Source organism: Equus przewalskii, chromosome 17 (assembly GCF_037783145.1).
Source record: "Equus przewalskii isolate Varuska chromosome 17, EquPr2, whole genome shotgun sequence".
Lineage (NCBI taxonomy): Eukaryota > Metazoa > Chordata > Mammalia > Perissodactyla > Equidae > Equus > Equus przewalskii.
Genome location: NC_091847.1, coordinates 63019491 through 63307848, shown reverse-complemented (window position 1 = coordinate 63307848; position 288358 = coordinate 63019491). Strand labels below are relative to the sequence as shown.

The 288358-nt window shown below is 37.7% G+C and overlaps 3 protein-coding genes and 1 pseudogene across 5 annotated transcripts; 2 read left to right on the top strand and 2 right to left on the bottom strand.

Annotated features, from left to right (window-relative positions):
• Positions 1–58408: 58408 nt before the first annotated feature.
• On the top strand, positions 58409–118048 carry ZSWIM2 (zinc finger SWIM-type containing 2). Of its 2 annotated transcripts, XM_070581641.1 has the most exons (12): positions 58409–58977; positions 60175–60251; positions 61766–61806; positions 67398–67608; positions 68693–68941; positions 72261–72345; positions 73082–73194; positions 75399–75552; positions 77032–77720; positions 83949–84027; positions 85255–85323; positions 117741–118048. In XM_070581641.1, the coding sequence occupies exons 1-12, from the start codon at positions 58813–58815 to the stop codon at positions 117750–117752; spliced, it is 1944 nt and encodes a 647-aa protein (XP_070437742.1). In that variant the 5' UTR covers positions 58409–58812; the 3' UTR covers positions 117753–118048. The 2 variants fall into 2 exon arrangements, with proteins under 2 accessions (XP_070437742.1, XP_070437743.1); XM_070581642.1 differs by lacking the exons at positions 83949–84027; positions 85255–85323; positions 117741–118048 and having other exon boundaries at positions 77032–78144.
• On the bottom strand, positions 109691–173868 carry FAM171B (family with sequence similarity 171 member B). The gene is made up of 8 exons (XM_008530580.2): positions 173326–173868; positions 133696–133929; positions 128655–128747; positions 124932–125090; positions 121257–121427; positions 119457–119573; positions 114554–114677; positions 109691–114302 (listed from the first exon to the last, which is right to left on the bottom strand). The coding sequence occupies exons 1-8, from the start codon at positions 173543–173545 to the stop codon at positions 112958–112960; spliced, it is 2463 nt and encodes an 820-aa protein (XP_008528802.1). The 5' UTR covers positions 173546–173868; the 3' UTR covers positions 109691–112957.
• Positions 173747–181828, top strand: LOC103557860 (tRNA selenocysteine 1-associated protein 1-like; annotated as a pseudogene).
• Positions 181829–186426: 4598 nt separating this feature from the next.
• On the bottom strand, positions 186427–270989 carry ITGAV (integrin subunit alpha V). 2 transcript variants are annotated; one of them, XM_008530577.2, is made up of 30 exons: positions 270495–270989; positions 260009–260139; positions 240282–240373; positions 237672–237786; positions 232694–232755; positions 230678–230723; positions 227320–227445; positions 226058–226102; positions 224946–224989; positions 224800–224856; positions 222324–222376; positions 221720–221922; positions 219065–219256; positions 216577–216622; positions 215089–215196; positions 213332–213390; positions 211625–211779; positions 208451–208588; positions 204293–204360; positions 203481–203628; positions 202868–202960; positions 200691–200770; positions 200227–200307; positions 199637–199742; positions 198864–199022; positions 197925–198035; positions 191346–191459; positions 191138–191245; positions 190443–190565; positions 186427–190185 (listed from the first exon to the last, which is right to left on the bottom strand). In XM_008530577.2, the coding sequence occupies exons 1-30, from the start codon at positions 270677–270679 to the stop codon at positions 190090–190092; spliced, it is 3144 nt and encodes a 1047-aa protein (XP_008528799.1). In that variant the 5' UTR covers positions 270680–270989; the 3' UTR covers positions 186427–190089. The 2 variants fall into 2 exon arrangements, with proteins under 2 accessions (XP_008528799.1, XP_008528801.1); XM_008530579.2 differs by having other exon boundaries at positions 260009–260136.
• Between the last annotated feature and the right edge of the window lie 17369 nt (positions 270990–288358).

Below are 288358 nucleotides of genomic sequence, written 5' to 3'. Positions count from 1 at the left end.
TAAGATGAGTTGGAATAAAAAATGAAAATAATTATTTAGGAGGGGAAGAACAAAGGGTCTAAATCAGTATTGGTCAAGTAGGTAAGAGACCACCAGAGAATAGACTATATTATACACGAGATTCTAAATACAAACTTCAAGGTAGACACTAAAATAAAGTACAGAACAGAGTCACAAATCATAAATAAGGAAAAATGTAAGAAACCCAGCATAAGACACACAGGAAAAGAAACACAGGAAAACAAAATAATGAGTGACAGATTAACAGCATTAAGTCCACATACATCAATAATCACTCTCAATGTGAACGGATTGAACTCTCCAATAAAAAGACACAGAGTGGCAAAATGGATTAAAGAACACGATCCAACAGTTTGTTGCCTCCAGGAAACACACCTCAGCCCCAAGGACAAACACAGACTCAGGGTGAAGGGGTGGAGGACAATACTTCAAGCAAATAGCAAGGAAAAAAGGCAGGTGTTGCAATTCTCATATCAGACCAAGTGGATTTCAAAATAAGACAGGTAAAGAGAGACACAGAGGGACAATATATAATGATCAAAGGGACACTTCATCAAGAAGAAATAATGCTTATAAATATCTATGCACCCAACACAGGAGCACCAAGATTCATAAAGCAACTATTAACAGACCTAAAGGAAGATGTTAAAAACAACACAATAATAGTAGGGGACCTCAACACCCCACTCACATCAATGGACAGATCATCCAGACAGAAAATCAACAAGGAAATAGTGGAGCTAAATGAAAAACTAAAACAATTGGACTTAATAGATATATATAGATCACTTCACCCTGAAAGAGCTGAATGCACATTCTTCTCAAGTGCACATGGAACATTCTCTAGGATAGACCATATGTTGGGAAACAAGGCAAGCCTCTACAAATTTAAAAAAATTGAAATAATAACAAGCATCTTCTCAGATCATAGTGCTATAAGGCTAGAAATTAATTACAAGAAAAAAGCTGAGAAAGGCACAAAGATGTGGAGACTAAACAACACACTACTGAACAAGCAATGGATCATTGAAGAAATTAAAGAAGAAATAAAAAAATACCTGGAAACAAATGAAAATGATAGCATGCCATACCAACTCATATGGGATACAGCAAAAGCTGTATTAAGAGGAAAATTCATCGCAATACAGGCACATCTTAACAAACAAGAAAAATCCCAAATAAGCAACCTTAAAGCACACCTAACTGAACTAGAGAAAAAAGAACAAATGAAGCCCAAAGTCAGCAGAAGGAGAGAAATAATAAAAATCAGAGCAGAAATAAATACTATTGAAACGAAAAAGGCAGTAGAAAGGATCAATGAGACAAAGAACTGGTTTTTTGAGAAGATAAAATTGATAAACCACTAGCCAGACTTACAAAGAAAAAAAGGGAGAAAGCTCAAATAAACAAAATCAGAAATGAGCGAGGAGAAATAACAACAGACTCTGCAGAAATACAACAGATTATAAGAGAATACTACAAAAAACTATATGCCAACAGAATGGATAACCTGGAGGAAATGGGTAAATTCTTGGACTCCTACAATCTCCCAAAGCTCACTCAAGAACAGGCAGACAATTTGAACAGACCAATCACAAGGAAAGAGATTGAAACAGCAATCAAAAACATCCCAAAGAATAAAACCCCAGGACCAGATGGCTTTCCTGGGGAATTCTACCAAACTTTCAGAGAGGATTTAATACCTATCCTTTTCAAGCTATTCCAAAAAATTAGGGAAGATGGAACCCTTCCTAACACATTCTATGAGGCCAACATCACGCTGATACCAAAACCTGACAAGGACACCACGAAAAAAGAGAACTACAGGCCAATATCACTGATGAACATAGATGCAAAAATTCTAAACAAAATTTTGGCAACCAGAATTCAGCAATTCATCAAAAGAATCATACATGAGGATCAGGTGGGATTCATACCAGGGACACAGGGATGGTTCAACATCCACAAATCAATCAACGTGATACACCACATCAACAAACTGAGGAATAAAAACCACAAGATCATCTCAATAGATGCAGAGAAGGCATTTGACAAGATCCAACAGCCATTTATGATAAAAACTCTGAACAAAATGGGCATAGAAGGAAACTACCTCAACATAATAAAGGCCATATACGACAAACCCATAGCCAACATCATACTCAATGGGCAAAAACTGAACCCCATCCCCCTGAAAACAGGAATGAGACAAGGATGCCCTCTATCACCACTCTTATTTAACATAGTACTGGAGGTCCTGGCCAGAGCAATCAGGCAAGAAAAAGGAATAAAAGGAATCCAAATAGAGAGGGAAGAAGTGAAACTCTCGCTGTTTGCAGACGACATGATCTTATATACAGAAAACCCCAAAGAATCCATTGGAAAACTGTTAGAAGTAATCAACAACTACAGCAAAGTTGCAGGGTATAAAATCAATTTGCATAAATCAGTAGCATTTCTATACTCCAGTAATGAACCAACAGAAAAAGAACTCAAGAATACAATACCATTCACAATCGCAACAAAAAGAAGAAAATACCTTGGGGTAAATTTAACTAAGGAAGTGAAGGACCTATATAATGAAAATTACAAGGCCTTTCTGAGAGAATTGGATGATGACATAAGGAGATGGAAAGACATTCCATGTACATGGATTGGAAGAATAAACATAGTTAAAATGTCCGTTCTACCTAAAACAATCTACAGATTCAATGCCATCCCAATCAGAATCCCAATGACATTCTTTACAGAATTAGAACAAAGAATCCTAAAATTCATATGGGGCAACAAAAGACCCCGAATTTCTAAAGCAATCCTGAGAAAAAAGAACAAAATGGGAGGCATCACAATCCCTGACTTCAAAACATACTACAAAGCTACAGTAATCAAAACAGCATGGTACTGGTACAAAAACAGGTGCACAGATCAATGGAACAGAATTGAAAGCCCAGAAATAAAACCACACATCCATGGACAGCTTATCTTTGACAAAGGAGCTGAGGGCATACAATGGAGAAAAGAAAGTCTTTTCAACAAATGGTGCTGGGAAAACTGGAAAGCCACATGTAAAAGAATGAAAATTGACCATTCTTTTTCACCATTCACCAAAATAAACTCAAAATGGATCAAAGACCTAAAGGTGAGACCTGAAACCATAAGGCTTCTGGAAGAAAACATAGGCAGTACACTCTTTGACATCAGTATTAAAAGGATCTTTTTGGACACCATGCCTTCTCAGAGAAGGGAAACAATAGAACGAACAAACAAATGGGACTTCATCAGATTAAAGAGCTTCTTCAAGGCAAATGAAAACAGGATTGAAACAAAAAAAACAACCCACTAACTGGGAAAAACTATTTGCAAGTCATATATCTGACAAAGGCTTAATATCCATAATATATAAAGAACTCTCGCAACTCAACAACAAAACATCAAACAACCCAATTAAAAAATGCATACAACTGAAATCTCACAAGGTTGTAATCTATCATAACATTAATAAAAAAAAAAAATGGGCTGGAGACATGAACAGACATTTCTCCAAAGAAGATATACTGATGGCCAATAGGCACATGAAAAGATGCTCATCATCGCTGATCATCAGGGAAATGCAAATCAAAACTACACTAAGATATCACCTTACACCTGTTAGAATGACAAAAATATCTAAAACTAATAGCAACAAATGTTGGAGAGGTTGTGGAGAAAATGGAACCCTCATACACTGCTGGTGGGAATGCAAACTGGTGCAGCCACTATGGAAAACAGTACGGAGATTCTTCAAAAAATTAAAAATAGAACTACCATACGATCCAGCCATCCCACTACTGGGTATTTATCCAAAGAGCTTGAAGTCAGCAATCCCAAAAGTCCTATGCACCCCAATGTTTATTGCAGCACTGTTTGCAATAGCCAAGACGTGGAAGCAACCTAAGTGTCCAGCAACAGACGAATGGATAAAGAAGATGTGGTACATATATACAATGGAATACTACTCAGCCGCAAAACAGAACGAAATCATTCCATTTGCAATAACATGGACGGACCTTGAGAGAATTATGTTAAGTGAAATAAGCCAGCGAGAGAAGGATAATCTGTGTATGACTCCACTCATATGAGGAATTTAAAATTATGGACTAAGAACAGTTTAGTGGATACCAGGGGAAAGGTGGGGTGGAGGGTCGGCACAAAGGGTGAAGTGGTGCACCTACAACATGACTGACAAACACTAATGTACAACTGAAATTTCACAAGATTGTAACCTATCAATAACTCAATAAAAAAAAAAAAATAGTGGCAGAGCCAGAATTCAAACTCAAGCTACTGGGCTCCAGAGCTCATCATTTAAAATGACCTTAAATTGTCTCTCTACGATAATATTACCATATGCAAGGATTAAAGGAGATAACGCAGGTACATAGCTTAGCACATAGTAAGCCTTCTGCAGATAGCAGTTATGCTTATTGTCATATTAACAATTCAATCTTACTTTTTAGTTCCATTACCAGCAACTGATAAGTCTGCATTTTTATTTAATGCTAAAAATGATGAATTGGAAATTGATCATGATAAACTTGGCCCTAAATACTAAAGGCTTAGTATTCATACATGCACAGCATTAGACCATGTTCAATTAATCCAGTTCAATTAAATCTTCATAATTTAAATGAAAAACATAAGTCAAAGCATGCATTGGTTCTATGTTAACAAACTTTTCCCCTTTTCTGTAATGTAACAACATCAAAACGCAGTATCTCAAACAATTTGAATTTTGAGTTTTACAAGTATTTCAACTGCCAGGCAGTGTTGAAAAGCATAACTGCCCCTCTAAAATTACTACTATGAAGTCTTTCCAAAGTTGATTTCAGCAATGGGTTAGAATTAGAAGGTTCATGTTATTTGAGGTTAGAGGTGAGATAATCACACTCGGATGGCTCATTGAAAAACAAGTGTGGCTGGACGCGCAACAGGAGAGGGAGCGTTCTTCAGGCAAATTACCAAACTCCCCGGAGAAATCAAGCAAGCCAATAGCCTCATCGAAGATAATTGCAGCCTGGAGTCGCTGCCCAGAAGAGTTTTATTCCCACACTCACAGGGTGTGCCCTCTTGGAACAGAATATATGTAAGCAAAGGGCAGAAATAGCACCAGGAATCCCTTTCACAAAATTTCTATGGTAGGAAGGAAGATATGGGAGATGGAAGTGTTACTACAGTCTCAAATTCAAACTCCTGACTGCACTGAGTAGCTGCAATCAGATTATCAGCACTGTCTCAGAGATCAAAAGCAAAACAGTTCAAAATATTTTATGTAACAGAAGATACACTGAGTAATCAGTTATTGTATGAACAGTATATAAATAAATCTTCATCTAGAAACAAGTTAATTGTAGACAAAAACAATAAACTACTGGAAGAGTTGTATAAAGATTTTGAGTTGTTTCAAATTTTTTTTCTTTTCCTTTTTTTTTTTTTTTTTTTTTGAGGAAGATTAGCCCTGAGCTAACTACTGCCAGTCCTCCTCTTTTTGCTGAGGAAGCCTGGCGCTGAGCTAACATCGTGCCCATCTTCCTCTGCTTTATATGTGGGATGCCTACCACAGCATGGGTGCCAAGCGGTGCCATGTCCGCACCCGAGATCCGAACCTGCGAACCCCGGGCCGCTGAGAATCGGAACGTGGAATTTAACTGCTGCGCCACCGGGCCAGCCCCTTGAGTTGTTTTAGACTAAAGTTATTAAAAATGGGAGCGAACATTTAAACAGTTCCAGGTCATTTATTAAATATAAAGATTATCAAAGCCAGATTGGTTATATAGTTTAAATAAAAATTATATAAAGCAAATGGAAATAGGCAGTTCATAAGGTAGCAAGGCAGCAAATTTTGATTGGAAAAGACAGTGAAGCAGAAGTCAGGGGGATGGCCCCGTGGCCAAGTGAGTGGTTAAGTTCTCCTGCTCTGCTCCGGCAGCCCAGGGTTTCGCTGGTTCAAATCCTGGGCGTGGACATGGCACTGCTCATCAAGCCATGCTGAGGCAGCATCCCACATGCCACAACTAGAAGGACCCACAACTAGAAAAAAAAATACACAACTATGGGGAAAAAAAAAAAAGACAGGCCACATGGATTTTGATCCCAGCTGTGTCACTTAAAAGTCTATATCCCATCCTTAAGTGACAAAGCATACTTTTTCTCTCCACTTTTTGCCACTTAAAATGAACTAAATATTATCCTATGATTTTAATGTAAAATTCACATTCAATAAATTACAATGTGATGACAAATGCTTATTTTGAAGGCCTGGCTAAATAACTTTCAAATGAATAAATGGTGGTTTTATGGGTAGTAACAGAAGATCTAAGCTCTCCATTTATCACTCATGCTTGTTCTTATCCCATTTTTGCCATTCTATTCCACATCGCTCAATGTAATTGGACAAGAAAGGCAAAAATGCCAAAAATATTCAGTTATTTGAAAGTCATAAATATAATACAGACTTAAGAATATCCTTTTGAATTTCATAGGTTTACTATAAAAAAAATTAATTTTCTAACCTGAAATATTCTCCTATGGTACCTTAGTTGGTGGTGCCATCATCAATCTATTTCGTCAAATAAGCCAGAAACACAAAGGAATCATCAACTCTCTCCCTCTCCATCATCCCTCACAACCAAGCAGTCATCAGCTTGTCATCTTATATCCTAATTTTCAGATAGATTTCTTTCTCACTCTCCTTATTTCCACTGCCTTCGTTAATGTCTTTACCATATCTCAACTGTATTACAGCAGCAGCTGCCCCACAAGTAAATTCTCTTCTCTGAATAGGTCCGCCTTACACAATCATCACAGTAATTCATCTAAAACACGAACCTGACCCACTCAAATCCCTGACTAAACTAATGTGAATGGCTTCCCACTGCCGACAGGATAAATTACAACCTCTTTAATGTGCCGCTAAAGGCGTCCACGATCTAATCCCAGACTGACTCTCCATGATGGCAGATACTGTTTACCTATGGTTTCCCATGGCATCCAGTGTCCAGAAAAGTTTCTGATGAATAATAAACATCACTTGATAATAAACAAATTAGATAATAAATATCAGTTAATAAACTTTGTTGACTAAATAGATACATAAATGAATAACTCTGTTGGTCTCATTTCTGCCACCCCCTGTTTAGCAATTTGCTCTCCACAAGACCAAAGGGCATCTCATTCCCCACGCAATCCAGGCTGTTCTCCCCTGGTTCCTTCCCCTTCCTCTTTGTCTGGTCATCTCCCACTCTTCCACTGACGTTCAGCTGGCACGCTGGCTACTCCTCGAAGCTTCCCCCAAATCCTTCTGCCTTCATTTGGGTTTCCAAAATACCCTGTGATAAATCTTTAGAATTAAACTGAAGATGACATGAAGTTATAAATCATGTTCCTGTTCCCAGCACTCGTCTCACACTGAGCATGCAGAGGGTGACCAATAGCTATTAGGTAATAAACAAATGAGTAGTTCTAGTCCAAATGTCATATATATGTCTATGTCACTTATTCAGTTCAATCCAAATCAGCTAAAAAGTCACAAAATCTGTTTCTTCATAAAATTGCAGCATTCTGTAAAACATAATCAAATGCACAAATTCTGATTTGACATCTTCAAAAACAGGTCTCTAGGCTTTGATTTACCACAATCAAATGTGAACCAAAAGCTTACCTTCTCCATTTTGGTCAGTATTTTCTGAACAACCTATCTATGAAGCAATTATATCATTTAAAAAAAAGATAATTTTAAAAGTGCTATAAAATAAAGGCAGTATATTAAATTATTATTGCTATTAAATAATTAATATGTCATTCATATATGCAATTTGTGGGTGTGACTTGTATTTGGCTGCTCTGCTACGATTATTTCAGTTGCTAACCACTGCTTAACCTGGACACAGATTAAGATATACATGGAATACTACCAAATTAATCCGAGTTTGGAATCATATTGAAGTCTCTTAATTTTATAGTAAGCTGATAATGTTTGAAATGTCTATGTACATATATACTTATAAACACACTATAGTGACAGGCATGGAAATGATGGACTTTATAGGGGATTTTCACAAATATGTAAAAGAACACATGATTTTTCTAGTAAATCTAAATTTTCATAAGTAGTCACCAAACATAAAACTAGTAAGGGAATTTTGTTATATACTTAATAGACATATTTTTGCAATAGAAAATTAAAGAGCATAAAGGCATTTTGATATTTTTTCACACGCCTACTAACAGGAAGGTTAAAGGAGCATTGCATTGTTTAACCAGCTGAATTCATTTACCCTATGCTTTTTACAAGTATTTCTGAGCACATGTTACGTACAAGGCATTGGAGCAGACAGTGAAAATAGGAAAAATACAAAGATTATCTTTTTAAGTAATATATGTTCTCAAAAATGTTTATAGATTTTAGGGATATTGTTTGTGGTCTGACCATATCAAGAATTAAATAGAGAGTAAGAAGTTCAAATTTATTTTGTAACAAATTTTAAACCATGGATCATTTGTGAGCTTTAGTCCAATGAATATCTAGAAGGAATATAGACAATAGTTTGAAGGCGACAAGACCAGACAGGAGATACTGCACTAGTATGAGGCCCTATGGCTACGGAATTAAATATTAAACATGGGAAGAATATAACCTATAAAACATTTTTTCGTCATTGTATGTCATTAAATAGGACCAAATATCTTTTATTTATCCAAAGAACATGAAATCAACAATTCAAAGAGACTTATGCACCCTTATGTTTACTGCAGGGTTATTCACAATAGCCAAGATGTGGAAGCAACCCAAGCGCCCATCAATAGATGAATGGATAAAGAAGATGTGGTATATATGTATACAGTGGAATACACTCAGCCATAAAAAAAGACAAAATCATCCCATTTGCAACAACAGGGATGGAACTTGAAGGTATTATATTAAGGGAAATAAGCCAGACAGAGAAAAACAAACACCATATGCACTCATATGTGGAACATCAAATAAACACATGAACAAAGAGGAGAGATTAATGGTTACCAGAGGGGAAGGGGGCTGAGGGTAGGCGAAAGGGGTAAAGGGGCACATATGTGTGGTGATGGATAAAAAACAGACTACTGGTGGTGAGCACGATGGGGTCTATACAGAAACTGAAATGTAATAACGTACACCTGAAATTGCACGATGTTATAAACCAATATGACCTCAGTAAAATAATTTTTTTAAAAATCTTCTAATTCCTCATTGGAGACATTTTCTCTGGCAGGATTTTTTGCACCCACAATACTTTGACTTTACCTGTATCATAAAACTTACTGTGTTGCATTTTAATTATATATTTACATGCCTATCTCCTTGGCTAAATCACAACTCCCCTGAGAGCATGGACTGGGTCAAATCATCTTTGAAAGCCCGTGCTTAACAAGCGACGGGCGAGGAAGTAGTAACTCACTGTAAAAATGTTGTTGAGGGCAGTGTTTATCAACCGACAGAGTGTTGTCTCTACGAGAAACCAAAGGAGAAATACCATTTTCTCTGCTCTCAATATCACAAATAGTTGTGCTTTTTAGAGAAGTTAGATTATTTTTATCTTGAGGAATAAAAATTTCTGTTTGTGTTTCCTTCTTTCCCACTGGCTGTTGGAAAATGAAAAAAAAAAAAGTTATACTCTCCAGAAACAAGTGTATAGAATGCCATTTTATTTTGTGTAAAATACTTACTTCCTGTTTCCATCTTATTTTTTGCTTCCTTATTTCTACTTGCTTCATCTCTTCTACTAATTTCAAATTATTTTCTCTTCTTCAATTATTTACATTTACGGAAGTCACCTTCAACCCATTTTTAAACAAACTGGATTAAAACGATTAAGCAAATGGCAAGTGTTCAACAAACATCTTTCCAATAATTGAAGAATGGATTCTTGAATTTAAAATTAGATTGAATCCAGACATATACTTCTCTTTTAAAATTCTCTTCTCTTACATTAGGTAAATTTTACATGTTCTTTAACCTTCTATCATCAATACAAGTTCAATAACAGAAGTTATAGATATGACAAACACTAAGTGCTAGAAGCACTCTATACAGGTCTTCTCTTCCACATTTGTAATATAATACATGTAATGATACTTTTTCCAGAAGATAGTTCTAGCAATTTAGCAATTCGCTAAATAATACGAGACTTTAGAATTGTGCTATTAAGATAAAAGTATAACTTGTATTCTTCCATGTAAAATAACTATGATCTAACTGCTCTGAAATTTTTATTTCTGAGGTTATTTATTTAAAGTCATTTCTTTTGAATTTTTATTACAAATGACCCTTAGTAGTCATACTTTAGTAAGTTTAAGCCACATGAGGAAAAAAAAAAAAAAACTATGGGAAACTTTAGGAGCAATGGGTGGAGTGGGAAAGCCCTGTGTTTCTCCAGGATTCCCAGAAGTTTGCATGGACTGAGCTGAAACGTGTCATAGCTAAGGCATTAAAAACAATAACAAGGGCTTCTTTCTCAGTTTGTGGTTCCGACTGCAAAAGTAAAGTTTACAGATGAAAAGTAGGCCGCAAAATCCTTTAGGTAAAATGACACAGCCCAGACCCACATTTTTTTTTAACAGTTTTCACAGATATTCCAAAAACAAAATTTCTAGGCCATTTAATACCTGTATATTTAGCCAAAAATAAGGAAGGATTAATATATTAAGCTACATAATTTATTTCATATTAGTAAATATCTTGCTCTCCAGTCGTTATCTTTGTGAGAATTTCAGGTTGAAAAAAAACCTATAGCTTATATTAAACCTAAAAACATTTGTACAGCATCAGTTTATCATAATACCTGTTCTATATTCATCAAGCACAGCATATACATGACCCATACCATATTAAGTTTGGGAATTCTTTCCTTAAATAGCTACTAGATACTTGGGTACTCTTATTTATATCTAAGTAGGAAGAAGCAATCTTTAGGGGAAATTATATTCATCCTGTTAAGGAATATAAGATAGACATTCACGAACTTTTGAAGACCTCCTCTCCTGAAGAGGAGATTATACAAATTTTTGTTTGTTAAGAACCTTTTCAAAGGTCATCAGTGTTGCACTTTCCAAGGAGACATTTCAGACTTTTACTCCAAAAACTGCCGAATGATCTGTGGAATACCAAGGTACATGAAATGATTGGGTGCACCTCAGCACATAGCTTTTCAAAGAAAACAATAAAGTCAGAAGAGCAAACAGCACGTTGTGATAAATTACAGACATCCTCAGAAGGGAATTTCAGATTTTCCCCTAAAAGATTATTTTCCACTTTTGCAACGTATTTCATCATTCTGTTGCATCATTATCAATAAAACACAGCTTTGTGTGCAATCACTTACATGTTGAAAACATGACAGCTAACTCAGGGATATTACTCAAACAGTATAAAAATTACTTTCAGATCTTTTCAGACCATTTGCAAAATGATCCTTTATTGAACATAAAGATTCTAACATTTTTATGAATTTAGCTTTTATCGTTTGGATACAATGTCATGTCAGTTCAAAATTAAGAACTAATAAAGGAGTTCCTAGATGGATTAGGGAAAAGAGAAATCATTTTCTCATTAGAACTCAAGGGGATTGTTTTCACACAACTTATCTTGGAAAAAGTTTGAAAATATATAATATTTAGTAGGCTTCTTACTCCCTCTTGTGACAGATAAATGAAATGTAAATGCTACATAACAGTTTCAACAGGGTTTTTAGTGAAATTCCCCAACTCTGGTTAGATCATAAATGTTCATTAGAATTTTAATATCTAATATTTTACATGTCTAAAAAGAATTCATTGAAAAGTTCTTTGTGACAGTGACATTAAAAATTTACCTTTTTTGTGATTTCTGTTTATTTCAAGATACATATCTTTAAATGTCTAAATTCCTTGCTAAATAAAACAAAATTATCATGCCAGATCAAAAGTAGGCAGCAAAATTCTTCAGGTGAATTTAAACAGAAATGACTTGTAGCCAAGGCCCATCTTTTTATTGAATAGTTTCCGCAGATATTTGTACTGTGATATAGCCAGAGAGGTGGCAGAAGAAAGGACTTGTCCTGAGAATATCAAAAGACTCACAGAAATGCTCCAGTATGCGCAGATCTGGATCCTTAGCATAACTGTGTCCTTTCAGTTCTCAGAGAACAGCTGAGAAAAACCAGTTAAAACTGCCCCAAGTTAAAATATAAGGAGGTGGGAGCTTATCTGAGATGCACTCTTCCCTGTTCCACAGAACTGCTCCTAAGCCTCAGCATTCAGCCTTTATCTCCTCTTTTCCAAGAATCCAAAGTTCTCTAGGGGCCGAGGACCAACATGCATGCTTAAACCTCCCCTACTCTATGTCCTGTATTCCATACCATCTCACCATTCCTCATACCTGTCGAAAGTCCATAAGCACCCCATCCATTCCTTTCACGATTGATTCTTTGTGTTCTATTACTTTAGAGATGAGATTAGATAGATAGATACACTCACATACACCCATCCTATATTTGCATTTAACAGGGGTTCCTGGAGATATGATCCTTTAACCCAAAATAGTACAGCATTTTAGGCACCACTGTATATGAAGGAAAAGCATGGAGCACCTGTTTTAGGAGGTACTACATTTGGCACTTTACATACGTTATCACATTCAAACTTCATGATATTCCTGTGATGCAAGCTTAATTATCTTCAGTTTATAGGTGAAAAAATAAGACAAGAAGTAACTTACTCAAGGTTACATGTTTAGTAACCAACTAAACGGATCCAAGTTTGACACCCATGTTGTCTGGCTCCTCAGTCTATGTTGCTTACATTTAGCAAATAAGGACATAATTTTGGCCCAGAAGATTTTTCAGGTGATTTTCAGACCTCAAATATAGGTTGTTGTCTTCTTTATCTACATCTAGTGATCTTCCAGCTAAGATGTGAATCACGCTCAGTGCATCAAATATGGGAAAGTTCTCAAAACTAAAGTATGAATATGAGATCACTAAACTAAAATCCGCTCAAATCCCAGGATTTTCATTATTATTATTTATAGTCCTCTAATGGGTGCTTTATTGCATTACGAAATTCAGTGGGGTTCTAGCTGAACTTTATTATGCACCATTAAAAGCATTTGAACATTCACTTGAATTTGTCTACCCATCATTTCTTGAAACTTATTATGATTGAAACCTATTATATATTATATGAGATTATATTTTAAATTATATTAAAACCTATTATAATGTGAACACAGTTGTCATGGTCCCTGCCCTTACAGTTTAGCGGGGAATACATATAAGAAAACAAACCTTCAAAGCAGTGGGCTAAGTGCTATGATAGACGTAGGAGAGCAAAGAAGAATGAAGTCAGGTAGTGGACCACGGGTCCCAGGCAACATTAGAGACTGGCTTTCCAGGGAAAATGATGCCAAACTGAACCAATGAAAGAGAGGAAGTAACAATGTTCCAGGCCAAGGGAACAGCACTGAAAAGTGGACAAATATTTAAGATTTGTAAGCAACAGGATTTTGCGAGACCTTTGATATAAAGCAGCAGAGAAAGATGAAGGACAGACTGTGGAAGGCCTTTAAATTCAGGCATTTGGACTTGAGCCTAAGGGTAAAGCTGATAAAGTGACAAGCAAAGGAGAGACACAATCTGATAGGCTTTTAGAGGTATCATTCCAGAGAAGAGCTTGGAAAGAGGCCAGTCTGGAGGCAGGGAGCCCTACTGGAGACTGTTTCAGCAATCAAGAAGAGAGTAAGTGGTTGCTTGGCCTAAGGTTATAGTTGCAGCGATACTGAGAAGTAGACCTATTTTTAAAATATATAAGCCACAGAATCTTTTATGTATTTGATATAAGGAGGGAGAGAAAGAAGGATTCAAAGGAGACGTTCATATTTCTGCCAATTGAATGAAAATACCATTTGTGAAATATAAAGCAATAAGGAAGAAAGTTTAGCCAAAGGGAGGAAAAACAAGAACATTTCATATTTCAGGAGAAATGAAGTTAGTTTGAATTCTTAAATCTAGATAGTTTGTAATTTGAGAAAAGTGAAGCATGTTTTAAATAAGCGCTGTGGAGAATGGGAGCATGAAATGACTAGAAAAATAAGGAAGGTTTGTCCGGCATCCTGAGAACCCAGGTGCAAGTGACAAGGAAGAACCAGTGCTGGCAGCATCCTGACCAGTGATGTGATTTCCACCCCCAGTGCTCAGCCGTCCCCCTCTGGGGCATGGAGGGGACCATCGGGTTGACCCAAGATTGATGCTGTGCTAGGGAATGAAACAAAACGTCAATGGGGCGAGGAACGGTTGGGGGGAAACGTGGACTGGACACAGCTGAGGAGTCCATGTTTCAAAACCAGATGTAGTGGAGTAACTGAATGGGAGTTAAAACTGGTTCTCAGCCTTGACAGCATATTGGCGTTACCTGGGGAGTTTTAAGATCTACTAATTCTTGGATTGCACCTCTAGAGATTCCGGAAATTCTGATTTTATTAATCAAGGATGTGGCCTAGCCTGGGCATCAGGATTCTTAAAATTTCTCCAGGCAACTGTAATGTGCAGCCAAGGCTGAGAAACATGCCTCAAGCTATAAGGATAGGAGATTGAGAACTGGTTGTTTGACTTTAACTTCTGAAAGGGGGAGAAGCAGTGAGTGACAACAAGGTCCAGGATGTGGCCAAGGGAATGGCTGACCAGAGTGCTACGGAAGTAAAGGTCACTAAAGATTTGGAAAGCAAGGACCTGCACACAGAGCCAGATGGACTCTAACACTACCCAGGGAGATGGCAAGACCTAGAGCAGAGAAGGTTGTGAGTCAAAGGCTTAATTTAAGCTAATCTTAGATTTAAAAGACAAGTATAAACCAGGTGTTGATGATTCACTTTACAAAGTATACAACATAACTCCTGAAGTAAACCTAAAAATTATTTCATATCGACTTATAAAATATTTATAGTTCATCTTTTTATGTATAAAATACAAAATAAGATCCGTAACACTAAACTTGTGGTATTAATAAAATAAATTCAGATGACTTAATTGACCTTTTCAGGAGGAGAAAATATATCACTGTATCAGTGACCTATAAAACATAGTATATGGAAGAAAGCAGCCTTCGGTTTCAGCAAACATCCTTTTATGGGAGTGGATTTTAACATGAATGAATGTGCCTACCCTCTTTTCAGAGCTTATATTCACCTAATAAGAATCTATTCCTCTTCCCTGATGTTTATCTACCTCAAGCCACTTGTCAAGGTTCGCAGCGAGAAAGCAGAAAATTTCTAGCAATTTTTACCTGGTTCCAAAATATACCCTCCTAGTTCCCACCAGTTGGTCCAAAGGAGAAAAAATATATAACACTACAAATTATTTGACAGTGTTATAATAGCAACGGCTCCTAGTTAGGCTGGAATCTAACTATGTGGCTGCTGACAGGACCATTTCATTCAGCATGACTATCATAAGGAGCCCCTTTAGGCTTTTCAGTAAACAAATTCCTTTGGTTGCAGTTCAAAACTGATTCATCTTACAGCAAAATATTTATGTAGTTGACATAATTTTGGAATTTTCTCTTTAAATTTCAGAGTAATGTACCCGTTGGAATTATGCTAGATATGTGATGTATGCTTTGTTTTCTAAACTACATGTGTTGCATTTGTTTTCTGACATAACGTGAATATTTTTTCCCTCTCTTCAGAATTTCTTGGTAGTTTTGTCAATTCTGATATGTCTATACATTCACTGATAGCTTGTAGACTTGACTAGCTGGGAACACGGCATTAACAGTAATTGGAGAGTCTAATTTCCCAAGTACGTGTTCACTGTGTAGATATAGTTGTTAAGAACTAAATCAAGACAAATCTTCCCCTGCAGGGGTCAAATGCAGCTTTTGATCTAATATTCACCATAAATTGGAATATCATTTAAAGAAGCTCCAAAAAAGAATAAATTGTAACTAGAGTAAAAGTATTTTAAAAATACAAAGAAAAAAATGTGTAAATCATGAAGAGTATATCAGCAACAGAATCAGAAAGGCAAGTGCTGGCACTGGCCTATCTAAGCAGTGTTGAGTAGAACTTATTTCTAGTGTAGAAATGCTGATAAACCCTCAGATCAAATATGTCACTTATTCTGATTCCATGTGAACCAAATATAGTTCTGGAAATTGTGGGAAAAAACACTCTGGCCAGAGGACAAGAGTGTTGGGTTATGTTGGTTATTATATTTCTTATTGTCAAATAACTCACTAGCTTTCTGATTTATATCCTTCAATCTCTTGTGAGTTTAGTCAGTGTGAGTCATCCAACACATCTGACTAATTGTAAAGTATTGGCAAGATTGAGTCTCTGAATCTTTTAAACTGGACTAGAGTGAAATCACCAATGTTGTAATTCTACCTTGTGAGGCCTCTCGGCCTCTTGAAATTGGACCAGCTGGCCTCCCCAACCTCAACACTTCCAAACCTCCAAAATGGATTTCTTTGTTTATAAGAAGAGATTAGATATAACACAAATAATAGATAGGTTCTCCTGTCAATTAAAGTGCCTCAATGTGATGGACATATGAACACTATAATTGAACATTTATATCAAGACTTTCTCTTCCCATGATTCATTTACACAGAAAATGTGTTTTCTAAAAATGAAAACATTTCAATCATGATAAAAAGGGAGAGACTATATAGCACATTTTGAAGCAAAGTTGTTAAGCTATTTTCATAGTATTATTGCACATATTCAGGAATGGACAGAGCCTGCACAGCATCCTTCCTCCCTGGGTTGGGAGGCAGGAGGGGAACAAGGGAATCAACACAAGGACAAGAGGAGAACGAGAAGCAAGGGATGCTTTACTAATATCAGAGCAAGCACAGGATCACTCAGAGCTGTGCCCTCCTCGTGAGATCAGGAATAAGACCTATGAGAAGCCACGGACAATCCACTTTTCCCTACGGTGATCTTCATCTTCCATCCACTCCACTTACACAAACAAACAGGAATATAAAGTTTGGGATCTTACCACTTTCTGGATAGCTGTATGGACAAAGAAAGGTGAGAAAAGGAGGTGTCAGCCCTGGATGCAATTACTATACAGCTTTATAAAGTGGAAAACCAGAAAGAGCCAGGCTGGTGCCTTTTCAGGTACAGGAACCCTCCCCACTTAATTGTGGCCAAACAAGGTGTGAAAGTAAAGAGTGGTCAGAGGGCCCGGTGGTCAAGGGAGGAGGTAGAGGCAGGTTTGGCTCAGAGTGGAGGAGCTGGAAGTTCCCCTAAGGCTACAGCGTAAAGGGAAAAACCACAGGCCCTGGTATCAGATAAACCTGAGTTCATTCTCAGTTCATCCCTAATTAGCTTTATCATTTCTATATGATACTCAATTTCTAGTTTGTGAAGTGTGGACAGTAATTTCTACTAGAGATATTATGAAGATTAAACAAATGACTAAAAATAGTGACTGGCACAGAGTAAGTACGCAATAAATGACAGCTTTGATTATTAAATGCTATGTTTGTAGACCATTCATACTTTGTTTAAGGGAGAGTTTATCTAAAAGATAAATAGCCAGGTCTCTTTAATTTGTTACGCTTGGTAATCATTTATTGAGCATTTTCATTTATACCAAAAAGAGCTTTAAAATATTTCTGTTAAGAATAATTTTATTTGTGTGACTTACTATCATAATCGTCCAAAATAATAAGAACTTCATTTCTAATTATCCAGAGACTGAATTGTTCTCTCACATACATTCATTTCTATCAACACTTAAGAGTTTCTAAGAATCTTTGTTTGGGATCAATCTACACAATCTAGACATAAATCTCTGTTCAATGTACTGCATTCATTTAGACAAATATTCTCAATCTTGGTCACTAGATCATTTATTTCCTCGTCTAGGAAATATATACAGGCCTTTTTTCATTTTCTAAAAATTAATTTTATTCAACATCGCCACCCCCTGGGATTTAAAGTCATGCCAAAGGTTGCATAGCATCAGATTATTTCATCATGGAATTGTGAAATAAAAAAATTGTTCTGCCAAAGGCATTTGGTAGACAGTAAAAGGTGAAACTCAATATGCTCTTACTAACGTATGTCCTTAGCAGCTTGTTTTTAAGACAGCAGTACAGAAGGTCACTATGTGATTAAACTTGAGTAAACTTTAATTCACAGTTAAATTTTACCTCCCTTCTTCTTTTTGTAACTTATTTATATTGAGATATAATTGACATATAGTATTGCGTAAGTCTAAGGTATGTACAACATGTTGATTTGATACATTTGTATACTGCAATCTGATTACCACTGTAGAATTAGCTAACATCTCTATTACATTACATAAATATCATTTCTTTTTTGTGGGGGGAATAATTAAGATCTACTCTCTTGGCAACTTTGAAGTTGAAATACAATATTGTTGTGTATACTCACTATGCTGTGCATTAGATCTCCAGGACTTATTTATTTACTAGTTGCAACTTTCTACCCTTAAACAACATGTCCCCAATAACCCAACCCCTCAGCCCCTGGTAATCCCCATTCTTTGTTTTTCTGAGTTCAGCTTTTTAGATTCCACATATAAACGAGATCAAACAGTATTTGTCTTTCTCTGACATTTCACTTAGCACAATGCTCCCAAGGTCCATCTGTGTTGTCACAAATGGCAGAACTTCCTTCTTTCTTGTGACTGAATACCATTCTTTTGTATACATACAACGCATCTTTTTTATCCGTTCATCTGTTGACAGACACTTGGGTTGTTTCCATATCTTGGCTATAAATGCTGCAATAAACGAAGTGCATATACCTGTTCAATATTCTATTTTCATTTCCTTTGGATGTATACCCAGAAGTGGAATTGCTGGGTAATATGCTAGTTCTACTTTTAATTTTTTGAAGAACTTCCATTCTGTTTTCCGTAGTGGCTGAAAAAATTTACATTCCCACCAACAGTCTACAAGGGTTCCCTTTTCTCTATATCCTCACCGACATTTGTTAACTCTTGTCTTTTCCATGATAGTCATTCTAACAGGTGTGAGATGATATCTTATTGTGGTTCTGATCTGCATTTCCTTGATGATTAGTGATAGCGAGCATCTTTTCATATACCCGTTGGCCATTTGGAAAAGTTGTATGAGTTCTTTATATATTTTAGATATTAACCCCTTATCCAATATATGGTTTGCAAATATTTTCTCCCATTCTGTACGTTGCCTTTTTATTTTGTTGATTATTTCTTTTGCTGTACTTTTTAATTTGATGTTGGCCCACTTGTTGATTTTTGCTTTTGTTGCTTGCGCTTTCGGTGTCATATCCAAAAAAATCATTGCCCAGACCAATATCAAGGAGATTCTTCCACAAGTTTTCTTCTAGCAATTTTACAGTATCAGGTCTTGTGTTTAAGTTCTTGATCCATTTTGACTTAGTTTTTTGTGAGTGGTGTAAGGAGTCCAATTTCATTTTTCTAATGTGGTTATCCAGTTTTCCCATAGCCATTTTTTGAAGAGACTGCCCTTTTCCCATTGAGTATTCGTGGCTCCCTTATCAAATATTAGTTGACCTTATAGGCAGGGATTTATTTCTGAACTCTATTCTGTTCCATTGGTCCATGTGTCTATATTTATGTCAGTACAACACTGTTTTAATTACTATAGCTTTGTAGCATAGTTTGAAATTAGCAAGTGTGATGCTACCAGCTTCGTTAATCTTACTCATGATTTCTTTCACTATTTAGAGTATTTTGTGGTTCCATACAAATTTTAGGGATTTTTTTTCTATTTCTGTGAAAAATGCCATTGTATTTTTGATAGAGATTGCACTGAATCTATAGATGGCTTTGGGTAATATGGAAATTTTCACCGTATTAATTCTTCCAATGCATGAACATGAAATCTCTTTCCATTTGTTTGTGTCTCCTTCAATTTCTTTCATCAAGGTATTATAGTTTTCATTGTACAAATCTTTCACTTCCCTGGTTAAATTTATTTCTAAATATTTTATTGTTTTTGCTAAATGGAATATAATTGAAATATAACATTATATTAGTTTTAGGTGTACAACTTAATGATTTGATATATGTATATATTCTGAAATGATTACCACAGTAAGTTTAGTTATCTATTACCACATGTAGTTACATTTCTTTTTCTTGTGATGAGAACTTTCAAAACCTACTCTCTTAGCAACTTTCAAATATACAATACAGTGTTGTTAGCTATAGTCACCACGTTGTACATTACATCCCAGGACTTATAAATCTTATAACTGGAAAAAATTTGTAACTTTTGAGCATCTTAACCTATTTTGCCCATCTCCCACACCCTGCCTCTGGCAACAACCAATCTATTCTCTATAAGTTCAGGTGGTTTTTTGATTGCACACGTAAATATCACACAGTATTTGTCTTTCTCTGTCTGATTTATTTCATTTAGCATAATGCCCTAGATCCATCCATGTGGTCACAAACAGCAAGATTCCTTCCATTTTATGGCTGCATAACATTCCAGTGTGTGTGGAATATATGTATACACCACATTTTCTTTATCCACTCATGTGTTGATGGACATTTAGGTCATTTCCACATCTTGGCTGTTGTAAATAATGCTGCAGTGAACATGGGGGTGTAGATGTCTTTTCAAGATAGTGATTTGGTTTTCTTCAGATAAGTACCCAGAAGCAGAATTGCTGGATTGTATAGTAGCTCTTTTTTAATTTTGGGGGGAACCTCCATACTGTTTTCCATAGTGGCTGAACCAATCTACAATCCCACACACAGTGCACAAGGATTCCCTTTTCTCCACATTCTCACCAATACTTGTCATTTCTCATCTTTCTTATAATACCCATTTTAACAGGTATGAGGTGATATCTCATTGTGGTTTTGATTTGCATTTCCCTGATGATTAGTAATGTTGAACACCTTTTCATGTACCCATTGGCCATTTGTATAGCTCCTTTGGAAAAATGTCTTCAGATCTCTCCCAAGTTTTAATTGGATTCTTCACTTTTTGCTATTGAATTGTATGAGTACTTTATATATATTGGATATTAACCCTTTATCAGATATACGATTTTCAAATATTTTCTCTCAGTTGGTAGGTTGCCTTTTCATTTTGTTGATGATTTTCTTTGCTGTGCGTAGCTTTGCAGTTTCATATAGTCTCATTTGTAGATTTTTGCTTTTGTTTTTGGTGTCAGACCCAAAAAGTCATTGTCATAAGGACAAAAAATCATTGTCATCACAAAGGAGCTTACCTTCTATTTTTTCTTCTAGGACTTTTATGGTTTCATGTCTTATGTATAAATCTTTAATCCACTTGGAGTTGACTTGTGTGAATTGATGTAAAAAAAAAGTGATCCAGTTTCATTCTTTGGGCATGTGGCAGTCTAATTTTCCCAATACCATTCGTTGAAGAGACTCTCCTTTCCCCATTGTATATTTTTGGCTCCTTTGTCCATATTGACCACATATGAATGAGTTTATTTCTGGGCTATCTATTCTGTTCCACTGGTCTGTGTGTCAGCTTTTATACCCATACCAATACCAATACTATTTTGAATGCTGTAGCTTTGTAACATAGTGTGAAATCAGGAAGTGTGATGCCTCCAGCTTCGTTCTCCTATCCCAACATTGCTGTGATTCTTCGGGGTTTGTAGTTCCAGACAAATTTTAGGCTTGTTTGTTCTATTTCCACGTAAAATGCAATTGGAATTTTGATAGGGATTGCATTGAATCTGTAGATTTCTTTGGATAGTATGGACATTTTAACAATATTAATTCTTCAAATCCATGAGCATGGAACATTTTTCCATTTATTTCTGTCTTCTTCAATTTCTTTCATCAATGTCTTATACTTTTCAGCATACAATCTTTTGCCTCCTTGGTTGAATTTATTCTTAGGTATTTTATTCTTTTTGATGTGATTGTAAATGGGATTGTTTTCTTAATTTCTCTTTCTGATATTTCTTTATTACTGTATAGAAATGCATCAGATTTTTGTACATTGATTTAGTATCTTGCAACTTACAGAATTCATTTATTAGTTCTACCAGTTTTTTGGTGTAGTCTTTAGGGTCTTCTATATATAATATCATATCTTCTGCAAATAGTGACAATTTTAATTTTCCTTTCCTTTATGGATAACTTTTATTTCCTTTTTTTTCTTTTTTTTTTTTTGTCTAATTTCTCTGTCTAGGACTTCCAATACTATGTTGAAAAAAAGTGGTGAGACTGGGCATCCCTGTCTTGTTCTTATTCTTAGAGGAAAAGTTTCAGCTTTAAACCATTTAGTATAATGTTTGCTATAGGCTTGTCATATATGCCTTTATTATGTTGAGGTACATTCCCTCTATACCCATGTTGTTGAGGGTTTTTATCCTAAATTGATGTTGAATTTTGTCAAATGTTTTTTCTGCATCTATTAAGATGATCATATGATTTTTATCCTTCATTTTGTTAATGTGGTGAATCACGTTACTTGATTAAGGATATCAAACCACGGGGCAGCCCAGTGGCACAGCACTTAAGTTCACACATTCTGCTTCTCAGCGGCCTGGGGTTCACCAGTTCAGACCCTGGGTGCGGACATGGCACCGCTTGGCACGCCATGCTGTGGTAGGCGTCCCACATAGAAAGTAGAGGAAGATGGGCATGGATGTTAGCTCAGGGCCAGGCTTCCTCAGCAAAAAGAGGAGGACTGGCAGTAGTTAGCTCAGGGGCTAATCTTCCTCAAAAAAAAAAAAAAGCATATCAAACCATCTTTGCATCCCCAGGATAAAATCCTCTTGGTCATGGTGTATTTTTTTAAAGTATTGTTGAATTCTGTTTGCTAATATTTTGTTGAGGATTTTTGCTTCTATGTTCCACAGGGATATTGACCCATAATTTTCTTTTTATTATTGTTTTAACCTCCTTACTCACTATTTGTCTGTTCAGAGATTCTCTTTCTTCCTGATTTAGTCTTGGTATGTTGTATATATCTAGGAATTTACCCATTTCTTCTGGGTTGTCCAATTTGTTGGCATATAGTTGTTCATGGTAGTCTCTTATGATCCTTTGTATTTCTGTACTATCAGTTATAATGTCTGTTCTTTCACTTCTGACTTTACTTATTGGAATCCTCTCTTTTTTCTGAGTTAGTCTAGCCAGAGTTTTTTCAATTTCGATATCTTGAAAAAACAACTCTTAGTTTTGTTGCTTTTTTTATTGTTTTTACAGTCTCTATTTCTACTCTGATCTTTGTTATTTCCTTCTTTCTGCTAACTTTAAGCTTTACATGTTCTTTTTCTAGTTCCTTGAAGTGGAAAGTTAGGTTATTTATTTGAAGTTTTTCTATTTTCTTGATATATCCATTTATTACTATAAATTTCCATCCCAGAATTGCTCTTGCAGCATTCCATAGGTTTTGGTATGTTGTGTTTCTATTTTCACTTATTTAAATATTTTTTATGTCTCTTTTGATTTCTTCTTTGACCCACTGATTGTTTGGGAGTGTGTTGTTTATTTACACATAGTTGAAGATTTTTCAGCTTTCCTCCTGATGATTTCTTGTTTCATATCATTGTGGTGTGAAAAGATACTTCATATGATTTTGATATTCTTAAATTTGCTAAGTCTTGTTTTGTGTCCTATCATATGATCTATCCTGAAGAATGTTCCATGTGTGTTTGAGAAGAATGTACATTCTGCAGCTGTTGGATGGGATGTTCTATATATGTCTGTTAGGTCCATTTGGTCTAATGTACAGTTCAAGTCCAAGATTTCCCTTTTGATTTTTGGTCTGGATGATCTATCCATTGCTGAAAGTGGGGTATTGAAGTCCCCTCTATTATTGTATTGTCTATTTCTCCCATCAGATTTATTAGTATTTGCTTTAGGTGCTCTGATATTGGGTGCATGTCTATTTATGATTGTTATATCTTCTTGATGTACAGACCCCTAGATCATTATATAATGACATTTTGTCTCTTGTTACTGTTTTTGTCTTAGTCTGTTTTCACTGTTTATAGGTATAGTTATCTCTGCTTTCTTTTGGTTTCCACTTGCATGGAATATCTCATTCCATCTCTTCACTTTGAGCCTATGTGTGCTCTTAAAGCAAGGTGAATCTCTTGTTGGCAGCATATAGTTGGGTCTTTTTTTTTTAATCAATCCATCCACTGTGCCTTTTGATTGATAAATTTGATCTATTTTTGTTAGGAGTTATTATTGATATGTAAGGACTTACTCATGCTATCTCATTAATTACTTTCTGATTGTTTTGTATTTCTGTTGTTTCTTTTCCTCTCTGTTTCTGTCTACCTTTGTAAATCAGTAATTTTCTGTAGTGGAATGCTCTGCTTCCCCTTTCTTTGACCTTTGTAAATCTATTGTAGAATTTTGTTTGTGGTTACCATGAGGCTTACATAAAACATCTCATAGACAAACAGCCCATTTTAAGTTGATAGCAATTTAACTTCAATATCCTACAAAAGCTTCATGCTTTTACTCCCCCCTTTTAGATTTTTATGTCATTATTTACCTCTTTTTGTATTGTGTATTTGTTAACAAATTATAGTAGCTATAATTATTTTTAATACTCTTCCTCTTTACTTTTACACTAGAGTTCAGTGGTTAAATTATCCTATTACAGAATAAAAGTTTTCCAAATCTGGCTGTATATTTACTTTTACCAGTGTGTCATATACTTTTGTATGTTTTCATGTCATTGATTAGAGTCTTTTCATTTCAACTTGGAGAACTTCTATCATTTCTTGCAAGATAGATCTAGTGTTAATGATCTTTCTCAGGTTTTGTTTGGGAAAGTCTTTATTTTTCCTTTGTATCTGAGTTTAACTTTGCTGAATAGAGTATTTCTTGGCTGGCATTTTTTTCTTTCAACACTTTGAATATGTCATGCCATTCTCTCCTGGCCTTTAAGGTTTCTGCTGAGAAATCCACATAGCCTAATGGGGGATCCTTTGTAGGTTTTAATACTTTTTTCTCTGGCTGCTGTTAGGAGTCTCTATTTATCTTTAATTTTTGACAGTTTCATTATAATGTGTCTTTGAGAAGGTCTTTTTGCATTGATATAATAGGGTGATCTATTAGCTTCATGAACTTGGATGTCCAAGTCTCTCCTCAGATTTGGGACATTCTCATCTCTCATGTCTTTAAATAAACTTTCTGTCCCTCTCGCCCCCTCTTCTCCCTGCGGAACCTTGATTATTCTAATTTTTTTAATGGAATCCCTCACATCATGTTGGCTTTCTTTGGTATTTTTCATTCTTTTTCCTTTTTTCTGCTCTGTATTATTTCACAGTTCTTGTCCTCTAGCTCACTTATTCTGTCTTCCATTTGTTCTACTCTGATGCAGATGTTCTCTGTTAAATTTTTCATTTCATTCACTGAATTTTTCAGCTCCAGAATTTCTGTTTGGTGCTTTATGATTACCATCTCTTTGGTAAATATCTCATTTTGTTCATGTATTTTTTTCTAATGTCATTGATTTGTCCTTCTAAGTTTTCTTGTAGCTCATTGATTTTCTTCAAAACAGCTATTTCAAATTTTCTATCAATGAGATCTCAAAATTCCATGACTTTGAACTTAGTTTATTAAAACATTTTTTTATGTTGACATGTTGCCCTGATTTTTCATGTTCCTTGTAGTTTTGCATTGTTGCTTTTGCATTTGATGTATCAGACACCTCCTTAAATCTTTACTAATTGTGTTCAGATTGGGTATACTGTTCACTGGTGCTGTTATATCTAGGGTTTTCTCTGCCTTCTGGGTTTTCCAGAAAATGACTCTATAGCTCATGTTTATGGTTTCTCCTTTACCCACAGATCCTGTTCTTTTTTTCTGATAGCACTCCATCCACAGAACTTTCTTTCACTGCTGCACTCAGAATCATGCACAAGGGAATGGTCACAGAGTGGAGGAAGGTGTGGGTTTAGCACTCAGGGTGTTAGGTGTGCCTGTGGACCTGGTGGGGAGATCCTCAGGGAAGGTACTCCCAGACGCTCGTGGGTGAACTTCCTGCTGAAGTCCTGACTCAGTCAGCAGGAAACATGTTCCCTTAATGCCCTTTGGTATTCTCATCTGCATCTTTCCTGATCTTCTCCCTCCTCCCAGTCATGGAGCTCTGCCTCACTACTGGGTGCTGCTGGAGAGAAATTGGTTTTTCCAGCCATGTCCTACACAACTGGGACAGCTGAGCACTCACTCACCACTCTCCTTCTCCCCCAAGGGAAAAGTTACCACTCAATAGATAGTTCCATCCTATGCAGTGTTGCCTTGGGGGTGGGGAAGGGCAGTGCAGGGGAAAATGTTTATCATCTCCATTGCTACCAAATTCATTTTTTTTTTCTCCAGTGGTGTGCTGGAATCTCCCCTTTGGAAGTCTGGACTTCCGCAAATTCTCTCTTGTCTAAGGGTATCTACCCAGGTCAGCACTCTCCAGATATTTTCCCTCCACTGCAGCAAGAGAAACTGGGTCAGGCTCGCTGCCTCCACTGGCCCTGCAGCCCATGCAGAGTCTGTCTGCCTATCGCCAGAGGCACAGGTGGGCGAGACTTCCTCCAGTTTCCGTGGCATATGGTGCCGGATCCCACAACTCCCACAAAGGTGCTTCTGTCTGTGAATGGATCTCTAATTTGTTGTTATAAAGGGGAGACAAGGAGGAATGTCCTGCCACAGTGATGCTATCCATCCTCTATCACTGTCATTTCTCACATTTATGTTTATGTACAGAGAGATCCCAAAAGAAAAGGTAAAGTCTGTATAGTGGTAAGAAAAGGTCACAGGATCTATAATTTTAAAATGTGAGATTCCCTTTCTGGTTCCAACAAATTCTAGCCGTGTGACTTTGGGTAATTTACTTGAATAATACTCAGCTTCAACTTCTCAACTGCAAAATCTAAAAACTATATACCTTCGTGGGCTGTGGGGAGAATTCAGCGATAGATTTGTAAAGAGCCTAGCCTAAAATAGGTACTAAAAACTTAATGAACAAATGAAAGTAAAAGTGCTTGGTAAATTGTGTTACACAAATACACATGCACAAATATTCACTATATCCTTAAGTCAAGGAGTAAATCTGTTTGGATGAATCTTACCCCTCATCTGTTTCCCTTTTGGTTTGACTTCAATAAATTAACAGAAAATGAAAAATTACCTTAAATTATATACACAGGTTCAAGTGAGCAGACGTTATCAGTAATGAAATAAATTTTTAAGTAGCATTCTGGAAACACAATTGTAGGGACTTTTTCCATTTATCAGTGACAAGAATACATTAATGGAACATGAATTGCTAGAAGAATAGCTAAAGCTTGGCTTATGGTTATAAAATTAGAATTCTATTAGATTAAATCATGTCCACTACAATAGTTTCATAAATGTCATTGATTTTCCTGTTAAGTTTTTTATTATTATTGCAATACACTACTCTTCCTGGTGAAAGACATTGGAAACTCAATAGCATCATTGCTTGTAAAATTTTTAATCTGATTATCAAATCTCTTCCTTGACTAGGAGGAGGAGATGGGACGGGGAGAAGGAGGAAGCTAGCAGACTCAGCAATAATAAGGATAATGTCTCTGGAGCCAAGAGGGCGCAGAATAATATTCCTGGGGCCCATGATAGCTACTCTGTAACAAACTATTCCTTGAACTTGTGAGATTAACTTTGTCCTAAGGACCAAGTCCTTCTTTAAGCATGCTGAAACAGCTGCTCCATAATTCAAAGAAAGTCAGTGGCAAGTACAATTAGGAGTGTTTCAAAATGCATTTTTAAATAAAGAATAATATGGGGCTTTTTTAACAATTACAACAATCAATACTCTAATGAAGTATCTGTAAAACTTTAAATTTAAAAATTAATATTGCAGAAAATGTAGACTTTTTTAAACTGACAACTGAATTTGAGATTCTTCTTTGATATAAAACTGTTGATGTGACATTCATCATTAGATTTCGAAAAGCAAGTGAAACATTTTTCAAACTGTCTGACAGCTATGAACGATGTATGTGAAATACCAAGAAAAGGCAAGCCCTATTTTAACATTTAGGGGAAACAGATCAGGTTAGCAACTCACCTCAAGGGATCACTTCTAAACTTTCTCAGAGTGGGGGCGGGGGAAGAAACAGCGTAGCCTTGACCGGCACCCAGCAGACCAAGAGCTGTGAGTAGAAGTACTCCACCCACACACAGCTGCATGGCCCAGTTTAAGCATGTGATCTTGAGAGGGAAAAGTTGGAAAAAAACAGAGTCAGGGATTGCACAATTCAGGAGATTTTTGCCAAAGTGCTCCCCAGCTTGCCTGAGACACTCTGTATCTGGCTCTGAGACGTGCTGAAAGGGCTTTCCTTGATCTCCACGAGGCCAGAAGCGGGACTCTCTAGCAGCCAATTGATTCTCCTGGGTCCGTTGGACCCAAGTTCAACAGCCTCATAACATCTGGGCTGCAGCAGAGAAAGACTCTTCTCTTTGTTATTGTGTCCAGCATCAACCCAACACAAAACTAAATAGCTGAAGAATATTCTTTCTTTCTTTTGCTATTTTCACGTGTGATTTTCCTAAATAAAAATAAGGCAGAGTTTGTTAATTAATCAAGCTGTGCTAGTAGGCTTCTCTTTTCTTTCTATCGTGGTTTTCCAGAAAAATTATTTGGGAAAAAAAAATCAAATATACTTATTCAATGATAAACTATTTGAAAACATGGCCATAAATAAGAAAAATGGAATTCTTCAAAGTGAAAATCTGATAAGGTCAATAGAAAGTTACAGTTATAAATAGAATTATTAAAAACATTGATATTCCCATCAAGAAAAAAATGACAATTTATCCCATGTTATATTCTGTATGGCAAAAGATACTCTATAGCTTGAATATATTTGATTTTTTAAAAATATGGTTGTCAAGTCCTCTCCTTTTAACAAAGAGAGAGTGAGTGGGGGGAGAGAAAAGAAACAAAAAAATTAGGAAGAAAAAATAGAAAGAAAGTCTAAAGAAATAATAAAATTTCCCTTCTTTAGTGTGAGAGGACATATAGTAAGGTTCCTAGAGACAATGATAAGCACTCTCTGATAAAGTGTGGTATGCATTAGGACTTCCGTGTTTGATTGTTCACAAGCAATAGTCAGAGAAGACAATCAATGTATGACTATTAAAATTTTCCTGGGGTCCGAAGAGCAAAAATGCACAACCAGCACAGTTTTTCCAACACAAATAGGTATGTAGATATCACATATGGCCCTAGTGTGGTTAGTAACACATCCGAACACAAAAATGCACTTTAAGACACTTTTTCCGTACTATTTTTTCTTATTAACCCTGGTGTTGTCTCACGCACGAGTCTTCTCGGTGTGGACTCTGGCAGGGGACCACCATCATTCTGCTGTAACTGACACCTGGATGATAGATATTTTAAGCTTCTTTAGCAGTCTACAACCTCGTTCTGCTTGAATCCAAACTAAATGGCTCCTGTATTTGGACAGAATGACGACACTACCTATGCAGCACCATTAACTATCCTCTGGAAACGGTTAACTTCATATTTTAATATTAACTTTAATATTTAATTACTTTATGCTAAGGGCATGTGCATTACAATAGGTCTGCTCATCGAATAGTCAATCCAATAGTTGGTGGGCCTTCTTGATCATGGCCATAAGAAGATACAAGATAAAGGGAGGCCGCCCCTAACATAACCATAAGATTTGAAAGAGGTCAATAAAGAAAGATATTTGTAGATCCCACACACTTGTTCACCCAATAAATAAATTATGCCTTCTTCAATCAATGAAACCTTATGCAGCTGTTAAAAATGAAGATTATGAAGAATAAAAAACCTGAAAATGTATGTATTAATTTTGATATTATTTATATTTATATTTATATTATATATTATGCAAATATATACACACAGACATATCACTGCAATCTTAAAAATATGTTGAAAAATATACATGGAAAGAAAATGAATCAAAATGTTCACAGTGATTATGTCAAAGTAGAAGACTATACATTATTATCTTTGTTTCTCTTCTACTCTTCAGAAGTTTCTGTAATTCATTTTGTTTTCAATCTCTTTTAAAGGAAATTACTTGTAAATCATTGTGAAAAACTTCTTCAGATTATTTTCTTAGCAAATCCAATATGGCACATAAATGTACATTGGCAGATATCTGCAGAACATATCCACCATGACTAAGGTAACTTTCTAAAACCAGATGCACAACCCAATTAAAATACACAAAATAAAATCCCTGAATGAAATGAGGTCTTTAGTTTCCAAAAGGCACAAATTTTTTATTTATGACAAAACTTTAGCCACAAAATGGAAATCCCTTTTCTTTTGAAATAAGAGAATACAATTGGAATTTTTACCATACAAAACAGAGGAGAGCAATTTTTAAATTATTAAGAAATTCCTTAATTGTAAGTTTTGAGAAATTGCATTGTTTCCTGGCATAACTGTTTTTAATTTAACTATTTTCCTATTTTTAAAAAATGAGGTCATCATTCCAAAGAGAGAAAGATAAATGGCTGCTTTTTATACCGTTTTTAAATGTTTAAGGATTTCTAAGTATTTCATGCTGAAACCTAATCACATATCTCCAGTTCTGCCTGTAATATTATTAGCATAATATTCTCTCAGCACAGCTCCACCAGCTTTTAACCTGCCTGACACTTTTCCTGTATTTGTGCTCTGTCTAACACAAGCAAGCCCGCAGCTTCCTGCGTGATGGTGATAACATATGCCTGGCTTTGTTGTTGGCTGCTGGAGTGAAAGAGAAGACAATGCCCTCTAACCTGTGCAGAGTAGAATAAAGCTTATCAGATCCTCCCCAGATATCATTAAAGGAAATGGGCCGAGAAGGCTGCCTCTGGTAGGAAACATATATTTTAGCAAACTGTCACTGCTAATCTTTTTTCTTATGGCACTAGAAAATCACTTCTGCAAATTTCAGTCCTTCCAGACAATGAAACCCTACTGAGATAAACTGAAGAAAGTAATAAGAAAAGCATAACAAGCAATAAATTATCCTCTTGAAATCACTATGGCAAATGCTCTTCACCAAAAGAATTTATTCACTATGTTTATTGGAAATTGAGTCTAAAATCCATTCAGTGTTTAAAAAGTAAGAACTAATGCAAAACTTTATAAACTTGTTTATAAAATACAAACATATCATTTTACCTACATTTAAGTTGCAATAGCTTTATTCCCAACTAAGTTTATTCAGTCTCTCAGGAGATTCCATTAGGCAGAATATTGATAGTCGCACATTCAGTTCTCCTTGCCCCTCCTACTCTCTACCTTCACATGGACAAGAAAATTGTTAGATCTAATAAGTGAATTTAGTAAAGTTGTAGAATACAAAATCAACATACAAAAGTCAGCTGTGTTTCTATACACTAAGAACAAGCAATCTGAAAGGAAGTTAAGAAAGCAATCCTATTCACAATAGTATCAAAAAAGAATAAAATAGTTAGGAATAAACCTAACCAAGGAGGTGAAAGACTTGTATACTGAAAATTACAAAACATTAATGAGTGAAATTAAAAGAGACACAAATAGAAAGACATTCCATGTTCATAGATTGGAAGATACAGTATTGTTAAAATGTCTATACTACCCAAGCAATCTACAGAATCAATGCAATCCTGTCAAAATCCCAATGGCATTTTTACAGAAATAGAAAAAACAATCCTAAAACTTGTATAGAACCACAAGGGACCCCAAATAACCAGAATAACATTGAGAAAGAAAAAAGCTGGAGGCCTCACACTTCCTGATTTCCAAACATTACAAAGCTACAGTAATCAAAACAGCATGGTATTGGCATAAAGACAGATGTATAAACCAACAGAACAGAATAGAAAGCCTAGAAATAAACCCATGCATATATAGTCAACTGATCTTCAACAAGGGTGCCAAGAGTACACAATGGGGAAAAGATAGAGTCTTCAACAAATGGTGTTGGGAAAACTAGATATCCACCTGCAAAAGAATGAAATTGAACGCTTATTTTACACTATACACAGAAATGAACTCCAAATGGATTACAAACTTATATGTAAGACCTGAAATTATAAAACTCCTAGAAGAAGACATGGGGGAAAGTACTCATGACATTGGTCTTGGTGATGATTTCTTGGATATGACACCAAAGGCACAGGCAACACAAGCAAAAATAGACAAGGTTGGTGTGTGGGGGCTGCCCCGTGGCTGAGTGGTTAAAGTTCCACACACTCCACTTCAGCAGCATGGGTTCACAGGTTCGGATCCTGGGCGTGGACCCACTCCACTCAACAGCCATGCTGTGGAGGCATCCCACATACAAAATAGAGGAAGACTGGCACAGATGTTAGCTCAGGGCTAATCTCCCTCAAGCAAAAAGAAAAGAGGAAGATTGGCAACACATGTTAGCTTAGGGCAAATCTTCCTCATCAAAAAAAAAAAAAAAAGACAAGTGGGACTACATCAAACTAAAAAGCTTCTGCACAGCAAAGGAAACAACAAAGTGAAAAGACAACCTATGAAATGGAGAAAATATTTGCAAACCATCTATCTGATAAAGGGTTAATCACCAAACTATATAAGGAACTCCTACAACTCAATAGCAAAAAAAAAATAAGTAACCTGATTTTTAAAATGGGCTAAAGACTTGAGTAGATATTTCTCCAAAGAAGACACACAAATGGCCAACAGGTATACAAAAAGTTACTCAACATCACTTATCATCAAGAAAATGCAAATTAAAACCACAATGAGGTATCACCTCACACCTCTTCAGATGGCTATTATAAAAAAAAAAACCCAGAAAATAACAAATGTTGATGAGGATGTAGAGAGATTGAAACCCTTGTGCACTGTTGAGGGGAATATAAAATGGTGCGGCCACTGTGGAGGACAATATGGAAGATCCTCAAAAAATTAAAAATAGAATTACCATGGGATCCAGCAATCCTACTTTTGTGTATTTATCCAAAAGAATTGAAATCAGGATCTCAAAGAGTTATCCGTACTTCCATGTTCGTTACGGCATTGTTCACAATAGCTAAGAGGTGGAAACAACATAAATGTTCATCAACAGATGAATGGATAAAGAAAATGTGGTATATGCCTACCATAAAAAAGAAGGAAATCCTGTTATATGCTGCAGCATGGATGAACCTTGATGATATTATGCTAAGTGAAATAAGCCAGTCACAGAAGAGCAAATACCGCAGGATTCCACTTCTATGAAGTATCTAGATTAGTCAAACTTATCAAAGCAGAAAGTAGAATGGTGGTCGCCAGGTGCTGGGGGGAGGAAGAAACGTGGAGTTGCTGTTCAACGGGTAAAAAGCTTTAGTGACGCAAGATGAAAGTTCTAGAGATCTTCTGTACAGCATTGTACTTGTAGTTAACAATACTGTACTGTACACTTCAAAAATTAAGAGGATTAAAAAAAGAGTATTATACTTGGGTAGCACATAAATCACTTCCTTGATGATATGGTTGCAATTCAAAGATATAATTCAAAGAATAATCAATGCAATAGCATTTGCATCAACTTGTCCATTTTTTCTTAAAAAGAATTACTCAGGTAAAACATAATACTCTCTGTGTCATGCAATATATAGAACTCAATGTAATTTGACCAACTTACAAGTGTCAAATAATAGTGCAGCCCTTTTTTATTGGAAACTTCCTACAACAGACACCTCACTCCCCCCTCAGCTCTTGGATCCCAGCACAGTTTCAAATTCTGAGCCCTAATCTGTCTCACATGCATTTTCAGAATTTCTAGATTTTCAATATGATCAAGTTACCCACAGATCTGTATTCTCTTCCTCTTTGCATTGTTTCTGTAATCCATACAGCTTACCTCCAGCTGGAGATGGCATTGTTTAAACACTACCCTGTCTGTATTTTGTACACTGTGTAAAAAGCTCCCGTAGCCTGTTGGCAAACCTCTCTGCAGTCTCTGTTCTCAGCTCCTGGTTTCCCAACATTTAGTAAAGGCTTTTTTTTGTTTAAGGAACAAATTTAGCTCATGTAAAAAGGTGGAAAAAGAGGTATATGGGGAACCTCATAGAACCCCAAAGCATGAAGAACACACAGCCTTTATGGAAAACTAGACCTGGAAACTACAAAATTATTAATATCATTTGCTCTCCAAATCTCTGCTTCTCCCACTGCTTAGGAATGTGGGCCCTGAGTCAGACTACCTAAGTCTAGAATCTTGTTCCACCATTTGCTAGCTATATGACTTTGAACAAACTAATACATCTAATCCTGATTTTCCCCATCTCAAAAAATGGGGGGTCTAAAAAGTACCTTTCTAATAAAAATATGGTGACATCAGAGATGTAAAGTTCTTAGAACAATACTTGTAGTATGTAGTAAGTGTTCCATATGTGTCAGGTATCACTTTATTGTCTTGCTTCTTTCTTTGTCTACACTGAATCACTCGCGCTCAACGTGGCTGCTGCCCAAACTCTACAATCACCACCACCTTGTCCTTCTTCGAAACTGACTCATCATCCTATTTGAGCCATGCAACGCAAACAATGGTGTAGTTAATATTAAGTCAACTGTCCTCTGTGGCTAAAATAATTGTTGCCCACAACCAGAATTTTGAGACATGAAGGGTAGCCCTATCCAGGAGATGAGAGTATACTAAATTCACACAGGCAATGGGATATGTCTCAGACACTGTGTCCTGAATCTATAAACTACTTACTGTTGGTAAGTTAATGGTCACAGTCCCAGTCCTTTTTCTGCTGTGTTTCTAACAAATTGGTGGCACATACAGGGCTAGATCCAAAGAGAACTAATTTCTACTCAAGGATTTTTTTCCTCTACTCTCTGCCTCTAAATAGCTATTTTATACTAAACAATTCTTTCATCTCTCTGACCACTGGTTTTCTCAACCGTATAATGCAATTTATATAGGTCAGTGTTTCTCAAACTCTATTTCCATGCAGCCACGGCAGATGGCAGCTCACAGGCACGACACTCTCCTGTGGATTGTACCACAGATGAGATGGACAATAGATTACGGGCAATTTGTGGTACTTTCTCTGTATCTTCACCCCTTTCCTCCAACTCAAAAAAATATATACAGATCAGTGGGTAAATCAGGGCACTTGAAACAACATAAATAGATGATCTCTAAAACCTCTTCCGTTCTAACAGTTACAACTCTAAGAAAGCTCAAGACAAAGATCCTTCAGATCATCTAAAGTAATATAAATTTGCTACATTTCTCTAGTCATCTAGGAGCCTTATTACATTAAATGAACAAAGGTTTGGGTAAGTATTCTCAGGAATGAATGTTTCAGATGTACTGGAAAAAAGCAAAGTAGTTGTTCCTTAGACTGGTTGAAGGGCTAATAAAATCATAAAACTATTCCTTATCAACTAACATTTACAGAATTATTTTATGAAATATTGACAAAGATACACAGAGTTTATGATTCAATCCCAAAACTAGCCTACTTTCTTATTCTTAGCACTAACGCAAGAAATAATTTGTGTAATATATAAAAGAATAATTTATTTCTAACATCTTTCAAGTTTATTTTTGGGTTGTAGTTAATGTGGGCACTTCCTTCAGTCAAAAACTTTGGCCCTCTTTGCAAAAGACTTTAACATAAGGTAGACAAATCTAAAATTATCTTCCCTCTAAATTATTAGGATAAAAATGTTTCATTAACAAAAACATTCCATAGTTTTATATTATCTTATTCCAATATTTCTGCAGGGCCAGTTGCCCTCTCAGGCTATTCCCACTGGGCACATTCCTGCATTAATGGCAGAAAGAACAATTCTTTAAGCACAGGATTTCCTTTTCAGTGGCTGCAAAGTTACAAAGATCTTGGTTTGGAATACCTTTGAGCCAAGTACTTGATAGTAAGTGATAATAGCATGTATTTGACAGACCCCAGATAAAAATGTGGATCTACCTTCAGAAATAATTTTCATTCATTTTCTATTTTGTTTTAGAGACATTAACTTATGCTCCTTCAATTCTCCAAAGTAAATGATATATTCTATTATTTACTTTAAGATTATATATGCCTAACCTAATGTAATAAAATGTACCAGCTGAGCAACTCTACATTAACAATTATGTGACTAGAGTTATGAGTAGCGTGGGCAATAGGTTCCTATCAAGACATTAGATTTTCTGATTAATTCTTTCCTTTTTTTTTTAGAGAATAATCTGAAAATCATGCTTACATTTGGCTCTAGAAGAGAATTGCAATATCTTAAATCAGTGAACAATATAGTTTTCACAGTTATGCAACCAGTCCAGAAAATATCAGAGCAAGTCTAGGAAAAAGATCCCAAGGTGAATCATAAAGGTGTAGAATTGTAATCATTTAAGTGAACTAATAGGTTGGAATTCCCCAGGACAATGTTTAGGTGCCAATCCATTTCATGGACAACATGAAGTTACTGTCAGGAGTAGCAGTGGAGATTTGCAACTATAGTAGTCAGAATTCTAAAACTGTGAGCCCCAATTCCAACCTGAACTGGCTTCTAGGCTGGATGACACTTTCTCAGCAAGGAATGCCATCTACTGTGAATAAAATAAAATGGCTTAAATAACAAACACATTCAGTTATCTCACATAATAAGAAACCTGAAAGTGGGCAGTTTCGGGTTTTGTTGACAATCTAATGATGACAATGTTCTGGGACTTTATCTCTGCAGTTCTTTTGGCCTTTCTTACCTTCATGCTTGCAGGATGGCTGCCATAGCTCCGTATATCTTTTGCCTAAAGGCAGGAATCTGGAAGGGGAGGGAGCAACCAGTGAAACTAAAGAAGGAAAAATTTGTGATCCTCCCACCTTTTTATAAGAGAGGGAAAAATATTTTCTAAATGTTCTCCAACTTATTACTCCTTACTTTTCATTTGTCTGAACAGTCATATGGCCATTCCTGGGTGCAAAGGATTATGGGAAAGGGACTACTTGTCTAAGGAAAATATGATTGCCATGGTTGGCTCAGACCACTTTTGAGTCTGCACAAATAAGTTTGGGATTTTGTTAGCATTAAAAGAGGGTAAGTGTCAGCAAAAAAAAAAAAAAAAAAGGAATAAACTACTGATACATGCAATAACATGGATAAATCTCAAAGGCATTACGCTAAGTGAAAGAAGTCGGACTCAAAAGGCTACATACTGTATGATTCAATTTATGACATTCTTAAAAAGGCAAAACTGTAAGGACAGAAATCAGATCAGTGGTTTTCAGCGGCTGGTGTTGGCGGAAGGGGATTGACTACACAGAGCCATGAAGGAGATTTTTCAGGTACTGGAAATGTTCTCTATCTTGATTGTGGTGATAAACTACTATATAAATTTATCAAAATTCATAGAACTGTACACCTAAAAGGGTTAGTTTTACTATATGTAAATTATCCTTGAATAAACAAAAAATGTTTGCAATTTCTCTTGCAAAGACAATTAGCAGTATATAACTCCCTCTGTTAATATTTCTCCCTGAGACCCTTAGGATATTCTAAAACTCCACATGGAGATCTAGAATTAAATCAATTATTTTAAGACCCTACCTCAAAAGTAGCCTAGGCCTGGAAAATCATTTCAGCAGAGACTATTCAATTAAGAATTAAAAAATCCAGGTGTGCCAGAAAGTTCCTGGAATAATCTCAGCTTTTGTTTTGGCCAAAATCTGTTTCCCATGGTCAGTGACAACATGTGGAGCCAGAATTGGCCAGAAAAGAGTCCTCTGGCTGAGTTCTCTGTGCACAGCATTCAGAATCTTATGTGCCTTTAGAGGAGGACTTATTAATATACAAAGTGTGATCAGTTACACATGAGTGGTCTCACTTCAGTATAAAAACTTCTTTTAGAAAATGTTAATCTTACAAAATTTCTTTAAACAGAAATTTCTTACACAGAAAACCTTAAGTTTAAGGTATTAGCCTCTTTATACTTCTTTGATTAAATCACTAAAACTCTAGTTCAAGAAAATAAAATATAAAATACTAAATATTTTCTTACAATAGTAAAGCCCCAGTACTTAATCTTGTTGAAAGAGACACGTTTGCTTCTCATTTTTATTTTAGATGATGCCTCTGAGTTAATAACCAAAGTTGTATTGGTAAAAATTCTAGACATATTTCCAAGTCAGTATTAGCCACTGGTCTAAAGCTTAAATGAAAATAGTGTCGGCACAGTGAGAATTGAGCAGTGCAGTCACTAAAACTAGGCAACAGGCCTGGAAGGCTTATAAATGACTCCCTGCAACATTACTCCTTTTGGTTGGTTCACATCACCGTGTTTTTCACAAAGTTACTAACATGCCAAATATACACAATAGTGAGTTTGAATAAAATCTGAAGAAGTCGATCATTTCCATTACTTTAAAAATCCAGATGTCTAAATCACAGAGCCCAAACATTCAAACATTTGAATATTGCTTCTTCATTTTCTCCAGATGTTTGGAGATTTTAGAGGAAAATTAGGAGTGAGAAATAGTGAGACAAAAACGGACCAAGTAGAATTTTTATTTTGAATAAATTCTGAGAAAGAGTTGATAGCCATTTGAATGACTATTTGTGCTTTTTGAAACAATGGACAATCTCCAATATCTATTCTAAAATTTGAACAGTGATTTGCTACTACCTTGCATCCATTCTCTTGATGTGGTTAATCTTGAGAGGTCATTCAGAGATCAAGAGCTCTCCATTAGTGTAGCTTTAAAGAGTGCAGAAACTCCCACTAAGTTTGCCAAGCTTCTCTACAGTGGGATCTGTGTTTCCTAGTTGAAGATTCAGACATAATACCCTTATAAACACAGCAGTTCTGCTGAGTAACCAAACTTAACCTCTCAAAACAAAGCATTTCTATTAAAATAACTTGTTTGGCACATCATTAGGGTTGTACTATTATTAGTTCTAGACAAACAGATGTCTTCCTGGATGAAATCCAAGCCAGGCATCTTTTTTTTTTCTTCTGGCAAGCGAGTGATATGTTAAATTATACTTTTTCCAGTTCAGTAAGCTTTTAGCATTACAAAGAGTTGCAATCTTGCAATTCCCTTTCACTTGAACTTTTAATCTACTCTTTTACAGTAGATATTGCAATAACTTGATTCTTTACAAAAGCAATATAGTAAATTTCATGTTTTCTAAAAATGTAGATATACTGAGCGATGACTTTATATAAAAAGTTCAAGAACAAAACATTTATAATCCTTTTGAAAGCATCAATATCTATTCTTTTAAAATGAAAAATAGGCATTAATATTTCTAAAATGTGCATGGTAATGTCAAAAATTAAAGCATCTTTCAATGGTACCATCATTTGTGAAGGACTTTAAAATGTACTAAACATTGCAACTTTTTCTTTTAATATAGAAGCAGAAATCCTCTTTTCAATTTTCCCACATAAAAACACATTTTAGTAGTGTTTTCCATAATAAAGAATTTTTTTTAATTTGCTCTGTTTGTACGCCTAAAAGTTGAACGAAGTAAATGTTGCAGAGGCAAGTAATTGTTCCATTACACATTCTCACTTTCTTCCTTTTAGTAACAGAATCCCCCTGAGTTTTAGCTCAACACATGGTTGTCTAGCTAGATGTCATATTTCCCAGGCTTCTATGCCACCAGGAATGGTCATATAAATATGATCTGGCCAATGGGATATGAATGCAAGTGATGAGTGCCACTTCTGGATCCTTTCCTTCAACAGAAAGTCCTTCCTTTTTTTTCTTCTTCCTCTGTGTCCTCTTTCTCCCCTCCTGTGGGCTGCTGCCAAGGAGCTGGATTCAGCACTAGGGAACAAGAAACAGCAGGATAGAAGGAACCTTAAATTCTGATTGACATTAAGGAAAAGAGCCACGTACATTCCCTGAACTGCTTACTTACTTCTGGAATGTTCTTAGAGAGACAGTTTTGTCTGAGCCACTGTTCATTTAATTGTTTTTGTTACAGTCGCTTATCCTAGCTGATGCATCAATTTTTATAATGTGGTTAATCAGCACAAATATAACACATGAAGATGTTTTAGAGGTCGTATTATTTTGTCTGCTAACAATCTATTTGGGGGGATGTTCAATCCGTGTTGTTCAGGGAGGAATGCCTCTATCACCAGACTTTTCTACAGAGGTACAAAGAACCCAGATCTGGTCACTCAGAGTATTGCATTGTGCTGACTGTATGAATGTTTCATGACTGGACGCATGGCTCATGCCAGGCCCATGAAAGCCTTCCCAGCTTTTTTGGTTAAAACTATCAGCAGAAAGACTCATCTTCTCCGTCAGAGTTTACAGGTATTAAGTACCAACAAAGCCTGGATTCTTGAGGCTCTCTTCGGCACCAAGTGGTGAAAATCTACCTAGAAATAAAAGCAACACAAAAGAAAACAAAGCCAAGAGAGGAAGAAAGAGGGGGTTCTTGATGCCATTGTGTAAGCTCCCGCATCCAGCAATGCTACAGCTATGTTCATCCTGGGCTTCCCACTTTTCTAGGCCAATAAATTCCCACTTTTGGTTAAAACTAATTAAAGTTGGATTTCTATAATTTGCAATTAAATGACTAGACTAAAACAGTTGTTAATTATAGTCATTTTAATTGACAGAAAATATCATCAAGACTTTTCATCTAAATATAGGTCTTCACTGCAAAGTCATCCCCATGTTCCCAGCAATGTCAGCTGGAGATTGTTGCTAGTCTTCTTATTTTACATGATTATTGTGGCTTATTAAAAGCTAAATCTGTGACATTTTCAACTCCATGACACCAAGTCTGATGAGCAATTTTAGCCTATTATTTCTCTGCTGTCATCCAAACACATAAATGCTCTTTACTTTAACACATATAATTTAATTATGATATATAGAATGTAATTTAATAACATTATCATTTGAATTATACTTTTTTTTGGTAATATGTAGCACCTTTATCTCTTCTTTGAGGTAATGAAAGAGATATGTGATTTATTTGGAAGAGAACTTTCAAACTGAATTATGTAAATATAAATATATAATTAGAACCTATTTTTGTTCCATTCTATGTGGAGTAAACAAATAATACGTAAATTTAAATAGGGTCTATTACAAATTGGCGACTCACATTTGTTCCACTAGGTGAAAACTTGGGAGTCTTGGCTACCTCCAGTCACTGCCGGTTCATTCAATGGAAAATATTTGAGCCAAACAGGCAGGGTTCTAAGCACTGAAAATACCGCATTGAAGAAAACAGTCAGCTCTTATTCCATAACAGGTGAGTTCTCTTAGATGTATTGAATCTCCTCGCACCACCTTATGGGAGGGTTCTCTTCAGTATCCACCCAATCACAGTCGTCATTGTCTTGAATGTCTTTCTAAAAGTCATAAGTCCTGAGGAAAAATTAGAGTCACAGACAGTTGGTCTCATTGGACAGCTGAGATCACCTGTAGCTTCTGTCTACATTTCCTTAGAACCTTCACCCCTGGAGGCATTAATCCCATTTTGTCTGTTTATCCAGCACAAATACAAGCCCCTTAGGACTCTTCCTGTCATATGTTCTCATTCCCGTACCACCCAATGCTTCTTCAACCCTCAATGCTAATGCGCATCTTTCCCAATCCTTTCCTTTGTACTCTCTGGAATTCTTTTTCATTGTTTAACTTTGTTTTTTAATTAGTTTATGTTACAATGAATAAATATCACTTGTGATAAAAGACAGTGTTCAGCATGGATTTAATTTTCACTTTGTTGTGTTTTTTAATACTGAGCAAAATCGTTCACGTAACAACGTGGGATGGGCCAGATGGTAACAGAAGTTTGGTATTAGCAATACAACTCAACTATCTGAACTCTTTTCAAGTTATATGCCAAAAATCACATAATGATCTATTATCAAAAAGTGTATTTTAATGATCTGTCAGCTCCTTCAATTGTTTTGAAAGCAAAGAATTAGAAATGCTTTGACTTTCAAAAGGATTTGTTTCTGAGCCATTAGAGATATTCACTGTCCTATCATCAACACAAATTTTCCTTTTGTTTGATGTCCCAGTGATTTTCACACCCTGGGGTGATGAACACCAGATTGTTTGTAAGATATGATTTTGTTTTCTAAAGTGAGAGAAGTATGGTTACAAAAAGAAAGCAAGAAAAGAAGACAAGCATGATGTTTTAACCAAAGTTCTCAGCCTGATTAATATTAAGAGAATGAATATGGAATTTGCGGATGTGGACGTTGACTCTTCTAAAATTATTGCAAGGCTACAACTTTGTAAAGTCTTTGTGGACTTTAAGAAGTGCACATATCTCAGTCTAAACACTGCTGATCCACTGCCACATAAAATCTCACCCTTGGGTTGGCTGGCTTTAGTGACATTAAGTGCCGTGTTCTCTTTCTCCCTTTCTTTGAATATACATATTCCATCAAAATATAAGTCTGTATTCACTATCTTCACTTTCTTACCTCCTACTTATCCCTGAATCATATTGTAAATGGTAATCCATTTTCTTAACTCCACTGAATCAGCTCATGTAAGAGTCACTGACAATTTCCTAATTTACAAGTCCATTAACCTCTTTTACTGCTCAAATGGCTGGACTTATTTGCAGCATTTGACCCTGTGACCACTCCATTGTTTTGGATTTTTTTTTTTGAAAGTCACTACTCTCTACACCTATCCCGCTTTATTCCTCTCTTTCCAAGGCCCCCTTTCACTGTCAATCCTAAAATGTTGTTCTTCTGTAAGGTTTCTGCCATTGGCCTTTTTCCTTCCTCACTGAACAGCTCTGCCTGGATGACCTACCCGACTTCTCTGCCCCCTCCTATATCAGGATGATATCTGTATCTCCAGCTCAAACATTTCCACCTAATGCACATGCTTTGCACCTAATGTCTGCCAGACAGCTTCACTTTGCTCTCTGCTACACGGCCTCAAAAAGGCAAAATCTGAACTCATTATCTTTCCTGCCAAACTTGTGCCTCTTTCTGGAGTCTCAAATTTTAACGAATGCCATTACCAAGGCTTCTAAATTAGAAACCCCAAAAGTCTTTCTTAAGTCCTCAACCTTCTGCTTCCATAGTGACCAAGTCTAATGATCAAATCTCTTAACACATGTATCTTCTCTATACAGGTCTTTATTAATCTATTCTTTTAACAAATATTTATTGCATATCTACTATGTTCCAGGTACTGTTCTAATCATAAATAACAGAAGATAAAAACAGACACGCTTTTGCGTCGGCCCCACAGCACTGTGGTTAAGTTCAGTGCACACTGCTTTGGTGGCCCAGGTTTGCAGGTTCAGATCCTGGTCGCAGATCTACACCACTCGGCAGCCATGCTACGGCAGCAACCTACATATAAAAGTAGAGGAAGATTGGCACAGATCTTAGCTCAGGGCTAGAATTCCTCAGCAAAAAAAAAAAAAAAAAAAAACATATACATGTTTCTTGTATATATAGTCACACACACACACACATATATATGTATTACATGTGTCTCTGTACATACACACAGAAAACTCCATCTTAAGAGTTTTAGTATAAAAATAAAACTTCTTTTATTTTGAAAATAAAACTCCACATAAAATTTCTTCAATCCAAATTTTCAAAAGATTATTTTGCCAAAAAAAATCAGACCTGTAGATATAGCAATTTACCTAACATTTCTCTTTCTCTACAGTATGGAACAATTTAATATTCCAAAATTTCTGTAGTTACACTATTTGATATTGGCATTTTATTATGTAATTGGTTAATATTGTGAGTAAATTAACATTGAAAATAAGTCTGTTACTATGAAAAAATAGCACGGAGGGGTGGAATTTCCTGTGAATCTTAAGAAAAAATTTCAAAGAAAAACTACAAGATTATAACTAAAAATTAACTAATTAATGAGAGATTTACAATACTTCCTTAAATTCAGAATACATTGCCACTGAGTATCTCCCTATCCCCTGCAGCTGATCACTTATTAAAATGTTGACCACATTAAAAAAAAGTGTCCAAAGCAGCACACTTTAGGGTATTTTTATGTACTGTTACTTGAAAAATACTTCAGCATGTTATTTTTTTTCCTTTAAAGTGTAGTAACAGTTGTTTTAAGCAAAATGACAAAATTTTTGCATATGAGGGAAAACAGAACTCAGTACGAAATAACTTTCACAAATATTCAGCTGTTTCTGGCCTATGAAGATAGTACCTACAGCACATTTTCACTATTTAATGGAAGTTGAAGCTAATGTTCAGACGAATTAAGGTCAACACAAAGCCAAAGCCAACGATGCCACACTGGGTAGTCAGAGTGGGAAAAAATAAGTTAAAAATATCTAACTCATGAAGTACCCAGCACGTCCTCTTAACAAGAAAGCTTATCAGTCAGCATGACACTAAGCTGGTCAATTATTGCTCATATCCTTTAAGGCATATTTATAAACTAGATAACGGAAGGGGAAAATGTTACACTTTTGATCTTCTCTATTGGCCAAAAGTTTTTCATAACCTATTGAAGAAAAAAGCCACTGACTGAAAACCCAAAATACAGATGCAGGAAACATGCTTGTGACTGTCATTCCTGTGTGTGCTTGTTTTCTTTCTCCATTCCTTTGATGTAGATTAGCACAAAGTTTAACTAATTAAGTGACTGATGTTAATTTGAATAGGTAAAATAAAAATGAACATTTGGGTAGAGAATAATTATGATAATACACAAGCTAATTACATTAGTAAATCTACATTTCACAGCATCATCCTTGGAAAGATAAATAAAAACCTGAGTGTGAACAAGCAGTGATTTAATAATTGTTCGCCTAGTAACATTCAGATTCATAGTGCTAGGCTGACACCTAGTGGAAGAAAAACAGGATCCCAGGGCTGCCAAGGAATCTGTTTTTAAGCTTTTCACACTTAAATTAACCAATAGAATAAACAATACAGACACAGACGCAGACAAGATACACATATCATAAATATATGCCAAAACGTAATATGGCCTTGGGGCCAATTTAGTAGGAAATTACTTGAAAGCAATTGGAAGCAGATGCTTTCGGATCTCAAATTATAATACCTCACCAAATACTATGAAAACTAGATTATTTAAAAACAGCCATGGGGTTTTCTTTATTTTTATTTTAATCAAAGTTTTAAATGAACATAGTTTAAAGAATCAATGTTTGTTAAGACCAAAAATGGATCCTGCCCCCTCTACAACCCATTTTCTTCCCCAGAGGCAAATACTTTGAATTATTTTAGTTGATTCTTTCTATTTTTATGTCTACATCTTCAAACAACTTCTTAATTTTTCCATTTACTTCCCACTATGAAAGTTAAGGAGTTAGCTTTTTCTCACCCCTACCCCACCACACACATTTGCCCTTCCCATCCTCTCATTCTCCCAAAAGAGTTCCATCATACTTTTAGTTAGGTCATTATTCAATATGTTAAAATGTGATGAATATAACGCTAATCAGAATAAAGCCATGTAGTAAACTAAGATTATGTTTTGCATTTCTGTACAATGTTTTTTCTCCTAGAACTAATAATTGTTGAGGAAGGGTGTGTTTGGCCCTAAGCCTGGGCTCCCTAGAAAATAGAGCCTAAGGTAAAACTCGGATGTGAGAATTTCACTGGGAGGTGGAAACCCAGGGGCGCAGGATAAAGAAAGGAGACGAGGCAGGAAAATCGTGCACGCAGATACCAGGCGGTGAGTTCTTGAAGTTATCTCCGCTCGGGATCCAGCGCAGCTGATTGCTCCATCTTGCAGGACCAACTTAGAGTCTGTATTTCAGGACAGTCCGGAGTGGCGGCAGTGAAACAACTTCTCCACCAGTCCCCGTATCCCATTAGTCTCCTCGGGGATGTTAAATTCCCAGCATTTCTGAGCCTCAGTCCTACTTGTTTGGCCGTAGTTTCATCGGGTTCAGTATGGAAAGTCCAGCTTCCCAGGCACTGCCCTCAGACCGGGCAAGCCAGGACGGTTGGTCATCTGAGGGACATCTCACACCCAACAGCAACAGGTGCGCCGGAGGAAAGTAAGGCCGGAGACTGGAGCCCCAGCACGAGAGGAGGCGCGGTCAGATTGGACCCCCATAAGGAAACAAGTGCCTAAAGGCCACCAAACGAGTTGTGACTAAAATAACCTGAGGTGGCATATAAGAGGTCTGATACAGTTTGTTTCTTAATTTTATGTCCTTGTCACTGATTCAGCCAGAATCTCTGAAAATTATACTAAAAACATCCTCTCAAACCTTTTAGACACATCACATATTCTATCAATTTCATCTTCTTGTAAAAACAAATCTCCTGGACTTTTCTGAACTGCTCCAATCTGGACGTTTTTCCTTCAGCTCCTTGTGCACAGTTGTCATCCTAGGCTTCCCTCCACCTATATCTTCTGTTAGATTTCCCCTCTGCGGTAGCCTGTGTCTTTCTCTTCATTGGTTTACTTCTGTGTTTTGGTAGAGCACATACTCCAGAAGCTTCCTGAGGAAAAAAAAATTTGATGGGAGGTAAATATTCTAACACCTTGCACGTCTGAAAATGTTTTTATTCTATCTGCATAATACTAAGTTTTTCTAGGCATAGAACTCTAGGTTTGAAATCACTTTTCTTTAGAATTTTGAAGGCATTACTCCATATCTTATAGCTTCAGTGTTGTTGATGAGAAGTTAAAAAGCAATTCTGATTCCAGATCCTTCAGTCTCTCTCTCTCTCTCTTTCCCTCACACACATACACACACACACTGTAGAATTTTCTCTTTGTCCCCATGATGATGAAATTTTACATTCATGGGCCTCGGAACTGGGCACTCAGGGCCGCCGCATACAGCACACAGGTGTGTGCTCCAAACTCCTCGGCTTATGCATACGGGGTGCCCTCTTGGAGACGTTCAGTGCCCAACCTATACAACCACCTCAGCAGACGTGTTTTTATACTTGATAAACTCTTTTCAATCGGTTAACTCTTGCCTTTCATTTCGAGCAAATTTTTTTGAATCATTTCTTTATTTTCTCCTCCTTTCTTTTCTTTGGTCTTTTTCTGGAACTTCTATTAATTGCGTTTAGACCTCTTGTACGGTCTTAAAATATTTTCTCACTTAAATTCTGGTTTTTTGTTTGTTATTGGTGGTGGTTAGTTGGGTTTTGTTGTTTCGTTATGTTGATTTTATTTGGGGGGGACAGTCCCTCAGCTTTTAACAATCCTCTTGAGTTTTCTTGTGTCATATTTTAAACTGCTAAAAGCTCTCCTGTGTTCTCTTAATATTTCTTAATTACAGCATTCTGTTCTTTCTTATGGTTTCAATAGACTTACCTCTCTGAAAAGATTATGCAGAATTTTTCATATTTTCTTCTCCCTGCTGAATCTCTGTTTCTTCCTCAAAGTTGTTTGCTTTTAGCTACTTGATCTCTATCTTTTGTGGTAAAGGTCTCCCTTAGGTTTCTATTCCTTGGTTCACAGCTCATATTTAAGAGCGGGTGATAGAAAACCCCAGTTTGAAACTCTGAGTGCACAGGTAGGGCTTGCTGACCAGAAGCATCACAGCAGGTGGTCTGGCCAGGCCATGTCGCCGTCATTGGGGAGCCCCTCTTGTAGATGTTAGGTCTTTCATCTTGGAGCAGATTCCTAGAGAAGACTCTTCCTTTCTTCTTCTTGGAAAGTGAATGCCTGACAACCAGTGATCTAGTGAATAGAGCAAGGGGCTGGGATTCAGCCTGTAAAATGCCTACACTTACTTAGTGCCCTGTTTTCAGTACAATACCACCACCCTTGATTATGCTTGGGATTCCTCAGTGTAAAGCCCTTCTGTTTTAGCTCCTCCAGAGAAGAAATCTCTGCTGATTCACCTGGGTGGAGTCTGTTGTCTAAATGTTCAGAATGTGGAAGGGGAACTAAGGTTATAACTCCTCCCTAAGCAGCTTTCGATCAACTTTCCTTATTTTAGAATATCATCCCCCTGCACCCTCCAACTGCCAGAGGTAGCTGATCTGGTAAATCCTTAGGCTCTTTATTCTTCAAGGTAAACTGGACTGGTTCTCACCTTTTGCAACACAAGTTCAGTACACGGCCCTCATCACTTTGCTATGACACCACTCATCAGTCATTCCATTTTTCAAAGTTACGTTGCTGTTGTCGCTGCTTTCCTCCTTTTGTATTGTGTGGGTTCGTGCCTTTTAACATATTCCTTTGCTGTAGCTTCCGTGGGATTTTGGAAGGTATCTTAATTAGATTCATATGTTTAATTTACCAAGAAGCAACTTTTTATCTCCATCAGCCTATAGTTTTTTTGTTGTTGTTTTGTTTTTTGCCACTTGGGGCACTGAGAAGGAAAGCCAAAATATACCACAGATATCAGTTTATAAGTGTTTCAGTGCAACAAAACCAAAGATGGTATCTACAGAGTCCACCTGTCCGCCTCCACATCTGAATTCCCTTAGATTCCTCAAGTTTGTGCCTCTAGAAACACATTTTATAGCTGGCTCATAATTGCTCAGCCCTGTGGCAACTAGGTCACACTAACAAAAAAATTCAAAAAGGACTGCTGTATAAAAAAAAGACTATAATTTATTGATATAAAGTAAGAAATACACTATCACATGAATAAAATACTCAAATTTTATGAATGCAATTCTGTGCTCAAAGAAAGCCAAAATATTAATAATAAGGTTATATTAAAAGAATGAAACCTTAATCATTAATGGTATGATGCTACATTAGTTTGACACACTGTGTCAATTTGCCAGTCAAACCATTGTCAAAACCCTTAATGACAAATAATTCAATATAAAAGAAGTTTCAAAACAATTAAGGCTTATTTCCAGGGGGGAAAAAGAGATATTGCATTAAGATAAGTCCAAACTGATATATCCAACTCTTTTTTTTTTTTTTTGGTGAGGAGATGGGCTCTGAGCTAACATCTGTTGCCCATCTTCCTCCGTTTTTTTTTTTTTCCTTTCTCCCCAAAGCCCCAGCACAGTTGTATATCCTAGTTGTAGGTCATTCTCGTTCCTCTATGTGGGATGCTGCCATAAGTGGCACATAGGTCCGCACCCAGGATCCAAACCAGCAAACCAGGCCGCTGAAGCAGAGTGCATGAACCTAACCACCTGGCCGTTGGGCCAGCCCCCCAACTTTTTAATATGCGTCTCCTTTGAAAGCCCCACAGGCACCACAATCTTAGCATGTTTAAACCTGGATTCAACATCTTCCTGCCCAACCCTGTTCTTCTGTGTTACCTATCCAGGGGTTTGAGACTCATCTCTAACTTTTCTCTCTCCCTATCATGCATATCCCATTGGCTTCTAAGGCATTTTCATGGACCTGAGACCCATTCTTTCTTCTGTATCTCTATAATCATGAAGTTAATGGAGAGCCTCATTTTAGTTACTCATTTGGTCGCAAAAAGCCAGAGATTCACTCAAGCCAATTCCAGCAAAGAGGTTTTATTGCAACAAGCGTTAAAAGATAAATCAAGACACATTAAAATTTTCAAGAGTTTATTTCAGCATCTATCCATTCAAATCAGGCAGTGCCAAACCAAAGGTGATTAGGAACACTCCACTAACAAGAGCTAGGTGAGAGGGTTTTATAGAGAAAATGAGGAAGCAAAGCAAGGAAATTATTTGATGGGCTACAGCTTAGTAGTTGCTTTATTTGGAAAGTTTGCTCTTTATGATTGGTTGTTCTTAAGTTTAATTTTCTCGGATTTGAGTGCATTGACTCTGGTTTAGGTTTTGGTTTGCTCATATAGGCTACCAAGGCATTAGAGCCACCTCAGTCTGATGGCCTCCTTGTTTGGTTACTTTAATATAAGTAAGTGAGGAATCACACCATAATCTGGAAGGAGGGACTATAATCAGGATGGTCCTCGGTGATGTTAGAGCCAGAGAATTGTTTAGATTCATGGTAGCTCTGGGGACTTTGGCAGCACGAGTCCACAAAGCTTTACTCTAGTGCTCTGCCATGTTGTGACCATGTGGCGCTTTACAGGTCTGCTTATTACTATCCCCCTAAGTCTAAGTATCCCAAGTGTTAGTTCAGTCTCCAATAAAGGAAGCCTACATCATCTTCATGAGCCAGGCCACTGAAGTCAGACCGGTCTACAAACCCTTGTTGAAGGTAGTCTCCACTCCTGGTCCAAATAGCTGTAAATAGAGGTACAGTGATGCGTGCTACCTCCCAGGCACTGGAGAATCTAGAAAGGAGAGTCACGAGAGGTAGACATGGGTGTGCAGTAGAACCTTCTTTTTTTTCTTCTTTGCCTTACTTATGCCAACATTGCCTAGACCTATCTAGAACTATACCAGTGGAGTTCAAGAAACAACCTTTGGAAATCAAGAGATGAGACAATATTCACACAGATATCCATTCCAGAGCATCATCTTATTTTGATATTTCCCACAGGGTTATGTCAAAGTACCATATTTTTTAGCTGACGCTGAAAACACACACACACACACACACACACACACACACACACATTTCTGTTCCTTTTGCTTAGGGAATGCAATATTTTTCTACTTATAATATTTATATAGCTCTACCCTGAGAATTTCAGGTGTTGTCATTTCTTATAAAGGCAATGTTCAATAGTATATTGAAATTATAGATGAGCTAAATTCAGTTCTTGTTGTGCAGTTAATAGTGCCAAATAACATTTAAAAAATCACCATCTGGAGGGTACAGAGACAAGACAGACAATGTTTTTTTCAACTTAATGATAAACAAGACAAAACAAGATGCTACTTTAAAATTAATTTAATTTTTTTGATTTACCTAGACCTTAATGTCAAATATTTACAGTGATGATCTTATGACCCATGAGGCCCACAAGAAAGATTCTTCAATGAATAAGATGCTTATATTTATACATAGAATACTGGAAGTTGTGTACATGTTTAGAGAACACTCAAAATGTTTTCATGTTGATTTTCTTTCAGTATAGTAACTAAGATAATATTTCCATATGTCACATTTATAGCAAAGATTCATGAATGCTACTGAAACTGTATCATAAATCTTAAATTACACATTGCTTCTATGGCAAGTGAACAGTGAGAGGCAGCTGGTTTAAATAAGTTTTCAAACAACATTAATCTACATAGTTATAGACTCTTAAGGTTAAAATGTCCCTTAGAGGATGTTTGGGACAATCTCTCACCTGTGCAAGAAAACCTTCCACAGTATCCCTGAAATATGCCCAGTCAGGATGCCCTTAAATGTCTTCTGTGATGGAAATCTCCAAACATCATAAGAGAGCTAGTTCATTTTGGATGGCTGAAATCATCTAAAATTTTCTTGTTATCATGAGCTAAAGTCTGCCTCTCTAACACACCAAGTCCTCCAGAATAATATAGATCAAATGTTAACCTTTGACATGTGTGCCTTTTAAAAAAGTATTTCTTCTTAAGTGTTCTAGAAACCCTTCATAAGATGTAGTGCCGAAAGGCGTCTGGATGCAGTTGGAAGCTAAAACAAAGGAGTCTGCCTGTGCTTGATTCCTTTATGGCATAAAGATTAAATAACTGCAAAACAATAGGAGAAAATCTGGAGCGCTGATCTGGCATATTTGAAGAGAACTGTGCCAGAGGAACCAGGGAGATATACCGTGTAGACCGTGCTGCTAATCGAGGAACTTGTCTACAAAAATCAGTGACTAACCCTGACCTCATCAGCCGTGGCAACAGCGGGGAAAGCAAAACGATTTCAAGAACAACAGTGTCAGGAGATCTAGAGGCAAAGAAAGCACACAAAATAAAACATTAGTGGCATTAGGAAGGAGTTTCTCCCTCTAACATCAGGCCTCTTCTCTGACGCCATAGGCAACCAACTTAGAAAGGAGCTTGACCACACTGAGCAAAGCCCCTAAAAAAATAATTGTTTCACAAAATACGTGAAGAAATCTCACAGAGACAAGTTCCCCTAGTGGGACTGACCACACTCCTAGCTTCTTCCTGTTCCTGGATCACTGAAATATGAACCACCCACCAGCCTAAAATGTTGCAAGAGGATTCTAACAATTCCAAGTAGATATTGATGCAAAATAAGAGGACTCCATTTGCCCCTGCTTAGGGGCAAATACCAAGCCTAGAAGATATTACCACCATCAAGATGAATAAAAAGAATGAGGCAACTTAGAAAAGATCAACAAAAAAGGCACACCTCTTAAGAAGCAGAGAAAGGATGTGCTTTTAAAAAAGAAATTGCAAATGTTAGATAGCATCTATTTTAATGCTTGGTAAAATTCACAAAAACATGGTCTCATGGTTTCATAAACAAAGAAACAAAATTAAGGGTGATAAGATACCTGTCTGTAATCAAAGGAGAAGCGGCTGAGACAAAAGGAGAACTGTATGAAAAATTGGCAGAAACAGCAAATGAACTAGATTTTTTTAAAGTGTTGTGAATTAAACATGCAGTGACATAATTTTCAAATGCTTTAGGACAAAGAGGGAAAATATGAAAACTTCTCTCAGAAAGCACAAGAAAAGACTGAGGAAAGAATGATGAAAGAGTAATTAATAGATAAGAATGACCAAAAATAAGCAAATAAAATCAGACACAAAATACAGATAATTTGTGTTCCTTAAAAAGAATCTGAAGCATTCTTCTGAAGAAGAAACCAAAGCAATAATCCATAACATCATAGACCAAGACACTGGGTTGATCAAGTGCCATAAAGAAAAATTTAATGAATAACAACTCATGAAATGATCCTGATTGAAGTCTTAAATACAAAGAACTTTTAAGCTTCAGGAATAAAAATGTTACCAATACACAGAGGATGAAAAATTAGGCTGGCCTCAGATTTATACTGTACATATCACGGATCACCTGCAGAATATACAGCAATATCTTTAGAATTGAAGAAGAAAGATTTTAGTCCAAGTATTTTATAACCAGCCAAATTGTCATTCACCTGTGAAAGCAATTTTAAGACAATTTAGGTTGTTCAAGACTACAGAAAGCATGCAATTCACATTCTCTCCCTGCAAAAAGTATTCAAAAAGTTATTTAAACCAAACAAGAAATGAATCAACTAAATAAAGAGAATAGAGAAGCTATGATATAAAAGGACAGATGGTAATTAATAGGAATCATTTAAACATAAGATTAAACAACTCTGGTTTTTCTAGTATGTATCCTCTGGTGCCTTACTCATTAATCATGCATGGGAGATAAGCCTTCTGGATCCTACGTGTCTGAAAATGACTTTATTTTGTCCTTACACTTGTTTGATAACTTAGCTAGACATAAAATTCTAATGTCAATGTCATTTTCCCTCAGAACTTCTCCAAGTCTTTCAGCCTCTGATGCAAATGAAAAATGTGACCCTTATCCAATGTTTGTCTCTTTAAACCTACTTTTCCATTCTGTAAAATGTTAGGTTTTTCTCATTCTCTTCAATGTTCTGAAATTTATTAACCATTTATCTAGATATGAATCATTCACTCTACTCAGCACTTGATAAGCTCCCTCCATTTGAAATATAGCTCTCCCCTTTGTTGTAGACTTTTTCTATTCTATCTTTGATAATTTCCTCACCTCCATTCTGTCCTTTGGAAGTCTTTTTGTTTTTATTTTTATTTTTAAGATTGGCACCTGAGCTAACAAATGTTGCCAGTCTTCTTCTCTTTTTTTCTTCTTCTTCTCCCCAAAGCCCCCCAGCACATAGCTGTATATTTTAGCTGTAGGTCCTTCTGGTTGTGCTTCATGGGACGTCGCCTCAGCATGGCCTGATGAGTGATGCCATGTCTGCTCCTGGGATCCAAACCGGCAAAGCCCCAGGCCACCAAAGTAGAGCGTGCAAACTTAACCACTTGGCCATGAGGCCAGCCCCGCTTTGGGAATCTTAATAGTCTGAATTTGTCTATCTTAGATTAACTCTCTCTCTTTCTTTCTTTCTTTTTAATATTTTGCACCTTGCTTCTTTTTTACTCTATATTCTAGATCCTTGACTTCATCTTTCAAAACTTCTACTGAGTTTTTTTAATCTGACAATCGTTTTTAAAACCAAAAAGCTCTTTCTTATTCTCTGATTGTTCCTTTTGGCTGGCCAAACTGCTTTAACCTCCCCTCTCTTACCCATTTTGATAGCTCTCCAATTTGTTAATATCACCTTCCCATATTCCTCAGATTTGGGGGAGGCCCCTCTAGACTGTAAACACATGGCTAGCTTCTGCCAAGACTTGAAAGGCAGAAGTGAAGTTCTCCAGACCATGCAGCCCAACTAGCAACCACAGAAAGGAAGTCCTTTGGTTTCTCTGCAGCAACAGTAGTTGAGGTACCGATGTCTAGTCCCTAACTTCTTGAGTGACACAGAGGGATTTCCAGTGGAAAAATCTCCCAGTATGCGTGAACGACTTTGTCAAGTGCCTCACTTTAGTGTGGGATCAAAGATTGATTCTGTGGCCTTTCTAGACACTCTACAAGCTAACCTATGTCCCATAATAAATTCCTTTATACTTGGAACCAACAAGAGTGATTCTATTGTCCAACCCAATGCTGGCAGATAACAAGGAGTAAACTGTTTCATACTCATACCCTCACTTATTCCCCCTTTCATCAGTCAGCACTTTCTATCCATATTTTGTTCTAGTAGTCTGTTGAAATTTGCCAATGGCCCCAGATTCATTTTCTATTGCTATGGAAATACTACCGTAAACTTAGTGGCTTAAAATGACACCCATCTATTAGCTGGCAGGTCTGGAGGTCAGAAGTCAAGGCAGGCCTGACTGGTTTCTCTGCTCAGAGTATTACAAGGCTGAAACCAAGGTATCTTATCTGCAAGCTCTGGGAAAGAATCTGATTTCAACCTCATTCAAGTTGCTGACAAAATCCAGGTCCTTATAGCTATAGGTCTAAGTTCTCCATTTCCCTTCTGGCTTTCAGTCAGAGGCTGCTTTCTTCTTCCAGAGGCCCCAGCATTCCTTGTCACCCAGGCCCCTCAATCTTCAAAGCCAGCAAGAGAATCATGCTTCAATTCTGACTTCTCCTTCTGCCACCAGCCACAGAAAACTCTCTGCTTTTAAAAGATTTGTGTGATTAGATTAGGGCGACCCAAATTATCTCCTTTTTAGTTAACTCCATCAACCGATTAGTAACCTTAATACATCTGCAGAATCTTGACTTGTAACATGATATATTCACCGAGGAGAGAATTAATAAGGGTAAAAGTCATTGGGGTCATTCTTAGAATTCTACCTACCTCAGCCCTTTCTCTTCAACGTCAGAGGTTAAAACTTTTTTAATTTTTTTGTTATTTTCAGAGGCTTTTCAGATGGAAGAGGAACTAACATTATCTACTCAGTCTGGCATATTAAACTAAAAGTCCCAATCACACTCGTAGTGAGTTGCAAATTTATTTATATTACACTTGGGTGTGCAAATTATTGAAGTATGTTTTCTTTATACATGATTCAATCACCCGTGCTAGCTGCTGTGTGCCTTGATCACAGCAGGGGGAAAAAACCTTAGTAAACTGTAAGTTTCGTCTGATTTAATGATTAAAGTCTTTTCAGATAAATGGTGTCTATTGTCAAAGAAAAATTGCACTGGACAGACTTAAATAGGCAAGCAATTCAAGACACTAGCAGTAGGGGAGAGATTGACCTCAACGACGCTGAAACTAGAGGCAGAGGTTTTGAAGCCTGGGGTGAGCTAGTGGGAAAGTACTGGAGGACGTCAGGGGCAGGTTGGTCAGTGTTATTAGGACATCTGTGCTTACTAATTGGTGATTACTGAAGTTAGACTCCATGCTGCCACAAAGACTGGGAGAAAGGGGCATTATCTTTCTTGATGATTCCATTTCAAAGGGGATGGCTCACAGGTCCTTGAGAAAGATATTATTGGCAGGAGGCTGGCAAGATTTACATCTCAAACGGGTAGAGAAGAATTTACAATTGAAAGTTTTCTAAAGTAAATGCTCTAAAAATAAAGGGAGGTCCGGGTCCTACAGTCAGGAAGAAACCTGTCTAGAGTTTAGTCAAGCTAAGGGGAATGTTAATGCCGCCTTGGTCACTATTACAGATAAAAATGCTTAGCATTTCAGATTTTCTCCCATCCCCTATTTCTCTCCAAAAAGGTATATGAGTGTAGGAGGAAAATGAAGTTTATGTAACCACGTGTCTGATGACAAAAATGAGGACCCTGAACCCATAAAATGTCCGCTGGATACTTGCTGGTCACTTCCGCACTATGGCCAGTTTGAACTGCTCCCTGTTGGTAATCACTGGGTTTTGACTGGCCCTATTTGACTTTTTTTAAAAATAGAAGGTGTCATGTTGGCATCTCCCCCTGGAGTCCTTGGTTCTATTTGCTTCCAGTCTTGAAATCGTTGAGTTCTGCATCCTCTCTGTCAGACCCTAACTAGTATTCTGCCTTTCTTTTGTGTTCATTCTCTAGAGGTAAACACAAACTCTTATATGCACTGCATGTCTTTAATCCTTGAGAGCCAAGGCATTACATCCATTTCATTTACCTGTCTTCCACTGGTGTCTCTGCATACTGCTCATCCTGTGTTAGGCTTCCTGGGAGCCTGCACCTCCCTAACACTATTCCAGAAGTAAGCATACTGCCCACACACACATGTTCCAGGTGTTCTCAGTCTTTCCAAACCCATCTCAATGTTTCAATCCATCCCTCCACCTACTCCCACCCTCACCCCAACACACACACACCCAGGTTGAGATTGGCAGCTGACTTCTTCCACTGACTTCTGTTACTCTTCTCCCCATGACCCCCACCCCTAGGCCATTCTCTTCCATACAATTCCAAGGTCTAGGCCCAGCTTTTTATATCTTAATCTGGAGCTATAGTAATTTATGAATTCCTATTTTACATGACCAAATTGTATTGTTAAAGATGCTAAAACTTAACTCATGAAATTCAAAGCTTATCAATGACTTATTTCTAGCTCTAAGCACTTCCCTCTTCCCTGGGGCAGCATGCTTCAAAACGTAACTTGGAGGGGAACGCTGTGAATTTAAGGGAGAAATCTAATTCCCTGATTTAATATTTGTAAAATATTACCCCTGTCACAAACTCTTAAGAGATGAGGCAAACATATGGGATAGTCACCTGGCTATAAAAATGTTTTTAAAGTCTTAATTGACAGATACAAAAACAAATGTCTTTCAGCTAGACTAAAGTTCTGTTTAGCAATCTGTGCTTTCTCTTTTTAATTTCCATGAAAGCATGAATAATGTTACTTTTATCATCCCCCAAAATGGAATTTATGAACCTATATTCAGTTCACATAATGAATATTGTGTCTTAAACATGTGACCCTTATGAAAATGGTGTTATCACACACAGAGCAAGTATCATTATCTAATTATAATAAATAAAACACAACAGTTTTAATTATTCACTATTGTTTTTTTTTAAAGTTCTCTTCAGGTAATGTTTAAATAATTATATATACATAATGCATATATAATATATATGGAGATATATATTACGTGTATATATATATGTGGAGAGAGAGAAAGAGAGGGAATGGTGTTTGACTAAAGTGCCTTCACTCTGAAACCCAACTCACTTGTTAAATAGAAAGTGTAGATTGTCATTAATTTATTTTGGGTTTTTTAATTATAAGTATTAATAAACTAAGAGAATTCAATTTATAATCTCTTTTGGTTTCAGTATGAGGTTTTTTCCTAATGTACAATGTTTTAACATCTGACACCATTAAATTGATGATAAAGTTGGGAGTATAGTAGTATGTATATTAGTTATTAGAATAGGAGACTAGAAATGAAATTTAGTAAGTTAGAACCTTAGACCTAGGACCAGACGGTGTTTATCCAAATATCTCACATGTGAAAGCTGCCACTTCCATCATCTTTCATACTGTGGCCTTTGCCATTTTCTCCTCTCCTGTTCTTGACATAACCTAGTTGTGGCTTCCTCCCATGATAAAACGGTATATATATCCTCCATCTCTGTTTATGTCACTGGGCTATCAAGTGGCTCTTTCCTGATTTCAACTTCCTGAAGAGATTCCAGTAATAGGGCTTCTTTACTTGAGTCATATCTTAACTTGTTACAGCTCTCCCCTAGAACCTGGTAACAAAGCTCACAGGCAATTTGAAGTATTGGGTCAACACTGCAGACCTTGGAAATCTTATTCCTTAGAACAGGGGTCTGTTAAACTAGAGGGCACAGTTAATGGGCCCTACCCAACATGCAATTTAGAGATGATCTCTTCGCTTTAAGACCACACACACACACACACACCCCGATTTAAGGATCTAGCTTCCTAGGGTTAGACCTCCTGTCTTCTACATCTTTGCTCTTCCCCAGCAGCTCGCTCGGATTATGCACGTAGTGGCCAATCGGGAAATGTTTGTGGAATACTGCTGAAAGTAAACATCACTCTGGGCTTTCCGATAAAGATGATGAATCATCACAGGATAACTTTAGCATCCAGGGCCCACACAGAAACTTGGCTGCGAGACTGTCCTAACACAGATTTCATGAGCCCTGCCTGCGAGGATGCCGCTGAAGGAACGCGAGAGAGTTGACAGCTCCGCTTTAGGCCGCCAGCTTTTCAATCAGCCAGCCGGTTATCAGAAAAACTCCTCAGAGAAGAGCATCGCTTCCGGAAGGAATGGAGGCGGCTGCGAGCTGTGGAATCCACACCCGCCCGCACCTTCGCCGCCAGCCAGCCGGAGCTCTGCGCAAGGCACGCTGGGACCCGCGGATCTCAACCACCGTCACCAAGGCAACCGGCGAGCGCGCGGTCGTCACGGAGACCGGCTAGCGCCTCGGGGAGCGTCGGCCGGCGGCAGCCTTCGCCCGCAGCCCAGGCAGGATGCTTCGCCGGGGCTCTAAGGCCTCTGAAAGGCGAAGGCACTTGAGCGACCGCGTCAGCTGGCAACAAGAGCAGGCGCTGAGCAGCAGCATCTACCTCCTACGAGAGATGGGCCCCACCGGCTTCCTGCTGAGGGAGGAGGAGCCGGAACCCAGGGATTTCCGAGTAACCACCGCCCCCTCCTGGCCTCGCTCCCGCCCGGCCGCCGGGCCCCCGGGGTCGCCCTTGTATCAGGCCCCCCGCAATCCCTGCAGCCGCTCGCTGCCGCACCCCACCTGCCAGTGTTCCAGACTCCAAAGCTATGCAAGTTACAGGGAACTCGAATTTGTTAGAAAAGTTTCATTATTGAAAGTTAGGAGTCCAAATTGAATCCAGCTCTTGGACGATGATGACCCTTAATCTTTAGGCTTGAGAAACTGAGACGTTCTATATGAATATATGGTTTGCATTACTGGTGTTCTTGGATCAGTTGTTAGCAGTCACTAGCCCTGTAACGCAAACGAAATGAAAATCCTTCAATCTGTTTACGTATCGTAAATATTTGCTAAATAAGATAAATCGGTTTTTCTTTACTCTTTAGTAACTCTCAAGCTATAACAAGAGCCCTTTAAAGTATTGTTTAAATGCCGATGCCTTGGAAAGGTCTTAATGAATAAAAATTCTTTTTAATTTTACTGAAAGACCGCAGATATTTCATATTCGTATATCCCACTCACCGCTCAAAAATCAGCTTCTGCACCACCTCCCAGGGGTTAACTTGGAAAATTTTAATTTAGTGTCATGCATTTTAGGTACTGAATACAGATTACTAGCCGGTGCTTATTTAAGGCATCCTTCTTTTATTTTGTTGCTTACAAAATATTGTATTTAATAAATTGTTTAGTCAATATAGTCTTGGTGAATAAAATTAGTTTTCCTGAATAAAATTAAAGTCAAACAAAAGTACAAAGTACAATAGTACAAAACAAACAGAAGTCCAAGATGAGCTCTTACAAAAGGTTTTGATGGCCATTGCAAGATAGCATTTCCTTTCAGTAAGAACTTTAGAGATTTTTTTTTCTAACTTTTAAAATTAGATTTCTTTTCACCCACCTGAGTGCAGGTCACTGAAAAAGTCTTAATTGATAATGCAAGTTGTTGACCGAGGCAAAGAATATGGAAGTGAAAAACCAGCCTAGAGGCTCGTGTCAAGACTTTAGATGTCCCAGTAGACTATTCAACATTTTGGAGTCACCTAAACTGAATTGAATTCTCTCTTGAAATCTCTTTTAATCCTGTTATCTATTAACTTAGGTTTACTCTAGCTCTAAAAATTAACTGGAGTGTTTTGGTTTTTTTTAACAATACATTTTTCCCTTAAAGGTTTTTCTGGGAAATCCTCATATTTGTAACTGCTCCACGTTTCTGAAAGGAGGGGAGCTTTGTAAGCATATATGCTGGTGAGTAACTTTGTAATGAAGATCTTCCACAAAGGAACATCTTGGTATATACGATGTTTTGCCTTTTTCATGGTTTGAGTACTGCAAGATTAAAGAAATTTGATGTTGGGAGAGTATAAAGGTCAAATGGTCATAGTTTATCAATATACTTGTGGATATTTTATTTCATTCTGAAATTGAGTAAGGTTTAAGTTGAGAAACATACTACCACCTCTGTATGTTTGCAATGTTAATGTTTTTAATAAGAAAAAAATCAACTTTTAGACTCTCATTAGGTACAAATGTGAAATCTAACTACAAAACAGAAAAAAACTCCCTGATTCACATCACTGATGAAAATTATGTGGCTCATTATGATGTTTGTTTAATTTATTTTCTAAAATAAACATTTGACTATGAATCTTTCAAGATATGAGTAGCACTCTACTGAAGATTACTTCTGTCAAATCTGAAATTTTTCTTCTAGTGTCAGGACCTATTTGTAGAAGAGTCCTAGAAATGAAAAACAAATTCTTTCCATTTAAAGCCAAATCAACTCATTTTGTTTACCTAAAGTTATACCAATAAATCATTAATTCTATTATTATAGAAAACTTGTAATTGATATTTGAGGGGGAAAAAGTTAAACAAGAAATTGAGAAAAGAGTGTGTATCTCATATTTCTAATGCTTTTCTTTTTGGCAAAAAAACGGTTATGTAGCTATTTCTAATGCTTTTATTTACCAAGTGTTTTGTTTTGCTTTGATCAGTTTTTATTGAGCATCTACTAACATATGTTATTAGCTCTAGTTAGCATAAAGATATAAAACATAGTCCTTTAAAACTTGCAATTTGGTTTTGTTATACTTAAAATAGGTTTTTTTCTATTTTTATTTTATACTAGTTTCCTCAGGGCAAGGGCATTCTGTTTTAATTTTTATGTAATGTAACTCATTTTTTACAGTATATTAAACCATAAACTGAATGGAAATATACTCCAAGTATTTAATATACTAAAGTATATTTAATATGTTTAAGTAAGAATTTAATATATATTTTCCACTTTAAAAGGAAGCCATATTTCATCTTAATTGGTGATATTTTAAAATATTTTTTCTGTATGCATTAAAGTGGTCTATGTAGAAAGTCATTTGGTACTCTACCCAGAAAATTGTTCCATTTCCAAAACTTCCAGGGAAGTTTAAAGGAAGTGCTATGAATACCTGAATGCCCTCACTAGCCTCTCTCTGTGAATGACTGTGTCATAAAAAAAATTCATGGACTCACTCTGGCAAATCTCTTTACTGCAAATATCTTTTGTTTCCATTTAGTATACTTTTCTCACGTATGCTTATTTTAAAAGATGAATTTAACGACTGTTATAACAGAAAACTAATGAAGTTTTAAGTTTATTCATAATACTTTCAGCAATATAAATTCTATAATGTTATTCCTATTCTGAAATTAAAACGAAATAATATCTTTTGAGATTATGTCAGAAGTAAATGTTTTATTTTTCTACTTGTGAATTTTAGGATCTTGTTGAAAAAATTCAAGCTTCCAAGGAATCATGAATGTAAGTTGTATTTTTAATAATTTGAAGTTAGGAAATTTAATCTTTTCTTTATACACATATTCTAAATTTAGACATTTTTCTAGACAATCTGACAACTCTCTATATCCCCATTTGTTACACTTAAGACAGATGGAACATTTTTCTTTATTAATAAAAAATGTAAATTTATGTATCATTTTCAAATTTAAAAGAACTTAATAAAAAAAGGAGTGAAACAACGGCCAGTTATTCAGTAGAAAAAATCTCTCTCATGTGTCCTAAGCAAAGACTCACAGTAGTTTCTGTATCTAAAATTATTTTAATTCTGAGAAAAATCACAGACGTAACTTTTTAAATCCCAGAAATAGAAGTTGACATGACACAATAATTTCATTCAAAAGTGTTTACTGACTGACATTTTTATGCAAGAAAATATATATTTTTTAGAGTAAAATAGTTTTTATGTCAGTACTTAACTTGAGTTTAGAGTCAGGCATATAGTTGTGTAACTTTAAATTCTAGCGTCCTCAAAAATAAAAAAGAAAGGAAAATAATTTTATTACAGGCCATTTGGATTTGTACATTTTATAATAAAGAAACATCATTAGGGAAGTGTTCCCTGCCGTCAAGGAGTCATTTGACCTAAATAAGCCCTAGACCTATCTAAGAACTGCCGTGGCACTTTTAAATTTATTAATAAATGTCCATAATATTCATAAAGAATTAAAATAATAATCAGTTTTTAATTTTTTTCAGAGTATTGGCTCTATTTAGGCAAGTTCATTTCCCCCCAACTATTAAATAAGTATAATCACAATAGGCATTTAAAAGTTATACTAGATAATAATATTAGTTTCGTAGGGATTTTTCTTTTGTGTTCTTCTCTCACTCTACACGTTCCCTGAGAAATGTCTCCCATTTTCTGTGTCTCCAGCTGTTACCTCTATGCCAGTGATTTCCATGTCTTAGCAGACCGGTATTTCCATCTGCCTTCTGGGCAGCTAATTTTGAAGGTCCCGCAGGCATTTTAAATACCAAATTTCACCCATATGTGCTCCACTCTTATATTCCCTACCTCACATATTGGCTTTCTTTTTTCTTTAGTCTCCAAAACTAGAAACCTTAGGATTCTCCTTGATTCCCACCCCCTTCTTCTTCTCTCATATATCTGCTCATTCCACAAAGTCTGTTTGTATGACATCCTACTTACTTCTCACCAGTATCCTCATCTCTCCATCCTCATTCTCACCTTTGTTCAAACTTCATCAGCCCTTAGTACTCTTCTTTGCAGCCTCCTTATTCTCAGTGCCTGCACTTTGTTGCTCCCTCCTTCACACTGTAGACAAAAGATTCTTTCTGAAAGGTCACTTCTCTCTACTTTGTGCTCTCTGTTAATCCCTTCATACACAACGATTAGGTTGTATGATTTCATACATGTTGTTTTCTTCTCTGTTTCTCCATTTTACCCACCTGAATTTAAATGTTTACATCCTTTCCAAAATCTTAGTTGTTCTGTACACTATTTTCCGTATCATTTTCAAAAGCTTTTATGCTGGGGCTGTCCGTTAGAAATATGTGAGCCACATATGTAATTTTCTAGTAGCCATATTATAAAAAGTAAAAAGAAACAGGGGAAATTAATTTTAATAATATATTTTAATTTAACCCAATACATCAAAATGTTATCATGTCAACAGATAATGTGAAAATTATGAGATATTTTGTGTTTTTTAATTGTCTTCAAAATCTAGTGTCTGTTTTACACTTAACAGTATATCTCAACTCAGACACTATATTTTCATTGGAAATTCTTGATCTTCATTTAAACTTCATAAAATTTTCAGTTGAAAAATAGTTCACATAGTACCCAAATTGTTACAAACATACTTATAAATGTTCCAGTAACTACAGATTATCAGTTTTCAATTTCAACATACTTATAAATGTTCCAATAACTACAGATTATCAGTTTTCAATTTCAATTTAAATGAAACAAAATGTAAAACTCAGTTTCTCACTCACGTTGGCCATATTTCAAGTGCTCAGTAGCCACGTGTGACTAATGGCTATCATATTGGACAGTGCAGCTCTACTCAGTTAAATTCAACAATATTTACTGTACTGCATATTGACTAGGTGCTTTTTATAAATTGAATCATATGAATTGCTAATATTTGGATTTTTTTCATCCACCAAAACAACAATTTCATATGGATCACCCTAATACTTTATATTGTTTTATCCTGTGTACTTCTTAAAGGCAGAAGCCATGTCTTCTGAAAATGAAAACCATGAATTTTGAAAATTCATACTTCCTACTAAAATAAAGATTTTCCATATCTCCTGTATTTAAAACTTTTAGTTAGTCAACATTGAGGAAATTCGATATGCACAAATATTCAAAGAAAAAAGAAGTCTTAGTGACCTTGAAATTTATCACTTAAATGAAAGCTAGAACAAAAGTACATGAAAATTAAAATAATTCAAAGAATGCTATAAACAATTATTTATTAGGACTATGTAAAATATGTACATAAGTGTGGAGGAGATGATTACTAGTAATGAAGGAGGAGTGTTTTAAACGTCATTCGTAGATTCTTTTCTAAAACAAATCTGGAAACAATTATTTGCACCCTGGTGTTATATATCAGAAACCCGAACTCTTTTATTTTTGAAGACCTGTAATCATGATCACGCAGGAATTTTATATAAAGATATCAGTTTTTGGACACTGAACATTCTTTTTCCCATCGCCCAACAAAAGTTTCCCAGCAAAACCTAGATTTATTACCTACTGGTTTCTTCTAAATACAATGTCTAGTTAATGCCATCTGTTCCTTTTTCAATTAAATATTTACAAATAAAATTAAAACCACATTAAAGGAATTTTTTTTAAATTCCCACCACTAAGATATACTCAACTTTTTTATTTTCTATTTTCCTTTTTGACTTTATGTATGCCTAACAGTCTGTGGGAATTCTATGTTCTGCTTTTATCACAACTGTTACCTTATGAATATTTTCAATGCTACGTAATCTCTGTAATTAAAGTCATCAATGGCTAACATATTTCACTGAATATAGTATATCATAATTTATTTAACATTATTCCATTGTTAAGCATTTATTTCTAACTACTTGTTATCTTTTTGTACTTGAAGATTTTTATTCTTTCAATTATTTCTTTAGCCTAAAGTCTCATTAACTAGATTTTAAAGTAAAAATATTAATATTTTTGTGTCTGCCCCCTATATGTACTGTCAAACTGGTCTTTAAAATACTTCACGATTTCTAATTTCAGCAATATATCAAAGTTCTGCTAGTTCTGTTAGTTTTTCGATTTATATTTTAGACCCATTTGACCACGTTACCGAAGCGTGTAATGAAAGACATTAACAGCATAAAGTCCCCAAAGAAAATAATTAAAGATACGTAGAACTATTTTGTAATGTTAATAATATTTCTATAATATTATTAAAAAAGATGAAGTCACACAAAACGGGAAAAAATGCCAGAAGCAAAGTTCATAATAACCTATTCATTCCTAGTAAATTAAATAAGAAAATAGTTTAAATTCTCCTATACATCTAACATATCCTTAGAAGATCTAAAATGCTTTCAAATAACTTTTTAAATACAAAATACAATATACTTTTGCATTTTTAAATACAAAAATAAATAACATAAAGCAAACAAAACATAATATTCTACTTCTTTATTATCACTTATTTAGTGTTTTATTCTGTGTCTGTGCCTCATTCTCATGTTCACTCACTTTTCTTTGGTGTTAATGAAATTGAATACCTCCTACTGCCTTGTTTCCTATTTGTACTTCTTGTATGAATTATACTTTGGCTATTTATTTATTGGGATAAAACTACAAACTCTTCCTAAATATAGTGATTACCCCTCTTTGCAAATGTTTTCCTAATATTGTAATACACTTTTATATGGCTTTATTAAATTTTGTTATACATATGGATTTTTTGTGTCTTGTTAAAGCTGACTATCTTTTCCTTTCATATGTATTGTTTCAATTCTTTAAAAGCTATCTTTCTTCCATACTATTGATAAAGAGCCCTTTGGAGGTTTTTTCCGCTAGTTTTCTATTTTATTTTTATTTCTCATTATAGCATCCATGTGTAGTTGTGTTGGTGTAAATTGGATGTTGGTATTTGGTTTCAATTAATTAAATTTTCTCCATATTGCCACTCAGTCATCTCAATAACAGTTATTGAATAGTGCTTCTTTATATCTTTGTTTCATAATATTTAGTACTTAGTGAATTCTTATATACTATTTATAGTTTTTTTATAATACATTGTGATGTCCGATAAGGTTAGCTACCTTGTTCTTCCATATAAAAGAATATTCTTTCATAGTCTCATGCGTTCATTTTTCCAAATTAATTTCAGAAGAATTTGTTTCTCCCTTTTATTTTCCAATTCATGTTATACCACATGGAACAGTTTATGGCCAGCTCTTTTTATGAACTTTTATGTTTCAGTATTTCTGCTGCCCTAAAAAATCTTTATTCCCAAAAGCACATCTTTTGTTCTTCATTTTCCTCCCCCTTTTTTTAGAGAGCATATGCTGCTGTGTCTCTGTGACAAATAGCCCTTATCCTCCAAAGTAATGGTCAATTAAAGTATGATACCCTCCCACGTCCCACCTGCCACCCCACCTCAGACAAGGAACAGAGATTTCTGTATTGAAATGTATCTATGATATTTTCAGTGTTTAATTGGGAGTCTTTCTAGTAAAATGGAGCTTTTCATTATCTAGCAAATAATTCTTTAACCTATATGCATTAAAGAATATATAAAGTGAATAGAACTCAGGGGGACCAATAACACCTGGCATTTAAATTACGGCAGGTTAAGGAGAAGGAGCATGGGGACGGGCAAGGAATAAAGAATTTAGGATGCCCTGATCAAAACAATATGTACTTAGAACACAATTTCTTGTAAGGACAGTAGGATGGAGAAAATTTAGCATTCAAAGAATGCACTTACAAGGGTACAGACGATATAGCTTCTAATAGATTGTCCTGAGGAATACTGACCAAATCACTGAAGGACGCTTGTAGACACGTGAAACTGAGACAGGAAAATAGGCACAATTATTTGAGTCTTGCTCTCCCATTATCCGTTCATTCATTTACTTATCTAACAAATATTAATTACACTAATTACTCAAATATGCTTGTTTCCCCTTGATGTATTTGCACCTATTTGTTTTAATACTCGTGTATCTTGATAAAATATTTGTTTATGGACAAGTTGAACAGATCAAAATGTAAGACATGATTATAACACCAACCCAAGGATGAACACTATCATATAATAATCCAAAACTCTTCTAATGCACTGTTTGCACTGACTTTTCAGTAACAAGAAAAAAAAGAGAAAATTTCCATTCTTTTTATAAATGACTCTTCCCTGACTTTTTGGCTCTGAAAGAAATACAAAAGTGGTAAAAGTCAGTGTAATAATTCAACCAAAACTGTCTTTCTGATCTTTGAAAGAAAATTCTAACTTTCAGCATAAGTTGTTACATTTCTGTATCTCCAATTTGCCACTGAATGTTCGTACTTGGGGATTTTTCCCTAGCTGCGTTGCAGTTAGGTCTGGTGGAAGGAGAAATCAGTGATCTGCTTCGGGGGATACACCGAGTTCAAACTCCTCAACGAGGAACGAATGACACAAATGCACATATTGAAGAAGATGGGTACATTAAACAGAAAGAAATTGCTTCAGATGATATCTGCTCTATTTGTCAAGAAGTACTTTTGGAGAAAAAGCTCCCTGTCACCTTTTGCAGGTGACATGTTTTTTTTCTTTAGATTCTAAAAACTTATGAAAAAATTCTAATTTAATAAATTTGTAATTGATTGTGTTATAAGACATGTTGATAGAGAAACAATGTATGTTTAAACAATTATATTTAATTGGCCTTCTTTTATTTCCTAATGTGTATGTTGTGAGATGTCCTGTTCTTACGCTAAATATTTCTGGGCTACATTGTAAAGGGTGAAAATTAAAACAACGCCACTTAATTCCCCTTTCCACTTTAAGTTATTAAAATGGGATAATTTTTACTTTTTTGTTTTATAGATGTGAATAAATGCCATAACTTCGAGGAGTTACAAAGAGTTTTCTGAAAGTAAAGATTAATTTACCTTAAAATTATAAAAATTCTTTTTGCTTTTTCAAACTTCTATCTTTAAACTTAAATAGTTCAAAATTTCACTTATAGACAAATGTTTATTGAGAGTGTAATATTTATATTATTCTTCAAGGCACTGTAAAGTTGGACTTGGAAAATTTGGGTAATCATTTGCTACTAAGCTTTTTTATTCTTTTTTTCACCTGATTATTTGCCCAAATTCTCATCCACATTGTAGTTTTTTATATGGCTATGCTTCTATTGCATATTTTAAAATTATTAACTATTTCCACAAATATTATTTCTCTCAGATATTTACTGAGTACTACCACATATTGTGTGATTTCTAGAAAAATGAGGTGACATCTCTGCTTTCTGTGATGCCTTCTATTTAAAAAATAATTATTATTGTTACCGTTTTTTGTTTTGTCAAGACTGTATTCATTCTCACTTTTAAAATAAAAAATAATTTAATAACGCAAAATATTTTACCACCATTTCATTGGACTGGAGGATTTGTTTGGAGTTCTGATGTACTAAATTTAAGATGATAGATTTATTGTGTTCCGATAAGATAAACAGATAAGATAGTGCTTATGTATATAATCAAGCTATATTTTGGAAAATCAGTTCAGAATCTATTTTTATGGTAGCACAGAAAATGTTATTAATATAAATATATAGATAGATGGATAACTTTGCTGTATACAAATTGGTAAACAAATTTTATTTCTAACAGGTTTGGCTGTGGCAATAGTATTCATATAAAATGCATGAAGATCTTAGCTGATTATCAGGATATATCGAACACTTCCATGCTGAAATGTCCTCTGTGTAGGCATGAGTTTGCACCCTTAAAACTTATTTTAGAGGAATTCAAAAACTCTAGCAAACTTGTAACTGCAGCTGAGAAAGAACGACTGGACAAACACCTTGGAATTCCCTGTAATATCTGTAAACAATTTCCAATTGAGGGGACATGTTACAAGTAAGTGTCATCAGTGAAATTATAAACACGTATTCCTTTTTTTAACTTTAGGAAACTTTGAGCGTTAGAGCACCAGTCTTCTAGGCTGCCTTCTTCCTCCTCTGCGTAGTGTGTTTGCCTTAAGTGAGGGCTGCTTACTGGGATTTCCAGACTGGTGATCTCTGTCAGCTCAGTACCTCAAGAACTGCAGTTATATTTTCTTCACTTACACCAAAGTATTGGCCATGCACTCCAGTCTAGATTGAGTCTAAAGTAGCATCCTACCCTGGAAGCTCTGGACATAGGCTTTGTTGCTTTGGCCAAGATAAGTTTCCAAGCTAAGAGCTCTGCTAGACCTCTCACTCCTGTAACTTTCTTTGAACCACCAATGAGATCATGGCCAGAAGCTCCTAGGACTGAGCCAGAGGGATATTGACTAGATTGACTAAATATTTAATCAAATTCTCCCTACTCCATGTTGCAATGAGTACATTTTGTTTTCTTTCGTATCTTATACCTCAACAAAAACAACAACAAGATGCAGGTATTTCTCATTTTATTGCACTTCACTTTATTGAGCTTTGCAGATACTGCGTTTTTTACAAATTGAAGGGCTATGGCAACCCTGCATCGAGCAGATCTATCGGTGCCATTTTTCCAACAACATTTGTTTACTTCGTGTCTCTGTGTCACATTTTAGTAAGATATGTTCATTGTTGTTTTAGATATAATGCTATTGAACACTTAAAAGACTACAGTATGGTATAAACATAACTTTCATATGAACTGAGAAAACAAAAACATTGTGTGACTTGATTTATTGCAATATTCGCTTATTGCAGTGGTCTAGAGCAGAACCTGCGGTATCCCCAAGGTGTGTCTGTACTTATTACAGAAAACAATTTTCATTACTTTTGTGAGTAATCTCCAAACTTTCCCACAATTGCCACAATAGAACATCTATTAATTCCTATGCTTAGAAAATTCCTTTCTTAATTAAAATTTGAGTTTGACTATATGTTTAAGAAGAAAATACTTTGTTTCAATCTTAAAAAATTTTTGAAAATTTTTACTTTTCAGTCTTCTTGGAATAACATTATGATGAACCCAATTAATATATCTTTTTAAACCCTCTGATAAGACCATAAAAATTTTTTTGTCACCCCAACAGCAAATGATACCTTTCTCCTTTGAACTGTTTTAGTCCTTTGTTTTCTCTATGTGTCACATAGAAGAAAATCAGCCAGAGCACCATTAGCAAAAGTTTTCATTGGAAAATGGCTGGCCAGAGAAGGCTGCAAAGGAGCATTTAACTTGAGGGAGAAGGGCAGAATTTTCATAGAGGTTTAGGAGAAAATGTTCAGCTGGTTTCAAGAATGTTGGCTAAAGAGGGCTCTAGGAAAAGGAAAGATTTGGATCTTCAGTATTGACAGCCATTGTTCAGGCAATTTAAATTTTTTCAAGAGGGATGGATAAGAACAGCAAAGGGCTGAGGTGACGAGTGAAAGAAGGGGTTGAGAGGAGCAGCCGTGGAGGGCAAGGACATGGAAGAGCCACAGTGTAAAATTCTCAGTCCTCGCAGTCGTGTATTCCTCAAATTGTTCTTTTGTGGTTTTAGTAAACTATTTCAAATCTTGCTTTGAAGTATTTTGTTAATGACAGTGCACTCCTCTGTCACTCTGAGCTTTCTGACTGATCTTTCTGTCCTCGTGGATGGCTCTTCCTCGTACACCTCAGTACGGGCATCTCCACTGTTCTGCTCCCTGCCCACTGCTCTACACACGCCTTTGAGAATAATTCTCCTCTGTGATCTTGGCTCACAATTATTCACCTCTCTGTCAATCTCCTTGTACAAATTCAAGAATGCATTTCCAACGTGTGTGACTTCACCCTCCTTCCATTCCTTCAAATGCTGACATTTCAGTTATCAGCGTGCAAAACTGTTTCCACAAGTTTTAGGGACAGATTGAGTAGGAAACAAGATAAACTAGAAAGCTTTTCAGTTCCTTCTTCATTCGAGTTTCACAATGTAGCTACTTATCTTTTGGGAAGTTAATTTCAAAAATATGATATATATGTTAAAATATAGAGATGGTTAACTTTTTCTAGCCCAGCATATTTTGATGTATCAAATAAACTGCACCATAGCTCTGACCAATTAATATTAATTATTAAGAATCTTCCCTGTATGTATAGATAGCAATAATGAATAAATTAGTGCTTGCTGCTAAGATGTCTGAAAAACATATTTTCCGAAATTTCTCATGGAAATCTTCTAAATCTTTGATAACTTGAGGAAGAATATAAGTTTATTTGATTACTGCTTAAAATATTTTTTAATGAATATTGATGCAAGTAAATTAAAATTCTGTGCTGTGGCAAAATTTTTATAAATGATATAAGTTTGAGATAAGCTTCTGTGGAAAGTGAAGTTTTTTTAGATTTATCAATAGTTTTAATTGAGAACTTTTTATACATATAGCTTTTTCCATTTTGTGAGGGAAAAGAGAGAATAGAATACAATTCCTGTCTTTAAGAAGTGTTCTGCTAAGTATAACTCTAGCATTCATGAAAGAATTGGAAAACACTGGATAATCAAATGGTAGAATATCTAATAGGCTGCAGATCCTATAGGAATTTAGAGAAGGAGGTAAACAAAGGCTAAAGTACTGCAGGAAGACATCATGGAAGGGATGGGTGATAGGGAAAATAATACCCTCCCAAATACATCCACATTTTTATGCTGGGAACCTGTATGTTAGGTTATCTGTCATAGGGGAATTAAGGTTGCAGAGATGGATTTAAGATTGCTAATCACCTGACCTTGAAATAAAGAGATTATCCTAGATTGCCTGGGCCCAGTATAATCAGAATGGTTCTTAAAAGTGGAAGAGGGAGGCAAGGAAGAGAGTAAGAGGGAAATGTGACTATGGAAGACAGGCACAGAGAGATGTTGCACTGCTTGCTTTGAAGATGGAGGAAAGGGCCACAAGCTAAGCTAAGGAATGTGGACAGCCTTTCCAAGATGGAAAGGGCAAGGAAACAGATCTCCAGAGCCGCCAAAAAGAAATGCAACCCCGCAGACCCCTTGATTTTAGCCTGTTGAGACCCATGTCAAACATCCATCCTACAAAATTTCTAAGATAATAAATTTGTGAAGTTTAAGCTGCTAACATTGTTGTAATTTGTTATAGTAGCAATAGGAAACAAATACGGGTTGAGATTTAAGGTAGGCTTGTCATATCTGCATAGTTCCCAGGAAATTTTGGCTAAATTTTTTTACCAAAAAAAATCAAAATAATTGGATTTTCTTCTATGTTTTGGTGTTTTTCATCTTTAGGTGTACCAAATGTATAGAATATCACTTATGCCAGGAATGTTTTGATAGCTGCTACCATCTTTCTCACCCATTTACATTTCGTGAGGTACAGTATCCATCTTGATTTCGTATAGCATTTACATTGTCCTGTTGTAAATCTGAGTAAAGTAAATCTAAGGATAATAAGAATAGATGACACTTTGAAATAGAACTGACCTGTTTTTAATAAAAACCTAAGACCATATTTTTAGGAAAGCTCCTCTTCATAGGGACTTACAAGGCAACTAGTTCTCACATTGGTAATTTACAAAATCCAGCACAATAACAAACATCTGATGACATTATACATAAATCCTAAAGATAGGAATTGCAGCCATCAAACTTGAAAGTTCATTTTTAAAAAAGATCTTGGCATTACAAATTGACTTACCATAACCTTAACAACCATTTGTGGTTTTAAAATTTCTTACATCAACAATAATGAAATTCATGGAATTCTATGCAAACTTTTGAACCATACACTTAAAAAGTAAGTATCTTCTGGTGCTAAAGAAAAATGCAACTTTCTACTTACTACGAAAGGTAAAACATCTACAGTTCCCATTATCAATTAATATTTTTACCTTAAAAAGTAATGTTGTTATAGTAGCTGTGCAATAGTATATTAGCCTCACTAATAATTTCTAAATTCTTTAATGTGGTAAAAAAAAATAGGTCTGTTAAAAAATGATGTCTTTATTATTCATATTATTATGTTATTGATATTCAACTTACTAATTTTAATCTACAAAATAAAAATTTCAATGATTTGCAAAGTAACATCTACTTTTTACCTATTACAGAAGAGAAATCAAAGATGGAAGTCACTGGAAGGAAGATCAGATGAAATTGTAAAAAATAGAGATGTTAAAAATGAGATAGAAGAAAAGATGCCACATTTTCAAGAAAAGCAAGGGTAAGATTCTCACTGAAGTTTACATTTCTTGTATGAGTGGGGATATTTAAATGATTTTTCAGTTTGAACAAGTTTTATTCATTCCTTTATTCGATAAATATGTATTGAGCACTTATTATACACCAGATGACACTATAATGTGCAAGTGAAGCCCGAGGCTCTAGAGTCCGGCTGTCTGAATCCAGTCCTATTTCAACCGCAAGTTGGCTATTGTGACTTTTGGCCTAATTACTTCAGTTCTCTCCACCAAATATTTTTCATCTTTAAAATGGGGATAATTATAGAACCAGCCTCATAGGAATTTTGTGAGCATGTAATGAATTAATACACACAGTAAATATTCAAATAACGTCTATTATTATTATTAATTCTACCAGAGATTGTACTAGATATTAGGAAGATAGATGTTTCCTCAGTAATTAAATGATCATCTAAATAAATGTAAAATTAAAACTGACATAAGTTATATAAAGAAAAAATATAGCGGGATTTGATATTTGCTTTGAAGTAATTGGCCTCTAGGGGAAGGAAGTCTTCTCCGCCTCATTCCCCGTCTCTTCCACCTGCCTGGAGGAAGAGAGCTGAGTGGGTTGGTTGTATTTACTAGTCGACAGGCCTCCAGACCTTGCGTCATACTCCTTATCCATTAAAGAACATTAAACATGCTATGTATTATTAACATATTAGGTACACTATAAAACATACAAAAGAGAGATCATTTAAAAGGATGGGATAAAATTGAAATAATCAAAAAAATGATTTCAATGAATTAACACAAAGAAATTTTGCTTATGTGTATATATATATATATATTTATATGTATATTTCTATCCAACCCAGTAGATATTTAGCCTGAGGTTACTCCACCCTCTCAAGACCACCGTTCCTGTGGAGCGTAAAATGCCTTGTGGGTATAAAATGAGCCTATACAAGGGCTCTCCAGCTCCATTTCCCCTGACCCTGGCTAGGTATCACACTTCAACCTATTAGAATGAGAAATTGTGTAACTAAGAATTTAGGAGATATTGTTGGGGGAAGCAAGAGAATATTATGGGTAGAAGGACATTCTAGGCAGAGAAAGCAGAATAAATGAAAGAGTTTCAAGATAAAGAAAGTGGTTAACATGGGGCCAGCCCGTGGTGTAGTGGTTAAGTTTGTGCGCTCTGCTTAGGTAGCCTGGAGTTCACAGGTTTGGATCCTGGGCGTGGACCTAGCAGTGCTGGTCAAACCATGCTGTGGTGGCATCCCACATAAACTGGAGGAAGATGGGCACAGATGTTAGTTCAGCAACAGTTTTCCTCAAGCAAAAAGAGAAAGATTGGCAACAGATGTTAGCTCAGGGCCAATCTTCCTCACACACAAAAAAAAGTGGTTAACAACCTTAAATAATAATAAAAATACGCAGTTTCTTTTTTTTCACTTGATAAATAGATGACTTTGGTAAAAGGAATTTCTGTAGCATGGTGGAAGTATAACTACAGAGTAATAAGAAGTGTAAACTTTTCTGAAGAATACATTTGAACTTTGTTCTGAATTACTTTTGAATAATATAGAAATGTATCTAACCTTTTAACCAAGATTTTGTTTTTAAATATTTGTTTTATCTGTTGCTAATGCATCAAATAGCAGTTAATTTACATTATATGATCTTAGCTATGTTGGTTGGTACTTTTAGATTCATATTAACATGGTGCAACAATACTGAAGTAGCAAGTCTATACCCCAAGGGAAAATGAGTTTCCTCATAGATTACGATCTACCAATTTTCATAGTAGCCTGGAATATTTCATGTGGCTTACCGTGCACCTAACTTCCTACCAGATGGCTGAGTGAATTGGGTTGTATTTTTCTAAACGCAAGCTTAAGTATTTGCTCAGACTGAAATAATTTGAGTATATGCTTCTCTGATTTCACTGATGTGAAAAGTGCAAATCAAAAAATTTCAGGTGGGTATTTTTATTTGAAGTGACTAAATTGAATTTTGTTCTTTATGAAGTTGATGTTAAAGTTGGGTCCATCTTGTTCAGGATCAATACAATAGATTTTTTTTAACTTTACAATGTATGAGATTTATTATCTTCAGTTCAAGAAAACATTGCATGCGTTTGCATTATTTATATGGAGGTTATTACCTGTGCTGTTGATTACTTCCCGATCTGTAATCACATGTGAACATCTGTGTCTCTCTGCTGCTTCTCATTCAGCCAGGTTTACACACCCAAACACGTGGTAAAGTCACTGCCTCTCATACTGATTACAAAGAAGAGTAAGCTGCTTGCTCCAGGTTTCCAGTGTCGGCTTTGTTTGAAGGCATTTTGTCTTGGTCAACATACAAGATTGCTACCATGTACTCACAAGGTAGAAGTCATATCCTTTTAGTTTGACTTTCCCTGTAGGGCCAGTTTTCACAAATGAAATGACAATGTAAGTCTCTCCTTTTACTCTTTTAGTCGTGTTATGTGCAGAGATGTCCAAATTGAACAGTATCCATAGGAGAGTTTCAGCAGACACTATTGCGAAGGCAGCTCTGCGCACTAAGGATGGCTTCCTATTGACTAGGACTCGTTTCTGTGTATACTGTCTAGGAAAGATAAAATGGCATTTTAAATTAGATTCTTTTATCTACATTTGATATTAGTAAAAAAAAAAAAGCTTATAGAATACTAACTTCATGTATTTTTTTTATTCTTTGGATGGAACAGAAATGCTTAATTTGACATGGTTAATTAGTATTTCAAATGAACTTGTTACAGCACCAAGTGAGTCCTCTCCTTGGTAAAGTAAAATCAAAACCTACACCAGGAATAGTTGTCATACAAAGCAGAATTTTATTTACATCATGCAGCAAACAAAATGGAGACCATAGGGAATAATTTCACGGAGCTATGGCTCCCTGAACAAGGAGAATTCATGCCTTTTATTTGGGGTAGAGAATGAATATGCAAGAGGGAAATTTTGTTATTCCATGTAGAGGTGGGCGTGGACTGGCGCATGTGCAGTTTAAATACGTTTCCACCTACATCACACATCGTGTTAATAAGGCTGTAGCTCCTCTCGGGTCAGTGAGTCTAGTACAATAATGAAGCAAAGGTTACTTTTGTACATTTTTTCATTCTTTGGCACAGGTGTTCTTCCTGTGGTATGGTTTGGGCCAGTCTGAGCCAGTTTAAGCCGGTGGGTGGCTGTTCATCCCCCTGAAAAACAACTTTAAGGAACAATTAAATGTTGTTGGAACTTCCTGTAAGAAACTCGGGGCAGATAGCTGGTGACAGACTCACTGGAATCAAAGTCTAGCATTGCTTGATCTCTATATAGTTGGTAACCTGTACGGTAAACTGTGTAGTGTATTTTCTGAGATAAAGTTGTTTCAGTAAATAAACATTTGTAGCTTTAGAATCACCCTTGCTTAAAATGTCTGAAAGTTTTTCTTCCCAAGAATGTGGTTTGTTCTTTTGTATCTTACCATCACAGATCCATTTTCAACTCCAGTTAGTTATGACTGTTTTTATTACTTAATAATTTTCATTCATTAGAAAGCAACAGTGAAAGTAATGGCTTGAGTAAGTAGTGAGTTTTTAACAAAATTACAAAAATGATTATCTGTGGAAAGCTTTCCATTTTAATGTTGAAAATGGAGATCAGCCCATAACCAATTGTATTTTTAAGAGAATCTCTTCAAAATATTTCCAATAAACTTGATAAATTATAATTACCTTCCAATTTAGCTAAATAGTTGTAATAGTAACACAATAATGAAAGTGGGGAAAATTTACATAGGCAATATACATTATAAACATGATAATTATATCTCTGATTAACATAACTTTTTTTTTTAAGTTTCATAGGAAATGTATTGACAGTTGGTTATTCCGAAAGTGCAATTCATGCCCCATTGATGGACAAGTTATATATAATCCTTTAATCTGGAACAATACAGCAGTGAATGGACACGCACATCAGTCTGTTTCAAACACAGACATCACTCATCTGTCAAAGCAGCAAGAATCAGAACTTTTTATTCCTGGTACTGGATTAGTCTTAAAACAAAATAGACTTGGAATTTTACCTGGCATACCTGAATGTAATTCTGAAAAGTTAAATACACCTCAAAGTCCGACAGATACCTATCAGAATATAACAGTTGATGATCTATTCTCTATCAAATTAGATGATTCAAATTCAAGAAAATTAGTCTATGAATATAAAATTAGCCAGCATTTCCCCAGGTATCTTCAAGATTTACCGTCTGGATCCTTTGGGAAAATATCATCTCAAACATTTCTTCCTTCCATTGCTCACAAGAATATTATATGTCCCGCTGGAATGGAAATCCCATGTATCAATGAAAAATACCACACTCGTCAAAGCCAGAAGATGACCAAAGACTGTAAACGTATTAAGCACAATCCAAAGAAAACTCTTGGTACTAAAATAAGAGAGAACAACACGAGATCAAATTCTTTCCTTCCAGAAGATTTAAATCATATTGCCAACTGGGATACAACTAAACCTAATTTGTCTAAAAGGTATAATAATTGTACGGGGAAAATTAGACAAAAATGTAGTCATCTATCAAGAAGGCCTATATCTCACCCTTTAAATACAAAAAGTACTGAGCTATCTTTAATACTGGAGGGAATTCAGTTATAAAAATGTATTTTTGATTAACATCAGAAAATATTTGAATATGGAACATAAGAATGTTTTATGTAGAACATAAAAAACACTACATACTCGTGACAAATGTATAGAAAATTCTCTGTTGTTATTTTCCCTACTCGTCTCTGAATAATGACACTTAAAGGAAATGACCCCATTCCTTATAAAACTTAGAGCATCAGGTGTCTTGATGAAAATGTTCAGGATGTTTTGAATTATAAATAATTTTTGGAACTTTTATATCTGATTTTACACTAATTAAAATAATTACTTTTGCTAAAACTAAGAAAATAGGTTTTCCTTGTGTTGAGTCACTGTTTTCAAGCATTCCACTTGGTAGCATATAACATGCAGGGATTCTTTCCAGGTACTTAGATGTTTTTTGCATTTTCTTGCACTAATAATCACCACAAACTTAGAGATAAGTCCAGATGGTAGTTTTCTTTTTTATTTTATTTCCTTAAAGAAGTCTTCTTATATGTTAAATGAAATAAAAAATACTTATAATGCTATAAGCTATGCCAAGTTAATAACGGTTTTACTGTTTTATTTTCAAGAAACTTAGAAGTACTACTAAATTTCTTGATACAATCAATATTAAAGGATCTGTTTTTTGGAACTAGCTCTATTTTGAAAATAACTAACATTGTTCCAAAATGTTGATTTGAAAAGTGTAACCCTTAGGTTCTTATTTTGTCTATTTTTAAATGTTGTGGGTCAGTAGCTACTTAAATTTTATTTTTTTAAAAAACTGATAATTTCATTGATTTTTATTATCTGTAACAAGGGAAAAAACCTCACATAATATTTGTCATGATCGTGATGGAATGCATAGTTTTATGAAACAAATCTTGAATCTGTCAAGCAGAGAAAGTTCTTTGAAAATAGCATTTGAATTTAAAGAAATAATTAATTAAGTTGAGGTTAATCACAGACAGAAAGTAATTACTAAAATGTATTTCAAACACAGTAACTGAGAGTTAATTAGAACGTGAGCTGCATTTAAAATATGAATGGAAAGTTTGGCTTGTTTCTGATGTATAAATGGAGGGCCAAATATATTTGTCAGCAATCCAGGGTTTTATCAGCCTTTTTTTTTTTTTGGTAAGGTAAGGTGAAGGAAACTGAAAAATAACTTCCAATTAATAAAATATTATTTATGTTCTAATAGATATTGCACTCTCTTTTTAAAAGAATCCTTCAAAAAAGGATAGAATATGCTTTAAAAAGCAAAACATATGAAATAGCCATAAAAGAATAATAAGAAATTGGGGTGCTAGTAGAGAAAAATAATGATGCTGGAAAATTCATTTTTCAGTTAAAAGAAAGATATAATATGGACACTATTCCTATAGTAGTCAAACTCATTAATGATCATTCTGCAATTATTATTTGTTTTATTATTGTAGTAGCATATACACAAAATAGTCTACCCCTGATTACAAAAGGAGACTAGAGACCAACTGCTAGAGTAACAGTTTCTTGTGACTGTCTGAACAAGCTTCCCCAGCAAGAGTCAGGGATGTGGATTAGGCGACAAAGGGGGGGAAGTTAAATAGTTCTTTGGTTTGTTATTTATTAGACAAAATAAATTTCACAAAAGGAGTCTGATTTCTAAGAATAAACGTCACCCTGTTTATGAGGAAGTCTAAATGGCCTGAAATGAACGTAATACAGACCCCTGAGCAGTGGTGAATGACGTGGCAGGCTGGTCAGAGGCCTAGAAGAAGGATTGAAAGATTGCAGACAAGCAGGTTAGGTGTGGATGGACATATGGACTTCCCAAAGCTCCACGCATTGGGAGAATTTTCTGTCATTGCTGTCTTTCAAGGCCACTCCTAGTGAGGAGTTGGCCATGCATTTTCGATTTGTACTCGCATATCCAGCCAACCCATCCAGAAACCAAGCCCAGGTTTTTTTCTCTGTCAGCTGGTCATAGGTATTAGCCAAAGGAGCGACACTGGTCTAACATTATCCAACATTGCTGGATAACATGGAGGGCTGGGCTCTATGCTCGTGTAGCTTGCCTTCTGATACTGCTCATGCTGTCTGGATGTACCACTTCCATATCATGATGGACTGCTGCTGGGCCCAAGCAACTTTATGACCTGATGGATCTGACAGATCCCAGCTCATGATGGGCATTTGTGGATACGTGATCAATCAATTGATGTCCCACGGTCAGAGACTCCAACTCTACCAGGGCATGCCATGTGTTGTTTTTCAAAAGGCAAATTTCATAGCCTTGTTCCAAAACCTCTGGAACCCACATGACATCCCTCTCTTGGGCTTGCCATCCAGTCCACAGGTCATCTTTACCCATCACCAATACCTCTAATACCATAGGGTCTTCCAGGTTGTATGGCCCAAGCAGCAGAACTGCTTACACCACAGTCTGGACCTGTGGCAGAGCTCTTTCCTGCTCTGGGTCCCACCAAAGCTGACAGCCCTTAGCGTCATCCAGCATATGGGCCACAGCAGTATTCCCAGGTGTGCATTAGTGGAATATGCTGCTCCATAACTCACAGACACCAACCGGGTGTTAAGCTTCCTCTTCTTGTTGTGGGAAATGCAAGATAGGATCATTTGGCTTTTATTTTGGAGTAGAAATCCTGGCATGCCTCTGTCCATAGGAACCCTAAAAATTTTACTAAAGTGAAGTCCCTGAATCTTTCTGGGTTTATCTCCCATCCTCAGGAGCACGTGTGTTTTACGAAGGAGCATGATAGCATTTCTTGCTTATCTGACCTAATTAACATAATGGCACTGATGTGGTGAATTGATGTAATGTTCTACAAGATGTTCAAATGAGAGCAGGAGAGTTAACAAAGCCCTCGGGCAAAAGTATAAATCTATATTATTGCCTATTCCATGTGAATGAGAACTCTTTCTGGTCCTCTTTTCTCACTGGAATAGAAAAGATGCATTCATCCTATCAATGGTTTTATACTGTGTACCTGAGGACATGTTGACCTCCTGTAGCAAAAATATCACATCTGGCATAGCTGCTGCAATTGAGACTACAACTTCATTGAATTTGCAGTTGTCTGCTGTCATCTTTCCAAGATCTTTGCAGTTTTTGCAAGGGCCATAATGGTGAATTAAATGGAGATTTGATAGGGACTGACACCTCTGCATCCTCTAGATTCTTAAGGGGGACACTAATTTCCACAATCCCCCTTGGGATGTAATATTGTTTTTGATTTTCTATCTTGGCTGAGTTTGGGGAACAGTTTTAAAAGCTTCCACTGGGGTATGATTACCTTCGTGCCACAAGCCAAGAACTCAATGTGGGGCTTGAGCTATTTACTTAGTATATTATTCCCAATTATACTTGCAAGGACTGGGGACATAACTGCGGGATGGATCTGAAGAAATAGTGGACCCATCACAAGGCAGAAGTTTCTCAGAACTCCGTTTATTACCTGGCCCCCAGATGCCTGTAATACAGAGAACATAATAATGGTTCAGGTTTCTGGGTATCACTGTCACTTCAGACTGTGTCCAACAGTCATCGAAATGTTTGGCTATTCTGCTTTCCCCAACACAGTATCAGGGTGACCAACTCATCCCAATTTGCTTAGGACTTTCCCAATTAAAAAAAATGTCCTGTGTTCCAGGAAGCCGCCAAGTTCTGGGAAAACTGGGACAACTTGCCACTCTAATACTTACCCAAGTAAATGACTTTTGGGGAAGGAGTGGGAAATTCATTACTGAGTATATTTGCTATTCAATTGCAATTTCCTTCCTACTAGGGACTCGGCCTCCTCTTCAGTCAGTGGGTTCTGGGTCTGAAAACTACCTCAAGTCCAGATACCTGGCACTGCATCGTGACTTTTACTTAGGGCAATTGCCCTTGGCCTCCTGATCATCCATCCTGATTTCTCATGATAGCAAGCTGAATAGAATACCCTTGTTGGACTCCCATCCATTTTGCCCCTATTGACACTCTAATTAACCATTTCTGTCTCTTAGGTCAGGCCTCCTGGCTGCTACTCTAACCCTGCCACTTATTATAATTCCATCCACATGGATTTTGGTAGGTTAGTGCTACCACCTGGCCTTTATTTGGGTCCTGTCATCCTTATTGCTATCAGTAAGCTTAGTAGTAAGAGCCTTTCCTACCACCAGCCCTGGGTTAGAGAAGAGGGCCATTACCAAACTTTTTTAGTAATGGTGGTGCCCCACACTGGCACAATGTTTATGGCTTTGGTAAAGTGTATTTTACAATCCTTCCCATGGAACATAATCCTCTGTTGGGCAACTGGCCTTACAAAGTATATTCACTCCAGCATGACAGCTTCCATGGGTTTTTAAGTCCCTTGGTCTACTGTCTCCTATGGCGTTCTGGTATTTCAACTTCATTTGGCATTGGCCATGGCTTTTTCCGTGCCTCTAGGAGTCATCTCAGCAGTGAGTATGCACCATCACCTGGAGTCTTCGCCGAGCTGTTAAATCCAATATCACTAGAAGGCTCCCAAGTCAATAAACCCTCTCCCAGCCCAGTCTTGATCAGGCACTCTCAGAATGCAGACCCGCAGGGCTCTTCCAGTACTGGCCAATACACAATTGCTCCATCTTGCAGCTTCTTTAGGATATTAGGCTTCGTTAGCACCAGCACATCCCTGGCTGAGTTATGCTGTGACTTAACCCTAATTATATGCTTACTGGCCGTAACAGAAGGTTAAGGCAGATCCTGAAGGAGGCACTTGATGTTTCGTGGGGAGAAAACAAAACATTGCCTTGAAGCAAAGGGTGTAGGCAGCCTGGCCCTGGAGGAAGGGAGAGCTTGCTTCTGCATTTTCCAAGAGTTCAGAAGAGTTTAGGGGCTCAAAATGTTTAGGATCATCCACCCAAATGTTCTCTTCCCAAATGTCGGGATCTCATTTTTTTCCCCATCAAGCCATGATTGTGTCGTAACTAACTTGCCTTGAGTGGGCATTTAACATTTACTGGAGCTCTGTCACCCCATTAACTCCTGGTCCTCGGCTTCCACTGCCCTCCTGCTGCAGGAGAGTGTTTCTGTAAGCCATCAGGAAGGTCCATTGGCTTTCAAGCTTCGTGTTCAATTGCCCAGACCTGATCATGATCTTTTTCTAGGGTATTAATGGGCTTAACAATGGCCATCATTGCCATTGTCCTTGTAGTTAGATTCCCCAGGACTTTTCAAAGGTCTGATACTTTATACCAGCTAAGGCAGACTGTCCTCTCCCAGTGGTATACCGTCATAACTCAACAATAGAAAGAGTTTTAATAATTGGACATCCACCTTATGCCCAGGGACATCTGTGTTCCACTTCCCAATGACGGGGTCCTCATTGTCAGCTAGGCTGAAAGTAACCCACTTCCCAGACTCCAATTTATCACCTACTTTCTCAGATCCTTCCCACTACCAATTGGCATAGGTTATTTCTTCCAAAAGCAGGTGCTTAATAGAATTTGGTGTGCAAGCTATTTATTAAGCATTAACACCTGTGGAATGGAGGCAATAGATGCTATCTTTATCAAAAATTTTGGTGTTTTGTTCATCATCTCTCCTCACCCTAGTCCCTTCCCTGGGCAAGGAAAACCAAATTTGTCAGAAGGAGCAGTATAACTGTAAAGCCTTGGTCATACTCCTGCCACAATCAATCAGGGGGTGGAGGCCATCCCAGGAAGGGTGTGCTCCTGGCCCGTGGTGCTCTGCAGCTGAGGTGGACTCTGAAGAAGCTGACAGCTGCAGGCTGTCTGCTGTTTGCACTGTCAGTAGCCCAGGCAACAAGTCCTTCCTTGAAGGCTGATCTGGACAATGCATCTCCTGTGGACTGTAAGTATAGATGGAGAAAATCATTGAATTAAAGACATATTGAGAAGGTTAGTGGTAAGGGAGAGAAGGAAAAAGAAGTCTAAATTCTTTTTGTAGTAGATATTACTTGTGATCACCAATATCTGTCTCCTCTCTGGGCATTTGGGAAACAACACTTGCCAGCCCCCATTGTAGTCAGGTCGAGCTCTGTGACTAGCTCAGATAAATGAAAAGTGAGAAAAAGTGAAGGATGTCATTTCCAGGCAGAGACAGTGAAAAGCTCGGGCATCATCCGGTCTCTCTTCCCCAGCCGCTGTATTCGGGAAGCCACATATTCCAGGGGGTACAGAAGCAAAAGAGCAGAGCCCCCAGCAGCCTGCATCCTTGAGGTAAGCACTTAAATCTTAAATAAATATGTGTGGAGCCCAGAAGAGGTTTGGGATGAAAATATCAATTTAGGGGTCATAGAAGCTGTGTGAATACGTAATGTGAATAGATAATGTCAGGCAAGGAGTGAATACAGAGTAAATTGCGGGCACTGGACAGAGTTCTGGAGAATTCCAACATTAAAAATTCAGGAGAAGATGCTCTCAAAGGAGGCTGAGAAAAGAGTGAAAAATGTTCTAATTTGGGATCTAATCTTAACTATTCTACTATCTTCATGGTACTTTTGAAGACAATATGAAATTACTTAATCCATCCTCCCTTAAAATATAAGGTACCTAGGGGCAAGGACCTTGTTTTGTTCACTGTTATGTGCTCAACATACAATGCTTGACATACGTGGATGTCCTATAATATCTGCTGAACCATTGATTTACGAAGACAAGTGGCCAGAGAGAAGGCAGAAAAAAGAAAAAGTATGTGGTATTAGAAAACCAAAGAAAATAAATGTAGTCAACTGGCAGGGATTGGTCAAGTGAGATCAGGACTGAAGAAGGAAATTTTGCATTAGCAGGAGAGCAATAGCGAGCTTAGCGAAGAGAGTGTCAGTGGAGTAGTGGGAGCAAGGTCCAGACTGGACTGCGGGTAAAGAGAGAATGGCAGGTGAGGACACGGAAACAGGGAGTATACCTAACTCAAAAAGGGAGATTATGAAGGAGAGGAGAAAGAAAAGTAGCTGGAAGAGGATATTTGTTTCAGGGGTTTTTTAAAGCTGAGATTTGAACATGCTTAAATGTCATTGAAGATACAGAAGGTATGTGATTATTGACATTATCAGATAGATAGAGCTAATGTGTGTGATAAAATTGATAATAACAGAAGGATCTAGAGCACAGGCACCAGTAAAGCCTATAGTACGATGCAGGGACGTATCCGCTATAATGGAAGGAAGGCCAGGGGGTTGGGGGGTGGTTATAGATATAGGCAGGTTTGGCTGTTTGCTGGCAGGAGGTGGTGAAGTTGCAATCTAGGTCAGCAGAGAGTGAGTAAAGAATGAGGTCTGAGGTCATTGAAAAGGATTAAAGAACGTTTTAGTATTTTCTTCAGAGAAATGGAAAGTGAACTAAGTAGTGAAATGTGATAGAAATTCAGGCAATTTTAACGTCCTTTTAAGTTTGTTAGCTATGAATTTGTATAATATTAGTAATCCGACTTATTTGAATGATTTTTAGGTGCACAAAGCAATCAACATGCGACCACAGAGAAGCTGGAGAGTTGGATCATTCCTGGGCACAGTTTTGGTAGGCAATTGCAATTACAGGAAAATGAACAAGAAAGTTTGGGGCCTCAGCAAGGGAGAGATTAAAGAGCTAGACTCAAAATCTAAACTAGATAGGAAGGAACATAGGAGAAGGCTGACTCACAAGGCAAAAGAAATGAGTGAATGAATCAGAGGACCGAGAATGGTCAATAGGAGTAGTGAGGCAGGCAGACTGCAAAAATGGGAGGTTTAGGTCAGAGAAGGGATGGCTGAGGAAGAGATTTAGAGGTGGGGCACGCTTGAGTGAGGTCCCAGGTGTGGCCATAGCTTGGTGGAGGTGGCAGAGAGAAGGCGGCAAGAGTGAAAACATGAAGGAAGCTGAGAAGCGCTGGTGATGACTGGGTCAGCCTCATAGACATTAACATCCTTCTGGATAACAGGAGTCAGGGAGGAAAGAAATGTTTGTAAACCCATTGCCAAAAATTCTCAATGAGAGAGTGTCTGCAGATGAGGGGGTGTAAAAGGAGAGGCATAAAGAAATGGTAAACCCCTCAAGGGAACAGGCATTTTTATAATAAAATCTGGAGGTGTGATCTGAAACTGACAATAAGGGGTAGAGAGAAACTGCCCCCAGCCCACCATTCTGAGAAAATAAACACGATTGTCTGACAGGACCACAGCGAAGTGGACTCCTTAGGAGGAACGCAGGTTAAGGCAAGAGGGGAGGGCGGGAATGAAATATTTTATGAAAAGTTCACAGGTATAGGGAGCTCATGGTAGTGGAATCAGAAGTCCAGAGGAAAAAATGTTAGGGTTTGGGTTGGGAAGAGGAGTAAGTTGTCAGCAGAGAAGAAAAAAAACAAGTATTGTAAAGATAAGAATGAGAAGAAAGCAGACGGAACATAACTTGACGTGACCAAGAAACGGGAATTTGAGGCAGAGGGAACAGGCAATTTCAAAGACTAAGAGTTTTAGCCCCTGCTCAGCTGTGGCCAGGTGGAGAGACCTGCAGTTTCCTGTGAGCTTCAGCATTGTATGCTTCTTACCCTCAGTTTCTCAGTGGCAAATTTATCGTGTTGCCAGGTGTTGTGGCAGCGAAGGCATACAGCGGCGGCAGGAGCCTAAATCACCAGGAGGCTGGTGGCCATGGGGTTTTGCAATGATGGGAAAAGCAGACACAGTGGGAGACTTGAGTGAAAGGAGCCTGGAGGCCAGCAGTTGTCTCAAACCCTCTTGGCTGCTCTCTTAATTTCCCCGAGCCCTTCATCTGCGCCATAGAGTTTAAGAGCTGCAAGAATTTTTGGAGGAATTTTATTTTCTTTATGAAGAACATGTTTTCTTTATGAGGAAAATGAAGTTTAAAGGGCTTTAATGTCCCACCCAAGGTGAGGAGGCAAGTCTAGAGGAAAAGATCCCCATTTTCTTGCTCCTAGTCCGAGATTAATGTTCTCTGTCTCTTTCAGTCGCAATCTTTCTCGATCTCTCTCAGCTTTGCATTGAGAGAGTATTATATTATCCCATTTTAAACTAATTTTTTTGTTTATGGCTAGAGAATGTTTTCTGGAGCTTGTAAAGGCAGAATACTGTTGTTAACAATGGGGTGTGGTTAACTTATATTTATAGAATCAGTATTACACTGAGTGAATACCTTCATGAGTATTATCATGATTAGTTACTACATGTATAATGTGTTGCTTGTACATATTGTAATAAATATTTTATTCAAAGAAGCTATTATAATGAAATATTCAGAGGTACATGTTGCAGGAACCTTTCCAAAAGCAATTAGAAGATTCAAAACTGACGGAACGGCTTCTTTCTGAGTGATGACTACTGTGAAGCAAGTTCTGCTTTTAATGTGTTCTTTGAAGAGGATGACCAATTTTTTTTAAGTTAAAATGTCATTATTATTGGCACTTTATGATGAGTGACTGATCTTCCTGGGGCGGAGGGAGCATTTTTCAAGCTTGAATGGGAAACATTGATTCACATAAAAGACAATTTGGCATAACACAGAGGTTGAAATCACTTGGATTTCAGTCTGTAAATAAGTTGTACTGTTTTGTGGCCATCTGTTTCACAATTGAAACACAGTTCCAAGTTGTATACTTGTTCAAATATTTGAAATCCTGAGAGTAAAGACTGGAAGATGTAACACTAAAGATCAAATTGTGCTTCAGACACAACTTTAAGATAGTAGCGATTTACTAGTATGTTACTCTTACAGTACAGAGGAGAAAGGTAGTAAAGAAAATTTAAACATTTTAAGTAGTTGCTTTTGTTAGAAAAATGTCAATAATGGGCTAGAGGTATGTTTCAGAGATACTTCATTAACATCTGAATAAGACAATCAAGGTATACTGACAAAAATTCCTCTCTTCCAAAAAATACCACCATATGAGTTATAACTTTGGGAGAAATCTGTGCAAGCTGGAAATACTAAAATAGTTTCCTTTTACACTTTCTAAAACCACTAAAATATAATAAAGTTAATTTTCTAAAGTGTCACATACCCATGTCACTGATTAATTAAAATAAAAATAACAATTTGCTTCTTATTGGTTTTTTCTAATTATTATAAATAATTAATGATTTTAAAATGCTAAAATTCTAAATTATAATTACAGAATTAAATAGAAAAAGAATCTAAAGGTCATGGTTTTCAAATACAAGATTTCAAAAATCAGTTATTTTTCAGAAAAATGAAAATCATTAAAATATTTTGATCCTGATTATTTAAATAAATTTTATGGTACTAATTATATAGTTACTTCAAAATAAAATGATGAAACTATTATAAATGTGGCATAGATTTTGAAAATAAAATATGGCACCAGCACAGATTTGTATTCTTTTGTTTATAAGAAAACTCCTTTCAAAAGATGTAATTTAAAAAATCTGAGTTCCTGATTTTACTATACTGTAGGGTGCTAAGGGATTATGCACAAAAAAATAAAACAGTATGATAATGATAATTCTTAAATGTAATATTTTTAAACTTCAATTGATTATTTTGACAATAGGGAGTTTTAAAATATATTACTTTGTATTGTAACCAGTGTAAAATTCACCCAAATCCCTCTGGATACTTACTGTTTTATTTGGTGTTTAAAGTGTTTTAAATTTAAATCTGAAATGCATCATATCTACATGTATTCTCTAACTTTCCAAATGCCTCCATTATTTTAAAGAATGATACAAAAAAATGACAATACCTGATTTCCTAGAAGCCAGAAAGTCCTAGACTTTAACGAGAGAATATTACATAATTTAATGGTGACAAATGTTGTCTAGAGAAAAAAATGACCAAAGGAATATGAAAGAATATATCTTTAATGTTCTGTATGGGAATTTAGCTGTGCAATTCCTAGTAGTTCTCCACACAATGCATTAAAGATTGACTTTCTTATTTTTTTCAGCTTTATTGGGGTATAATTCACAAATAAAATTGTAAGATATTTAATATATACATCATCATGATTTGATATATATATAAACTGTAAAGGATTCCTCCCATTTAATGTTTTAAATATGTGTATATATGTGAAAATTTAAGTTCTACTTTCTTAGCAAATTTCAATTATATAGTGTTATCAACTGTAGTCACCATAATATGTTATTCTTGAGGAAGCTGCATACTGTTTTCCATAGTGGTTGCAATAATTTGCAATCCCATTAACAGTGTACAAGCGTTCCCTTTTCTCCACAACTTCGCCAACACTTCTTATTTCTTCTCTTTTTGATGATAGCCATTCTAACAGGTGGGAGGTGATCTCCCATTGTGGTTTTGATTTGCAGTTCCCTGGTGATTAGAGATGTTGAGGATGTATTCATGTACCTGTTGCCCATCTGTATGTCTTTAGAAAATGTCTGTTCAGATCTTCTGCCCATTTTTTCAATCGGATCGTTTGGTTTTTTGCTATTGAGTTGTATGAGTTCTTTGTATATTTTGGATATTAACCCCCTATCAGATATATGATTTGCAAATAATTTTTCCCATTCCATAGGTTCCCTTTCATTTTGTTGATGGTTTCCTTTGCTGTGCAGAAGCTTTTTAGTTTGATGCAGTGCCACTTGTTTATTTTTGCTTTTGCTGACTACTTTTGGTGTCAAATGCAAAATATCAGCAAGACTGATGTCAAGGAGCTTACAGCATATGTTTTCTTCTAGGAGTCATATGGTTTCAAGTCTTATGTTCAAGACTTTAATCCATTTTCAGTTGATTTTTGTGTATGGTGTAAAACAGTGTTGCACTTTCATTCTTTTGCATGTGGCTGTCCAATTTTCCCAACACCATTGATTAAAGAGATTGTTCTTTCCCTATGGTGTATCCTTGCCTCCTTTGTCATGAATTAATTCACCATATATGCATGGGTTTATTTCTGGGCTCTCCATTCTGTTCCATTGACCTATATACTGTTTTGATAACTATAGCTTTGTAATATAGTTTAAAAGAAGCATGATGTATAGTTTTAAGAAGCATGATGCCTCCAGCTTCATTCTTCTTTCTCAAGATTGCTTTGGCTATTCAGGGTCTTTTGTGTTTCCATACAAGTTTTAGGATTGTTTATCCTATTTCTGTGAAAAATGCCGTTAGAATTTTGATAAGGATTACACTGACTCTGTGGAATGTGGACATTTTAATATATTCTTCCAACTCATGAGCCCAGAATATTCTTTGATTTATTTGGGTCTTTGATTTCTTTTATCAATGTCTCATAGTTTTCAGTGTTCAGTATTTTACCTCCTTGGTTAAATTTATTCCCAGGTATTTTATTCTTTTTGATGCAATTGCAAATGGGATTGTTTTCTCAATTTCTCTTTCTGATAGTTCGCTCCTAGTGGATAGAAACACAAGTGATTTTTGTATATTTATTCTATATGCTGCAATTTTACTGAATTTTTTATTAATTCTAACAGATTTTCAGTGGAATCTTTAGGGTTTTCTATATATAATACATCATCTGAAAATTAAAAGAGTTTTACTTCTTCCTTTCCAATTTGAATGCCTTTTATTTCTTTTTCTTGCATAATTGCTCTGGGTAGGACTTCCAATACTACATTGAATAAAAGTGGCAAGAGTGGGCATCCTTGTCTTGTTCCTGATCTTAGAGGGAAAGTTTTCAGCTTTGCACCATTGAGTATGATGTTGGGCTTGTCACATATGGCCTTTATTATGTTTAGGTACATTCCCTCTATACTCATGTTGTTGAGAGTTTTTATCATAAATGGATGTTAAATTTTGTCAAATGCTTTTTTTTGCATCTATTGAGATGATCATATGATTTTTATCTCTCATTTTATTAGTGTTGTGTATCACATTGATTAATTTGCACATGTCGAACCATTGTTGCATAATCCTTGGAGTAAACCCACTTAAGCATGGTGTATGATCATTTCAATGTATTGTTGAATTCAGTTTGCTAAAGATTCATTGAGGATTTTTGCATCTATATTCCTCAGAGATATTGGCCTATAATTTTCTTTTCTTGTACCATCCTTGTCTGATTTTGGTATCAGGATAATGCTGGCCTCACAAAATGAGTTTGGATGTATTGCCTCCTCTTCTTTTCTTTGGAAGAGTTTGAGAAGGTGTGGTATTAATTCTTCTTTAAATGGGAGAATTCACCAGTGAAGCCATCTGGTCTTGGGTTTTTGTGTATTGGGAAATTTCTGATAACTGATTCAATATCCTTATTAGTAATCAGTCTTTTCAGATTTTCTATTTCTTCATGATTCATTCTTGGTAGGTTGTATATTTCTAGGAATTTATCGTTTCTTCCAGATTGTCTAATTTGTTGGCATATAATTGTTCATTCTAGGCTTTTATGATCCTTTGTACTTTTGTGGTATCAGTGGTAACATCTCTTTCATTTCTGATCTTATTTATCTGAGTCTTCTCTCTTTTTTCTTGGTGAGTCTAGCTAAAGTTTTGTCAATTTAATTTATCTTTTCAAAAAATCACCTCTTAGTTTCATTGATCTTTTCTATTGTCTTTTTAGTCTCTATTTCATTTATTTCCATTCTAGTCATTGTTTCTTTCCTTCTACTAACATCAGGCTTAGTTTCCTCTTCTTTTTCTGGTTCTTTGAAATGTAAAGTTAGGTTGTTTATTGAGATCTTTCTTGTTTCTTAAGTAGGCATTTATCACTATGAACTTCCCTCTTAGAATTGCTTTGGCTCGATCCCCTACGTTTTGGTATGTTATATTTCCATTTTCATTTCTCTCAAGGTATTTTTGACTTCTCTTTTGATTTCTTCTTTGACCTATTGATTGTCACCAGCATGTTGTTTAATCTCTATATGTTTGTGAATTTTCCAGCTTTTTTCTTGTAATTGATTTCTAGTCTTATACCATTGTGGTCAGAAAAGATGCTTGATATGATCTCAGTCTTCTTAAATTTATTAAGAATTGTTGTGTGGCCTAACATATGGTCTATCCTGGGGAATGTTCCAAGTTTGCTTGGGAAAACGTACATTCTGCTGCTGTAGGATGGAATTTTCTGTAAATGTATGTTAAGTCCATGTGATCTTAAAGCCAACATTTCCATATTGATTTTCTGTTTGGATTATTTATGCATTGATAAAAGTGAGTGTCAAAATCCTCCACTATTATTATATTGCTATCTATTTCTCCCTTCAGGTATGTTAATATTTGCTTTATTTATTTAGATGCTCCTGTTTTGGGTGCATAAATATTTACAAACGTTATATCCTCTTCTTGGATTGACATCTTTATCATTAAATAATGACCTTATTTTTTAATAAATAAATACTTATTAACACAATATGATTAATAAGTGAGTAAAGTGGCTTGGGTCAGTTTGGAACAGAAGACGATTTGCCCAACATCACATAAATTGATTCCTGCTACCATTAAATGCCAAATAATTGGACCCATTTTATTAAGGGAAGCCAATCAATATTGAGTCAAGGTAAACAATGCAGTATTTTAGGAAGTTCAGCACACTGAAGTCTGGAGAATGAGTTGGGAAAAAAACATGAGAGACAAGAACATCAGTGAGGAGATTGTTGCTACAACCCTGGTGAGGCAAGAGTCAGAGGTGCAGCATGGTGCAGTAGAACAAACCTGGCTATGGACACATGAGAGATCCTTGTTCGGATGCTCAGTCTGCCACTTATCAGCCATGTAGCTGTCAAGAAGTCACTCTTTTCTCAGATTCAATTTTCAGTTTTATAATGACTTTCTTTGCCTGTTATTAAAGTCTTTCTCTTAAAGTCTATTTTGTCTAAGTATAGCTACGTCAAGTTTCTTTCGGTTTCCATTTGCATAAAATATCTTTTTCTATCACATCATTTTCAGCCTGAGTGTGTCCTTAAAGCTGAAGTGAGTCTCTTGTAGGCAACATATAGATGATTCTTGTTATTTATCCATTCAGCCACTTTATGTCTTTTGATTGCTTTGGGTAGTTGGACATTTTAACAATATTAATTCTTCCAATCCATGAACATGCCATACCTTTCCATTCATTTGAATTTTCTTCACTTTCTTCCACAATATCTTATAATTCTTAGCGTAGAGATCTTTTACCTCCTTGGTTAAATTTACACCTAAGTATTTCATGATTTTTGATTCTGTTGTAAAGGAATGGTATTATTTATTTCTTTTTCAGATAATTTCTTGTTAGTGTATAGAAACACTACTAATTTTTGTTTGTTACTTTGTATCCTGCAAGTTTATTGAATTCATTGATCTAACAGTTTTTTGATGGAGTCTTTAGGATTTTCTGTATATGAAATTATGTCATCTGTAAATAGGGACAATTTTACTTCTCTCTTTCTAGTTCAGATACCTTTTATTTATTTTTCTTGCCTGACTGCTCTGGCTAGGACTTCCACTACTTTGTTGAATAGGAGTGGTGAGAGTGGTCACCCTTGTCTTGTTCCTGATGTTTAAGGAAAAGCTTTCAACCTTTCACCATTGAATGTGATATTAGCCTGGGCTTGTGACATATGGCTTTTGCTATTTTGAGGTAGATCCCTTCTAATTATATTGTTCTTTTTTTTCTGAGAAAGATTAGCCCTGAGCTAACATTTGTGCCAATCTTCCTCTGCTTTACATGTGAGTTGCTGCCACAGTGTGGCTGATGAGTGGTGTAGGTCTGTGCCCAGGATCCTAACCCAAGAACCTGGGCCACCAAAGCAGAATGTGCTGAACTTTACCACTGAGTCACAGGGCTGGCCCTAAGATATGTCCCTTCTATTCATAGTCTGTTAAGAGTTTTTATGATGAATGGATGTTGAATTTTGTCAAATGGTTTTTCTGCATCTATTGAGATGATCATATGATTTTTCTTTCATTCTATTAATGTGATGTAGCACATTGATTGATCTGTGAATGTTGAACCATCCTTGTATTCCAGAGATAAGTGTCACTTGATTATGGTGAATGATCTTTTAAATGTGCTACTGAATTCAGCTTGCTAGTATTTTTTAAGGATTTTGACACCTATATTCATTAGGGGTATTGGCCCATAGTTTTCTTTTCTGGTAGTGTCCTTTTCTAGTGTTGATATCAGAGTCATACTTGCTTTCAAAAATGAGTTTTGGAGTATTTTCTCCTTTTCATTTTTTGGAAGAGCTTGAGAAGGATTGGTATTAATTCATCTTTAAATGTTTGGTAAAATTCACCAGTAAAGCCATCTGGTCCAGGGTTTTCCTTCATTGGAAAATTTTTGATTATTGACTCAATCTCCTTACTAGTAATTGATCTATTCAGATTTTCTATTTCTTTCCTATTCAGTCTGGTGTGTTGTATCTTATAAGAATTTTCCCATTTCTTCTACATTGTCCAATTTGCTGGCACATATTTGTTCATAGTAGTCTCTTATAATCCTTTGTATTTCTGTGGCATCAGATGTAATGTCTCCTTTTTTCATTTATAATTTTTGTGATTAGGGTCCTTTCTCGTTTTTCCTTGGTAAGTCTAACTAAAGCTTTATCAATTTTGTTTATCTTTTCAGAGAACAAACTGTTAGTTTTGTTAATCTTTTCTATCTTCTCTCTATTGCCTATTTCAATTATTTCTGCTCTAATCTTTATCATTTACTTCCTCCTGCTAACTTTGGGCTAGGTTTGTTCTTCTTTTTCTACTTCCTTAAGCATAGAGTCAGGTTGTTTATTTATGATCTTTCTTGTTTCTTAGTGTAGGCATTTATGGCTATGACATTTTCTGTCTTAGAACTGCTTTTGCTGCATTCCGTAAGTTTTGGTTTGTTGTGTTTCCACTTTCATTTCCCCTTTTATTTCTTCTTTTCTCCATTAACTATTCAGGAGAGTGTTGTGTAATTTCCATGTGTTCATGAATTTTCAAGTTTTCCTCCTGTTATTAATTTCTAGTTTCATACCAAATGGTCAAGAGAAGATACTTGGCATGATTTCCATCTTCCTGAATTTGTTAAGACTTGTTTGTGGGCTAAGATATGGTATATCCTTTTCAGCTCTAGGATTTTTATTTGCTTGTTTTTAATAGTTTCTATTTCTTTATTGAACTCATTTTTTTTCATGCACTTGAGAAGAATGTATATTCACATATTCTGCTGTTGTAAGACAGAATGTTGTCTATATGTCTGTTAGGTCCATTTGGTCTACAGTGTTGTTTAAATTCACTCTTTCCTTACTGATTCTCTGTCTCGTTGATCTGTCCATTGTTTAGAGTGAGGATATTAAAGTCCACAACTAGTATGATATTGCTGTTTATTTTTCCTTTTATCTCTGTTAGATTTTGTGTGATTTATTTGGGTGCTCCAATGTTGAGTGCATAAATATTTACAATTATTATGTCTTCTTGATGGATTGACTCCTTTATCATTATATAATGACCTTCTTTGTCTCTTTTTACCACTTTTAGTTTAAAGTCTATTATGTCTCATATAAGCATAGTTATCCCTGCATTTTTTTGGATAGCATTTCCTTGAAATATCCTTTTCAATCACTTCACTCTCAGTCTGTAAGTGTCTTTAAGTCTAGTGAGTCTCGTGTAGGCAGCATATTGTTAGATCTTGTTTTTAATCTCTTCAGTCATTCTCTGCCTTTTGAATGGAGAATTTAATCCATTTAAATATAAAGTAATTATTGATAGATAAGAACTTACTATTGCCATTTTGTTAATTGTTGTCTGGCTGTTTTGTAGATTCATTGTTTTTTGTTTCATATCCTGCTTACTTTTTTATTTTTGATGTCTTTTGGTATCAGTATGCTTTGATTTCTTTATCATGTTCTTTTGTGTAATTACTACAGGTTTTCCCCTTGTAGTAACCATGAGGAATACATAAAATATCTTAAAATTATAACACCTTATTTTAAACTTATAACTTGAATACAATTCCTAGACTGTACACTTTACTTCTTCTCCTCCTCACATTTTAAGTGAATGATGTTAAATTTACTCATCTTTTATATTGTGTAACTAGTAAAACAGATTATTTTAGTTATGGTTATTTTTACCACATTTGTCTTTTAACTTTTAAACTAGAGTTTAAGTGACTTAAATACTACCATTACCATATTACAAAATCTAACTTTGACTATATATTTACCATTACCAGTGAGGTTTTTGCTACTTTCTTATGTTTTTGTGATGTTAGTGTATTTTTACTTTTCATTCAAAGAACTCCCTTCAACATTTCTCGTAAAGTAGATCTAGTGGTGATAAACTTTTTCAGCTTTTGTTTGCTCAGGAAAGTCTTCATCTCTATTTTTCTGAAGGACAGCTTTGCCAGGTATAGAATTCTTTGTTGACAGTTTTTCTTCCAATATTTTAAATATATTATCCCATTCTCTCCTGGCCTGAAATGTTTTTGTTGAGAAATCTGTTGATAGTCTTGTGGAGATTCCCTTGTATGTAATTTCTCTTTTTTTCTTTTCCTGCTTTCAAAATTCTTTCATTGCCTTTGACTTTTGACAATTTAATTATTATGTGTCTCACTGTAGCCCTATTTGGGTTCAACCTATTTGGGACCCTTTGGGCCTCACGCATCTAAATGTCCGTTACTGTACCTTGGTTTGGGAAGTTTTCAACCATTATTGCTTTCAGTATACTTTTTTGTCCCTTTCTCTTTCTCTTCTCCTTCTGGAATTCCAGATATCACAGATCACATTATTCCAATAATGTGGATATTGTTTCTTTTCATTGTATCCCATAAGTCCACGGGCTTTCTCCATTCTTTTTTCTTTTTTCTCTTCTGATTGGATAATTTCAAATGTCTTGTTTTCTAGGTCACCAATTCCTTCTTCTGCATGGTTGAGTCCCCTTGTGAAGCTGTATATTGAAATTCTTCATTTCAATCCTTGTATTTTTCAGCTCTAGTATTTTTATTTGTTTGTTTTTAATAGTTTCTATTTCTTTACTGAACTTATTTTTTTCATGCATTGTTTTCCTAATATTGTTTAGTTGACTCTGTGTTCTTATCGTTCACTAAACTTCTTTAAGAGGATTATTCTGAATTTCTTTGTCTGACAGTTCATAGATCTCCACTTCTTTAGGGTCACTTTATTAGTTTCCTTTGGTGGTGTCATGTTTACCAGATTTTCGTGATCATTTATTCCTTATGTTGGTATCTGTGTATTTAAGTAAGTGGTCTCCTCTTCCAGACTTAAGAGGTTCTTTGAGACTTTACAGAACTGGCAGAGACAGTTCTTCATCAATCAGCTCAGTTTCAGTTTCTGGACATGGCTGCTGGTAACATCCTTGGGCAGGAGGGACTTGCTATCAAAGTCTATTTTGGGATGAGGCAACTGCTCAAGTTCTGAGATTGAGGGGGTGGCACTGGCCTAGAAAAGTTGGATAGTACTGCTGGCTTGGTTACCTGCCTAAATGAGGCTTATGATGGGCTCTATGGTTGCCCGAATTCTCTAGTCATCATACTAGATTGTTAGGATTGGATACCATACTCAGCAGTATATGGGACTTATGAATTAGCTTCTCTGCACTTTCTGGGAAGCAGAACAAGCCCCAGGGCTTGCATCGCTCATCGTTTGGTGACCTGACCCTGGCAAAACTGTCCACTGCATTCCCTGGCCAGATGGGGCCACAAGTTTTTCTCTGCAGAAGGGGAAAGCTCTGGGCTGTGCTCTCTGTTTAAGTGCCACTTTAAGCAGGGCTGTTTGATAGACTATGCCGCTTCCCATGTGCTCTGGTTAGGTTCCCTAGCCAGGTGCACTGAAAGCTGTATGCAACAATGGATGGAGCTATGAATTAGTTTCTCTGCCTGGGCACAGTGGGAACCAGCTCCAAGGTCAGTAAGGCTCTTTGTTTGTGGTCTTGACTCAAGCCAATCCATGCCGCAAGTTCCCTGGCAAAACAGGATCACTGATTTTTCTCTGCAGATAATCAGCTCTGTCTGCTGGACTTTCTATTCAAGCATTACTGGGCTGTGCAGCTTACCATGCTTTATGGTCAGGTGGGCTGGGAACTTTAGTCAGCAGTGAATGGGGCTATGAATAAGCTTCCCTGCCTGGGCAGGGGCAGACTAGGCTCCAGGGCTAGCAATGCTCTTCATCTGGGGACCTGAATCACAGACCTGTTCTCAACTGAGTTCCCTTGTCAGACTGTGCCACCAACTTCATTCTGCAGATGGGCAAAATTGCTAATTGAGACTACTGGTTGGCACTGCAGGTAGGAACTCAGTCTGCCAAGATCTGAGTGCTGGTTGTTCCAAGCCCCTTTCCCCTTCTCCATTACAATCAGATTCCCAGTGGTCAAGCCCCACAGACTGACGTATAATCCCTCTGGGGCGAGACTGGAGTGGGGCTCCCAAGAAGTGACTGACCATGCTGAAGGAGCTAGATATCCACCCTGGGCCCTCTTTTCCCCCTGGAAGAACTAAAGATGCAGAAGAGTCCTCTCAGCATATCGCTTCACTGGCCCTGGGGAGAGGCAATGCAGTTGGCATGTGTCCAGTCCTCTTACCCTTCTAATGCAGTCTATCTTGGTCTCTATGGTGCAGAGGGGTTCCTCAGCCTCACCCTCATGTTCTAGGATTCTCTCAGTGGTGTTTAGTCCATAAATAGTTGATAGTTGTTATTCTTGTGAGGGGAAAAAAAGTCAGAAATGACCTATTTCACCATCTCAGTGATGTCACTCTCCTATTGAGGGTTTTTGCACCTATGTTCATCAGGGATATTGGCCTGTAATTTTCTTTTCTGGTAGTGTCCTTGTCTGGTTTTTGTATCAGGATAATGCTGGTCTGGTAAAATGAGTTGGAAGTGTTCCCTCCTCTACTATTCTTTGGAAGAGTTTGAGAAGTATTGGCATTGTTTCTTCTTCAAATGTTTGATAGAATTCATCAGTGTGGCTGTCATGTCCTGGACTTTTTGTTGTTGTTGTTGGGAGGTGTTTTATATTACTGATTCAATCTCCTTACTTGTTATCAGTATGTTCAAATTTTCTATTTTCTCATGATTCAGTCTTGGTAGGTTGTATGTTTCTAGGAATTTATCCATTTCTTCTAGGTTTCCCAGTTCATTGGTGAATAATTGTTCATAGCAGTCTCTTATGATCCATTGTATTTCTATGTCATCAGTTGTAAAGTCTCCTCTTTCATTACTACTAATACTTTTGACTTTCTTTGATTCCTCTTTTACCCATTGGTTGTTCAGTAGCATGTTGATTAATTTCCACATACATGTGAATTCTCTGTTTCTTTTCTTGTAATCGATTTCTAGTTTCATACCATTGTGGTCAGAAAAGATGCTTAATATGATTTCAATCTTCTTAAATATTAAGAATTGTTTTGTGACCTAACATATGATCTATCCTGAGAATGTTAAACGTGTGCTTGAGAAGAGTGTATATCCTGCTCCTGTTGGATGGAATGTTCTCTAAATGTTTTAAGTCCACCTGGTGTAACATGTCATTTGAGTTCAGTGTTTCCTTATTGATTTTCTGTCTGGATGAAATATCCATTGATGAAAGTGTGGTATTGATTCTCCTACTATTATTGTATTGCTGTCTATTTCTCCCTTCAGGTGTGTTAATATTTGCTTCATATATTTAGGTGCTCCTGTATTGCGTACATAAATATTTACAAATGTTGTACACTCTTGTTGGAGTCACACCTTTACCATTATATATTGACCTTCTTTGTCTCTTGTAACGTTTTTTGTCTAATATAAGTATACCTACCCCTCCTTTCTCTAGGGTTCCATTTGCATAAAATATCTTTTTCCATCCCATGACTTTCCGTCTGTGTGTGTTCTTAAAGCAGAAGTGAGTCTCTTTTAGGCAGCATATAGTTGTATCTTATTTCTTTTTATCCATTCAGCCACTTTATTTCTTTTGATCAGAGAATTTAGCCCATTTAAATTTAAAGTAATTATTGATAGGTATAGACTTACTATTGCCATTTTATTAAATTTTTTCTGGCTCTTTTGTAATTACTTTGTTCCTTTTTCTTCTCTTGCTCTCTTCCTCTGCAATTTGATGACTTTATAGTTGTATGTTGAGATTCCTCTTTTTTTTTTTTTGAAGATTGGCACCTAGGCTAACAACTGTTGCCAATCTTCTTTTTTTTTTTTTTTTTCCTGCTTTATCTTCCCAAACGCCCCTGCACACAGTTGTATATCTTAGTTGCATCTCCTTCTAGTTGTGGGATGTGGGATGCCGCCTCCACGTGGCCTGATGAGTGGTGCCATGTCCGCACCCAGGATCCGAACCCTGGGCCGCCACAGCGGAGTGTGCGAACTTAACCACTTGGCCACGGAGCCGGCCCAAGATTCCTTTCTCTTTATGTTTTGTGTATTTAAGTTTTTGCTTCATGATTACCATGGGGCTTACATAAAACATTTTATAGCAGTATGTTTTAAGTTGATAACAATTTAATTTTAAATGTATGCTTAACCTCTACATTTCTACTCTCCTCCCCCACACTTTATGTTTTTGATGTCACATTTTGCATATTTTTACTTTGTTTATCCATGAACAAATTATTATAGTTATAGTTATTTTTAACATTTTTGTCTTTTAATCTTTATACTTGAGTTACAAGTGATTTACCCATCACCATTACAACATTGCAGTATTCTAAATTTAATTTTATACTTTCATTTACCACTGAGATTTATTGTCATATGTTAATTAGTGTCCTTCCCTTCAGTTTGAAAAACTCCCTTTAACATTTCTTCTAAGGCTTGTCTAGTTGTGATGAACTCCTTCAGTTTTTGTTTCTGGAAAACTCTTTATCTCTTCTCCAGTTCTCAAGGACCACTTTGCCAGGTAGAATATTTTTGGTTGGCAGTTTTTCATTTAGCACTTTGAATATATCATGCTACTCCCTTCTGGCCTGCAAATTTTCTGCAGAAAATTATGCTGATAGTCTTAGGAGGGTTCCCTTGTATGTAACAAGTTGTTTTTCTCTTTCTGCTTTTAAGATTCTCCCTTCGTCTTTAACTTTCACCAATTTAAATAAGATGTGCCTTGGTGTGGGTCTCCTTGGATTTATTTCGTTTGGAAGTCTCTAGTTTCCTAGATCTGGATGTCTGTTTCCTTCCCCAGGTTAGTGATGTTTTCAGCCATTATTTCTTTAGATGAATTTTCTGCCCTTTTCTCTCTCTCCTTCCTGAATCCCATTAATGCAAATATTGTTCCACTTGATTTTGTCCCATACGTTCCTTAAGCTGTCGTCATTCTTTTTCCTTTTTGCTGCTCTGATTGGATGAATTCCACTGCCCTGTGTTCAAGTTCACTGATTCCTTTTTCTACTTCATGTAGTTTGATGTTGAATCTCTCTATTGAATTTTTCTGTTCAGTTATTGTATTCTTTCAGCTATGTAATTTCTGTTTGGTACTTTCTTATATTTTCTATGTGGTTATTGAAATTCTCACTTTGTTCATGCATTCATTGTTCTTCTTAGCTCAGTGAGTGTCCTTATGACTGCTATATTGAACTCTATCAGATAAATTACTTGTCTCCATTTCAATAAGGTTTGTTTCTAGAATTTTATCTTATTCTTTTGTTTGGAACATATTCCTTGGTTTATTCATTTTGCTTGAGTCTCTGTGTTGATTTCTGCACATTAGATAAAAGAGCTACCTCTCCCAGTTTTGAGGAACGTTCCTGTGCAAAAGATGAACCTTATCATTCATCCATGCCTGAGCTCTTGGTTGTTGCTCAATCCTTTGTGATTGTTCAAGCTGCCTTATTTGTTCTTAGCAGCTTCCAGTAGTTGAGCGTGTACCAAGACTGTCAGTGTCCCAAAGGGGAGGTCACAGTCCACACCTAGATGTAGGCTATTTGGAAGCCAGACCTTCAGGCAGAAGCTGAGAAAGTGTGTAGCTAGGCACTCTCCATGGAGAAACTGGGAGATGGGCTTTTTTGCCTTCTTCCTCTGTGCTGATCCTGAGGGTAGAGCTGCAGGGAGCAAGTGGTGCTGCTACATCCATTAAGAACTGCTTCTTTGTTTGCTACTGTCCTATGGGACCCTGAATCAATCCGTGGAGGGACACCAGTTAAGAACTGTTTGTTTGCTACAGTCCTGTGTGAATCCTTGTGAATGTAAGCCTTGTTGGCTATCAGAAGCAGATGATCTAGGGATCTGTTCCTTGGTTGGCAGCCCCAAGAGGAAGGGCACCAGACATCTGTACAAACTCCTTCCAGGAAGATGCTGATGACTTGGAGTGGGCTAGATGAAGAGGGCAGAGGAATATTTGCAGGCTTTCCTTGTCTCCAGGGAGGATCACAGTCAGCCCATAGATGCATGTTAGAAGTCTGACCCTCAGGCAGCTGTTTTGGGGGTATGCAAATAGGCCTCCTTCAGGGAAAGATGGAGGTGGGCATTTTTTTACCTGCTCTTTCTATGCTGAACCCTCAGGGGATAACCACAGTGAATCCTTGTGATCCCTTTAAGAACTGTTTATTTGCTAAAGTCTTGTTGGTGTCATGAATGCAAGCTTCATTGGCTTTCAGAGCTAGGTTTTTGGGGACTTGTCCCTCAGTTGGGAGTCTTAAAAATTGGGGCACTAGCTTTAAGGTCCAAGCCTTTGGCTCCTCAGGGAAAAGCTTGGGGTTGGGAGTTCCCTCCAGATTGTATGGCTCTATGCTAGGGGTGGGGTTTATGGCTAGAGGGTGTCTCAGCCTTTCCTATCTGTTCCAGCATAGGTGATGCAGATATTGTCTCGTTGACCTGATATGTAGGAGTCACTCAGCTAGTCTCTGTATTTCTTTTCGAAGGAATTGCTCAATGTATAGCTGTAGATTTATTGGGTCCTCGCAAGGAGGTGAACTCAGGAGGCTCCTATGTTGCCATCTTAAACTAGAACCCCAAGGACTTCTTTTGTGTTTGTGTGTAGTTTTAGTTTTACAATAAAGTTGAGAAAGAGGTATAGATATACCCTCTGCCCCCACACAGGTGTGGCCTCCCCCATTATCAACATCACTCACAAGAATGATACATTTTTTATTGAGGATGAACCTATATTGACGCATTATAATCACCCAACATCTATAAATCACCAAAATCCAGAAAGAGTGAACTCTGGAGTTCACTCTTGGTGTTGTACATTCTATGGGTTTGGACAAATGTATTATGACATATATCCATCATTATAACGTCAAACAGAGTATTTTCACTGCCCTAAAAATCCTCTGTTCTCTATATATTCACCCCCCCCCCCCAACAACTGATCTTTTTTACTGTCTCCTTAGTTTTGCTTTTTATAGAACATCTTATCATTGGAATTATACAGTATATAGCCTCTTCAGATTGACTTCTTTCACTTAGTAATAAGCATTTAAGTTTCCATCATGTCTTTTCATGGCTTGATAGCTCATTTCTTTTTAGCTCTAAATAATATTCCATTGTCTGGATGTCCCACAGTTTATTTATCTATTCACCAACTGAAGGACATCTTGGTTGCTTCCAAAACTTTCTCTTTATACAAGGAGATCTTTCCAATGATTATTTTAATTAAAAAATGGGTTATTGGGGGTTATTTTATTTCTTTTAATTTTATAAAATCTTTGTTGTGGTTAGAACCCTATTATAAATTCTCAGAAATTTAAAGAGTTCCTCTTCTACAAATATTATTTCATTGAAGACGTGTCCTCTTTTTCTCTTGGAAAAGTACCTCAAATCAGAATAAATATTTTTTTCTAAAATAATTTCCATTCAATATATCACACCAAAGTTCTATGCTTCTGACACTTAGAACCCAAGAGACTCTGTATGTGTGTGTGTGTGTGTGTACACAGATATGTACACTTTGAAAACTTTGGGAATTCAGGAAAATGTTAGTTTCAAGAAGTAAATGAATAACTACAGAAACAATTTAAATTAAATCCAATCCAACAGTTCAGAAAAACAACTAGCCACTCACTATACTATTGAATCTCTGTTCCAAGGGACAGAGAGGGTCTTCATCCTCAAGAAGCTTAGTATCTACTGGGGAAGGCATATACGTAGGCAACCTACGTAATTTCAGATAATGAGAATGAATAGAAAAAATAAGGGCTGGATGACATGATAGGAAGTGCCTGGGAATTGGGGGTTAGAAACTAACTTAGATGGGGTGAGAGAAAGTCTCAGAAATTCAGCAGAGGACTGAGTAACAGTAATCAGAAATAGGAAGGAGCATTCCAAAGAGGGAAGGCCAAATGCATCATCCCCAGGCCAAGACATGCTGGAAACGTCTTGGAAGTTTCAAGGAACTGGAAAAAAAAGAGAAAACAGTGAGTCTAGAACTGTTGCAGTGTGGGGAACAGTCGTGGAAAGAACAGTTTTTATATGGGGCAAGCGAAGAATGCACCAGGCAGTGCACATAGAAAGGCAGCACTTTTTCCGGATGCTTCATGAGGTTCCCATAGTGTGTAGTTCAAATCCTAAGATTTTACTTAGCAAAGATGAGTGTTAGAGTCCTGCCTCTCAGACTGTATTGTGTTTACAAATCACTTGGGAGAGCTTGTTAAAATGTGAATACTAATTAAACATGTCGGGAGCAGCTCTGAAAAGTCTGCAGCTGTAACAATCTCACAGGTGATGCTGATGTTGCTGATCTAAGGACCACATTAGAAAGGTATGAGGTTTACAAAACTTGCTTATCATCAAAATCATTTGTATCTTCTGATAACTACATTGTTTGTGGACCCACCCAATCCAAATTTCTGGAAATAGGACCCAAGAATATCTACCAAAAAAGCCTCTGGAGGCTGGCCCCATGGCCAAGTGGTTAAGTTCACACTCCAGTTTGGCAGCCCAGGGTTTTGCCTGTTTAGATCCTGGGCACAGACCTAGTGCTGCTCATCAGCCATGCTGAGGCACCATTCCACATAGCAGAACGAGAAGGACCTACAATTAGAATATACAACTGTGTACAGGGGCCATTGGGGAGAAGAAGAAGAAGAAAAAAAGATTGCCAACTGATGTTAGCTCAAGTGCCAATCTCAAAAGAAACTCTTTAGGTGATAAAGCTAGCAAGTTTGAAGAGGACTGACAGAACACTACAGGCTGAGGAAATGGAATACGTTGATAAGGATGAAGATATTATCTACAAATACAAATCTATAAATATGTTAGCTCCTCTCTCTTGTTTAAAACAATGTTTTACTGTTATGGACTCTAGAAAATAGATTCTCTAACTGTAATCAACCAAAGACTTCTTTAAAATGGGATAACATAATGATCTCTGGATTAAAAGATCAAGAGAGGAAAAGTTCAAATTATTGAGAGAAAGAAAGAATTGAGTGAACTGGAAGTAAGAAATTTGATTCCTGTCAGATTTTGGCTTCTCCTTGGCTTTGTGTCCTGGGGTGAGCAACTGAAGCTCTCTAATCACATTCTCTCATAAGTAAAATATGGGGATCTCTGAAGCTTCCTTCAGCCCTTACATGCTAGGCCTCTCTACTAAAGAAAGAATTCTTACTCCCACCTCTCCTGGTGGCATCACAGTGCCATCTCCCCCAGTGCTTTTTCCCCCACTTGCACTGGGACAGGGCAGCAATCCAATCATGGAAAGAGATGTCTGTGTCCCCTTATTGCAGACACCCCCAAACTTTACCAGGGACTCTCTTGTCCCCTTACTCAACATTTCAGTCTATTCTCATACATGTTTTAGAACACAATTAAAACATCAGTGATCAAGAAAAACTAAAGGTTTTCTAGAAACAGTTTTTTTCTGAAGGAAATTGTATAATTAAATACTTTGAAATTGTACAACATACTTTATATTAATAAAAATTTAGAAAAAAAACTGCTGGGGTGGGGGGGTAAAAATAATCCAGGTTCCTTTGATTCATGAGTCAGTGGATAACAGGCCCATATAAAAACCTCCTCTTCATGCCTCTTCAATGGTTGTTGCTACATCATTCTAGACCACTGAGCAGGTATTACTGAGTTAAATGACACAATATGATCTATGGGAGGCAAACTATGCATGAGAGCAGCTGAGCAGTACTACCCCAATCCTGCTACATCCTCTAAGTAATTTCAGTGGTTCTCTTCCTTCCCCAATACTCAATGGTCCTAATGAAAAAACACAATAGTGGCTGTAAAGAGAACTCTGGCATCTGGAGGTTATACCTTGATAACTGACTATCAGAGATACCTGTAGGTGTTAGTTTGCAGTGATGATAATCAGCTTGTAATTGGAGATAATCTGATTGGTTAACAAGGGTTGAATCACAAAAGTGATCCCTGATAATTTAATTAAGTTCATCAAAGGTATTCTCCTAGAGTAATAACCACTATTTGCCTAGCCTGTGCTTTTCCTCTGTACCACCTTAAAAGTCTTACATCGGCCACGTAAGGGAGGCATTACTGTTCTGAGCACTGGCAGACCCATGTGACTCGGCGAAACTGAAGTTTACTAGGAATGTGAAGTGCCAAGACTTGAACCCAGGTCTCCTGACTTTTGCTCCCGTTTGTCAAATATTATTTGAAAATCTATGTTGTGAAATTGCAATATAGAATAAAAATGTAATAATCAGGGAAGAAATTAATATGAAAATAATTATTTTCCACTTATTTTTAAATAAGATTCTACTTACAAAAATTGAATTTATATCCAACTTGAGATATAAAGTGAAAGTCATATTTATGAAATTTAAAGAAGACACTGAAGTCATTGTCTTTTTTCTTTCAACTTCAGTACAAACATCACTTTATTTTTAAAATTCAAAATTATTAAATGGAATTGATATTTTACTTATATTTCTAAGTTTCTTATTACACAGATAATTTAATCACCTCGACGGATGGAAATCTTTTCTCATCCTATGTAACTTTTCTGGGCCATCTCACCTTGACCTGTTGCTCCAGACAACCATCTGGAATTCCCCAAATCTCTAATCCCTGCATCAGCTCCAACACCTGATGGTACCCTAACAGCCCAAGATTGCTTTAAAGATGCATGGGAACTCTCCTGGATGTTCCACTGACCCTTATAACTCAGACTATCCAAATGAAAAGGACAGCTCTTCTCTCAAGCCTGCCCCCAGGCACCCAGTTACCTCAATAATTGCTAATAAACATTAAATGAAAAAATTAATGAGAATTTTTAAAATGCAAAATTCAACTGAGTAAATCTGAAGATCTAATTGACTTTATTCAACAATTCATGAATTGGGCAGCATCCCATCTAGTAAATGAAAGGGAGCTCCAAGGAGCTGTACAAAATGAAAGGCTTTAATAGGCAGAAGTGAGGCAGGACAAGGAAGTCATTAGAAAAAGAAACAAGGATTGTTTCAGGCAAGGTCACCTTCCCTTAGGGGCCTTTAACAGCAGGGGTCTTATCAGGCAGATGACTTCACCAGTGTTGATCAGGAAATTCCAGGCTGATTGGTTTAACACTCCACTCCTGGGAGAGGATGAAACTACAATTAAGTCTTGATTTGCTGTCTTGTGGGCAAGTGACTCCATTTTGGTCAGTTGTGTTCTTTTTAACAGAATAAAATATCTGTAAAAGTACTTGTTAATAATTAAACATTTCTGTATTTAATGGGCACAAATCTTTTAGAAGTTACGTAAATTAGAAATCAAGATTTCAAAATAGAAGTACAGGGTCAGCCCCAGTGGCCTAGTGGTTAAGTTCAGGGCACTCCACTTCAGCAGCCAACGTTTGGTTCCCAGACACAGACCTACACCATTTGCCTGTCAGTGGCCATGCTGTGGCAATGGCTCACATACAAAAAAGAAGGTTGGCAACAGATGTTAGCTCAGGGTGAATCTTCCTCAGCAAAAAGAAAAAATAGAAGTACAGAATGCTAGATATTAGAGAAAAATTTAACCTGAATAAATTCTAAAAAGTACTTTCTAGTAAAACAAAAAAATATATTTTCTGAAGTATGGGAATATATAAAATAAAAATTATTTTGAGATATTTCCTCCACATTGCATATTAACCACAATTATGCTTTTCAATGTAGTCTTTAGGAAAGGTTTGTAACTAAGCTATCCAAGTATAATAAGGCCAGACTCCTGGGAATGCAATTATCTGATTTGTTTTGAATCAGACTGTCTGCAGCTAGTAGACCTTGTTTTAATAAGGTCTCCAGGGATTACAACCAGTCAACATATGAATTATGAAACTTCTGGTAACCTGAAGAACAGAAGGAAAAAAAGAATTAAATCATGTGAGAAATCGGGCAATCCCTACAGGAGTGTAGAGTATTATTTACAACCACAGCAAGTATAAGGTGTGAAAACCAGGAAACATAGGGTTTAACCAGGAAAGGTTTGGTAACCAAAGGAAGAAAAAAAACCACCATATATTTCTCAACATTGAATTTTCCCAACAGAAATAGGAAAATATTCCTTTACTATAGCTACAAAGTGGAGTAAAGTGTTAAGGCAATGTTTCAACAAACACTACAGGTAATTTTTAAATGTGATCTTTAAGCTTAGCTATTTTGGAAAGAAAACAGTTATGAATTTTTTTCCCTAAGAAATTTGCCATATATTTTTAATGAAAATGTTGTTCCATCATTTGTAATTGAGTTTATTAACTTTTTGGCATTTAACGTTACAAATCGTGATTTATTTCTAGACAATTCTCTAGTCAAATTCTGAAGATGTTTTTATAAAGAAAAAAAAAACTTAATGGACGGAAGTCCACGGCCCAAAATAAACAGAGGGTCAAAATAAAGGGAAAAGATAAGACAGAAAACAGGTCAAGGAAAAAGCATTTATTTTGATGGAGTAAAATCCAAATCTAGGACAACAGAGCAGATTTCTCAAAAGAAGTTCACCCCACAATTGATTTAGAGAGAGCTTACATTAAGCTGTTTCAATGAATATCATGATAAAGAAATCTACCCATAAAAAGAAGGCCAAAAGGTGACTTTATGAAGCCTAGATAAAGCAATCCTGGGGTACAGTTTAACTACTACTGCACAAACAGCACGTGGCTCAAGGGAAGGGTCCCTGACTAGTTGTGACAATTATCAAGTACTGGTAGGTGAGTCAGTAGGTGAATGATATACTCGTTAAAATAGCTCCTAACTCAATCCAACCACCTTTCCTATAGTTCTTACATATCAGCCTTCCCATATTAATTTCCCTTCTGAGATGACATTGTGATGATGGCTCATGAACGTCATCTGCTTGGCAGCTGTTTCTGATTGTGATTTCTGAAATCTGTTTTCTATTACAACCAGTTCCATGTGAGTCTGGGTCCTGCATGACTCCTCCCAGGGGCTGCATCATTCCTGTTACGACTCCAGACCCTCCTAGAGGGAGACCAGGCCCAGAAAGGCGCCACCGCCTGGCTTGCACTTGACAGGGATCCAAACGGAAGTGTCTATCTCAGTGCCAGTGTTGGGGGTCATAATCTCCGCTGTGTATTTGTGAATGGATTCAGAACCCAATTCCCATTAGAATTGACCAAAAGTATTTCTAGTACTATAGTAATTTCTATGTTAGACAGAATGTCTAAAAACGTAGCAGCCAGGATAACGACTGCAAATGATATTTTAAAGTCCAAAATACAAACCGCCTGAACTTAAGTATCGTTCAGTCATCTGAGCAGAAGGGCTCTCGAAGGAGCTCTGACACTCTAAGTGTAAATAGCTTCTCAGACGTGGTGTTATTTAGTCTAGGTTTAAAGTCTAAGGCATTTCTTTTAAGGGAGGAGGGCATATTATACTCTTTTCTCACTTAGGTATTTTTAGAATTACAACTTATTTTACATTCTATTAGATTATCTTAAGTCTTCTCATTAAATGGAAAAATAATTTGTCTATACTCAGCTTTAATAGTAAAAATATGAACTTTGGAGAACATGAAATACAAAGAGAAATCAAGTTCATTATGTAAATAAAAGGTATTCAAATATATAACATTTATTTTACTATAGGGAATGTAATAAGGAAAAAAGTAATAATAATTGAAAATTAGATTAAATGACAACTTAGGGAAGAATGTTTCGTAGTTTACGCAAAATTAAACAATGCATCAAGTATATTTTTAGATTTTATTAGCTTTAATGAACTGTTTAACATTTTACAAATCTTCAGATTGTTACAGTTTTCAGCAGTAAATATATTAGTAATGGCAATAAATACACTGAAATGTGAGATTCCTCTGATGAAAGAATACAAATGATAGAAACACTTGAAAACAAGAGGGCAAAATGTCAACTCTAGGTCTGAGATGGAAATTAACACGATCCAATTCCTCACAATGCTAGTCCATGCGGAAATGACGAACTCATTCCCTAGAAATGAATATGGAACTTCGAGCTTCACCTTTCTGGGAAGTTTTGAGGGACATTACAACCCACAGATCCCTAAAACTCTAATATGTACTGATACCAGAGGATTCAAACACAGAGAAGTGATCTGAAAATGATTGCCGAAGCAAAGAAGTGCTTCTATTCCTCAAGATTTGTGACCTCCGTGGTAAACTGTGTATTACAAAAGGGAATCATCCCTATACAACCGCATAAATGTCATAAAAATGGATTTTATAAAGTCTCAAGATCATAATATGTATTCAAAAATACATATAGCTGTGCTTTAGTAAACGAATCCATCAGTTAATTGAGGGATAATTTTGCTTTTAAGATATATCCAAAGTATATACAAAGGATCCACAAATGTTAACAATTTGTGACCAAAATTCTCTAGGTTTACATTTGCAAAAAACTGTCTTAGTTTTCAATTTAAAAATTTAAGAAAGTTGTGAATATTGTAGGTTTATTATCACTTGGGTTAAGAAAAAGTAGATGGCTTCAGCGTTTTAACAGGAAATTTGCGAACTACTCAGGAATGAGAAGTTACACATTTTTGATTATTAGAAAAGATAAATTGCCTATACTTCCCAATTGAGAACAGAATGTGCAGTGTATAAAAAATGTTCTATTCTGAAATCAAAAACAGTGTTTCTAGAAAAGCCCTTGGGGATACATCTTCTCATTTCCTTTACACAAGAACGATAACTGGCATACTCGAATGGTATATCCTTATACCCACATGTGTATTCCATTACCAAGCTGAGAGATGAAACATTTTTATTTAAAGGTGGGAAAAATATACACTTAAAATACTGAAGAAGTGCAACGTTTTCCTATGTAGTTTCAAACTTCATTCCAACATGAACAATATATCAATATAAACTGGATTCAAGAAAGAATTAAACACACGAAAGAGAGAAATGTTACTTGCATGCAAAATTCATTGTTCCAACGTGAAACACTAGTTCTATATTTTTTAATTAATAAAAACCGCACATCTGTTGAATTTGGCTAACAGAAAGAAAATGCACATTTAAGAAAGATGTCATCATATCCTTCTAATAAAGCAAGTCTATATCAAAGGCACTTCAGCAGAGCACTAACTCCTTAAGCTTTTCCAAGTCATTTTCATTTACGCCACTTTGAATGCATCTTTCCATATCAGACCAAGAAAAAGCCTCCTCTACCTTGGGGTCTTACTACTACCCCCCCCCCCAAAAGTAAACCTAGGTATTACTCAAAACACTGATCGCTTCCGCGGATTGGGGTGAAATATAGCAAAGCTTTTCCTAGCTCTTTACGTTCTCTGGGTTAATACAGACAGGTAGGAGCGTAATCTGACAAGTCAGATGCTTCAGAAGTGGCTACAGGAAAAAACTGGCTGAAGTCACTATCTTGGGAAAAAAGCTGTTGTATTTCATTGTCTATCCATCTGTAATTTGACTAAAGCTAATGTGCCTAATTTTGGTTCTTTCAACTTGTTTGTGTGCCTTGGGTCTCTATGCTGCTCCCATGCAGATTAGTAGGGATGAGAAATAAAGCAATTTCGTTTCATTTGTTTCCCCAAGGGAAAAGGGAAGCTGCTTCAGACATTTGCCTTCATGGAAATTTTAAGAAAAATAGAATGAGCTGATTTTAATTAACAAAGAGCTTTATTTTTAGGACACATGAATGATAATTCAGAGTTGAAGACATTTATAATTAAAAACAGTTGTTGAATGTATTCACACTGAATTCTTTGCTATGATAAAAAGAATATGGATATGTTACTTCCAAAACTGGACAAAAAAAGGTTGCAAAATGTTGCAAAGGCTATAAGTGATAAGTGAAACTTTTACTCCTCCCATGAACTTGAAACTGTTTTTCTCAGACATCTTTTATGAACATCAACAGACAAAACACATGTGGATGTCGCTCTCATATCCTGAAGGTATGCTTAACTCTCAGGGAAATAGCATTTCTTTTTCTGCTCATTGACATTTCAGAAAAAATCGAAATGTTTATTACCTTTAGCTCCACATACTTAATTTTTTGGTGTTCATAAGAAACTTTTAATTCACTGACTTTTTAAAAATCAAGTTTAATAGTGTTTAAGTGACTGAATTCGTTTTTTTTTTTTTTTTTTTGAATAGAAGAAATATCTTAAAACCAATTTTAGCTACATGTATCAGTGAGTTTTAAACTAAAAATATGGGGTTTTTTCTAGATCAGTAAAAAGTTTTTCTTGACAGCTAAGCTCACTTCACTTTTGGCGGGGGATTTAAAATAAACATTGAGTATCACAGCATTCACTTCTCAGATTTATAAATAACAAGCTAACACCTTATCATTTATTCTGTGAAGTTATATTCAAAAACAACCGAAGAGCTGGTATTTTCCTCTCCAACAACCAAGTTGCTTCTTGCCCGTCTTCCAGGAGGACGGGATTTCCTTTTGGGTTGATACAATACACATGCTGTTGATTACAAAAAGAAAATGTTTGGTCTTTAAACTCTACAATAACATCAATCCAGAACATTTATCAAGTTATTTCCAAGTACAGTCAAAAAAGAACATAACAGTAACATTTCACAAGAAGATAATGCCTGAAGAACACAGTTTCATTTCTAAATGTTTCACAGGGGTAGTCATCAAAGCAGAGGCAAGATTTTTGGAAGCAACTTTTAGGAGTACACATTTCGCTGTTATTCTCAAGAGAGTCAGGGCTAAATTGGCTGAGTGAGCAACATTTTCGGGGAACCGACATCTTGAAGCTATTTTACATTTTTAACTCTTGGATACTTCATCACCCAAAAATAAACGAATAGGCCAGAAAAAGCATCGCTCGGTATCCTTCTCTCATTACTGAATTAACACTTTACTAGTTACTCTGCTTGAGACACATCCAGGGACCATGAGATTGCTCAGTCTCAACTTCTTCAGTTCACACTGCAGTTTACAACAAGAAGCAAGAATAAACAGCACGAGACAGCAGACACAACCACCCTTGGTGTTAATTTATGGGAATCAGTGGGCGTTCCTCTCGCTTCTTCCAGATATTAGTCTTGCTATCTCTTTTGGCTAGTGGTGGTCTGCCCCTTTTTTTAGTGGGGGATGTATTGGCTTCAAAATCCTCAACGGTACTTTTTCTTCCTGGAGACTCTTCCCCAGGGTGCTCCATGATAGCTCCGCTCCCTCCATCTAGGATGTGCCTTAAAGCTGGGTCCTCAGGGGAGCAGACAGTGGTTCCACTCTCACTACTGCTCAGGTCTAAATCTTCTAAGTACAGGATCTTAGGCTGATGCATGCTTTTGATGAAAGTTTTCTCCCTCTCAAGTTTTCTACTTGAGTGATGCTCATTCATGTCCACCCCAGAGTCCAGACTCGTGTCATTGCTCTGGGTTCTCTTGCCCTTTTTCAAGTCTATAAAGGAATGCCTCACTTGTGCAACTGGCTTTCCATCAAGAGACACAAACCAGGCTCTGGGATGTGGGGAGGGCTTTCCTTTGGACAGCTCCAGGAGGGTCTGTTCTGAAATCCCTTGAAGCTCTGATGAAAAGGGAGTCATCACAACAGCTTCGTTTAGTGTTCCAGGAACAGAGACAGATTCCAGTAAGCTGTTCGAATACCGGCTCCAATCTGAAGTTTGGGATGGTAAGCTCTGTTGACCTTCAAGGGGGATATTCTCTTCCCTGGCATCTGGAGGCTGTGCATGAGAATGCATTGGCATTTTGGGCAATGTCTGTGTAAAGTTCTCTCTATTTACTGGTTCCATCAATTGGCCATAGACTAACTGTCCTTTTCTTGGCAAAGTAGCTGACTTAGCAGTATGCAACTGCTCTGGGGTGGAGAAAAGGTCAGACGTTTGAAGAATGGCAATGGGCTGGCTGTAGATATGCATAAGTTGTTCAGGAATGTGGGAACGCCCATACACCTCTTCATTACCTGTGAGATACCTCTTTTCCTCTTGAGCATCACCTAGAGATGAAGATAAATTGTTGTTAATATGTTTAGGTTGTTTGGACCCGACATTGGGCTCCAAAGACTGTGGTGGGTTTCTTGAGTAATTATTTTGATTGACTGATAGAAAGGAAACATCTTCACTGTAGATTTTAAAATTGTCCCGAGTTTTTACCATGGAAACCCTTTCTTCTGCTTCTGCCTTGGACGGTTCCTTTTTCTGAGGGCTGTATGAGGAGTTTTTGGCATTGAACAACTGTGACTTGTCCTCGGCTTTTAATGCAACTTTGACTGAACTGATGTGATTTATGTGTGTTGTTGAAGTTGTCTGGTCTCTTTTGAGGACCTCAAGTTTAGTGATATTTCTTTCTCTTTTCTGCGGAGTACCACATTTATCCCTAGAGTAGAAGAGAAGGCAAGAAATGTTTAAAACTTGTGATCTAGAAGGTTCATTTTAAAAAATCATCCCACAACATGTACATTATATATGCAATGCTATTGTTAGACTATATCCATTTTTAATCTACGCATTTTAAAGATCATACAATTGATGTCTACGGATAAACTTTGTAATACATAGAACCTACTGACATGATACTATAGGTTTGAGTTTTCTGTGTTTAAACACATTGAGTAACATTGTTCGTACCTGCAATAACAAAGAAGTACGGCAAAAAATCCAATGACAATGACTATTGTTCCTCCTAATATGGCTGTGAGAAACACTGTGTGGTAGGCAGTTATGTTCTTTGAATCTCCATTTATACCTGAACCTAAATGGTCCAATATAAACAAAGAGAAAATACATTATTTTAGATGAAATTTTCAACTATGTCCTATCCTGGATGAGGCAGATTAAATATGTGTACCCTGTTCTGTTTGCTCCCTCCCATGACAGGCTTCCCTGTGGGTAGGTTATATCTTCCCTCCCCTTTGGGTTTAATCAGTTGACTTGCTCTGCCCAAAGAAATGTGAGCACCTTCAATGAGGTTGCATGATACGGCCCTGCTCTCTTGCTAAGGCCCTCTAATATGTGAACAGCATTTCCTAGAGGGTTGATACTCCTTCAGCCTAGGTTCTGGAATGATAAAAAAAAAAAACGTTGAACTGAACCAAGCCAAGCCCAACAGTCACGAAATATAAGCAGCAAAGAGATGTTTGCTATTGTTAGCCACTGAGAGAGCAGGTTTGTTTGTTACTGCAGCAATGGCTGACTATGACAGACATTGGTACCTAGAGGCTAAAATGCTACCATAACAAAAACCTAAAATATATGACACTGGTTTCCAGGCCAGGCAGTGAGCAGTGAGGAAATTGTTTCAGGAGGCAGTAAAAATGGTGACCCAAGTTATGTAGTAGCAAAATATTTGGTGGAATAAACTTGGAGAAAATATTTCTAATTAATTTGAGCCTCGTGCAGAGAAATTTTGAGATAGAATGTTGGTCGTGAGAGTTGACAGTTTTGTATTCAATTTAAAAAGAAATTATAAGGACAAATTCAAAAAAGAATTTTCGAAAGTAAGCAAGGATGAAAAGACTAGAGAGAATCCAATAATTCTGGGACATGAAGGATTAAAAGTTGTGACTCTTTCTGCCTGGGCTTCAGAATAAGAAGACACCATGATCCCAGTAAGCTACGCCCAGCAGAGGCACAGTTGCTCCCAGGTCCTCCTTTATAGGAGCACACATACACAATGCTGTTGTCATCAGCTTAACCGCAGTAAAAGCGGACTAAGGCCCTGGGATGATCCGTGTGGGCTTTTGAGATTCTGCAGGAAAATAAATGCAAGTAATTTAGAGGTAATCTGTTTCAACATCACTAAGACTTCATTTTGTTCAAAAATGCATATAACAAGTCTACTGATCAGTATCAGCTAGCTTCTAATATGTACTCAGGGTGATAAAAGAGTGGTGAGACAACCAGTTTTCCGGTAATCTCTACCAGTAGAGAAAGTCCAGAAGGAGGCTTTCAACCTCACCAAGGACAATGGAAAAGACTGAGGATCACAAGGTCTTTAGATCCTTTAACTTTTGCATCAACTGATTTGATAAAAAGTAATAATAACAGGGGCTGGCCCCGTGGCCGAGTGGTTAAGTTCGCGCGCTCCGCTGCAGGCGGCCCAGTGTTTCGTTGGTTCGAATCCTGGGCGCGGACATGGCACTGCTCGTCAGACCACGCTGAGGCAGCGTCCCACATGCCACAACTAGAAGAACCCACAACGAAGAATACACAACTATGTACCGGGGGGCTTTGGGGAGAAAAAGGAAAAAATAAAATCTTTAAAAATAAAAAAAAAAAGTAATAATAACAGTAATATTAAAGGATTTGGAGAGAAGTTTTGTGTTATGCATACAGACTTAGGAGCCAGAGTGCCTGAACCAGAATCCCGGCCTCACCATTTCTTTCTATGGGGTCTTGGGCAAGTTGCGTTTCTTTCTGTCTCAGCCCATATCTGTCATAGCTCACCCATGTGGGTTGTTACCAGGATTAAGCGAGTTAATACTTATAAAACACTTCCAACAGAGCTTAGCACGTGACAAGCCCTCCATAAGTGTTAGCTATACCACACCGTTGTTGTTAAGTGAAACTTCAAGGTTACAGAAGAACAGGCACTCCAGCATCGGCCACACTTTCTTATATGGGAACAAGTAATAAAGTGTTATCATATCTAATAGGCAACCTAACACAGCATCACATGATAAGAAATTTCTTCAAACAAAAAAGAAGTAAGAGTAACAATTCTATCTGCAGATTCTTATTCAGGATACAGAGCTGCGACAGAGTGAAGTTTGATTATAACCGGGTGAAATTCAACTTCTGTTCCCAAGAATATATGAATATATGTTTCCACAACAGAGTAATGCTAACAATTTTCACTCCACGGTTTTCCAGGGGACTCACTTTTGGAAATATCAGGCTGATATGCATGACTATAGCAAAAAAGTATGCATCTGCATTTGTGGTTGTGTACGTGCCTAAAAGGGGTCAGAAAGGTGGAAGTTACAATATATTTTAATTCAAATATATTTGAAAATGTATATTTAAAAACATATTAAGAAGCACTTGTTTATTAAACTCTACTGAGCTGCCACTTACCTATAGCAATCTATGAAAAACAACTTGATTTTAATTTCTTGCACTTAATATTTTTTTCAAGGAATTCTAGGATTCTATTTGAGATTTATTTAAAAACACATTTAGTGTATTATTAATAAAATTATATCTAAAGTAGTTCCAGAACACCAGACACTAACTAGCCCATCATAGGACCAATTTTGACTTTACAGTAACACTCACATCCTAAAATGTTTATGGACATTAAGGATCATCATATCCAACTCCTACAATTTAGAAACAAGAAAACTAATATTCAGATGGAGAAGTACCTATTCCAAGCTCACCCAGTTAGTTATTGGCAAAGCAAGAGCTATAATCAAGCTACCCATGTTTCTAGTATAGTGTCCCTTTGTGATATGCTTTCAGAATGAATTTTTCAAAAGCCTCACTAGTAGGGATCCAATTCAAACTAGAAGGTATCTAATTCTAAATGGGATCCCACACTTCTAAGTTCTCTGATTCACACAAAATCTTTCCAACATATAGGCTAAAACAAAACTTCCACCTATTTTAGAAAATTATCTCAGCTTTTATAATTCAGAGTCATCTTACATAAATTGGTTGTTTCAGGTATGTTTTTAATGGAAAGAACACTTCTCTATAAAACTCAAGGGCTTTGTAGGTTATTTTTATTAGAAATGAAATAACTTGGATTTAGTTGAGTTGAAGTATTAAATTAAATATTAATTGTTCTTTTTAAATCAATATTTCATTACAGTTGCAAATCTAGAACGAGATAAGGTCAGACAGCTGGCAAACCTGCATGAGACTTTGCATCATGAGGAGCAAAAGTAACCACCCTCTGCTTTCTGAATAAATAATCTCATCAGCGCTAAACTCAAACAGAAACAGGGAGAACCTCCCTCTTGATCACAATGGTTAATGGCTCATGTTTCTTCTATTTGGAATACTAAATTTTGGCTTCCTTAGAAAAAAAAGTCTGTTACTTGCATGGTTCAAAATTCAAAGGCTGTCCATGTAAAATGAAAATATAAATCAAATTATTAAAAAAACCTTTCTCAGAAACTCTGGAGAGCCTTCAAATTATTAATAGACAGCCCTGATAGGATGCTATAGAAGAGAAATGTATGTAAAATGTCATCCACGTCCTTGATCAGGGTGTGCGCTGCTACTATGCCTGACAGGCAGAAAGTGCCAGGTCGCAGCTGTCTCTCAGCTGGGAGCCAAGATACTCGATAAACCAAAAGAATTACCTCTGACATAGAATTAAAAACGAAGGAATGACAAATGCATTCAACTTTCACACTCTCCCAAAACTTCACTAAAATGACACCGCAAGTTTTGCTTTGTTTTCTTTTTGTACATACACAAACCCACGGATTAAGAGAGAGTGAGATAAGAGCCAAGAGCAACAAGATGCTCAAGGCTGGAAAGTTGACTTAGCAAAGCTGGCAACAGGGACAGCCAAGAATCAGCTCAATCCATACCAGCAAACACCCAAAAGGCCCAGAAGTGGCAGCAGGCCCAGGGTGCAACCAGACTACAGTACAGCAGGTTAGAAGACTTTCCTTTTTTTAAGAAGCTTTAATGGATAAAAAATGCAATGTTTGAAGATTTTGAGAGATTTACACAAGTCAAGATGAAAGTAGGATTTCCTTAGATACAAACTATATAGCTAATTTCATACCATGTTCAATCTAGGAAAAACGAAATACTCATTTCTCCTAGAACGTGAATAGAGCATTCCTGGTGGACAACTCTTGCTTTTCGTCCACCTTCTGTTCATATGTCGGGACAATCTTCATTTGGGCTATCGTTGTCTTATCTTGGAAACAGTCTGGGGACGCTATTATTCAACAGCCCTTCCTCATCCCCACCCCCACCCCCAGCAAGGGGTGTGCCCACGACCCAAGTCTGGGCCAACCAAATTCTTCATCCCTAGAATGACCAGGAACAGTGTGAGGAAAAGACTACAGAGGGCTGGAGTCAGCCACCACGCAGCAGCAAGCTCGCCAAGACAGGCAAGCAGGGCTGCTAACCCGCCCTCTGGTAGTCCTGCCTTTTACAGTTTGCTCCTTCCACCTTCCCTGGGATCCTGCGAACTCTCTATATCCTAATACTTTTTTTTTAATTATCCAAAAATCTGTTCCCGTTGTTTGCAACCAAAAGCTCTAACTGATCTGGGTAGAATTTATTTATGAAAAGTAAACTAAGAAAAGAAAATACTTGAACTGAACATACTTCACAGACTCGTCAGACGTTAGAGTTATAAAGAACCTTAGAGTTCATGGAGCTTTATTTTTTTCAAGCGTATAAGAAAAGAAGAAGGTGAGATCAAGAGACTAGAAGCTTTTTCCAGTGTCATATAGAAGGTAATGGCAAAGCTTCGAATAAAATCAAGATCTGCTGCTATCAACTCCAGTAGGACTATTTGGATTTTGTTTTTAATTTCTTTGTTTCATGTTTACAATACCTCTAGTTCCTGGAAGTGGAGCTGCTATCCAGTAGCCCAAATGTGGTGCGTCATATGTCCAAACCAAATGACTGTTATATTCCTTGACCATTCCCTGGCCGTGATTTATCCAAGCACCTAAAAAGGAAGGCAAGTGAAAAGTACCCATCGGTCAGTGTCTAAATCTTTACTGCTGAGAGGAGTTTGCTGAAAGCCTGTACAGAATACTATGCAGGACTTTTTCAAAGATTATGAAAACTGTGGCAATATATTATCATTGGATAATAGATACATTATTTAATAATATTGTACATATTATAATAATACATAAAATAGAATAATTTGTTATTGACTAAAGAAAATAAAATCATTATAAAGATAAAGGTATATTTAGGGAAATCATGACTCTCTAAATAACATTTAAATTGTGCTTACTGAGATATGTCTTGAGGAGGTGAGTAGTGAAATGCAAATTTATCAGTAGGTAGTTATTTGTCATCTGTTCTGGGACTCTGATTAAACACTTCTGGATATATTTTGTGGCCTTATTTCTTTTTAATTAAGTACTGTTTTGTTCTAGTACTGTTGGTATAGCGCTTTTGGAACTAAATGTGGTGTGGGCTCATCACTCCTTGTTTTTGTTTTTGTTTTTTGGTAACTTAAAGACTTCTAGCCTATTTACATGGAAACACAAGAACAAAATCAAGGGAAGCAGAGGAGGAGAAAGTGCTTCTGGCTGCTATTTAGGAGACTAAAAACAGGGAACAAAATTGGTACCTAAGATTCTTTTGGAAAATAATCATTCTTTCTATTTCTTAATAACACAATGTTATTTATTTTCATGAAATTAGCATACATTTCTCAAGCACTTTAAACAAGCTTTTAGATATAAGTTCTATTGCCTATCAAAACAAAAAGAACTCATAAGAGCAGAAATACTTTAAAAAATAAATTTCATTTCTCCTCAAAATGTTAGAGGATATAAAAAAAAGCATGGGAATGTGAGTCAATAATGCTTTTTGTGTGTGTGGTGAGGAAGATTAGCCCTGAGCTAACACGTGTGCCAATATTCTTCTATTTTGTATGTGAGTCACCACCACAGCAGGGCTTGATGAGTGGTGTAGGTCCGTGTGTCCAGGATCCGAATGTGCAAACCTGGGCCGCCAAAGCAGAGCACACCGGACTTAACCACTCTGCCAAGGGCCTGACCCCAATAATGCTATTTTTTTCTTTCCTTTTTTTTTTTTCTGGTGAAGAAGATTGGCCCTGAGCTAACATCTGTGCCAATCTTCCTCTACTTTGTATGTAGGATGCCTCCACAGCATGGCTTGATGAGAAATGTGTAGATCCACACCCAGGATCCGAACCTGCAAACCCCAGGCCACCAAGCAGAGCATGTGAACCCAACTACTATGACACCAGGCTGGCCCCAATAATGCTATTTTTTAATGTAATATATTGGCACCATTTTCCCTACAGTTGTATTATATTAATTGAAGTGGGGCCAATTTTGGTTGTTGACAAAAGTCCTTAAAATTGCAACATCACTGATTTAATGCTCTACTAAAGATAAAATGTTCAAATATAAAATATATATTTTAATGTTTTAGATAATAAGGCAAATTAAATTTGAATATTAAAATTTAGCATTTAATATTAATTTTTAATATAAAAATTAAAATATAGAAATTTTATTTGTCAATATACCTCAATAAAGCTGAAACATTTTCTTAATAAAAATAACAAAGAAACATATTTCTACAATAAGACATTCAAATATTCAAAAGAAAAATATTCAAAATATTCACATAGCTCACATACCTGTGTTCATATCAAACGTCCAGGCAGGTACGTGATCCCCTGCACTTACATCACTTGTATGCAGAAGGGGCAGAGAAACTTGAATAGAGCCATCCACCTTTAATTCTTTTCCCCCTGAATATATTTTCACACATATTGCAGCAAGAGGAGTCAATTCAATGCTTTCAAAACCTAAAAAAGACAGTTTATTAAAATCATATGTAAAACACAGGTTGTAGTTACATATTAACAACACATTAATATGGGCCTAAAATATCTAGTTCCTCTCTTTCACCCGGGGTTATCCATTTTAATATCATATAGATACCAGATCTTCATTAAGGACTTTTAAAACATAATTTAAAAATAGATCATAAATATAGGCTATACTTATGTAAGACTGACAAGTCAATATGAGCCTAGAGATCTAATGCTCTCAGCGTCGTCTGATGTGAGGTCACTGGAATCTAATTCAATGTTTTGAAAAACCTACAAAACCAACAACCGAAAACACATCTCACTAGTATCATACCCAAATAAAGCATCTACCATACTGGGTCATCAATGCAGCTAAGGGTCTAAAACAGCGGTCTCTTCTTCTCCCGAGACCATCTGTTTCAAGTACTAGAACCAACAGACTCAGCTGGACTCCTTACGGTTACCTCATGTAAAAAACCTTCTGATTCAAAATGCAATTTTTAATTAACAGCTTTGACAAACATGACACAAAATCAGCAATACTGCTAGCTGATAAAAATAATAGGCCTTGATATACATTTGATTAATAGTATAATTGAAAGAATTAATATAAACAGACTAAATATTAATATTATAATATTAGACTTCAAAGCTTGAAAAGTAGGCGAAAGGAGATTAATAAAAGAATTGCTTTGCCTAAGGTTTTAAAGATTTGATTACACAATTTATAGTATGCCTTCTCAAACATCAGGAGCTTCTTATATTTTTCTATTACTGAGGGGAAAAAAAGCAGAAAATGCTTTTGTTTTGTTTTTGAATATTAGTAATGCCAAAATTATAATATACACCAGAATATTTACAATGAATATGGCTATAGATGATGTTAAAATTGTAACACAAATTTTCTACAAATAATTTGATAATTTTAGATCTTCCAAGTAATTTACTGACACATTAGAAAGAGCTGACTAAAGTATACTTATACATTATTTGCTGTTTGTGGCTAAACTTTTGGATCTTTGGCTTAGAAGCTGGAGTTTTGTTCATTCGACAAATATGTACAACAGAGCCCAATGGCAGCACGCGCTCATCTTGGCTCCAAAGACACAGTGAGTACGTGATCTCCTACACCGCTGCAAGATTTTTTCCACAATCCTCATTGCTATCAAAAATCCTTTTTTTCATTTCTTTACTCGTTGTCCGTTTATCCTCCACTTGAATGTAAGCGTATGACAGAAGACACCTTATCAATGCTTCGAAGAAAATATGAAAAGCAATTAATTGGGTGGCCAGGAAGGCTGCCTCTTTGAGGAGGGGACATATGAGCTGTGGCCAAATGATAAGGTGCCATCCATGCAAAGATCTCAGAGAAGAGCTTTTCAGGCAGAAGAAACAAGTGTCAAGCCCCCAAATCAGAAGCGATCTTGGCAGGTGTAAGAAAGAAACAAGGCTGAAGGGCAGAGAGAGAGGGAATAGCATAGGGCCTTGGAGGCCATGGAAAGGCATTCTCATTCTTGCTACTACTATATCTGGTTCACATCTTCAGTCATCAGACAGGGCAACCATGGGCTTTCTGAAAAATTTCAGTGAAATATAGGAGAATTAGCCCTTGTAAACTTTCTGAAACACTAATCCTAAGATAAGCAGAGTCATGTGATACCTATTTTGTGGACTAGTTGCACTGGTAAGCAATCCAACATAAGCACAAATAAAATATTACATAATCTGTAAATAATTATGATCTCATATCAAATTATTCGGTAAACCAGCTGGCTTTCTGAAGTCACTGCTCTTAACTCCACCCCCCAGTTCTACGCAGTCAGTGGCTTCACATACTGAATGCAGTTGAAACTGATCAGATCGACACCCACCATTTGGGATAAGGCCAACTCAACAAGGAAAAAAGAGACTGAAAGACAATGAGAAGTAAAATACTGATCGAACTCTAAAACTGTGCAATCCAATACAGTAGCCACCTGCAGCATGTGCCAATTTAAATGAAAGTAGCAGGTTAGCTCCTCAGTGCACTAGTCATATTTCAAGAGCTCGATAGCCACACGTGGCTAGCGGCTACCATATTGGACAAAGCAAAGAACATTCCCATTTGACAGCACTGCTCTAGAACTTTGAAAATGTTAGCAACATTCCTAGGATAATTAAAACTTTTAATGAATAATCACAAAAGCAGGTGGTAGAGGAATGTTGGAGGGCAGAGCACATTATGACCCCTTCCCACTCAATCTAATGAGTCTTGTCCATAAAACCCCTCCAGGGCAGCATGAGCTTCATTTGTGATAGTTTGCACTGGTACCATTCTTGTCAGTGTTTTTATTTTGAGCATCCTATAACTTACATCTGGACAATTTTCACAGGTGTCTTACACTGGCTTCTTCCAGAAGCAGACCCTGAAATAACTTGGGAGGAAGCACCCACCATGGACGGGGTGGAGGAGTAAGAGAGAAGAAGGAAGGAAGCCTACCCAGGATGTGTTAATGAACAGATAGGTACCCTTTATGTACTCTTCTCTGCCATTGGTTGAGAGCTTGCCCTTTATGAGGGCTGAGGCTGCCTCCCGAACCAGGGAATGCCCTCAGGCAGAGTCGCAGGTCTGTGCAGTAGGAAAAAGGCTTGGAACAGGAGAGTGAGGGTCATCTGGCTGCGGTACCCATAGCATCAGCCACGGCAGGTGATAAAAAAAATACCTATCTAACCAAAACACCTATATGCTTATTACTCTAATTTCTGGCTGTTCTCCAAATAAAATGGAGCAAAACTGTGACACAGCTGAAACCATCAAAATCACAGATTGTCTGAGGTGATTTTAAAAATAGTGGGGTTTGTTATGTTACAAGTGGTGGAACAAGTGTGGATACCCAGACAGAACACGCAGTTTCTATGGGGGGTTATTCACAGGTTAATTCTTAAATAAAACATAAAATTCCATCATCCCCTTAACTTTTGGGTCATGACAGCCTTATAAAAATATAGTCGTGCTGTTGAAGCTGGAAAATATTTATAATTTTACTCATAGAGAATAGTAAAAGAAACATTTCCGATTGCTTACTCCAATCTACAAACGTTTTCATATCTAACAATTATTGACACTTCCGATCAATTTGATAAGAATGAATATGTCAAATTATAAAAAGATTTGGGTAAATTTCTTTCAACCAAATTTCCATTTTTAAGTGTATTTAATTCGCAAAGTTTTATAATAATCATTACTGTTTTCTACACCTTGTTTACCTCCTTTGGATAAAAAGAGCCTGTAAATTAAATTTTTCATCAATGTGAAAGACTCTGGTAATACCTTTCTTTCATTGGATAAAAGGGAATTGCCTATAAACGTTTTACTAACTAGATTTATGTTTCCAAAGTGACATGTATCCTCTGAAGCTTAAATGAATATCAAATATCTAAATAACTTAAATAGTATTTGAGAGATTTATGTATTGTTTCTTATAAATATGATTATATTATGTAAAAATTAGAGAATACCTGATTTATTGAGAGTAATTCCAGTTGTGTACAGAAAATTGTCCACCTTCAGAAACTGCTGTAGAACTGTAAGATAGCCTGTAACGTTGTTGATGTGATGGCTGTCAGGCAGTTTAATTAAGGCTTTTGAAAACTGAACACTTGGTTGGGATTTGGCATCTGGAAAAAGGAAACCCCATCAACAAATAGACTAAACATGCACATTCAGCACAGCATAACTGGTCAGGACATTGTACTCTAAGGGAGGCAGTTATTTCTAAACATTACTAACATCTCATAATTATTTTTTCAATTCGGAACAGAATAAATAAGAAATCTCCCTTTCTTTAGATCACACAAGGAACCTCTACCCCAGAGACTGCTTTGTCCTGTTGCCCAGAATTTCTTCATCTTTTTTTGTGTATGTGTGAGGAAAACTGGCCCTGAGCTAACATCTGTTGCCAATCTTCCTCGTTTTGCTTGAGGAAGATTTGCCCTGAACTAACACCTGTGCCAATCTTCCTCTACTTTGTACATGGGACACCATCACAGAATAGTTTGATGAGTGGTGTGGAGGTCTACACCCGGGATCCCAACCCGTGAACCCCGGGCCACCAATGCGGAGTGTGCGAACTTAACCACTATGCCACTGGGCCAGCTCTCTTCACCCTTTTTTGAGTTTCAGTTTCAAGAACCACACACTGCCATTTTTAGCCTGTGTGGTTCACTCGGGGTTTCATTTCTATAACAGGAGTACTGTTAATGGCACATGCCAGAATGGGCTGAGACTAATCAAAAGCGTCTTATTAGCTTCTTGGCCACAGTAATTGTTCAATGATGGGCCCTGTGACAACCACAGTTAATGAGATGCAGTGTGAATTTTGCTCGGACTTCTAAGGGAAAAGACTTGCTTCATCCCCACTGGATTATACATGAGCAGGTATATGTCCAGGAGTTGAAAAAGCTATCTTGTGACTAAAAATGAAAGCTCGTATGAAAACTAAGACAATACTCAAAGAGTGAAAAGTTGAGAAACAGAGAGAGAAAAACTAGTTCTCAATTATTTTGAGTGAAGTCCTGATCAAGCCATGTCTGAAGCTGGTACTACTCCTATACTTACCAATTATTTGAGCAATAAATAAATAAGTGCCTCCTTTGGGCTTAAGCTAGTTTAGGATTGGGTGTTTAGTAACTTGCAACAGAAAATGTCTTTGATGATATTCAGGCATATATTTAAGTGGGTAGGCTTCTCTATCAGATAACTAAACATGCTTTTAAAAGTCTTCCAAATACCAGGCACTCGATTTATAAATTTCTCACGTTAATAACTTTGAATTGACTATCCTCTAATATAATTTATGGAGTGAGAACTCGGTGACAACATTGATATTTCTGTAATCAATATATTTTATTTCACAATTCAAAGGTCAACTCTTAACTCATTAAAACTAACACTTATCAGAAACATCACCTTTTGCTTTGGACTTTAAAGTCACTGATAAAGAGTGAAACAATCAGTAAAATTATTAGGATGAAAAAAGAAGTAGCAGGGGCCTGCTCCATGGCTGACTGGTTAATTTCAGTGCTCTGCACTTTGGTGGCCCAGGTTTGGTTCCCAGGCAAGGATCTACACCACTCGTCGATGGCCATGCTGTGGCAGCGACCCACATACATAATAGAGGAAGACTGGCACAGATGTTAGCTCATGGAGAATCTTCCTCAGGCAAAAAGACAAAGATTGGCAACGGATGCTAGCTCAGGGCGAATTTTCCTCAGCAAAAAAAAAAAAAAAAAAAAAAGTAGCAGTTTCTAAAGAGTTATGACAATAAATGATAAATAAAATAATGTAAGATAATTCTCAAAATCAGTGTATAGTTTACTTTTTATATATGAAGCTACAAAAATAATACCTTTAAAATAAACAGTTAAGGGAGATAAATAAAAACACATTTATAATACACTATTCTTGTTTGGTTACGTTGTTTGAGAATACAATCTGATACCTTCTGATCACTTACAAGTACGATCTACAACTTACTCTTTTAACATATGTGACTTAATTATGCTGAAGACCCAAATTTCTTACAACTGAGAACATGTACACTACGGAAAATGTCTGGCTGAGCTTCTCTAAGGTTTTGCACAATCCTGAAGTTTCCAATTTCTCCTGCTCCTTTTACTACAAATATATTCACACACAGACCTAACATATATTCACTGTACAACCTCAACATCTTCCTCATCAAATCTTGGAGGAACTATCTTAGAGGGTAGTTTTAAGGAAGTTGAAAAGTGAGGATGTCTATTTTCTAAGGAAAGATTTAACATCTTCAGAAGCATCCATCCTTTCCTGCTTAGGCTTCCCAATGGGTCAACTCTTAGGCAAATGAGGCCGTAAAAGGAAGCGATCTGAGAAGTCAAGAGGGTGCACAGTGTTCTCATGGAGACGTGCCAGAGCACATCCAGTATGATCCAGACGAATGAGCGCTCACCATTGCTTGGTACAGTGGCAAAGGAGTGGCATGCGGACACGCTCACACGGATCCATTTCATGTGTTCGAGCAGAAATCACAATTTGTGATGGGATTTTAAGAGGCTAGTAAGGAGTAGGAATGTGTCAAAACCAAAACTAATAAAATAAAGCACTGAAGAGGAGAACCTGATTTCACTAAGGGCCCAGTAGCACAAAACGTAGCCTCTCTGCAGTAAACAGTTCCTTTTATCCTACACACAGCTCCACATCCACCCCACACTCTGCCATGCGCCGGCAAACTCAATGGCTTAAAACTCTACAAAAGCCTTTGCATTTCAAGACTAAGAAATCCTACTGCCTCGCTCAGTAAATTACTCCAAGATTAATCAAGCCCTAGTTTATTTTTTTTCCCAAATAATAGTAGATTTTCTTTTCTAATACTTTAGGAATAAATAAGATAGCTTCTGAAAATGAAGAGAACTTTCACCAACAATTCTTTTTACCATGACTCTCTTATTGGACTCTACGTGAGGATTTTTTGCCTTCACCAGCCATTCCTACTACGTTTTAGTCCTAAACATTAACTCCCCAATAGAAAAGAAACAAATTGCCGTCATTCATAGAGGTTTTATATAATATGCATAAGAGTCAAAAAATGCTGGGGTTTCCCCTGAGGACTAGTTAAGGGAGGTGGGAGGTGAGTCAGGGATGAAACTATAATCTCCATGGTTGGTAACGTAGAACTGAAGGTCACAGCTTGATTCAGACCCAAAACAAGCCTTCTTATAGTCTTTCCTTTGGGATATGCAACTTGGGGAATTCAAGCCTGCTGAGTAGATACTTAGCTGCCCAGCCTCAGGCCTGTCCCACACAGGCAGCAAGTGTAATGGCAGAGGCAGGAATGGGGCTGACCTACCAATTAGGCAGCCCCAAAGGTCTAAGTCCTTTTCCCAATTTCACCAACCACTAAAGCCTAATAAAAGAGGGGATTTGGAAAGAAGTTCAGAAGCCCTTTCCAATATTTCTGAAAGTCAAATGTTCCTCTTTGGGGGGCTCAAATGGTCAAAGAGAGAGTGATTCCCACCCCACAAAAAAACCACACTGTAGTCTGACAGTGAAATAAGAAGTTCAGATCAACCTCTAGTCAGTACTAAGCATCCCTGATCAGTTTAGATTTTATAAGAAACATTGATCCGTTAGTGAAGAAGCATAGTTACATAATAATCACTTTACGTGTTTACTTATTGCTAAGTAGGAAGTGTTGTACTTACCAGCTAATTTTCCAGTAATTAAAACAGTGTCTTCAAATAGCCATATGTTTGCTTGGCTTTGCGGGAACAGGGAAAGTGTAACTGATGAATAGACTGTGAAATACAGCACAATTAGAATATTTTAGTAAATGTGGGGGAAACTGGGATAAATACAGTTCTATTCCAGCAGGTCTTAAAAAGTGGGGGGAAAAAAACTGTGTGATGTGAAGAGTAATTCAAAACAAAGGGAGAATAAATGTAAAATATGATGGAGGAAAAAAAGAGGATCACCATAAAATGAGAAGAAAAGATTGGGCATCACTATTTTATTTTACTAACCTTTTCTATTTCATACAGTAGTCTATACCAGAGCGATTAATGATGTTCTCTAACTAACCCCACATATATATGGTCAGTTAAATGCTTGAAGAAAACTTCTGCTATTTTCTCTATATAGATTGTTATTTGTTATTTCTTTATGATTTTTTAAAAATTTTCTTGGCTCCATGATTCAAGGTTCTTTAAGATAGAAACTACATCCACTCTTCTTTTTTAACATAAGGGTTCAACACTCTTCTTCACACAGTATGGTTTGCTAAACAGACTGAGTTGGCAGAGGAGAAAACAGTTTAATACACAGAATGGTTGAGAAGCAACCTTTAGTAGAAGCAAGAAGGGGCTGAACCTGCCTCCAAGAGTAGGCACCTGAAATAACCGTGGGATGAGTAAGTGCAGATGACCTGAAAGATAACTAAATTCTTTCAGAATCAGGAACAAGAAGCTGGGACAAAAGACCATCGTTTTATAAGCAAGAACAGATCAAAGAAAAAGCTTACTAACCCTGCAAAAGAAAAATAAGTTTTGAGGCATTACCCAGAGCACAAGTTCTCATTTGATATCCTCAATGTGACATAAGTATTTAAAATTAATAAAAATAATGTAATATCCCTAAATCACTTAAGATAAAGCACATTTGCACGGGAATACTTTTAATATTTTGAGGTATGTCAAAGAGCTGTAAAGAAAACATGGAAAAGACAAAATACAAAAAGTATACAATGATGTATGAGTGGACATAAAATGAAATACATTTTTTTCCTAAATAGGAAAAGAGGACTACCAAATGAAAGTGTAATTTCAATTCAGAATACATTAACATTTAGACTGATTAATGATTTATTAGATTGGCGAGGAGGTGGTAGGATAGTAGCTTGGACCTTGACATGATAATACTTAGGGCATTATCCCATATTTGGATACTTTCTCAGTCACAGGTAGCTTAAAAGGGGCAGGCCTGACAGCTTTTTAAGGTTATTAAACCTGAAGAGAATCTTTTGAACCTCACTAAAACTTACATTCAGATTTACTTTCCCTTAAAAAAATGTTTGATTACAAAAGAGATGTAAATCCACTCTGGAAACGTCGATAAAGAAAGAAAAGAATAAGAAAATGATGGTGAACATAATACCACGAGAGACAACCACTTTTAGTATTTCGGTATAGCTCTTCCTGGACTTCTCCTGTGATTTTTTAAAATAGGGAGTATGATAATTGCATGCAGAATATTTTTACGCTGCTTTTTTCAATTCAGATAATATCATAAGCATTCCTCAACAGAAACTTTTCATAACATTTTCAAGGTTACATATCTCATTTCCTGAAGTATCAAGATTTACTTAACCACCACACTAATGTTATATATTTAGATTATTTCCATTTTCACTATTACAAAATATTTGATCAACATCGTTGGGCACAAACATCTGTCTACTTTATTTGTTTGTTTGTTTCTTGGATAGATTCCTAGCAGTAGAATACTGGGACAAAGGTTAATAACATTTTAAAGATTCTGACACATATTTCAAAATCGCTATCCAGATAATTTTGCTGGTTTGCACTCCCACCAATAGTGTTTGAGATTGCTGATCTTACCTCACTCTTTGAATACTGAGTATGCTCACTTTTTAAAAACTTTTCTAAGGTGAAAAATCTAAGAGCTGTGTATTTCTCTGACGTACAGATCTCAGATTATTAGGAAAGTAAACAATTTTGTCACATTTACTAATCATTTGTATTTCCTGTTTTGAAAATTGCTAGGTCATAATTTTGTCCATTACCTTATTTAGGCAGGACATTGGTGTTTTCCACTGATTTGTATAAATTCTTTGCATTATTAAGCATATCACTCTCGATTGTTTCATATACTTTTCTTACCTTTTTTTAAAATATGCTGAAATTTACCTTTTATAACATCTTCCATTGCTTTTAAGTTTAAACAGACAATCCTAATAAAAAAATCAGATAGTTTCTTATTCTCTTATATTTGATTTGATTTTCCACATTTACACTCCATGAGCAATACATTTTGGAATATGGATCCAAATTAATTTAAGCTGAATACTTAACCAAAATATCCCACTACTACTTATTGAATATTCAACCTTTTCTCAATGATTTACAATGGAATCTTACCATAGATTATAATTTTTACACATCCTGGTATCTGATTTGTAACAGAGTACAAATCATGGTACAATATCACAGTTTTAATTTTGTAGCCATATAATATTTAGTCATCTGGAATGGCAAACTGCCTCTAGTAAATCGTTTAAAACAAGACTCCCAGGGATTTTTACACATTTATTCTTTAAGAATTATTTTGCCCAGTTTTTTTAATGCATTAAATCTATAAATTAATTAGGGAAGAACTGAAATCTTTACAAAATTCAGGATTTCTACAAAGAAATATAATGCTTTTCCACCTATCCAGTGTTTTAGTTTATTTGGGTTTTTTTTTTATCTATCACTAACATTTGGTAGTTTTATTTTCCCCACACACAAGTTATTTCACATTTCTTTTATTGGTTTCCCTGCATATTTTGTTCTTCTTCTTGTTCTGAAAGGGATTTCTTTTCACTATTTTTCCTAACTGGTTATTACTTCTGGTATAACAACATGCATTGATTTGTACCAATGCTAATTTGTAGTTTTCCAAAGATATGATCATAACCGGAAATAACGGTTTTCATTCTTCCTTTCTAATAGCTATCACTTTATCTGTTAATATCTTTTTCCTCCGATAAGAACTTCTACTACAACATAAAATAATATAGACATTTGTGTTTAGTTTCTTATGTTAGTAGGATCCTTACTTCTAATATTTTATAGCTAAGTATGAATTTGAGATACTTAAGGATATCTCTGTGGTCCTAGTTTTTAAAAAGTTGGTTCTTAGGTAGGTATGGATGGTGACCTTACAAAATACATTTCAGACTATTGTTGATATTATCATCTAGTAGTTCTAATTTGTTCAACTGATATACAAAATATTAATAGAGTTTGACACATATTTCACATCCTTATAATCCTGAAAAGAAGAAAAATCCTATTTGGTCTTGACAGTATGCTATATTTCAATAATGGTAAAATTCTTTTTACTATTCTGTTTAGGATTTTCGCATATACAGTTACATGTAAGATTGGTCTATAGAGGGGTGTACGTATGGATATATGAGAGACAGAGAGAGAGTGTGTATGTATATGAGGGCATTTAATTTTGTATTACCTTTGTCAGGTTTCGGAGTCAAGGCTCTACTGGTTTAGAAAAATGATTTGGAGTACTTTTTCTTATAGGTTTTGAATCAAGTTATTTTTACTCTGAAGATTTTATCCACGGTTATTGGTCTACCTCATCTAAAATCAATATAGTCATTTAAATTATCACAAAATTATTCATTTTATTGGATTTTTTAAGATTAGTGCCATCCAATCTGATATGATTTCTAAAGATTTTACGTATTTCTTCTCGTCTTTTTTTATTTCCCTCATTTTTGTTTAGTTTAGTCAGATGTATGTATAATTTATTTTATTTCAAAGAACTAGCATTTTGTCAATTAGCTCTTCTTTATACTTTCTAATTTCACGAATTATTTTTTCCCATTTTAGTTGGTTTCTCTTTTCATTATTTTTCTGATTTTCATTGAATGTATAAATGTGCTTAATTTCTGACTTTTAAAAAACTTAAAGCATTTAAGAGCATGAATTCACCTCAAACGCATCCCTATTCAGATTTTTCTAGTCATGATTTTATTAAAATTTTGTTCACACGAATCTTATTAAATTATCTAATTCATTTTTCATTTTCTTTCTCATTCTAAATTTATTTATGGTTCAAGAATTCAAAGGTTTCCAATATGAAACCAAATAACATATCTAAATTCTAACAAGAACCACCACAATAAAAACAAAGTGCGAGACTGATTACCAAATGTATCATCCTTCTAATCAGTCCGACTTGTATTCCAGTACCTTGTATGGCCCATTCCTTCCAAAATCCTATTAGTCATACTAAGTCCTACCAATTCCTTTTTTCCCAGCTTTATTGAGAAATAATTGACATATAACACCGTGTAAGTTTAAGGTAGACAACGTGATGATTTGACATATGTATGTATCATGAAATGACTACCCCAATAATTGCCAATTCTTTCTTCAGTTTGCCTCTTGTGCTCACCTCTCCTTTTCATTCCCTCTCTTACATCAGGCCGTTGTTACTGTCCACCAGCACAACCACAGCTTTGTAGCCAGGTTCCCTGAATCCATTTTAACCCTGCTGTTGGCCTATTCGTTGTACACTGTCAAGTAAATTCAGCTTCTAAACAACTGACACTCATTGTGCTCAAGAATCTACAATAACTGATTTATTATTCAGCAGATGAATCTACACTGTTTGTCTTATCTTTTGAACACGTCCTTTCATCATCTGGCCCCACTTCACCTGGCCCATCCTGCTTCCAACTAACCCCTTGGGCGTGCCAACCCTCCCCGCCACCTGTAGACACGCTTTGCACCAGAGCCGAGCTCTTGCTCTGGATTCCTTCAAGCCTCTCTAGAAGGAAAACAGCCTCCACGTTTTCTTCAGACTGACACTCACTTCCAGCCTCCTTATACTGACTTCACACAGATATTCTCATTTTCAGTTTACCAGAACCAGAGATTTCTAAAGGAGAGGAAAAAATATCATGTACATTTAGTGAAGGCAAAACACAGTTTATATGCTTACTTGGCATTCTTCCGGTCTTCCAAGGTAGAGGCGTCAACACGTAGCCATCTTTGTAAGCAATAATGGTTAAGCTGAGCCCTAATTTGTAGGGCACTTTTATCAACACTGCTCCATTGCTTTTAGTTACTGTGGAATTGGTCTTTGTGTAGTTTACAAACACTTCTACAACTGCTTGACTCAGGGACTGACGACTGATGATGTCATTCACCTGGACTTTCAGCATAAATACAGACACTGGAAGAGAAAAAACCAGAAACTGCAGCATGTTAGATCCTAGAATGCATATGTCCCTATACTGGAAAATGTCATTCAAGACATCTGAATAACCATACAAAACTGTTGATAAATTTAGGAAATACATATGTACAATGGATTGATCGAAAGATGTTAAAAACATTCCAACAAATCCATTATTCTCCCTAAAAGTGAATAAATTTGAATTTATTAATAAGGCACAGCGTTACTACTCCATTTTTTCTGCCAATTAAAAGGAGAGCAGTGAAAATGCAAAGACAGAGGTTCTTTCTTTAGGAAAATACATTTTTACTTTGTCTCACGAATTTCTAATACTATCAAGTTATACAGATTTAATACTAATTCAAAATATAGTCAAATTTCTTAGACTAAAATGCTATCTCACCACACCAATTAGAGTATGGCTAGCTCCTTCATTTTGTTCTGTTGTCTGGAAAGCAGGGGATGCGTTTCAGTGCCAAATTACAAAATATCAAAACAAACTCCCTAAAATCTCAAAAAGCCTTATCCATTAAATATATAAGAAAATACACTAAGATAATAAATTGAGGAAAATAAGAATCAAAGCTTATTTTTATTTAAGCCTTCAGTCTTAGAGACCCTCACAATGTGTTCATGGATTTACCGGTGATAATTTCTAGTTTTAATAAAGAACTTGTACCACCATGGAAATGCCTTTGCAAAGCCTGTATCACAACACCTTTGCCCAAGATGCTTCTCTTCCACTACAAGTGGGCTTTGGAGTGAGTCAAGGTCCACCTCTGCCATCCCCTAGACATGTGGCCCTGGGTAAGTTACTCACCTCCCAAAGTACATTTGTTCATCTGTAAAATCGGGAGAAGAGTAACTACTTTGAGTTAATAAAATGAAATAATGCAAATAATGTGCTCAGCACAGTGCTTGGTTGTCACCTAATATCATCATTAATAATAAAAATTAATACTCAACAATTGGAGACCACTTCACAAACATGGGAGTACAGATAAGAAATATACCATAAAGACTGATTATGCTGCATGCGTTTGCATACACAAACCCATTTTACGCAAAGTGATTTTAGCAAGAACCCAGCACATCAGGTAAAAAATTCCTAGTCAACATTGACTGAGCTGCAATATTGCTACAAAATTGTGGTTACGCCTTATCTATTCTAACTTTGTTAAAATAAGCTAGACTTTAAATTGCTTTTAGATCATAACAAAGACATTTTAAATACAAATACAACCACTGTAATAATTGCCCAGTCTCAGCAAAGGTACAATCCAGCAAGTTAGAAAACAGTTCTGATCTTTTCAAGAATCTAAAAGGAGGTTAAATGTTATCCAAACACGATTCTTTATATATTCAGACACAAACATATTTTTCTATATTACATATTATTATATATATTTATATATAATAATATGTAATTATATATATCACTATATAATTCCAATATAATTATATAATATATAATAATTATGATAAGAACTAAATAATGAGCCAGGCATTGTGTTAATTTTTAAGTGCATCGTTCCATTTACTCTTATAAAAACCCTCATTAGAGAGATACTATTATTTTCCTCTTTTTATCTATTAGTAACTGCAGGTTAGATAGGTTTGTAGATCAGCCATGGCCAACCCACAGTAGGTGGCGGGACAGGACACAAACTTGGGACACTCTCTCCTCAAAGCTTGTGCTCTTAAACTGTTGCGCTACAATTGCCTGATTCTACTCTTAAAAGCAATGCTAGTCATAGTTTAGAGTATGGAGATGGGAAGAACTAACTGGGAAAAGGAAAGAAAAGGCAGGATTATATCCTAGAGAATCATATCTTAAAATGAAGGTCCATTAGTCTGTCTGAAAAACTGTTAATTTCTAGGACAACAGCCTTGTATATATTCAAATGTAACTATGCAGAATAGATTACAAGGCAAAATACAGATAACCAAAGCTTACCCATACCTCTGCTTTCTCAGCATTTTTAATAACAGACAGCGTTCTGGAAAGTTAAATTATTTGTGAGTAGTCATTACTATCTTTACTTTTAATAGATAAATTCAGGAGCATCAAGTACAAAATGTCAACTAGGCCTCAGGTCTTAACTCCAACTGTTCCTCAAATTATTTAACTATTTTCCCAATAGATTCAGTCCATTACTATGATTTCACTCTAAAATAAATAAAGTCATGTTTGCAACAATTTAAAATCAAAATGCAGAGAAGGGAAGGGAGTAAATCTAAGTTCCTGGCACCAAGCCTCGTATGTATATTATCACAACATCTCAGTCTACCTTTGTAAAATATATAACATCAAGTCCATTTTACTGATGAGGAAAAGAAGATTCAGACGAGTAATGCAAACTGCCCCAGGTGTCACAGATATTAAGAGGCCGTGTCAGCCTTTAAGTGTCGCCATGAATTACTCCAAGGCCATCTTTACACCATGTAACACTGAGTCTTGGGATCACACTAGTGTTATTAATGCAAGGCATATGATTGCAATTATCATTGAGAACTTAAATTCTTATATAACATCAATTAAAAAGAAAAAAGTGTGCGCCGGCCCCGTGGTGCAGCGATTAAGTGCGCACGTTCCACTTTGGCGGCCCGGGGTTCGCCGGTTCAGATCCTGGGTGAGAACATGGCACCACGTGGCAAGCCATGCTGTGGTAGGCGTCCCACATATAATGTAGAGGAAGATGGGCATGGATTTTAGCTCAGGGCCAGTCCTCCTCAGCAAAAAGAGGAGGATTGGCAGATGTTAGCTCAGGGCTAGTCTTCCTCAAAAAAAAAAAAGAAAGAAAAAAGTGCCTCCACACACGCACTCACACACTCACACACACACACATACTCTCATGCTAAAGCATGGCCTCAAACATCATGTGCCGCATGATGTTTCAGTCAACGACGGACCGCACGTACGAGGGTGGTCCGTGAGATTAGTACCATATAGCCTAGGTGTGTAGTGGGCTCTACCATCTAGGTTTCTGTAAGTACACTCTATGAGGTTCACGCAACAACAGAACTCCCTTAAGACACATTTCTCAGGTGCTATCCTTGTTAAGCGACACATGACTGTATAACACTTGGGTAAAAAAATAAAAAGTTGTAATATATGTGACATGATGGGCTGCTAAACCAAATGTACTTGAATAGGTCCATCTAGATAATAAAATTATTTATAATAGAGGACAAGTAGCTGTTGCCTAATTTACAATAATTCCCCCACTGGCCCCGTGGCTGAGTGGTTAAGTTCGCGCGCTCCGCTGCAAGCGGCCCACTGTTTCGTTGGTTCGAATCCTGGGCGCGGACATGGCAATGCTCATCAAACCATGCTGAGGCAGCGTCCCACATGCCACAACTAGAAGGACCCACAACGAAGAATATACAACTATGTACCGGGGGGCTTTGGGGAGAAAAAGAAAAAAAATTAAAAATCTTAAAAATATAAAAAATAAATAAATAAATAAATAATTCGCCCAGCTGCCTAGCCCCTAATCCCCTGGATGAAATTTATTGAGCCACCGGCACAAAGCACCTACCTAATGCAGGCCAGACAGCTTCTGGCAGGACCTTGAAATGTGACTGGAGATACACAGAGGCCAATGGTGGCTGGAGCTGAATCCTATTAGAAAGTCTATGAGCTCCAACCTCCTTCCCAGTGTCTCCCTGGTCTCTCTCCTTCCAGAAGCAGGGCTGTGCAGTTCCTCGTGCTGACCTGAGAGCTGGATCATAATGCCTCCCAAAGGGCCCTTTATTTCTTGTAGCCACAGTCAGATTCTGTTGCTTGCTTCAAAGCAAGCACCTTAAATGACACGCAGTACAACTGTAAATATAGAGTATTTTACTTAATGGACTACTCTATCTTTCATAAGAGAAGGCGAAGGAAAGAAAGATAATGTTACACACCAAAAATTTGCTAAACCATATGAGAGGGAGACTGCACATAACTAAAAGATAAGAGAATTGGGATTCCCTATTAAAATTTGACAACGGGTCTTATTCAAACCGAATGTACCTACAATGGCTCCTTCAACAGCATAGGAATGAGACTCAATAGGGAATTTTTATTAATTCATTTGCTCCAAAGATTAATTTCAGAAATTCTCAGAGCTTTTGGAAATACAGACAAATTCTAATGTGTAGTAAGATCTTAAGCTAAAGTCATTTAAAAACCCTGCATATTCCATCTGTTTCATCCTGTAAGAGTACAGTTGCCAAAACAAGATCCATTAAAACCTTCTGACATTCAGAAGCTGGATTTGATTCATAAATGTTTTCTAAAACATTTTCTAATCCAGGATGGATGATTTTAATTTTTCACTTATATTAATAACGTTAATATAATAAATTTGATGAGAAAATCAGTATCAAATTCAGAAAAAAAGAATTGCAAAGGTCAAATCTTGGCTATCAAAATCACAGTCTCCCTGCGGGAGGAGACGCCCTATATCTGTGCCCTAATCGCCGAGTAGATTTAGGACACACTGCAGCCCTGACCAGCAGGGTCCTCACTAGCTCAAACTGGAAAAATTAATGATATTTGTGTGGCACACACACATCAGGTCCAGTGCTAGAAACTTTACACACGTGTCCAATTTACATCCTAATACAAACCTACAGGACATTTCTCCCATTTTAAGGCAAGGCAATCGAGGCTAAAAGCGCACAGTTAAGTAGGCGACAGGCAGGATTAACAGACAGGTTCATCTGCCTCCAGTCCCATGCGTTTCACTGCACCCTCTCTCTCATGGAAAAGCCTTAGGAATTTGGTTTTCACCGTATTTGCTAGCTTACTTATTCTCCCAACTAGTGCAGAGAAGGCAGCGCTCATTCGCTGACCCTCCCAGCCTCTCGTCCCCATCCCTCAGCCTGGTTTGTCCGGCCCCCAGCACAAGCAGCAGCAAAAACAGCATTAAAAACAAAACAAAACAAACAAACAAACAAAATGGCTGAAAGCCTGGTCAAAGTAATTAAAGAGCAAGAACAACTCTTTTTCCTCCAAATAAAAGGAAAAGTTATAAAGAATTCCCTGCCCATGACTTAAAATAGAACACTTCTGACTTCTGTGATGTCAACAGTTTGACAAGGCAAACAGCGCTGGCAGCCAGAAGCAATAGAAACCCACAACAATCCCCCTGCAAACAGACTCTGGCCTTTAGATTGGGCAGACTCTGTGATGAAATCTCTGATTTTCTACCGGAAGTGCCTTGTCTCTATCATCTACCTACTTTTCCCCACTGTATTTTTCAGCTCTCCATGCGCATATTATTTTCTCTGTCACTTAATTATAATCATTATGTCCTGCCCACATAATCTTCTTTTCAATATGTCACCACTGGTTTAAAAATGGTTCAATACCAAAGGATTTCAACTGCACCCTGAGAAAACATATAATCTACATGTTGAGAGAAACAAGTAAAAATAAAATACACATAAAGTCCTGAGGCTGCTGGGAGAGATTTAACTAATAGCACATGATGAGAAGCACTAAGCAGTGAGAATCACTAAAATTCAAAGGACTAATAAATAGGCATACAGAAATGCTCTTGAAAAAGATTACGAGAACCAACACTGTATTATGATTTTGCTATAGACTACAGATGGGTAAGAAAAGTCCAGAAAGAGTTAAAAAAAAAATACCGCTATTTATTTGGGTGACAGCTAGAGCTTGAAGTGGATGGGTTGATGAATTATAATCCTACTTCTTTTCAAGAGAATTTGACATCATCCTATTGTGTTGTTACCCTTATGTAAGTTACAACCGTGCCCATTGAGAAACCACCTTATTTTCAGATTTCTCCAGTATAAAAACTAGCCTACTTCTTTTCCATTATGTTTCAAACATCTAGAATAATTTCATTCAATATACAACTTTTTTCCTCTCTAGGAATATAATGCTAAAAATATACTAGAAATACTGAAAATATATAACGCTAAAAATATTAAGCTTTTATAAACATAAAATTTTTAAAAGGAAATACTTCAACAATGAAATAAATTTTAAAAACTTTATTGAGGTTTATAATTCTATGAGAACTAGAAAAAAGATGAAGAGCAAAAAAATACAATGGAATGAACTAGTTGGTTGGGAATGGTTAGAAATGTTCTCCTCCATTAATTCGTTCAACAAACGTTTGCCTACTTTTGGCCAGATCTGCATTAGCTAGGTATTGGGGATACAAACATTTAAAAAGACAGTCTTGCCATGAGGAAGTTTATTCTGAGGGAACAGCAGAGAAAAAATAGTACTGCAGAATTATCTGATACTACTGTAAAAAAGGTTTAAAAAAAGCAATACTGGGGGGACAGCCTGGGGCCGAGTGGTTAAGTGCGTGCACTCTGGCTTCAGGGGCCCGGAGTTTCGCTGGTTCAGATCCCGGGCGTGGACATGACACCGCTCGTCAGGCCATGCTGAGGTGGCGTCCCACATGCCACAACCAGAGGCACTCACAACTAGAATATACAACTAGGTACTGGGGGGCTTTGGGGAGAAGAAAAAAAAATTGGCAACAGCTGTTAGCTCAGGTGCCAATCTTTAAAAAACAAAAGGCAATGTTGAAACAGACAAGAGAAGAACTTTCGATAGTACCTAATACAGTCTTCTAGGAAATTATGTAGAAATTAATTTAGAATCAACATGCATAACAATTCCTATAGTAAGTATCAATCTCAAAGAGAGATACCCCCACTCCCACGTTCACTGCACCATCATTTGCAATAGCCGAGAAATGGAAATAACCTCAACATCCATCAGCAGATGAATGGAAGAAGAAAACGCAGTATATACATACAATGGAATATTATTCAGCTTTAAAAAAAAGAAGGAAATTCTACCATTTGCAACAACATGGATGGATCTGGAGGGCATTATGCTAAGTGAAATAAGCCAGCCACAAAAAGAAAATAATGTCTGATGTCACTTACATGTGGAACCTAAAATAATCGAACTCACAGAAGCAGAGAGTAGAATGGTGACTGCAAGGGGCTGAGGGGAGGAAGACACGGGGAGGTGATGGTCAAAGGGTACAAAGCTTCAGTTACACAAGATGGTTAAGTTCTGGAGATCTATGACACAGCACAATTCCTGTATATCGCTAACAATACTGTATTATATACTTAATATTTGCTAAGAGGGAAGACCTTATGTTGTGTTCTTACCACAAAATAATAATAATAATAATAATAATAATAATAATAATAAAGGGGTTGGGAGGAAACCTTGGGAGGTGATGGCTGTGTCTATGGCCCTGATGATGGGAATGGTTTCACAGGTGTGTACTTATCCCCAAATTGATTGTTACATAAATTACATAGGTACAGCTTTTTACATGTCAATCATACTTCAATAAAGTGGTTTTAAAAACATAAGTATTGAAAACTGTGGATCTAATATCTACATTGGAATCAGTTCACACAATCATTTTTTGAACAGGGAGAATGTCAACAGTTTGAGTTTAGATTTCCAAAGGGCCTGCCCATTCATTCTCTCCTGTTTACCATGATCTGACTTTTTGGTCCATTCCAGTGGAGACTTTATGGTGAGAACCCAAAACATGCCAAACTTCTGGCTATGAACCAAATTTGGCTTAATTAGGGGCATTCAGAGGCCTAGTTTGTTCTCCACCCACCATTTTCATACAAAATATTCAGTCACAGAAATCTTACTTTAGAGTTAGCTATATAAATATCTTAAGATGTAAACAGAAAATATCTGGTTCCAAATTTAAATGGTAGGGTATTTAAAACCTTTAGCAGAGACATTAACAATCATGGTTTCACTAAAGAGAACATCAGTTGGTTCTCAACTCTTTAGCCTAGCATTCAACATCTGACATCTGGCCACCACCTCCCTTTCTAGCCTTAATTCCCGCCAATCATAGGCTTTTATCAGGGATTAGCAAACTATAGCCTGCAGGCCGACTGTGACTGCTGCCTGTTTTTGTAAATAAAGTTTTATTGGAACACTGCCATGTTATTCATTTATGTATTGCCTATGGCTGCTTTTGCTAAAACAGCAGAGTTAATAGTTGCGTCAGAGGCCATATGGCCTGCAAAAATAAACATTTACTATCTGGAACTTTACAGAAAAAGTCTGCTCTAAGCAGTAACATAAATAGGTCACTGGTCACTATCCAAGAACAACCCACTTTCCTGCTACATTATTCATTTATTCTATCTGAAAAGCCCTTTTTTCCATCTCTAACCATCAAATTCCTAATCCATCCTTCAAAGTTTAATTCAAACGCCCCCTCTTTGAATAAATTTGCCTTCATCCCAATTAGATGGGATCCTCTCTTCTGTACTGACTAGTCTAACAGCACACAGGATATTCTGCTGTATGTTTCACTTTCTGTGTATTTGTCCTCTCAGTGAAAATAAGCTTCTTGACAGCCAATATTGTTTCAAACTCAGTCTTGTGTTTGCCAGAGTTTAGTAATGGGTTTAGCATACGGATTTTTTTTTTGAGGAAGATTAGCCCTGAGCTAACATCTATGCCCATCTTCCTCTACTTTATATGTGGGACGCCTGCCCCAGCATGGCTTGATGAGCAGTGCTAGGTCTGCACCTGGGATCCAAACGGGCAAACCCAGGCACCAAAGCCAAGGGCACAAACTTAACCACTACGCCACTGGGCAGGCCCCAGCATGTGGATTCTTGATGAATGGAACAGGGTGGAGAGGAAGGAAGGGAAGACAAGAAAAGTAGGAGAAAGAGAAGAAATGAAGGAAGAAAGGAAGAAAGAGGGCAGAGAAGATCAGAAGTGGCCAAGAACTTGGGGAAAGAATGAAAACCGTGGGATTTCCACAGAGCCACCTGAAGTGACAGCCAGCTTTCTGGCCCCAGTATTCAATGACATTTTGAGCTTAATCCCACACTTGCCAGTGAGAAATATTTTATATTATTACAACAATCACAATAACAAATAAATATTAAGATTCCTATTCCTGGAAACTAACATGACTTTTCCTTCTTTTTCACAAGAATATCTAACTTGGGAAATTTGACTAGAGAATATATAAGCAGCAAAACTTGCTAAATAAATATAATGCAACCGTATAACAGCAAAGATTAAACTTAAAAATTTTACTTTTACCATTTCAAAACAGTATCAACAGAGTAGTTTTACAATTCTTTCTCCCAGGGTGCCAGCAAAATTTCCCTATTTAATTGGAAGGAGGGCTGAAAGTTTAGAAAAGAGCGAGGACAACAAGGAGCTTACAAAGAGAAAGGGCCAGATTCTCCTTCGGTCCGGTCCCTAAAGCAGAGTGGAGAGGGCGTCCACGGGTTACTCTTTACAGCATTTCAAACAGCGACACACAGCCTCCTTTTAATGAACAAAAGGATGCTGAATTTTTTAAAACGCTCAGTAAAATAGAAAAGCCTACTTTTCAGTCCTTAAGCACCAGACAGGATCCAACATTCCTACTGGCTTTAGAGCTTAAAAGAAAAAAAATCTATGCACGAATTAAGCAAAAACAAATTTATTTGCAGTAAGTTAATTCATTACAGAGAAAATGTCAAACCCGAGAAGAAATTAAAGAGACAGAATAAGGACACGTTCTCCAAAAGTGAAAACGTTATGGAGCAAATAAAATACACATTTTCTCCATTAGGACTAGAGGCTGAAACAAGAGTGAGTCACCAGAACTAATGAAATGGATGACACAAAAGAGTCCTTATAACTTAAGAATAAGCAAACTGAAGGCGATTGAACAGGGAACCAATGACAGAGCTGAGCCATGAGGATTTGAACTCAGTTCCTCTTGCCCACCCAAAGGCCCTCTTCCTCACGGAAATAAATCAGTCTGACTCAAGCTCCTAAAACATATTGTCCAAGCTCACTCCACAACCATTTATTGTCCTTTTATTTTTTCTTCCCAATTTTTCATCCCACCTTAGACTCACTTACAATCATTCATTCATTCACTCACGTACAAATTCATTTAACATATGTGTATTAAGAACTCTAAATATGAGGGCACTAAGTGTGGAGCGACAGAAGAACCGACAGCCCCAGGAGGAAAAGTTAAGGATCAGTTTTTTATTTCAGTGTTTGAAAAAGCATTGGTCCCGCTTGCCATGGAAGTACTGGACACCTATGTCGGACTAAGTGGAGGAGTGGGTCCTTTGGAGAGGCAAAACCAGAAGTGAGTTTTGAAGATGGGGTGTGGGGGAGGGGTGAATAGTAAAAACCCTCTGAAACCTGGAATTCAATCACTGCACTTATCCTTAAGACTCAGCTCAGACATCACCTCCACTCCGAGGCCTCCCGGTCACCAGGCCTAGTGCCAGGCCAGGAGGGATGCTGGAGAGATGAGGGATGCTGGAAAGATGAGGCACTGGCTTTCCTCTCCCTTGGTGCTGATATGTCATAGCTCAACTCTGAGTTATCAGGGTCATGTTTGGCATCACAGATGAAAAGACGACTGAGAGGAAGAAGTGAGATTTTTTTTTTTCTGAGAGAACTCAGTAAAATTTTAAAAAGACTGAGGAAAGAACAACGAGGTTAAAAAGAACAGGTGAAGACTGACAAAAATAGAAATAAGTGAGCTGAGAAAACGTGTGAGGGAGATATTCTTCCTTAAAGGAAAGATGGGAATTTAGCAATTTGTCCAGGAAGCATGCGCTGACAGACACATCTCCACCCTCAAGACTGTCCTCATCTACTGATGTGCCCCACCAGGGCTCTCTGACTCATTGCCCCCCTACTCTCACTCCTTCTGATCCACATCCGCCCCTTGCACTTCCTTGAGCATGCCAGGCACGTTCCTATCTCTGGGTCATGGTACAGGCTGTTCCTTCTGCCTAGAATTCTCTTCTCCCAGATATCCAAATGGCTTACTCCCTCAGCTCCTTGAAGTGTGTCAAAATTACATGTCTCATGACTCCTACCACCCCAGTCTTCCTTAATCTATGTTTCAGGGGTCCCAAAACCACTTTCAAGTTCACTTATCCACCAGAAGGACTCACATCACTCGATGGCAGGTCATACTTAAAACTAAGATTTATTGTAGCAAATAATGAAGAGTAAAAACAACAGGAAAAATAAATGTATCAGCCAAGCCCAGAGAGGTCAGGCACAGGCCTCCAAGTCCTTCCCCTGCTGGAACCGCACAGGACACAAGTTCTCTCCAGCTGTGAGCTACAGGGACACACGCAGTGTCTGTATGCAGGGAAGGCCAATCGAGTCTTAGAGTCCAAGACCGTCATGGGGGCACTGGCCATGCAGACACGTTCCTGTTATGTAACCAGTTATGGCAGCCAAAACACAGGACCCCAGCAAAGATACGAAGTGTATATCATGAACTTGCTAAACAATCATGACCAGCTGGAACAGCAGGCCTCATTGCTCTGGGCATATAAAACACCATCATTCATCAGTTACTTAAAGGACGATCCAAGGGCCACATTCCCAGAGGCTGCCAAGGGGAAATCATGGGCCCGGGCTCCCCTGGAGACACGCAAGGATTGAGCAACCAAACCTGCTATGTTAACACTCTCCTCACGCTCTACTCTATTTTTTTCCATATTGCCTTCTTTACACACTTTATAATTTACTCAGTATGTTCATTTTCTGTTTCCTCTACTAGAATGTTAGCTCTATAAGGTCATGGATGTTTTCATTTTATTTACTGCTGTATCCTCAACATCAATCCTTATTTTTGAATGAATGACTGAATCAATGAATGAATTCCTTACTCTGATCCCATTGAGTGAGACCACTGGCTCAGAATCACTGAACAACTGCAAGGGAGGATGCAAATCTATGAAATCAGGTAGACGAACCTTGAAGTGGAGGGGGGGACAAGGAGACGTGTAAGAAACCATTTCTGTGCAGAGAATATTTGTAAGTTATGTACTTCAAGCAAAGCACAAATTCTTTGATTCTTTACCACTTCTGCCTTCAGTAACTTTTTTAACAGATATGTTCACTCTTGTGATGTTGAGAAAGAAATTCAAAAATCAAGACTAGCGCAATTATCATTGCTTTTCCTGAGAAGAGCAATTATATGAAGATTATCTTCCACCAATTATTACCCAACTTTAAATAACTAATTGGAAAAATACTCTGTAGTATATCACTAAGGAGCCAAAATTGAAGTTGGCAATAAAAATGGAAACAAGTAATATAGGCGAAAACAAAAAGATTATAACAAACAAAAAAACTATACGGGAAAAAGCCCCATTCGGGAAAATAATTAAAGAAATGTTTTAATAGAAAGTTGTTATAAAATCGATTTCACACAGACTAAGGTTTCTTAACAAATTGCTATTTAAAAGGAGTAACCCATTAGGAATCTTTGAGTGGTACACATTTTTCCCTTAGGTGTTTCAAACACAGTGCTGATGGTATAAGACAACTTTTGGAGAACCATCACTGAAGGTTCCCGCTCATGAATGTCACAATGGAAATCAGGTTAGGTGTGTCAGGTAGGGTACAATACCCCCTTGGGGATGAGTTAAGTATGAATTATTTGAATTGGAAACAGAGTGCTCTAGCCTCCTTTGCAACTTCATGACTTAATGTCCTTAAGTATTCCCAATTTAGTATAATTGACAGATGAAGCCTGGAAAGGAATACGTCATCCAAGCCAAAAGGAGAATCAAGCTACTGTTACTGATAGAATTAATATCTTGAAAAGGATTTAGCATACCAAACTGAAAATTTCCCCCCAAAATCATCCCCCCAAAATATTTCCCACCAAGTTTCTAGAAAGGATGTAATATCCCCAACCAGCGAATAATTGTAAAGTGTGTTTATAATTTTGAGCTGCACAACTCTAAGCCAGAGGACCTGCGTAAGAGAGAACTCATTGCTGGAGTCCCTGTCAACACATTTCTCCAGAATGGCCTTAAGGTAGGGTCAACACTCTACCAACCGGCAGGGCCAACACCCTCTTCCTTCTGCCAAGAGACCAGTCCAGACTGCCCAAAGACCTCGTCTCTAAGCCTAGTCCTCTCTATCCTGCAGCAGGGAAATTTTCTTTACCATCGTTTGTAGGATGCATTCAAATTTCAAAACATCTCAGAATCACGGCCGGCCCAGTGGAGGCGTAGTGGTTAAGTTCACGTGCTCCACTTCAGTGGCTTGGAGTTCGTGGGTTCAGATCCCAGGCACAGACCTACACACTGCTCATCAAGCCATGCTGTGATGGCGCCCCCACATATAAAACAGAAGACGATTGGCATGGATGTTAGCTCAAGGACAATCTTTCTCAACAAAAAAAATCTCTGAATCAAAGAATATGGTACTGTAAAGTACTTACTGATACAGTGCCTTGAATCTAGTTAAGTGCTTTTTTTTAAAGCACCTATTCTTAGTCGTTCCACCTCTTAAAGCTGCAAAGAAGTAGTGTAACTAGTCTTCTCTGCCAGAATGCATGCATCAGCTTAGCAAGTGAATATCTAAAGCCAACAACATAATGAAGAAAAACTTAGTAGACAAGTCCCCTGTCACACCTAAAACAGAAAAACAACAAAAGCCCAGGACTTGGGGCCACAGCTCCTGAACGGTGCTCAAAGCCACCGAAAGTGACACAAAAAACTCACAGGAGTGCTAGATATATTTTAAATTTTCATGCAAGCACTGTGATACTAGCCTCTGTTGGACGCCACCCAAACTCAAGAGTCCCTAATTCAGTGTACTACACTCAAATCAATGACATTACGTCTTCATGAAGTTGGGTGTGCGGTGATTGCTCTGATAAAAAGCAAACACTGCATGAAAATGAATGCCAAACAGAAATGAGGATGGCAGTGTTCATTCTCATTTCAAGGTCTGAGACCATGTGCAGTGTCTAAGAGACAAATGCATCTCGTTAAGTAGTTAGCAAATATCTATTCTTTTTCTGAAATGATTACTAGTTGTTAGAAGTTAAGTCATTTGCCCACAAAAAAGAATTACTGAGACACTAAAGGGGCTGTGAACCAAGAAAGTTCGGGAGCCTCTGTGTTTGGGGAGTCATTTTATGCTACACTATGGGCACTACACGCCAGATCTGTACTAGTCACTGTGAGAGATACCAAGATATTAGTGCCTTCAAATATGTACATGAAAGAGTCAAACGGGAAGAGCGACAGCACCAGGAAAAGCGCATATGAAGTGTGTGAGAGCTCAGAGAACTGAATGAGTAAATTATTCTGGTTAACAACGTCAAGCAAGAAATAAGTCATATATGAACTCTTAGTGCACGTTTCTAAAAAATGCCTGTTCATGTTATTGTCTTACTAAGAACATTCCAGGAAAAAATTTTGCTTCGAAGAAAATACATTTTGTATTATAAACATGTCTACTTATTTTTTGAATACATAACTGATTGCTTGAATGAACAAATAAATTAAATATTAAACAAAAATCTTACAAAACCCCAAGATTATCAATTTGTATAATGTGTAACTATTGTTACCTTTTCCAGTATGCTCGACTCTCTTGGCCTAGGACAGTCATTCTCAACCCTGTGTAGACACTGAAATCACCGGGGAACTTGTGCTGTATTCCCAGGCCCCACCCCAGACCAATGAAGTCAGAATCACTGCAGATGGGGTCCAGGGAATTGCATTTTTAAAAGGTCCCAGATGATTCTAATGTACAGCCAAGGCTGAGAACCACTGACCTATGATAAAAAATAAATACATCCCAAGGGGGTTATGACCTAAAGCCATCCTCTTCAGTTCCCGTGTTCTGTTTCTTTTAATATAGAAGAATTTAAATTACTTATCTTTGACTGAAATGACCATGCACATGTATTCCATGGCTTGCCCATGGTCCCTTCTGTTGAACACCCCTAGAGGCACAAGCACCCCAGAGAATCCGAGATGTCGAATACTGCCATGAAAGAAAGCTGACCATGGTAGCTAGTGTACTGATAGTTATAGTTAGTTTTTCTTTCTCTAATCATTGATATCTGCCATTTCTTAGTCATTTATTTCTGTGTCCTTCTTATATTCAAAATACCTGGTTACTGCAGAGGTTGGCTTCACTCAATATTTTTCATTAGTTTTTATTTTTTTAATGCTCTAAATAGAAAATTGGGAAAACACAGAAAAAAAGAGGAAATACTTCCTAATCCAATTTCCTAGAAGTAAGTGGGATTCCACACAGTACTTATAAAAGCATACTGAAAAAACAGATTTACAAAATTAAGATCCTATTGTGTATACGTATATAACTATTAAGATTAAGATCCTATTGCGTATATGTGTATGTTTATACAAGCATGAAGTGAAGTATGAAAGAAACTCACCAAATGTTAATAGTGACCATATCAGCTGGGTCGTGGGGGGAAGAGTTGTTCCATCTGACCTGCTACAATGCACACAGTGAGCATGCATCACAGGTAGGAAGGAAAAAAGAAAATACGCCAAAAAGATCGTTATATGCTGTGTTTTCCAGTTAAGAATACATTGTGAAGATGTATCCACACTATTAAATATTTTTCAAAATTACCATATTTCATTATTGAAGAATCCATTATTTCTATGGGTTGTTATTCATTTAACTATTCTATTAATGTATGTTTAGTCATTTCTAATTTTTCACATTTGCAAACAATGCTTTAATTAAAAATCCATGTACATATATCTTCATCTGAATTTTCAATTATTTCCTTGGAAGGAGAAAAAATAGGTCAAAGGTATAAATTGTTTAAAGCTTCTTGTATTACTAAAATGCTTTCCAAAATGTGATACCAATTGATCCTATAAACAGGAGAGTATTCCTCTTTTATTTTACTGTAGTCAATCTATCAACATGACTGCTCCTGTCTCCCCAGGGAGTTAACATGAAAAAGAATATCCAGTAAAGTTTTGAAATCATTCTACTTTCCTTTAACTTTACCTTTCACTCCCAACACTGTTAGTTGTTTTACGGTTTTTCCTTCACACCCTCCTGATAAGTTGAGAGAGCCTCCTATGAAGAAAATTAAATACACAAACAATAGCCTGCCAGAGTCCAATATATACTATTTTGTTGTTTTGGGATGACATGGATGAATTCATAGACTTATTCACAACAAAATAAAGCGGAAAGAACTTAATAAAACATCCACTTTCCCTTTTACAGAAGGCTTTCTCTCCTTGTTCTTTCTACATGCAAAGTATGTTTAGATCAATGAGGAGAAAATGGAACTTATTTAGAACCTGCCAGACACTTGCTTCAGCGCGTCTATTAGAAAGAGTCTCAAACCTACTGTCAGCATTTTCTTTAAGCTGATAAGACCTGCCCTGCTGGGAAAGTGGTTAGATTTAAGTAGAAAGGGTCCCAGCATTTTCTCCAATGCTCCTCTGACATCTTAGTAAAACGTAGCATTTTCCCTCTAATAAGACTGGTCCGTGACAGGAACACGGACCAGTAAACAGAAATTCAGGCACTCCAAGAACACGGAGTGCCTGAAGCATCGGCCCAGCATGAGGCCCACAACACCAAGGGGACGCAGTCTAGGACCAGCAGAGAGCCAAAGGCCTGGGAATTTTAAGCGAAAGGAATAATTTATTAATTTATTTTTTTCAGCGGAAAAATAATAGGAAATTAAAAGATCTTAAAAGACAAAGCAGCTATGACAATGCATATGCAGTATGCATTTTGTATGAAAGACAGGTTCACAGGTTGTACCACAATACTTTCAAAATTCAGGTATCAATTAAATCCACTTGAGTCAACATTTACTGAATACTGCCCAGGCATCAGGTAAAGTGCCAGGTCCAGGGAGAGCATATATCATAACTTTTATTTCTTCAACATCTTCTTTGTATCAGAAACTATACTGTGCTAAATTTTTACGTACGTTATTATATTTAATATTACCCAGTTTCAAGTCTAAAGTAGTTCAAAATCTAGTGGGAAAGGCAAACAAAAAAAACCTGAACAAAGTATTCAGGGTATACAGAAAAGGGAAATATGAATTTTAAATGAAGGAATGGGGATATTTTCAAGTAGGAATTGAGGCAGAATGAGAAAGAGTAGATAAATTTTAAAATACAGAGTTGAGGTAAGGACACGTCAAGGAGAAGGAACAGCATAAGAAAGGGCACCAAGGTCAAAAAAAAAGGAAATAATGCAGTTACTAAGTGAATGACAGACAGTTGTAGCAAGAAAGAAAAAAAGAATCTGGGAACAATGGGAAACGACTGAATTTCATTCCACTGTCAATGGAACGAAAGACGGAGCAGTGTGTGACAAGACCTCTGAAGAGGGATATAAAAAGACCTCTCTGGGAGCCACTGGTAAAAGGGACTTGGATAGTGCGAGCCTGGAAGTATCTACTGAATTGGTTTACGATCAAGTAAAGAAAGTCAAAACCAGAGCAGTGGCAGTGCTGAGGAAGGATCAGAAGCAAAAACACTTAGGATTTGGCAACCGACATGATATTGAGGAGGAGGGAAATTTAAAATGATGTAAGATTTTTGAGCTTCAACAACTAGGAGAGCAGAAATAACATTCTTTTATTTAACAATTATTTACTGAGTACCTGATAATTGATGATCAAGGTGACAGGTGCTGACAGTCAGCCACACAGAACAAGATCGTGACAGTCCCTACTCTGTGGACTGGAAAATCTCCACAGACAAATCAATAGGCCATTCCAACTGAGAGCCAAGAGGGCTTCAATAAGTCAAGTGCTATGGAAATGCAGCGCGGGGACACCAAGCCAGACCTGGAGCGTCCAGAATGGTTCCGAGAGAGGTGAGAAAGTTAAGCTGACACAAGAAAGCTACTCTCACTTTAACAACCAGAAGCTTTCCAGACAGGAGAGAATTCTAGACAGAGTGAACCAAAATGCTGAGGCCTGAGACAGCAGAGGGCAGGAGAGAGGAGAGCCTGAGGAGAGCAGAGAACGGAAGGGAGAAGGAGACAAGAAGAAAGAGTGGCATCTAAACAGAAGCAGCCGTTATGGTAGCTCATCTACTGTCCTTCTGGAAGAAACATGAACTAAATGAGCTGTCAAAGTGCCCATCCTAGTGATTCTATGATCTAACGCCATTGGAAAGATCTCCCCTCTTTATGCCAGAGTAGAGATTCTTTCATCTTTAGTCCCTTTGAGAATCTGAGGAATCTATGATCTCTCTTCACCTGCACCCCAAACACAAAAAAATGCATGTACCCACAAATACACAAAAATGTTGCATGTAATTTTACTAGGCTCAAAGATTCCCATAAACTAGGGTTTCTAGATATTGCTGAGGACATCAGCATGTTCCCAGCTCCACATTTTTTTAAAAACAAGAATGAGGGGCTGGCCCGGTGGTGCAGTGGTTAAGTGCGCACGTTCCGCTTCACTGGCCTGGGGTTCCCGGGTTGGGATCCCGGGTGTGGACATGGCACTGCTTGGCACGCCATGCTGTGGTAGGTGTCCCACATATAAAGTAGAGGAAGATGGGCACGGATGTTAGCTCAGGGCCAGGCTTCCTCAGCAAAAAGAGGAGGACTGGCAGCAGTTAGCTCAGGGCTAATCTTCCTAGGAAAAAAAAAATTAAAACAAGAATGATTGTTTAAACTATCATTGCTAATTTCAAAAACGTGTTTTAACTTTGTGGGTAAACACAAGTCACTTTCCCAGAGGCTGCACAGTCTATCTGAAGAGCCAGCCAGCCAGGGTTCCAATCCCACCTCCATCTCTTACTACTTATGTGACTGTGGCAAGTTACGCAGCCAATCTGTACCCGAATTTCATCTATGAAATGAGAACAATAACAGGACGGGACTAACGGATACACCTCATAAGGTTACTGGGCGATTAAATGAAATAGGAAACAGAGAGCCTAGAACAGCTCCTGGCCCTCAGTATCACTGGTGTTGGTATTATTATTCCACATTTGTAAATATTTCTTCAGCTTCTGAACATAAGTCTCCTTTGATATTTTTGAAGAAATGCACTAACTTTACCAAGACCTCCCTCAGAAAAATGAACACATATTTTATACATATTTTAGTTTGTATAATTTGACCTTTATGGAAATTTTTTTCTTCATTTTAACAAGTTTATAAGAAGGCTATGTATTTCTATGAAACTAAATAACCTCAATAAAATACTTTTTCATGAAACACAAATCATATATATATATATATACAACAGAACAGGATAATTAACTTACTAAAAAGTATCAGAGCAAATTTTGATGATAGATATTTGTGAGTTTCTAATAAAAGAGATTATTTGTTTTTATTATTTCTCTTAGGTAAAGATATTAATCAAACATTTTAACCTTCATTTAATCTAGAATTAACTGGATAGAATAGGAAGTCTAGTTCAAACTAGAAATTTTATGTATACAACAAAGATTTACAAAGCAGAAAATGTTAACTCTGGGATGAATAATAAGGTTTCTGCCTACTGAATCACAGTGTTCTAAGTGTCTTGGTTATACCTATGAACTCATGTCAAGTCTCACTAACCCATTTTAAGTATTACTCTTCCCAAATCTAAAAATGAGGAAACAAGATTCCAAAAGGAAACTGCTCAGGGTCCCATTGCTAGAAAGTAGTGCAGACGGTGTGTTGGTCAATCAAAGACATTGTTCTTTCTCAACTAGAAAAGCTGAGGCAACCAATGATGTGACATCAGCCATTATGGAGGATTCTAGAACATTAGATGGACTTGTATATAATTCTCTCAAGCAACGCCAAAGAGGCAAATTTATTACAGAACCAGGCACACTGTTTTTTTCCACCCCCAAGTCTGAATATGAGTTTCTCTGAAGAAGCTATATGATAATCCAATTCTGAAGTAGTCAACTCTGAAAACAAATTATATATGCAAGAATAAAAGAAGTTCCCACACTCCTAAGATAGACTGCTCTGTAACCATGGAAATAGGAAGCCCGAGAACAGGCTTTACCCATGTTTAATCAATATACGACAGTTCTATAGTCTTGGAGCCACAGAATTGGTTTGAAAATGGTTTAACCAATCAATCATTGACAACTTGCCTCAGTGAACTCACGTCTGCAAGGCAATGAATCAGTGACCAACACTCCTGAGCACCAGCCAATCGGGAATGGACCATGATGGTGCCTCTGAGAGCCAACCAAACAGCGGAAGTCTCACCTGAGAAGCCAGCTTCTACTGTTAATGTCATCCCACCACCGCCTCTGAAAGGCCCCCAATCCCTGAACTCGACACTTCTCAAAAAAACTCTATGTAAGCTCAGTTTCCTGCTCATGTGAGAAAAACTGTGCCCGACCAGCACAGCTCTCCCTATCAAGCAAGCAATAAATTCAACATTCCGGTTTTTGTTTCAGGTATCAAATGATGGTCTCATCCTTTGACATGGAGTCTGCTGTTTCAGGCCTCAGCATTTCCCACATTCAAACATCACTTTGCTGCATCCTTAATTCGTACTACATCCTTCATGCCCATACTAGGTATGACACAACTTCGTTTCCCTTATGGATCACTTTCATTTTGAATGCTTTGAAAGCAATATTACTTCATAAACAAAATAATTTAAGAAAACAAAATATGTATTTAAATAATGTACCAAATACAAATAACTATACATATTGAATAAAAACAATAGATGCTTTTTAAATTTTCTAATATTCCTTGAAGCTTATTTGAGAACTAAAAAAAACTCTAGATAAAACCTAATTGTCCATCAGTATGGCTTATGTATACAATGGAATATTATGCAGCAATTAAATTGAATTAATGAGATGTGAATGTATCAACAAGGAAAGTCCCCCAAACGTGATGGTGGGTGAAAAAGCCAAAATGCAAAAAGATATAAATAATACATATATACATCTATTACAGCTTTTTAAACATAAAGATTGACACCAATTTCAGGATAGTGATTAATCTGGGTAACGAGGGAAAAGGGATGAGAGTGGGGCTTGATTCTATCTTTAATTTTTATTTCTTAAAAAAAGAGGGAGGGAGAAATATGAAGCAAACAGAGCAAAAAGCTACTATTTGCTTAAACTCAGTGGTGAGCACATGGACTAGAGACTATACTTCTATATGTTTGGAATCTTTCATAATTAAGATGAAAATTTTTAAAATCAAAACAGAATAGAAATGGAAAAACTTATTCCTACAGTGAATATGTGAGTAAATGTAAAAATACAAAGCACAATTTTAGTTTCTATTTCCTGCCTGAAGTTCTATCAGCTAGCCTTCCATTTCGAGACAATCAGCCAAAAAATATTCTCCTTATTCCTTTCCAGCCACCTCCTTTTATGGAGGTTCTAAAACTGCAAATCAAAAACCAGGTAATTAAGCCATCAACAGTTGGGGAATCAGGCCTTTAATAATCGAAAGTTTGTCTCTCCTTTCCTCCTCTTCCCACAGCACTTTGAAACTCTAATGGGCATATTATGACATCTTGCCTGATACTACATTTATATGTGTTCATGCCCTCTCCACCTATAAAGCTTAGCTCTTGAGAGCAGAAAACTTGCTCTCCGAAGTCCCTTCAAAAACTCAGAGACTCTGCATAGTAAACATCCACCTGCACTTGCTATACTGAATTTGAGTGTTGTACCATATGCCCATCTCTCTATTTGACTGTTTGAATAATTTTCCATCTTAGAATTTCAATGCATATTTAATTTTTGATTACTGGACTTTATAGACTGAGAAATCACCACCTCTAAAGTAAGCTTTTCTGATTCTTCCAAGCCTGAGAGAACAGCATAAGCTGGTTTAGGTAAGAACTGAGCAGCAGAGGTCAAATCATGTTTAGCCAGCCATCAACTTAGACACAGTTGCCTTATTAGCCTTTGCCACACCTGTCAATCAATTCCACCTAACCAATCAAGATGCAGACATTTATCCATCGATCCAACCATTCAGGAAGCTATTATTATGAACCCAACACAAGTCCAGGGTTGATACCGCCTCCCTGCCATTTGCCAGGCTCTGGAAATACAAAGCAAAAAAGATCAGTTTGATATGACTGAATCCTTCGTTCTCATTTACATTCAAAGTGGACTAAAAATAATTCCTAAACTACTTGCTCTGATTTATTTTTGTCCTACCAACTTTCTAAACCTTCATCTGGTCTATTATTTTAATTTGGACACAACCCATAACACGACTAGGAATTTTTAGAAAACTCCTGATGAATCCTATTTGGCTTTTATAATTCACGACTTTCTCCTGATTCCTACTTAGAGAAATAAAAATGGCGAACAATTTCTGAACACCTTTCTCTTATTGTGGAGTTTATAATTCTATTCCATTATTTCATCCAATCGTTTAATAAAAACTTAAAACGTTGTTTTACTTGTGAATGTTGGAAACATTAGAAAATTTTAAACTGGTTAGCCGCAACTGCCATACCAATTTGAGAATTCAGTCAGCCTCGGATTTCACAGAACACAATCTTCTAGATTGAATCAATATGTTAATCAATCAGCTGCCTCCATTAGGATGTTAATGCCCTTCTCTGCTGTGGAGTAGGAACCGCTATACTAGAGAGAAACATAATTTACTACTCCCCTGAGATACGTATTCAAACCAAATAAGATTTCATCTGCTTTGCAGCAGATATCTATTCTAAAGAGGGTGTTTCAAGAAACGCCATTTTAATGGACAAATAATACTCCCCAGCACAATGCCATGGCCAGCAAAGAGAAATCAGGAGAGCCACACAACGTTCTTGTTTTTTCCATAGAGAAGAAACACTATCTTTTCAATACCAAGTTTTCCAAAAGGACCACAGCCAGTATTCGTTGGCTTATTTGTAGGCTGAGAATATTCTAGCTCATGCTAAGATTTTCTGGACAGAGAAAAAGAATAATAAAAACTACTGTTTGAATTCAGCCTTTCTTAAAAGCCAATCTGTCTTCTCAGCAAAACAAAAGGAATCAATATAATAGGAAAAACCTGAAGCTCACCGATGACTGCCTCACACTGATTTTTGGCTTTCAAATATATTTTGCTTGCCTGCTTCCTCTAGGTAACGTTCCAGAGACAATGTTGTTTCTTGGTCGTTTTAAAAGAAAAACAGTAATTTTATTCCACTATATACTTTAATACTTCTTACTACAAAAACATGTATGCACTTTAGAGTCAATTTACAGGAAATACAATAAAACAATGAAAACAAACCCAGCCTCATTTCCTGGAAAGTTGTAAAACTGGCATGTTACCTTTTCTGTCTACCTACTCAACCCTTACTAACATAATATCATAGAATATAAAGCAAGACAGAATATTCGTACTTCTGAAATATTTAATTTACTAAAAGTCATGTCTAATGATAACAGTAATTGATAAGTAACTGTTAAGTTCTAGGTATTTCACATACAGCAACTCTAATCCCTAACAACAATGCCACAAGGTAAGTCTCATTTTCTCTACTCAGTTTAATGAATGTGCCCAAGAGCACATGTAAGGAGAGGCACAGCAGATTTTGAACTCCAGTTGCCCAAACTCCAAAGCCCGTGATCCAGCCACCAAACCACACAGACCTAGAGTCTTCCTCTGGTAAAGACATCAGCCACCAAAGCACGTGTGAGCGCAGAGCCCAGTGTTCGGCCCCTACCCAGCCACGCTTGAGTCCTGCCTCCCTTACGTCCACACCCCATGACGCTCTCATCTCACCCTCTGCAGAGCAGCCACACTGGCCTTCTGACGTGTCTCAAATTCGCCAAGGCCTTTCCCCTCCAACATTACAATCATGAACTAATATGCAGCTAGTCACCTAGTTTTTTAAAGTACCAAGAAAAGAGTTTAATGACTGCCCTCATTTATTATGCTTTTTGTGGCAAAGAGAACTTTTATTTGTTCATTATTGAGGACTCGTTAATTAAATGTACTTGTTTGCAATGTAGATTTAGAAATTTGTTTCTGTAAGTCAGGGGCCCTAGAGGAGTATTTTGAGGAGAAAAAAAGGATTCCTGTTTGTAATCCTAAGGACATCTAAATTAGTCCTGTGAAGTGAGGAAAAAAATGGAGGTGAGAAAGGAGGGGAGCAGGAGTGAGAGGCATGAGGTTTTCATCACGGACCAAAAAGTGACAAAACTAAGTGTTAATAAAAGACAAAAACTAAAGGTAGAAATGGAAGGAAACAAAAATATAGAGCAGGGAAAGGAAGCGACTCTGAAAAGTGCTCCAGGTTTAAGAACAGTCCTTTGGTATATTAATATCATGATTGACGGCCAGTCCTCAATCTTAAAGCATCATATAGTGGTATTCAATTAATCATCTTCCAATTCATTTTAATAGTGTCAGTATTTGCCCTGAACTCATAAATCTAAGAACAAATATTTTTTAATTAACATAAATTTTGGAGTACCTACTATGGGTCCAGCGCTGTGATAGGCATGAGAAATAACTACATAAATAACGAAAAAATACCTAGTCCCTTAGCTATTTCTATTAATATATATAATCATAACATGTTATGAATCAACATGCTTTTACTGAGCACTTACTGAGTGTTAGGCATTTTGGGATGTAAAACAGGTGAATGAATATATCGATGCTCTGAAGGAACTCAGAAGCTCAAGAGAGAGAGAAACTAAACACAGCAGAAAGAGAGAATTGTGGACTGGAATAACTTCCTGGAGAAAGTAGCATTAAATTGGTTTCTGCTGAATTTAGGGACAAGCTATAGGCAGGGCAGTGCCAATGGGGAGAGAAAAGTGTCAATGGATTTAAAATTTGCTTGGAGTTAGGACTTAGCGTAGGAAGTAACATATTGAGCTACTTAAGCCTTCTTGGTTGAATAGAAATCCAACCAAAATTTGCTGAAGCAAAAATGGGAATTTATCCACTCACAGAATACAAAGAAAGGCTGTACAAGCAAACCACGGGGATGACAATCACCCGGCCAGAGCTTGGCAATGAATGGAACCAGTAACTTCAACTCTGTATGACTTCATCTTTCCATTCACAGGCTATGGGCCTTCTCCACGTGCATGGCAACTCTCAGGTTTTACATCTTACCATTTCTACCATCAAATATGCATGGATGAGGGCAGCATAAGCAGAAGAAAGGGGAAAAGAGGTAGCAGACAGACAATTCTATATACCTCCACCATAAAAATTACACACCAAGAGTTGACCGATGGGAAATGACCAAAGAACAAAATAAATTGAAAGCCTGGTAGAACCTCCCATTTAGAGAGTAATGTAGCTAAAATGCTACCTTTATACAAACCTCAGTCTTACCACAAACTGGTGAACACATAATATAAATAAAATGTTATTTGCACAAATATAACAAGCCAATCAAAGTGAAATCTTCTTAAGAATTTGCCACATGCAATCTATAAGATTCATTTATTCATTCATTACTTGAAGTTCTATATCTTTTCCTCATCGATTTTTATGTAGTTTATTCAAAAGTTTTTAATAATTGTTTTACCATTTCAAAAAAAGTATTACTTGGGGCTGGCCCCGTGGCGGAGTGGTTAAGTTCGCGCGCTCCGCTGCAGGCGGCCCAGTGTTTCATTGGTTCGAATCCTGGGCGCGGACATGGCACTGCTCATCAGACCACGCTGAGGCAGCGTCCCACATGCCACAACTAGAAGAACCCACAAAGAAGAATACACAACTATGTACCGGGGGGCTTTGGGGAGAAAAAGGAAAAAATAAAATCTTTAAAAAAAAAAAAAAAAAAAAAAAAAAAATTACTTTCCCAAAGACAGTTACTCAGATCTTAAAGGAAGCATGCTGAAGTTCATAGGGACGAAAAGTCAGGAAGCACACAAGTTTCAATTGGTTCTGAAATACCGTGTGCCTGTGTGTGTGTGTGTGTGTGTGTGTGTGTGTGTGTGTGTTGTATAGAAACACAGTAATACAGATAAAGCAAATATAACAAAATTTTAATAATCGTTGTATCCTGGTGGAGGATATATGAATAGTTATTATACTATTTCAATTTTTCAGTATATTTCAAAGTATTCATTATAAAAAGTTGGAGGGAGGCAGAAACCTGACGGAAGACTTCATGTTTTAGCGACAATATAATGAAAGCTTAAGAAAAGCAAGCAGTGTCTCAGGAAGATGCATGCAGTAAGGTATGGTTTGAGTCCGAGGGAGGAAAAAATAGGGAGACCTAATAGGAGATTTCTCTAATGGTCCAAACAGATGGAGTGGGGGCCTAGATAGAGAAAGTAGCTATGAAAATAAAACAGAAGGAATGGACACTGAAGACACTGTGATGGATACTTAAAAGAACTCAGAGGGTGAGATGTGAGTGTGGGAGAGGAGAAGACAGAATCAATGGCAATTCCAAGTCCTCCAGGTCAGATTAGAGACAGGATAGAAATAGGTAAGGTCTAAAGGAGGAGCAGAGCTGTTGGGTTAAGACAATGTCTTTCATTAAATAGATTTATATATTGCCTCTTCCATGAAATACAGTTCCCATTCTGAATGGCGCTGTAGGTGGAATAATTTCCTCCTTAGTCTCTCAAAGTCCCAAAAGACAACATACCGTGCAAGGACCCTGATGAGAGGCGAACACATGGGGGCTACAGCCCAAGGGAGAACAGCAGCCGTCAGGCCATATGCTCCCCCTGTTACGCCACCTGTTTCAGTGTCTCAGTTCCCTCGCCTGGAAGATTTTCAGAATTTCAGGGGTAAAAATAATGCAAAACCTCTATGAGAGGGAGTTTTAAGTGATGAGAGCAAACTTTGACTGCATCCACAAAAATACATCAATGTAAATAGCTTAAAGTCAGTGTGATGCCTTCTCTGGTGCTTTGGTAATTTTCAGCTAAACGGCCCCTTGCTATGAGTACATCTCTAGATCAACCTTAACGGAGAAAAACTTCATGAGTACATAAAATGCCTATTAGTTTTCATAAACTTTCTGATTTAGCAGAAAACCAGGCAACTACATTTTTTAATGTAAGTGTAATTTTTAACGTAAACATGCAATTACATTTTTAAAAGTCTCAGACAGTGCAACCACAATCAGCAACAAAATATATTTTAAATCACTCATTGCCTTGTGGTAGAGTGTAGAAATGAAGTTTGGGGTCACTGAAGGGGAGGGAAGAGGAGCCAAGTTGTTTTCATGATAGACTGGGGAAATGGCCAACAGGCTGGCACAGATGGGAGACAGAGAGGTTACAGGAGACCTCAAGACACAACTGGTCTGTGTTGTGTTCATGTTGAGGACTGACAGGTTAAGAAAACAGCACAACTTGGCCAAGGTGGTGATAACCCACTGTTTTAACAGCAGGGGAAAGTATTTCTGCTATATATCAAGGTAAAGGCAAGAAGGCCATTTGCTAGCACAGTACTGATAGAAATAGGGCTCATGTTTGAGTTCTGAATTCAATTCCTTTATTTAGAAAAGAGGGCACATCATCAGTCTGGTGTCTTCAAGAAATGCGGCCTTGTGGAAGAAGCTACATTATTTTTTTTCTTTTCCAACAATATGGAAGTTATGAGCCATAAGAGTAGGAAATAAGAATTCTAGAGAATACTAAAGATAACGGGGAAAGGAATTATTATATTGTTATTACAAAAGGAAATGGAAAAAAGTAAATCTAAATAAAAAAATAAGAAAAATTATTTCCTCCTTCTGCTTTTCTATATTATTTTGAAACTCACTTTAAATGTGCTTTCTTCTGGGAAACAGGCCAAATTATTTTCCCCCAAACCTGTGTTTCCACAGTATCCTATATACTCTTCTAACCTGGGACTTACCACACTCTAATATCATTTGTGGTCTCTTTATCTACATCCCCAATGGGTGTTCTTTGCAATCAGTGATGATGAAGTGCCTGGCAAATAGTAGATAATGAGTTTGTTTAAAAGAAGGAAAAAAATGAATGAAATCATTCACTGTAGGAATCTTGTATGTTATCTCCAGCCCCATGTATATTCAAATATGTGTATTCAAATACACGCCAGTTCCTCTTCCCATATATTTTTTTCAAAGCAAGCATTCCTCTTGATCCAAAATCTGTATTCTTGGCCACTGGCCTCCGAAAGCCTACAGCCTTTTCCCCATGTAATGTCCTTTTCATACACACACTTTAGAGAAGCCAGCTCAAGCTTGCAGATAAAAGAAGATACTCAACTGCACAAATATTTATCTATACAGTCACTCATTTGTTCATTTAATAAATATTTATACAGGAACAGAGCCCAAACCAACACAATTAATTGCACCTGGCCTCATCTGGTTTCCAATCTAGACGAGAAGACAAATAAGGAAATACGGAACAGGCGCCTAGCTACAAGTCAATTACAGCCCTTGAGCAAGTAGGAGGTGTTTATGAGAGCACATAACAGAGGAACCTAGCTCAGAGTGGAAAGTCAAAGAAAACCTGTTTAAGAGGTAGATTTAAGCTAATATCTGAAGTGTGAATGCAATTAGCCAGGTGAATGGTGTAGGGGGAGGGGGAGCGTGTTTTAGATCAGGGAAGTGCTGCAAGCAGAGAAACAACCTGTACAAAGGCCCTAAGGTACAAAACCTGTCACACTCAAGCTACAGAGAACTGGAGCACAGTGATGAAGTGGGAGAGAAACTAGATCTGAGACTGGAGTTGTAAATCACGTAAAGCCTTACAGGTCAGGTTAAGACCTCAGACTTGCTTCTCATGTCGTAGGAACCCTAATCAGATTTTTACTTAAAAATAACCACTATTTGGTGGGGGGAGTGATCCCCATAACTGCTCTGGGGAGTATGGATTTTAGAGCATCAAGAATGGACATAATGGGCTGGCCCGGTGGAGCAGCAGTTAAGTGCACACATTCCACTTCAGCGGCCCGGGGTTCGCCGGTTCAGATCCCGGGTGCAGACATGGCACCACTTGGCAAGCCATGCTGTGGTAGTCATCCCACATATGAAGTAGAGGAAGATGGGCACGGATGTTAGCTCAGGGCCAGTCTTCCTCAGCAAAAAGAGGAGGATTGGCAGCAGATGTTAGCTCAAGGCTAATCTTCCTCAAAAAAAAAAAAAAAAAAAGAATGGACATAAGGAGGCCAGTTCATATGCTAACCTGAATCTGAGCTACAGCAGGGGCAGGAAAGAAGGAGAAAAACTAACAGATGAGGACTATTTAGGAGACAGACTTGATGGGGTCTAGTGATTGACCAGATGGAGAGGAAGGCAGAGGAAATGGCAAGGACAGCATCCTCAATGCTCCTTCCTTGGCCAGTGGGGCACTTTATTGGTTTTTAATAACAATGAGGAAGAATGAATGATGAAGGTGGCCAAAAGGTAAAAATTCTAGTTATAAGACAAATAAGTTCTGGGGGTGCAATACAGCATGGTGACTATAGTTTCAAAATAAAAAAAAATAAGGAAGGAGACTTTTTTATTCCCAAAGGTGTGGTAGAAAATCAAGAATCCAGTGTTAGCCATGCTTAAGCTGAGATACCCATGATATAGCCACATAAAGAAGTCAAAATAATTAGTGGATATATTCAGGAGCAAGCTCTGGGGAGACTCAGCATATAGACGGTATTCAAAGAACTGGAGTGAATGAGATCACCTCGTGAGAGGGGAGAGTGAGAACAGAGGCAGAGTGTTAAATTAGTGGAAAAATAAACTATTTTTTCTACTTTTATGTTTTAGAATATAAAGATATTTTAATTACCTATATATTACAATATCAAACATATTATAGTTATCATATTAATATTTATGTATAATTTTTAAAAATATAATGTAATTATTGCATAACAAATTATTTAAGAGTTAAAGACTTGATACTGTATTATTGATAAGGAATATTGATAGGAAAGAAAGAGGAATGAATTGGGTCACCATCTTTTCATCTGCCTTTGTCATACCTATCTCTAAGCTGCTGGATCCATGACAGGCCCCACACACAGCCCCTGCATAGAGCTCTCGTCTGTGAGCCAGTCCCCATCTACACGAAGCACAACGGCCACAGTAAGACTTGGATTTGTCGTGGGTGCCTCTATTTTTTTCCCTCCATGTCTGTGCCCCATGCTGTTCCCTGAAGCTGCAGCTTTCCAAGTCTCAACACATGCTCCTACTTCTCTTTGGAACTTCAGAATGTGTTAAAATACAAATTTCTCCATTTGGATTTTCAAAGGAAAGAAAAATTCTGCAAAAGAAAGCTATTTCTAAAAACAAAGAAATTCTTCACTCTGTTATTCACTTTTTTTTTTAAAGATTTTATTTTTTTTCTTTTTCTCCCCAAAGCCCCCTGGTACATAGTTGTATATTCTTCGTTGTGGGTCCGGCTAGTTGTGGCATGTGGGACGCTGCCTCAGTGTGGTTTGATGAGCCGTGCCATGTCCGCGCTCAGGATTCGAACCAACAAAACACTGGGCCACCTGCAGCAGAGCACACGAACTTAACCACTCAGCCACAGGGCCAGCCCCTGTTATTCACTCTTTTTAGCATCTAGTTTTTCCAATGTAATCAGTTTTTAGTGAAATCAGGAGAGGTATGAATCCAAAAAATGAGTAAGAGGGCCCAGTTGGTGGAATAGTGGTTAAGTGTGTGTGCTCTGCTTCAGCAGCCTGGGGTTTGCGGGTTCAGATCCAGGGCAGACCTACACACCACTCATCAAGCCATGCTATGGCGATGTCCCACATACAAAACAGAAGATTGGCACAGCCGTTAGCTCAGCGACCATCTTCCTCAAGCAAAAGAGGAAGACTGGCAACAGCTATTAGCTCAGGGTCAATCTTCCTCACCAAAAAAAAAAAAAAAAAAGGGCGTAAGATGCGGGTTTCAATGAGTTTAGAAATTACATCCATTTTGAAAGCCTAGAACAGCAGTGGTGATGAAAACAGCAAGTTCAATTGCAGACTTAAATAGCTGTAGACTGAAATTGCTATTTTGACCCCAAAACTGTTTAAAGACCAAAGATTAATACTTGTCTCAGTGGGTAGGGAAAGACTTAGGTTTTTATAAATGCCTGCTTTGAGAATTAATAACAACCAGGGTGGGCCCTCATCTGCTAAGACTGTTTGAGGTTTATAATCAGGCCTGGAGGCATTAGATGACTCACAAAGACATCAGAGCCTTTATTAAGATTATTAACTTAATCTCAATGATCCTATCTTTTAGTGGAACAGCCAAGAGCCAAGCTGCAAAGAGTTTCTGGATTGACTGCCAAAGAATTCCAACAGAGGGTTTTTTCAGGTATAAGGTGTCCTACCAGTTTATTATATAATGAAATCTGGACATAAAACAGTTCAAAGTCATGTGATTTATCAAAAGATATCTATTGCATACTGGTGGCCATTCTACAACAGAATGGACAAGCCAGAGGATGAAAGAATGGACCAAGGGTCGTGCATCCTAAACCATCAGTTCTTTTAAGGGTTAAAGCTTTCTGGCAGAATTGGTCATGCTGCTGTCAAGCTTACGAATTTCACTGACCATATGCACACAATAACAGAAAAACCTCCCAGGTTAAGAACACACAAAAACGTTACTTGAGTCTGAATGTTACCTTTGTTCTTTTCTTACTGAGTCCGCTCACAAAGGACTAATTAACCATGGCGGGCTTTGTTAACCTTTTGGGGGTCAAGGATTCCTTTGAAAACCCTACAGATGCTCTGAACAGTAGATAATTGAAGATTACATAATTTCAGGGTGCTCGTGAACCTTCTACACCCTTCCACTGGCTCCCTAGAACCCCAGCCTTATAAGGTATAAGGGACAGCGAGTCCCCTACACATATAGGGGGAAGAAAGATTCACCTCTGGTGAGTACCTTTCTCCCCCATGAACAATGACATACTTGACACCCTCTCAGACTTGTCACAGCAAGTTATGTTACCTCTCTCTTCTTTTCTCTTGAGCCTCCAAAGTTTTGACCCCCTACATGTTTACAGCCTACATTTACCAAGCTTTCCTGATTCACAAGACTTCTTCCCTATTTGAAATACTAAGGTACAGAAGCAATTTTAAAATACACATTCTTTTGACTCTTCTCATTCACAAACTTGAGTCCACTGGTAGGAAATGTAGGGATTATAAAAAAGCACACTGATCTGCGTCATATTTGCTGTGAAGAAAATCATCAAATTATCCTTAACTGTAAGTTTTATCAGACTTTGTAACTGCCAGATGATACCACAATTTCTTTGAAGATGTGGATGTGTTCTGGCTGAGGTCATATACTCTTCAAACATGGCCAGAGCAAAGCATTTTGGAGAAGGTCATTTCTACCTCATTCTAGTTCCAAGAGCCTATGATTCCAAGAAGGCTTATTATAATCTGCAAAGTGAAAAACTTTCGTTTTAATTATTACATATTTTAATCAATATTAGATGCTACTTCGTTATAAATAGCATTAGAAGATCAGATTGCTTCATATCGTGCTATAAAAATATTTTTGCTGCATATGATTATGAATGAGAGCTACTCTAATATAAAGAAACACTGAAATTTTGGGAAGTACTAAATCATTGTTTTTCTGCTAAAAGTACTGAATCTAATAGCACAAATATATTGTAAAATATACTTTGGGAAGTACTTATTTTATGAAGAGAATTTATCTGTCTTTAAATGAAAATATTTGGAATATACCAACTTTTTAAAAATAAATGAGTAGATTTTTTTTAATTTCAGGTACATAAATTGCATTAATCATAATCAGTGTTTCATGGCACACTCTTATTGATTCATGCATGGTTCATTTTACCTAGTTAGTATTAGTTAGTAGAATAGTTAAATATTTCCTGCTACACCCATTACTCTTGGTAACTTCTCTGCCCTTACACAAAAAGTGTGGCCTCCCTCTATTTCACTTTTATAGTAAATGGATATTCTCCTGGTAGTTTCATCTAAGTCACCCAGACACTTATAAACAAACTCTACGCATGCAAATATGAAAGAACATTAGCAGTATGTTTAAATGGGTCACAAAATCCAGGACCTTTGCAGCTTCTATTCAACCTGGTTATAGTTAACCCATTAGAAACTTGCCCATCTACCCATCCTGTTTGTTTGTGTCACATTCCTATCACAAAAAAACAGAGGAGTAAAAGTGGGACTAAAATCACGGACACTGGTTCTATTCTATGTTAGAAAGGCCTAAGGATATGGAATTCTACAGCATTCCTGGGGTACTCACCCCAGAGACAAGCCAGGGCCCTCACAGCATGAAGCCTGGGATGAGGCTGGACATTTTTACCAGCTTCCCACTGGTCAACTGGTCACCTAAAGTCCAACTAGCATTTAGGGCCACAGATATGAACTGCTATTGGATTGCTATCTAAATGTTCTAAATTTCAGCAGAGCTAACAACTGAATTAAAACTATATAGTCTATAAATAATACTTCTTTACTGAACAGGAACAAAACTAATCTAAGTACAATAATGATAATATTTGGCAAATTTTTTTAATTTTATATTATTCCCTAAATTGTTATGAGATAGAAACCAACTTAAGAAAAAAGCACATTAAATAGAAATTGAAATCTCACATATAAATGAAATTAATTTTAAATCTTAATTTCTACGCAAGGCACAGAACCTTAATATGGAGAGCTTAACGGGTATTATCAACTCGAGATTTCAGATAAGTGTAATGCAATCCTGAGGCATTTTACAGTCTTGGTTCACTAAGTCACTGAGGCAGATCTGACATGTTAGTAATGTCAGAAGCAACTATCATTTCCTTGACACCCTCTACCTTACTTGAAATGGCACTCAGAATCACTGACTCATTTCAGACCCAAGTGAACTGGCCTTTATACTCCCAGACATTAACAACAAGTATTTAAGAATACTGCCTATTCCTGATGACACAGACAATCATAAAAGAAAAAGAATTTAAAAGGCACAGAATCTTATATGTCTTAGAAATACACATTGTGCTTATGCAAGAGGCCAATTAAACAGATATCTCCAAACACAATCTTCAAAACAAACAGAAGCTGCGGGCCCGGCCTGGTGGTGCAGTGGTTAAGTTCGCACTTTCCACTTCGCCGACCTGGGGTTCGCCCGCCTGGGGCTCACTGGCCTGGAGCTCACCGGTTCAGATCCTGGGTGCAGACCTACACACCGCTTATCAAGCCATGCTGTGGCAGGCATCCCACATATAAAGTGGAGGAAGATGGGCACGGATGTTAGCTCAGGGCCAGTCTTCCTCACCAAAAAGAGGAGGATTGGCGGCAGACGTTAGCTCAGGGCTAATCTTCCTCAAAAAAAACCCCAGAAGCTGTTTTCTTAAGCTTATGATGTATTTCACTACAATGCATAGCTTTCATAGTTTTAGAATTTTCTGGGTAAATATTCCAAAGCATACTTTTTCCACTAGCAGATGGAAAATAATATATCCATTTCCTAGCTCAGGCAATTTGGACAAAAGGAAATTAAGACCCATCACACTAAGCCAAGTGAATGAATGACAACACGGCAGCTAACCTAGTCAGACAGAATGCTGACAGAGAAATCAAGTCCAATATTTATATACTTGGGGGGAAGAGTTTTGTTTCAGAAAAATATTTTCTAGTTTCTGTTCTGTCACATTAAGAACACTGAGAAACCACCACTAAAACAAACTGGATTCAAATTCAACACAATGGCATGTGTTTCTCAACCTGTAATCAACACCAAGAAATAGTTCCCTTTGGTTATTAAAATCCTGGAAAGAAATCATAATTACCCCATCTGGGGATATGGCCTTTAAAACATGAGTGCTTTAGATAGAACAGTCAATTTCTCAACCCTCTTCTCCTATTGATTTTCAAATTCCTTGAACAGAAAAAAAGTAAATAAATAAATGCTTTCATAAATGGGAGATTTCAATCAGGTTTGTTTAAATCAAGCTATTTGATTTTACGTAAACAATAATATTCTATATTGAATTTTATTTTTAAATTAAATTTTAAGTGAAGTAGGTTTCAGCTACATAGAATATGAAAAAAAAATTTTTAACATCAAAAGCATACCACTTGGCCCAGCAATTCCACTCCTAGGCATTTACTCAAGAGATATGAAGGCATGTCCACACAAAGATTTGTACAAGAATGTAGCAGCTTTATTTACAATAGCAAAAACTGGAAATAACCCAAATAGCCATCAACAGAAGTGATAAACCAAACCTCGGTAATTCATACCATAGAATACTGCTGAGCAGTAAAAAGGAAGAAACCGTTGAACATGCAACAACGTGGGTGAAACCTATGGAAATCAGACTGAGCTAAGCTAGATACAAGAGAGTGCCTGCTCTATGATTCTATTTTATGCAGCTCTAATATATGATGAAAACAATCAGAACAGCAGTTGTCTCTGGGTAAGGGGCAGGGATTAGAATGGGGCATGAGGGAATTTTCTAGGGTGATGTAAATATTCTACATCTTGATGGGGCGATGGTTACACAGGTACATCCATTTGTCATTAAGCTAAGGTATGCACAGTTCAGTGTATATATGTTTTACCTCAAAAAAAAAACCCTGCATAGAGGAAATGGGTGGAGGTACAGGTGAAACAATTAGAGCAGAATTTTATCACTGTTAAAGTTAGTTAATGGGTATGGACTTTTATTATACTATTCTGTTTACTTTCTACATATTTGACATATTCCAAAATAAAAAGGTTCAAAATTTGTCGGTGAAATGTACAATCAAAAATTGTTACATCAGAAAAATATACTTCTCAAGAAGCTTTCTCTGTATGCAGAAAACATTTACAAAAATCCAGTGGCGATCCCGAGTCTGTGCTTCACATGGAGAATCTGAAATGGAGCTCATTATTTTTTCCAGCTCCTCCCGCCCCCACCTCCAGCATGCCTCCCTTCTAATGGGCCATCACGGTGAATATATGGTTGTCTCAGCTACCACCAGCCCCCAAATTATCCTTCCCTGGCCCTCTAAATATTTATTTCTCACAAATACTGGTGCAGATGGAGAAATGAGAGCTGCTGCACACACCAGAGAAAACAACTCATTTGACAGACAACCTTAGTCTTTATTCTCACTACTGTCTGAAGACCGGGTGTTTTATGAGTTAATGAGAAAATAAAAATTCACTGTTTTTAAATCTTGACTTTGTAAATCTCATATTCAACTTTTTTAAACCTCATTTTCTTATTTCCCAGCAATACAAAGAGATACAAATTTTCAGAATAATAAAATCCAGCGAATACTAACCAACATCAATTTCTCTACTATGGACTATGCTCAGTCACCAAAATGTGTCTTCTTAGTTTTCTAAATTTTGCCTGAGAAAAGTCCTATAGTTTTCCACATAACATGTCCAAGATCAGAAGCACCATACAGACGAAAGAATGAACTCAGGCTCAACCACAGCTATTTACAGATACGTTAATACCCTCCTAGGGCATAATAGGATTATAAGTACACTTGGGTAAAAAACCTTCTTGGGGCGGCCCTGTGGCGCAGCGGTTAAGTTCGTCTGTTCTGTTTCTGGGCAGCCTGGGGTTCGCCTGTTCGGATCCCGGGTATGGACATGGCACCGCTTACCAAAAGCCATGCTGTGGTAGGCGTCCCACATATAAAGTAGAGGAAGATGGGCACGGACGTTAGCTCAGGGCCAGTCTTCCTCAGCAAAAAGAGGAGGATTGGTGGCAGATGTTAGCTCAGGGCTAATCTTCCGCAAAAAAAAAAAATCTTCTTGACAGAACCTCATAAGTGGACTCAAGTATTGGTATCAATCAGTTCTCTATAGTCAGCATAAGATAAAGGCCGAAATTAGCTAAGATTCAAGATCCAAAATTTATATACTTTATAACCTCTACTTACAGATATTTCTACCTAAAATTTCTTTATTTTTATATCTCCCCTGCTAAATTCCAATGAAGAATTTCACATGTTAAACAGCAAATACTTAAAAGGTGAAAATGATCCTTGACGCCAGCATTTTTGTTTGTTCCTTCATCCATTCATTCATTCAACAAACCTATGCATGCCTATGCGTACCAGTACTCTTCTAGGTACTAAAAATATATGTAATTTAATACAATAGGGAACAAAACAGCGTTCATGCCCTCACAGAGCTTACATTCTAGTAAGAGGAGACAGGCTCCTTAGGATGATGAGTGACCTGGAGGAGAATGAGTATGAAAGGGCACGCAGATTCCTATCTCACGTAGCTGGTCAGGAAAGCTTCGGAGATATAGTAATATTTCAGCAAACCTGAAGAACGTGAAGTTCCAGAATTCCAGAGAGAAAGTCCAGGTAGAGAAAACGGCAAGTGCAAAGGCCCCATCCCAGGGCCCCCTTGCAAACTGAAGAAACTGAGAGCCAGCGTAGCTACAGTGGAGCGAGTCAGGGGCACAGCTGCGGGTGATGGGAGGGGGAGGGGCGGACAGGGGACCCAGGCCTTTGCAGGCCATCTTCAGGATCTGGGCGTGCATTTGGGAGAGATGGGAAGCCACTAGAGGACTGTGAGCAGAGATGATCCTATTTAATGTTTTTAAAAACATCACTAGCTGTGTGAGGAGAAGAGATAGTGGAAAACAAAGGTTGAAGCAGGAAGACCGGTTCACCCTAGAGATCACGGCGCGCTCAGAGGACTATTTTAACTTCACTTGTTTATAGGTTGTTTGTGATCTGACTCCATATCCCAATAACTAAACAACAATCAACTGAATTGTTCTCTTGTTTGCCGCGGGCTTGGGGAGCTAGAGTTTCTGAGGCAGAAGCAAGAGTTATCATATGGTACTTTTCAGGCTCTGGTCTGACCCATGGGCTAGTGGCTCCTTCCTCTTGATCGCTCTAATAGGTAAATGAGACAAAAACTCCTAGTTTCCCGAACAATCATCCTTTTCAAAAATATTCCCTCACAAATATCAGAAAAATATTTTAATGTCCACGCTACATACAAAAGATTTCACATGCCACAACGAGAAGGACCCACAACTAAAATATACAACTATATACTGGAGGGATTTGGGGAGAAAAAGCAGAAAAAAAAAGATTTCATCTCGCAGTTATTCGTAAACCTCGTCACAACATATCTGTATCATAGTAGTCAAAACACATTAAACGAATATGCCTGAAAGATAAACTGAAATAAAAATATATTGCAAATCATAAAATCCACCAACACTCTCTCAGACTTGTTTCATAGTTAATTTATGAAATCCTTCTCATAATGAAGACAGGCTCTCCAACTCTCCTCTCTCATTTCCCTACGTTTAGCAAATAGCAGCCTCGCGCAAACCATGTTAGCACTTCCAGTTGTAAAAACCCAGGTAGGAAAACCAGCACACACACCACACCTTTCAGGACTCTTAGCCACACTCGAGTGTTATTAGTTGGTGTAGGCACCCGCACACTTTGGTGATTTCATCCTCTGCTCCAAGCACTCTGATAAATTAAATCATCCTGGCTGTGTCACGAACTGCAGCTGGCATGCCTGAGTATTGCTCTTTGATGATGAGCAAGCAGTACAAAATAAGCTGCTGATTCCATTCTTTAAAATCTCATTTTCAGCATCTTGTATCATGTTACTAGGCAGGATTTTAAAACAAAAACAAATGTTATAATTCACGTTGGCTTTTGCAGAAACCTAAGCCCACTTGCCAAAAAATGGATGGGCTTTTCTTCTTTGCAAACAGCAGGCAGCATCTACAGTAGGGAAGGGACTCGGGTGGTGGGTGGGGAGAGGCTTTTAAAAGGGATAATCCAGCTTTCTGCTTACCAGGAGAGCTTTAACGGGGAGGGGGAACAAGGCAGGAAACGAGGGACTGTTCCAGCCACATACACTACAGCGTATTTCCTCATCCTCACGGAATAGTGTCAAGAATCTGCCTCATTAAGTTCTCCTAACAAGTGAGGAGATTCCCCTCTCCAGGGGCAAGCTCCGCCGTGCTAACGTCAGTACCGACTTTATCTTATCTGCCCCCCTCCTCTTTTCCCTTTCCTTCAACTGCAAACTCCTATTTCATTTTGTTTTATTATATCTTATTATACTGAAGGCATTCTTGCAAACTGCCTTAAACCCTTCCCGGGATAAGAAGAGATAGAAACAGATAATAAAATAAATCAAGATTTCTTTCTCCAGGTCTAAATTTAAATACAACAGGCGGGGCGAGACGGTGAAAAAGAGTGTGTGGGTGTCTGTTGCAAGATTTTTCAGTCTCTAGGGGAGAAAAGGATAAAGAGTAGAATGCTAAAGGGATTTGAGAATGTATGTGTGTGTGTGTGTGTGTGTGTGTGAGTGTGTGTGTGTGTGTGTGTGTACAGTCATTCCCAGGGCAGAAGGAAGAATTCAGAAAGAAGGGAGGGAAGAGAAAAAGATCAATGGAGGCAGTCACTCACCCCTACCCCTCCCGACCCCTCCCCACCTTACTGCAGAGCTCTGCGCTTCCCAGAAAGCTCATCACCCAAAGGGCAGATTCCCGAAACCAGAGCACAGCCTGAGTCCTGGCCAGGCAGTCTGGGGAGACTGCGGAGATGGGGATGGGTAGGGACAGGCGATGGGAAGCGATCTAGGGAAGGGGCGAGGAAGCCAGGGACACCAGATGAGCTCTCCGGCGGAGATGGAAAGGCAGGGCCGGGCTGCCCGGACCTACCTGGAACAGTAACGGTGGAGGATGCCCCAGGCACCTCTGGCCTCTCCTCCTCAGCCTCCTCCCGCTGCCGTTGCTGCTGCTGTTGCTGCTGCTGGATGAGGCTGAGATCGGAGCGGCTGAGCTCGGCTCTGGCGGCCGCGGGGACCAGCTGTGCCTTCAGCAACACCGCGGCCAGGCCGAAGAGCAGGGTGCAAGGGACGCGCCGGCTGAGCCTCGCCATGGCCGAGAGCCAGAGGGCCGCGGCGGCATATTGCGGGGCTCCGGGCGGCGGCGGGCGCCAGGGCTGCGGGCTCCGGCAGCGCCCGCTTGCACGCTCCCCCTCGCGCCGTCTGCCTCGCACACCCTCAGCAGGAGCAGGAGGAGGCCGGGAGGCGGAGGGAAGCAGGAGGAGGAGGGGGAAGGCAGCATCCTCCAGCACGTGATGCGCGGGGCGGGGCGAGCCGGGCGCCCCGAGCAGATGCTCGGTTCTCGCCCGCAGCCGGGCTGCTGCGAGGGTTAGTGCTCCGCGCGGTGCTAGGGTGGTGGGCTGGGCGGAAGCCGCCAAGGATCAACGAGAAAGGAGTCCTTCTGCGGGCTGGCAGACCTTCAGACCCTCCAGCCCCTACCGAGGCTCCGGGAAATTTTGCACAAAGTGGAATAAAATTCCCCCCACCTGGCCCTGAAGTAGAGGAGAGGTGATAGGTTGATTACCTTCCTACAACACTTACCGCATCAGTGGCTGAAAAAGCTAGGGTCTCCTAACTAAATAGGCTTTGCTCATCATGGCCATCATTGGTTAGCTAGAAATTAAACTGTGGCTCTCCAGATTTTGACTAAACTTCCTTTTTCTGCCCAAGTGGGAATCTCTTTCTGTATCATAAAATATTCTTACGTACATTTTGTATAATTGGTAGCCTAAGTTTTTCATTTGTTCAAAACATATTCTACTAAATGCGCACTAGGTGCTTACAGTATGCCAGCCGTTAGTCAGGTGTTTGGAACAAGCAAGATACAACCCCTGCGTTCTAGGAGCTCACTACCTGTTAGGGTAGAGGAACATACAAGCAAATTATAATCCAGTGTGTGGTTGCCACTGGGGAAACACTACGTGTAGAGGTTGCAATGAATTGGAAGAAATTATGTGGGATACGGAAGGGGGCTATAAAATACTCGGGAAGGTGGAGTTTAAAGAAGAATAAGAATTCCACACGTAGCTGGGAGCAATCGGGTCATCTAAAAAGTAGAGCAGCATGGGGGGCGGGGGCGTGGCGGTGCGCGCGCGCGCGCGCCTCGCACAAAGCGCAAAGGAGTTTAACAGCACAGTGTGCTTGGAAAACTGTGAGCAATGATTGTGACAGAGTGACAGTGTTTTAAATTGAAAAGGAGACTGGAGATCAGGTCACTAAAAAAGTAATAGCGGACGCTTCTATGGTACTTCATATGTGCCAGGCACCATTCAAGCACTCTTTATATGTTAACTCTTGTAATAACCTTAGATGCTATAATAAATTCAAGTAAATTTCAAGGAAATTGAAATTTACGCTGCAAGTGACTGTGAAGTAGTGAAAGAAATTAATCAGGAAAGAGACTCGCCACCAGTCTGCATTTTAGAAGGATCATTTTGCTGTCAGCATGGAAGATTGATTACACAGGGTAGATCAGAGGAGAGGAGACCAGTTCAGAGGTGTTTGCAAAAGCCCATGAGGCGATGGCCAAGGCTTTTGAGACTGGAAAAGAGAGGAAATGAGTGAGACATTCAATATTTAGGGCTGGAATCAACAGAGATGGCTGGCTGGTTGGGTGGGTGGGAGGGGAAGGGAGAAGGAGAGAAATGAGTGTGTCTAGCATAACAGTCAAATTGCCAGATTCAGATCCTGGGTGGCTGCTTAGAACATTATCGAGATTAACTGGTAGTACAGCCTGCAGAATAGGGTGAGAGGCCACAGCTTGTTCAACTATAGTCTTTTTGCATTTGGAGTGCCTGTGGGACATCTCATAGTCTAATGTAAATGTGATCTGACTGCGACCTCGGTCAGTCACCATCATTCTTGATTCAGCTGATTTGGCTATTGGACAATCCCTCTCCACTCTCACCATTCTTCTGTGTGTTTCTCCCACATGCTTTTCTTAAGTAAAATGCAATTAAAACTTTCCAACTTGCTGGAAAAGAACAAACTTCTCAATAGTGGAAAATTATTCTTTGATCAATGGTATAAAAATAATGCCTATAGAACCATAAAGTAAAATAATAATAATAGGCATTTTACATGCATTATCTCTTTGTATCCTCAGAGCAATCCTACAAGCTAGCTCTCATCCTATTTAGCAAATGGAAACACTGGCAATCAGAGAGGCTACTGTCTCCCCAAAGCTACTCTAATATGTGACTCTAACTGCACTGTTTGAAACTTTTACCATGAGCTTGTATTGCTTTTTTAGTGATGTTTTAGACAAAAATAAAGTATGGGGGCTACATAATTTTTGGAAAACAGATGCCAAAGTGTGGGTTCTCGCAGTGAATGCCATTGTTCCATCACGGCTCTGCCTCGCCTATGCGAGCAGGAGCTATTGGGGGAGGCTGAAGGCAGAGAGCCTTCACTAGTCTCACCAAGCTGTTTTTGTTGCATTTTCTTCCAATTTACCTCTGCCTGAAAGAAAGGAGAAAATGGAAATGGCTCCAAAAACCTGACTTGCAGGAAGAAAGGAAGGCTTCCAGGATTTCTGTCCTTCTGCGTTATGGTGGCCAAGTCATCTTTAACATATCGGAAGCTGACCCTCCAGAGGCAAAGCCGCTGATTACACAGCCCCCAATAGAGGGTGGACGTCAAAGCCTTCAGTACTATGGACTGTTTAAAGAAATAAGTTTTGTCGATCAACATGGTCTTGACATAGTTTTTAAATGCCCCATTGCTCATACAGCTTATGCCTAATTTCTGTGCAATATACAAATCTATATTATCTGATGCAATCAGGGCTAGTAATTGGTGAATCAAAAAAGATGGTGAAGAAACATAAAAATCAATATATCTTAATTATATTTTAAACTGCTTATTTTATCTTAAAATAAGTAAAAGCAGATTCATTTACCAATCTTTTGATGTAGGGCTAAAAATTGAGGGTTTTTTTGAGTATCTAACCACATCCTAGGGTTTGAAGTCATAAACCACCATTACAGTGCACCCCTATGATTTGCAGTTTTAGTTTAAGTGGAAGGCGTTCTTAAAGACTCTTGACAAACAATGTGAGTGCCAATTCCTTCTATTTTCAATTTTTTCCCAAATGTTTGCAATTTTCTCACTCACTTACTATTAAACTTAGTTTACATAGAAAAATGCACTTTGCTCAAGTTTATATTTCATCCATTCCTTATAACACATAGAAGTGACAAAAACAAGTTTGTGAACAAGCATAACTGACTCAGCACACACACCAACTGGTGGGGACAAAACCAAGCAGATATTCAGGAAGGTGTATCCTGCCGCCTGCGTGTGCTTCACGCGTCAGTCAGTGTGATTTACAAAGAAATGGAAGATGCCAGTTGATCTAGGACGTTATTTTCAGTTTCCTAATTCATGATACTGTTCATGCTTAGTACAATATAACCATAAATGTTAGAACTTCTTCATTTTTATAAAACTACTACAAGAGCCACCAGAAAGCAAAGAATAATACTATGCATATATAATATATTAATTCTTCCCTGCTTGAAATCTACCAGTACCCCCCCCCCCACCCCACTGTTCTTGGCACAAAGTCCAAAATCCTGAACAGACTTACGAAGCCCTTTATAATCTATCCTCTGACCACCCAGGCTCATCTTTTAATATTTCTTACATAAACACTTACACACAGAGAGAGAGAAGGGAGTTTTCTTATTGCCTTGAACTAGACTGATTTGGGTTGCCCCTAGACCTTAACATACTGATTTCCTCTGCCTGGAACTCTGCTCCTCACCTCTTTAACTGGCAAGCTCGCATAGAGCCAGAAGGTCCAGCTTAGATATGACTTCCTCCAGGATACGTTCCCTGGCATCCTTAGCTTTGATTAGGTACTCCTGCTTTGAGCTTGCAGGACACCTCATATTTTCCCTTAGGACTCTGTTATTTAAAAAGGATACTTACTTGCCTATATCCTCACTAGCGTAGGTTCCGCAAGGGTCAGGGCCATCATGTTCACAGCTGTGTCTCCAGCTCCTACCACAATGCCTAACACTGATTGTTTGATTACTTGGTTGATTAAATCAATAAATCAATTTTATGAGGCAGAACTATTGGTTAATGGAGGAGAGCCCTGGAATCAGGCTGCTCTGGTATCTACCACTCACAGCTTTGTGTGTGATTTACAAAAGATTTGGGCCTCGGTGTTCTCAAGTGTATAGTGGGAGAAATAATAGAGCCTAAAAGAGGTAAAAAAAAATGACATAATGTAAAATTAGAGTTTCTTGCTATAGAAACTGTTCAGTAAATGTCAGCTGTTACTTCTTTGGTTAATGTATGCATGTTTATTCTGTTTCATTTATATATATTTTATAATGTATATAAAATTTCATATTATATGTAGTCAATTCTCATTTTTCTTGTTAGTTGTGTTCTATAAAGTCACTGCAAACACTAAATTAGCAAATACTGAACCATTGCTCCTAGGAGGAATACAGTCTGGTTCCTGCCAGCCTCTGGTCATAACATTTTTATCAACTGAACAATACATAACCTTGTTTTATGTGTGTTTCTGTTTAAAGACACCTTATTTATTATATATTGCAGTGCATTAATATTGAGCTCACAGCCAACAGCACTATAACTCATGCCTGAAAGAAGCTTATCTAATGCATGTATTTTCTCTGTAAGGCACAGCACAGCCTTCTTGGGTTTAGGAACAGTGACAGCTCTTCAGCACTATAATTGGGGGCTATTTTAAACAACAAAATCTCCAATGAAAAGTACAAAACTGAACAAAAAAAACTGGCACTAAATAGACCATAAAAAGGACCCTTGTATCTAGTATGAGAGCCGAAAGAAGGAAGAGCATCACCTCATTTGAACTCAGCTGGGCATATGTATGTTGGGCAACTCAAATTTTTCACTGCTTTGCACATTTCCAGGAATAACCATGAAAGTACTGATTTGGGCATTATAAATACATTTTAGCAAATAGGCAAATTTGGAAATATGGAATCATGAATAATGAGGATCAACTGCATATGTTTGTGTGTGTAATATATATAATGTATTTCTTTTGGTGTACATAAGAAAGATTGGATAAAATAAATTATTGGGAGCCGAATAACTCTGGAAAGAAAATATGAATGCTATCAAGGATTAAGAAAGAACCCACCTCTGCAGTTCCAGGCTCCAGGGCTGCCCCAGGGCTAGGCTGGCCCCTGAGCCCCAGGCAACAGGCTAGCACCTTTGGACACAGCCTCCAGGCCAGCCTTCATGGCCCCAAACCAGGCCTGCCCCAGTGTCAGAGCGATCCCTGTGGCCCCAGGCTCCAGGCCCTCTCCCCACCAATATCTACAAATCAATCAGTGTGATACATCACAGTAACAAAATGAAGGACAAAAGTCATATGATCATCTCAATAGATGCAAAAAAAGTCTTTGACAAAATTCAACACCCTTTTATGATTAAAAACAAAAACCTCTTAACAAATTAGGTATTAAAAGGATGCACCTCAACATAACAAAGGCTGTATATGACAAGCCTACAGCTAATGTCATTCTCAATGGTGAAAAGCAGAAAGCTTTTCCTCTAAGATTAGGAAGAAGACAAAATTGCCCAAGACAAAATTGCCCGCTCTGACTACTTCTGTTAAATATCATACTGGCAGTCCTAGCCAGAGCAATTAGGCAAAAAAAAAAAGAGATAAAAAAGCATCCAAATCAGAGAAGACATAAAATTGCCTCTGTTTGTAGATAACATGGTACTAGATATAGAAAATCCTAAAGTCTCCACCAAAACTGTTAGAACTAATCAATGAATTCGGTAAAATTGCAGGATACAAAAATCAACATACAAAAATCAGTTGTGTTTCTGTACACTAACAATGAACTATCTGAAAAAGAAATTAAGAAAACAATCCCATTTACAACAGCATCAAAAAAAACCCTTAGGAATAAGTTTAACCAAGGAGATAAAAGATCTGTACACCGAAAACTATAAAACATTGATGAAAGAAATTAAAGAAGACACAAATAGTTGGAAAGATACCCTTTGTTCATGGATTGGAAGAATTAACATTGTTAAAATGTCCATACTTCTCAAAGCCATCTATAGATTCAATGCAAAGCCTAGCAAAATTCCAATAGCATTTTTCACAGAAATAGAAAAAACAATCCTAATATTCATATGGAATCAAAAAGAATGTGAATAGCCAAAGCATTCTTAGCAAAAAGAACAAAGCGGGAGACATCGCACTACTTGATTTCAAAATATAGTACAAAGCAATCGTAGTCAAAACAGCACTGGGCTGGCCCTGTGGCTCAGTGGTTAAGTTCACATGCTCCCCTTCGGTGGCCTGAAGTTTGCCAGTTCGGATCCTGGTCACAGACAGGACATACACACTGGTAATCAAGCCATGCTGTGGTGGCATCCCACATAGAAGAACTAGAATGACTTATAACTAGGATACACAACTATGTGCTGGCGCTTTGGGGAAAAAACAAATTGGCAACAGATGTTAGCTCAGGTGCCAATCTCTAAAAAAAAAAAGAAGGGCAAACTGGTACTCTGAAAACTATGAAATTTTGTTCAAAGAAGTTACAGTGGATCTAAATTAATGGAAAAACATCCAAGGTTCATGAATCAGAAACGTAACATTGTTAAGATGACAATACCCCCAAAGTGACCTACCGAATCAACACAATCCTTATCACAATCCCAGATGACTTCCTTGTAGAAACTGACAAGCTGATTCTAGAATTCACATGGAATTGCGTGGGACCCCGGATAGCTAAAACAATCTTGAAAAATAAGAACAAAATAGGACTCATATTTTCTGATTTTAAAGTTTACAACAATCCTATGGAGGCCCGCCTACGGATAGGTGCCCTGGAGCCTACGTGGATGAGAACTTCACTGCCAGAGCCCTTGCCTCCACAGGGGAGACCAGGATAAGTGTCAAAATTACCCAAAACAGCCTCACTGGACTCCCAGCTGGCTGCTGTTTTGTAGAATGCACAGATTTGGCAACAGCTGGGAAGTGTTTGCATAAAATTAATGGGAAACATCATCTAAGAGCCACACCTGCAAAATGTTTTAAAGTGAACTATGCCACTTGTAGGAAATAACCAAATAATAGCCCTGAGTACTGCCTCTTTTGGGGGAGGGTCTGATCCAAGATGTGGATGATGGCAAGCTTTTAGAATTCTTCATCTACATCTGCCGCTCCTGTCAGGAAAGCAAGGTGGTTTTGGATGAGGGCTATGGTTTTGTGAAACCATTGGGCTATGGTTTTGTCAAATTCACGGATGAATTCACAGATGAAAAGTGGGTCATATGATTCAAATAGCTACTAAACCCTGGGTTTAGAGGCCCTTCCCAGGTGACAGGCATGTAAATCATTAAGATTCTCTGAGGTCAGAAAGGATGTATTATCTGCTTTATGTCAAAAAGCAATAGTTTTTGGAAATTTACCAATGAACAGGAACAGAAGCAAACCCTTACAAAGTGCCAGGAAGCAGTGGGGCGGGGGTCTAAACAGGCACTGCTGAGCATAGCAATCCCTAACGTGAGCCATGTGGAGCTGGTGGAATACAGTCAGATGTGCAGTTACAGCTACAACCAGTATTACCAGCAGTACCAGAACTACCACTCCTGGTGGGGTCATGACCAGAGCACAGGCAGCCACAGCAACAGTTCCTCCCAGTGTGGCCATACCCAGAGTACCATGCAGACATATTGTTCCGCCACATGCCCAGCCGAGTGAGCAGTGCCCGATACGTTGCCAAGAGACCAAAGAAAAGACCTAGAGACAGCAAACAAGACATAAGGGTTTATTGGGAAGTTCCGTACAGGGAGGGTCCAGTGGCAGCCAGCTGGACTGAAATGGACACGGCTACCGGCCCCTGAGAGAAGCTTGCTTAAGTAGGCAGAGGAACAAAGGCTGCATGCTTGCCAAGGGGGACTGTCCCTGTATGACCTGCATTCCAAGGACCAGAGCCCCATGCTCCGCCCCCCGCCGCCCCCCACCAAGGGCCTCCGTGTTCCCTCAGATCTCAAGGGTCTTTGTGCTAACTCTCCAATGAGAAAACAGCTGGGTTAACCAAGCCCAGGACTGTTATCATTGTGAGTGCTGGTACATAGCCCAGACAAGGAGCCTCAAGGACACATGGTCTTAAAAGGGCACACCAGCTAGTGCCCCTACACATATGAAGAAGTTGCACTCGATCGATGACCCCGTGCCACAGCTGGGTGTCACTGAGGCCAACAAGGAGTTCATAGAGCAGACTGAGGAGCTGTATGATGCACTGATGGACTGTCACCGGCAGACCCTGTACAACTGTCTCCAGAGATCCCCACCATGACTTAGCCAGGACAAAGGAGAAGCCAGAGTGGGCCGTGAGAGGGAGAAGGCAGACTCCTTTTGAAAAAAAAAAATTGCAAGAACTTTGGCTTTTTTGAAAATATGATTTGTAAGTTTTAGTGATGAACTCTTTCACTAAATTATGAATATTCCTGAAATACTGCTGCCTTCGTTTGTTAGTAAACCATTTAATTTGAGTTTGAAAACCAAGGGACCGACTGTTGAAGAGGGTTGAACAGGTTCAAATTTGTATTTCTTTAGGGGCCAGCCCGGTGGTGCAGTGGATAAGTTCGCACGTTCTGCTTCTTAGTGGCCTGGGGTTCGCTGGTTCGGATCCCGGGTGCAGACATGGCACCACTTGGCACACCATGCTGTGGTAGGTATCCCATATATAAAGTAGAGGAAGATGGGCACGGATGTTAGCTCAGGGCCAGTCTTCCTCAGCAAAAAGAGGAGGATTGGCAGCAGGTGTTAGCTCAGGGCTGATCTTCCTCAAAAAAAAAAAAAAATTTGTATGTCTTTGAACAAGAATCATTTACCCAGGTAGGACTATCCATTCTCCTGGAGATAATAACAGTTTGGGATTATTAACCAAAATAGGTCATTCAAACAGCTACTAAACCCTGGGTTTAGAAGCCCTTCTCAGGTGACACGCATGTAAATCATTAAGATTCTCTGAGTCAGAACACATGGATTATGTGCTATGTGTCAAACCGTGGGCAATTTTATCCAAGGCATTTCAGGCATCCTCCTTCCTCCAACAGATTTGCTCTAAGTCTGGTGACTGGGTAGAGAAGAGTTCATTAGGCATTCCAGCTGGGATAGGCCAATGTGTGACAGGAAGTGATGGAACCAGCTAAACCTAGACCAAAAGGCTCAAGACTTGGGGGTTGGGGGGGGGGGGAGGACTCAGAGAGCGTAGCCATGAGGCACAAAGAATTATTCACAGACTTTGAAACCAAATGGAGTTTGCTCAGCTGGATTTTACAATTGCTTTGGACCAGTGATTTCCTTTTTTTGTTCCCTTTTTTCCCTTTTTTGAATGAGAATGTCTATAATTATTGTAACATGCCTGTTGCACCATTGTATGTTGAAAGCACGTAACTTTTTCTTTAGTTTCACAGGTCCACATATAGAGAATCGTATCCCAGGATGGATCATAAACCAAGCCTCACCGATACCCAGTTTGGATGATTTAAATAATGAGATTAGGGACATTCAATCTGATGAGATGAAGAAGGGATTTTGGTCTTTGAGTTGACGCTGTAATGGTTTGATTGGGGGGACTTTGGTATGGGTTGAATGTATTCTGCATATGAGACTGATGCGAACCTTTGAGGGCCAGAGGTGGACTGTGGTAGACATAATAACACCCCCCAAAAGATGCCCATGACCTAATCCCTGGTTCTCTGAATGTGTGACCCTTCAGAGCAAAAGGCCCTTGCGGTAATTTAAAACTACTTCATTGTCCAAGGCACGAGAAAGTACTGAGGCTCACCCAGTGACCAAGCCTGCATGGATGTAGGGGAGGCTATGGAGTGAGGAAGGGAAGAACTGGCTGTGGGGAATTAGAGGTGAGAAGGGACTGTTTCTGTTTGATGCGTAAACCAGATTCTCAGCTCTGTTACTGAGTCACTCCTATGCTGCAGCTGCTTTAGGATTCCCTTGAGCGACCAGGGCTGTGCAGCAGGATCGACGTGCCACTAGTTACTGCTGGGTCGTCTCTATTCCTTGCAATCACTGAATACCCGTGGAGTGATTGAGAGAAGACCCTTGAAGTTGAGTTTGGTAATTTAGCACCACATGGTGGGAAGTGTGTGGCTCTGGTTTAGTCATAAAGGAGGCTCAAGTCGAAAAGTCAAAATTGGTATACTGAGAAGTAGGAAATTTGCTCATTCTTTAATAAACTCTTCCCTTTGGTTTCCTCACTAAAGTATACTGAAAATTGCAAAATCATCCACTTGTCTGCCAATTAGGTGAGAATACCTCTGAGTTTTAAAGGTGTTTATGTCACTTCTAATCTCAAAAACAACTTTTTTTTTTGAAGGAAGATCAGCCCTGAGCTAACATCTGCTGCCAATCCTCCTCTTTTGCTGAGGAAGACTGGCCCTGAGCTAACATCCGTGCCCATCTTCCTTCACTTTATATGTGGGACGCCTACCACAGCATGGCTTGCCATGAGGTGCCATGTCCACACCTGGGTCCCAAAGCAGTGAACCCCGGGCAGCCAAAGCGGAAGGTGTGCACTTAACTGCTGTGCCAACAGGCCACCCCTCTCAAAAACAACTTTAACTGCACTGTTCAAAGAGGAGAAAATTTATAAGCCATCAGAACGTTCTTGCCTATGGGAAGTTCACCATGTACCCTATACAAGATCAAGAATAACTCCTATTACTCAGGTAGAGAGCATAATTCTCCAAGTTAAATACCACCACTGATAATGTGCATCACTTAGTGCTTTTGAGGGATAACTTTGTAGTAACTGTTAATAGTCTGAATACAAGATTGACTGAAAAGCAATGCCTAAAGATTCCATTTCAACACTCCAACATCTGAGAAATGGTGTAGAACTTTGAGATTACTTCAAGATAGTTTTTTTAAAAATAACACAAATGTAAATTATTCTAAGTTCCAATTCAAAATCTAAACTCCTTTTATTAAACCAACACCAATTTACCTATTTATTATGCTTCAGGAGATGGGGCTGACAAGGAAAGGGACCCAGGAGGTAAAAGGGAATCTAACCATATAACTCTCTAGGCAATTCAGAACAGGTTAGAAAGTGAATAAAGATATCACTTGGAAAAGGATTGGTGTTGCACCAATTGATATGCAGGCATTTCAGCCTATTCACTAGATAATAGCAAATCCATTTTATAAACTGTGAACTAGTAATCTAGGCAGTGTTGCACAGCAGAAGGCATACTGGACTAGGAATCTGAATATGTAAACTGAGGTCCCAATCCTGGCAGTTACTGCTTTGAACAAGTAAGGAACCTTCTGGGCATCATCAACAGTGTGAAGGGGTGAGGTAAACCCCTCCTGATTTGTGTTCAGCAGTTTGACATGGTGTCGGTGGATGGTGTTCTTTGGATTGTCCTGTTTGGGGTTCACTGAGCTTCCAGTCTTGTAGGTTGCTATTTTTTTTATCAAATTTGGAAACTTTGGTTTCAAATATTTTGTCTGCCCCATTTTCTCTTTCCTTTCTTTCTAAGACTCCTTGTGCACCTAGTTAGATTGTCCCACAGGTCCTTGAGGCTTTTATTTTTTAAATCTTTTTTTTTTTTGCCCTCTGTACATCACTTTGGATGAATTCTATCAATGTAAGTTCATTGATCCTTTTTTCTGTTCTGTCTACTCTACTTTTAATCCCCCTCTGATGAATTTCTGATTTTAGATACTGTATTTTTTAGTCCTAAGGTTTCCACTTGAGTCTATTTTATTAGTTTCCAAGTTTTTCCCGAAATGCCTACCTTTTCACCCCAAACTTCCATGTTTTCCTGTATAGACTCTGACATATTTATCATAGTCATTTAAAGTAATGTCTGCTGAATTGTTTGTGGGTCTGTTTCTATTGACTAATTTTTCTCAAAACTATGGGTCACATTTTTCTTTCTTTTCACTTACACACACACACACACACACACACACACACACCATTGTGGACGATACATTGTAGTCTTTAGGTTGTGGTATGTTCCTCTGAAGATAACTGCCTTTACCAGCAGACAATTAAATCATGGGTGGATCACCTTAAACTTGTGGAAGCTTGGTTTTATGCTTTGTTAGGGCGAGCCCCTTTGGTTTTCCCCTTTGTCCTAGGGTGAATTAATCAATCTTGGGATGTAGTATTTATTCCTAAGCCATAGATCCTCTGGAGTTTTAATGGAAAGACTGGGGTATTCTCAAGCTCCTGTCACCTGGTAAGACTTGAACTCCAAACTCTTGTTCCTCCTGCAGTGGACAGTGGCCGGAATAACTGCTCAGCTCTTTCAACCTTCCAGCTGTTGTTTTCCTTTTGGGCTCTCTGGAGTCTCACTAGAGCAGGATCAGGGTCAGGGTGGGCCAAGAATTTTAGGTGAAAATATTCTCCCTCTTACAACGTGGCTCCTTCCTTTCCTAGATTTCACCCTCAATTTCTAGTCATGATGGCAGTGCCATCATTTCAGGAAATGAGAGGGCATTTTTCTGTTTGCATTCTCTCTATACAACAGAGAGCAGCCACAAGGAAAAGCGTGGTTCCCTTCCTTAAGAGTCAAACCCTCCCTGGTTTCCACCTGCTTTTGGTAACTTCAGTGTCTTCAAAGTTTCTTTTTTTTCCTTCTTAGTTTGTGCATTGTTATCGGACACAAGCTTCTCTACCATTATTGGAATTGGAAACCCTTCTTAAACTTTAAATATCTATGATTCTATGACTTGTAATTGGTGTGTTTTCACATTAGGTTTCCTTTGCTCTTCTTGTATTATCTTTTTCCAAATAATTAACTCTTAAGAATTCAGACTTTCAGAGAGGTGTGTCACCAGTTCGCGGTCACCCTTTTAGTGCATTATTGCTGGCTCATGTGATTAAAAAACATACAACATCCCAGAAGGCAAGTATAAAGGCCATACCCAAACGCGGCACCACACGCTCAAGTTTATTGTACAGTGACGAGTTACACATGGGAAACTAAGCAGAACACTGTCCCAGTTTTCACTAACTCAAATCAAGTTAGCAAATGACACATTTTAGAATACACTCATTTTATGTCTCACCCAATGTGGGTGATCACAAGAGAAGCTAAACAAAGAAAATTACTTTCTATGTTACTTAGGTAGCAAATTAATTTGATATATACAGCTTCCAAGTTACTTTAAGATATTTTAAAGTGTTTCAAAACTAGTAGGGAACTGTTTATGTCCAGCCTGAAAAAGAATGTAGAATGGACCATTTTAGGGGTAAATAGCTTCATTTGTGTATCCATAGCAGAATCACTCCTTCCTGCTAACAAAAATACTAATAAATCTCTGAGTAGGTTAGGTTTACTAAATTAATAATGACACTGAAATTAACTAGGTTTGGTTACATTGTTATATTGCACTTGAGAACAATGACAACAAAAATCGAAGACTCAGTACCTCTCCCAAAAAGTTCATTATGTATCAGAAATTACAATGAAACACAAGCACATATGCATGCTACACACCCCTAGGTTCACCGTTCTAACTAGCCTACCAAGAAGTTAAAAGGGATACTCTCCAAAACACTAAGTCATTCACCGTTTTTGATCCTATATGCAATTTTCAAATGTTGTATATTCTTCTCATTTATCCAACTACCACATATACAAGTTATTCAAGAATACAAAGTGACACTGAGATACGCAATGGTCATACACAAGTATTCCAAGAATGACTTATTCTTCTCCAAGCTCGGCACTACATTCTGTAACAGAGGAACGTCTACCAACTTACAGATTGTTTTCCTTATAAAAATCAGCTAGATACTCTACTTTTGCCACATAAATCTCTCTCCTAAGGTCAGGATTCATTATCAAAAATCTTTATGGCCCTCTTAAAGAAGCCAGTATGGTCTCTTTTACTAATACTTGAATTTTCTCTTTATATAAATATAAAGTATTAATGAGAATTTACTATGAATAAGTAGTTTCATAACACAGGCAGAATTGTGGCACTAATACTTTGCTTACTTGTTTTATACTTCAGAATTACTAAGAACTTAATCAGAATTACAGTAACAACTAATCATAAGAGAAAGGTATAGGGAAGAAAAGGAAAGAATGTTCCTCACACAAATGTTTCTCAATTCTCAAATAAATGTATACATAAGAAATCAACAAGTGTCAATATTTTTTACCAATATCAAATGCTTTAAATATTCTCTACACCTCACTCATATGTGTTTTTTCAAACTGAATCAGATTATAAGAATTTTACACTTAAATGGATTTTAATTCTCAATAAATCACAAACACAGTAGTATTTAAAATGTTTGAAAATTAAAATAGTTTTCATAGGACTACTTTTTGACATTTCAAGCAAATACATTCACAGGCCACTTTAAGGTAAAAAGAATCCCAACATTTTGCCAAACATTTTCCTTAGAGAGTAGGCTTTTGCTTTATACTTCTACCATATTTTTGTAGAGATATAAATTTTCATTTTTTAAAAGAAAATACTATTGCTTAAAATTACATTTCATAAAGGAAATTTCAAACAGCATGTTAATTTCCAATGAAACATCCCACAATCTCCTTTACAAGGTTATACCTTGAGATAGATGCCATAAAGAAATAGATTGTGCAAAAGCAAATAGTAACCCTCTTTTCAAAGAGTGACTTTCTATCCAACATCTATCTTCAGGAATGACTGCTATTAGGCGGGAAAACAGGTAAGACAAAAGTTGTTATAGACCAACTTAGTAACCATCTGTGGCAGGCTCTACGATAAAAATATTTTTTTCTTAAAAAGTTTTAAATTTATCAGTAATAAAAATACTTATTGCATACGACTAAGATCTTTTAAGCTACTAATAAAATCTATACTACAAAACCTATTAATTTTGAAATTCATTAGAACTAAATACAGGGTCTTATCAATATTCTAACTTGTATAACTCACCTACATTTGCCTCTATTTTATGAATATATTCTAGTTTAGCCACTTGTGTAGAGAATTATAACACAAGACATGGCAAGATAAATTTCAATTTTTAAAACATAGAAAAATATTCAATTATTTAAGGAAAATACTTATCATTGCCGAATGAAGACAGCAATTAAAAAGTTATTAAATTCTCAACTTCCAATGTACAACATGACGTAATTGCACAAAAATAGGTATAATTAATAGTCATCCGCAGGCCTTGAGGAACTGTGAATAAATCACCCATTCCTCTAGAAAAGTCATCACCCTACAGGCATATAAAACTACAACTTGCCTCCTATGCAGCTTTTATTAAAAAATCCTAGAAAAGTAATTTGTGTTAATAAGCCTAAGAAAGTTTTAAAAGGTTTCCAATAACTTGAATTGCTTATAAAAGTACCCTTTAGAAGTCACCTTGATATCTGAGACTAGTTTTACACATTACACTTTGCTTCAACTGAGGTCATATTCACGTGAGTAGCATCATGCTATTGCTAGAAGGAAACCAGTGAACTACTTTGAGAATTTCCATTCTAAGCATTTTCCATGGGCTTGGGGGGTTGGGTGCAGGTTCCTATAAGTTGTAAAGATTCCTCATTGATCTTGACCCATTTTCAGTAATAGTTTTGGAAATATAAGGAACAATACATGTACGGGGGAAAACAAATTAATCCCAAGTGAAAATTCTTACTCTAAGAACGTACTATTAATAAGCAACTCTATCAAAGAGCTACAAACGTAGTCTTTTAATTAAAATGCTTTTTCTTTTTTGTATTGTAAATAGCCAGACTGATACAATGGGATAAATGTACTTTGGAAATGATTTCCAACTCCATATGGCTTTAAGCACCATGATATTTAGTGGAAATTAAACTATTACACATAAGAGGCATTTCTGATTATGGAACGAATTTTTAGTATAGGTTGGCTTAAAGGATTTGAAATACAACTTATACAAATTAAAATGTAATAAAATGGACTGTGAATTAAATATAAATAAAAATTTAACAGCATGTACCCAATTTTCATATTAAAACACAATACTGTACCTTTGCTATTACAGGAAAGAATTTTGATGAAATCACGTTTGTTTGTTTTTTTAAAGTTCTATGATGTAGGTAATATTAAAATCAAGTTCATGCAGTTACAAAGTTAGTAGCTTGAAAACGCAACTGTAGTGTAATGTGTATTAACATTAAGTACCTGTACAAAAGATGTGGATCCTAAGGCCCGAATTTGGATGGCTTTAAAACAACAACAACAACAACAAACAAAACGCAACATACAAAATCAGAAACAATAATCGTAGGAGGTACTGTTTTACATAAAGTGGTAACTCAGGCACTACCTGTCTTATGTACATTGAAGAAGAGCTCTCACTTGAAATTTTATCATTTAAATACCTAAAAACACAAGTCAGTGGATGTGTATTAAATCTATGTCTGAACATAATTATAACAAAAAGGCTCACAAATACTGCTCTCATTTTGTGGTTAAAACAATGGGCACCATCAGCAGTACAGTCTTGGAATTTAATTCCTCATGAAGGAAACTGAAACCTGTAAGGAAGTTGGTGATTCGAACGGGTCAGGATGTAGCATAACTTAAAAATCACAGTTAAGTTTCTGAGTTTCCTTCACCATTTTCATGAGGTTGAAGCTGTTCTCTTTCTTGCTCTTCTTGAGGTGGCCGGACACGTTTAAAAAAGCCCATCTGTCAGTTGAAGAAAAGCTAACATCACTGCCACATCAGTGAAGAAAATTCAAAGTATTCTGAGTGATTATATTCTCACCAAGAAAATTTAAATGGCACTTGGTACAATTTTTCTTCCCTGAAATAGTATGTAATGCTCATCGTGCACCATCATTAAAGGTCCCTTCCTTCCCTTCCATTCCTCCTCCTTTTTCTTCCTCTCTCCCTCTCTTCTTCTGCTTCCCCTCCCTCCCTCTCTTTCTAAGTCCATTACTTACCCTGTACATTACAAATACCAAAACAGCCAGTAACAACAACCCTGCTAGAACTGCTAAAATGATCACCCATACAGGCACAGGCATGGGTGCTGGCTGAATGCCCCAGGTGACATCAGTGGTGACCTGTTGGGGGAAAAAAGTTTGAGTTTTAAAAATAGTTCACTGACTTATTCAACAAATATCTGAATGCCCACAATATTTTACCTTAATGGTATTCACATTATTTTCTTCTCTTGTGTACAATCATTTATTTGGTATTGGTAGCATGTACAGACACACAAAAAGTCTCCCAAATAGGTTAACTTCTGACTGCCTCTGAAACGATTTTTAAATAATCCTATCCAGTTTATGATATGTTGGTCCCATTTTTAATCCTCAAATTTAAGATCTTTAAAATGCTTTTACTTATTGCAGTTAATTTCTAACGTGGGGAGAAATTTCCCAAATTTCCCCCAGTGAAATTTAGTACATGCTAACAATCTCTTACAGAGGACAAGATGCTAAAGTAAAGCTTTAATAACTCCGGGGTGGGGGAGTAAAACAATACTATTAAACCAGGTTATAATCCCATCAAATAACTCTTAATTACTTAAAACTACCAAAATAGTTAAACTGCCATTATTTAAAATAGAATAAAAACATCTATGGCATTGAACTGAGTGGATTTATTCCATTGCCCCAAATCAACGACTTACTAATGTGGAGTTGAAGATATCCTCAATTGGAAGGTTCTTATAAGGAAACTCGATGACATTAAATGAAGCCGATGACTTCAGAGAATATGAATGATTCTGGTTTTCCTTCTGTGTGGAAACAACAGTGAAATGATTTCCTGATGACAGGCCTTTTTCATTTCTTTGAAAAAATGGAGAAGTTTGCTGAATGCTGCATCTGTCCACTTACATTCATAAAGGTCTCGGTCCACAGCAGAGACCTCACATACAGGATTGCACTCTTTCCTCTGTCTAGCCGCCCAACCTGGCAGACAATCTTCAAGCATTCAGCAATTCCACAACCCTGCCAAAACAAATTATTTACTTACAAGAAAAGGTCGTTCTATCATCTCTTCAACATATGAAAATTACACATTATACTTGTTTTATGCAAAGGCTTAAGAGATGATCCAGATTCTTTTGCCTTATAGGAATAAGGTTTAAAATGGACAGGCTAATAATTGACTCTTTGAAGGCTTTTTGTTAAGGAAGGGTTGATTTTAATGTGATTTGTTATAGGAGGAAGAGATCTATAATATTACAAGATTCACTTTTACGGCTAGAATTCAAAATTCTTTAGGCAAACCCAGAGCATGGTGATTTTAGTACGACATAAAAATCAGATCACAATGTGTCTGTGGGAAAGAAAAAGAAGCGAGTGAATCTTTAACAGTTATTCCACGTCAGACCTGTAGAAACCAAGTGTCATGCCGATGGTCTTTGCCACATTCAGCATCTTTATCAGGAACTTGAAGGCAGGCAGGTGAAAATAACAGATATTCACTACCTCATATGTGCTGGTCAAACTGCATTAGATATGTAACATGCATACACCTCACAACAATGCTGTCCAGTAAAGGGCACCTCTAGTTGATGACTAGGAAGAGAAGTGAGCTTCCTTGACCTGATAAAGGGGATCTATGAGAAGCCTATAGCTAACATCATACATAATGGTAAAAGAATGGATCCTTTCACCCCAAGATTAGGAACAAGAAAATGACGCCAATTCATGACACTTCTATTTAGCATTGTTCAGAAGGTTCTAGCCAGTGCAACTAAGCAAGAAAAAAAATTAAAAGATATCAAGATTGCAAAGGAAGAGGTAAAGTGATCTCTATTCACAGATGACAGGATCTTATATACAGAAAACACTAAAGAATCCATAATAAAACCATAAGAACTAATAAGTAAGTACAGAAAAGGTGCAGAATATGAAATCAATATACAAATACAAGCTGTATTTGAAACAGCTATACAAAGCTGTATACAAGCTGCATTTGTACATAGCTATATAGCTATACACTAGCAATGAAAAATCTGACAATAAAATTAAGAAAATAATTCTATTTAAAATAGCCTCCAAAAAGAATAAAATACCTGGAAGTAATTTAATCCAGGAAATGTAAGACATGTACACTGAAAACTACAAAATACTTATGAAAGAAATTAAAGAAGACCTAAATAAATAGAAAGATATCTCATGTTCAAGGACTGAAAGACTTAATATTGTTAAGATGGAATACTCTCAAATTAATAGACAGATCCAATAAAGTCACTATCAAAATTCCAACTACCTTTTATCTAGAAATGGACAAGCTGATCCTAAAATTTATATGTAATTGCAAGGGACCCCAAATAGCCAAAAAAACTTTGAAAAAGAAGAAAATGTTGAATGACTCACACTTTCCAGTTTCAAAACTTACTGTAGAGCTATAATAATCAAAAGATTTTGGTACCAGCAGAAACAATACAGGTATAGATCAATGGACCACAATTGAGAGTCTAGAAATAAACTCATACATTTATGGTCAATTCATTTGCAAGAAGGGTGCCAAGACCATTTGAGGGGGATAAACAGTCTTTTCAACAAATGATGCTTGGACAACTGAATAGCCACATGCAAAAGAATGAATCTGGGCCTCTCCTCCACACCAAATACAAAAATTAACTCAGTATGGATCAGGGATATAAATCTAAGAGCTAAAAACAGAAAACTTAAAAAACCATAAAACTTAGGTGTAAATCTTCAGGACCTTGGTTACACAAGAGTTTCTTAAATATAACAGCAAAATTACAAGAAACAAAAGAAGAAACAGACTTGAGAAAAGAAATTTAGACTTCTTCAAATTTAAAAATTTTTGCCTCAAAGGTGACTATCCAGAAAGTAAAAAGAACAAACTAGCAGAAAGAGAAGTTGAGAATACAATCCCATTTACCTACACAACAAAAAGAATAAAATACCTAGGAATAAACTTAACCAAAGAGGTCAAAGACCTATACACTGAAAACTATAAGACATTATTGAAAGAAATCGAAGAAGACATAAAGAAATGGAAAGATATTCCATGCTCATGGATTGGAAGAACAAACATAGTTAAAATGTCCATATTACCTAAAGCAATCTACAGATTCAATGCAATCCCAATCAGAATCCCAATGACATTCTTCATGGAAACAGAACAAAGAACCCTAAAATTTACATGAAACAACAGAAGAGCCCAAGCAATCCTGAGAAAAAAGAACAAAGCTGGAGGCATCACAATCTCTGACTTCAAAATACACTACAAAGCTATAGTAATCAAAACAGCATGGTACTGGTACAAAAACAGACACACAGATCAATGGAACAGAATTGAAAGTCCAGAAATAAAACCACACATGTATGGACAGCTAATCTTTGACAAAGGAGCCAAGAACATACAATAGAGAAAGGAGAGTCTCTTCAATAAATAGTGTTGGGTAAACTGGACAGTCATATGCAAAAGAATGAAAGCAGACCATTATCTAACACCATACACAGAAATCAACTCAAAATGGATTAAAGACTTGAATGTAAGACCAGAAATCATAAAAATTCTAGAAGAAAAGATAGGCTGTACCCTCTGTGAAATGGGTCTTAACAGCATCTTTTCTTTTCTTTAAATAGACATGAATACTAAGTCTACTCAGAAAAGGGAAACAAAAGAAAAAATAAACAAATGGGATTTCATCAGACTAAAGTTCAGCAAAGCAAAGGAAACCATGAACAAAACGAAAAGACAATCCATCAACTGTGAGAAAATATTCACAAATCATATATCTGAGAAGGCGTTAACTTCCAAAATATATAAAGAACTCACAACTCAACAACAAAAAAACAAATAACCCAATCAAAAAATGGGCAGAGGATATGAAGACATTTTTCCAAAGAAGATATACAGATAGCCAACAGGCACATGAAAAGATGTTCAACATCACTAATTATTAGGGAAATGCAAATCAAAACTACAATGAGATATCACCTTACACCCGTCAGAATACCGACAGGTGTAATACACTTGGCTATAATTACCGAGACAAAAAAACAATGTTGGAGAGGATGTGGAGAAAAGGGAACCCTCATACACTGCTGGTGGAAATGCAAACTGGTGCAGCCACTATGGAAAACAGTAGATTTTTAGCAATTTCTCAAAAAGTGAAAAATAGAAATACCATATGATCCAGCTATCCCACTACTAGGTATTTATTCAGAGAACACGAAATCAACAATACAAAGAGATTTACGCACCCCTGTGTTCACTGCAGCATTATTCACAATAGCCAAGACGTGGAAGCAACCTAAGTGCTCATCAACTGATGAATGGATAAAGATGATGTGGTCTATATATACAATGGAATACTACTCAGCCATAAAAAAAAGACAAAACTGTCCCATTTGCAACAACATGGATGGACCTTGAGGGTATTATGTTAAGCTAAATAAGCAGACAGAGAAAGACAAATACCACATGATTTCACTCATATGTGGAAGATAAACAAACACATGGATAAAGAGAACGGATTAGTGGTTACCAGAGGGGAAGGGGGCAGGCGGTTGGCAAAAGGGGTAGAGGGGAACATATATACAGTGAAAGATAAAACTAGACTATTGGTGGTGAACACGCAGTCTATACAGAAACTGATATATAATAATGTACACCTGAAATTACACAACGTTATAAATCAATATGACCTCAATAAAATAAAAAAGAAAGTAAAAAGACAACTTACAGAATGAGAAAAAATATGTGCAATTATAGCCCTGATAAGGGTAGCAGCCAGAATATATAAAGAATGCTTTACGACTCAACAATAAAAGGCAAACAGCCCAATTTAAAAACGGGGAAAGGATGTGAACAGACATTTCTCAGAGGAAGATATACAAACGAAAAGATGCTCATCATCATTAGTCATTAGGGAAATGCAAATAAAGCATAAAGAGATACCACTTCACACTGATGATGACTATAAAAAAGCGTTTTTTAATTTTAAAAAAGCCAATAGCAAGAGATGGCAAGGATGTGGAGAAACTGGAAACCTCATCCATCACTAGTTGGGAATGTAAAATGGTGCAACCACTTGGATAAATAGTTTGGCAGTGCTTTAAAAGTTAAACAGAGCTCCCAAATGACCCAGCAATTGCATTCCTAGGTTTATTCTCAAGAGAACTGAAAAAATATGTTCACAAAAAAACTTGTGTATGAATGTTCATAATGGCACTATTTAAAACAGACAAAAAGTGGAAAGAACCCAAATGTTCATCAACTGATGAATAGACAAACAAAATCTGGTATACCCACAGAATGGAATATTATTCAGCCATAAAAATGACTGAAGTACTAATATATGCTACATACAACACGATGACCTAAAAAACATTATACTAAGTCAAAGAAGCCAAAAACAAAAAGCCACATATTGTATGATTTCATTTACATGAAATGTCCAGAACAGACAAATCCTTAGAGACAGAAAGCCAGGGGCTGGTGGCAGGGAAGAAGGGGTAGGGACTGCTTAATGGGTACAGAGTTTCCTTTTGAAATGATGAAAATGTTTTGTAATTGGTTAATGGTGGTTGCACAATGTGAATATATTAAAAATCACTAAATTGTATAGTTTAAAATGGCTGAAATGGTGAATTTCATATTATGCAAGTTTTATCTCAATTTTTTAAAAAATGCTATTCTCTAGGAGGATAGAGTGTACAGGATGGAAAATGAGGTGGGGGTAGGAAGTAATTTCTATTTCATACGTATTGGCCAGGGAAGTTCTGTCGTACTCTGCCTTTATGGACACCAGAAGGAGACAGGACATAAGCCACAGGGATATCTGGACAAGGAGCACTCCAGGCAGATGGGAGAGCAATTTTCAAAGCCTGGAGGTAGAAACATGCTTGGGGCTGTCTATTCAATGACAGCCAAGGCAGCCAGAATGCGAGGAACAGAGAGAGGAGAGGAGATGCAGGCAGAAATGCGGAAGGGCCTTGATTCTGTTGGCTTCAAGGCTTCCCAGGTTCTGGCTTTCTCTCAGAGTTAGGTGGGAAGGGACCAGAGTGACATGATCTAACCTATATTTAAAAGGATCACTATGGCTTCTGATGGCAAATAATGGTAGCAGGGAAAAGGTAGAAATACGGAATCCAACTAGAGGTTTGAGAATAGTCCAGGTGAGAGAGGACGGTGGCTTGGGTTAGGCTATGGCAGTGGTAGAGCTGATGAGAAGGGGCCAGATTCTGGGTCTTCTGAAAGTAGACATTAACAGAATTTGCTGATATAAGAACATGAGATTTGAGAGAAAGAGAGGAGTCAAGCATGATGCCCAGGTTTTGGACAGAGAACTAAATGTGGAATGCTGTAGAAAGAGCAGAGTTGGGAAAACTCAAGGGTACATTCTTAGAGTTAAGTTTAAGATTCCTATTAAATATTTAAGAAGAGTTCTACTAGGCAGTTGGATGATCAAGTCTGGAGTTCAATGCAGAGGATCAAACTGGATATATAAATCAAAGTCATCCACACAGGGGTGGTATTAAGGGCCATGACAGTGAGTAAGATCATCTAGTGCAGCACTGTTTGACAGAACTTTCTACACGACAGATATCATCAGTATGGGGATATCTGCACTTCCCAAAGCAGTAGCTCCTAGCCTCATGGGGCTATTGAACACTTGAAATGTGGCTGACAGAGACGTCAATATTATAGCACAGATCTAAGGAACGAATGTAGGTGGAGCAGACAAGAAATGTGAGATTTGAGCCTTAGAATACTCTTACAGAGTTTAAAGGTCTGAAAATGGAGGTTAAGAAGAAGTAGTCAGTTGTGGTAGGTGGAGAACCAGAAGAGAGTAGTGTCCTAGAAATGAATGAGGAGTGCTTCACGAAGAAGGAGGTGATTAACGGCCAAAAGTCACTGAGCAGTTGAATTGGATGAGAACGAAGAAGGACCATGGCACTTGGTGATGTGAAGTGACTGCTGACGGCTAATGAACGTAAACACTGCACCAGGTTCTCTGCCTGGTGATGGGTTGCAGATCGGTTAAATTTCAAACACTTAAATGATAAGCCCTTTCTAAGATTATAGTCATTACATAGGCTGACTCAAAAAAAGTTGATCACAATGTTAATCATTATTGTAATATATTGTTATTGAGGCCTTCTGGGTTTTTCCTGCAGTGTTGCACTAAAGCCTCAAAGATCAGGATGAGGCCAGGAGAAATGTCAGTTAAAGGAGTGTAGTCAGAAAAATAAGTTGGACCATAAAATATTTTCATTAGCAATCTATAAAGTCAGATCATTTGAAGCAAATTTGGCATTAATTTGACCAGGAACAAGGAAATTATGAAGAATGGATGGTATAAAAGTATATATAGTTCTTTCAAGCACAGCTGTTGTTATTTTTGAAATGTGCTTTGGCATCGCTTCTACAATCACTTATTTTTAAATGTTTAAAGTGCTTGTTGTTGAGATGGCGCTTACCAAAGTGTGAACGTCTCCTTCAGTGAGGGTGAGATCTCGCTTAGTGATGAGATGGTTCCGGTCACCTTGCCCAGAAACTGTGTCATTCTTTTCAGTTTGCGAATTTGAGATCTATGATTACAATAAACTGGTGGTAAATAATAATGGAAAACATTTTACATGGACATTTTGGCATAAACTATTATATGTGATTAAAACAGTGACTGGAAATTTGGTACAATAGAAAACTCACCACTTAACATATAAGGTGAAAAGTAAGCATAGAAAATAAAGATTAGAGTCTTTCGTATGTAGAAAAAAGTTACCTCTGCCTAGCCATGATTTTCTCCCCTTGCACAGCGAGACAGGAAACTGATAAAACACAGAAACAGACTGAAATTTCACAGTGTACATCTGTGATGAGTGTTAATTAGGAACATACATCTTTTGTTTTGTTTTCTTAACTTTCCTTAGTCCAAATTGTGCAACAGCTTCTTGTCAAAACTTATGTGCTAGGATGGGGATGACTGTAGCCAAAGTATACAGAATTCCATAAAATGACATTTTTCTAGGTCATGTAAGTCAAGAGAGCCACAGTAAAATGTTGTATCTTATCCCAAAGACAAAAATTTCAACAACAAACATCCTCAACACAACATTATAGTGGATAAACCACAAGGCAATGGAACTAAACTCAAACTGAGTCACTTACGAATATCTCCTGAGGCTCACGAAACACTTCGCAAATACACCGTTCACTAGGACTTCACAGAATCAACCTTTACTCATGTCACGAATAAACAATTTAATTCTTAGTGTACTGGTTATGAACTAAAATATTTTTGCAGAGTGGGTCTGTGGATTAGAATAGTTGTTTTATTTCACTTATTTCTTTTATGGGTTCAGAAAGAAAGGCAATAAAACGTCATCATAATGAAGTGCTGCTATTAACCACATTACCTTAATCCTCAAAGGGTTGATCTCCATATCTGAGGTGCAGTTCATTGGCCCATCAATATCGTATTGCAGGATGTAGAGCAAGGTGTTATTGTTGTATTTGTAAGGCCACTGAAGGTTTAGCATTGCCTTGCTGAATGAACTTGGACCGTTGTTTCTCAGCTAATGAGGAAAAGAAAAGGCAAACACTTTCGGCAAAAATCTACTCTATAACCCTTCCCCTACACCAACCTTAGGGATCATTAGCAACAGGATTTGAACAACAGCAGAGTTACCATAGTAACCGTAATACTACAACATGCCCATTATTATGCAAAAGAGATGAAACTCCACATTTGCCTCTAGCGTAGGGCAGGATGTGTTGGAATGAAAATATAAACAAAAGAGGAAAATATGGAAAAGTTACTAATGAAAGATAGCGTAGAAAATTCTCTTCCTGCAGAAACAAAATTTGGATGTTCTGCTATAGGCATTTTCGATTTTTAGTTAGAATTGCAAAATGTCTGTGTGAAAATATTCAATGACCTATTGTTTTTATTCAAAAATTGGTTTTAAACAAGAATTTGTATAAACTGCTTTCTTTACCCACTAGAAGCTACTTATCTAATAAAAATGAACTTATGAATAGGGAAAAAATTCAAAGAAATCTCTGGTATATACTTAAACTATGCAGAGTGTACATAAAAATTAAATAGATTTGTTTTTTAAAAATAGTCCCTCTGTTCTCTCTTTGCCGGCTCTCTACCAGGTATCAGTTAAATCCAAGAACTGCAAACCTCATAGATGTGCTGAACGACTGGCCCAACGTCTTCCTCAGTGTCAGGGTTCTCCTTGTGCTCCCAATTCGGAATCGGAAGAAAGATATGATCAGGACTTGAGACTCTAAACAATGACCAAAGAAAACCTACCATGAATATCAAAATGATATGGTCAGTCCATTTTCAAAAGTAGCCTGTATCCAAATGAATAAAATCAGAACTAATTAAAAAAAAAAACCCACTATACATGCATGTGTACATGCGCACGCGCGCGCACACACACACACACACTACGCTTTACTGACTCTAATGTAACAGGTGAATTGATAAGTCAGTTTGCATAAAGTTCAATAAACTTATTTTGTGCCTGCTGTTGCCAGATCTGGTTTATTTCCAGAGGATTACCAAACAGTTATTCGGGGCTTGGGACACACGTAGGACCTTCTTCTTTCTACAGGAGCTGCAGTTCTAGCAAAACCACCACTAACCACCAAGTGCCTACGTCCAAAACAAGCTAGGGGGCCTCATAGTTACTTTTAAAAAGGAACTACTTAGTGAAATAGTTTAAATCACCAGAATGAGATACTCAACTCAGTAATCATACTGACCCTCTTATCTCAACAGCAGCTAAAACAGCAAGGTCAGCTTTGTAAGATACAACTGGGCTTACTTTGTCAAAAAGATTGGAGCTGAAAAAGAAAAAAATATATTTAGGACTGAATTGAGCATAATCATCGTCAAAATCACACAGAGGCAAATGCAGTAAAACTAAAAATGAACAAATTAAAAGCAACAAAGAAATGAAACACTTACAAATCACATAATGACTTTTATAAGTATTTAATTCCAAAAAGATGACCAAGTTTTACTTCTTAGTTTTGTTTGACAAACTCAAAACTGATGATAAAATTATTCTTATAATATAAATATTGATTTTAAGAAACGGTAGAATCAAGTACTTAAGTTTTAGTCTATTCTGTTCCATAATATTTCAAGTATATTACATAATACATTTATAACAAATAATATGTCCTCAATAGTTATTATAAACTCGAAAAAGTTGTTTTCATACCTTTGGATCTGCAAATCAAATTTCACAGAAGTATCCATCTCTGATTGCTGGTGCACGCTGAAACGAAGACCAGCTAAGAGCTGAAGGGGGAGGAAAAGATGCTAACATAGGTTAAAACAATGTCTAATCAGTGAAATTTCAAATCCAATTTCCAAATATAGGGTTTTTCTGAACTTACAATAAAACTGAAAGTACTCTAACAAAGACAATTAAATCTCATCTTCTATTGAATCTCTTTTATTTAAGATACTTGGGCCAATTCATAACGGAGCCTACTTAACAATTATTAAATATAATTATATCTCTTTATAATATTAACTATCTTTCTAACAAATGCAAAAGTAAATGCTTGTTGATCCAATGAAAGCACAACAATTATGCACAATTATTTGGTCGCAGGAAGCTAACAACTGAACTTGTGTTCACATATGGAGCAGGAAGGAAGAAATGGATGGTTAACAAGAGTGAGAACTTGGCTAACGAAGGAATGAATTGAGCCAGAATGAGAATCTCTCCACACCTCTCACCACTCTACCAACATTGAACATCCTAACTTCTGCAGGCAGAAAACTGTTATTTTAAAGAGAACAACTGAGCTACAAGATAAGAGAAAGCAGGCTCCTTGGGGACCGCATAAATGATACATAAAAACGGCACTTCGGGGGGCAGCCCGGTGGCACAGCGGTTAAATGTGCACATTCTGCTTCAGTGGCCTGGGGTTCGCCAGTTTGGATCCCAGGTGCGGTCATGGCACCGCTTGTCAAGCCATGCTGTGGTAGGTGTCCCACATATAAAGTAGAGGAAGATGGGCACGGATGTTAGCTCAGGTCCAGTCTTCCTCAGCAAAAAGAAGAGGATTGGTGGCAAATGTTAGCTCAGGGCTAATCTTCCTTAAAAAAAAAAAGGCACTTCTAGGGGACTTCATCAAACTGCCTCCCACTTTACAGAGCCTGGCGTGGGATTTGAAATAACCTGGAATGATCTACACTGAACGGGCGGTGAGTGGGAAAGCTAGAGAGAATGAGGATATGGAAAAATAAAAAGCATGTTCCCTCGTTAATGAAATATTGTGTTAAATATATGTGAAAAAATGCAATTCAGGGTACTCCGTTCAAGCCCTCTTCCCTAAGAGACCATACATCTAGAAACAATAATAACTTTTAATAGAAAACATACTTCAATATGAAACATTTATTTTAACTGAAATATATGACACATAAGAGTGTGTAAATTTAAGGCGTACAACATGTTGATCTGATACATTTGTAAATTGTAATATGATTGCCATTGTAGCACTAGTTAGCACCTCTATCGTGTCACATAATTCGCATTTCTTTTTTGTGGCTGGAATAATTAAGACCTAGTCTCTTAGCAAGTTTGAGAATTATAATACTATGAATATTGAATACTGTGAATGCTGAATATTGTTGTCTATATTCACTATGCTGTGCAGTAGAGCTCTAAGACTTATTTACTACTAGTTGCAAGTTTGTACCCTTAAACAACAGCTAATAGGAGAAATGTTATTTAGGGTAAATACAGAATATTTAACCCCATATTATTGCAGATCTTCAAATTACCGATATGTGCTATTAAATTAAATTTTATTGAAAAAGTAACATGAAATATATACTGCCATTTTTCCTTGATACTAGAAATTCTACAAGGTGTATTTTGTTTCCTTTTTAGAGGATTTGGGAAGTGACTCAGTGAGTGCTTCTTCTCAAGCTCCTGGGCTCCCTTCTCCACCACCTGAAGGGGATGCTCTTTGATCCTGCTCGGGAGGACCATACAGGTTTCAAGTTAATGAGAAAATTCTATCTCAACTGAGAATGACAGTCTTGGTATTTGTCAGAGTGCTTTGAGGATTCATTAAAGCATTAGTTTAAAATATCAAAGTTAGAATTTCAGTCCTCAATTTGAACCATATTCTCATCCATTTACCAAATTGAAGGCCGTGTAAAAAGCAGCTTATTGAATACAGTACAACAGCACAACCCATTATTTTAGTGCCTTCGTCAAAACTAAAACTCTGCTAATTTACATTCTAAATCAAAACCAATTTAATGACACTATTTTGAAGTGTTTATTAAAAAAATTACTATGGATAAACCCACAGAGAAATATGCTATTTTCTTTAAAAGAAAAAAAAAATCCATTTAATTAAAATAACTTACTTGAGTTCCAGCCTTCATTGGGTTTCCAAGGTCACATACCACTTGGCGGGTTTGGTTTTCTGTCTTAAATGCACAGGAAAGTCTTGCTAAGGCCTTTGATAAAGAACAAAGATTGAAAGGAAAATAAATTAATGACCCCCAAAAAAAGCAGACGCCATAAGACTATAAAGTTCCTAGACAATAGCATGCAGTTGGATATTTAAGTTTCTTGTTTTACAAAGTAAATACATGTATTTGAGCAAATAGGGGGTACAGGAGAAGCCAGAATTGTGTACAATTGCCACATACAAACATAAAAATATTCTGAAAGGTCCCCAGAGGATTTAGTTACATAACCATATTACCCCTGACAAATTATTTGATGGACAGGCTCAGACACTTTATCTTTCTGACCTTGTTTTAGGCACTAACTAGCAATTCTACAAGTGTCCTATCAATGCATTATGCAAAGCATTAGGCTTGAAAAGAATTATGTAAGATAGGCACGCCATTGTCTAGCAATTTATCCTTAGGCAGAATGGCTAAGCTTTTACAAGCCTAATAGGACAGTAGCTCATTAATGTTAATGAGACCTAGGAGTGCATTTCGATTTTTAAAGAGGCAGCTTGCTTACTTCACTGTTGCGGACAACCCCGATGAAATCAGCCTGCGGTGGGATGGAAATGATGAGCTCCGCTTCATAGGCACCTTCTCCTTGATTCTGAGCTTTAACAATCAATGTCAGAGGATTGTCGTCCCCTATATAGATTTTCTTTTGATCACTGCAAGTTAATACAAATCTAGACAATGAAAAAAGACTGCACAAGGAGAGCATGACTGTTCAAAGAAATAAGAGATAAATAGACAGCACTGACACATTCAACAGTGTCTCAAGATATTTTAAGACTACTTCACAGCTCAATAGAAAACTGGAAATAGCACAGTGGGTGCAAATCCAATGCTTCTGTCAGTAAAAGAACACACTGATGCCACTAGTGCATCACTATCATTCACATCTATTACAGAAGCAATTTTCTATCTCTTAGTAAGTACTATTAATTCCCTGATTTTTTTCCTGAAAGCTTAACTAATCATTTGTCACGATTCTCACAATATTCTTTATAATTTATACACCATATAAAATGCAATCAGATTCCTTTAGTTAAGAGTATGTCTACAACAAAGTGTATCTTTAAAAGAATATAGTATTACTTTGGGACACTACCCAATGGTGAATGGAAACAAGACTGTCAACCTAGGCAACTAGTGACAATAGTGTACATTTTTTTAAAGCTCAATATTGATTGTTTTACAATTATAGAAAATAGTACATTATCTTTCTATATAACTAATTCTCATTAAAATATATTATTATTTTGAATAGAAAAATGTGCTCTTCCATTTAAATTTCTTATTATACTATTTACTGTTTGGAGGAAAACTTACCTATCCACAGAAACTTCCAGTTTGGGTTTACAGACATTGTCTTCACCACAGTCAAGGAGAATATGAGCCTACAAAAAAACACTTTATTTTTTCTATATGAAAAAATAGTATAAGACACATACGTAGTATATACCAGTATATGTGGATGTATGTGAATACACATATATACACACACATTTATATACATCATATGCACTCATCGACTTGTTTGCATACCTGAATGCAAAAGGGATCATGGCTGCTTATTTTTAAACAGATCAGTGGAGATAATCAAGAATGAAAAGGAAGAAAAAGATACATAGGATATAATACAATTAGTTGAAATTTTTACTTCTATCCCAAATTAGCTGTTAATAATTTTTGAATGGAGTGTTGTGTAGAAAAGAAAGCACCAGTCAAGAAACTTGGGGTCAGCTTGAGTCTGCTGCGCTAGCTAAAGTGTGTGATCTTGGGCAAGATAAACTCCCTCACAGACTATGCTTCTGCCAACATCATGGAAATATGGCTGCCGAGTGTAAAAGAACAATGAGCTGTAGATATACAGCAGCAATTCGGACAGGCAGACCAAAGGGAACAGAAACTGGACAGACTGAGTCCAGCAGATGCACGGCCATTTAGAAAGATGAGAGAAAAGGAACTAGAAAAATTAAAGTTAGCCAATCCAGGATAGGTGAAATAAGCAAAAATCCGAACTTTCACCCTCTAGATCTGGCCATGAGAAGCCAGGTGGAACAACATGGAAAATCTAAAAGCGAGAAACTGTGGGAGGCAGCAGAAGAGGTTGGATAGGATATGAAAGAGGAATATAAAAATTGAGAAGCGGGGCCAGCCTGGTGGCGCAGTGGTTAAGTGCATGCACTGCACTTCGGTGGCCCAGGGTTTGCAGGTTCGGATCTCGGGTGCAAACCTACACACTACTCATCAAGCCACGCTGTGGCAGCATCCCACATACAAAATAGAGGAAGACTGGCACATATGTTAACTCAGGGCCAATCTTCCTCACCAGAAAAAAAAAATTAAGAAAAGAGGAAAGGAAAAAAGATGAAGCCATTCTTGGTTTGTCTATTGATAACATCCAAAGGGCTACAGGTCCAGAGGCAGACAAAAAGAAAAAAGAAAAAGATTTTAAGAGGGAAAAATAATGAAAAGCGTCCTTTAAAAAAAGATGATGACTGGGGCCAGCCCAGTGGCGTAGGGGTTAAGTGTGTACATTCCGCTTTGGCGGCCCAGGGTTCGTTGGTTCGGATCCCAGGTGCAGACACGGCACTGCTTGGCAAGCCATGCTGTGGTAGGTGGCCCACATATAAAGTAGAGGAAGATGGGCACGAATGTTAGCTCAGGGCCAGTCTTCCTCAGCAAAAAGGGGAGAATTGGCAGCAGATGTTAGCTCTGGGCTAATTTTTCTCAAAAAAAAAAAAAAAAGATGATGACTGTATGCTTCCAAGTCACAAGGGACATGCAGCTACCCAGAATAAAATTATATGATAGAGATCTTAACTGTCAATTTAATGGGATGAAACCCAAAAATATACGTGACTTAATTTAATGACCTAGACATAAGTAGTTGCTTTGTGCTTCAAGAAGGAAAAAAAAAGGTCAGACTATTAGGAGAACTCTGTGATGATTCCAGAAGTCACACCAAATATAAACACTGATGAATTAGTTCAGGAATAAAGAGTGAATTTTGCAGATAACAAATTAACTAGTGAAATGGTGTGTATTAATAGTCCCAGTTAGAATGATGAGTATCTGAAGTTTGGAATGAACAGTATGTATGAAATATTAATAAAACTGTGGTAAAGGGATGGTTGGCTGACTACCACACTATATTAAAGAAAAAGGACTGGGCCAGCATTGGTTCAGCTAAGTATTAAAATATGCTGTCGGGAAAGGTATTCTCAGAAACAGAAAAGCATGGAGCAACGTCTTCCATTCACAAAGAACTAAATCTCTACAGTTATATATTCAAATCTTGCACAAAATAAAAACTTAACACATATTTGAAAGAATGGAGGGTAGGAAAAAAAAACACTCTGCAGAAAGCACTAAATGTCTACTCCAAAGGATTGGGGTGCAGCAAGGGAAACCCTAGACTAGCTGCCCTGGCCAGTGCTGGAGCCACTAGGGGGCCCCATGGGGCTTCTGCGCACTTGCAATGTGCCGAATGAGATTGAGAAATTGGTTTTTAAATTTTATTTAATTTTAATCTCAATTGAGATGTGCTGTAAGTATATAATACACTCTGAATTTTGAAGACAGTAAAAAATAGAATGTAAAATATTTCACTGATAATTTTTAAATGGATTACATGTTGAAATGGTAATATTTAGGAGATTGTCATGGACTGATTTGTGTCCCCTCAAAATTCGTATGTTGAAGTCTGAACCCCTCAGTACCTGAGGGTGTGACTATATTTGGAGATATGGCCTTTAAAGAGGAAATTAAGTTAAAATGACTTCATTAGGATGGGCCCTCATCCAATATGACTGGTGTATTATAAGGAGATGGGGACACAGACACACGGAGGGGAGACCATGTGAAGACACAGGGAGAAGCCGGCCATCAACAAACCAAGGAGAGAGGCCTCAGGAGAAACCAACTCTGCCGACCCCTTGACCCCAGACTTCAAGCCTTCAGAATCGTAAGAAAATAAATTTCCACTGTTTAAGCCCCCCATTCTGTGTTACCTTGTTATGGCGGTGCTAGCAAACTCATACAGATATATTATCAAAATTAATTTCACCTGTTTTCTTCCCTTTTAAAAAAATGTTGCTGACTACTAAATTTAAAATTACAAACATGGCTCACATTATATTCTATTGGAAGCAGTCCTTTATAGAGAGGGCGGTAAAAACATTTATAATATGACCAGTGAAATGAAGAATCCTTTCTAGAAGGAATAGTAAGAATAGTGGGTAGGTAACTAACATAGAAATGAGAGTAAATAATAAAGCTAAGAACGCAGAAGGAAAGATGCCTGAAAGTAATAAATTCAGGACACAAAGGAAACAAAAAAAAAAAGATTCAGATAATGAAGACTGAGAGCAAGAGGGGGCAAAAAGGGAAGCCAAATATGACAAAGTTACTACTTCCCTCAAAGGGGTTTCAAAAGTTAATCTATTTGATCAGCTGGCTTTAAAATCGTATTGGTATTAAAGACACTGGTGACCTTAGTAAGTTAAAAGTAATGTTAATACTAATAAGTGATTTCCAAAAAATTTAAAAACTATAAAGAGAAAATCATAAGCCCAATATCAAAACACGTATTGTAAAGGGATGAGTAACAATTAACTATTTAAAAAAATATAAAATTGAATGACAGACCCTAAGAGGCTCAGATGTTATACTATTATTAGTCAACATAATATTGTATATCCACTAAAAATAAAAAATACTAAAAAATGAACTAACAGAACTATATTTACAAGTTCTATATTAATGGGTGGTAGAAAGCGACACATTTACTATTCATGTGCAAAAGGAAATATGAAATAGTTTATAAAAATTAGAAAAGACTAAAATATAACTTGCCTTATGCTACTGCCAAATATAGTCTTCTCAAATTATATATATATATATATACATTAAAAAAAAGAGTTTATGAGATCTTAGCAAGTTAGACAAAAGAAATAACCTAAATTTAAGGTAAAGCGTTCTATAAGAGAAGAAATTTTAACCTAAAAATATGAACACGTAAAAAAAAGAGAAAAAAGTAAATACAATAATATTTGAATATATAGGTTTTTACATAGGATTTTCTAAAAATATAGTACAGTCTTTATGAAGTTTTATTTGCTTTTATGAAAAGAACGATTTATGTACTATATACATATGCATACATGTGTGTACATATACTATTTTTTACAATTAAAATGTAAATCAAAGATAACAGATATAAAACTTGTTTAGTAAAACACTAAAATACTATATAAATACATTGGCACTTTGTTGTTTTCCTTGAATTACTTTACTATTTACGTATATGAAATGCACCCTCTTTCTGTGCACATCACTAGGTTCTGAGTGCCTTTAAATATGTCTAACCTGAAAATTCAGATTCCTTCCTCTCTGACTTCTTTGACTAAACATTATAAAAGCAATCCCTTGTAATATTTAAAAATATGAATTGTAAAACTTTAAAGTGAGAAAGTGCGGTACCTGTCGACTAATGTTGGCAGGAGTGAACTGGTTAAGAATGGGCTGTAAGCCTGTTGCATCAGCAGCCGTTCTGTAATCCAACCGATACTCCATAAAAATAGTAATCGGAGTGAGTTTGTCTCTAAATTCAGATTCATCCTAGAAATGGAAAAGCTTCGAATTAACAATACATCATCTATGACACCAAACTATCTGGAGAAATTCATAAGTGCACTATACAAAGCCAGCTGTGTTCATCCTTGATCCAAGTCTACCAAAACTCTCTGAAAAACCACACGTACAAAAGAAGAGAGTATCCAAAAAGATTATCACTATCCAGGGAGAACCCTTAACCAATTTTTTTTTTTTTTGAGGAAGATTAGCCCTGAGCTAACATCTGCAGCCAATCCTCCTCTTGTTGCTGAGGAAGACTAGCACTGAGCTAACATCTGTGTCATCTTCCTCTATGTTTTATGTAGGACGCCTGCCACAGCATGGCTTGATAAGTGGTGTGTAAGTCCACACACAGGATCCAAACTGGCGAACCCCGGGCCACTGAAGTGGAACACGCAAACTAAATTGCTACACCACTGGGCTGGCCCCAACTCTTAACTAATTTTTGTTTTATAACGTAATATTTGATTCCCACAAAAATATACAAGGCATATTAATAAAATGAGCAGTCAAACACACCCCCAATATAATGACTAGAACATTACCAGTATCACTTGAGCTACCCACGTGCTCCTTCCTCTCTTTGGCCGTCTGCCTTTCTTCTCAGAGGAAACCACTATCCGAAATTTTAAGTTCACCATTCTCTTGCTTGCTTTCAGCAGTTTTATTACATTGCATATGTCCCTAAACAGTATGTCCTTCAGTTTGCTTTTCCTTTTTTCTTTATTTAAAAATGAGATGATATGTACTCTTCTGCAATTTGCTCTCTGTTCACCCTCCTTTTTAAGATTCACCCATGCTGTTGCATGTAGTTGAGGTTAATTTTTACTGTTGAGTAATATTTCATCATATAATAAATCCACAATTTATTTCTCCATTCTCCTGTCAAAGGTTACCCGGATGGTTCTGGGCTTTTTGCTTTTGCCATTACAAAAAAAAAAGTGTTCTAATAATTATTCTTCTACAGAGTGGTAAGCAGATTTTTCAGCTCTGTAAGATAATACCACACTATTTTCCAAAGTCTTCATAACAATTTACACTGCCATCAGCAATGTGTGCGAATTCTCATTAAGTCACGTCTTGACCAACCAACAGGTAGTGGCAGACTTTGTTTGAATGTAACACGGTATTTCTTCATAGTTATAACTTGAGGTATTTGTCTTGTTAGTTTAAATCACGAATAGTTATTTAATTTAGTCAAAAGCTTTTCCTGCACTAAAGTAAGACGGTCATGCTTTTTTCTTTAGTTTATTCATGCGTTAAGTTGCAATTCTATGTTTTCAATGTTAACCCACCCTAGAATAAATCCAAGTTGGTCTATTTATTTCATCTTGTTTTATAAACTGCTAGATTCCATTTGCTTATATTTGGCTTAGTAATGTTACATCGATGTCTTTGTGTAAGATAGACATGAAATTCTCCTTGCTTGTACTCTTTTTGACCTGTCTGGGCATCAATTACACCAGCTTCATAGAAGGACTTGGAAATGTTTTCTGTTTTCCTATTCTTTCAAAGAGTTTAATGTTGGAATGTCTCGTTCTTGACAGTTTGGTAGATACTGTTTATAAAACCATCTGGGCCTTGTGTTTCCTTTGTATAAAAATTTTAACTGCCGATTCAACGTTTAAAATGGTTTACATGGTTAAATGGATTATTCGGGTTTTCTATTTCTTCTTATGGCAGTTGCATTATGTTCTTCTAAGAATTTCCCTGTTTTGTCTAAGTTTTTCCCTGTTTTGTCTAACTTTTCTATGTCTTAGCACAATTTTGCTCATAATAGTCTATTATTTTAATCCCTCTTTTATCTGCAGTTATGTCCCTTTTCAATTCCTAATTTTAGGAGGGTTTTTTTTTGTTTTTTCCTTCATTTTTTTCAAAATTAAATAGCATTTAAGGCTTCACATTCTGCTTCTGTGAGATCCCACAAATTCTGATACACAGTATTTTCACTATGATTCACTTCTACATAATTTCCATTATGATCTCTTTCTTGATCCCAAAGTTATTTAAAATCACAATTCCTAATTCTCAATTTATCCTTTTGTTATTGATTTCTAAAAACTGGACCGTGATCAAACAGTATATTTTCTACTATTGCAATTCTCTGAAATTTGTTTCGACTTCCTTTATGACCTATATAGTCAATTTTTATATTCTCTAGTTGTTGGGTGCTGAGTGAATCGAGCTTGTTAATTGTGTTGCATCTTCTAAATCTTTACTGATGTTTTTATCTTCTTTTTATAAATTTCATCCTTTCTTTCTTTAAACATCTTATACAAATTTATATCCCATAACTGATAATTCCAACATCTTGAGGCTTTGCAGGCTTAAAATTTGTTGTTTCTTCTAATGGCTTGTTTCCTTGTACGTTTAGTGCTTTTTTTAAAATGAATTCACAGTTGATTGAACTTAACCTGTGGAAACCATGGAGTCCATATAGATTGTTCCAGAAAGGCTGCAATTGCTCTTGCTGGAGGCAGGGTGCACCTCCATCCTGGGAACACTTTAGTCTCATGCAAGTACTAGGACCTAAAGCAGGAGGCTCAGCTCAGACCCCTGGCTCGCAAACACCCAGGCGAGTCTGCATCCCTGTGCTGGTGTCTGCAATTCCTGCTCATCCTCTCTCCTGGTTCCATTCTTTCCCAGCAACCCTGGCTCACACATGTGCACACGATTCACAAGTCAAATTCAGCCAACAGAGTTTTTAAATTCATTGCTTATTTTTTTAGACCCTGGCGATTTCTTTTACTGTCTTGAGAGTCCAGCAATATTTAAGGACTATGTTTGTCATAATTTATTCAGTAGCACTGTTGTGGAAAGGCCATTTGGAATATCCAGTCGGCCAGGAGTAGAAGTCCATTACTCAGGTTTGACACCTTAAAAGCTAAATTTCCTCAAGTGTATTTTTCTGTGTTTTCCTTTTGATTTAATACCAAAATTTACAGAAAGTGAAAATTATTGAGATGAAAAGAAAAAAACGTGTAAAAAGAGAAGATAACGAAGCAGAAAAGTCTCTCTTACCCGCAGATACGCTATCAGTTCCTCGCACTGCATCTGTCCCCCCCTTGAAATGGTCATGTTCTTGGAGTGACCCGGGGACCTGTTATGGAGAAACAGTGCTCGTCGAATGGCTCCTTTTTGCTTGAGTTTATCCAAAAGAAGCTCCACCTGGAAGTCTATACAAACCAAAAGATTTATAACCAACACAATCTTTATGGACACCTATCTGTCTCAGATATCTAGAGTTTTCATGTAAACACAGATATCTATTCCTTAAGAAGTAATTTGTTTCTAATTCATTAAAAATGTCTACACATTGTAGTGAGATCAGAACATATTAATTCTGAATAAATATTTCATAATTATTTAAATAACTAATCCAACTATCCCCAAAGTCATGTCATATGTTAATTCAGACAATAGATAATGACGGTAGTAAAACAATTATCAGAGGAGAAATTTTCAAAATTAAGCTGAGAGGAGGAAGTTCAGGGCATGAAATACACGTGAATTAGGACCTCCATCATTAATGCAAGTAGGAGGACTCTTGTTGTCTGTGATTATGAAATATTTACTAGCATGCAACCCTACCATTGTATTAAAAACTATGATGAATGAACAGTTTGCACCACTTGCAACTCCTAGTTCTAATGAAGCTACCATAGCAAATTGTGAGATAAATAGGTCTCTCATGAAGCAAGTGACCAAATATAGTTGATCGAGTCAAGAATCATCTTAAAGGAATGTGTAGCCTATCATCTGAAGCACAGTTGTTAGGACTACTTCCTTCTAAGATTCAATTCTTTAAATAGTTTCTTTAAAGGAGTGCAAATCTTTCAAATCACAAATCTCTCTCCAACTTTCTCTAAATGTTGAACTTCATGTCAAATTTGGGTGAAAACCCAAGGTTATTTTGCTACCAGTTCTGTTCCACCCACCCAAACTTGCTGTTTCTGAAACACGCTAAGCATGCTCCTGCCTCAGGCTTCTTGAAATTGCCATTTCCCGTGTGCAAAATACTCCTCCAGACACCCCCTAGCTCCTTCATGTCCTTCGGGTCTTCACTGAAAAGTCACCTTCCAGTGACCCCTTGCCTTGCTACCCAATGAACTTCCATGCACAAACACCACCCAACAGATCCAGCCCTCTTCCCCTTTATCATTCATCCTTAGCACTTGTCACTAACCTACTGACCAATCTTGGCGTCAATTACTTAACTCTCCTACCTTGCTCACAGGACCACGTAAACCATTTTCTGGAAAGGTAGAGTCAAATTTGAGTTTGCTGTGGGGGTTAAATTTAGTGGCCAATACTTTTTCTCCTTCTCCCTATTTCTAAGCCACTTCTACTCTTGAGATTGCTGGGGGCTTCTTCAAGACACAAAATATGAACCTCTCAGTAGATCATCTACTTATAAACAATATCATTTCCCCTAGAGTTCATTTATCTCACACTGGCAACTGCTTAACTTTCTGAAGGCCATATTTACCATTTGGTGGACTATTTTGTTCACAATGTCAATAAATAAATGTATTACTTCTGAATTGGCTTAAGAGCTGCCAAAGTAATTACGCTTCAATTTTAAATGTCTTTAAGGATAAACGTTCAAATAAAAAACATCAACAACTATTTTAGTAATATTTGAGTATTCAAATATCCTAAAACATTCTTCAAGTGCTCTGTATGCAGCATCATTAAAACAACATAATTTTTCTAGAGAACACTTACTAAGTTTCGTAGGAACTGCTCCTTTGCCATCTGCCTTTAAGCAGAACCTGACATTAAAACTGTAGGAAAATAAAAATATATACAAATCCTATAATCCAGTGTAGACATATTTTTGAACATTACCCAGATCTCATATTTCGAATACACAGTTTACATTGTGAAGTCTTACATCTTTTTTCATGTCTTACTATTATTTTTAAAACGTGAAACTATACAGAATAATCTAACCCATCCTTCAGTAATTTAAGCACATTTCCTTTGATAGTACCTTGATGAGAAAAAGAAAAGGAAAAGAAAAGAATTTCCTAGCTTCCTCTCAAGTTTACAGAACCTGTTGATAAATCCAAATGAGGGAAGTGACAGTCCAGATTTAAAATAATGTCACCTTCAATAAAAATCGCCTCCCCGCCCAGAGCTTCCCTTAATTAGCAAGCTCCTCTAGAAGTGTTCTTCACAATTTATTAACAGCTCATGAAATCAGTTTAATGTGCTGTGGCCAGCATCTTAAAAAACAACAAATTAAATAAATAAAAATTGAATTAAACATCAATGGTAAGATTTCATAAAACTTTTTTTAATTACATACATATGTTTACTGGATTATGGTGCAAAATGTATTTTGTACAATGTGCTATAGTCAAAAACATATGAAAGCTACTGCTCTAGTTAGCATATAATTATTAGCATAATTATAAGCATATTATTGGCACCTTCACAGGGACATGCAGGATGTGTGAAGGGAAGAAAGAGAATAAACTTAAAGCCAAAATCTTGAAAACAACTTCACTGCCAATCAATAAAAATGAAGATCAAATATGAGTGAATTTTGAATGTAATCCAATGAAAAGAAATAACAATTTGAAAAATGATTTTAATAACTATAATAATTTCAAAACAAAATCAGGAAAAATATTTTTTCATTAGCTCTTCGGAAGTAAAATTTTCCCAGTTTCCAATCATTCTACCCGCAACTGTAAGTTCTCTCTGATTTTTCTGTGTGAACGAGGAACATGAACACTGTTTCCCAAAGTTGGGTACTCACAGTGATTTTAATAGTACATGGGTCAGGATTTTGCATTAATAATTTTATATTTATTTTGACATGTATGAGAAAGACCTTGGTTTCTCCATTTTTATTTTAAAGTGTTTTAAAGGAAAATATGAGTCAATTTTTTTAAAAACTTAAAATTATAAATACAAGTAGAATGAAAATATGGCAAAAATGATACAATATAGCAAAAAGTAGCATACTAAGAATGAAGACTTAAGAAACACTGGACTAGAGAAGAATTCAGACATTGAACTTACAAAAAATTATATTTTTCTTTAGAAACTAGTAAAGGAACAAGTAGAAGACCAGGATATTAAACCAAAATAATACTTTCCATTTAGCTATTCATAGATATTAAATCTGAAAATGATCGTGTATTTTAAAAATTAAAATGTTCATGGGCCTGTTTAGAATTAAATATAAATGAGTTCTGAGATCTTATTAGCTTTTCCTTCTTTTAGAACATATTCACTAAGCATGCATCTTTTTTAAAAAATTAATTTTATGCTAGTTTGTAGCATATTTCTAGAGCCTTCTACATATCTTCTTTGGAAGAATATTTCTATAATCCAATCTATGACATGAAAATAGAGTATATCCATAGAAACTGCTTTAGCAGTATTTCAGCCTCCCCAATTTTCAATTGTTTTTACAATGATTGAACCAATAATCACAATAATAACCATTATTAAACAAATACCCTTACCAGGAAACTTTAAGATCTGTCCCAGGCAGTGGGCAAGTTTTATTATCTTGATTTAAAATGCTAGGGTATACTTCAAGGCCAGCATTTACGGTGATAACTGGTCTGGCCCTGGTCAAAATAACAAAAGGAAGAAAAAAACGTTCTTTAAAATGTTAGATTGGTCTAAGCATTTTAGGCGCACATTCACCGCATCTATAGTGCAATGTTTACTAAAACATTGTTTATAATAGCAAAAAGAATAGAAACAACCTAAACACAGAATGAACAACTGTTCCAGTTTGCCTAGGACTGTCCTGATGTTTGCACTGACAGTGCCACATCCTGGAAAATCCACAGTTCCAGGCAAAGCAGGTCAATTGGCCAACCCATCGGAATTCAGTCCATTAAAGCAGAATGGTTAAACACGTCATGGGATATCTACCTAATACAACGCTGTAATATAGCAAGGAAATGAGTGCCGTAAATCCATCTGTGCTGATATGGATGATCCCTAATATTCCCAAGACAGAATTTTAGTATAAGAGGAAAAAAAAAGCCTACAATGTACAAAAGATACATGCACGCACACATACACATGATTTTTTAATGCATAGACTATTTCTGGCAGGATATACTAATAAATAGTAACTGGTGTGGGAGAAAGTACATTTTTTTATTGTATGCCCTTTTTGCATTGGTTGAGTTTTTACTACATACATGTATTACTTCATTAAGAACAATTTTAAAAAGTGAAACAATAAATTAAAATAAATACAGTTTTCCAAAGCTCAGATGCTCAGGTTCAAACCATATAAAAATACGGTGGGCTCAGGTCAGTGTGCCTGTCTCAATCAGGATAAACCAGGGAATCTGGTGGACACCTGCTGCCCTGAGAACCACAACCAAGTTGACCCAACACAAATCCCATTTCACAGCGCCAATGTTAGCTCTCCTGCCATGTATAAACGTGACCCGTAGAAGTGCAAACATCTTAATCTACTTGGGATGCCAGGTGATATCCTAAGGCATGAGAAATTGATGAAATGCAGAGAATAATTGGGAATATGTATGAAGCTGGGAAATACAGATATGTGGATTTATACATATTGCTCTAATGAAAATATTTATTTTCGTAGTCATTAGATACTGCCCTTGTGGACAGAGAATGCTATGGCACAAACACCAAGTTAATTTCTTGCCTCTTAGAGGAAAACATAAACTGTATACTTTTTACAGAGAGATTTAAAGTGCAGGAGAATATCTTTGAATATAATATAAAGAACAAAGATGGAAAATTCTGAATACTTTTCTCAATAAAAAATCTGCAGCTTTCTCTATTTTGGGATCTCCTCCTATCCATACTACTTGCCTGGAGCAAATCTTGACTAGAAAGAACAAATTTTATCATTACTTCAAGAAAATTCAACTAAAATTCAAACATTAGTACTTAACTATAAAACTTTCAAACAATTCAGAATATTCCATTTCAGGACATGGAAACATGCTCACCTGTATAATACAGCTCTATCTACACCAAAAGCTCCTACAAGTAAGTCTTGAAAGAGAGTAGAAAAAATATGTTAGTAACAATAATGGTTTTATAAATTCACACACCATTCTGCAAAACTTTCAATGCATATAATAAAGATTTAGACCAGTCTCAAAACTACTCTTCATCAAATGGTTGTCAGATAATATCTAAAAGGCTAAAATATATGAAAAACTCTAAATAAGCTATCATCAATGGCAAACGCTCAACATAAAACTAATCTTTCATTCAGGTAGACAATAATCTTTTTAATGGCTATTTAGTAAAAATCAGCAACAATAAGGAAGTGTATAACCCCAAACACACATACCCTCAAACAAAAAAGCTTTATAGATGCCTGTGGATTTTACTTTCATTGTAAATGAAATTTACACTTTCATTGTAAAATTTCTTTTTTTTCATTTTATCTATTTTGTTTCAAAAACCAAACCAAAAAAGCACATTACATATACTTAGAATACTTAGAATGTGGGCAGACAGCATTCAAATCAACAAGAACAGAATGCATTAGTCTTTATATGTAGCTGCTACAACTGGTTCGCAACTAGGAAATAATGAAATCAGAGCTGTCTCACAGTATACCCAGCTAGGCCTGAGGAAGCCCTTTCTAAGCAGAAAAGTACATGAGAAACCATAAAGACGGGTAGATTGGATTACATAAAAATTAAGAACTTCTTTATGCCCAAGAAGCAAATGTGACAAACTGAGAACTATATATATGAGTTAATACCCTCAATATTTAAGGCACGGCCACAAGTTAAAAAAAAAAATGAGTGAATAAAAGAAAAGAAAAACATCCCAATAGAAATGGAGAAAAAAAGATACAAAAAGGAAATTCACCAAAGTAAATACATATGCAAATAAACAAAAATGCTTCCCCTCACTAATAATCAAAAAGTATAAATGAAAACAAAATAACATTTTCCACCTGTCAGATAATATAAAGTTATTTTAAAAGAAATGAAAGATGACACCCAGTGTGGGCACAAATGTGGGAAAATGATGGCTCACTCCCTGCTGGTGAGTGCTTAAAAAACTTGCAAAACCTTCTTTTGTAAGGAGTGGGACTGTAGTTTGACAATGTGTGTCAATAGCCTTAAAAAAAAGCGCGTATCTTTGACATGGCAATTCTAGAATTTTGTCCTAAGGAAATAATCAAAGGTTCGCACCAGAATTACATACAAGGATGTAACTGCCCCCAAATAAGGTTAAATAAGGTATGATTACGGCCATTTGATAGAATGGAAAACATAAAATTCATGTTTTAGAAAAAAAATAACACGAGACATTTCTGATACTTGAATAAAATACGTTATTAGTGCATAAAGCATAATTCTATTTTGTTTAAAAAAAGTGTGTGAAATCACTGAAAAAAAGATGGAAAGATATGCCTTGCTGTATTTTCCAAAAGTTCTATAATAAATATATTGTATCATAACAAAAAAAATTCTTGAAATAACACCAACATAGATAAGAATTAACTTCATGTCCTATTTCCAAAAGCATGTCAACATACTTGTATATTGAGCTAAAAATTAACTGTTTCCATAACAAAGGTAAACTAAATTTTCTGCATTGTATTTCATTTAAAGAATGATCCAGGGCCGCCCCGTGGTGCAGCGGTTAACTGCTCACATTCCGCTTCAGCGGCCTGGGGTTTGCCGGTTCGGATCCCGAGTGTGGAAATGGCACCGCTTGGCATGCCATGCTGTGGTAGGCGTCCCACACATAAAGTAGAGGAAGATGGGCACAGATGTGAGCTCAGGGCCAGTCTTCCTCAGCAAAAAGAGGAGGATTGGCAGATGTTAGCTCAGGGCTAATCTACCTCAAAAAAAAAAAAAAAGAATGATCCATTATGATCCTAGATCCATTATTATCCCCAAAGTATGTAAGAGCCAGAAAAAGGCCTCACTTCCTGTACCGGCTCAAACCAGTGGGCAACCTTGGGCAAATGACCCTTCTCAGTCTCTTTTCTCATCCAAAAAATGGTATAATAATGAGCTGAGCAAGTTTATATTCCTCACCAGCCTTATTGGGAAAATTAAAGGATATAATATATTTTTTAAAATTCAGAATGATTAGTCAATTACATAAAAATGCTAGATCATTAAAAGAAAGACAGCTTACATTTAAAAACTTAGAATGAGCACTTAGCCTTTGTTAATAGCTTCTGCAACATTTCTCTCTGACCTTTCGATACAGACTTCAAGACAATAAAAGAAACTCAGAGTATGTATTATAGTGGAAGCTCTCAGCAAACAGAGCTGTCTTTGCTTTGTATTCCTTTCATCAATGAGAAGAGGGCCTTGAACAACAGTATGGGCTTGAACAATACTTGAAATACTGAATTGAAATGATTTATAACATAAATCAAGAACACAATAACTAACACTATTTGCCATTAAGACTGAAACATCTACAAAGCTCTATGTATTTCTAGGAAAGCACCTGGATATCCATTTTTGTCTATATCCGTGGCTCCTTTCATTGAATAGCCAAAGCTGGGGGGCATGCTCCGAGCAGCCCACTTCCCTTCAAGGATCTGCGATGGGACCGAATTCAAGCCTGTTGATCTTCCATTGAAAATATAAACAATTCCTTTTTTATCTTCACCCCCATATGGAGCAGCAATTGCAATATCTGTGAGGGAAAAGGTGGGGGGGTGGCGGTAGGAGATGGAGAGAAGTAAGAAGGGGTTGAAGAAAGGGAAGAGGAGGAAGGAAGGAGGAAAGGAGAGGGGGAGGGCAAGAAGGGAGTCTTAGTCTTAGTACTTATTATTTATATGGAGAAGATCTTAATATTTCCAGAACCCATTTGTCCTGATAAATATTGATTCCAAGTTCAGTAGCATACTCTTTACTCAACAATCTAATTCAATGAAATTCCAGTGAAACAGTGTGGAAATGACATTAATTTGGAGCCAGGTATTCTGAGTCCAACCTCGGACAAATCACTTAACCTTTCTGGACCTCAAATGGTTCATCCTTAAAATGGAGGGGAGGGGACATGTCGAAAGACTCATCTAATGTTCATCTTAGCTCTCAAAATTCTAGTTACTGTGGTTGGGCATGGTGTTTGGTTTTCTGGCTCAGAAACGTGAAAGTTAGGATTTCATCTCGACCCAACCCAACTTACACTGAAATAACATAAACAAAGAAAAAGCTTAAATTCTTTAATAAACAAAAATAAATACAAAACATCAAATGGCCAAAAAAACCAAAACCACCAAATGGTCATTATGACCTTTCCTAACTCTAGAACGTATTACAAAGATGCCTACTTCCTTCTCTCTCTGCTGGGATCACCCCAGACAAGCCATTCTCCTCCTCTCCCTGGACTCCTAAAGGCCTCCCACTTCTGCTCTGGCCCCTATACTCCACTCTCCTAGAAACTGCCAAATGTAGTATCATGTTATCTTTCTTCTTAAATCCTTCAATTATCTCCCAAAGCATTTAAACGCTACCCGGTTTTGTCCCTTCATTCCACCACCACTCCCACCACCCTCACCCCGAGTTCTCACTGTCACTCACTCTTTCTACCAAGCCTGGCCTTTTTCTCTGTTTCTTAAACACGCTGAGCCGGTTCCCATCTCTGGGTTTATACTTGCTGCTCCCTCTGCCTCAGCACCTCTTGCTCCAGAGCTTTTCGAGGTTTGCTCCATTCCTTTGTCCAAATCACAGATCCAATGTCATCCCTGGCCACGCTATGAGGCAATGCACTCTCCCCTCTTGATCACACTCTCTCTAGGCACTCTATCACATTACATTGCCTTTGTTTTGTGTTTTAGGTGTTATTATTATGTTTTTTTGGTGAGGAAGATTCACCCTGAGCTAACATCGATTGCCAAGCTTTCTCTTCTTTTACTTGAGGAAGATTAGCCCTGAGCTAACATCTGTGCCAATCTTCTTCTATCTCCCAGAAAACCCAGAGACAGAGGCCCACCTACAGCAAAGAACTCGTCCAGCTTATTCAAGGTAGGACCTCAGCTGTGGTCCTGCGTTTTCTAGCTAGATTTTTTTCTCAATAAGTAATGGTTTGGTCTGTTCTATAGTACTCTTTTCAAATTCTGTTTTGAACTTTATACCAGAGTTTCATTTGATTTCTAAGTTCTCTTAGTAGTAAAATTCTTTAAGTCCCTATGGTAGGAAGCAAAATGTCCCTTTGAGTAGCTTTGCACTAACACTGAAAACTTCTAGGGTTAATCTGAGAGATGACACTTCAGTACACGACATAAAACTACCCACGAGGCAGGAGTGGAGTCTTGAGGCCAAACCAATGTTTGCCTTTTCTACTACGACTTGGGAGATATTACAGTTATCCATATTTTTGAAGTTTTCTTTTTAATTTATAAGTTTCTTTTAAATTTTAAGGGGCATAGCCCTATATATTGTTGATTATACAAACCAACCAACTCTCTATTCTGTGATCTCTACTAAGGTTTTTAATAGTATTCTTTTAAAAAAAATCTTAGTAATTTGTAACGTATATTTCATTCTATAGTAAGAGCCAACTTTGATTTTTAAAGATATCTACTACTATTAATAAATTATTAAATGGGACTATTATAAAACAATGAGCTTATGTCTTTTATTTGCACCCAGAAGGGAGATACAACCCCCCTCAGAATATTTGAGGCAGCCACAACAAAGTTATGGCTTTAAAAATAGAAACGGCCAACCACACCTTTGAGGGATCTATCAGAGTCAGCATGGCCTCGACAATGTGCCTGTGACCATTGTTACACTTGTATCAAATGGACAGTAGAGGGCGCTGCCATCAAGCAGAACAGAGACATGGCACCCCCCAGCAAGCATAGGGCTCCCTGGGACAGCAGGCTCCTTTCAGAAATTAACCACCCCCAACACTCTAATTTGAGGCTGCATGAATCATAACTCATGAGAATCAATTTTTGAAAATTCTGTTCTGATTTTTAAGGAAAGAGAGCAACCTGTCGTTCAACCTGGTGTGTTACTCACTGTCACTCAATTCTCCTTTCCAGGAAGGAGGTTTGCTTGTGTGATTCTCCACAGACCAGGGTACAGGACTTTTCCACATGAACAGAGAATAATCAGGGAACGCACAGTTGCTGAACTTTGACCTTACCATTGAAACCATCCTGGTCCAGATCTCCCAAAGGTGCGATGGCACTGCCAAACCTCGCAAAGACCTCAAACCCATTCAGCTTGGTCGTCTGGAAATCTCCCGAAGCCCTTTGCAGAGACACTGAGACCTGCCCCACCTCCTGGAGTTTGCCATCAGAACCACGATCCATGAAGAGAGGTGCTCCAATAAATACGTCTGCATAACTGAAAGAACAGAGAAGCTTTTTCACCCAAGCGAGACCAAATTCCATCCGACTATTAATAATCAGTTTCTTTCTTATTAAAACTCAGTTTCCACATCTCTCATGGCCACACTGAAGCATAAAATGATCATTTCAAAGGCAAAGCTTCCTTCAACTCTTTTAAGAAACTATGACTACTTCATAAATTACATTATTTCTTCATATTATAAAAGCTATTGAAAGATATTATGAACAGCACAGAGGTTTTCTAGTATTCATGATAAGGTTGCTTCAAATTGGTTCCTTAAATAGAAAGATTACCAGGAAGGGGACAGAGAAACAGAAGAAAAAATGTTTAACTTTACTAAAGCATTCATAAACACGAGAGAAAAACTGTTTCTGGAAACATTTTTTTAAACTTACTCATCACCGTTAATGTCAGTGGCAGCGACCGAAAATCCAAAGTATGCAGCCATCTGGAGAACAAGATCAAAATGAAATGTTTACATTTCACCCAACTGGTCCAGACAATTAATATTTGTAGTATATTTATCAAAGAGAAGGGGTTATTTTTTTCTCTGCATATAGTGCTTCAATCTAAAATTCGTCTCTTTCAAGTTTATTCTACCAACACAATGACAATCAGGGAATGAGGCTTGTTTATTTTCCTAGATTTATGGGCAAAACATACCCCATGTATATCATTTCAGTGATTTCATCACACGCCATTTAACTCCAAGTATAATCAATGCTTCTTGCCAGGCCTGACCTATTTCCTCCCTTCCTCTCCGTCACCGAACCACGCCGGATACAAACGCAGTATCAGAAAGACATAGTCACAGACAGACATTCTGGTTGAACCCAGGAAGTTAAACTGGATGTCTATGCAGTAAAGATAATAGGTAATAATTATTAATAGGTCATGATCGCCTCTCCCTATGTGAAACTACTACAACTCCAAAGAAATTATTGTTTGGAAAGTACGGAACCGAATTTGTTTTTGCCTCACAACTCAACCGATTACATGCCAGTGGTCTTGCTTTCGAAGTTCCCACAGTACAAATGCGTTTGGGTTTATTATGGGCTTATTATGCAGAGAAAGCAGGGCCTCCTCTCCCCCACTACAGGAGACTGCTGCCCATCACAGATAGAGCAGCCTGGCTGGAAATAAACGCGAAAAAGGAAAGTTCTAAAGAGAGCCCCAGGTGCAAAGCAAATCTGGGAGAGATGACAGATGAAAGACAACCTAAGGTGAAGAATGAGTCACCAAAAAAGAGCAAAGTTAGCAAAATTTGATTAGCTGAGATATCAGGAGGGAATAATAAGGGAGATCCCTCCATATCTATTTTGGGTTGATATAGTGTAATTGAGAAAATGAAAGGTGCATTCTGTACTCAATGACAAGATCAGCACATGTGTAGGAAAGTGCACTGTATTTGGGGTATCATGTTGACATGCTGCCTGGAATTTAACAGAATACTATTCTTGGGCCTTAGTCTCTCAGGATATTCAGCCTGAAACTGTAAAGAAAGGAAGGCATTTACTGAGACAAGTTTTGTCCTGGGCACTATGATTGAAATGCTTCCTTTCACTTGATTCTCTCCACAAGCCCGTGAAGAAGTCACCAGTACCTCTATTTTTACACACGGGCCACCAGATTTACAGCGGTAAATACCTCGTCTGATGCAACAAGCCTGAGCATGGAGAGCCCAGGTCTACCCCAATGCAAAGCCCATGGGTTCCCCCGACAAAACAGCCGAGGAGGAAGAAAGAAAGCACCACAGACTGTGTGCCACGTGACCCAGAGACACACACGGGCATCCGACAGGAGAAGCGGTCTGACGTGGAGAAGTCACAACAGCACAAAGGGGTAACCACCCTGCCACAATCCTAGCGGCCCATCAGCTGCAAGCCATTCCGTGTGGCATCAACCCTGACCTGCCGCACACGTGGGAAGAGGTTTCTGGGAACGCTGAGTCTAGCTCCTCATCCTGTCACTCCTCTTGCACAGCTAACAAGCTCGACGGAAGGGGAAGCGACCGTAAATCCCCAATCTGCCAGATGTTTGTTTCCTCTCTACCCACAGATCAATTTTTCCTTTATCATTACTAACATCATTTCATTCTCTGACACATACACTACAGAATGTTATAAAATGCTCGTACTTGTAGAGAATATCTAGTACTTAAAAGTACTACTTTTTAACTGAAGGATGTTTTATTTCATGTAGTAGAAATGAAGTTTACTCATAATATCTATAATACACACATCTGTGCCATGCTTTGTCTTGCATCTAATAAAATTAACAGGCATAGATCATTCCTTAAAGAAGTTAATGTCATCAGCAAAAAAGGAAATTGTTTTGGTTATGTGTGTGTGCAATTTGATTTTGTATTTCTTTTGAAAAAAAAAAAAGCCATAATATGCAATTACGAAAGTCTTTGGTTAAACAAATTACTTTGGTTAAAATAAAGGTGAAATATTTAAAGCCTATTTTGTATCTGTAATATTGATTATTAAACCAATATTTATTATATGTTGAATATTAAACCATGAGGAAATTGTCAAGAAAAGTTTTAAGACTTTAGGGAATGCTGATGTCAAAACGTTAAGTGAAAAAAAATTTATGTATTTTTTTTGGAGAGGAAGATTGGCCCTGAGCTAACATCTATTGTTAATCTTCCTTTTTTTGCTTGAGGAAGATTGTCACTAAGCTAACGTCTGTGCCAATCATCCTCTATTTTGTATGTGGGATGCCACCACAACATGACTTGATGAGTGGTATGTAGGTCTGCACCTGGGATCCAAACTGGACAGCCCCAGGCCACCACAGCGGAGCACATGAACTCAACCACTACACCACCGGGCCAGGCCCAAAGAAAACATTTTAAAAGCATACCTGCTCACCAGTAAAATTGTGCAAGGAGGACATGTTCTTCCCATCGTAAATGTAAACCTGTGCAGGAAAAACAAAAGTATATAAAATATGATAAAATATAAGAGAACCCAGAGATTTTTTTTAAAAAAGCCTTTTAACTTTCTTACCATTCCCAATGTCCTCGCTGCTCTTGGAACTCCTGAAACAAAGTCTGAAAAGGAAAAATTTCATTACTCATTTTTAAGACCAATCCTGGAAACTGTAAGAGGAAGCGGATATGTCAGAAAGCTTTAAGTTTTGTTTTGCTATTTCACTAGACAATAAATAAAGACATTTTAAAAAATTGGTGTGCCATAATAAATGATCACAGCATTTTTAACCATGAAATCAAATCTTTACAAAATACAGAAGAATCTCGAGGACCCTCAAGTAAATGTATGTGTGCCCTCTAGGCATTTGTAACCTTGTTAAAAAGAGAACAGATAAGATAAAGTGAGCCTCAGAATGAAGGAAAGCTGTACTTACAGTAGAAAAACAATACAGAGCAAACTGAAATGGTGTAGAGAAATGTGATCAAAATCAGGTAAAGTCTCTGATTCCCACACTGAGCTCTGAAGGAAGATGGGTGGACAGAGAGAGGATGGGGCAACCACTGTACAGACAGAGCCCAGGTTATGAATTACGCCTAAAGAAGGAGAAACTAAGGCTCTCCAGAAGGACTGAATCTGCTGAAAGCAAGAAGGAAGGAGCTGAAGAAATAATGGAAACTCTGAGGCTGGAAGGAAGCAGATGAGGACGAGACTGAGGACCCAGCGGCCGGCTCAATTCCAGTGGCTGCTGAAGGAACTATAACATAGACCCAGCTCATATCAATGTACTAATGTCTCCCTCATTTCTCCTGTCATATTCCATAACAAGGGTTTGAAAACTCTTTAATTGCTGAGATTTTTCAATGCCACTTGTTTAAATGCTTAGTCTAAATTTTTCTTTTTTGGTAAGGAAGATTTGCCCTGAGCTAACATCTGTTGCCAATCTTCCTCTTTTTTTGCTTGAGGAAGATTGGCCCTGAGCTGACATCTGTGCCCATCTTCTTCTATTTTGTATGTGGGTCACCACCAGAGCATGGCTGACGAGTAATATAGGTCCACACTGGGGATATGAATCTGTGAACTTGGGCCACTGAAGTGGAGTGTGCCGAACTTAACCACTGTGCCACAGGGCCAGCTCCTCGCCCCCAAATTTTTGAAAAGGGATTAAATATAGTTCAAGTGCATCATACCATCTATGCCATCACCATTGAAATCTCCAACAGCCACCGAGTAACCTAAACAGGAGAGAAAAGTAAAACATTGTCAGGGCAGGAACAGTTACCTTCAGCATACCTGCTGAGTGGGCTTTCCTTGAAACTATTTTCAAGTAATTCCTTTAATTACGTAATATTTTGTCCTCTAGGGGCAATAGATTCATATATTTATGATAAATGAATCTCTATTAGAATAACACCTCTATTAGAAAAATGAGGCTTTTATCAACTTTACAAAGGAGTCAGTTAAAAACAATAAATTTCTCAAAGGTACAGAGAACAGACTGGTGGTTGACAGAGGTGGGCGATGGGGGTGGGTGAAATGGGTGAAGGAGTCAAAAGGTGCAAGCTTCCAGCTATAAAAGAAATAAGTCCCGGGAATGTAACATACAGCCTGGTGACTATAGTTAGTAACACTGTATCGCATATTTAAAAGTTGCAAAGAGAATAAATCTTAAAAGTTCTCATCACAAGAAAAAAATCATCTGTAACTATCTTTGTCAATGGATGTTAACTAGATTATTGTGGTGATCATTTTGCAATATATACAAATATCAAGTCATTATGTTGTACACCTAAAATTAATATAATGGTGTATGTCAATTACATATCAATTAAAAAAAGGATAAATTTGTAATTCATCATAAAGAGGCAATAAATAACAGATTTTTTACAGTCAGTAAAGTACTATTTCTGTTATGTGTACTTAGTTTAATGAATAAGAGAAATTTACAGAGAGAAGAAAAGTTAATAAATCTTAAAGACCAAAACTGTAGTTTAACATAGTGAATAAAAGTCTGGGACTCAGACTGCCGGGATATGAATCTCAGAACAGCAAGTTATAAGTGAGTGGCTTTAGGCAAGTGATTTTGCCTCTTTGTGCATCAGTTTCTTTACCTACAAAACGGGAATGATAAAGGAACACTTTCATAGACTTGTGAGGATTAAATGAGTTAATACAGATAAAGCATTTAGAACAACGCCTAGAAGACAGTAAGCATATTTTAAAGGTTATCTATTATAGTTATCATTGTATAAAAAAATCACTTTCTTAAATTTCAACCACTGAAATATAACATAAGTACTCAATAACAATTTGAAATCATGTTCCTCATATTTAAAAAAAAAATCTTAATACATTACACATAAAAGATTTTCCTACTTAAAGCAGAAGAAGCAAATACAGAACAAATACACCACAATTCCATAAAATGAATCCATATTTTGGTTTTACCTACCCAAATAACTGTCATCAAAAATAGCTTGGGCGGTTCGAGTTGCTAGCTGGTTATTATATTTGATGCTGTAAACTTTGGGGTCATATTTAGATACAATTTCTGCCACTTGATCTGAAATGAGCTGACCTGAAATGCATATACAAAATAAATGATAACTTTCTAACAGAAATTTTATGATGCAGACAATGGATGGCACCTGCATTAAAGAAAATTACGTTAGAGATTAATATGTCTAATTACTAGTCTTAAATAACTCTCCTTCCTAATACTAAATCTGAAATTCGATATTATTTCTTAAGTCAAAATTATTTCTATTCAATTTAGTACTTAAAATTAGTCTCCACTAATAAAAATTTACGAATACAGAATTTGTCTTCATTCACTAAAAAAATCAATGTTAAATAAATGGAGTAACAAAATCAAGGACTATTTCCCAAACAAATCCATTAGAACTTGAAAAATCTACTGAAATAGTTTTACCTTTATAATAAGAACAACTGGCTCAAGTGATTTTTTTTTTTTCTGCTTTATCTTCCCAAACCCGGCATATATAGCTGTATATCTTAGTTGCAGGTCCTTGTAGTTGTGGGATGTGGCACGCCGCCTCAACATGGCCTGACGAGTGGTGCCATGTTCGCGCCCAGGATCCGAACCCTGGGCCACGGCAGCGGAGCTCGCAAACTTAACCACTTGGCCACGGAGCCAGCCTCTCAAGTGATTTTTTTAAATGAGTTATCTGGACACCTTTATGAAGCAGTCTGCATGGGTGAGTTCACTTTTCTTCACAACCATACACAAGAAATCTAGATGACTACAAAAACTCTGACTGCCTCCGGCCCCAAGAAAGGTTGGCTGATTTATCAAATGTCATCTCTATAACATGGGAAAATCATCTCTTCATTTCTGCTCTTTTAGAAAAAACTTCATAGCAGCTAAAATTTTCAGCCCTGCCCCAATTTGTCCAGTCACAGAAGTTGAGTTTATAAGGCAGAAACATTTTCTATCTGGGTCACTCTTTATCCTCTGTGCCCAAGAGTACCTAACACATGGGAGGAATTCAATAAATATTTTCTTGAATCAAAAAACACTGGAAAATTTTCATCATCTCTTTGAAATAAAACAAGTATCACTTTCTCTATTCTTACAGAAGCAACTCTGAGATTTATGGAAAAATTCATTCTAACATACTTACTTATTCAGGGTGAAACCTGCTGATTTTAATCTTAAAACAAAATACTCTATGCCCAGTCATGGAGCTTTTACTTACGTATTACAGCCCATTTATAATAAAACTCCAATGAACATAATATGAATAGTATCTACATCTGTCCTAATTTATAATAAATCGGAATGCATACAAACATTGTGTAATACTCAAGGTATTAAAAGAACAAGTCATTTAAACATCTTCACAGCTTGTAAAAAGGCAGAGTTAACAAGCTGTCCTGACTGAGAATCACACAATCTATCTTTGGTTCCCAGGCGGGCCCAACAGACATGTCCCTCCCCTCCGCTGAATGACACACCTAGCAGGAAAGAAGAAAAGTAAATCTATGTCTTATATATAACTAGGAAATATTAATATTTCCTATTTTCTCATATGTAATTCAAACTATTTTTCTTTTCATTTTAAAAGTATAAAACAAGCCAGAAAAAAACCCTATAAAATTCAATTGCAATTTTCTTAAATCATTTCATTTTCCAATAGATAATTCATAGAAATGCAAAATTTTCAGATTTAGTCTGTCTCATAACCAATCCCTGTCTTTGCCTGATTCTTCTCTTTTCTTCATTCTCTCCTTTGCCATCCCTTTCAACTTCTCACTTATTCCCAGTTTTCGTTCCTTCTTATTTTCCTTCTAATCTATTTCCTTCAGTAAATGTCTTCTTTAGCTTCCCTTCCTTTGTTCTTTTTTTTTTTTTTTGAGGAAAATTAGCCCTGAGCTAACTACTGCCAATCCTCCCCTTTTTGCCGAGGAAGACTGGCCCTGAGCTAACATCCATGCCCATCTTCCTCTACTTTATTTGTGGGACGCCTGCCACAGCATGGCATGCCAAGTGGTACCATGTCCACACCCAGGATCCGAACCAGTGAACCCCAGGCCGCCGAGAAGCGGGACATGCGCACTTAACTGCTGCGCCACCGGGCCGGCCCAGCTTCCCTTTCTATAAAGCAAAAGCAAGCATGGGTTTTCCCACAACGATGTAAGGAAAGCATAGCGGAGAATACAGAAGTAAAATTCAGAATCGGAAAGTACTTGCAAATCAATATAGTCACAGGCGTTCCAGTTCTTCCAAATACCAACAACGCTTGAATATCAGAACCTCAGTGAACAAGTTCTGACCCTCAAACAGCACTTTTTAGCAGAAAATAAACATGAATATATTGACTAAATAAATGGGTAAATCTAATGATAAATGAAACATAAAGTAAACAAATAAGTAGATTTAGTTACCTATTTTCAAACTGTCAGCAAATAATGATCTGCTATACATCTGTTCAAATGGTAATTCTACTAGGCCCCTCAGAATGACTGAAGAATGTAGTGTTTTATCTTTATATCAATGCCAGTTTAATTATATTCTTTTGAAGCTTACTAAGATCCTCTATTTTTAAAACTCCCTAAAGAGGGGGCTGGCCCCATGGCCAAGTGGTGAAGTTCGCCTGCTCTGCTTCAGTAGCCCAGGGTTTTGCCGGTTCGAATCCTGGGCGCAGACATGGCACTGCTCATCAAGCCATGCTGAGGCGGCCTCCCACATGCCACAACTAGAAGGACCCACAACTAAAAATACACAACTATGTACCGGGGGGCTTTGGGGAGAAAAAGAAAAAAGAAAATCTTAAAAAAAACCCAAAAAACTTCCCAAAGAAATCATTCTTGATGTCAGTAATTAATGAGAAAATAACCATTCCAATATTCTAATGAGCAAATTCAAAATATTTTTTAAACTATGAGATTTTGGAACGCCACAATTTACCTGTTATAGATCAGTTCCACACATTTCCTAATGCTTATGTCATGGCCTCTATGGTACAGAGATGGAGAAGTACATACCACAAACAATAAAAAGAAATTATTTTAAATTACTTTACATATTTACTTTAAAAATACTCAGTTTATTTTCTACTAGGAATATATTTATATAATATATATTATCTATTAATAATGTTATATATTATATATATGATGCTGTAGTCCTTTCAAAAAACATTTTGTTACAGATAGTGATTATACATTTAAATTGAATTTTTCCATTTCTTTCTTTAAAATAATCTGAAAACTCTCAAAGGCACATGAAAAACCAGGTGAGTCTGAAACACAGTCATTATTGGGTAATTTAAACAATATTAACCTACCTTGCCAATAAAAACTACCAGGACCACCAAGAAGTACTCTGTCAGCCTAGATTAAATCAAGCAACAACAAGATATATATTTAAAAACATGTAGCTTTAAAAACTGAAAGCAATGTGATAAACATAAAAGCTATATATACATGTATATATGTATATGACATATATACATATCTATTAAGGCAAACAAAATCATACATCTAAAACTCATCTAACTCAGTTTTAGTAATTTTCATTCTACCTTTTCTAAAATACAATAAAAATCAAAAAGGAAAGTTATATTCATTTAATATATGAAAACATGCAAATACGCATTTACATATATATTCTGCAGATCACGGCTGCTTCACACACTTGGCATGAAGCCCTACTGCAAAGTATTACTGCGCTACAATGAAGAAAAAAGTCACTCCTTAATTTTGTACATTATATTTGTGACTACAAAGGCAAATTTCCTTTCCTAATAATCATTAAACACTTTTTGACTAAAGGAAAATTATTTTTAGTGGCTTGCAGATCTAAACAGGAGTGAAGTTAAAGGGTAAATTTTTCAGGGTATGTTATATATACAAATTACACTTGACTAGCATTTCTTATAGCTGTAACAAATTATAGGTATTTAATTCAAGGTATTTAGAGTTCGAGCATAATATTTTAGAAATTTCTTCTTCCTGGAGGTAAGAGAAATTTTTCCCCCTCCAAATGGACATCCAGCCCTTTCAAGCGCTGAATGCACAATCTCCTGCCCTGGCTATGTAAAAGATACTTCTAGGTTGTCTGCTCTAAAATGACACCCTTTTTTCAGAAATGAGTTGAAGTGAACAGTTAATTGAACAATGACCATTCATGGTAAGAGACTATTTCTTGGGTTATAGCTGTACAGGCATAGGTACAGAAAACATGGACACTTATTTTTAATACAACACCTATTTGAAAATACATCATGCAAGTTTAAACCTAATATTTATTAATATACTTTACCTCTGTTTTGCTTCCTTAAATTTTGAATTAGGAGTAATTATGAGTAAATTCGGAATTATGAATTTCAAATTGAGTAAATTAACATCAAGTATTTAGTAAGGAGAGCTGACTATAATTACTAGTACCTAGTCTAGAAAAAAATTTTTTTAATAAAGATAAAATACAAATTAAAACAAAAATGTTTCATTAGTTTTTCTGATTCACATGATTATAGTTTCTGCTGTTTTAATAAATTTAAGGCACTCTGCTCGCATTTTCTAAGAAAGCCATATTAAGCTTTCTAAGGAAGCTCTACTTTTAATCAATCAATATAATTTTGAGGCTTCTCTGGGAGGAATATTCTCAATTTGATATTCAAATATTCATATATCACACTCAAAAAAACCCACACACACAAAAGAAAATTATATAAAGAAAAGTACTTAAGAAAAATTTCCTTTGAAAATATAAATAAAATTCTTATTTTAGAAAATTAGATAAAAACTATCAACTCTGAAGAGCGTATTAGCTTAGTTAAAAATACGCATATGAGATTTCTTACCACAAAGAAATTGCTTCAGCTTTACTTGGTGTCTTTAGACACATAATAGATGGCAAACATGCATGTTTCTCAGCTTTTATGTAATTAAACTCTAATTTTGTAATAAAGCTCCCATTGATAGCTTTTGTGAAAAACCAATTTCAGTCAAAAACAGAAAACTTTAATATTCTATAAGTTTATCTAACTGGAAATTTTAATATTAAGCCTATCTAACTGGAAATTTTAATATTAAGCCATGAGAGTTATCTATCATCTCCTGAAGACATTTCCCAACTATCCTTCACTCCTATTTTGATGTCTATTTCAAATAAACAACGTCTACTGGGGAGAGAATTAATAAGGCAAAGACTATCAAAATGCATGGGTCATCTTTACTAGCTGTTTTCATAAAACAGGTAAGAATTATAGAGAAGCTGAAGTATTGACTCATTAATTTTCAACCATTGTTTAGATAATAACGTAGATCTGAATCTCATTCAGTCTTAAATGACAACTTACTTTAGTAAAATCAATGCTGAATCCTCCTTGACAAAATCCCTGTCCATCAGCATCAATATTTTCTAAAATAAAAAGATTGGAAACATACACAAACCCAAAAACAAACAAATAACACAAAACAAAACATGAGAAAAATCTGATATCACTGTAATCATAAGAAAGTGCACTCGTTTCGGGGGGTGCTCATTCACTCAGGCCCTTAATGAGCTATTATCACGTTCTAAAAATGGCAGCATGCATGTCGATCAGCACCATTTTCTTAGATATGGCAACAGAGACAGATTAAAGTAGCTATACCAGTCACCAGGGAACAGAAAGATCCCCCCAGATGGTGGGTTTCAAACTGATTTTTAACTACAACCCACAGCAAGATTATATTTTGTATCACAGCCCACCAACCCAACATACACACATTATGTGTGTGTGTAATAGATAAAACAAAATTTCACAAAACAGTATCACTATTATTATGCACAATATATTATGATATATTCTGCTTTATTATATTTAATTCCTTTTTTTAAAGTTACTGGTTATGACCCACTATTTTGATTTCATAAAACAATGATGAGTTGCGATCTGTGAGTTAACAACTCCAATTTGAAATTCCTATTTCATACTATTATTACCCCACGATTCCTAGGTCTTTGCCAAGCTATTATGAATATTAAAGAGATACACACATCCCTAATACATTTCCTATACAAACAATTTATAGCCAATAACAACAATAAAATATCTACGAAAAACATAATGGGGAATTTCAGGTGATGGTTAGACCCTCACTTCGTCTGCAAAGCGCAAAATCTGAAACTGGCCTCACAATATATTCAGCACTGGGGTCGACAAAAGTGAACATCTTTCAACATGACACTTTCAAGTATTTTCCACATGATAACAGGCTCAAGACTTTTATTCTTTTGTAGTTACTCCTTTTTTTTGTAGTCCTCACAAAAAGAGACAATTCCTTGACACTTAGTCAATTAATTTACATTAACTCTAATGATGAGTAATACTGTACCCAGAATAGAGGGATGGAGGGACCTGAAGACTCTCCCTTCTTTTACTATAAGGATAACAAGGAACAATGGGAAACGCTACTCTTCAGTTATCAAGGAATTCTTGTAACCAATGTTACAATATATAAATAACTAAGCTATAGTATTACTGTATTTGCCACCCAAATACAGGAACCAAAAATATTTTTAGTCATAAAGACAACTTGCAATAATTTTTTCAAATACTCCCACCAAAAATTTTGAACCCATTTTAAAAACCTGGGAACTGCCCCAAGATTACACATTTAACATCTAAGTTTAGAATCTCCTTTAGAAAATAGCCTCAAGAGTGTAATGCTACCCCAATGTAAATTTTTCTAACCAAGAGGGAGTGGGAAAATGTGGGGCTGGGGTTTCCAGTGTCTAGTGAATCATACTAAGGAATTCCGCTCTGACCTCAAGCCAGCCGTTTATTTTCTTTATTCAAGTTGCATCTGGGGAACTATTCCAGGCTATTTATAAAGACATCCTTTTTTGATTACCATACTGTACAATTATCTGCTTTACTTGGTTTCCCAGAACATCCAGCTAGAAAGCATGGCTGCCTTTTAAATTCTTCTTAACAGGTACATACTAAACTGAGTGTTTACGCCAACGTAAAGAAATTTATGTTGACTATAACCTATTTCAGGGAAGGCTTTTGTTTTTATTTCTACAATTAATATCTCTCTCATTTGTTAAGCCTGACGATATTATAAATAATACTATTGATTATGATAGTAAGAGCAACTACTATTTATTAAGCCCTTGCTATGAGCCCAGTACTGTACTAAAGCATTTTTCTGTGGCATTATCTAAGACCTTTACAGCAATCCTATGAGAGATACTATCATTATTCACAATTTACAGATAAGGAAACTCAAGCTCACAGATATTAAGTAACTTGACCACAATCAACCAGCTAGTAAATAAAAGAGCATGGATCTGAGCCTAGGCCTGTCTAGTACCACTAGCCTGTACTACCTCAAATCAAGGATGCATTTATAATTCCCTGAGTAGTGAACAAGAGGAAGGAAAAGCCAGCTAGAAACCATAATAGAAAAATCTATGTACAAATAACATCATCCTGAGAAAGCAAACAGAAAGAACAAAAGACTCAGTCTGAGCACGGAGTTGAAAGAGTATTTAAGTCATATGATTTGTGGCTCAGGCACTTTGAGAACAGAAAGACATTTGGCCTATTGTGTAACGCCAAGAATGGTCACAGATACAGTTCTGAAAAGCCAAAAGCAAACATCATCAGTAAGAAGGTAAGTGTGTCACAGACAGTGAAGTTCTGTGCCCAGGGTGTCCACACAGGTCGTGTTAAAAACAAAAGCAAACAAACAAATGAACAATGACAACAAAAAACTCCACAAACTACCACCACCAAAACAAGCAGAGTTAGCAACATAGCCTTACAAAACTGGCATCCCATGGAAAAACCAATCATTAAATTTACTGAAGTATGAAGAAGATATAAAATGCTAAATTTGTACCACTGAAGTCTTTTGCCCAAATCAGTGTTCTGCCAATGATGAAAGACAGGCCCAGAGTGGTTAAATGTATCACCCACAGCCACACGCTCGCTGTCGGCAGAATGTGAGAACATGACCCAGGTTCTCAGATCCCCACCCCTGAGTGTTTCTCCCCTCGGTAGGCTGCCCCTCATAATTTCGGCCTACAGGTAGCTTAATATTTCAAAGGTGGAGCCAAAAAGCATGGACAATGATCAAGGGATACTGAAAGCCAGATTTATTAGGAGGAAAGGCATTCACTTTGCTTTTTTGAAGATGTTCTTTGTGCTTTTTCTAAGATCCAAGGTTTTGTTATTTAGATCAGAGCTAGATCTAAATAAAGGGTTAGAAAGTATATAGAATATATTTTAGACACAGCCACTAGACAGTCTCTGTGGCAACTGCTCAACTCTCCCTTCACAGACAACACGTAAACAAATGGTGTGGCTGTGTTCCAATAAAACTTTATTTACAAAAACAGGCTCAGCTCACACAGGCCAGTTTCCTGACCTGATTCGGATGTTAAAGATTTTAGAAAACAAAGTTTAAAACGATTTTATAACTTCCATGCCTGAACCAAGTAAGTGAAAGCATTATGTAACAGATACATTACGCAAACCTCAATGCCTTAATCCTTTAAATAGATGCTGAGAAAAGAGCCGGTCATTACTAAAGAGGCAAAATGACAAAAACTACTAGCCTGACAGGGCAGTATATCCACAAGGGATCATCATCACAATGCTTGCTTTCAGAAGGGTTCTGTGTACTCTCACACATCAAAAATTATCCAAACTTGTACTGTGAAAACAGGAAGTTTTCTTTGTAGAAAAGCTGTGTTTAATACAGAGGCAAGTGAAATGGAAAACTCTATTGTTAGTAATACAGAAGAAAGGTTCCTTTAGAGTAAGACAGACCTGGGTCCAAATCCTCATTAGACCACTCACTACCACAGGATGTAGGGGAAAAAAATGACTTCAACTGTCTGAATTTCAGTTCCCACATCTATCATACGAGATAAGGGGGATTTTACATGTATGTCCACTGTATAAACGACAGCCAACCTGGTATAGGAGAGTTAGCTCATTCTTCATAGCCATAAAATTACCTTCTCACGATAGGCACATTTTTTTATAACACAGAAATTAAAAATACACATTAATCCTCATATTTTCCATATACCACCAAAGACAACAGCACTATGACCCAAATACCAACAGATGACACCGAGCACTGAGGACAAAGCTGCCAACCTCCTCCACCCTGCGTAGGGTGTGCTTCCTGACCTATCCTAATAAACACTGTGGTTCTGGCTAGGGAACATTCTTTGGATGTTTACCTCTCACTTACAGCAAGGAGGGTCAAGGTGCTGAGCTAAGAAATAAGTGTCTGATGAAATCATTTGCAGTTTCTCAGAGGTTCAATTGTTTACAGTTTTGAGGATTTACTCAGTTCCTTTGACCTGGTATCACAAGTTGTCTAACACAGGAGGAAAGAGCCTAGCAGTAAGAGCCTTACCCAATGTTGTGCTTTTGCTGCTTTCTCTCTACTAAACTATCTGGTGACCAGTGGAACATAAAAAGTAATGGCATAAAAAGTGTTTCCGGTATAAACACAACACTGCATTTCAATAAGCTGTTTTTATGTTTCTGGAATAAAGAGGATCTGGAGTGGTGGCCAATTCCACAAAGGTGGGGAGGCAGAAGAACCGGAATCTCCAAGGGGAGAAGGACGTACAGAGTTTGGAAAAGCACAATCAAAATGATAAGCGCTCAAAATCATCTTTAGTCTCAATATGAATTTCATCTGAAATTTCAAATACTATCAGAGAACAGTGTGAGATCTTTTGGATGACGAAAAGAAGAAGAAGCTTGGTAACAGATTGACAAAGAAACTCTGATTAAAAGCAGGGAAATTCAGAAGCAGACTCCTGAGCTTAATGTTTCACCTTCCTATATAAACTCTGGTTGTTTACGACATCATTTTTAATTTTTAACATCATTATTAATATAAATCTGCAGTTCCCAAACTTCAGTATCCATAAAATTACCTTGGAGAGCTTATTGAAAATGCAGGTATCCGGGCCCGACCTAGACCTACTGAATCACAATCTTTAGTTGTGGGGGTCCCACATCTCTGTTACAGAAGCTGAGTGAAGAATCTTTTGACTAATAGGGGCTAAAAATACAGGTTCCCAAACCATATATTAGTTACTAGTAACCAAGGAAGATGAAAATTAGTTCTTAGGGAGACAAGATTAACTTGTTGACTGTACATTCATAATTTCTTTACATTAATAGGATTGTTTTCATTTTGCTGTCATCGAACATCACAATATGTCTACCAATTTAACACACACACACGTTTTTTAACAAAGTAGGCTTCCCGGCCCTCTTCTGAAAAGCTGGTACAACTTCCCGTACATACTTGATCTGCATGGAGCATACTCAACAGTCTTTGCTCCATCTTGAAGAAAGCACGTTCCAACCGGCTCTCTTTCCTGTTTCATTTCCGTCCTCCAGTGGTAGAGTGGGGCACAGGCCTGAGATCAAAGGAGCAGTCCATGACACAGAAATTCTCTGAAAAATTAGGGTTTCAGACAATCTATACTACCTCAACGTAACATCACTTTCTAAGCATTAATAAAAATGAATCAAACCTATCCTATACCTTAAATTCCCTATCACTAAGGAATGGATAAAGTAACGATTTAAAAAGACGTGCTTTTCTCATATTCTTTGGAAGGCCATATTTGTAGTCTAGATTTTTCTTTCAAAATAGTTAGCAAAGTTGTTATTTCGGGTAGCATTCTTCTCGATGTTATGTGCCAAGCTGAAGGTCACAGACCGAATCAACGTTCTAACGAAATAACACTCTAATGCTTGTAGAATATACCCCTAAATTATAAAGCATATATTAAGTAAGAAGACAGTAAAAGAATTTGCAGTGCTTACTTTATTTACTTTCTGAATAAACTATGATCTTTTTGTCTTCAGAGTTACAGATTTCAACACCATGCATAAGGAGTAGAATAATGCATGTTTTCAGAGCATAGTAATCTACCAAAAGTGTAACAAATTAATTTGCTGGAAAAAAGTTCAATGAATTTTCTATAATACTTTTGAAGCAAAACATTAACACAACCACTGCAGACATCAACATTGGGTCATTTTATACCTACCCTGAAAAAGCAGAAAGTCAGTAATCGTAGTTACTTCTCTCCATGTACTTGATGTTCCAGAGTGGATTATTTACTACTTCTGCTTATTTCTGCTCCTTTGTACCTCTTTCTGCCTAGAATGCCCCCACTCTCAACCCTACCCTTCATCTCCAATTGCTAAAATCTGATACATCCTTTAAAGCTCCGCTGAAATTTCACTTCCTAAACAAATCTTTTCCTGATGCCCCACAATCAAATGAAAAAAAAGACAGTAATAAAGACTATGCAGATAATTAAAATAGGGAAGGTTCTCTAAGGAAATGAAATTAAAGCTGAAATCAGAATGACAAGGAGCTAGCCAAGTGAAAATCAACAAGATGAGCATAACATTGGCAGAGGAACACGACCACAAAGGTCCTAACTGAAACGACTTGGCATGTGGAAGGAATAACATGACCAGTGCAGCTTAAGTACATAAAACGGAGAGAGATGATGCCAAAGAGACAGCAGCCAGAGACCTGATCACAGAGATGCTATAAAAGTCTGGATGAGCTTGTGATTTTTCTTCTAAGAGTGATGAAAAGCTGCTTGACTGTTTTAATCAAGAAGGTGAAATGCTCTGGATCACTCTGGTCCTTCTATGGAGAATGGATTGTAGTTGGGCAAGAGAGGAAGCAGAGAGATGAGAAGACCCACTGCATCGGCCCAGGTGAGTAATGATGGTGGCTGGGTACAGGGCAGAAATAGTGGAGATGATGTATTGACGGATAGGCGATACATTCCGAAGGCTGGAGGTGGAATTTGCAGGGCTCGCTGGTGGATGGGGTAGAGAGTCATGCCTCTAAATAAGCTGGGCAAGTTTTGTATGGATGCAGTTATTTTTGCGTTTTTTTCCTTTTTGATGGACAACAACAAGAGTTCTATTTTGGCCATGTTCATTATGAGTAATATGTGAAATATCCAAATGGAAATGCCAAATAGGTAGTTTGGAAATACGATTTTAAAGATCCAAGGAGAATTAAGAGCCAGAGATATAGATTTGGGGATTACGACATACAGATTGTATTAACAGCCACGGGACAGGACAGGAGCAGCTGGTAAAAGGTGTGGTTAGAGAAGAGTAGGGGCTCAGAACAAAGCTCAGGGACACCCCAACACTTAGAAATTGGGCAGAAAGAGGAGCCCCTAAAAGAGACCGCAAAGGAGTAGCCAGCGAGATGGGAGACAACCAGTAACATATAGTGTCCCAGAAGCCAAAGGAAGAAAAGGATCTCAAAAAGAATGGTCAACTGACCTTGTTGAATGGTGCTGAGGGGGCAAGAAAGATAAGAATAAGGACCAGTGGATTTCAGTGACCCGAAAGTCAAGAGTGACCTTGGCCGTGCTGACCTGAGTCTGACTGGAATGGCTGGGAAGAGAATGTGAAGTGAAGAAGTGGAGATGATTACTATAGAGAACACTTTCAAAAAGTCTCTGAAAAGGAGAGCAAAGGAATGGGGCCAGAGCAGAAGGGAAGATGAGGCAAAGGGAAGGTGGTTTTATTTTTAAGGAGAGGAGGTACTAGGGTGTTTGATTAATTAAAGGCACACTATTCCTAAACCAGTCTGGATGGAAACAAACTGCTGGGAACTACCAAGAGGGGCAGGGAAAACAGACAATGTAGGAAGGAAGGTGGAAAATCACAGAAGCCAAGTCTGTGAAGGGCAAGAGAGATGGTACCCTGAGATGGGTGGCCTTTGACCAGAGCCATCTTATCTCATCACACCCTGTGGCCCTGAGCACAAGGAGTTTTACTATCAGTTTTCAAACATAAAACTTCCTCTGTTTCCACACAAACTGACTAAACTCACCTATGAGTAAATATCCAAAAGACTTACCAAAATTTTATCCTGTTTGGATCTCACAGATGCTCCAAACCACTGGTGGGACTTAAACTCCAATGGATCATCCTTGGCATAATCTCTATTGCCTAAAAAAAACATTGTGAGGGGTGAGAAATAAAATATATATTCTTAGTACAACTGAGTATATTTCAATCCAGTCAGGTTTACAAACAGTGTGCCTTTGATTAATCAAATACCAGACTGGCTATTTATCTCATACTTTATATGCATCAGGGACTTTCAACTAATCAGAAAAATAAAATACAGGATGATCTAGAAGTGTCTCAGGGTTAATAACATCAATTATCATAATGCAGATGTGAAAAAGTAACAGTAAGTGAAGTGTTCCAATTGCTAAATTGTAAGATCATTAACTATTAAACAAAGACTTGATATGAAACAAATACTTATAAAATAATTAACCATTAAACAAATTGATTCAACAAATATGATTACCTTCTGTACTCCCAAAAGTTCTTTCTATGGCATAAAGAGATCTATGAAAATGAAAGGCTATGAAACCCCTTTGTAGAACACCTGTAGTAAAAGACTAAGATGTGTGCCAACGACACTATAACACAAGAGTTAGAATCCAGGAGACATGAGTCAGCCGGTAGGAAAAAGAATTAGATTTGGCACACTACATGCAAACATTCATTTTTCAGCCCACATTATTGAAAAAATTATTTCTGATCACCAGGCACTAAGGTAAAGCACTGTAGATTTTTTTTAAAAAAAGACCAGGGGCCAAGCCCCGTGGCCAAGCCCCATGGCCAAGTGGTTCAGTTCACGTGCTCCACTTGGGCAGCCCAGGGTTTTGCCGGTTCAGATCCTGGGCGCAGACCTAGCACCACTCATCAAGCCACGCTGAGGCGGCGTCCCACATAGCAGAACTAGAGGGACCTACAACTAGAATATATAACTATGTACTGGGGGGCTTTGGGGAGAAGAAGAAGAAGGAAAAAAAAAAAGACAGGGCCTAGCCTGGTTGCCGAGTGCTTAATGTTTCATCATGTGCTCCGCTTCAGCAGCCTAGGTTTGCACATTCGGATCCCGGGCACAGACCTACACATGGCCCATCAAGCCATGCTGTGGCAGCAGCCCACATACAAAACAGAGGAAGACTGGCACAGATGTTAGCTCAATGACGATCTTCCTCAAGCAATAAGAAGAAGATTGGCAATAGATGTTAGCTCAGGGCCAATCTTCCTCACTAAAAAAGGAAGTCAACTCATTAAAAAACAAACAAACGAAAGAAGAGCGGATGTGAGCTCTCCATGTTTTCTCTCTCCCATCCCTGAGGCTAGAATAGATGGTGGAATTGCTTGATGGAAGCAGCCTCGGTCCAATTTTCTAAACCACAAGAACAGCCAAATGATCCACACTAGACGATGACATGAGAAAAAATCATCCTTTTTTGAAGTGAGTAAGATTTGGGGTTTTGTTTGTAAATAAAGCATGTTGTTACCAAAGTATAGTCTAGCACAGTCTGAGTAACATATATTCTAAAGACATAATGCTATTTCCAGAAGGGCCTGACCTACAACTACAAAGAAGCTTAGGGGCCCCTGGAAAACTTCAGTTCAATTGATAGTTTTTCAAGGATTTTAACTATAAAATTTATGGTTACACGTTATTTAACAGGATTTTTTTTTTTTTTATTTCACTGCAAGCTAACTGTGTTCTCTTACACAGTTAACTGTGTTCTCAACACAGGGTTGCCGGCTTTCTATTCTATTCCTTTCTACCAAGGAAATGAGGGCATTTTCCCCCTTACATTAATCAAGGAGGAGAAATGCAGCATGACTGCGAAAGAAACAGCTGGTGCTTGGAAGATTGACTTCTACTCACTGTCCCTTGAGATCACAGCATCACGATAAACGCAAGTAATCTTAGCCTGAGGGAACTGAGTTTATGAGCTAACTGGATCTGAGAAGTCCAACATTCTCACAACCGCTACTTCCTGCTTCTGCTTTCATTTAAAACAAAGCCTTTTGAGCAAGACCGTAAACATGACCAAGCGGAAGGAATCTTTTCTATATGAGAGGAAATCACAGGTTGAACAGAAGTACCACATCAGAGAGGTTCAAATTAAGGTTCCCTGTATTTTCTCTTAATCTCTAAAACTTCAAAAACAAAATGATACAGAACCAACATCGCTCTATTCTTGCCAATACAAGTATTCCTGTCTACAAGACACCTGATATGGAATCCTCAAAAATGTCAATGTCACGAAAGACAAAAAAAGTAGGGAACCATTCAAGATTCAAAGAGAACAGAGACACAGCAACCCAAGGCAGGATGGAATCTTTGATGGAATCTTTTTGCGTCTAAATACTTTTTTTATGTTACAAACGACTTCATTAGCATACTTGTGGAAATTTAAATATGGACTGTAGAGTAGGTAACAGTATCTTCATAATGACACTTTTCTCATCTGTGATTATAGTACCATGATTGTGTAAAGGAAGGTCCTAGTTCTAGAGACACGTGCTGAAATATTTAGGGGTTAAGGGTCACAATGTCTGCAACAATGGGTGAGTCTAGGTGAAGGGTTCAGTGTTGTTCATTGTATTACAGCTCCAAATTTTCTTTCAGTTTGAAAATTTTCAAAGTAAAACTACAGCAACCAACAAGTACACGTAATATGTACCATAAGGCCAAAACAGGCTATCTTCTACTTCTTTTTACTTGAACTCTTTATTGTATTTATTCTGATTAGACAACATTACAAAACAAATTAAAATATGAGACATAAAATAAAGCCATTATGTAAAGATGAATCTAAATACCACACTCTCACCATAAAGAAATGACCTCTGCTAACATTTTGGTGTCTATCTTAAAGACCTATTTCATAAATACATGAATATCCTTCTATATTAAAAGATATTTTAAAGCCAATATTTAAAAAGACATTAAAGTTATTATTATACATAAATGTATGTACCTTTTTTCCCCTTAAGAATATGTCATAAAGGTAGACCTACAGCATTATTTTCATTGTTGTGTAGTACATCATTATATAGCCATATAGTAGTTTATTTAACCAATCCCCTTATCTCCTTCAGTTTCAAATTTAGAAATATTCCTATTTTGCTTTAAGAGGCCTACAGTTTCCCTCAAAGTCACATTACTTCCTCTTCCGATATACCTAAGAATCTCAGCATTAAAGCTACTGTTAGGTTCTGAGACAGGCTCATTGCTAAATTAAAATGATAAACCCTCCAGAAAATGATGTGTAAGACAGAATATTATTCTAACGGATATATTTTTAACAGGCTCCAACATAGAACTATTTTTATATCTAAGAGTTCCCTTACCCTCAGTTCCCCATCCCCTAAACAAGTCATGCTCATTCCCACCTGCAGGCCTCTGCGCCCAAGGCCCTCTAACCTGAAAAACCTTCTTTCTTCCATTCTTAATTCAAATCCTACCTGAAAATTCAGTTGAAGTTGTCCACTTATGACCCTAACGCATGAGGAAATAGTAGTCTGCCCCTAACTACCATTAGTCTCTTATCTAACACAAGAGACAGTTATGGGAACAAGTCATTATGGCGGAGGTATGGGTAGAGGATGGGTAAAGAGCATCGAGAAAACAGTGGCAGAGGACAAGGGAGGGAATGCTTTCTTGGCCAAGAAAAAATCCTGGCAAAGAAAGGAAAGAGTGCGTATTCTTGATTTCTCTTTAGAGGATTATGAGTTGTTCACTGTGACGAGAGAGAAGGGTGAGGAGAGGAGCGGCTGTCAAGAGCTTTTCTGCCCTGCTAAGAATGGGCTTCATGGGGTTTTTGAATTGCCCTCTACACAAAACAATTTTTCTTTGATTATATTCCTGAAAGGTTGAAGATAACTTTCCTCTTCGTAAAATCTTATCCAGTTCTCTTCCTCTCACTTCAAAAAATTGTCTCTATGAATTTGTTTTCCTGAATAAACTGACTTTTCTCTAAATTTGCATGTGAGGGCAAGGATGGTGCTCTGCTCTGTCAAGTGGCATATGGTTCTCATCGCTACCATGTTCTATTTCCTATGTTAAAAAAAGCAGTGAAAACATCTCCTGCCACAATGATTATGATATCCGCCTTTATGGACATCAGGTTTAGCTTAAGCTAGAAAATGTCATGGAAAATAAGCACAAATTTTATAATTTTTTTTTTGGTTTTATTTTCATCATCAAGTATTGTGGAGCACAAAAACCCATAGTTCTTTCCATATGGCAAGGTATTTACCAACAGTATGTAATGAGAATGAAGGAGTACCAGCCACATGTGAAAAAACATCAGGCAACATGGCTCTTTTTGATAAAAAAGTACATTTGAAAAACCTGGAGCTTTATTAAAACTTAGATATGCCCCAAAACAATTGCCATGTCTTAAAGCATCACATGATTAAAGGTGTTCTCAATTACTTTACCAAACAAAAGAAGTCCAATATATTCGGGTACAATGCATTGGCATACACAGGCATCGAAAACTTTGCCAAAAGTTTTCAAGAAAATATGTATCACCCACTGCTTTGAATGTCTTCTGCTTTGACAGGATCATAACCTCAAATTACCATCTTTTCAAGAAGTTTACTCAATAGGAAGTTCTTCTTTACCAATCAGAACTTTTTTCCCAGAGACCAAGCCTTAAAACACTAGATTCCACATCAGGAAGAAGTTTCACTGGGAGGAAGTGTGAATAGAGGTGGGTGGGGAGAAAGAAAATGCATGCTCTCCAAACAGACTGACAAGAAGTTCATTCACGACCTGGCTGAAACTGGCAGCTAATCTGGGCGCATGAGGGAAGTAAATATTTTGAGTCACAGCCCTGAAGTCATCACTTGAGTGATCCCGGAACTCCACAGGCTGTTTTGGACCACGCCACCAGCTTTGAAAGGGAAACCGGATACAGACAACTGTAGAAATTCCGGTGCTGGAGGAAATGCCTCCTCAGGCAACAATCAAGAACGAACAAGGATTTCTGTCTACAATTCTGTAAAACACCTTGGAATATTGGCTCTGATCTCCCAAATAAATTAAAGGGAAAAAGAATATCTCACAGTAAAGACAAGAACAAATTAATCTGCATTATATAAATTAACATAAGACTCTACACTATCACTTTCAAAACTAGAGAAAAACGTTGCTAAAGAAACTTGAAGTCAATTAGCAAGTAAATCACTAGACTTGGAAATTTAACGTATATTTTTCTCGGCTTTTAAATTTATCGATTGCACTTTATGAGACTCCCATGATTGAATACTTGAGGATAGAAACATATTGAGCAGAGCAAATTGTCCTAGCTTTAGACTCTGCGAACTCTTCTCATTTCTTCCCATCTCCTTGGAGTGTTTCAAAAGACAGTGTCAAACATTCAACTTGCTGGAGAATTACAGGGGATGCTTTTTTTTTAAGACAAAGTTATCTTATTACCCTAAAACTAAATTTTTTGTTTCTTTTTTCATGCCTAAAGACTATCCTTTGGAGCAACAATATTATGTCACCTTTTTGAAAAGGCCAAAGTCAAGAAGAATAGCAAAGCATCAGAAAAGCAAGACAGTAAACTTCTACTTGGAAATTACCTGTGTTTTTAGAGATTTGGTTTCCATTAATTCCTGTATGACTATGAATGATGAAATGATTTAGGTCCTCAGAGAGCTTATTTTTTGCCCAAAAAGTAGCTATTAAAATAATGTAATATATATCATGGTGACTACAGTTAATAATACTGCATTGCATATTTGAAAGTTGATAGAGAAGATCTTAAAAGTTCTCATTACAAGAAAAAAAATTCTGCAACTATGTCTGGTGACAGATGTTAACTAGACTTACTGTGGTGACCATTTTGCAATATACACAAATATTGAATCATTATGTTGTACAACTGAATAAAAAAACAAAACAACACTGCCCTCCATTCATCCTTTAATAGAACAGACATTTGCAGGATTCCTTAAGCAGCTTTTTACCTCAAACATCACTTTTGTTCAGCTGCACTTCCTAGAACAAATTTGCCTGAAAGAAAAATCTCTCAATATTGCTTATTTATATGAAAATTAACAGGTCAGAGAAAGAAACTCTCTTTGATCTTCATTTAAGTAAATGAATCGTGGGTATCTCCTATGTCTAAATGCAAGGAGTATAGCAGTAAATGAGACAGACAAGGTCTCTCCTTCCAGGGAAGAGAATAACAATATTATCTAATAATGATATATACAAATAATTATATACGATATTTTCAGAGAGTCAAAAATGCTATAAAAGAAATCTGAAAGAAAATGATAAAGAGGTAGTCAGCTACTGGTCTCATGTATTTGTAACCTAACACTATTGTGAAATAATATATTTCATTGATTCGGAGCTGTAAATATTCAGATATTAACATCTTTGAAATCTGAATGCGTACTACAGTCAATGGTGACTCATAATTAGCAACATTTTTTAGTAGTACATAAATAATACATTTTAATATCAAAGGCATCCTTACATTTACAGTCACTATACATGTGATTGCCTGCTGTTGTTTTTATCTTCCATGTATGAGTGAGATCATATAGTATTTGACATTCTCCTTTGATTTATTTCACTTAGCATAATACACTCAAGGTCTATCCATGTTGTTACAAATGGCTGGATTTCATCATTTCTCATGGCTGAGTAGTATTCCATTGTGTAAATACACCACATCTTCTTTATCCATTCATCCCTTGACGGGCACCTAGGTTGCTTCCAAGTCTTGGTTATTGTGAACAATGCTGCAGTGAACATAGGGGTCCACGTATGTGGTGATGAATTGTAATTAGTCTTTGGGTGGTGAACATGATATAATCTAAACAGTAATCATAATATAATGATGTATACCTAAAATTTATATGTCATAAACCAATGTTACCACAATAAAAAAAATTAATTAAATTTTTTAAAAAAGAAAGAAAAAAGATTTTAAGAAAAGTAGCGCGAATATGTATCCATTAATCTTCACATGCAAAAGCTTAGTTAGGAGTTTCTAGATCCCCTCTTAATTAACTTTATGTTTACATTTTCATCTCCCACACATAAAGGCGTTTTAGTTCATAAAATTCAAGAACATTTAAGTTGAACAAGCTCTTCCTAGCAATTTTGATAAGTATTATCCTTCCTATTCCTCTATTCTATACCTTAGAGTCAAACTAGTAGGGTAGAATATTGCAAAAAAATAATTCATTTAAAAAATCAAAATTCCAGCTATTACTAAAGACCACGTTAATGATTTCTTTGACCTGATAACGAAATACAGTTTCTTAATTTCTTTAAGAAACTCAGACAGACAATAAGTAGTGGTTAGATACCAGTATTAATGAAAAAATGATTTGCTTTATAAACTTCAAAGTGTCTTTAAATGTCTCTAGAAGCATAATTGTATTGACTTAAAACGACAAGAGATAAAGATCTCTAAATCCAGAGTGTTTGGAGTCAGACGCTACTGAAAAACTCATCATTTGTGAATGTAAAAATAAGTTCTGAAATCATAATCTACTAACATGAGAAAGTGTTACTAATTTACACAGAGCTGTCCAGAAACAACTTTTATACAAGATTAGATATAATTGTTTTCCAAAAGCAAACAAGAAGAATCAGAAAAGTAGAGCCAGAAGAAAACAGGAGGAAGCTCATTTCGCTGGAATTGGTTTTTATTTATTTACTGAGTTATTACTGCCACAGGGAACAGAGAATCAAAATCTCCCTTTCTTCCATGAGCAATTCTGATGGTTCTGCTGCAGCCAGCACCAGGAATACAGGCCCTTTGAAAAACACCCACTGCTTTATCAATGCTGGTTTGTTTCCTCCTGATGATGAGAAGGAAACGATCCTGAAAGCAACTAACATTTTAAAACAAAAACTCTTTACTGAAGATTTAAAAAAAAAAAAAAGGCACCAAGTCAATGTTAAGTCTTAAAATGATGGTTATGAGTCAGATCAAAGTGGGCAGGGAAGGGGATGGGCTTTAAAGGATCCTGTGAATTTAGTTTGGGTAAAACATTTGAAGTGTTAAATACCAACTAAGTGCATGAGTTTGAGCCAACTAGTAATAAGGAATGAGAGTAATTGACGTCTAAGTTGCGTACCAGCTCTCCAACTCTATAATTCTGTACCAGGGGATAATAGATTATATCAGGAAAAACAGTTTCATTAAAAAGAAAAATTCTTTAGAATAAACTTCTTTTGCATTAACAAGGAAAAGGAGACTTTTTCTCTGTGTTTTTAACTTTCTAATTTGCAGGACTGTCGCAACTGCAGACACACCTAGACACAACTCTGAAAGAAAACTCACCAAGAGGTCAGTCAGTCAGTCAGTCAAACTAAGGAGGCTGTTTCCGTGTCTGCCTGATTGTTTTAACTGCAATGAGTTGAAAACTGTATGGCACAGAGGCCACAGAGAGGCTAAAAGTTTTCTATTTTCTATTAAACACAAGGCGCAGTAATATCCAGAAAATACTCCACAGCATTTTTCTTGACCAGAGAACTGGCATGGCCGGAGTCTGCCCACAACCTACAGCCAAGCCCTTCTGGGAACAAGTGGTAAGTGTTCCAGCAAGCCATTTTGGGTGGGCAGGGGAGTAACTGGACTTCTGACTTTTTCTAGGACAGATATTGTTGGTGAGAAGTGGCATCCATTCACTGAATTTGGCACATAAACACAGGAGCTTCTCCTTTTTTTCAGGGACATATTTTTCAGCCACACGCAGGCAAGCCCGTATTTCTAAACTAAGGGACTCTGACGGGGCCAGGTGGGTTCTCCTGCTTCAGTGCAGACCATCAGTCTATCTTTTTGGAAAAGACTTACTATTGAGAAAACTGGGCAATGATCAGTCTGTCAGTAACATCTGCTTCCTAGAAAAGGAAAGCATGTTGTAAGGAGAGGATTTCCCCAAATGTCACCATAACAGAGGTTAAAATGCAAACCGAGGTATAACACATTTAAGAAGATCCACAGTTATCTTTCTTTCTTTCTTTCCTCTTCCTAATTATTCACTTCCCCACGGCTGCAGTATGGGTGTGGCAGAACCAACGCTTTCTTCATTTGTATACTGCTTCACTGTTTACAAAGTACCTTTACAGACATTATCTCATTTGATCCACATGACAACCCGGAGGGGGGTATTACGTTTATTTGACAAATGGTAAAAAACTGAGGCTGGCAACCTTCAGTCACTTGGCCAAAGTCACATCTAGCGAGTGTCAGGGCCTGAATCTGAGCCTGTATCTTCTAAGCCGAATTCACATTCCTCATAACCACAGAGCAAAGCAAAAGGAACAAGAGAGGGAACAAGGCCTACTTACGTAAGCATTGTTCTTGCCCTAAAGTAGCTTGCAGTATAAGCAATAACAAACAACAAAATACATAAAGGGCACTGTGGGAACAAAATAACGTCCCTTCCCCCCACCACCACCCAAGGATGTCCAAGTCCTAATCCCCAGAACCTCACATTTGAATATGTGACCTTACAGGGTAAAAGGGACTTTGCAGATGTGATTAAACTAAGGGCCTTGAAATGGGAGATTACTCTAGATTACCTCAGTGGGCCCAAGGTAATCACAACAGGGAGGCAGAAGAGTTACTGTCAGAGCGACTTAGCCTGAGAAAGGCTAACCATTGCTGGCTTTTAAGATGGAAGAAGAAGGGGCCAGCCTGGTGGCCCAGCGGTTAAGTGCACACGTTCCGCTTCGGCAGCCTGGGTTTGCCGGTTCGGATCCCGGGTGCGGACATGGCACCGCTTGGCACACCATGCTGTGGTAGGCGTCCCACATATAAAGTAGAGTAAGATGGGCATGGATGTTAGCTCAGGGCCAGTCTTCCTCAGCGAAAAGAGGAGGACTGGCAGCAGTTAGCTCAGGGCTGATCTTCCCCCCAAAAATAAATAAATAAATAAGACGGAAGAAGGAGCCACAGGCCAAGGAATGTGGGTGGCCTCTAGAAGATGGAAAAGGAATGAAAATGGATTCTTCCCTAGAGCTTCCAGAAGGTATGCAGCACTGCAGACACCTTGATTTCAGCCCAGAGAGACCCATTTTGACATGTGACCTTCAGAACTGAGGGTACTAAACCGGTGTTGTTTTTAAGCCACCAAGTTTATAATAAGTTGTTACAATAGCAACAAGAAACTAATTCAGCCATGAAGACAAAAATTGAGATAACAGACTGCCCCTTGCCTGCTAACTGAATATTCCCTATATTATTTTGCACCCCAACATAATACAGTTTTGGAATATTTTTGCTTCCTAAAATACACAGACCATTAATCCTAAAACTAAATCTTATTTTAACCTTTGCTTAAATTCTACTTTTTCACGTCCACATTCAATAAATTGTGTTGTCTACATATCAATCATCCCAGTGTAAAACAAACAAATCAGATCCCAAAGTGACCTTTTCATTTTCACTAATTCCACAGTGCTTCAAAGTTCATATTATTCTGTCAATTCAGGGAAACATCAGTTTCCAGCCATTATGCAGACCTTGGTGAAAACCTACAAATTGCGTGGAGTCACTAGATGAAAGAGTTTAAATATCCAAGAGGACAACTACTTTTTCAAGGCAAATCGTAATATTTCAATCACTATATACGAACACGCAAAATAAGACAGCAGGCGTTTCTTTTCACTCCTAGTTATGGCTTTGTTTACATATGTCAAGAAAGTCAGCAGGAATAAGAAAAAGAAGACAGGCAAGAGTCAATACTTTGAAAGAAAATTAACAAAGAGCACATTTGGGAGGTAAATTTCACAAATCCAAGAGATAAAATTTAGAGCGAGGCTTCCTTTTGTTCCCGCGGGCTCACTAATGCATAAACATCACTCAAGAAATCAAAGCAGCAAGTAAGCGTGCCGTCTTGCACTGAATTTTCTGCTAAATTAAACTTCATCACAGAAACCTATATTTTCCCTTAATTGTTTAAAAGGCATGTCTACAATATTTTGAAGATACCCATGATAATATTGTAACCTGTACAATTCTACCAAAAATAACAACTAGGAAAATTAACAGACTGTGTACTGAAAGTGTTATTTTCTCTGTAATGTTCATGTCAAATCTACTCAGCATGGCATGGAACCAAGGACCCAAGGTCCACCCACTGAGCCCTAGATCCTTTCACTTTTAATACAATGCTGTACGTGTGTTAGGCTGTATAGTGATTTGGTTAGACTGCTAGTTTAGAGTAACTTTCTAAAATTCATTTAGATCCTTCCTCAGCTTACGTCATTTCTCATCAGGCCCTCGATGCCTCATCGCCCTCCCCTTACACATATAAACCTTACACTCACATACGGACATCTATATGTGTGTCACAGGAATTACTTGATTTTCATTCATAAACATCATTTACTAATCCACGCACATACCGTTTTCTCTACCTAGAACCCTCTTCCACATTTGGTAAATTCCATCTCATTTTTCATTGGCTACCTCAAACGTCACCAACCCAGCAGGGAAGCGTTCCTCGAAGGCCTCAAGCAGAGACAGACACTTCCCACTTACGCTTCTTTTATTTTGGTACACATCTATTTGTGTCTAGTGCTCATAATTAAAGTGAAATAAATTTATACTGGTCTTCCAAACATATTTTTGAGACCCTTCCTCTTCCCCTACTACAGGAAATCATGCCCTGGGGTAGGAAGGAAAGCACACCAGAAGTTCACCTTTCTTTAAGAGCTGGAAACTAAGTGCTATGCTATCTTAAAGCCAAAATCCATATTGTCTTCCTTAGCCACCACTACATGCCTTAAAGCATGTGACAAGATGCAGTCAAATGGCCTTCTAATAAATTATATATCATCTAATATCCAGGCACATCTTTGCTAAACACTGAAAGTAAAATGAGTCCATGAATTATTGATCAGTAATAGATACTTATGGTATTCATAAAGAATGTTTTCTTTCTATTACTTTGTTTTCTAACCAAAAAGAGAAAGACTCCTCTGATTCCTATTCTTTTTCTTCTTTTGAAGAACCCTAGGTTCTAGTTCCCTATCCGAGCTCATAATCTATCTTTCTTAGTTGTGTGAGATAAGGCATGCCCTCCCTGACTTTCATAGGCATGACTTAAGACTCAGCGAATCAGATACTCCCACAAAAGCTTTGACTCTCCAGCAAGTGATGCAGAGAGGCAGGGATGGGTAAGAATCACTCTCATGATGCTGTCCCAGAGTCAGCAACAGCAATTCCAGCTCAGTAAAACCCAACACTAACAGCTTTTCTCTTGGTTCCTGCTCATTTTTCAGAAAACGGATGATTCAGCAATATACTTTCAATAAATTCCTGTTCAGCTAAATTCAGCCAGAGTCTATTTTTATTGCTTTTCACGACAAAACCAACACCTGTGTGCAATACACACATATGCAACCTACCATATGCCAGGCACTTCTCCAGACACTAGCACACAATGGTGAGCAGAAATAAATTTATTCCCTGCTCTCGAGAGCTTACAGTCTAACCAGGAAAACAAACATATTATAAGATAAGGAGAAAAAAAAAAGAAAATCAACATAAATATCAGCTTAATGGAAAAAAAGAGCTGTACTTAGTGTACTAAGACTGCCTATATACAGAACCTGACCCAAAAGAGGAGGGAAATGGGAAAGGACCATTCATCATTTCCTATTTAACATAACTCCAAAAAGCACCTTACTACAAAAATTTTTATTCTGATTCTGGAGCTAGCTGAGATTTGTTCTTTTTACAGGAAGGGATAAAGTCACTATTCTGTTCTTTCTAAGGAGAAATAGCCCAAGAAACAAATGAGCCTGAAATACTTCATACAAACTTCAAATGTTGAGGCAGTTGAGGCAACAACCCCCGGGGGGCTTCTCAAGGCTCAACTGAACTTTCAGACTTACAAAACTGCCAAAGGCCACACACAGTAGCACCAGTCTATATAGAGGACGTAGGACAAAACCAGACACACCTCCTTGATGAGAGCCCTTACATGAACATCCCTGAGCAGCGGTCCACACAGCTTGTGTCCCGTGCTTTTCTTTTTGCCTCACCAGGTGACAGCTCAGACATGAGGAAACAAGATCTGGTGCGTACAGGAGCTGCCCTGGCTTCAAAGCCTCACATCCCACAGGGCTGGTCTCTCTTGTAATGACTTCATCACCACTGCCTTCGGAGCTCCCACGAAGGACATGCTGGTTGTAAGGGTCCCTGTATTCAAGGAATGCCAAAGCCTCGGCATCTCCATCAGGTATTTATAGTCTATTTATAATTTCTCCAAGTCTAAACGCAATTTACCAACCAGGGGCCGTTTTTAGCATAAGCAATGATATGTAGTCACTTGGCCGCTCAGGACCCAGAAAAATAGAACAAGAAACTTAACAGAAGATCAAAAGGGCATGCAGAATACAAGAGGATTTTAACCATTTTAACCATTTTCCAACAGCTGACTACTGATAATATTCCATTTTAACGTCCCTACATGTATTATTCAGTTCGGCTGCACTATGCTGTAGTAACAAGCATCCCCAAAATCTATTAGTCAAAAATAACCAAGGATTATTTTGTACACACACACTGTGCGTCAGCAGGAGTCTGTGCTTCACGTGTTGCTCACTCAGGGACCCCGGCTGGTGGAGGCTGCATAAACCATGACCACCCACGATGGCACCTTGTAAGGGGAGAGGCAGAATAACGCCCCAACTTCTAAACCTTTTTACCCACGTGACACACTTCTGCTCATGTTTTACTGCCTAGAAAAAGTGACATGGGCTTACCTAAATTCAAGGGTTTTCCAAAAGTTTTAGAAACATGATACTGATTAATAGTTGTAATACCTACTACATCATATAAAACAGGGCTAATTTAAATAAAATAATTTTATTTCCCAAATATTAAAACATGAGGATGGAGCCCTTTTAAGCATTAAAGTCTCTTCTGGACTCAGATGCACAATAAAATAACACAGATAAACTAACTAATTTAAACTCTTCGTGATCACCCCAGGAATGTATTATAGCACGTGGAAAGGTAGGTAATGTTCCCAAGAGAACACTGGGAAAATGGCAGAACCTGGATTTGACCTCAAGTCTGATGGAATCCAAGGCCAATTTCCTTTTCATGACACCGTGATATACAGCAAATATGGAGCAAGTGAAAAAAGAAGAGTCACTGGCCAAACTCCACAAGAGTATTAAGCAGGTTAGGAGGAATAAGGGTACACGATAGCTTCAGACAGACAAGGAGCAGAGACTTTACATAAGGAAGGAATGGTCAGGGCCGGCCTGGTGGCGCAGCAGTTAAGTTCGCATATTCTACTTTGGCGGCCCAGGGTTTGCTGGTTCGGATCCCGGGGGGGACATGGCACTGCTTGGCAAGCCATGCTGTGGTAGGCATCTGACATATAAAGTAGAGGAAGATGGGCATGGATGTTAGCTCAGGGCCAGTCTTCCTCAGCAAAAACAGGAGGATTGGCAGCAGATGTTAGCTCAGGGCTAATTTTCCTCAAAAGAAGAAAAAAAAAAAAAGGGAAGGAATAGTCATTGGGATGAACTGTAAAAGAGAGGTTCAATAAGATGAGGGGGCAAGTGTCCACTGAAGTAGGCCACCACTAACAATGAGGGCACTTGCTGGGCTGGGGTTAGCTAGCAGCCAGACGGGGGTGATGGAATACGGAAAGTAATGAAGAGAGGCACAGCATTCAATACCCTGGCTGTGAAGAAAAGAAGAAAGGAAAATGACCAAGAGAAGACACATGTCCAAGGGAAAGCTGTTTTGATTAGTTTTTCAGGTAGAAAAATTTAAGCATGTTTAAAAAGTTAAAAAATAAAAAAAGGAAGAGGGCCAATGCATAGCAGGGACATAGAGACAAATGAAAGACCGGGCAGGGTTCCAGAGAAGGGAGGCCATGGTAACAGTTTATATTGACTGAGCCGTTGCAACGCGTCAGTCCCTGTGCTAAGCACTTGCAGGCCCTAACTCACACACACGTCAACTCCTTCAGCTGAACACGTACCTGTGGAGCAGGTTAGATGAGGACACTGTATCTGGAGATGGCAGTAACCTGATAGTCACCCTGGCGAGTCAAGCAGCTGGTAAGTGGCAGGGCCAGGGTTTGGGCCCCAGGCAGCCTGCCTCCAGAAGCCACACTTATCCAGTCAGCTGCCATCTCCCTTGACACAACACTGAGATGAGGCAAAGAAAGAGAGAAAAGCCACCATCTCCCTTGAGATAACGGAAAAGACAAAAGACCTCTGCGGGGCAGACATGTTTCTATGTTTAAGTGAGGATGGGGAGAGTTCCTCGGGACAGACGTGTCAGGATGCTCTAAGTTGTAAGCATTTCTTCCATAAAGTCAAGACACAGTTTAATGGTGCTGTTTCCAGATACACATTTTCAGGACTAAATTACTGAAACCTATATTGTCTTCTTTTCTTAAATTCAAACTACGTGAATAAAAATTCTAACGTAAAAAATGAAGTCTTAATTTGTACATTCTTTTCGTAAGTCTCAGAAGTTATACAAAATGATTGCAGAAATATCAGCAAGGTCAAAAGAGAACAGAACAAAAAATACATATTTGTACGAGTATAAACGGCTTCAGTTATTTCTTCACTATAGAAAAAGCTCTCATGATTCATTCATTCATTCATTTATTCAGTTTATTGGGCACCAACTTGTGCCGGGCACCAGGCATTGTTCCAGGCCCTGAGGTTTCAGCTGTGAACAAAACAAATAAAAAACTATCCTAATAGAACACACGTCCTCATTGAGAGAAAGAGACAGTAACTAAAAATAAATAACTTATATAGCAATGTGTCTACTGCAGGGAAAAACACGGCAGAGAAAAGGACAGGAACATAAAGTGGGAAAAGGGGAACTACAATTTTAAATAAGATGGCCAGGGCACCACTGAGAAGATGATGTCGGAGCAAGTCTCGAAGTTGGTGGTGGAGGGGTACCCCATGTCCATTTGGGGAAACCATGTTCCAGGCAGAGGAAACAGCCCAGGCAAAGGTGAGGTGGCAACGTTCCTATAGTTTACAAGCCCTGCAGAGACCCTGTAAAGCAGGGAGAACGGGAGAAGATGAAGGTAAGGATAGCAATAGTGCGCTGGAAAACTCAGAGTCCTCTTGGCTACTGTAAGATACACCCGGAGATATTAGTGGAATTTAGGCAGGAGTGTTATGATCTGAATATTTTAAAAGAATCACGCTGGCTGCTGCAGAGAATCAACAATCGGGACACCCAGGGCAGAAGTGCGGAGAACATGGAGGAGATGTGCTGGCTTTCTGCCAACTGCCCCCAGGGCTCCTCTGCCCCATTCTCCACCCCACTCTCTGCCCAGGATGCTGACCAGTAGGAACTCACAAAGTGCCCCGCCCGCTGACTCCCAACTGCATTCAGCCAGCGAGAAGCATGCACAGAGGATCAAAGAGAGGAAGGACACAGGTCAGGGTTTATTCCCCTTCTCCTCCCTTCCTGTCACTTGGGCCTGGCAATGTGCTGCCTCCTGACAAAAGCCACAGCTCCTGTCACATGGTTCTCTCCACCTAGTCCTGGTCCAGATTCTGGTAACTGCTCCTTTCGCTTTCTCCCTTCAGGCCTGGAGGCCAAATTTTAACTAGTGCCCAGGGACTAGCAATCCCTGAGACCCTCTACGATCCTTTGCAAATAGTCCTTTTACCAACAACTCCTCAAACTATCCCAATTTAAGAGTGCCATCTCTGCCCCGGCAGCAACCTTACTAATTCAGGAGTCGAGGGCAACAGTCCAGGTGGGAAACAATGGTGGCTTGGACCAGGATGTTAGCAGCGGAATGAGAAGCAGTTAAATTTTGACTTGCTGACAGATGTCATGTCAAGCATGACTCCAGGTTTTGGCCTAAGCAACCACAAGGATGGAGTGCCATCAAATGAGATTCATATTCACAATCAATAGGAAATATGTGCAAATATATTAAAAGTAGCTCATAGGAAAAGGAATACTATGACTTACAAACAAATGCAAAGATGCTTAATCTTACTGCTAATTAAAGGAGTGCAAATTAATATAACAATATAAAACAACACTATAATATAACATTAAATATATTATATACATATATAATATATAATAATACTATAACAGTATAAAATTGACACAGAAAAAATATGGTGATAAACGGCATTGGCATAGGTGTCAGAAAACATAATTGGAGAAGTGTAAACCTTTGTGAAGAATAACTTGCAGCGTCTATCAAAATTTTAAATATACGTATACTTTGATCCAAAAATCCCCCACTAGGGCTTTACCCTACAGACATACTCACACATTTGCACAAATACCTGTGTATAAGCTTTTCACCTGAGCAGTGTTTATAACAACAACAGACTGGAAACAATCTAAGTGCCCATCAATAGGAAATATAAGTGAAACAAATTGGGCTGCACACACAATAGAATACTATCAGTGATTTGCAAAGAAAGAGGTAAATCCATATAAGCCACATGGGAAAGATCTATTAGAGATTTATATTGTTAGGTATGGCAGGGGGGTGGGGTGAAGAGTTAGGCACCTGACAATATATTTAGTATATTTCTATTTGTGAATTGCCTTTTTATTGTTTTTGAAGATTGGCCCTCAGCTAACATCTGTTGCCAATCTTTTTTTTTCCTTCTTCTTCTCCCCAAAGCCCCCCAGTACATGGTTGTATATTCTAGTTGTAGGTACTTCTAGTTGTGCTATGTGGGATGCCACCCCAGCATGGCCTGATGAGTGGTGCCATGTCTGCACCCAGAATCCAAACCGGTGAAACCCTGGGCCCTGGAAGTGGAGCACATGAACTCAACTACTCAGCCACTGGGCCGGACCCTGCCTTTTTTTTTTAAGATTGACCCCTGAACTAACATCTGTTGCCAATCATTTTTTTTTTCCCCTTCTTCTCCCCAAAGCCCCCCAGTACATAGTTGTTTATTCTAGTTGTGAATTTGCCTTTTTTAAAAAAAAAGATATATACATGTGTAGAAATAAGAAAATTCTAGAAGGAGCAAAGAAATTATTTAGAATAATTGCCTCTGAGCATTCTGATGTAAACGAGTCATATTTTTCCTTGCGTACTTTTTTGGACTGTTCAAAATCTTTCCTACCAGGTGCATATGTTATTTTCTCAATAAACAAAATATTATATAAAGCCACATTTCAAAAAAAGACCACTAATAAATTATCTTGCGCTACACAAAAACTTATGGTGTTGAATACAGAAACATATCTGAACAGTTCAATCTATCAAAACTGACCTACAGTTTCATTTTATTAGTATTCATATTTTGTTAGAAGATATAAATGCCCTGACCCATAATATTCTGAATCGCAGGTACAGTCAGACATTGCTTAACGATGGGGACACATGCTGAGAAACACACTGTTGGGCGATTTCGTCGTTGTGCAAACATCATAGAGTGTACTTACACAAACCTAGATAGCATGGCCTGCTACACATCTAGGCCACGTGGGACTCATCTTATGGGACCTCTATCCCAATTTAAGTGTGCCATCTCTGTCCTGGGAGCACCCTTACTAATTTAGGAGGCTAGGGCAACAGTCATACATGCAGTCTGTCATTGACCAAAATGTCATTATGCGATGCATGACTATATTTCTCCATTTGTGGTAAAACTGAGCCTATTTCCATACTCTTGGGGTTTTCCAAATGTTAGCCATATATGGAAAAACAATAGTGTTTAATGTAGATGGTTTCAAATGGAAAAAAACAAACAGGTGACCTGATTCCTGTAAGAGCTGGCTTAATGACTGACACTCATTTTGGCACTGATCACGATGTCAAATGGAACAGTCCACATCCTAATTCCGGTTTCATGATATTATAATTCCAAGAATAAAACTATTTAAGAACTAGGAGGAAATAACACTATGGAAATAAGGATTTTCTTCAGGCTTATCTTAAAACATTCTGTCAAAGCCAGCAAATCAGAATTGTTAAAAAAATGTGTAAAACTATTGTACCAGAAGAATGTCACACTATTTGAAGATTCTCTAAGCTCTGACCAATAGACATAAACATACCAATACAAACGTGTACAGGACTACGTATATTTTATTTCACTGATGTAAATACAAAACTTAAGTTATTTCTTCTCATCTTCCTCATGCAGTTTTTCTCCTTATTACCACAGTCCTGACTGGTATGGAAATTTGTCACTGTGGATAAAATTCTAATGCTATCAGAACCATAACATAATTTTCCCAAGAGATTTTGGATAAGAATTTTTTTTTAAGTCAACCAAATCTACTTGAATCCAAAAGATTCCTCCGCTGGTTTTGGTAGCACAAGCCCAGGCTTCGCTATATGCCTGATCAGAGAGCTCATCTTCTGCAGTTATGAGTCATACTGCAATCCTGCTGACAAAGAAAGGACAAAAAGCCTTGCTAGGAGCTCCCTCTTCTCAGCAGAGGTACAAAAATATTTTAAAAGGTTTTCCCTGGATTTTTCCAGATTGACACTATCGGTTTAAAGTTGAAGACGTCCAAAGCAATGGAAACGCAGTGTATTCTTAACGCTTTTAAATGCCACAAAATTGGAGGAAAAAAAAATCATATAATAAATCATGTCTTTTTATAACTTTCTCTGGGGATCTGAAGCGCTTCTGTACATTATTTATTAAATGTTTACCTTTAAGCTAAAGCAAGTGCTTTTAAAATTAAATGATATGAAAAAAATCAAGTGACATAAATTAAGAAAAGGCACCACCGCATCAACATTTACCTGTGGCGTCAAATTCAATCGGCTGGCACCCTCGGTGAGAAGACCAGTCACACTTGAGGACTTGCCCTCCTTCCACGATCCCCGGCTGGGTGGTGTTTGCTTTGGGGGCTCCCACAAGAAGAAACATCCTGCTAAAACACAAAAGGGGAGACAAGATTCTCAATGGCACAAAGTATCGACAATATCTTGTGATGTAGGAAGAGCATTCTCTTGACGTTATCCACAAATATTTTCTAAAAACCATTCACCGAAGGCACAATCTTCATTCTTCATTTGGTGCTGGTTTACATACATACATTATTCAACATGGTTTATTCATCCTAATAGCACACTGTAAGGCAACTTCAGGGTGACGCGTCATTTCAAAATTTATGCTGGTCAAATTTAAATATAGGTAGCTTATTATATGTCAATCATATCTCAATAAAGCTGTTAAAAAAATACATGCTGGCGAGAGTCAGAGAAGGTTTTTGATTTTTGCTTGCATTTTTGTGGTTTGCTATACACTTTCTATATCCTGAATGCTGAACAGAAAAAAAGATTGTGAAGTATGGTAGTTGTAAATATTATCATTTCTCCATTTGGAAAATGAATCTTCTGGAACTACTATACTTCAATTTTTTTTTAAACAGTGACTAAAAATTTCTCTTCACAAAATTAATCTAATCAACCCGTGGTCAAAGAATAGGGTCACTATTCAATTTCTTGTCAGGATAAAATTAGTGGACGACAAAATAGTCAGGAGTCAAATTTTTAAGTAAAAGACATCTTTTTTTAGTTATTATTCATTCAGAAAAAGATATGGATTAAGTGTCTCTTCCATATAGGGCACAGTGCTGGGCACTAGAGCTAGCATGATGAGTAAGACAACCTTGGTTCCAGCTCTCAGCGGGGCTTACATTCCCTTGGGAAAGAAGACCAGAAACTAGCCAAGAAAGAAAGTACTCACTCTTACAAGTGCTATGAAGGAAACCAACAATCGGCCGGGAGAGATTATTTGAGAATAAGGAGGGGAGACCTTCTTCAGGTAAAAGGTACCTCTAAGGAATGGAAGGGAGAGACTTCCTTTAGATAAAAGGAAGAGTTAGGAGGTTCTCTCTAAAGAACGGGGAAGAGAGAGAGAGAGACCTCTTTTAGATAAGTCGCCGCCAGGGGACTTACCTCTAAGTAAACTGAGATGTATAGGATTAGAAGGAGGGCACCAAGCACTGTCTGTGTGTTGGGGAGAAGGGAGAAAGGTGGGATAAAAGAAGGATGAAGAGGTAGATGGGAGCACCCCAAGCAGAGGTACAAAGACCCTAGGCAGGAAAGAGCCTGCTTCCCAAGAGTTACAAGGAAAGAGATGTGGCTGAAGCAGGGGAGCAAGCTGGCAGTGGCACAGGATAAAGCTGGGGAGCTTGGCAAGAGCCAAGTCAAGCTGGGACCTTTCAGCCAGGGTAAAACTTTCAGAGTTTATCATGTGAAGCTCCATCTGAAGCCTTTGAATGTTTTTCTAAACAAAAAAAATGATATAATCTAATAAAGAAAACTAAATCTGGTGCCTTATTGGGAAAGGGTTAAAGGGACAGGGGGGCAAAAATGGAACAAGGAAAGCAAGACACTTTTAGCAGCTGAGGGAAGAGGTGATAGTGACCTGGGTTAGGAGGGCGGATGGAGAAAGAGACAGTGGGCAGATTGGGGAACTATTAGAAAGAACAGATACAGCTGGCGGCTTGAATATGGGGAATCAGAAGATTAAAGAATGTCACGTTAAGTTTCGTTCTGGGGTGCATGGATGGGAGAACCATTTATTTTGCTAGAAATGCCTCAAGAATAGGGAAGCAGGAAGCCGATTAAGTATTTATAGGAAAACCAAGAATTCAGTTCTCAATACGTTAGTGTGCAACATCTGTGAGGCACCTAATTGGTCCTCTGGAGCTCTGAGGAGAGTTCTGCCTTAGAGAGAACGTTCAACACGCAGGGAGAAGCTTCAGAGAGAAGAGGGCCGAAGAGTGAGTTCTGAGAGGCAGCAACACTTAGGAGTCAGGTAAAGAAAGAGGATACAGTAAAAGAGACTGAGAAGAAACTGACTGAAACATAGAAGAAAGCAGGATTCAATTAGACACAAAAGGCCCTCGACAGATGCTATGGCCATTATCATTTCATTTCCTCCTTCAACACTGTCACTTAAAGTCTTCTAGCAAAGGAAACATGTACAACCGCATTTCACTTTTTTGTGCAATTATGGACAAGCCTCCATCTTAAATATGCAGTGCATTCATTTTACTTTTGTCAATTTCAATTTCATTCCGGCCGGGTGCTAGCTGCCAAATTACAGTCAAGAGCTGGCTGCATGAATTGCCAGGTTACAGGAATCCTCCTCTCTGACACTCATCTGAAAACTCCATACTCAAAATAAAGAAAAAACTCCCAACCAAACCACACCCTGTTTAATAAAGCTTTATGCAGTCATATTTGGCATCAGTAAAACACCAACGCTAGCCCTCTCATCACAGCCAAATGGCCCCGGGTAAGAAATCAACTTAGTTTTCATTCAGCAAGAAGCTTTTGTAAGAAAAAAAAATTAGGCTATGAATAAGAGCACCCTCCTCTCCCACGAATGAGAGCAGCCCCTTGTCATCACATGGTCCTTTTCCACCGCACAGCTGGGTAACAGCTAAATTACATATATATACATTTTTACGAAATTTTTCATTTCAACAGGTAAAAAAGTTGACCATGAAACTTCCCCCTTCATCTGAATTAAATTATTTTTGAGTGCATGATGGAGAAAAAGAATATTTCCGACAAGTGTACTTTTCAGGGTTTACACCTGAAAAGGCAGGGGGCCATTCCTGCAGTGGTCCTAATAAGCATAATACAAGCACAGGTATACATGTGATTTTAGGGTTGTGGATAATGGCCAGGATCCAGGAGATTGGGAGAGGAGAGCTAGTTCTCAGAATTTGTCTAGAAACCTACAAGCCAAATTAATTTCTGGAATGTCATCGCATAGCGCATTACACAATCTTCTATAATTTTTTGTCAAAGCTATTCTTCCCACTCCACAATAAATTGCTTCCTTGAATTCAGGGGACTCTAATTCATCTTTGTACCTGCCACATAATAAAAGCTTAAGGAAAGTTTTATAAATTCATAGCTGAGTAGCAATTCAAGAGCAAGAGGTCTTAATCTTAAAATAGCCATATAGCATAAATAAGCCATTTCCACTGTCCCTGACCCCTGAACACGGAAATCATCTTCTATTAAACATCCAATTATTTAAGTTATCCTTACAGTAACTTCTTTATTTTGGATCTCACATACTTTCTTTACTTGGCACTGTAACACAGAGAGGGCTGGGAAGTTATTAGCACACGCCGGCTTCCGCAAAGACAGAGAAAAAGGGCACAGTAGGAGAGCTCTGAATGAAAACTGTGCTCTCTTGGCAGCAGAGAGCTCGAGTTCCCTGGATAAGACCAGGAACAAGGCTGCTGCTTTTCATCAGACCATGTGCACGTCACGGGCATGTAAGGATGGTAATCGGAGGTACTAATATGGGAGTGCATCGAGTTTTCCTAAACATACCTTCATGTGCAGTCTTGCACATTGGTGAAATGCCACAGAAATGGTAGAATAACAGAAAAGGAATGTGGGAGCACTGTCGATTTCTAAATCCTAGATTAATGGAGGAAGAGAAACTGAGGAATAAAGTTCTTTGTCTAAAATGTCAACATGATATTTAAGCTACTTTTAAGAGCATTATAGAAAGTTTTTCAAAGAGAAAAATGGAGAGATGGAGAAAGTAAAATTGCATTAGACAAATGTTAAAGTCTTAAGAGAGAGTTGTGTAGAGAAAAATGAAATATTTGTATAGAATAAAGGGTACAGGATGGTAAAAAGTACTACATGAGAAAATTAAGGAATATAAAAGCAACACATACTATAGAAACAAAAGCCTCTCTCAGTGTGTTGGGAGGGTAAATTTTGCGTCATGTCGGGTTTTTCTGCCACAATAACAAAAAAATCCTGTTAATGAAATGCTTTATAAAAAATTAAATAATTGCTACTCAAAGTTCATCTAAGAATATCTAATGAATGTCTCCAACAGCTTAATCAAAATAAGAGAAGTGAGAGACCAGAAAAACAATGTTTGCAAAACAAGCAGTATTGTCTAAAGGACATAGTTTGGGACCAAAGGTTACAATCACCATAGAAATCAATGGAGAAAGTCACTTGAAATCTCATAGCCTCAGTTTCCTCTTCTATTGAAAGGAGATAACAATGCCCACAGTAATCACCCAAAAAAGAAATTTTCTGAGCATGGATAGTAGATAAAAGCAAATTTAGAAAAGCTGAAAGGACTATAAAAATACAAGATGATAGCATTGGAACTAGAAACAACAATCAATAAAATACTCCCTAATAAAGTAGGAAACCTAAAAATTAAAATCTGTTTTTAAATGGGCTTTTCTCACACAACCAGAAGGACCTACAACTAGAATATACAACTATGTACTGGGGTGGCTTTGGGGAGAAGAAGAAGAAAGAAAAAAAAAAAAGAAGATTGGCAACAGATGGTAGCTCAGGTGCCAATCTTTAAAAAAATAAAATAAAAAATAAAAGGGCTTTTCTTTCCTCGGTTCTCTGGAAGAGCCATTAATTAACTCAAACGCAAGAGCTCAAGAGAAAAAAAAGAGAAGGGTAGAAAACAGTTGGCTTGCCCACTTCCTGACAATGGTGGAGATTGGGGAAGATACACAGGGTTAGTTGAGGCTGACAAAGATTTTACTGATTATTAGCCTTGAAAATCTGAAGCTCAGCAACTTAGTTTCACAAGCCTGCAACTTTCTCCTGACAGATTCCAACTCCCTCCAAAAGGTTTGCCCAAGAACAAAATCAGGATCCCCATCCTCACCACTCTTTAAATGACTTGAGACATTTCCATTAAATGACTTCAAAATTAAGGTTTATCTACATGAGCCGGCTATTAGTATTCAAAAAGATAAAGGGCAGAGTGTGTGTTGGGGGAGGGAAGTGAGGGAGAAAGGAGAGAGAGAGGACGGAATGATGGAGGGGAGGGAGGGGGGAAGAGACAGAGGAGGGAGGGAAGGAGAGAAAGGAGAGACAGGGAGGGAAAGGCAGAAGAAGGGGAGTGAGAGAGAGACAGAGACAGAGACAGACTAGAGGATGAGAGAAACCAGCCAGGAGGATGTAGCACTTCCCCTCCAAAGTGCCCTGTAAGGGCCGGCGCTTCAGGGCACGTGACCTTGACTACCAAGGAGAGGTGACCAGCCAAACAATGACAAGTACATATTTTTAAACCCTCCAAATGAAGTAAGTCATTTGGCTGCTTTCAGCACCGACTTCTCCAAGATAAAGCATCTTTAATATATTTGGCTGACCGGGCTGACCAGTGAGACTTCACCCAAAGGAACTTCTGAAAAATTATCACGTACTGCACCAATGTAGAAAGAAATGTGTATAAAATAGTGTTGAATGTTATTTCAGGGCTATAATTCCAGTTTTAGATTTACTTTTCATTAAAACAAAAAATGCTAGAGTCAACATTTATATGATGTAAAACAGCTGCAGTGAACTATAAATTCTAAACTATAAATTCTATGCATTTTCCTTTCTCTTTTATAATGTCCTATAAAATTTGGGCCTTAATCAGGAGTAATCAACATAGGATTTGCTTTCTAAATAATAAGGCTATAGTCTATGCATGTATATTATTTATGAGAAGAAATAAGAACCAATATAGCCAGAGACACACTAAGTTCGAGAAAATGAGGGGCCAGCCCAGTGATGTAGTGGTTAAGTTCACGTGTCCCACTTGGCAGTCCAGGGTTCTCCAGCACCTGGGGGTTCAGATCCCGGGCACGGAGCTATACACCACTCATCATGCCATGCTATGGTGGTGTCCCCACATACAAAATAGAGGAAGACTGGCATAGATGTTAGCTCAGGGCCAATCTTCCTCACCAAAAAAAAAAAAGAAAGAAAACAAAAGAAAAGTAAAACAAAGAAAATGAGCTGGCGTCATTTTGTAAACGGTTGTGAAGATGGTTACAAGGGTGAGGGGAGAAATGGTCCACGAGCTTTTAAAAGTATACGCAGATTGGGACAGACTGAAAGGGGCCTTCATCGCAGGTTAAGCAGTTTGGACTTTCTCTGGCCATGGGAACATTTTTGAAGACATGTTAGCAGCAGAATACCTGGATCAAAAAGATGTTTCAGAAAGATAAAACTATTAGAAACATCTAAGATGTTTTGCAGGTCTAAGAGCCAAATGATAGGAAGAGGATGAGAGCCTGAGTTCACGGACCACACTTGTGATGACTGGGCTTAAATAAGGAGGTCAAAGTAGAAGTGGAAAGCAAAGACGGATGCAAGAAACACTAACAAGGAAGTCTTTCTAGGACCTTCTGCCTGGTGACTAATCACTGACTAATATTAGGAGAGCACAGTAGGAGAGACAAAGAAAAATAGAAAATGAGAAGGAGGAATATGAAATGATTTCCAGGGCGACAGAGAAAATGATAACACCATTAATAGAAACAGAGGTGCAACTGACATCACTTGGTGAAAAAGAGTTCATTTTTAATCAAGTTGAGGTAAGATGGGCCAGACAAGGAAAAATGCCCCCCGGGCTGCTGGAGGATGAAGTGAGAGGTCTCCTTCTAGGTCTAAGCAGCAAGCAGGGCAGCAACTATGTTTTAAAAGTTCTCCAGAGGTTGCAAATAGGAACTCAGGATTGAGAACCAGCAAACATTCTGCAGGACCTTCTGCGACCAGGGAACACTTGCTCACACCTGTTACCCCTGTCTCTGGGGTCACAGGAACACTTCAAGTAACTGTAAATAAGGCTCCATTAGTGTTTAATAGGGAAAAAGGCAAGAATTCTAATACAGTGTTGGTCATTATAGCATTATTTAAAAGTAAATATATATGAGATGGGGCTGGCCCCATGGCCGAGTGGTTGAGTCCACGCGCTCCGCTGCAGGCGGCCCAGTGTTTCGTTGGTTCGAATCTTGGGCGCGGACATGGCACTGCTCGTCAAACCACAGTGAGGCAGCGTCCCACCTGCCACAACTAGAAGGACCCACAACGAAGAATATACAACTATGTACTGGGGGGCTTTGGGGAGAAAAAGGAAAAAAATTAAAAAATCTAAAAAAAAAAAGTAAATATATATGTGAAATGAGAACTGTATAATAATAATATATTTGAGGAATAAATAAGAAAATTGTTCGGTTATTTTCTTGTTAAAAATTTAAAATTTGAACATAAAAATTAAACGGAATTTGAATTTCATACCCTCTGCCTTTTGATCCTGCCCCCCCTACCCCAACCAACCCACTCAAACAACCAAAGACTGTACCATCCTCTAGCCTCAGTTCCCGCAACTGTAAGAAAGAATTTATCTGCTTCCCTACTTCCCCTGGCAGTTTGAGCGATAGACGAAAGATATCCTAAGTAAAAGTGCTTTGTAAATTATGAAATAGGTTAACCAGTGTAAGATATCATTATCACAATTAAACTTAGGGTGCAATTTTTAGTTTGTCCAATTATTCTCCACCAGAAAAATATGACTTTACTTCTTGGCCTGTATATGATCTTTAAATTTTATGTAATTTAAATTTTTTGGCAATATGGCTACCATAAATTAACACATAACAGGAAAAAATAGAACACTGATTTTTCGTAATTTTTTTTTTTTTTTGAGGAAGATTAGCCCTGAGCTAACATCTGCTGCCAATTCTTCTCTTTTTTGCTGAGGAAGACTGGCCCTGAGCTAACTTCCGTGCCCATCTTTCTCTACTTTCTATGTGGGATGCCTGCCACAGCATGGATTAACAAGAGGTGCGTAAGTCCACAATTGGGATCCGAATCGGCAAACCCAGGGCCCCCAAAACAGAATGTGCGAACTTAACTGCTGCACAACCGGGCTGGCCTCCACTTTTCATAATTTTTAAATCATTATTTTTGTGACTTTCCACTTCGAACCTAAGACTCATTTCTGGAGAGATTTTCTTGAGGAGTCACCTTAATATTTTTGCTAGTACTTTATTTTTCCCTCTCTTTGACAAACATTGATTCATTAGTTTTCACAACAAAATGGAAATAGTTCAATAACAATTTTCTATAATAACAAAAATGAGACCTAAAACAATTCCCCAGCTTGCTGGAGGGATCTGGACACCTCTGGAAACCAGAAGCAGCAAGGAGAGACTGCGCCACCTGTGCTTCCTCATTAATCCAGGCACCTTCCTTCAGAAGAAAGGCATCTTTAATTAGCAAACCCTTCCTATAATGTGGATTTTTTCCTTTTTTTTTTTCCTTTAGAAGTTTATGATCACACCAAATAACAACAGTAAGCAGCTGGTAATATTATACATGGCATCCCCATGTACCTTGGATTTCAATGCCTGCTAAATTTAAAAGTACCTTTTTACAAAATTAAGCATAATTTTGCATTTATCTTTGTTAAATCTGAAAAGTTCAGTAAGTAGAAATCTTTGTTTTAAAAGAATCTCATAGTTGATTTCTATTTTTTAAGTTAGGCTATATCTAGAGCTCACAAGTCTATCAATAACAAAGTCACCGAGGAAGATTTCAAAATATTACGTGAAACCAAACCAAGTTCAATTTTACCTTACTCTGACGGCCCACATGGGAGGTCATGCAAACCTGTGAGGTCACAGTATATTCAACAACTACAGTGACTAATCCAGGATGAGCCATCCAGCCTCAGAACCAAAAATAGTGAGTATCTTACGCCAACAGTTCAATATCACTACATCTTTCATGGTAAAAACACGTAAAGTTTATCATCTTGTCACACTCAGTAGTGTGACATCTCAGAGGGTTGCTACAGAATCCAGAGCAACATCTACAAAACACTCCATCAACTCAAGTATCTTCAGTGCTAACTCTTGCTACTTTAAGTACTAATTCTTGACAATAAATATTTGCAAAATTATTAGAATTTCTGTACAAATTAAGTCTAAAAGAGCACCCCTGGGACAACTAAAATCCTCTGCACCATAAAGGCATAAGCTTAAAAATACCTGGAAACAAAAATTTTTTAAATAACAGATAAGGCTGGCAAATGATTAAATCAAATGAGAAGGTGGTAAATGTTGCCAAATTTAATGATTATTTGTATCGTTTTGGAAAATATGTATTCAGGTCTCACAGAAAGCACTGAAGCTGCAAACAAACAAAACTGAGTTCACTACAGAAAACTGTCTAGTTTCCACTACTAACTGCTTCCAACCTATTTATTGCTGCAAAGGTTGTCACAAAAATGAATGACATTCAGCAACATTCAGAAAGAAGATAAGAATAAATCCTGCTGAATGTTCTAACAGTCACGGAAAAATATTTAGATCATCCTCAAACTAGGCATGTGTGAAGTGGAAAAATGGTCCTATCTAAGCACCGACCATGAAAATTATCCTCTCTCCCCGCAAAAAACAAAACCCTAAAATCTAGAGAAAATTTAGAAACAAAAATATGTTGTTAGAATTTCTAAGAGCTTAGAAAGAACCCTAAGAAGAGTTCTCCCACTTGAAAACAAGATTTAAACATCAGAAGACAGCCAGTAAACACTTATTAAATCAGTATTTCTAACGCTAACTTGGGGGTGGGGTGGTGAGAATGATGTCAGCGTTCAGCAAAGTCAGAGACAATTTTTAATCCAATAATGACAATAACTCTGTGACAAATCCTAACGGTCTCTGCAACTCGAAACGTTGGCAATTTGAAAACATAATTGAATTCTTAAATACTGCAGTATTCAAACGACCTGTAGTGAGCGAAAACTCAGCGAACACCCTTGTTCTTTCTGAACAATGACCTAAATAATGAATCACTATAAAAAGAACAGATGACACATTCAATTCATCTGTTCACCCTCAAATGTGCATAGGTCTGACAGTCCCAGAGATAAGACACAATGAATTTACTACGACAGGATGGGCATTTTCGTCATCAGAATGTCTGGAAAAGGAGTAAATGAGGAGAAACAACCAGACTGAGAGGCGGAAAGAGTGGGGGAGGGCTTGTTTAGGGAGAGCAAAAAGGACGGGTGTCTAAGTCTGTGAAGCAGAAAAAAAGACTACCGGGAAGGCTCCCGGGGACCGGAGAAAAAGAAGTTCGGAGATGAAAGGGACCAGGTCCCGGCCAAGGGCGGGGGTCGCGGAGTCCCGCCCCACCAGCCTTTGTTGATTTCCCACTTTCCCCGAATTTGAAGCATAGGTCTGCTTCAAAGCTCTCCCTCGGAGGAGAAGAGAGGGGGAACTGGGTGGTGGGTGCCGAGGGGGTTCAGCTCCCCAAAATTTCATCCATCTAGAACCTAAACCACCCTGTGGGGGTTAGGGGGACAGACAGACAGAGCCCCCGATCTCCCCCAGGGATCTTTCCCAGTGGGGAGACGCAGGGTGGGTGCGCGCGGTGGGGGAGGAGGCCGACTCCCCTTCCAAGTGCGGCCACTTACGAAGACGCGCTGGGCACGAAGAAATCCACCGCGAAGCCGAAGTAACTTCCCTCGGGGCCGGAGTACTCGGCAGGACTGTCCACGTCCAGGTTGAAGGCGCCGCACAGAGGCAGCAGGAATCCGAGGAGAGGGAGCAGGAGGCGTCGGGGGCGAAAGCGCAGCGGCCGCGGCGGCGGAGAAGCCATCGCCGAAGTGCGCGCGGGGCGCCGAGCCCGGGGCCGCGGCCACCCCTCCCGGAGCGCTCGGTGCCCTCGGCCCGCCGCCTGCGCGCGCCGAGACTTGCCGGCCGCTCGCTCCCCGGCGGGTCCGGGACGGCGCCGGGGGAGGCAGGAGGGCTGAGCCTCGGAGCGGCCGCCCGGGAAGTGGGGCGCAGGGCGCGCGGGGCGGGGACAGCAGCGCGGGCGGCCCTTCGCCTCCCTCCGCTCGGCCGCTCCACGCAGCGTCTGGGGCTTGGGATAGCCGGGTGAGCGCCGCACCCCCGGCCTGAGTGCGGCCCCGGGCAGTGGGAGGAGGCCGAGCAGGGGGAGGAGCCGGCCCGGGAGGCCGGGCCGCCGCTCAGGAGGAAGTGGAGGAGGAGAGCCGGCCCCGGCCTGGGAGAGCCGAGCGCACTTCCGTGCGCGCTGCTGCCTCCCGGCCCGAGAGCGGGGCGCCGGGGCCGAGGCCCCAGACCCTCGGAGCCCCGGGCGGCCGCGGCGCTCCCTGACGAGGGCCTCAGACCCAGCCCCGGGGGATGGGCGGAGGGAGGCAGGGATGGTCCAGCGTCCCAGCCCGCCCTCGGCCACCCGAGCGCCAAGGGCACCCCACCTTCCCCGGTCCCGCTAGGAACTCCCGTGCGACTTTTGTTTAAAAATGAGGAAAGCTTTATCCGCTTCTCGTGTTTCTGCTGCTGAAACGCTTGGCAGGCTCTCACGAACGAAACTCTATAATTAATGGTTGTTTTCCTCCCCACCCTATCTCACACGCAAACACTGAACTTAATTATAAACTTCCAGGATGCTAGCACAGCCTCTTCCAGGCGAGTCGTGTTCAAGGCGAACTGCAGTGGTCCACGAAAGGACTAGCAAGGCAAAGAATCGGCAGTAATCGCTTCAAATCGTCAGACTAGTCGGAACATTGTTCTTAATTTATTAGCTCAAGTTGTATGATTTTGGATAACTAGATTTAGGACATTTGGCAGAAACATAATTTTCGAGTTGGAAGAAGGAATCTGCACCACTGAGATAAGGCCCTCTGGGGCATGCTTGCTGTTGGAGTGTCGCACCACGCCCAGGCCCCTGAGGGCTCCCTGAGAGACTTCCTTGGGGGCAGGAACCTTGACGTTTTTCTTGATACTCCCAAGTCCTAGCACCTTGCCAGGCAGATAGTAAGCAATCAATAAAATGTTGAATGAATGAATGGAGATGAAATGATGAGTAAGCTTTGCCCAGAGAAGTGACTTTCCCATATTGTGTATCACACGCTAAAGAATTTGGTGAACAAGACTGAAAGTACAAATGCTTTGTGTGGACTTTAAAAACCTTCAAGTACTAGAAGAGTAATTTCAAATTGTTTCCCTAAGTAGCTATTGAAACTCAATCACGGGCTGTACACCCCACCCCCACCCTCACCCCCGTGGCGCAGCGGTTACGTTGGCACATTCTGCTTCTACAGTCTGGTTCCCCATTTGGATCCCCGGTGGGGACCAGGCACTGCTTGTCAAGACATACTGTGTTTCAGTCTTCCCACATATAGAGTAGAGGAAGATGGGTAGGGATGTTAGCTCAGGGCCAGTCTTCCTCAGCAAAAAAGGAGGAGGATTGGTGGCAGATGTTAGCTCAGAGCTAATCTTCCTCAAAAAAAAAAAATTTAAAAATTACTATGTATATTACCCTAATAGCTCTTAATCCTGTAAAGGGACATGTATACAAATTGAAATGAAACATCTAATTTGAATTTATAGTACTTAATTGCATTATATATTTTGATTTTTAAATTTGACTAAAAGATATGCAGCAAACTCGTGGGCATGTTTTACAAGGCATGGTCCAGCACTTGCTTCAAGGAAATTACCACGTGAGACAGGCAATCCTACACAAGTACCTACGCACAGATACAAATGTACGTTTCTCCTCACGCTCTTCCCTGGTACACCCAAGAGGCTGGACGTATCTACGCATAAACCCAAAAGGTCTTTTATGCCTTAAAAGCCTGAGAACCACTCCCTTTGGAAATCCATCCAGATAGGGAGGGCGAAAGAGTGTGGAGGTTTGCACTCTGGCTTGGATCCAGTAAGCCCTCCTACTCCCCAGCTTCTGATCCAGGACAGAAGTTGAGCAGACCCAAGCTGGGGAGGGAAGAAAGAAATCCAGGGAAGGAAAGAAGTCAAAGCAATGGCAATACCCGTTGCCTACCAAAACCTGAGTGAACTCAGGACCACTTTTCCACTAGGAGACAGAGAACCGGCCTAACCCAGTGCCTGAAGGCACCCTGGGTTACGCCTGCGGGCATCTTTGTAATGGGGTAGTCCTGCATGAGCAGTCATCCACCCAGCGCCTTGCAAACTGAGGGAGTTTACTACAGTACAAATCAGTTCAGCCAGCGCTTATTCAGAATCCACGATGCGCTGGGGACTCCGTGCATGGGAGAGGGAAAAGCATATTTTATTCTACGGAAGAAAAGCTATGCCCCTCCCCCATTCCGGTGGCTCAACTGTTTAAACTACATTATAACAATTTCCCAACTTAAAAGAACTTCAAAATAGATCTACATTAAGTATAATCACTTTCTTTTTTCGTGAGGAAGATTGGCCCTGAGCTAACATCCGTGCCCGTCTTCCTCTACCTTATATGTGGGACGCCCGCCACAGCATGGTGTGCCAAGCGGTGCCATGTCCGCCCTGGGGATCCGAACCAGCGAACCCGGGCCGCCAAAGCCAACGGTGTAAACTTAACTGCTGTGCCACTGGGCCGGCCCCTAGAATCACTTTCTTACAGAGGAAATAAAATATTAGATAGAAAGAATTTTGACTTCGGATTTTACCCTCTACTCCTCTGTCCTTCAGTTAAAATCTCGATTCCATTGGTTCCTTTGAATTCAAGTGCCTGAGTTCAATTCCTGGCTTCACCAAGTGCTAGTCAGTTGTGTGACTCTGGGCAAATCACTCCAACCATTCTGCGCCTCAGTTTTCTCATCTGTAAAATGGAAATGATGACAGCACTTACCCCGTAGAACTGAACAGTACTTGTTGCTGTTGATACTTCTACTGTCCGTTTCCACAGTAGTCCTAGCAGCTTTATAGGACTCTCACTGCACTCTCCTCATTCTCCTCGTACCTGTCCACAGTGCCTTCAATGGCCATCATCAAACCAGAGGGCCGCTTGGCTTTGTCTCTGTACACAAAGCATCTCAGCCCAGTTAGCCTAGGATAACTTAAGGGGAATTTGAAATTTTCCTCTCTCAAAGAATGTCAAGGGAAACTCAGTTCATACCCCAGGGAAACTCTTCTGAAATCCCCTTCTACTCTCCATTTCACCAGAACCTTTAATCCGCTAAATCCAACCCTGCAGTGTTTCTTGCTGCTGCTTTCTCGTCAGACTCTTTCCTGTCTCTCCTCTTCCAGCTACTTCTTAGGGAGATGGATTGGGCCTCTCTGGCTTCATCCTCCCTCCCACCCCCACTCCCAGTGCTGCCTTCTCCTATCTGGTCTGTATCACAAAAGATCCCAGCCAGCACCCGGTGCTCCCTGGGTGGGTGGGAGAGAAGAGAAGGCAGGAGACTTGCCTCCTTTCTGGGCGTTGTTTGCTAAGCTACCCCTTCAATGTTGGGCTTGTCCAGGTCTCCATCCTTGATCCACTGCATTTCTTGTTCCACACGTCCCCAGCACGGTATTATTTATCTTCATGCTCTCACCGCTCCCCACCCCACAAGCAGCTGTAGCCATGTTAACTTAATTAATTGCCATTTCCCCATAGGCCATCGTTGTTCACAGGGCTCTGCCTTCCTAGAAGACATTGGCCCTCCTGCTTACCACTTCCCCCAGCCTTCCTCCTCACCACAGACAAACCTACACAATGTCCTCTACGTGGCTATTTCCTCCTCTTCTTTCAAGAGTCTCTCAGGCATCCTCACGTCCTCCAGGAAGCCTTCTACTGCTTTTGTATCCTCCGAGCTCAACGCTGAGCTCCACAATGGAATCAATTCTACTGTCCAGAGACGTAATAATAACTACCATTTTTATTAAGCTTACCTATTATGTGCTGGGCACTGTGCTCAGCATTTTGGTACATGTTAAGTCATTTATTCATCATAAAACCCTATCAGGCAGGTTCTATTAGCCCCAAATTAAAGATAAAGAAACTGATTCTCTACGAGATTGAAAGATTTTTCCAAGGTCAGGAGGGTAGCCTGAGAGGCAGATTTTGAACATGTGATGGTCTAACTCCAAGCTCACAATCTTTAGTACTAGGTTGCTTTCACAATATGAAAATACATAATACAAAAATACAATAACAAAGATAAAACGGATATATTATATGCAAAGTGATCTGAAAATCTACTTAACAGATTAGGTTTATCTTTAATTAACCTGAATTTTTTATTTCATCATGTTTGCCAATAAAATAGTTTAATCAGATTTTATTACCGGTTGTATTTATCAAAACGTTCCACTAGCTTGGCAAGGTTTGTCCAAGAAGAAGTTATGAAAGGGTAACTGAACAATGCTTTCAGTAAAGATTAAAAATGGTCCTAATTGGGGCCGGCACAGTGGCGCAGCAGTTAAGTTCACAGGGCCCAGTTTCGCTTGCTGGTTTGGATCCCAGGCATGGACATACGCACCACTCATCAAGCCATTCTGTGGCTGGCATCCCATATAAAAAACAGAGGAAGATGGGCACAGATGTTAGCTCAGGGCCAATCTACCTCAGCAGAAAGAGGAAGATTGGTGGCGGATGTTAGCTTAGGGCTAATCTTCCTCAAAAAAAAAAAAAGGGTCTTAATCTATTAAAGTTTTACTATGAAGAAAATAGTCATAAGTGAATATTTCATGGGGTTAATATGAAAGAGCAGAGACAATTTTGTACGTGTATTCCCTCTGCTAATCTCTTCTCATCTCCTGACACCCATATGCTTGTGGGTAAGGAAGGGAGCTGGTGATGATCTCCAAGGTCTTTCCCATCCTGAGAGCCTGGGGCCTCAGTGACCTCCGAGGAGTAACCAGGCTGGTTGTTGATAGCCGCCATGAAACGGAGTCACCTGGTCCTGTTCAAATATCCTTCCCCCACATTAGGTAGAACAACAACGTCCGCTGAAGATAAACTGGCTCATATCCATGAAGACTGCAGATGAGAAAAGGAAATGTTTCTCATCCTCATGTATAGGCTTAATCCTCATCATTCTATTTTCTTATCAGTAGGAAATCAAGATCAGACACTCCTTCAGATCAGACACTCCTTCCCCATGCTAGGAAAAGTTCGTTACAGATTTAATAAGTTTCAGATAAATGTTGGGGAAAATGTGAAAATATCTTAGTTCCCTTCTTTAAGGAACAAGATGTAGATAACTAATCTTTTGAAGTTTCAAAAACAAAAATGCAACTCTTTTCTCCTGTCTCGTTTTTGTTTTTAAATGGGTTTAATTGAAAAGGACTATTGCGTAACAGAAATATTTACTATCCAGGAAGTTTCTTTTGATTTTTTCCCCTCAGGACTGATTATGTTGATAAGGCAAAGAAAATAAGTCCTGTCTTTTATCTCCATCTTGATTAATAAATAACATTTCACTTTCTGAATATCTCTTTTCTCTCCAACATGCTTTCAGTTTACTCATTTCACTTATACAATCTGGTCTTAAAATTTTCATCTCTTTTCTTCTCTTTCTTGTTTTTTTTTTTGCTGAGGAAGATTAGCCCTGCAGTAACATCCGTTGCCAATCTTCCTCTTTTTTTGCTGAGGAAGATTAGCCCTGGGCTAACATCTATGCCAATCTTTTGCTATTTTGTATGTGGGTCACTGCCACAGCATGGCTGACAAGTGGTATAGGTCCACGCCCAGGATCCAACACTGAACCTGGGCCACCAAGGTGGAGTGCAACAAACTTAACCACTAGGCCACAGGGCTTGCTCCTCTTCTTTTCTTTTTAATACCATGAGACTTAAAGATCAAACTGAAAAGATCATATTGATTACTTTTGTATAAAAATCCTAAAAATGTAACATGTATGAATGCCACAACTGAAAATTAATAATGCCATCACTACATAACCTCAAATGTGGAGAGAAAGTCAGTAGATTAAGAAACCATACATAAAGCATCTTGTTTCTATTGGGGTCAAACTTATATTTTAAATATCCGGCCATATTTCCTCCTAGAGATGTACATTTATTGAGCACTTCCTTTGCGGTCCCTTTTCAAACAATCTTTCAGGGTTTGAATAACCTATGATAGAAGATACCCTAGAAATCTGAGGTTCAAAGTACCAAAATAGAAATCATGACACAAGGTAACTTTCTCGCCTGTGAATAGGAGAAGAAGCGCTTGGAATTCTGGGCCTGAAGGGAGCGGAGCACCTTGGGCAGGAAGCTTCTGTCAGGCCAGCACCCGTGCAGGTCCCCTCCAGGCTTACAAATATGCCACGCTCACCACTTCCTCTGTGCCTCTGTTCCTACGCTTCTTTTTACCTCAGCCTGGAATATCATCCTTTCACCCGCTCTCTCATCCCAATTCCACCCAGACTTCAGTGTTCAGCTCAAGACTCATCTTCTCCAGGGAGCTTCACGTGACCTCATTTTCCCCCTTCTCTTTAAAATGGCCTGTATTTCCGTCTACTCCACTCACGAGTTAGCATTTCATTATCTTGTATTTATTTCCTGGTGCTTTGGACAGTAATTGAATATAATTCTGTTTAATACTCGTCCTTGATGTTTTCAGGCATCTTAGTACATTTTTCCCTAGTGAAATGATCAGTTCCTTAAAAATAGGAGCTATGTTTTCTTAATTTATATATTCTCCCATAACATTCAATACGGTCCTGAATTTATATTTAAAAAAATCACAGAGAACTTGTTGATGAATTGTCTGTAAACTGTATGAGAAAAGCAAACATGTGGATCTTTTTTCCCTCCAGCTTTATTGAGGTATAATTGACAAAATTGTAATGAACATGCTGATCTTATCCATTATGAACTGTACAGCGCCCAGCACAGTTCATATTGAATAGCAGGAAACCAAGAAGTATTTGTTGAAGGAGAAGTGCATGAATGTATGAACAAAAAAGCAATTGTCACCTTTATAAATTAGCACATGAAGGTAATAACTCAATAAACATTCTTGCGTAAAGAATGACTGAATATGTACTTTTCAAGAAGTAGAAAAGCCCAAGAATATCGAGCAGATTCATTTGATGGCTAGCAAAGAAATAAGATTAAACTATTAACTTCATCTAGAATAGTCTTTCTAAGTTTTTGTAGCTGTTTTCATCCTTTATTGCAACTTGGGTTTAGAGTGCGGGGTTTATGAAGGAGATAAAAATTAATCATGAATAGCCAGAAACGGCCTGTGCCCTCCTGCAGTTCTCTACCTCTCACCGTGAAAAACCACTGTGCTCTAAAGATAGCCATTCTTTTTTTTTCCTTTCCTTTTCTTCTTCTTTTTTCTTTTTTTATTGCTGAGGAAGATTTGCCCTGAGCTAACATCTGTGGCCAGTCTTCCTCTTTTTGTATGTGAGCCCCCATCACAGCGTGGCCACTGACAGACAAATGGTGTAGGTCCATACCCAGAAACCAGGCCTGGGCCAGCAAAGCAGAACGTGCCGAACCTAACCACTAGGCCACCAGGGCTGGCCTGAGATAGGCATTCTTTACTTCAAGGATATGGGTGGTGGTTTGGGAATTTCTCTGCAAGTGATCAACATGTTGTAAAAATGTAAAAGGAAAATTATGTCTATTATTCCATTTCAGCTAATTAAAGATTACCGCATCCTCTTATTATAACTACTTAAGAGGATTTAATTTGTTTTAAAGGCTTGAAGTGTTGATGTGTGCTCAAAATAGATCACATTTCTCAGAACAGCACTTATACCACAAGAAAATCCATGTTTGGAAGAGGGTAATGCTCTCCAAGCTACTCTTCTATCACTGAAAAGTCAAATGAGAGGCTTAGCTATAGAAAGCAAAGTATTTGTGGTATATTCAGAATTAGCAACTACATTTAAAAAATAATACATTAAAAAAGTCTCTATGGGGGCTGGCCCTGTGGCCAAGTGGTTAAAAGTTCAGCGTGCTCTGCTTTGGTGGCCCAGGTTTCAGGGTTCAGACCCTGCGTGCAGACCTATACTGCTTGTCAGCCATGCTGTGGCGGCGTCCCACATGTAAGTAGAGGAAGGCTGGCACAGATGTTAGCTTAGGGCTAATCTTCCTCAAGCAAAAAAAAGAGGAGGATTGGCAACAGATGTTAGCTCACAGCAGATCTTCCTCACCAAAAAAAAAAAAAGTCTCTATGGTTATTTATGTCATGAGTCATAAAAGGAATCATGCGGTATAATTTAAAATGTTTCTGGCACTTCATAAATGATTGCTAATACTTTCCTCCTGCTAATCATTTTGCATAAATGTAGCCTTGTGGTACTGGAGATGAGAAACCAAAACTTCTAACTCTTTTTTCCTTCAGATTTATGATAAAGTAAACACTCATAGCCAGAAGATCTTTAAAAACTATAGCCTACAAAGTTACACATATATTTATTTTTTCCTTGGAAAAAATGGCAAGAAAATGTGTCATTAATGACAAAACACATCATTTATATATTGCATATGTGTGTATAGTTCCTGAAATTCTTTTCCTTGGATATATGCTTTAGTCCTCCTCTCGTTTAGTGATATGTCATCTATATGATTACTGAAATATTTTCTTTGGTAAGCAAAAAGAATCGACGTGCCTCAAAACGACATAGCTGGACATATGTCTACAAAACACAGCTCTGCAGGAGACATTTTACTATCAAGAACGTGAGAAAGCGATCCTATGATAGCACTATATACTAGTGAATATTATTGAAGTTACATAACTTCGTATACATTATGTTAGTATGCACTTTTTCAGACCCTATTAAATAAAGAGCTATGAAAATGTGATTTTTAACACCAATAAAACAAATTTATTCACGTGACTATTGGGCTGTTTTTCTTTCCACTTACAGAAACTCTTAATTGGTCTTATTAAAGAATATGTTGAGGGGCTGACCCCGTGGCCGAGTGGTTAAGTTCGCGCGCTCCGCTGCAGGCGGCCCAGTGTTTCACTGGTTCGAGTCCTGGGCGCGGACATGGCACTGCTCATCAGGCCACGCTGAGGCGGCGTCCCACATACCACAACTAGAAGGACCCACAACGAAGAATATACAGCTATGTACCAGGGGGGCTTTGGGGAGAAAAAGGAAAAAGAAAAAAAAAAAAAGAATATGTTGACAATTCATTGATTCGCCAAATATTTGTTATTAAGTGCCCCCCATATGCCAACACTTTAGTTGGAGCTTGAAATACCAAAATAAATTAGACATGACCCCTGCAGAAACCTACAGTTTAATTAGAGAAATACTTAAGTAAATATTAGCCAACACTTATTAAGGGATATATTTTACTATGTGCCAAGTGCTCTATTAAAATGCTTTATATGGATTATGTCTCTTCACAACAATACAGTTACTGCATGTGGATATTTTTCCCCATTTTACAGGGGCAATGTTAATAATAAGTGTGGTGACGTTAAACATGCTCCCTTCAGCCAAGAAGATACAATGGAGAAAGGAGAGTCTGTTCAATAAATGCTGCTGGGAAAACTGGACAGCCACATGCAAAAGAATGAACGTAGACCGTTATCTTACACCATACACAAAAATCAACTCAAAATGGATTAAAGACTTCAAAGTAAGACCTGAAACCTCTAGAAGAAACTTCTAGAAGAAAACATAGGCAGTACGCTCTTTGGCATCGGTCTGAGCAGCAGTTTTTCAAATACCATGTCTGACCAGGCAAGGGAAACAATAGAAAAAATAAACAAACGGGACTACATCAAACTAAAAAGCTTCTGCACCATCAACAAAACGAAAAGACAACCTAACAATTGGGAGAAGATATTTGCAAACCATACATCAGATAAGGGGTTAATATCCAAAATATACAAAGAACTCATATGTCTCAATGACAAAAAAACCAACAACCCAATTAAAAAATGGGCAAAATATCTGAACAGAGATTTCTCTAAAGAGAATATACAGATGGCCAACAGGCACATGAAAAGATGTTCAACGTCATTAACCATCAGGGAAACGCAAATCGAAACTACAATGAGGGGCCCGCCTGGCGGCGCAGTGGTTAAGTGCACACGTTCCGATTCAGCTGCCCAGGGTTCGCCGTTGGGATCCCGGGTGCGGATATGGCACCGCTCGGCAAGCCATGCTGTGGCAGGCATCCCACATAGAAAGTAGAGGAAGATGGGCACAGATGTGAGCTCAGGGCCAGTCTTCCTCAGCAAAAACAGGAGGATTGGCAGCAGATGTTAGCTCAGGGCTAATCTTCCTCAAAAGAAACAAAAAAAACTACAATGAGATATCATCTCACTCCAGTCAGAATGGCTATAATCAATAAGACAGGAAACAACAAGTGTTGGAGAGGATGTGGAGACAAGGGAACACTTGTACACTGCTGGTGGGGGTGCAAACTGGTGCAGCCTCTATGGAAATCAGTATGGAGTTTCCTGAGAAAATTAAAAATAGATCTACCATATGATCCAGCTATCCCACTGCTGGGTATTTATCCAAAGAACATGAAAACACGAGTGCATAAAGATACATGCATCCCTATGTTGATTGCAGCATTATACACAATAGCCAAGACTTGGAAGCAACCTGGGTGCCCATCAAGGGATGAATGGATAAAGAAGATGTGGTATTATACACAATGGAATACTACTCAGCCATAAGACATGATGAAATCCGGCCATTTGTGACAACATGGATGGACCTTGAGGGTATTATGCGAAGTGAAATAAGTCAGAGGGAGAAAGTCAAATACCATATGATCTCACTCATAAATGGAACATAAAAACAACAACAAACAAACACACTGCAACAGAGATTGGATTGGTGGTTACCAGAGGGGAAGTGGGGAGAGAGGAGGGAGAAAGGGGTGATTAGGCACATGTGTGTGGTGATGGATTGTGATTAGTCTTTGGGTGGGGAAAATGAAGTAATCTACACAGAATTTGAAATATATTATGATGTACACCTGAAAGTTAAAAGATAAATAAATTAATTAAAAATTTGGAAAACAATTGCTCCCTTCAAGAGGTGGACACTAATTTCCACCCCTTGAGTGTGGGCTGGATGTAGCGTGTTGCTTTGATTGGACAGAATAAAGCAGTGACTGTGCAGCTTTGTTGGCTGGGTCACAGAAGGCGCTGTGGCCTCCTCTTGCTCTCTCCCAGATGGGAAGCCAGATGCTGTGTGGTGAGAACGTACGAGCTGCCCTATGGAGAGCCCCACGTGGTGAGGACCTGAGGCCTCCTCCCAACAGACATGTGGGTGAGTCATCTTGAAACTGGATCGTCTCCCCAGTCAGGCCTTCAGACGATAGCAGCCCCCGCCAACATCTAACCTCAAGAGAGATCCGGAGCCAGAAACTACTCATCTAAGCCGCTCTTTAATTACAGACCCACAGAAACTGTGAGATAATAAAGATTTGATGCTCTGAGCCAACACATTTTGGGGATAATTTGTCATTCAGCAACAGGTAACTAATACGACGAGTTTAGAGAAGTGGTGCAATTTGCTCAGGTCACAGAGCTAGGAAGTGTTAGAGGTGTTCCAGCCAGTCTATCACAGCTAAAGTGACCATATAATTTATTGCCCAACTGGGACACTTTAGAGAGTGATAGGCATGCTGATGATAATTACCTTGGTGCAACAGTGGGACTATTGAGGGCAACATGGGACACAGGATCACTCTAATTACAGCCTCTGCTCTTCGCTGCTGCACAACTCTGTCTCCTACATAAATAAGCGTGTACAATGTGACCAGTCCAACAATGGAAGAATCGCTCAGGGAAGGGATAACCCACCTGCTGTGACAGAGACTGCTGGCTACCTACCCAAAATTCATTGTCACCTTTTTGTTTGGTAATAAAACTCCTATATTGTATGGTGGCAATGATGTGTCTAGCTGAAAAAAAAAACAAACAACCTGCATTTCCCAGCTCCCATATGGATGACCATAAGATGTCAGTAGAAGTGGTCAGGTGAAGTTACTAGGAAAGTTCTTAGAAGAGGGCTAGGTTAACTATCAGGAGCACTTTTCCTCTGCAATTTCTTTACAGCTGATGCCTGGGACATGGATGTGATGGTTGGAGCTGCAGCAGCCTCACTGCAAACATGAGGAGGCATACTTGGTAATAGAAGTCATGATCTAAAAATCACAGAGCAGAAAGCCTGGGTTTCTTATAACCATGAACCCATCATTCCTGCCTTGGACAGCAAACCTGCAGACTATATTATGTGAGAGAAAAATATACCTCAGTCTTTGTTTAAGCAGATATTACTAGGGTTTTTCAGTTATACCTTGACTAACCTAATCCTAACTGATATACCCACTTTAATTCCTCAAACAATGTATTTAATTTTGAGTACCAAACATTTGCATTCTTATCTTATTTTGATAGCAATCATTCTAGATATGTTGACCATTCTTCCTACTTTTTTAAATAGCTAAGACAGAAGCATTGTCTGACAGTTTTCTTGATGAGACAAGGTTATTATTATTTACAGAAAGCAAAGTCAGTTTACTTTTTAGTGCCTGATAGAGTCTTCTTTTTATACAGTTCTTTTTTTATGTTTTAAAGATTGGTACCTGAGCTAACATCTGTTGCCAATCTTTTTTTTTCCTCCTTCTTCCTGAAGGCCCCAGGACATAGTTGTATATTGTAGTGGTAGGAGATAGAGTTTGCTATGCCCTGTGGAAGCTCATTCAGTTATTGGTGTTAATAAAACACGTATGAATGAAGTTCTTGTGAGCAATATTCTGTTAGATGGGCTGGTGCCTTCACCAATTTTGTTCCTTTTAAATGATTCATCTGGGAGTTTTTCTAAACTCTCCACTCTTACTTCCTCTGAAAACTTGAAGACTAATGAAGGATTTCCACCTTTCAGTCATTATGGAACTGTGCCAGGGGATTTTCATGAAATGCTAAATATTTGGATTTAATAGGAAATGATTACACTCACTCAGGAAGTAGATACAGACCCCTTAATCACATAATTGCATTAGGTTTAGCTCATAGAAACATAAAAGAATTCAAGAAAAGTTGGGCACATGCTCAGCATAAAGGCATTTCTACAGTTGGGGGTTTTTTTGTTTGTTTGTTTTGAGGAAGATTAGCCCTGAGCTAACATCTGCTGCCAATCCTCCTGTTTTTGCTGAGGAAGACTGGCCCTGAGCTAACATCTGTGCCCATCTTCCTCTACTTTCTATGTGGGACACCTGCCACAGCATGGCTTGTCAAGCAGAACCATGTCCGGACCCGGGATCAGAACCAGTGAACCCAGGGCTGCTGAAGCAGAACATGCGCACTTAACTGCTGCACCACCAAGTCCGTCTATAGTTAGTTTCTTTTTCTTTAGAGTTTTGAAAAAACAATTCCTATTACTATTCTGGAGACAGTTTATTTCATTCTACTCTTCACGCATAAATGAGACTCTTTAAGAAAGTGAGTTAACTTTCTCATTCTAACCATTTCAGGTTAGTTTATTTCAAGTTAGACTATCTTTATCATCAACAAAATTTTTAAACAGTTACTATAATAAAATGCTCCCTATAGAGAATAAAGCTTTTCATACATCTAAAAACCCCAGGATAAATACAGGGAAGAAAACTTCAAGGACAACCTAACAATTATGTCTGACCCAAAACGCAATAGCAAATGACATTCACGAAGAATGGCAGCTCAGGCTGGATGATCATTGATAGGGAAGTAATAGATCGTGTTGTCTGACAGAGCTTCCTGCAGTGATGCCGATGTTCTGTATCTATACTGTCTCAAATACTTGCGTTAACCACATATGGCTATTGAGCACTTGAAATGTGGCTCGTATGACTGAGAAATTGAATTTCAAATTTTGCTTAATTTTAATAGCCACCATGCGGCTAATGGCTCCCAAATTGCGTGCTATAGTTATCGATGATATTCATACGGAGGCCAAAGACTTAGGTTTGACGGATTCTAAAGTCTCTTCCAACTGCAAAAAATGAGTGGTTAAATTCTATTTCCTCTCCATTCTGCACCAAATTTTCTCTGTTTCTAATCTCTGGTATTCATTCGTTCATTCGTTTAGTCATCACAGAAGTACAATGTGCCAAATGCAGTGGAAAAAACAGAATCTACTCTGGCATTAACATTTCTAACCTCCTTGATTTCCCGTCTTACTGCCTTCAATAGCCCTTTCTTTCTGGGACACCTCTCTCATCTCCAAATGTGATGGCCAGGTACCAGGCTATGGAGACTACCAAAATGCTGGGCCTTCCCGATTCACTGGAGGTATCTCTGTTTGGATGGAGCAAAGCCACAGGAAACGATGGGGTCATGCAAGAGTAAGAAGGGTTCTAAATCAGATTCAACTGGATTTTAAAGTAAATAATGCGATATTACTTGCACATCTGAGGTGCGCCCCTGGTGGGTGGTAAACAATTCCCACTATTGCCAGCATCCTTCCCAGTGTTTCCCAAGGTTCTCAAAGAGGCTTCAGCCCACATGGAGCTCTCAGTCTCATCTGTACCTCAGCTCTGCATCTGGTCTGTTCGCTCAACCCTGCACATCCCCCATCTCAACCCAAAGATGGAACGTGGGCCCTTTTACACTGATTCCACCAAGCGACCTAAATGCAAGGTAGTTACATGCAGCAGAATTCTCTAGACAGCCTGAGGGTTAATGGCATGGCGGAGGGGCTGTGTTGCAGGTGAATACTAGATAGCCCTGTTCTTAAAGTCCTCAGCATGCCTAGCGTGGGAACTTCTCCCTGCCCATATCTCCTTCTCAGACTCCGTGCCTCCCACCGTGTTGTTTGTGCCATCTCCACCAGACCCTCTTTTCTCTTCTCCTCGTTCCCAGGCCCCCATTTCTTCCCTCTTGGCCACAGCCATGTGTAAATCTCTCTCATTTTTTTATGCTGAACAATTCAGGCTTCTCTTTGTCTTGCCCTATATTTTCAGACCATGTTTGGGACTTACATTGCCAGACTCAAAATTTCAAGTAAGAAACTAAGTAAAAAAATCTTCTCACCCTAAAAAGGATTCTGATTCCAGATTTTGAAATAAAATTTTCTCTTTTTCATATAACCATATGTGCTGTTTAAGTATATATTACTATAAAGTAATTTCAGAGAAGACTTGCCACGGTCATGAAATTAATAAAAGGTGTCATGCGGACTGGCAGGCAAGCTCTTGAAGAGCATGCATCTTTCCATTATGTTACAGCCACAAACAATGTGGGTTAAATAAGATTTTGTAAACATGGCTGAGACTCTCACAACCACTTGCAATATTGTCTCCAATAGAAATATTTCATGAGCACTAGAAATGGCAGGAGAAACATTTGGAAAACAAATCATATAAAAATGAGAACTGTATGGATTCAAAAAGTGATTGAAAACATAGCCTGACATAGAGAGAGAGAGAGAAAGAGAGAGATTACCTTATGCTGCTTCACACTGGATGATTAATTAATTAAGAATTCAGCCACACTATGAGGATCCAATGCTACACAGAGGGAATGGAAGTTTAAAGAAAAAAAAAAGATAATTCTTTTTCTTGGAGTTGAGTTAGAGAAGTGAGTAGATAATAATTATTTTGACAAAATTATGCCATGTCATCTACAACACCTTTCAGTGATGCCAGAAGATAGAATCATCTATGTTTTCATTGAGTTAAAAACCTTTACTAGGGCTGGCCCAGTGGGACAGTGGTTAAGTGCACACGGTCCGCTTCAGCGGCCTGGGGTTCGCCAGTTCGGATCCCGGGTGCAGACATGGCACTGCTTGGCAAGCCATGCTGTGGTAGGCGTCCCACATATAGAGTAGAGGAAGATGGGCATGGATGTTAGCTCAGGGCCAGTCCTCCTCAGCAAAAAAAAAAGAGGAGGATTGGCAGCAGATGTTAGCTCAGGGCTAATCTTCCTCAACAAAAAACAAAACAAAATAAAACAAACCTTTACTGACTCCATACTACCTGTAAGATGCCAGGGCACTGTGGCAGATCCTACAGGGCTTTCAAGAATGAAGTGTTTGATTAGACTCTTTCTGTTGCAAGTGAGAACAGCTCAACTCACGTTAGCCAAGGCAAAAAGAGAATGGATTCGTTCACATAACTAGGAAGCTCAGGGTTGGTTCTGGCTGCAAACACAACATAATTTCCAGGGAATGCAGCCCTTCCCCGCCCCCCCCCCCCCCATCCTTCCTCTTTTTGCCTTCTTCCTTTTCCAGCTCTGCTTCCCTGTTTGTTTCGGTCTTATCCTCTCCTAGTTGACCAGGGAAGATAGTTACCTACAATCTCGGCTATGTGTCATAGTTTAGCAATCGCATCCTAGCTGAAAAAGCTGCCTTCTCCTCAAATCAGAGTATCAGCTCCAGGCAATGATTCTTACTGGCGCTGTTTACAGTAATTGCTCACCACTGACCCAGTCACCGTGTGCAGAGGAGCGAGATATTATGACTGGCCATGCCTGGGTCAGGTGATCACTCCTGTCGTGAGGATGAGGCACAGCACTGTAGTAGCTGGAATGTTCTTAACCATTCAGGATGGAGGAAGGGTGGTTCTGCAAAGAAAGAGAAGCAGCCAGGCGTACCAATACAATATACACCTGCTGTGGGTTGATAACTAACCTGTCTTGTCCTCAAGGAGTTTTTCCCATATAAATCTTAGTAGTTACATAGGGGGAAAAATATGCCCACGTGTGCCCCCAAAATTGTTAATTTCATTATTAATCAGTTATCTTGATTATAAAACATTTAAATATCCCCTCAGCCTTTCTTACTGTTATGCAAATACAGTTTCATTACTCTTAAACTAAGTGTAAAAATTATTTGATCATTGGCATAATATTTTTGTGGTCAAAATGCAGTGTTGGGGCTGGCCTGGTGGCATAGCAGTTAAGTTCATGTGCTCCACTCTGGTCGACCAGGGTTTGCAGGTTCAGATCCCGGGTGCAGACCGATACACAGCTCATCAAGCCATGCTGTGGTGGTGTCCCACACACAAAATAGAGGAAGATTGGCAACAGAGGTTAGCTCAGGGCCAATCTTCCTCACCCTCCCCCCAAAAAAGCAATGTTGGCTTAAAACTTTTTCTCTGTATGATAAATGATAAATTTATCTTTAGATATTGTGGAAACTATGTCAATCTAATAAACCATTTCCTCAGTTCACCCTAGTTTTGTGGCTGTGACGGTCTGAAAATTGTTTCTTGGCCTCACCACACTTTGGTTGCTACCATATATAGAGACAATTTACTTTAGCCTTGACAGAAAAACATATTTTTATAGGAATTTTATCAGCTAGAAAGCATAATTTGTGTTATTTTCTTTTCATGCTGTCTTGGTAAATAGAAATAAAAACTTGATGTTTGCCTCACGTATTTTTACTAAATGTACCTCACATGCAATAGAGTGGAATGCAAGCTTTTGTTGGGTTAAACCACTGAGATTTGAGTTAATTTGATACTGTAATATACCCAAGCCAATCCTGACAAATACAGATGTGTTACGTTGCAAGTAGTCATGATTCATAAACAAAAATATTCTCACCATAATTATGCAAATATTATATTTTCCCTTATTACAATATGTGTAACACAT

Bases quoted from the DNA above. Each gene is read 5' to 3' on its own strand.
- ZSWIM2 (XM_070581641.1), top strand. From the start codon at position 58,813: ATGCTTCGCCGGGGCTCTAAGGCCTCTGAAAGGCGAAGGCACTTGAGC. The intron at 60,252-61,765 runs GTGAGTAACTTT...TGTGAATTTTAG, and splicing joins CTTTGTAAGCATATATGCTG to GATCTTGTTGAAAAAATTCA. The intron at 68,942-72,260 runs GTAAGTGTCATC...TTTCATCTTTAG, and splicing joins ATTGAGGGGACATGTTACAA to GTGTACCAAATGTATAGAAT.
- FAM171B (XM_008530580.2), bottom strand. From the start codon at position 173,545: ATGGCGAGGCTCAGCCGGCGCGTCCCTTGCACCCTGCTCTTCGGCCTG. The intron at 133,930-173,325 runs GTAGGTCCGGGC...TTTCTCTTCCAG, and splicing joins CTCCACCGTTACTGTTCCAG to TGTCTGTATTTATGCTGAAA. The intron at 121,428-124,931 runs GTATTCTCTAAT...TGTCTTTTTTAG, and splicing joins AATTACTCTCAATAAATCAG to GTTTTGAAAGCATTGAATTG.
- ITGAV (XM_008530577.2), bottom strand. From the start codon at position 270,679: ATGGCTTCTCCGCCGCCGCGGCCGCTGCGCTTTCGCCCCCGACGCCTC. The intron at 208,589-211,624 runs GTAAGAGAGACT...TTCCATTTCTAG, and splicing joins AACTGATAGCGTATCTGCGG to GATGAATCTGAATTTAGAGA. The intron at 191,246-191,345 runs GTAAGTGGACAG...GTTTCCACACAG, and splicing joins GGACCGAGACCTTTATGAAT to AAGGAAAACCAGAATCATTC.